Raw genomic sequence first — 247,156 nt, 5'->3', positions numbered from 1 at the left:
TTTTCAAAATTGCCTAGAGAATCATTCTGTTGAGTTTTCATGTTTAAGAATGCGTATAATGTTCTTTATATAATATTTGTTTTTCTACTATTTTAATGGTTTTATTTTTAAAATATAGATTTTACATCCATTTTTTTTTTTTTTGTAGAGACAGAGTCTCACTTTATCGCCCTTGGTACATCCATTTTTAATACACTTGATATTTGGTATGAAAGAATTTCTTTTCCTAATGGTTAGCAGCAGTGTATATTGGAGAATCCATTCTTTCCCACATTGATTTGAAATTGCACACTAAATTATATGCTACATGATTATATTCCTTTTCAAATATAAATCCATGAAAGCAGGAACCCTGTTAGTCATATTTGCTGCTTCTTTCTTGTTCAGAACAGTTCCTAGCATATATCCTAGTGCATATGTGCTCAATATACATAAATGAATATGCATAAATGAATGAATGAATTAATAAGTATTTTACATTCTTACATATGGTACAGGCTGTACTTTATATTTTGTACCAGAAGTTATAGGTAGATATTTGTATAATCTTAGGTTAAAGAAAGACTTTCCAAATGAAACATAAAAATAGAAATCATATAGGAAAAGATGGAATGGATGATTAAAACAAAACAAACATAAGTAATAAGTGAAGCCAATAAACTGATGAAGTTATTTTTAATTAGTAGAAAGATTTAATCTTTATAATATTAAATTAAAGGGACTAAAGACATGAAAAAGCAATTCACAAAAGAAGAAATATAATAGGTAATAAATATTTTATTCAATTTACTAATAATCAAGGAATGTAAGTTAAAACAGAGAGATACTATTTTTATCTCCCTTATTAAAAAGAATTTTTAAAAGCAATAATGTCCCTGTAATGTTGAGAATATGGGAAAACACACAGACACACACACACACACACACTCACTCATATTCTTTGACCTAGTAATTTTATCCCTAAGAATTTGTCCTAAAGATATTATGAATAACAGAAAAATATATATACATGATGATGCTTATCACATTTCTGTTTATAACAGAGATTAAAAACAAGAAGTAGTCTAAAATGAAATATGGAATTGATGAAACAAACTGTCACCTCAGTCCTATGAAGTAATAGGCAGTCATTAAGAATATAATTAAATTTTTCATCTTTTTAATTGGAAATGATTCACAAAATATTTTGTGATATACACACATAGACTGTGATCCACTTTCTGAAAAAAATTATTTCATGTGAATATATTAAAAACAACCAAGGAAAATTAAAATGTTAAGCATGGTTATCTCTTGGGTGATGAGACAGTAATGGGTGAGATTTTTATTTTATTTTTGAAATAGATTAATAATTAAAGAGTAAGCTTTACTCTTGGTAAATACAGAATGGTATGTGATGATTATATCAATATTTGTTGCATATTTTATTTTGATTGTTGAAGGATTTTGAAGTAAATTTACTTAAATCCAAACCAATGAGTTTCACTGATAAAACTTTTAAGTCAAGATATATATATTTAAACTTAGTCCCATATGAATTACCTAAACTTTTTAATTAATTGAATTCAAATGCATGAGATACGCAGGTGTTTTTGTTTTTGTTTTGTTTTGTTTTAAAGTAGAGCATGTCTTCCAGTCCCATGGGAATATAGAAAGTGATAGGAAAAGTTTATTTGAGAAGAATATACCATGGCCACTAAGTAGAAAAGGAAGGATTTGCTTGTCCCTTGCTCTCCAAAGTAGTAAAATTGCCTTAGTTATTCTAAGAAAAGAGGAAAATGATGGCAACATGATTGGGTAGCCTCCTTGAACATGTCATTTGTGTGTGTGTGTGTGTGTAGAACAAAAGAAAGGAATCCAATAATAGCATGTGTCAGATACAGTGCTAGCCTCATAAAATGTGCTGTTCAAATGTTCACAGGAACCTAGGAAGCAAGTATGGTATTCTAGTCTCTGTATTATCAGAGAAAAATTGAGGTGCTTCTCCCATAGAGCTAATGAAGTAGATATTGACTTGGACAGGAATCCGCATTCAAACAATGATTCCCAGATGATTGTTGTAGGTTTTTCTTGGATCACCTTGAGAAACACTATACTACACCAGGTTGAAAATATACTCACACATTATATCCACTTTCTCTGGCATCCTTATTTTCACATATAGAAAATCTATTATTATATTTGAGTAAATAATGCCATTTCTTTTGTTTAGTTTTTATATGGCTATACTTGCATTTATATGGTATCATAGAACTTACAGCCTTTCCCATGTTCGTGATCTGCATAAATTGCTATAAAAGTATAAATTTTCATTTATTCAATGTTTAAATGTAATAAGCAATGAAGAAAAAGCCTTAGTGTTTGAGTCACCTTACATATGCTAATATTTAATGTCTACGTCACAGCTATGATTATACCATTGAAGAAGCTAAGAGGGGTTAAATAATTAAAGTCCATTCAACTTATATGTGATGAAGGCAGCTGGAATAAATAAAACAGCTTTATGCCTCCAAAATGTATCTGCCTTCCTCTACAAGAGATTTTATTGTGCTAGATACTGTATAGAGACTAACTTTTGAGTTTTATGCCCCCTGCTGTTCATTGTCTATAGCGCATCTGTGGAAGAAAATCAAAATGTTTGCCCAAAATATTCGTTTCAAAAGAATAGAATATTCTAGTTAAAAAAATATTTTCATTATTTGATATTATACCCAGTCATGTTAATTTTAGAACATTTTAGTTTATATGACAAAGTATCACATATATTTATTTTTAATAATTAACACAAAATTATAGGATGGCTGAGTAGAAATATTTTCTATTACAAGGAAATTGACATGCAATTAAATTTAAATATTGTAACTTAGTTTTCTTTTTCTTGTACTGATTTTTCTTAAAATGATTGTTAAATAGCACAAAATGCTAATAACAAGATTTGCAAAGACTTAATTTTCATACTTATTTTACATGCTCAAGTACAAATTTAAATAAATATTATGCTTTGACATTTTGCTAAACTTGAATGTGTTTGACTTGAGTTGGAATACTACTTGAAAACCATAAAAGTAAAATTGCGTCACTACATTCATTTGGTGACTTCCACAGAGTAAGATATCAAGTAAAGCTAAAAACTTAAGAAGTGAGTATAGTTTGTAATTTAGCAGATGACAGTCTTTGATCTAACAGTTTTTTCAGTTATATAACTAAAAGCTACTTGAAGGAACTTACTAAGTAGGAAGTGATCACACACATTGCTCTAGTCATTTTTTTTTAACGTCCTAAGGGACCTATTCATATATACGGGTAGGAACTAATGGTAGGATTTAGCACTGCAGAAAAGTTCCCAGGATTTCCATACACTTTTGTGAAAACCCTTCCCATGGTGTCTGACATTTTCACATCAAATATACCTTTGGCTTAATATTTGGACATTTAAATAATCTTGGAGGAAATGCATTAAGTTTTTATTAGTTATTATGCCTTTAGCAAGAGTTTAGGAGATGTTTGGAAAATTTTTTAGGGTATATATAATGCCATGTGTTTTCCTGGTCTCTTCCCTAAATACCGGTCTTTTTCTTTCTTTCCCTTATAGCTTCGTCCTTACCTACCATCTGCTATCCATAGTTTTTTTTTTTTTTAACTCTCTCATAATCGATGTAGACTTCAGTACCTGGTTTTTATTCTTAACATACACCACTGATTTAGTTGTCAATGTGAATGGCCTCTTATGCTGTGGTCTGGACTCACAGTTCCTTGATTACATCAGATCTAATGACCTTTATCTTCATTTCACTTCTACTGTTCACCTTTGTAGCTGCAGTCTGAGTGGCTGTACATAGAACCATCTCAGGGCTTGTACCCCCGGTTATCCCACTCTCTGAATGCATACCTTTTCTTTCTTTCTTTCTTTTTTTTTTTTTTGCATTCTTATCTGAAATACCTTTTCTATCTTTATAAAATTCTCACTATCTCTGCAAATTTTCCACAAAAGCTATTTTAAAACTTGAAAGTCCTTTTGCTTTCTACCATAAACCCATCTCCTTATACTGGATGATCTATTTCAGTTATTTTTTGCTTTTGTCTCTCCCTTTCACCTACAATCTAGATGTCATTTCCTGTGCCTCCCTAGAGAAGTCACAGTATGTTTTTATTATTACCTGTATCTCTCTGCATGCCCAATTCAATAATTGCCGTCACTACTTTCACTTATTTTCACACATTTTACACTTTATCATTTCTCCCTTATTTTCTCAGCTATTGCACTTTTCATTTTTCATGGTTACTAACTATCTATCTTATGAATCTCATAATCATTCCCTGGATTATTGTCAAAACCTCTGAACTGATTCCCCTGCCTTTCTTCTTGCTTTTTTCTGCTGCCTACTCCTCTCCCCAACCTTTTGTCCACATTGTCATTTAAGTAATTCTTTTCTAAATGGTCATGTAATAGTATCACATTCAATTTAAAATCTTTCAATGTCTTTATGTCTCCTTATAAAGGAGATAAAAGACCCTTTATTTTTCTCTGGCCTGATGTTGAGCCACTACCAAGCAATCTCTTGTATTTTGCATTTCTGTGCTACCAAATTACTAGTATTTTATTGTGCTGGCTGGTGTTTCATTCCGATATTATATTTGGATTTACCCTTCCACCTGCAAGGGATACCCTTTTCTAAGGGGTAAACCTTTTATCCTTGAAAATCTTGATCAGGCATTACCTCCCGTATGAACCCTTCCATGATCTCTCTTCTCCCTCCCACCCTTCAACAGAATGAAATCTTTTTTGTAGTAGTACTTCTATTCCATGTAAACATTTATGCTACATATACTATCTTCTGTTTAACTAATTATTAGAATATCATCCCCTTTTCTTGCTAATTGTGCATTGACCATACTGATCTTATCATGTCTTTGTATCCTCAGTTCCTAGCACATAACCAGTATTTGTATGTGTGCATGTGTTCAATTGTGTATTAATAGAACCAGGTACTATGAAAGTAAGGTTAAATGAGATATGAAAATATAGTTGTATACAAAGCTTCTACTAATGTGTCTTAGTAAGACACATTGTGAATTATTATCTTTCTGACTAGGATTTCTACTTCCACTCTTGCTTTTTCTTCAATAATCCATTCTACAATCCTTTTTTAGAGGGGGGCAAGGGTAGAATCAAAGTAAATATTTACTTAGAATCAGAAAACTGTTCAAATGGAACTTTACCCTAGAAGTGAGAACAATGTAACCTAAAAATTTGTACCCTCACATAAATTTGAAATAAAAAGTAATTTAAAAAAAAGATTTAGAAAACCAATGACAGTGAATTACAGATTTTAAAAAGATGACAAATAATCAAAAACATATGACAATCCAAAAAATATTTTTAATTGACCAAACCACCACTATGTTTTTCCTATACTTCTAGTTTTGATTGCCTTGTCATTTGACAGCAATTTTATAATGTATTTTATATGGTAAGAATCAGTAATTTAATATTCCTTTACATCATAGGTAACTAACATTTATTTTTTATTATTGAAAATTTAGAAAAGTTAATTTCAGTTTCACAACATGTTATTGGCAATAACATGTCAGTTTTTAAGATTGGTACATTTGGGGAAAACCGTCATGAATATTTTATGTGAGCTCTGTGATTTCAGGGCACTTTAAATTTTCTTAGGCCAGTGACTAACCTTAACTACTCCTTGAATTGCTAAAAGTCATTAACCTGTCTGTTGGCAATTTCTTGTTATAAAGGTGTTTTATGAGTTCTAGATTATCCTTGCAGATACCAACATTTCATGCCTAATGAACTAGAAATTTTTAAGAGTCCATGTTTATGTGGTTCATTAGTTTCATCAGTTATCAAAAAATCTGTGAGTGTATTTATTATACTTTTATTTTAAATTTCTTTTTCCCTTAATTACTGAATTTGGTTTGATTGAAAAAAATTTCTTCCAATTCACATTTTTTCACAATTTCTACCTATTTTATACAGTATTATGTACAAAATTTTACTATAAGATATATATAAAGTTACATTGTTAAGTTTGTGAAGAAGAACACTTCTATTTTGACTAGATTGATGAAAAGTAAATCCTGCACTTAAAGTTTTTGCACCTGGGGGTTGGAAGGATCTACTGACACCAGTGTCCACAGATTTCTGCTGCCTTATCCCACAGGACATGTTTTTATCATGACATATCAACTGCCTCCAGACTTTAGTCTCTGATGCCAGCCAAGTTGTTAGGTCTGTCTCTATGTTTCCTGGTCCTTGGGTCCCAACGTCAGGCATGACTACTGGTATTGGATCAAACCAATGACAGAGTGACCACAAAGTAATCTCACACAATTTATTACAGAAAAGAGAGAAACTACACAAAGTGAAGCTATGTTCCAGAGAGAGGAACAGATCAGTTTCCAGGACTGGAGAAAGGCATTAATGATGCCCATGTGGTTTCCTTTTATTAACCTGGTCCAAGAAAAAATGATTGACACATGTTTTTATCTGCTTAAGCTCTGTAGATATGTAAACCTCAAAATCTCAGATTTGGTTCGGCGCCTGTAGCTCAGTGGTTAGGGCACCAGCCACATACACAGGGGCTGGCGGGTTCAAACCTGGCCTGCGCCTGCTGAAAAAAACAACAAGGACAACAACAACAACAACAAAAAAAATAACTGGGCATTGTGGTGGGTGCCTGTAGTCCCAGCTACTTGGAAGGGTGAGGCAAGAGAATCACTTAAGCCCAATAGTTTGAGGTTGCTGTGAGCTAAAATTCCATGGCACTCTACCGAGGGTGACAAAGTGAGACTCTGTCTCAAAAAACAAAACAAAACAAAAAACCACCTCATATTCCTAGTTTCTCTTAACTACATTTTCCTGTAGTTCCTTCTCCTGATTAGTGCTCAGCTTCTCTACCCCTAGGAATTGCCCTCCTGGCCTACACTTAGCACCTGCAGATTTAATCCCATCCTTAGTGGATGATGGAAGTGTTCTCACAAGCCATTCCTACACGGAGATAACTAGCAATAACTTGACTGTACATGGAAGTGTTTGTGAAACTAGGCACCTTTTAAAATGATAAATCCCATCATATTACTCTTGTAATTAATGCTCAATGCTCCCAATGCTCTTGTAATTAAATTCAATTTCCTTTACCAAGACACTATGATTTTGTCTTTTCCTATTTCTCTAAACTCATCCTTAACATCCTATTTCTGCTTTCTAAAGCTGAGCCATACTGGCCTTATATCAATTTCTAGAATATGCCAAATTTCATTTGTTCCCACCCCAGGCCATCAATATCTACTATTTCCTTTACCTAAACACTTATCTCATATCAACCTTCAAGCCTAGATTAGATCATCCCTTTTTAGAGGACTTCCTTTTTCATCTACTCAATTCTAGTCGTTTGCCTTTTCATACTTTCCTGGTTTCCAGCCTCCTTTGGATGTTACTTGCCTTTCGAGTTGTCTAAATGCTTTGTGGAACCTGTTTTCTTAAATTAGCGTCCCTAACTTAATGTTACAATTTATGCTTATGACATATACATGTTCAACATGTATGCTATATTTGCAAATACATATGCTATACTCATTATGTATGGGTATATATTGTGCGTTATATAGATTGATATCTCAAATATTCCATTATAATTTCATATACACAACTCCCATCATTTTCCTCCCCAAACCTGTTCTGACTCTTGCATGCCTTATTTTGTGTCACCGCCACCGACTCATTGCTTTGCCCCAGTGAAGAGTTCAAGCGCCACCCCGTGTTTTCTCTTCTCATTGCCTCGCCCATTCAATCGTCGCTACACTATTGATGTAACCTCTTCAACGTCTCCCGGATTTCTCTGTCCTCTTCACTACTTAGCTGAGGCATTTTATTTCTTCATGGGGTTATTGTAAATGCCTCCGAGGAAGCCTTTCCGTGGCATTTCATTTTTTTTCTTTTATCTTCTACTCCCACAAACATGTACCTTCCATACTACTGTCAGAATGACCTTTCAAATATCATTTGTGATCAAACTTTGGCTCTGCTCACCCCTCCTGATTCATTTCCCCCACCCTGGTTATTCCGGGGCTTTTCTTTCTCCTCCTTTCCTGACACTTTCCCCAGCCAAGAGGCATCAGCTGTTCTGAAAACCCTGACTTCTAGCTCTAAGGCTCTTGTACTGCGCACCTAAACCCAGATCTCCTTCCTCCGTCCCAGTCTGTCCTTCATAACTCTGTACCCGCTGGACTGAGAGCCCGCCACAGCAGGAACTGACCCCTGGCCGCCCCAGGACCCCTCCGCACGGGCAGACGGGGTCTCCACGCGGGACACTCAAAGACAGCAATAAAAAATGGGCACACGAATTGACGGTGAAGGTTGAGGTTGAGAGGGACTTAATTCAAACACATTTGCGGACTGTGTCTTCCTGCCTGAAGTCAACCCTTTCCCAAACTCCCTTCTCCCCGCCGACCCGAATCCTGGCCCCCGCTAGGTTCTCGGGGGAAAGCGGCCGCCGGCCGCTCTGACGGGGCCTGGCTCGGCGTCAGCGCGCCGGCGGCCTCGCTCACAGAGGCGGCCTCCCTCACAGACGCTGCCTGGCGCCCGCCGCCCTGCCCGGCTCAGCAGGCCCGCCTAGCGCCTCGCACTCCTCGGGCTCGCAGGGCCGCGGACTGGGGTCTCGAAGGCTGTTCATGCGGGCGCGCCCCGTCCACAGCCAGCCTGTCAGCACCTCCGAGAGGCCACTCGCGGCCCCCTGCGCTCGACGCGCGGCTCCCGGCAGCACAGCTCCCACCCCGCCCCCCGGGGAAGCGCGCGCCGACCGTTAAACGGTTCTGGCCCCGCGCGGGGTGCGACCGCCCTAGGGGCCCGGAGCCCGAGGCCCCGCCCCGCTCCCGTCCCGGGCCCGCCTCGCGCCCCTCGGAACCGCCCCCGGCCCCGCCCCCCGCCGCCGCGACTCGGGACCGCGAGCGGACGCGCGGCCGGAGCCGTTCCCCGACGGGCAGCGGGGCGCTCGGCCGCCGCGTCTAGGCTGAGCGCGGCGACGCTGCTGCCCTGAAATCCTCCTGGATCTTGAGGCGGTAGGTGACCCGGGAGGATGAGCGACTCAGCGGACAGAAGTCGGGCCCCGCGATGCGAGAAGGCGGCTGGGCGCCGACTCGCAGGCGAGGGAGAGGCGCTCTGGGGAGGGTCGGGAACGGTCACTGCGGGCCCCCGCGGGGTCGGGCGGCAGCGGGCACGTCGGACAGGGGGAACCGCCGGGGGCCCAGCGGCCGTGGGAGTAGTTGGGCCCCTGAGGGAAGGGCGACCCCAACCGACCACCTAGAAGGTAAATCAACACGCGGAGCTTCTATCTCTGTCCCGGGACCTGGTGCTGGGTGGCGGGGTGGTTTGAGACTTTTTGTCCCCATCCCAGTGGCAAAAGGCTTTCACTGCGGGTACTGTAGCCAGCGCTGCGGAAAAGGGCACTCAGATTAGTCAGGTAGCCACCAACACCTGGGCGGTTTTATCCCGTCTAAACGTTACATTCTGTTTGTATTGAAAAATACCTCCAATGGGAGGGGAAAAGCCTCTTCTTTCTTTTTTTTTCTGTTTTTATTTTTTTTTGATTAGTTATAAAGAGAAAGCTTGTACCGAAACTAACTCTTGGCTAATAGTTTTTTGATATTTCAGTTTTAATTGAATAAAGCAACCAGATTGATGGAATGTAAAATGTCTTTCAGCACCTGAGTCATAGTTGCTTTTTTCCTTGCTCTCCGATATTCCCTTTGTGTTGCTTTACGCAGTACTTAGCAGCACATTCGGGTTCAAGAAATCCTAACTTTCTAAAAGTAATGTTTTGAATTTGGAAACTGAGATTCAATCCTATCCGGTTGTCACATGGGAAATAAAAGGTGAATGAGAATGTGATTTTTTTCATTTTTATCAATTATTTGGCAGCAGAACCAGCAGCGCTTCACAAAAAAGTCTTGAATTTAAATTGGAGATTTTCAGCACAATACCCAGCTTCTATAAACAATACATAGGGTATTATGTTGTGACCTGTGACTAGTATATCAGTACACTGTGTCTATAGCATGAGAAGAGCATAGTAATCCCTAATTTATTTGGCATCCTAAGAAAATTGTAAATTGAGGAAATGGAAATTACTAGAACGTGAAAGCTTATTCAGCATGACTTTATAAAATTTTAACTTCTAATAGTTAATTTTTTTTTTTTTTTAGAAATACATGCAGTGTCCAGAAACATCTGTGGACAGTCAGTTGTCTTTCTTTTTCTTACCAAGCAGGCAATTTTAGAGACAAGAGCATGAACTTTGTAGTCAGATCCTCACTTTTTAGCACTTTTAAGTTGTGTGAACTGGGTATATCTCTTATTTTTGGGAGCCTCAGGTTTCTCATTTATAAAGTGAGGCTGATAATAATTTCCTCCACAGTTCATGTATGGCTCAAAATTAGATGAGAATATATGTAAGGCATTTAGCCTGTAGTAGGATCTAAAAAGAGTGTTCTAGTATAAAAAGGATGTTGTATGCTGGGCAATAAGATTGTGTTCAAATTGGTAAGTATATGTGCTTATTATCCCATTGTACTTAGAATTTAGAAAATTCTACATTAATTTGTGATTCAGAATTAGTCATGCCTGAGGATTCATATTCAATTTTTTAAAACAAAAAAGGAACCTGAGATACAGTTAATATTGCCAGATGTAGAATACAATTGCAATTTAGGTTTCCTGATTTGTAGATTAATATTTTATTCATAAAACTTAGTCTTTTAAGATGATTTGTTAAATGTGTGAACTTGAGAAATACTACTTTGTTCAGCAACTGTTTCTCAACATGCGTTAACAGAAACAATGTTTTTAAGACATTAGGTCAAAAGGCGTATACATTTTAAATTGCACATAAACTTTATGATGCTCTGTATTTACTTTTAGAAAAACAACCTTATGATAGGCCTGCTACTTGCTCAGTGTTGTAGGTAGGATTCTGTTTCTTTTGCAACTGTTGTCCTTTATAATAGTTGATATCGTAAGTGCCTACTCTAGGTAGTACCAGTAGCTTCAAGGGAAACCTTTCGAGCTGTACATTCCATGGGTGAAGCAGGCATTAGAGTTTAAGATGGAAGTTTTTTTATGTACCTAATTTGTAGTTCAGGCAAGTAGTTATTATTTTCAACTAAACTGAGAAATAGGTTTTAATTTGTGAAATGCTGTCTTGATCTTGATTTTAATCCCATGAATTAGCTTTACAATAATAATTACTACTTGTAAATACTTAACGTTTTTCATTAATGACATGGTGGTGGTATGTAGGGGGCATTGTAATCCCAAACTCATGCCCAATAATGTCCGTGTTTCTGTGCAGACATAGTTTACTTTTATTTTTTAAACACATTAAACAGCATACTACATGGCACTATTTTTTTCTAATTTCCTTAACTGACCTGGATTTCTATATATGGGACCCCTCACTGTAACTTTCCTAGTATAAATCGAAGGGTAAGTGGTATTAAAGGAGCTTGCATTTTTTATTTATTTATTTGTATTGCAAAGTCATATAATAGAGTTCTGAAACTCCCCAACTCTTGAAAATCCCTCGTTTGAATACTGTGGATTTGCCTTGCTCAGCAACTGGAAAAGACTTTACAACCTACAACTCAATTTCAGCTGAGCAATGAAAAACAAGGAAGTGTGTGCCAAAGTACTCTATTCTATTGTATTCCGATTCACTAGTTTATTTGGGAAACAGGATGGAAAGTTACTACCTACTGGTATTTAATTAGGGTCCTATTAAATTGATTAGGATAAACATTGAATAAAGCATTGTATATTAGATTGTTTTTGGCCCTATTTTAAATATATTCTTACACGTAAAAATCAATAAATATGTGTTTGAAGTCTGTTTTTTCCTACTTGTGCTTATAGCTTTTTTGTCTCCTGTAATATCAAAGTTATATTGTCAAGAAGTACAGATAGCATTAGTTTTGTTTAGAATATTGTTAATAGCCATGTTGAAATACTAGTTAATAGATACATTACAAAACTGGTAGGTATTAAGTTGGGGTACTGACTGACTTATCACCTAATTTCAGAAAAAAACTTTTTTGAGCTTAGTTATCATTGATGAGAGATTTTCAGTTTATGATTTTATCGTTTGAATTATATATGTTCAAAGACATTTTTACATAGGATAAAGCATTTCTTGGAACTAAAACAGTTATTAACCTTATTTTATACTTGGAGAAAGTCATTTAGACTTATGATTTCCATAGGATCATATGACTATAATTATTTCTGTCTTTTTTTTTTTTTTTTTTGTGGTTTTTGGCCGGGGCTGGGTTTGAACCCGCCACCTCCAGCATATGGGACTGGCGCCCTACTCCTTGAGCCACAGGCACCGCCCTATAATTATTTCTGGATGACCTGGTGCAACGTCAAGTAGGGTTTTACTTTGGCTATGTTTTGATGGGCATAAAAATCTAGAAAGCTTATGTCCCATACAAGTGTTAGAAAACAGGACGTAATAAAAATAAAGTTTCATTTAGTAAAGATACAAAGATACATAAAATATAATTTTTGTGATATTTGCTATGATTTATTTTAGTAAAACTTACAGCCAAAATACAGGAGGGACTAATGGTGGAGGAAGGTTATTAGGAACTAAAGAATTTCATGTAAACGATTTTATTTAACACTGTGAGACATGAGGATGCTTTCCAAGTAGAAAGGGCTTGACACTTGGTCTTGACAAAGTTATAGCTGTTTGGGAGAATGTTTATATGTGGTGAAAGAAAATAGCATTAATTCAAAAATTTATTGAACGTCTGTGGGCTAGTCACTGTGATAGACACTAGAGATATACCTGAATTACAGAACTGTAATTTAATAGTCACACAATAGGTAATTTCAGCTAGTGCAGTAAGGACCACGTTGAAAAAGGAGATGAATGCTTTATAAACATATAAAAAAGGTTTCTTAACCAGAAGTTGGGCAATTCTGCCTGGGGATGTGATGGTAAGAGAGATTGAGGCTAGCTAGGTTGTAGAGTGTTGACCAGAAGTGTGGGTATGGGCACACTTATGGCCTTGGACACATGACCTTATTTCTCTAAGCCTTATCTATAAAATGAGGATGATAATAAGATTTGCTAAAATTTTCTGAACTTTTACTGTGTCCTAGGTACTGTGCTAAGTGCTTTATATAAATTATTTTGTCTTTATATCATGGCTAGGAATACAGTTATATAACTAGATGGTGGTGTCATGAGATGAACCCAAATAGGCTGAGCTCTAGTAGTAGTGCCTACATTTTTCTAGAGTTTGTTTTGAATAACATGGTGTAGGCAAGTGGTTTACTGTGTACAACATGAACATTGGTACCTACTTCTGTTATTAATACTCCAAGAGATGATGGGTAACTGAGGTTTTGAAGTCAAGACTGTGTAACGGGGTCATATTTTGGAGAGAAAAGAGACTATATTCATCCATTTGTTCAAGGAATTCTTGGTTTGTACCTACTTTGGATTAAGTCCAGGTGCAGTGTTTAGTTACAGGGCATACAGGTAAACAGACATTGTCTTCATTGTTTATGAAGAATCTGTTCTTCATTTTTGTCTAGCATGGAAGAGAAATGTACAATTATAGTACAGGGTAAACTATAGTGTATAACATTTAGTATAGTCTACATGTTATAATTGTGGATAAATTCTTGGTGTCCCAAGAACAGAAAGGGGGAACATTTGAATCCATTTAAAAGGTGATCAAAGAGATGAATTAAGAGCTACTGTGGAACTAGAGAGAGTGGAGGTGTGAATGAAGAAAATTGACTTGAGATATATTTTGGAAGTAGTATGAACAGGAATTAGAGACTAATTAAGGGGTGAGAGGCCCTAATTTAGACAATGGAATTAAAGGTATCTTTTACCAAGTGTGGTCCAAAGGAATTGGTGATAACTTTAAGGAATACAGGAGGAGGGACATCTTTGGGGTCAAAGTCATTAATTTGATTTTGGATATGTGGAATTTGAGGTACCTATGATAATGTATAAATTGATAATATCATTAAGCAGTTAGAAAAACAAGTGAAATTTAAAAGAGAGGTGGATGCTGGAAGTATAAATTATTGCATATTTATCACATAGGTAGTTGCAACCATGAGAATAGATGAGGCTAGCTACCAAAGCCAATTTTGGAAGAATCCCTACATTAATTAGAGAATAGAAAATGAATCATCTAGGGAAGTTAGAAGAGGTAATCAAAGAAATAAGAAACAAACCAAAAGAAAATAATTGAGTCAGGGAAGTTGAGTGAGGAAAATGTTCTAAAGAGGGAATATTCAATTGTGATGAATATTTTATAAAGGTATAAGGCTATTGCATATTATTTTAAGTGCTTTTGTGTGTTCGAGTTTTATACCTTAACTTATCTTCAAATGAGTGTTGTAGTTAGTCGTATATATGTAAAGCACCTTGATTGTCTTGTCCAAAAGATAAAAATATATTTTTCCTTCTTAAAGTATGGAACCTCAAGGTCTTTGTGACAATGGAAACCAAAAAATTGATTGGTAAACCGCTTCAACCAGCAAGACCTGTTCGTCATCTGACTTCTCCACCAGGTAAGTAATATAATGTACGGTTCTTTAAATATTAATTTATTAATAGCTAATTAGTATTTGAAAGCTAACCCATACATAAATTGTTTCAAGTGGATATTTAGAGTTTACAAGTATTACCAAAAGGAAAAGATTCTTAATAATCTACTGGCCCATAGTTGACAAGACCTACAAAAGTAGGTAGAATAGTCCTTGACTAAAAGTAACTTCGTGTTAATTTTTTTCATGTTTCATTTCTCCAGTAAACTGGAGTCTGATCAGAATGATACTCACAACATAAATTGTGTTCTGTGATTATGATCACTGTAAGACAATCTACTGGACAGAGAATTAACCTTTTAAAACAGTATAAGGATGCACCTAAATAAAAACAAACACACAAAAAAGATTAGCGCAAAATAGTGCTTTTAGAGTCTATAGTGGCATACTGGTACTCTGATAGATGTAGGGCTTTGTTAGTCTGGAACATATCTAATTTCACAAAGTCTAAACAAACATTATAAAATTATTTTCCTTTTGCCCGTAAAACTATTCTTTTGGACACATTCTTGAAATACTTGATATTAAACATCTTAATTAGAATATTAACCTTTTTATTCTGTTCATTACTTATTGCCGGAATAGATTCTGTGGTCTTACTTAGGTGATATACATACAACCTAGTTAAATTTCTTTAGTCTATGTGTTCTGTGTTCAACTGAATTAATGTGCTACTTAGAAGAAGGAAAATTAAGACTTTTATTGGGTACAGAGATGAGACAGAAAAGGTAGATATGCAACAACTCCTGTCCCTTGTTTGTTTTTCATCCTTGGTTGGACAATCTACAAGGCAGATTGTTTCCCCTCTCACCATGTTTGCTCTCCAGATGGTGATGATTTAGGACAGACAGATGAAATTAATGGGTTATGTAGTTTAGCAGTGCAGATCCTGTATTCTTCTGCTGCAATGGCAGCAGGTGTGTAAGGTTAAGTCTCAGATTTTATCCTAGAAAGAAGAGTAAAAAACCATTGGCAGCATTTCCTTTCTGTGACCTGCCTTTTGTCAGCACCTCTCCCTTCACCTCTTCAGATCCAGTTTTTCTCTCTGATCCTTTCTCTCTCATGTGAGTGAATGAGAAGGGACACAGGTGGGAAGATTCCTTATTTCCTTATATCCTCTTGAGATCCAGACAGCATATTATTAGGTGGAAAAGTTTAGTGAACCAGAAATTAATTTTGGCCTTGAGCAACACACTTCCTCTTGTGAAACGTTCCTTATACCCCCAAACCTACTTTGCTCTCTAGTACCTTTGCTAAATTTCCAAAATTACCTACTGTAATTGTATTACATGTATAGTCATTATTTTTGAGCGTGTCTTTTAAGTAGACTATAAACTCCTTCATCTGTGAACTCGATTTCCATATTTGTATACTCCTACTCATTCCCTAACACAGTTGCTACATTTCATAGAATTGGATAAATGTTTGTTGATAAGTACATTATGAAAAAACATTTTAAAACAGTACCAATAATATCCTGGACATGTAAGCATTTTAGGTGATATTAAATTATTTATTAAAGTCATAGATATTTAAAATACATTTTTTTCTGTCCTAACAGGAGCAGTGTTCCCTTTCAACTTTCAAAATGAATATCCGTGCAACACGCAGTGCTTACAAAGTGGAGTTAGCAGAGTAAGTCTTAGAAATTATAAAATGAAGCATTATATTGGACAGTAACATTTGTTAGTTAGTTATTATGTGCCAGATACTATACTAAGTGCTTTATATATGTTCTAAAGAGTGAGGGGACCTGTGGGTGCTTAAGGGAAGAGTCATATCTTGATGTGCCTACATTGCTAGAAATAATTATTTCATGTGTTTAAAACCAATAAGTTAGGAAGTGAATTAAGAAAATGGTTGCAGATGATGGGCAAAAGGGAAGAGAGGAGAGAAGTGGACCAGAGGAAAGTATATATGCATTCAGACTGCAGAAGCAATCCTGGGAATCTCAAATCTGTTGCAAGGGTGACATCCTGAAGCCTGGTGTTTTCAAACAGAGAAACTGTCTTGCCAGAGCTTTACCCCTTCCCCAGCAGGACTTGATTTAGAGGTCACTGAGCCCTGAGAGACAAGGCTGGTGCAGGCAGCCTGCCCTCTCAGGGAGAGTGAGTGTATTTGGGGAGTTAGGAAAATAGGGAGTGAGTGCAGAATGTACTGGAAATAATGCAGGCACCTAAACCTCAGTAAGAGAGAACAGGTCTCTCAGGGAGATAAAGGAGAAAGGGCCTCCTTTTTCCGTTTTCTCAGTATTGGCAGCAGCGTCAACTCATCTGCCCACAAGTTTTCCCAGGGGCTTAATAGCTACTCTTGAGATGTTTGTGCATGGTTTCCATATCCTTTTCCTGGACTGTGTTCCCTGTCCCATGCTCTGTTTGTGTTAAGATCATAAATAACTTAGAGTAAAAAAAGAAAGCGGTAAATCAGTGTAACTAAGGTAGTTAGTTAAAGAAATAGTTTGGTTAGAAAATGCAAGCCCAGCAAGAACCATGATGTAAGGGTTTAGCCCCCTCCCCCATTAGATTGATGATTAAACAGTGATAGTGTAATAAACATGGAACTAGCCTGGAGTTAGGGGCCTTTCCTCTGATCCTCACATTTGGAGGTGGAAGGTACCACAGGCCTGCTTTTTAAACATTTCTTTTGTGTTTTTGACTTTTTATTTTTCTCTCATCCTTTCACCACTCCAAGTCACTGGGAAAGAACTCATGGTGTAGTTTGGGGCTGGTCCCCAACACCAAAAGTTTATGATATATTCCAAACATATATTAAAGAGAATGTAACATGCCTGCACAGTGTTGCCCAAAATTTTCAAATCTAAACATTTTGCTGTATTTAGTTTAAAAAATTTTAAAGAATAAACCTACCATCTCAAGAATGGAAGAAAAAGTACCCAATGTACACAGCCCTACTATGAAACTAATTTGGGACTCTCACATGAAAGCTATAACCCAGCTACAACTTAACAATAGGGGGAAGTGGGAAAGGGGGTAGGTGGGTAGAGGGAGGGGGATCAGTGGGATCACACCTGTGGTGCATCTTACAGGGGTATTTGCGAAACTTGGTAAATGTAGAATGTAGATGTTTTGGCACAGTAACTGAGATAACACCGGAAAGGCTATGTTAACCACTGTGATAAAAATGTGTCAAATGGTTTATGAAGCGAGTGTATGATGCCCCATGATCATATCAATGTATACAGTTATGATTTAATAAAAAAAAAGAAAAAAAAAAGAATAAACCTAACATATAGTTAAAAACCTTTTGTATATCCCTCCACCATCCCAACCTTCCCAGAGATAATTTTTCTCAATTTGTCATTTTTTCCATGAAAGTATTTGTAATTTTGCTGTAATAGAATTTTTAAATTGTTTTATTAATTTTGTACCCATATGTTTTTGCCATATTTTTCTTTAACATTAAGGATTATAATAAAATTTAATTTTTATCTTAAGTAAAATAGTCATAAAGTTCAAAGTTTAAAATTCAAAGTACATATGATATTTAGCAAGTAGTTTCCTTCCAGTCTTTATCCCCCAGTCAACTATTTCTTTTGACCAGAAGTAACTTTTATACCAATTTCTTATCCATATGTTTCCATAAATAGATTATTCATGCATAAGTGTATTTATAAATGGAATACTAGACAACTTTATAATGAATAAAGCAGTATGCACACATTTTTATTGCATTTTCTATTGATAGGTACTTGTTTCTATTTTATGATAATGCTACGACTGTCATCTGTAAGTTATGTATTGTACATGTTTGAAAGTTTCTCTGTGGTATAAAACTGGAGTGAAATTACTAAGTCATTTTCTTTTTTGTGTTGTTTTTTGTTCAAAAGTTTAAAATGTTAATGTAGTCATATTATCAATGTTTTATGACTTCACTTTTTATTTAACAAATCTTTAATCAAAAAATATTTTCCTGCATGGTTTTATAAAAGCTTTAAAGTTTGCTTTCATATTTAGTTGTGTAGTCTACCTGATATCAAGTTTTTGTATTGATAGAAAAAGATAGAAATTTAATTTTTTAAATACAGACAGCCAATTGTAAAGCATAATTTCTTGACTAATTCCTCCTTCCCACCCTGATTATAGAGTCATTATTATATATGTAAGTTTTGTACGTTTATGTACTCTATTTTGTTCCATTGGTCTGTTTGTATATCTCTAAATTGACACCATGTTATTTTGACTACTCCTGCTTTAATGGTGAGTTTTCTATAACTGAAATATTTCGTTCCACTAGCTAACACTTCCTTAATTATACAATAGTAATATTCGTAACTTTGGGGAAACTATTGACTTTGTTTTAGAAACTTTATATGTAAAATATATATGTTAATATTGCAACTTTATGGCAAAAAATCAACTAATGCAATTAAATTAGGTCTAAAATTACAATTTTGTTTGATGTTTCCGTTATAATGTCAAAGCTCCCAGAACCTATGTCAGAGATAGTTGATATATTTTTTAAACCACCTTCATTGAGGTATAATTTACTTTCAGTAAATTAACTTGTTTGTTCAATAACTTTCAACAAATATTTACCCCATCAATACACCCCTAAATGAAAATATAGGACAATTCCATCTTTCCCCAGTGTGACTTAGATCCCTTTGCAATCATTTACTACTCCCATTTCCAGTAACCACTAACTGTCTTTCTCTTTCCACATACCCACTGATCTGCTTCCTTTAACTATAGATTAGTTTTGACTGTTTTAGAATTCCATATAAATGAGATCATATATATTCTTTGGTGCTGGATATTTTTGCTCATAATTTTTTGAGTTTTTTTCATATTGTTGTTTGTATCAGTAGTTTCTTTCTGATGTGGGATTGTATCCTACTGTACATACAACAGTTTGTTAATTCAACAGTTGGTAATTGGATTGTATCTACTTTTGAAAGATACTAAGTAATGGACTATTATGTACAAATATTTGTGTGGATGTATACATGATACTCAGGGATGGAATTGATGGGTCATATAAGTTTGTTTAGCTTCATAAGGTACTATAAAAATGTTTTTCAAAGGAGTTGTAACATTTTATTCTCACTAGTAGTATGTGAGAGTTCTGTTTTGCTTCAAACCCTTACCAACATCAGTATGATCAACCTTATTTTTAGCCATTTTAGTGTGTGAAAAATTTATAAATTTTAAATTTTATTTGTTGGTTGCTAGGATTTAGAAAGACAATTGATTTTTGTATGTTGACCTCGTGAAACTCAATTATTAGATATAGTAGCTTTTTGGTAGAGTTTTCCCTCCCATTCTTGTGCTATTCTAGTAACAGTTTTCCTTTGCTTGGTCTATAAAAACACAGTACATTACCACTATTTTTGCTTTTGTTGTCTTTTAAATTAGTTTTTAAAACTGAATGAATTTTGTTTTGTCTTTATTTATTCCATTTCTAGCACTACTCATTTTTTGGTGTAAGTCCATGTTTCTGTCTGCTATCATCTTCCTTCTGCATTAACAACTTCCTGTAACCTTTTTATTCTTTATTATTTCCTCATAACAAAGTATTTTAAAACTTTGGCTTCAAACAAAAGCTTACTATCTTTCCTGGCTCTGTGGTACTACTGGTTCAGTCATGTGGTTACAGTTCAGCTAGCATCTATGACTGGGAGTCATTTGAAGACTTGGCTGAGCTGGATGACCAAAATGGCAAACTCACATGGCAGGCAGTTGATACTGGCCCTTGGCTTGGAGTTCAGCTGGTGCTGTGGACTGGCGCAAGCACCTATAAAAGACCTTTCCAAATGACTTGGGCTTCTTACATTATTACCTCTAGGTTCAATACTAATGTTCCAAGAGACAAGAGGTGGAAGCTTCCAGTCTCTTAAAGCCTGGGCCTTAAAACTAGCACAATATCATTTCTGCCATTTGAGATTTACGTCTTGATGGGAAGAGTATCGAGAATTCATGCCATCAATGGCATCAAGATTTGCCTTCTTTAATCTGTTTTAGAGTCATATGGATTTCCTTTCATTTGTACAACCCATTCTTATCGTTTCCCATTCTTTTTTTTTTTTTTTTAGAGACAGAGTCTCACTTTGTCACCCTTGGTGGAGTGCTGTGGCATCACAGCTCACAGCAACCTGCAGCTCTTGAGCTTAGGCGATTCTCTTGCCTCAGTCTCCCTAATAGCTGGGATTACAGGTGCCCACTACAACACCTGGCTATTTTTTTGTTGCAGTTTGGCCAGGGCCGGGTTCAAACCCGTCACTCTCAGTATATGGGGCCAGCATCCTACTCACTGAGCCACTGGTACCGCCCAGTTTTTCCCATTCTTTTATATAAGATTTTTGCTTGCTTCCTAGAAGCTCTTTTATATGAAACAAACTCTTTAAAGATTTGAGTTACAGTTTTTTTTCTATATACATTTTATCTTTTGATTTATTTTTTTTTTAAGAGACAGAGTCTTGTTCTATTGTGTCGGCTGGAGTGCAGTGGCATGACAATAGCTCACTGCAACCTTGAACTCCTGGGCAAAAGCAATCCTTCTACCTCAGTCTCCCAAGTAGCTAGGACTATAAGCACATATCACTGTACCCAACCTAATTTTCTGATGTTCAAATTTTCTTTGCCCAGGCTGGTCTGGAATATTTGCCTCCAGTTATCATGTCACCTAAGCTTCCCAAAGTACTAGGATTACAGGCTGATATTATTTATAAATCTTACATTTTAAATTTTCATTCTAGGAATGGAGATTGATATACATTTGTTCCTTCCTATTTTTTTTCCTAATCTCAGTGGTATGTATATATACGTACATTTTGTTTCACACAACAGACTGAGAACATTTTTGCTATAGAATATAAAAAGGTTAAATAGAATATCTGAGAACATATACTGGGGATTGTACCATATATTGTGAATAGCACTGAGTTGAAATTAAAAAAAAAAAAAAACTTGATGCTTATTTTGCTTTACTCAAGCCTATTTAACTTTTTCCATTTCCTGAACTACCCGTATGATCCCATGCTCCCCAATACAAGGCTATTTTATTTGGTTGCAGTTTGGCAGGGGCTGGGTTTGAACCCGCCACCTTCAGTATATGGGACCAGCACCCTGCTCACTGAGCCACAGGCGCTGCCCAAGGCTATTCTTTTAGTCCATAAACATCCATTTTTCTCCAGGTAGCCAGGATAACTCCTACTAACTCTTCAAGTGTAGTGTCAGTCTAAGCATCATCTCCTATCTAAAGCTTTTCTTGACATTTCTAAGCCAGTTTGGTACGGTTACTTCATCCTTCTATTGCACTTCTGCATATCTTTTGTTATAGAACTTCTCAAATTTAATTATGATTTGATATTTTTCTGCTTCCTTTTAGTTTGTGAGTCTCTGAGAACAGATACTAGAATGTCATGTTTATCTTTGTATTTCTGATACAAAGCACAGTGCTTGTCATGCCATAGGCCTTCTGTGTTTGTTAAATGAGTTCAACAGGCCACCGCTACTCATTTGGTATATTTGCAAGAATTAGAAGAGGAATAAAAATTATAGAACATGTGTTTTGCTAGAATAAGGTAATCCTTTGCTTCCATCTGCTAGAAAATATACATCTATGTTGCAAATGGCTCCTTTAGATGCACAACCTCCATAACTATACAAAGTAGCCCTGAGTTTCAAAAACTAGCTCAATTATTTCTTATCTATATACTTTTGAGTTGGTCACCAAACCCTCTGTACCTGACTTTCCTTGCCTATAACACAGTGATGCTAACACTTGCCTTATTTTCCTATATGATTATGATATTTAAATGAGATAACATAATAACTTTATAATTTTTTTTTTTTTTTGCAGTTTTTGGCTGGGCCTGGGTTTGAACCCACCACCTCCGGCATATGGGGCTGGCGCCCTACTCCTTTGAGCCACAGGCACCGCCCACTGACTTTATAAAATTTTTACAGATGTTCTTTTTTACATGATATGAAAGATTTAAAATAATCAGAATTTTTAGGTATTAATATGTGCAGACATGATAAAAAGGACATGTTTGAATTTAGGTCTCACATTTAAGTGTTACAAAGTTTGTGAAGTGCATATCTGCTAAAATTTTTCATAGAAAATTTTTTACTCTTAGAATACCGCATTACAGGTATTAAATTTAAAAGTCAGGAAGAAGTTTTAGAAAACCAAAATTTTTGACATTTTCAATTTTTTTATTCCTATTTAAAAACTACTAAAACTTGATTTTTTTTCTGATGAAACATAAGGTCTGTATTGAATCATAAGGGTCAAATAATTAGTCATTCTGCTTTTAGGCAGTGTTACCTTGGTAGAATTTGCAGAAATGTAAGGAACAACTTGCCAATATATGATTGATGAAGCAGAGGGATTCATTTCTCAGAATAGATGTCTCCAAAGAAACCTACCTTGGTCTGAAGATGTTTGCAAGGTAATTTTTGTCAAAACAAAGGGAGATCATTTCTTAGGGGTAGAGCATGTTTACCAAGTTTGTAAAACTGATTTATTGAATCAGAAAACCAATCATTTTATAAGGAAAAATATTGCTATGCTGTGTTCTAAGTTTTCTTATTGGTATAACTTGTATATTATGTGCTTCTAGGAAAATATATGGAAAGCTAAATTGTTATCAGAATACTTTTTACTGAGCATGGAATCAGAAAAGTAATTAATTTAAAAGTAGATTTTTAAAATGTCATTAGATCAGTTTAGCCAATCTCACAATAAAGATGGTCTCGCAAGTGGGGCAAGAAAATTATGGGCCAAGGCCTTTCTCTCTTTAGGACATTGATTTCTGCCAGTATTTCTGATTTTATTTAGTTTTATGTTCCCTTTCAGAAATAATTATAATCATGGCAAAAAATACTTATAGATATCAAGCAGTTGTCCCCTCTGCATAGGCACCGGTAAACACACATATATATTATGTATAATTATTAATTCAGGGTAATTGGGATATCTGTAACCTTAAACATTAATCTTTTCTTTGTGTTTAGAACAATATGTGATCTTTTTGTATCTGGCTTCTTTCACTTAAAGTTTTCAAGGTTCACAATATTACTGCACTATCAATACTTCATTTCTATGACTAAATAATATTCCATTGTATGGAATATATTTTGAAAAATGTTTTTGTTTCTCATTTTTAATAAGCAGGCTTATCATGAGTATTTACCATTTAGCCCCAAATATGTCTTGACTAATATTTTGATTATTAGGAAAATGGTTGTGGAAAAAAGTTATTTAACATTTTTAAACCTGAGTTTAAAAGTGTATTTTCTTGTTCAACAGTGTAAGACGAATGGAATGCAAACCTTTTCTCAAGGTCTTAATGAACAACAGCAACATCAGTCTCCAGTTAAAAAAGGTAAAGTTTTACCATAGTGCCCAGTTTCACCACAGAATGTCTCAGCATTCATTTGAGGTCATATTACTTTGTTGCTGAGCTGCAAACGTATGTGTAATATATAAAAAAATTTTATGTTGTTTTTGGGTCGATTTTTATGTATTTTGGGGGTTAATATAGTCAGGCTATTGGTTTAACTGCTCTAGAAGAGAGACTGAAATAAGTAACAAGGTCTTAAACAAGATAGAAGTTTATTTCTAGATTTTCTATATTATGTAAAATCTGAGGGGCTATCCTGCTTTTGCTCTATGAAGTTGCTGTTGCCCCAGTGTTCTCTATCTTATTGCTACATCATCCTCAACACATTGCTTCCATCTCATGGTGCAAGATAATTGCCTTTTGCTCCTGCCATCATGTCCCCTATCTCACCATTAGGAAGGAGGACTTAAGAGTATGACTCAGAGGTTGCATATATTATTTCCATTTACATCTCATTGCCATAATTTATCTGTTCATAGTGACAGAGCAGACTGAGAAATAGAGTGTTTAGCTGTATAGCCAGCTAATTCTATCACTGAAGCAGAAGAAAAGAATTGCTCTTGGGGGAGAATAATAGCCTCTCTTACACTAGCTACTTTTGAAATAAAATAAAAATTATTTAGTTTTCAAATTTTTGTCATTCAATCCATGTATATAGTTTAAAAGTGAAAAAGTTTGGAAAGACTTTATTAGCTTTTTCTTTTTTTTTTTTTTTTTTTTTGTGGTTTTTTGGCCGGGGCTGGGTTTGAACCTGCCACCTCTGGCATATGGGACCAGTGCCGCCCTATTAGCTTTTTCTTTTAGTGTTAACTCCCATATTTCTAAACAAAGTATCTAAATTGTTATTTACAAATTTCTCAATTTTTGATATTACATATTGAAGTTCTCTCTTGGTAAATGAAAACTTTACTCTGCCACATCAGTCCCACCACTTCTACATCCTTTCATCTTCCCTTCCACACCACATAGTTATTTCATAAGTTTCAGTTAAAGTTTTAATCATTCTTTATATTTTATGACTGTGTAAATACAGCTGTTTGGCCAGCAAGTGCATTATCTCCTTTTGTGTGCAATCCATTATTTTTCTGAAGCTAATTTTTGCCTTGTTTTTCTATGTTAACTCTTACCTCAAATGCTCCAACAGCTCCCATCATACTTACCTGTAATAATTTATGCTCAAGTATATGGGTTCTTTTTTCCCTAGAGGGGATTTTCCTTTCATCTTCTATTATCCTGTTCCCGTATGGACTAGTTATTCTTTAGTACTGTGGTGTAGCTGTTATCCTGGAATGGATCTGTGCTATTGTATTGGAATATCACCTTACAATCCTTTGGTTTCTTTTTTTTTTATTATTAAGTGAAATTCACTATTCACCCAATGTGATTAGTATCCATATTTTTTTAACCATTCTAACATGTACAGTTCAGTGGCTTTTCGTACATTTACAGTGTTGTGCAAGCACCACTATTATCTAATTCCAGAACATTTTTATCACTCTGAAAAGAAACCTCATACCCATCAAGCATTGTCCCCTCTGCTTAGGCACTGTAAACACTAATCTTTTACTGTTTCTATGTATTTACTCATTGTGGACATGTCATATAAACAGTTTTACAGTATGTGACCTTTTTAAATTATTTTAAATTGATAATAGTTGCATGTTTGGGGGATCCATGTGATATTTTGATATCTATATACAATGTCTAATGATTAATTCAGAGTAATTGGGATATCTGTAACCTCAAATATTTATCTTTTCTTTGTGTTTGGAACAATATGTGATCTTTTGTGTCTGGCTTCTTTCACTTACCGTAAAAGTTTCAAGGTTCACAATATTGTTGCACTATCAATACTTCATTTCCATGACTAAATAATACTCCCTTGTATGGATTATGCCACATTTTGTTTATCCGTTTCTCAGTTAATGCATTTTGGAGTTTTCACTTTTTGGCTATGATGAATAATGTTGCCATGGACATTTATGTACAAGTTTTTGTTTGAACACCTGTTTTCATTTCTCTCAGATATATACCTAGGAGTAGACTTGCTGTATCATATAATTCTGTTTAACATTTTTAGGAACTATTTTTAACAGTAGTTATATCATTTTACATTCACAGTAGCATTTTATATCCCCCCAGTATATTCCTAAGTTCATTGTCTTTACTTCCTCAAGGAAAGTTTCTGTTAACTTCTTCTTTTTCTATAGATGTCTTCATGCTTTCTTCATACTTTACATACCTGGTAATTTTGGTTATTGTTGAAAACTGAACTATTTCGAATGTTATAATGTGCTCTGGAAATCAGATATTCTTTCTTCACCCGGGTTATTGATCTTTGTCATTTGTTGTTAGTTAATGACTTCCCTGAACCAATATTGTGAAGTCTATATTCTTTGTCATGCATGACCATGAAAGTCTCTGTTCTGTTCTGTTAGTGGTCAGCTAGTGATTTGGTAGAGATTTCCTTCAATACCTACAATTAAAATAAAACAGAAAACAAACTCCTCTTTTAGTCTTTGCATATGCTCTGTGTGTACATACATATAGAAATGTACATACACTTTCTATACACAGCCAGGCAGTTTAAAATTCTACCTTTGCTTTTACTTCCTGTGTATCAGGAATCTGAAGATCAGTAAGAGGTGGATGTTCAGGACCTTATCAAGCCTTTCTGTGAGCACGAGCCTACCTTTGGCATGCATGTTCCTTTCTAGATTTTTAGGAACAGCTGGAATTTTCATAGTGCCCTTCTTCCTCAAAGCATTGTGTTTTCTAGCTTTTCCTCCCAAGCTTTTCAATATGCCTAATATTTGCTCCAACTGCCCCTTTCCCCAGGTGGAATCTGCTAATATATTTACCACTAAATGTTTGACAAATGGATTGCCAGTAGCAGCCTCAGTGCTGGGAAAGTTCTTTCTTAGGCAAATAACTGGCAAACTCCCCAAAATGGTTCTTCAAGGAGCCACCAAAAAGGTCAAAACAAATAACCATAATTGTTTGATAATAGTCTGTACTGCTGTATCCAGTTCTGGGAACCTGACCAAGTAATGGAGGCCATTGTATCCAAGACCATGGCTGAGCCTGGATAGTGGGGAATTGTCCCAAGTCATTTACAATGCCATAAAACTTTTTGAAAATTTAGCTATATTTTTCTTTACTGAGCATCCTGTTTTTTGGGTTTTTTTCCATAAGCTTTCAGAGTTCTGAGAAAGTTGATGATTCTGATGATTTTTTAACAGGCTTATTTATTGCTTTTGTAGAGGGACAGATTTTAGAGTTCCCTACTTGACCAATTTCGCTGACATCACTCATCTATTTTTTTGATTTCTTTGTTTTCTTCTTTATTTATTTACCTCCTCCTTTTGCTCAATTGCATTATCCAGAAGCTTCGTTTAAAAGGGTATTGGATCAGTGAAGTTTTCGAGTTTGTATATTTGAAAATATTTTGATTCTGCTCTCATACTTGGTTGATGGTTTGGCTGGGTATAAAATTTCAGGTTAAGGATGAACTTTAAAATTGTTACATCAAGTGAAAGAAGCAGATTCAAAAATTCACATATTGTTAAGTTTCCTTTTGTATGAAATGTCTAGAAAAGGCAAATCTGTAGAAACATAAAATAGATTAATGACAGACTTCTTCAATCTCAAGGTTTAGGACCGTCCAATGTGGATTATCTTTTGTATATTTCTTTGATAATTTTATTTTTCTTCATTTTCTCTGTGTTATCCTTCTAAAACTCCAATTATTATCAGATATTAGTCATAGTAGCCTACTAGAATTGACTCTCTAATTTTCTCATATTGACTATTTTATTTTCCATCTTTTCATCTTTTTGTTTTACTTCTCGGAGCTTTCCTCAGTTTCTTCCTCTGACTGATAAGTTCAGAGAACAGTTTGAAATTGAGTATTAAATATTAGTTATTTTTAAGCCACTAGTTGTTCCCATTACTGGGAAATTCTCATTGAGTGTTTCCATATAGCATTATAGCAACAATAGATACCCATTCTGTCCCTCCCTATCTTCCCCATTGTCCAAATTTAGAATCCACTGGCCTCCAATTCCTATTCCTTTTTAAAAAGTTTTATTGAGGTATAATTTATATACCATAAAAATTATCATTCTAAATGTACACTTCATTGTCTTTTTAGTAAATTGACATAGTTGTGCCACCATCACCACAATTTACTTTTATATTTCCATCACCACAAAAAGAACCCTGCACATAATTCCCACACAACTAATACTAATATGATTATATCTGTCTATTGATTTACCATTTCTGCACATTTTATATAAATGCAGTAATCATACAATCTATAACTTTATTTTTTTACTTAAAACTCTTCCATATTGTAACATGTATTCTTTTAATTGGTGGTTATGTTTTCCATTGTATGGCTACATACAGTTTGTTTATCTAGGCACCAATTGATAAATATTTATGTTGTTTCCAGTTTTTTACTATTGTGACTAATGCTTCTACCAACCTTCTTACAAAAGTTTTTGTGTCGTCATATTTAAGTGTGTCTCTTATGCTCAGCATATAGTAAGGTCTTCCCTTTTTGTCCATTCGGTCAACTCATAGCTTTTAATATAGTGTTTCAGATAGGGCATCAAAAAACTATGGCCCGCAGGCTAATGCAACACCCTTCATTTGCCTGCTTTTGTGTTGCAAGACTGAATTGAATAGCAGTGATAGAGATCATATGGTCCCCAAATTCTCAAATATTTATGGCCCCTTAGAGAAAAAGTTCACTGACTGTTGGTCACAAATTACACAAATTAACATTTAATGTAGTTGTTGATAAGGTTGGATTTAGGTCTATTACTTTATTATCTCTTTTCAGTTTGTCTTCTTTGTTTTTTGTTTGGTTCTTTTTCCTTTTCTGCCTTCTTTTGCATTTGTTGGATTTTGTTAGTGTTCCATTTTAATTTATCCATTGGACTTTTGGGTATATTTCTTTGCAGTTTTTGAATTGTCACTATAGGAATTATAGTACAATATCTAACCTTACTCAGTTATGATCTAGACCAGTGATTTTCAACCAGTGTGCTGTGGCACGTTGGTAAGTTGTGAGAGGACCTTAGGTGTGATGTGAAAATTTTTAAAGATCATTAATTATTTTCAAAAGAAGTTCAAATCATAGTTAGTTATACTTTTTTACTCATTTTTTTTCATGATCAACATAGTTTAAGTGTGCTGCGGAAGTTTAACTGTAGGTTCAAGTGTGCTGTGAGATAAAAAACACTGATCTGTAGTCGAACAGTTTGATGAGAATATTTCAGATCGTATATGAAACCAGCACATTGTACCCCTTGATTGCACTAATGTACACAGCTATGATTTAACAATAAAAAAAAAACAAACAAACACTGATCTGGACATTTATAATATACAACTTTTCTACTTGTTGATATTGTACTACTTCGCACATAATGGTGATGGTAAAGCCTTCCAGCCATATGCAAGTCCCCTTTCTTTCACCTCACTGCAATGATGTTTTTGCTATAGTTGTTATGTGTATTATATCTCCATATCTTGAAAACTGCACCAGTGTTAGAATTTTTGTTTTCAACAGTAATACACAGTTTTTATAAAACTTAGCGGGAGAAAAAAAAAAACTTAGCGGGAGAAAAAGCTGTTATTCTAATCCAACTATTTAGCCATCTATTTTGCTCTTTCTTTATTTCTGAAGAGTAAAGTTTCCATCTGGTATCATTTCTCTTCTGCCTAAAGAATTTCCTTTAGCATTTCTTGTAGATTAGTCTCCTGCTGATGAATTCTTTAATATTTCCTTCATTTAAAAATGTCTTTACTTCACATGTATTCCTGAGGGATTTTTTTTTCATTGAATATGGAATTCTGGGTTACTGTTCTTTTCTTTTTGTACTTTAAAAATATTATTCCGTTGTCTCTGGCCCAGCATATGGTCTATCTTGGTGATAGTTTCTGGTAATCATTTCTGATGAGAAATGTGCAGATACTTGAATGATTATCTCTATCGAGTCTTGTCCATGGTGACCTAGTAGTTCCTGTTTCAGAGCCAGGTGTACAGTGTTTCTTCAATTCAATTTATTTTTATTATATTTAGTTTTTAGTATTGATTGAGGATAGGCTCATTAAGTTTCCACATTAGCAGGATCTGAATTGCCCAATAGGTATTACTACTGTTATATTTTATAATACCAGATCATTTTATTAGACTTGAATAACCAGATGGAAAAAAGCTATGCATTATCTAGCCATTTTCTGAAACAGTTCTCTTCTATTTTTCCTTGGTTACTTGGCTTTCTTGCCATGTTAAAGGAAAACTAGAGGGAGTAGATGTTTTTTCAAAGCTTTTGTTCCCCTCTTTTTTGCACAGACACTACTGATCACTATATAAAATAATGAATAGTTAAGAGTCATCCAGAAAGAAAAGAGTCAAAAGTTACCTAGACAGTTCTGTGTCTTGTAATATTATGTTTGATATTTTATATCTACAGAGAGAATTAAATACAGCAGAGATTTCCTGTTGAAGCTTTCAAGTGTTTCCATCTGCAGAAAAAAACCAGACTTTCTGCCTGATCATCCCATTGTACTTCAAAAACCAGTACGTAGCTTTTAAATTTAATATTGTAATATTATATGCCAAAATATTTGTCTTTAGCATTTTCATTTGACTCTACTTCTAGATTTATAACCTTTATTACAAAATAAAAGTCATTCAGAAAATTACAAAATCTAAAGGTGTATACCAATTATTATCAATTACCAGTCTACTCAAGAAATAGAATGGAATAGTTGTATTTTTTTAAGAAATATTTTTCTGTTGAAAGGTCATGAAAGTATCATACCATATTCTTAGTGTATTTGGTTTTCAGTTAAGTTCTGTAATCCACCTGGAATTAATTTTATTATATAAGGTGAGATAGGAGTCAAGTTTTACTTTTTCTACATAGATATCTAGTATTTATAGCAGGGGTCCTCAAACTGCGGCCTGCGGGCCACATGAGGTGGTGTGATTGTATTTGTTCCCGTTTTGTTTTTTTACTTCAAAATAAGATATGTGCAGTGTGCACAGGAATTTGTTCATAGTTTTTTTTAAACTATAGTCCAGCCCTCCAATGGTCTGAGGGACAGTGAACTGGCCCCCTGTTTAAAAAGTTTGAGGACGCCTGATTTATAGCAATGTTTATTGAAAGGATAGCCCTCTGGTACCTTTGTGGCAATATAGGCCTGGTATGTTTGTGGGCCCTCTATTCTATTCTATTAGTCTTTTATACACTAAAACAAGTTCTGTTACCTTTTCTTCATCATTACTTTGCTATTAGTAGCCTTTTATATTTCTGTGTTATCCTATTAAATTCCATCCACCTGAATACACACAATACATACATAGATACATATGTCTTTTAGCATATTTGTTGGAAAGGGCATGGGTTTTGGCGTTAGACTTGGGTTCAAATTGTAGTACATTCTGTGTACTGGTAATTCAGATTTGGACAAATGAGTTAACCTCATTGAAGCAGTTTTGCTTTCAATTACAGATAGAGATGATAATCTCCTGTTGTTAGGATTAAATAAAATAATGTGTGAGAGTGCTTTAATATGGTACCTATTTCTTCTCCTTATTCACTTAGTAAATGATTTCTGTCCTTAATGGTCTCTATTTAAATTTGTCTGAAATTTGAGTTTCAATCTATTAGGTAAAGGCAACTAGGATTTCGGTGAGATAAGACTCAGAATTTAGGTATACTGAGAACAGCTTATATGTGAGATGACTACTACCTCTCTCTTGTCTCCCTTTCTGGGATTTTAACCCTTGGGAATCCATAGCATTTTTTCTCAGTTACAATTAAATTTTTTATGTTATTCATAGCTTATGTCAACATTTCTTAATTTAAACTCCTTAACTTATAGACTACAGCCAATTTTCTTTTCTTTTTTTTTTTTTGCAGTTTTTTGGCAAGGGCTGGGTTTGAACCCACCACCTCTGGCATATGGGGCCGGCGCCCTACTCCTTTGAGCCACAGGCGCCGCCCCCAATTTTCTTTTAAAAATGAATTAAAGCACATATTAAAACTTTTTTTTGACTAGCATTAAAAAACCCAACTTGTCAAATAAGCATATTTAATGAGGAAAAATGTACTTGATGATGTCTGAATTTTCACACCTGTTAAAGATCTTTGAAATGTGTAATCCTTGGTCTGTAAAAATAAATATAAACTTCAGTGTTACATAAAATACAGTCACTTTTTCATTGTAGTTTTCCATCTTTAATAACACTTTATTTTGTAAATAAAAGTTTGACAGATACTTTATTTTGAACAAACTTACACATTAGAATTAAGTTTACTTTTGATTGATGCATTAGTACATTTTTTAAAGCTAGCTTCCACAGAAATAGAACAACAGTTTGGAATACAATTTAATATATTTAAAAATGAATTACATATATTTTTAAACAGAAGAATTGTTTTGTTATTTCACAATTCTAGTTACTTTAATAGATTCCATAGTAACATGCATTTAGATCTGTAAACACTTAGTAGGTTCACAGTATTTGGGTTGATAAGCTAATTAGAAAAACTGTATTCAATTGATAAATTAACTTTTTCTTTTATATTACAGGAAAACAACCAAAGTTTTAAGTAGCATTTTAAGAACAGATGAATTTGAAGATAAAGAATTATTCCTTTTATATTTTGGACACCTGCAAATGAAGTGGATCTATAACAATAACTGTAAAAGACTGTGACAATTCAATTTATTTTTAATTTTGATGGTTGGCTATTTGGTTTCTCTTAAAATGAGAAAGAGATATTTTAAACTATAAAGAATTTTCTAATCAGTTTCAGCTTTGCAGGCAGTTTCCTGCATAAATTGGGAAATAACACTGGAAAGTAGGAATTCGAAGTGGGAAGACTGTGTATTTATAATTTGCATGCTACTTGCAATTTTTGCTTTTCATCACTTGTAATAATGGAATGGAAATGTAAGCTGTAAAGATTCTCAAATATAAAGTCTTTGCTACAATGTATATATGGTATACAATTTCTTAAAGTTACTCTCCCCCCCAATCTCATACTAATGCATGAATGGATCATTATAGTCTCTTCAAGAGTGATTCTGGATCTTCAATGTATAGGTCTCAGCAATAGGAAGGAGAATTTGTTAATAGGCATTTCTTTTCAACTGTATGACTGGTCTCTGGGTTTTTGATCATAACATTGTCAAGACTCATAATTAATAGCAGAGATTGACAATTTGGAAACAATGTAGTAATGGAACTGAAGTTGAAAAATAACTGCTACTTATGTCATTAATCAGACCATACAAACAGAAGTTGAGTAGTGGCAAAATAAAAGTGGTATTTTTATTTCCCAAAAAGGAAAAAATTAGGCATTTTGAAATAATTGCATTAAGTTTCAGTTCTATAATTTTTATAACCAGAACATATATGGATCAAGAATTTGGGGGTTTAAACTTTTTAATTCCAAGAAATTTTATATAGTAAATCTCTTGTAATTTTTTCACTCTGGTTACTCTTATAAGAAGGAAAAAAAAGGTTTCTTCCAGCATAGCATGAAAAAAAAATTGCTGATATAAAGGTAAGTGTAAACTCTCTCTTTTAATTTCTCAGATTTCTGGGTCTACTGGCAGACATTCAAGGCCATCATTTGTCAGAAAGTTTGTTTCACTGAATTGTGAATTCCTAAAATTAATACCTTTTTCTTCATTGGTTTTTTGGCTTATTAACTCAGGTTCATGCTTTTAGGTCATGGTACATTTATTTCCTATCTTGGCCTTTGAAGTATCCTCTTTTTCATTACTTTGTTCCCCAGGAAAATGGATTGTTTTTTAAATAGGAAAAAATCTACATTAACCATAAATATATTGCTTACTTAAATATATATAGGGACCAGTATATATATTTTCGTTTGTTTTGTGCCCTACTATTTTCCTTTCATACCCTAGGTTCTAGTAATATATGTAGTATATGTATGTGAATACACACACATTCATACACGCAACTCTCGACAAACATACACAAAAATGGATAATTTATATAAGAGCTGGGGTCAGAATTGCCATATAATTAAATTGGTTTGCTTTATTATTTGCCTATGCTCAAGTCTTTTTAATTCTAATTTGAGAAATATGATAGAACTTATACCAGTTTAGAATCTAAGGAGCCCTTCCACTTAGCACTAGTACTGAGGGCGGAACTTCTTTAACATCACAAGTACCGTACTATTTTGGAAACTACCTATTGCCAAAAGATTTTTTGAATTGGACACTGAAGTAGACCAACCAAAGCAATGTTTTGATTGGCTATAATTTGTATTTATGAAACTATTTACAACCAACGTTTGGATGTCAAAAGACCCTCAGGTTTCAAAGACTTTTGATCCTTTCTTAATGTATACAATCAGAGAGAGACAACAAAGATAGTTTTCTATTGTCTTTTTACATATCTATAGCTTGTTTAAATAATCATTGTACATCTCCATTAATGTGCTTCTTTGCTTTGTATATAAATTAAGAGAGTTGAGCCAGGTGTTGTTTCATAGTGCTTGTGCTCAGGGTTGACCAGAGACATACACATGCACACATGTATGTCAAAATTCACTACTTATTTCTAATAGAAATTATGAAAAAATTATTCAGCCTGAATGAGGACTGAATAAACAAATGTATGATTCAGATTTGATGTTTCATAAATTTGAGAAAATATTTTAGGTCTAATTTTGTATTTAAGAAATAAAATTTTAGTTCAACCTTCCCCTTTTCCTGAGTTTTCTAGCAATGAAAAAACAGGAAAATTTTACCTTACAGTTTTTCCCCTAAAGACTTGTGGTTTCAAAGAAATTTGGTCTGGAGAATACATAGTTAATAATACAAATATTTTTACATGTATTGTATTCTTATTCATTTTAATTAGCAGGGTTTATAATCAGAAGAGATTTTTATTTTTAAGAATATTTAATTTCTGAGCTTGTAGAACAGACTTTATAAGGTACACCTGGTATTTAAACTGGAAAACAGTTGTCTTCTGTCCAGTATTTTCCCTACTATTTTATGACTTCCCTAAAGTTATTCTTGTTTTATATCTCCCTCTATTATTTTTTCATTTGGGTTCAAATTTCCTTTTTAAAGTATTTCATTTGTGTTAAAATTTCCTTTTTAAAGTATTTTGAAATCCTTATTTAAATGCAAATATCTGTTTTTTATAAGAAAAGTTGGCTCTTTGGGTTACACACCAATCATAGGTCATCAAATTTGAATTAGATTTCCCCAAAGTAAATCTGTCTCTTTTTTTTTCTCTTGATATGTTTAACTTATATACAGGAAATTAAGATGCTAAAAATGATATAGTGTTGATATATCACCATTATACAGTAAATGATATATTATTAAGTGGTACTGTAACTTATCACAGAATTGTTCACTTCTGAAAAAAACAGCTTAGGATAGAGATTCTTTAGGTTACAAACAAGTTTGTCCTATGTTTGTGTACTACTTTTTATGTAATGTAAAGAGAATAATCATAGGACCATGAATTGGGGATGAAGTGTAGACATCATGAAGAATAAGCTTCACTCACAGAAAATCTGATACTTAAAAAATCACAAAATGCTGATTTAACCCTTTTTATAGTATAAGCCAGCCTATAAAGTCTGTCCTATAAAGTAATGCTCAAAAAGTTCCCAAAGACTCGATTTGCTTTTTCACAATATCATTCCTTTATGCAAACACTTTTTCTCACGCATCAGGCTTTTATCACTACACGTTTTTAAGTTGGTTAAAATGAAGCAAAGTAATTGCATCAAATATTGTGAATAACACTGAACTTTGAAAATTTAGCTAAAATTCACATGAATCATAAAGAATACATTTTAAAAGAGTGCACTTAAAGTGAATATTAATATATTAAATAAAAGCATACAGTAGATTAACAACTACAGATTTTTTCTGATTGACATTTTAGATAGGAACACTTATTTTGCACTTGTAACCATAAAGAAAAGGTCTAGTAACATCTAGTTGTTGTTTAGGATCCACCATGAAGCTGAAAAGAGAAAAACGTTTTTTGAAATAACAACTTCTGGGGCAAAAACATTTCCAGGTACAAATCATTCTGAAAGAGATCATTCCCCTCACCTTTAGTCTGCATAATTCCTTATCTTTCTATTTGAGCCAAGATTGAATAGGAGAACTGTGCAGTTGTTGTACCACATGTTTTGACACTTTTGTTATTTATGAATAGAGCTTTTTTGTTGGCAACAAGATTATAAATACCCTGAAGATAAAATTTTGTTGAGTTGTTTTAATCTCTCCAATACTGGTAGTAGTTAGGAAGTATAGAAGATAATTCTACACATAGATTCCAGAAAGAATGGTTGTTGAGTGTTTGTGTTATGAACAATCTTTTTAGTATATCTATATTGTAAAATTGGGAGTGTTTACCCTAGAATATAAATGTCCCAGAGACAAACCTATGACAAGTATGACTGGTGGAATGCTGTGAGAAACAGAAATGGGGAAAGGATTAAAATGTGCTTTCAAAGGTCTTTAGGTAATTTTCTGAAATAGGATCTTACTTTTCTGTGTATATCCTTTTCTTATAACCACTGGCCTATTCCAAGGAACATTTTTCTGCACAGACCAAATACTTATACTCTTTTTGTCTGGGGATTATGATGGCTAATGGACCTAGGCTTCCATATTCCAGTTTACTTCATTTGAATGTTTGAATGTTTGTATTTGGGAGTACTTTTCAGTGCTGCCCTATTTTGCATTAATTTTCATATCACATTTAATCTTAACAATGATCACTGAAATCTGATAGAATAAAAAGGCTTGACTTTCTAACATAATTTTTAAACTTACTTCACACAAAATTGTAACATTTATTTGTGTATCCCATTCTATTTTTAAGTCAAAGTTTATAGTTGCAACAACAGGCACATTACTAGCAATATAGTTTATATTTTCTTATCTGGATACAGTCCACATTAGTTGCCTTATTTTTTAAGATGTATCTTAGATAAAGTACATAGTGATCTTAACAAAAATAATTTAAAATAATATTTGAGTGACAGAAACAAGCCTACTCAGCCTGTGTTTCTATAAACGTAATAGCTGTTCTTTCTTTCAGACTTTAATTTTAGGTCTAAATATGTGCAGCTCCAACAAAATGTAATTGTTTTTATTTTTAAACTTCATAATCATTACCATACACAACATGCACAAAAGTGATTATTAAAAATAGTATTAGAAGTATGACCATTAAAACCCATAAGTAATATGTATATACTAATTTCAGTTTGCTAGTAATGTGCCTGTTGTTGCAACTAGGATACACAAATAAATGTTACAATTTTGTGTGAAGTAAGTTTAAAAATTATGTTAGAAAGTCAAGCCTTTTTATTCTATCACAGTGATCACTGTTAAGATTAAATGTGATATGAAAATTAATGCAAAATAGGGCAGCACCGAAAAGGCATTAATTATATTAAATCTGGGCTAAGAAAACAAGAATTGCTCCAGTTTTATTTGTGCTCAGTTTTTCTCTCTAAATTGGGAAATGAGTAATGAAATGGATATACCAAAGACATTGATAGTGGATAGAAAGTTAGTCCACGGTAATGATGAAGTAGTTGGGCAAGAAAATTGTATTGGGTTTCTTTACATTTTCAATTCTTGCCATAGCATTTTTTCCCTACTGATAACTCATTAGCTTCCCTTTCTATCATCTTTTTCTACTCTATTTTTATTCAGGAGTTTTCTCTCATGAAAGACTCAAAACACCAATAAAAACAAGTTTTGTTCCTTTCTTTCTACATTTTTTAACCACTGATTTCAGGATTGGGAGAGTTGAAAATGGGTATGATGGCAAACACAAAAAATACTTCAAATCGTATATGAAACTAGCACATGGTACCGCACGATTGCATTAATGTACACAACTATGATTTAATAAAAAAATTACAAGTGTGAGGAATTGGAAATGTTCATGACTGCAGACCAATGTCTTATGATGAAGTCAAAATTCTTATGCCTTCATTTAATAAATGTTTGCCGCTGTGTGCCAGACCCTGTACCTGTACTGCAATAGGGTAGGGAATGTTAAGGTAAATAAGATGTGGATCGTACTGTCTCTCATTCTGTGTACATAGGCTACAGCAGTCATTTATAGAAGTTGGGTTCTAGGACTCTTCTCCCCATTTGCATTGTCCAAGCCTGGTAAAACTTTCTTGGATAATTTGAAGCAGTCACTGCTGTCCGTGTTTATACTGACCTGTGCTACCATTCTCTCTGCACCTGTGCTGCACCTTTCCTCAAGCTGTGGTACATTCTAGATTAAAATGCATGAATCAAATTGTGAATCATGATAAATGTCACAATATTGACGGCTTTTCTATTTGAGGATTAAATTTGGGCTGTACAGAAAGAGAAATTCTGTAAGTCTACCATTTGTTAAGCCAGACAAAATTTTCCTTACTAAATACATAACTAGAATTCAGGCAGAAACTAAGCCAGCCAACTTGCAAGTATTCAGACCTGATTTTTCTCATGTCTTTGCCTACCTTTAATTTCAGAATTTGCTTTTCACCTTCCATTTTTTCTCTACTTCATCAATATCTTCCCAACTTAAAATTCCTATCACTCTATTAAAACTGTTCTCTTGAACAGTAACCTCATCAAATCCAAATTTCCAGTCCCACTCTCTTCAGTGGCTCTCTACTATACCTCCTTGCTCCCAATCTCTGGTGCACTGTATCACTGAATTTTACTCCTCTGGTTTCCTTGATACTCCAATACTCTGATTCTCCTGCCTCTGATTGATTCCCCTCAGTCTCCTTTTTCTCCCTTTACCAACGTTTTGAATGGCATCTCCCCAGACTTCTAGTATTTATTTTTTTCCTAGTATTTATTTTGTTCTTATCTACACACTTTCTCACCAGTCCCAGGCTTCAGCCATCATCTTGCAATTAACTCCTGAAAATTGTATATGCAAGTGGAGTACCAAACTCTGGCTAGCTCCTGGTTCAGGTGTTTTTCTTCCTTGGCCTAGAAAGATTATTGCCCTGCCTGGTTAATCTCTTTTCTCCATGACGTCCATATCTCTTCCTTCTGTCAGTTATTACTGACTAGAGTATGTCATGATTCCTCTCAAAAACCTTGAAGGCCTCCAGATTACTTTTCGGACTTCTCATTATGCTATTTTTAACCTCCTTTCCCTCTTTTTCCTCTCTGTCCACGTACAAGCCAAAGGCCCCAATAAGTTAAGCACATTTACACTTCTTGGCATTTCTTCATATCTAGAATTTACCAAAGTATCACTTTTACTTGTACAAATCTTATCTTTTAAGATTATCTCGAGTCATTTTCTAAAAACTAAATAAGTAATCACTTCTTCAAGTCCACGAAGCACATATTACCTCTAATAGTAACTACTATTTTGTGCCTTGAGCTGGGTTTTATTTTTGCAAACATTCGTCTTTGCATATTATTTCTGTCAAACTGGACAGAATGCACTTATTGAGTAGGAATTGCGTTTTTACTTTGTACTCTCTTAGCTCCCAACACAATGCTTGTTCATAACTGAAGCTTAACCAGTGCCAGTAATAGGCTAAACACAGTAATCCCAGTGTCTAGCACATATCAATACCCAGTAAATATATCTTTAATCGACAATTAAAAGGATGGGTAGATAAACAAATGGATTTTGGTTCTCAGTTATCTTAAATAACCTCTAACTAGGCCAGGAACCTGTAGCCATCAGCCACATGTGACCTCTGGACCTTGAGGACAACCTTTTGACTGAATCTAAATTTTATAATAGAGAAAATTCTTTTAATAAAGAGGTGCCACAGTTGAGGATCTGGAGGACCACATGTGGCCTTAAGGCTACAGTTTACCCACCTTTACAACATTGTAATAGCTGTTACAATAAAAATCATTCTAACAGAATTTCAATCTCTAGTCTATAGATCACTTATTTCAAACTGTACTCAATATACTAAATTATAATATGGTAAAGCATTTTAATATTTTGAAGTAATCATGATTTGACTTGTACCTCAAATGTGTTAAAATGATGATCAGCAAATGATTAATAGGTTCATTACAGCCAGGAATACAAACAGGGTCAACTAAGGGTTAAAGACAATGGAACAAATATATGGATCTCTTTGTTCTTGCCCTCCCCCAAATTGTAAGATATATAAAGAAATAATAAACACCACTGATAAAATAGAGGGTGAACATACTGTCTTTTAAGAAGGAAAAGACAATACAAAAGCACATAGAAGCATTGTGAACCCAGAGTATTTACCAGGAACTAGCATGGTAGATGTCAGTTCAGGAGTTTCCAAGAAATCCACGTTACTTCTTTGGAATGTCTTGCTATAATTTGTCTGAAGGTGGCTGTATAAATAATTATAGGTTATGACTGTGCATTATTATTTACAATCAGAATTTCTAAGTAGAGTGCTGCAGAGTTCAATCAAGATGGAAAGGATTTAGATAATTTGGATTAAGTAAATGTCTGGATGTAGACTTCTTTTTTTTTTTTTTTTTAAATATTTTTTATTTGATCAAAGTCCCAACCATTTCAGACATAGAAATTGTTAACAGTATTTTCCGAGGCTGCTAAGAAATTAACTCTTAGAAATGTGACTGAAAGGTCAGGCCACTTTAGTAGTTAAAGGGTACAGTAAAAAGTCAGTTTTACAAAGAAAAAGCCATTCAGTGTAAATAACAACAACAAATAAAATGCAGCATCAGCATGGTGGATGTAGACTTCTGTTAGTGGTTTTTTAGCCTTAAAGATTCCAGGGTAATTTAATAATTGTAAGCAGAAACTGTCATCAGAAATTAAAAGTTTTTAAAACAGGATAACATTAATAATCTTTATAAGAAAAAATAATAGGAGGTAGACTTTAATCACAGCACGGAGTTTAAACTGAAGAGAATATTTTGGTGGTCAGGATGTTTAAGAAACAGGATAGCTAAGAAGAGGGACTGTACATTTTTTTTTACTCCTAGAGAATAAAAAGAAATAAAAAAATCATCTCAAATTATAGGCCTCAAAGCATGGAGTTGAACAAGTTGTTTCTAAGGCTCTCTTTATCCCTGAAATACTATTGGTGTCATTTTGCTTTTATTATAGCACAAAGTGCCTTCAAAATAATGACAAAAGTAAAACTTTCAGGTGATATATGTATCAGCTGAATTTGTAGGTACTCCATTTCCATTATGTTTAACACCTTACACATGGACTTTTTAGAGAGCTAGTAGTCTGTATCTTTTAAAATCACCTGGAACCTTAATATAATCTCAAGACAGCAAAATTTCTTTCATCCCATTTAAAAAGTATATACAGTATGTGTATACTGTCAGTGATCATTTTAATTTCAAATAAATTTAAATGTTTTTAATCTTTGCCAAATAATAACTTGAATTTCCTCCTTATTTGCAGTTTTTAAAGACATTTAGAAAGTGTTAGGCTATGATGATCTTAACAATTAAAAGTCATTTTATTATAAAATAACCAGAGAGCTTATCTTATGAAAAGGAGGTAAAGCTTTTTATTCTTTCTTTAACTCCACCCCCCACTACTGCTTTCACCTGCCTTAGACACTCATTACCCCTATTTAAATCTTACTGACAGAATCAGTAAAGCAGTAAGACTCAAATTGGGACCATTACCTAAAGTATTTGTACTTCAAGAGGGAAGTGGTTTCTAATCCATAAAGTAAGATTTTAGTCTAGATTCAGAGTAATGGGAAAATGGGACAGGTCTTAAGTTGAGGTAAATGGATGGGAGTTTTCCTACAGATCCTAAAATTATATCAGGTATATTGCTACCTCCCTGGATTTGCAGAAAATCAGCCTTGCCCACAGCTTACCTATTCCACACACTACTATTCTCCCAGAACTCATAAATCATGTAGCGAGATTCATTTGAAAGCTTCTGTATAGAAATACTGAAATAGAAAAGAAAAGGTAAATTTAGCCTTTGGAAATTAAAGAAGCAAACATTGTCTTTAAAATTTCAGATTGATATGAGGGTATAAATGTTTAGGTTACATTGTTTTTATTTCTAAGGTAAAGTTCAAGTTGTGGTTGAGTCATTTACCCCAGGGGCTGTGCTGAGCACCCTCACATTGTGCACATTAGGTGAGAACCTGCCAGTCACCCTCCCTCCTCCTTCTTGCTAGACTATCCATCTGTTTTCCTTTTGTGTGGCTATGTAGTTGTTTACATATTGGCTTCATATTACTTATTGAGTACACTGGATACTTGTTTTCCCATTCTTGTGATACTTTACTAAGAAGATTGCATTTCTCCCATTCCAAAGGCTATCTATTTGCTTTAGCTGTGGTACGTTTAGCTGTGCAGAAGCTTTTTAACTTGATCATGTCCCATTTATTTATTTTTAGTGTTGCTGCAATTGCCAAGGGGGTTGTCTTCATAAAATCTTTTCCCAGGCCAGTTTTGCCAAGAATTTTCCCCATACTTTCTTCGAGAATTTATATTATTTTGTGTCTTCAATTTAAATCTTTTATCCAGTGAGTGTCAACCTTTGTCACTGGTGAGAGGTGTAGGTCCCGTTTCAGTCTTCTACATATAACTAACCAGTTCTCCCAGAACTATTTATTAAATAGGGGTTCTTTTCCCAAGTGCATGCTTTTGTTTGGTTTATCAAAGATAAGATGGTGATATCTGGTTGGGTTCGTCTCTAGGTTCTGCATTCTATTCCATACATCTATATCTCTATTTTTGTGCCAGTACCATGCTGTTTTGATCACTACAGACTTGTAGTATAATCTAAAGTTTGGGAACATGATGCCTCCAGATTTTTTTTTTTTATTTCTTAAAATTGAATTGGCTATTCTAGACTTTTTCTAGTTCCATATGAAATGAAATACTGTTTTTTCAAGTTCTTAAAAGTATGATGGTGGTATTTTGATGGAGACTGCATTAAATCTGTAGACTGCTTTGGGTAGCATGGACATTTTAACAATGTTGATTCTTCCCAGCCATGAGTATGGTATGTTTTTCCATTTGTTAATGTCTTCTGCTATTTATTTTTTCAGGGTTTCATAGTTCTCTCTGTGGAAATCCTTCACATCTTTTGTTAGGTATAGGTATTTCATTTACAGTATTTCATTTTCTTTGAAGCTACCATGAAGGGTATTGTGTCTTTGATTTGATTCTTAGTTTGACTATTATTGGAATATATGAAGGCTACTGATTTGTGAAGCAAACGGATTTTTATAATCATCTCTGTGTGGTATGAAGCATTCTTATCCATTCATATAGGAAACAATCTAAGGTGCCTACGTGAAAATCAAGCAGGTTTGTCAAGAATTGATTTATTCAATGTGTCTGGCATAGTTTTCTGGTTTGGCATCATGAAAACAGAAACAATGTGTTATAGCCATTCAGATATAACTTTTGTAAACTTTCATTTATTCAAAAGGATTTATTGAGCATCTGTTGTGCCAGAGTTCAGAAAAATACAAGTGCATGCTACCTGGCTTTGTCCTCAGATATAGCTCTTTGGATTGGCCTTGTCAACTACCATAGCTCTGCCAATTCTTAGCCTTACCCAATCCCTATGTTGACAGCTTTTGTTGGGGTCCATTTGAGTCACTTGGGCCATACTGCTGCTATACAACAAACTTGTAGTTTGCCAGTGCCTAATGGTTCTTTGTCTTTTTTTCCACACACACACACAGGCATGCCCCCTAACTTTGTCTGTAGATCAAAGTTTGAAAATTCACATTCTGGCCATAATTATTTACTTTTAAAAATTTGCTTTTCCAGTTTGGGGAAGAAAAATCTGTTCCTTTCAGCCCTTTGACTAGCTTGAGAGTGGCTACAAGCCTATCAATATGTTCTAAAGGAATGAAGAAAAGAGGCTAGCTGAAAAGATATACTGAAGTGAAGACTGTGCATATAATCCTGTAGCAACAAAGAACTGCTGAAGGATTTGAAGCAGGGAGAGTGACATGCTAGAACTGTATTTTAAGAGATTCAAGGTATGATATGAAGGGAAGTCATACAAAGCAGAAAGAAAATCTAGAAAAGTAGTGAAATAGCTTAAGGGAGAAATGAATATCCAGCTTAATGTTGAAACAAAGGAATAAAGAAGTGGGACAGATCCATAAATTAGAGCAGTGGTTCTCAACCTTTAATACAGTTCCTGTGGGTCATGACCCACAGTTGAGAACTGCTGAATTAGAGAATGAGAGACAAAGATGCCTTTAAAAATAACTATAAAACTGTAGTTTGTTCAGCCTAATGTTTCACAATATACTTCACTTAGAAAGCAAAATGAGGGATTAGAAATCAAGGTTTTTGAGTTAATAGAAAAGAAAGACTTTACCAGTGAAATAGATGATTAATGTAGATTTAGGATTTACTTAAGTGTGGACAGCAGATGGCAGTAACTACACACAGAAATTTGTGTTCTTTTCTCTACCTCTGTTAGTTGTGTTTTCCAGAGTTGTTTATATCTAGTTTGCTTCATTAAAGAATGAACAAAAATGTTATGAAGTTATCAGCTCAACTTCAGATTCTCTGGGGAAAGGTTTAATATAGTACTGAATTGAATTGAAAGTGGTATTTGTGATTTTCTAATCCCAGGAGTTCATGAGTGGGCTTGGTGGGGGGGCCAGTTTCTGTGAAATCCCAGAAATAACCTGCAAACTAATGTGCATATATACACTTTCCCAGGTAGAGACTCCATACCTTCTGTCATAGTCCCAAAGGATGCTGAAGTTCCCAAACATAACCTAGCTCTGTAATAAATAAATTACAATCCATGTCTGTTTTCTTTAAGATAAAGTTTAAAACACTTAGCCTAGTGTTCCAGGCTCTTCATCAACTGCTTATTTGCAAACTAATTCATTTGAATTACTTATTACACAAAAAATCCACTTACCCTGCTATCTGAACCTTTAATTTTTCAGACTATAAAACCATAAAAATTCCACAAAATTTTAGCACAACATTCAAGTTTTTGAAGGATTAATGAGGATATCACAGGGTGATATAGCAGTAGTTTAAAGTATGGTCCAACAGACATACCACCATCCATCATTATTTGTTGTGTTACTTTGGACCCATTATTCAACATGAGTTTCCCTTCTATGAAATGGTGATGAGTTTTAAATAATGTATTGCATATAGAATACTTAACCAAATACTAGACACATTGTGTATGTATATATGTGTGTGTTTTATTAGCTATTAGCCCAACAACTAAAAAGGTCTCACTTTCATTGGGTTGTTAGCTATGAAAGGTAAGCTTTAATGGTATGAAAGCTAAGAAGCGTAACAGAAGTAAAAGGAACTGGGGGAATGGAGAAGGAGGAAGACCAGAAAAGAAAAAAATGGAAAATTAGACGTAACTGTGAAAACACTGAGAAGCAAGAATCTAATAATACTATAAGTACTAATAATAGTGGCAGTGGTGATGATGATTTCTTTTTTCTTTCTTTTTTTTTTTTTTCTTTGAGATAGTCTTACTTTGTTGCCCTTGGTAGAGTACTATGGTGTCATAGCTCACAGCAACCTCAAACTCTTGGGCTCAAATGATCCTCTTGCCTCAGCCTCCCAAGTAGCTGGGACTACAGGTGCCCGTCACAACCCCTGGCTATTTGTAGAGACAGGGTCTCTCTCTTGCTCAGGCTGGTCTTGAACCTGTGAGCTTAGGCAATCCATCTGCCTCGGCCTCCCAGAGTGCTAGGATTACAGGTGTAAGCCACTGCACCCAACCAGTGATTTCTAACATATATGTTGCTCTGTTCCAGGCCCTGGCTAAAGCATTTTCCTAATACATGGATTAAGTCCTTTTACATTCATAGTGTGGCTGACGCTGTCCTTTGCCTCTCCAACTATCATTCCTCTTGTTTACAGGACTCTACTGTTGTTCAATTTGCAATGTATCCTATGTACCGATCACTACTGGCCTGAGATGGTCAAGACAATCTTCTCCTGTCTCCTAGACATTGTTTCCTAGTCTCCACTGTGGCCAAAACTGGCCTTGTGACTTGAGTTCTGGCCGATGAGATGCAAAGACAAGAATGCTAGGAAGCAGGGACCTTGGGAAAACATTTGCATCCTTAGGATCAGGCATGAGAGGAGAGCTTGTTGGAATTGCTCCCTTCTCTTTCTTCCTGACTACAGGCCATCTGGTGAAGAGCCAGATGACAGAGCTGAAAAACAAACATGGGATCTGCAATGACATTAAGCTGTAGAAGGAACCTTAAGATTGCTACCTCCAGACTCCTTGATGAAAACAACAATAAATGTACTTATAGTATAGGCACCTACTACTGTGCTTTCTCTAATTGTAGTTGAAAGCATTCCTATGTGATACAGGTACGTGCTGTTTTCTCTAACTTTTTCTCCATTGTGTATGCATAAGGAAACTGAGGAATGAAGGGACTAACTTGTCCGAAATCATGCAGCAGGTACTGAGTAAATCAGACTTTGAACATAGGCATTTTGGTTCCAAAAGCTACACTCTGACAAAGAGTAGAAAACCTAAAAAGGATAAGAAGCAGATGCAGTGATAACTGAGTATAGATTTTGTGGGCATAATTAACCATAATTGCTTTAAGGACTAGGTACTTTCAGTTAAGGACCAAGCTTTAATGGTGTGAAAGCCAACATGGGTCAGTGACATTTAAGGATACAATACAGTTAATGTTACACAATGATGTATCATACAGTGATGACACTGAGACAGCAAGAAAAGGTCAGTTATGAAATAATTTTTAGAAAGATTTATGTCAGCAACTATTAAAGGGCTTCGGGTTTGAATGATTAGCTTTCAATTAATTATAAACTTGATTGTAAACTGACACGCCTATGATCTATTGCGTCTGTGACTCTGCTAACCCAAAACACCTGTTTTTCTCCTTCATACTTCCTATGACATTTAACACTCTGGCTGTACAAGATTTCTTTGGCTAAGAAGTCTCTGGGTGCAGTCCTGAAGCCCTGAGCTTTAGGACACCTTGATTATTCCTACTAGTTGAAAAACGTGTCAGTGAAATGGCTTCTAGGGGAAAGGAATGTGGCTCAGGAATAGTTGGGGTTAAAGGTTTTACCTGAAGCAATTGCTCATAATGGACAGAACTGTTCCTCTGGGCTTCCTCCTCCCCCTAGGTAGGTGCCCTACCTTGTAATGTACAAGGCCTGACCGATGAAGAGAAGACACAACAAGGAGGACATTATCTCACACTGCTCTATACCAAGCTCTGCCACCAATTTATTTCATCTAAGTACTGATAAATGATTAATGGCTCATTGTGCCACCATGAGTTCCTAAGGATATGTCAGGGTCAATTTGTACAATATAATCCCATGTTCATGTTTCCTAGGCCCTTGCCATGGAGTTTTGAACACATTCAAGTTCTAGAACTTTATGGCTATGACTTCAGAAATTATTTTATTTAACAACTTTGAATTTTTAGGCCAAGAACATGACTTCAATTGTTCTCTCCCTTCATGAATGAATATTCTGCTTTCCCAACTAGATTCTAAAATCTTTTGAGAGCAGAAACTATTCTCTGGTGTCAGGCATGATTCTGTAAACACACAGAGTACACCACATACATTCAGTTGGTACCTCCTCGTGCCAAATATAGGGATTAATGAGCCTTTATGATGAAAACATAAGTGAATAATGATATCAGCTGGGCACGGTGGCAAAGGCCTGTAATCCCAGCCTTGGGGAGGATCACCTGAGCCCAGGAATTTGCGGCTGTAGTAAACTAAGATCTTGCCACCACACTCTAGTTTGGGTGACAGATCTTGTTTCTTTAAAAAATAAGAAACACAAGAATAGTATCAATGTGTGTGTTTAATATATATGGATCCATGTAATTTGTCTGGTTGAGTTTTTCACTAACTGTGCAAAAACTCATTGACAGACTAAGACAAACCCTCTCTCAGTCCCCAAACTTCCAAAACTCCTAGTCAAATATTTAGCAAACCCTTCTCAAATTCAGTGTCCTGAATAAACATAGGTTTTGGAGTCAAACGAGCTTGAGCAAGTCTTTAACCCATCCAAGCCTGTTTACACCTACGCTGGATGTAATATGCACTCTGATGTTATTGTTGAGATTAAAAAGAAAATGGGTGCAAAATGGCTAGTCTTATTAAGAATCAATAACACCGGTTTTATTTTTATGGCAGCCTGTTATCTCTAACCATGAAAAGAGGCTAAGCTAAACATTATGGGTGAGGAAGAAACTGTGTAAAGCTCTGGTATTTTCTCAGCCGAGCACTAGGCCACCATGCTGCAAGCATTAGAGCATGACTGATGGCCTCAGTGGCATTGGATTTTTATCAATTGATACAGGTAGAAAATTGAATTTGATTCACTGGTACAACTGAAACAATTGAATTCAAACAGGCACACTGGCACAAGGGCTGTTCCACATGTATTCCATCTGTGTGTGGTGATTCTCTGATGCTCCTTCTGTCTGATGTAGTCTAAGTTTTGATAATTCCAGTAAGAGAAAGAAATTAGCTGTACAATTAGTAATGAGAAGCCAAAGAAGACCGCTTACAAAACAAACCAATCTTGCCAAGGGGAAGGAGATGCTGAGACCCTCTGTTTACCTTTCAGAAGAAGGATACTTTCCCTCTACTTCACCACAGGAGCTGATGGAGCAATTTATTCTGGTTACAAAGGGAACAGAGTTTGCAGGAGGCTCTCTCTCCCGCAGCCTGTTTCCCTGCTCCCTGGGGCTGTTCTGGTAGCTTCCGGTCATTTCCCCAACATACATTAAAGCAATGTTTCTGAACCATAAAAAATAAACTTTTGTGTCCCTCTTGTAAATGTAAAACATCCAATCAATCCCTGGAGATTGTGATACACAGAAATAGACTTTATATTTTTTCTATCCTCACTACCTAAAAAAGAGTTTACTGAGCTCTACTTTTCTGCAGTTTACACTGTGGAAGGTATATATAGGTTCTTTTTACATTTTCTAAATATTCAATTTTATTTTTAAATGAGTGGGCTTTTTAAAACTACATATATTCCCACCTTTGCAAATCTCTCTTGAGTCACTGAACTGAAAGGACTAAAATGGAGTTTTGATTTGTGCCCTTCTGGGTCTGGTGGGAAGTAGAGTAACAAAAATAATCATGGAAGCACAGCATTTCCCATGTCCCTCTTACACAGGCACTGCTGAGATGGAGCGCTGTTAATAGCACTGAGAACTGTCCTCACACTCTAGAGAGAAAGCCAGCCGGCCCAGCGATGGAGAAGCAACAGTAAACACAGTGGTGACCCAGCTCATGTGTCATGATCTTCCCTGGACAGGAAACCCTGTGCTGAGCACTTCAAACGGTCTATCTTAGTTAAGCCTCACAACCACGTTCTGAGATTCTTGATGTGGAAGCTGAGGCTTAGAGCTAGTAAAAGTTTTTCCCCGCAGAAATTTACCAGATTTGTGGTAGGGTTAGATTTGGTTGTAGAAGTTTTCTAAAAGCCAGTGAGACTGGGCCTGAGCTCTGGACTTGAGGCAGAGACCTGCAGTGGGTGCACAGGTCTGGGAGGGAAAATAGCTGGCCGTGTCTAAGGTACAGATGTAGGAATGAACAAACCCTGCTGGATAGTTTAGCTGGGCATAGCTGAGGCAGAGTGCACAGGTGTGGGAGAACATGACAGCAGCAATATGTATTCCTGGGTCTGTCTGTAGGGCAGACAAGAGTCAGGACAAATAGCATTGGATAAGATACTCACTGGAGAGTTACTGCAGGTTTCTGATTAAGGGAATTCTATGATAATTGTTTCTGGAAAAATTCTTTTTTTTATTTTTTATTTATTTATTGTACTGGTTGGAATGGAAACTGAAAATGAGGGATAATTAGTATATTTTAGTAGACTGAGATAAGAGCTGCTGGTTTGTCCTTTTCTTTTTGAATGACTAAGGCCTGAAATCATGACTTCAGATGTCCCTGCAATTTCATAATGGCTGAAATGATCATTAAGACATCAGGCATGCTGCCAAGGGAGCAATCAAAGCTGCAGGCCTTAGAGTTGGGGCCTCATCTACCAGAGATAGTTTTAAATCAGAGTTTAGGCTGCCTGAATGCAGAAGGGGAAGTTTCAATCTATTTGGAAATCAACCTCCTCTTCCGTTGTCGCCCCCCTCCCCCATTTTATTTTGCTTGTGTTTCTAACCATTAAATAGAAACAGGGCTCAAGGATCAAAGAGAAAAAAATCTAGTTAAAGGCTGCCCAAACACCACTGCCCCAAGCACAGCACAGCCTCACACAAGGTCTCCTGGGTGTCAGTCTTCTAGACCCAGCCTCATCTACAGTGCGAAAGGCCTTCTCCCCACCTCCCAGCTGGCTAAGGCCTAAGGTGGTGGGTAGGAGCACTTACCGCAAGCATCCGCTTTGGGAGGAAGCGCTTTCCACGTAGTGCTTCAGAGCAAGTTGGAATTCTTCCAAATCCTCTTCTATCACAGACATCTGGCGCTGCACGAGCATGATGTGCTGCAGAGGAAGGGGCAGGGGTTACTGTGCTGCCTGTCACAGAGCCTCGTTTAAGCCGACCCCTACTGCCAGTCCCATCTCTCCTCATAAAGCAAATGACTGGCATCTGAAAATGTGACTGAGAAAGGCCGTGACTATTCCACGTATTAAATTATATTGATACAAACACTGTAATATAGGCAGGGTATTTTTTTTATTTCACTTTTAGTGACAGGAGCTACACAAAGTGTCTCTTACAATGGTATGTTTCCCTTTTTTAAAAAAAGCACTGATTCACAATTAGAATCACTGGAGAAGTTTTAAATTTACATCAGGCTTCCCGGGAGGGTAGGCACTGGTATTTTTTAAAACCTCCCTAAGTGTCCCTAATGTGTGCCAAGTCTCTGATCACTTCCCAAATTTTAAAGAGAAGTCCTTCTGTACACTGCACAGCTCCAGCTTCTCCTGGAGTATTTTGTGGTATTAGACATATGTGACAATCATTACCAACAATTAAATTTCAAAAACTATGTGTTCACTAATAAATTTCCAAAGTAACATCAACTAGTACAGTGTTCCCAAACATAGTACCCAATTATAGCAGGCCTTATTCAGAATGTCATGGCATTCGCTGAAGCTGTGGTTTAATGGATCATGCTGGGTTGGACTCCAGCTGGCTCTTGTAACAAATCCTATTAGCATTTATAGCAATTGTAGTTTGAAAATTTTTTTTTTTTTTTTTTTTTTTGTAGAGACAGAGTCTCACTGTACCGCCCTCGGGTAGAGTGCCGTGGCGTCACACGGCTCACAGCAACCTCTAACTCTTGGGCTTACGCAATTCTCTTGCCTCAGCCTCCCGAGCAGCTGGGACTACAGGCGCCCGCCACAACGCCCGGCTATTTTTTTTTTTTTTTGGTTGCAGTTTGGCTGGAGCTGGGTTTGAACCCGCCACCCTCGGCATATGGGGCCGGCGCCCTACTCACTGAGCCACAGGCGCCGCCCTGAAAATTTCCCTAAAGACCTGACTCTGGGGTTCTCATGGAATGTTAGGTTATATCATTAGCTCTTTCCTCTTTTTCAAGGACTGGGAGTAAAACTGTCAAAATGCAAGTGAAAGTAAATATTGGTGTGAAACATAAAAGGCAAAAACCACAAAACCAAAAACAAAACACAGCAATGTGAGGATGATCAAAATATGAGAAAAATATAATAACCTTCACAATATTACCAGCTACAAAGCATAAGAGCTGGAATTAAACCCCTTTGTCTCCCATCCCAATGAGTTTCCCACTGCATGTTAATAGCTACTAGTTGTTGAACACCATTACATTGTAGGGACTATGTCAGGCATTTAACATAGTCAACAAATGTTCTGATTTTGTGCCAGGTAAATACTAAGTTATGGATTCTGTATATAAGCGATGGATAAAGATAGAATTCTCACCTTTACACGGCTCAGTAAGGAAATCCATAAGGTTTAGAAACAATCCTGGGTAATGATATTAAGTATGGTAACTGGCACATGAAATGGACTATGTGTAAATTGATCAAAAGTCTACTAAATTTCTTTTTCTTTTTTTTATTAAATCATAGCTGTGTACCTTAATGCGATCAGACACTGGTTTTATAGACTGTTTGACACATTTTCATCACATGGATTAACAGCCTTCCTGGCATTTTCTTAGTTATTGTGTTAAGACATTTATATTCTACATTTACTAAGTTTCACATATACCCTTGTAAAATGCACCACAGGTGTAATCCCACCAATCACCCTCCCTACTAAATTTCTAAGGCAAAGAAAGATTGACCTCAATCTTTAAATCTTTTGACAGTTTAACCCTTGAAATAATACTTGGGCCCACCAACTCATATGAGCAAGAAACAGGCTATGAATACTGCACAGTCCCTAAGGAGACTGGTTGTTCCAGATGTAGTTGTGGAGAATAATGAACAAGAAGGATCTTTCAAAAGAACAATGGACAGCAGGGTTTCTCCCCAAACAGAGATCCAGGGTCTAATCTCACAACTTCTTTCACTGAAAAATACCTTCCCAGCATGAATTCATCACTGCAATCAACCAGTAGATACTCTGTGTTTCCCATTCATTCCTTTTCTGAATGGCAGTTTTGTGGCATTTTTCCACATCCAGTCTCATCACTGTATATTTTATCTGTGTCTTGGTGTGCACGTGTGCATGCATGGATGGGGGGTAGGAAGAGAGATACCTTGATCTTCATAAATTTGTCAGACCTCAAGGGACTACATGCTGAGCTTACAGAGAAGACTGAGCATCCCACAGAGACTCTAGCTTTTGAGTTAAGTGGAGAAAACTTTTGAGTGGTCTTCCTCAGGTTGTGTGGTTCTCTATGTGGAATGAAGAATGCAAATGAATATTTGGTGGCCAGAGTGTACACTGTGCCAGAAACTCCAAGTTGTTTATTCTTTTCTTTTTAGGTACACAGCTAGACTCCATGCCCAGTCCTCCCTTTCAGTCAGGTGTGACCCCCCCATGAACTCTCACCAATAGCATAGGAGCAGAAGCACCATGTGCCACTTTTGAGTCAAGACTGTTAAGGAAGATGTGAGCTTCCACATTCTTTTGCCTTTTCTGTTGGTAGGATGAAGAGCTCCCTTAAGGGATGGCAGAACCACAGGTGAGAGGACCTTGAGACCCTGAATCATTGCATGGATTGTTTACTGGGAAAGACACAAACCTTTATTGTATCAAAACCATGGTATGCTTTTGATCTATTTGTTCCCACCATAGTCTAGCCACCATCAAGAGTTCAACAATTTTAAGTGGGCTTTGTTTTGTTTCCTCTTAGGGTAAGGTATAAAATCAGTAGATAGAAGCCTATTACTATAACTGCTCCCTAAGGAACAGTCATTCCCCATGTGATTCTCCCTGGCACATAGATTTAATATTATTAACTAAGAAGAGTTAATGTTTCCAAAATAATGCTAGACATATTTTGCTACCCAAACAAGATATATTACTCCCCTCCTTTCCCAACACATTTACACAATGAAATCCATTTGTCAGGCCCAGATAATCTGCCTAAATTTGATGACCATTCTGACAAGTGGAGCTTTTTGACATATGAGCAATTTAGAGTAAACTTTCTGAAATAAAAAAAAAATAAAAAATAATTAAAATTTTCTATGCTGGCCAGGTCAAGGCAAGTTATGGGGTATGGGGTATGGGGAAGGCGAGAAAGGAATCCTACTATATTGTTGATATTTCTAAATGTCTCCGGGTCAAATACACAGGCTGAAAGCTTACTGAAATCTGGGACGCCAAATTGTGAATAGTTAGCCCACAACATTCTTTCATGGCACTACATTTCTGTTTCTCTACTGACAAGACAGATGTAATGTAGCCTTTATCATATGCATTATGGGAATTTTGTTACAAGGAACTACAGTGGAATATCTGAAATTTCTTGGACTGAAAAGTGCTGTATATGAAGAGTCAATCTGAGTTTACAGAATAGTATTTGCCAGTGACATAAGGTTATTATTGCATCTGTCTTTGATTTCTTGGAACATCTCAATAAATGTCAGCTTTTTTAATCTTAGGAAACAAAGATATGTTTTAAATGCAACTTATTATTATTATTTGTGAAATCTGGTTCTATTTGCTACACTTACAGTTGTGTTCCAAGTTTGTCTTCAGGGATATCATAGCTTTCTGGGATGCTCTTATTGACTCTCTTTAGCAGCTTTTAGAAAGCAAGGCTCTATATTTTGATAGTCCTTGACATATTAATTGTCAGTAGCCCCACAAGTCCTTCAGAATGTATGGCAGAACTGATTTACTTCACTAACATTATTCATAGATTTGATATGAGGATAGAGAGACAGAAAGATATTAGATTGGTGGACTCCTCTTGTATGATAAGCTACTTAGTGTATACAATAATGTGCTGAAGAAAAGTTGAGAGTTTTTGAAAAGCACAAGAACATGTTCAGACCTTATTTAAAATTATCATGACTTTTACAAAACTCCTTCTGAATGGAGAAAATATCTAGAAAGTGTCATCCTATTCCAGTAGTCTTTTGGTAAGAAAAGCCATACAATACACATAGTGACACCAGCAAAAAGGATTCAGGTGGATCGATACACTTGGCTACACTCAGGGTGTGTGGTTTGGTTGGAGCAATTCCTTTCAAAAATTACATTGACCTTTCTATGATTCATACCCACTGCTTAGTACTTGACAGCTAGATGACAGTAAATTATCCCCAAATTTCCAAGAGTCTCAAAGGCATGGTCTCAGACTTTAGATCAGGATTTGTCCCTGGGTCTTTATTATGTATCTTTATTTCCTATTTTATTGCAGCAAGAATAAAGTTGTAAATTCCTAAAGTTGCTTTATAATGTGCTTGTCATAAATCATGTGAAACATTTTAATATTTCCAGGTAGCATCTTTGTGTTCTTTTAATGTAATATCAGAACAATTCAATATAGTAAGAGATATATGCATATAAACGTTTTTTTAAAACTCATACTTGTTCTTTCTGGTTTTATCTTAAATATTACAGTATGTCATTCTGGAAGAATGCCTTGGCCCCCTACATTAGATTGTGTCCTCTTGTTGTGTAAATCTATACTTTCCTGTATTAAACCTCACCACATTCCCTGTTTAATTTCCTTCTAGTCTGCTTTCTAGCCTATAATAGTCGCTGCTTCATTTCCAGACCTTCTCTCCAAGCCTGGTACACAGCTGGTGATTAAGTTATTTGTAGAACAGAACATTAAAGATGCTCTTGATTTTAGCCATTGACTGTTCTTAGAATTCTTTTAATACATTTTATTTATTTATTCATTTATAAAGAGGACTTGAGGTGGCCCTGAAAATGTTAGAACACTGCACACTCGTTAGGTAGAGTCTCCTATAACTATCTCCATCATCCTACCCTCTATTTCTTTTCTTCTTTCTCCTTCAAGAGCAATGGGTATAAAGTAAAAAGAATTAGCTTCATGTTTACTAGCTATGTGGACTTTAACAAGTTATTTAATCTTTTTCATCTAACTCTTCTGATATATAAAATTAGAATAGTGGTACTTATATCACGGAGTTTTGGGGTGATTAAATAAAATATGTAAAGTGTGTATGAAGTCCATTATAGGTACTAAATAAATGTTACTTCTCACACTCTGGAGATGAGAAAAAAAATATGAACTTAGAAAAAGTAATCACATCCTAGTCCCATCATTATGGGACATAGCTCATTGCCCAAATGAGGTATGGCAGCTAGTAGAGGTCAGGACTTTTGCTGTTGGCTTAAACAAGCCTACCAGATAGTCTTCTCTACTCTGACAGTAGAAAATCTCAAGAAACAGTTGTCCATTGATCCACAACCTCTCTTACAAAGAGTAACTATACTTTAGTGGCCAGAAATCTACCAAACACTAGAGCTGGAAATGTTAGTGTGGGAGAATGAGCACAGGTTTGAGGTTCAGGGCTTCCAGGTAGAGTATTTAAATCTTTCTACACCACAATTTCTTCATCTGTAGAATAAGAATAGCACCAACTCATTCAGCTATTGTGAGGATTTAGTGTATGTGTATGTGTGTACACTTGGCATATAGCAAAGCTCAGTAAAGGTTAGTATTTTATAAACCAAGTACAATAGGAATTTATTCTTCACTTTCTGATGTAGAATTTCTTTTTCAAAGTTCTCATGCATTCAATTATGAAAAAGGAAAAATACCTCCCTAGGCAATAAATTCTAAAACTAATCACTGAGCCTATAGTAGGGTAATATTATAAGCACTAGCCATGAAATAACAGGAGAAAAGCAGTTTGGGCCATTCTGGATAGGAGGTTTCATAGGAATTGATAGTGACAAGTGTACTACCATTATACAATGTTTATTTATTTATTTTGAAAATACAAAATTTTCAATGACAAATATATTACTGGAATTTTTGAGAAAACAAACCAGTTCAAATCATTACTATATGTCTACTCCCAAACAGCATAATTACTTTAATTACTTTACCTCTACATATGGTTGAAAATAGTTAAGGAATATCCTTTCTTGCTTTTTTTTTTTTTTTTTTTTTTGCAGTTTTTGGCTGGCGCTGGGTTTGAACCCACCACCTCCGGCATATGGGGCTGGCACCTTACTCCTTTGAGCAATAGGTGCTGCCCCCTAATCTTATTTTTTTAAGTACTTCTATGCACTATTAAATTCATAATGTTGTGTGTATGGATCTTTTAAAATTTGGATTGGCATTGGTTGGTTGGGGACTAGAAAATGATATAGAATCCTTAGACAATTTTCCTTCCTCATAACTAGAGAGAGAAAATAGTCTCACATTAGAAAATCATGTAGGACTAAATAATCATCTCTCACAACATTAGAAAAGTTACATTATTTGTTTGTTTCTTTCTCTTTTTTTTCTTTTCCTGTAGTATAGTGTTTCCTACATGCAAACCTATCAACTACAGCAGGTATGCGATCATGAGGTTAGCCATCCCTGAGCCTATGGGACTGAGCGGATCTACTGTTCCAAGTATGTGTGCTCAACACCCTCTCTTATCGCACTTCCCGCCAACATCTACCTACCACTTGAAATTCTGGATTCCTGATGAATTAACACAGACTATAATCTTGTCTTTGGAGGAATAAAAGCATTAAACACATAGTGAAAAACATAGCTTATAGCAGTGTGAAATGTGCATAACGACAGTCTTCTGATGGTCATAGCCACTACTAAACTTTTCTGAGAATCCCCCAAGGCTTTCTCTGAAGATTCACTTTGTGTTATGAATTTGGACAGATGGGCAAGAGCCTGGCACATGGGTGGGTCTCACCTTCTTTTATCGTGTAGTCAGTGCCTGGGGATAAAGTCCATGATTCAGAGATGAAAGTTATTTCCTGTCTTTGTTTCATGTAAATGTGACTCATCCTTCAACATCTATGAAGTACATAGTACATTTTTAAGATAATAAGAAAAAAAAATGATTTCTGTAGGACACAAGATTTTAAAAGCCAAATTTCCACAAAATGCAAATGTATTCACCCAATTTCCTAAAATAGAATGTGTCATAAATATTTACGCCAAAACAAAGGAAAATAACAAAGCATGGTATGTATTGATTTTCAATTAATTTCTACACTAATTTCTTTTTGTTGTATCTTCACATGAGATCACTTTGTCCATTTTCTTCCAGTTTCTATTAATTGCTATCATTCTGGTTGGATATTTTTCCCCTAGGGATATAAATGTTCCCTTTTCTTTAAACATCAATTTATTCTTTGAAAAATTATTTCTGAGCATTTACAGTGTTCCTGGCCCTAGGCTAAATGCTGAAAATACAAAATGAATAGAGCCAGGTTTCAGCTCAAGTATATACAGAACTCCACATAGCAGGTATTACAAAATGTGTTTATGACATAGTCTGAATAATGCCCTTGTCTGCTGGTAGTATTCATTCAATTAGTTAATGATGTACTGATTTATACATGCATAAAATCAATCTTCATTTTGCACCTATTACATGCCAGGTGTTTTCACAAAAATCCTGTGAAGTAGATATCAGGTTTATACATCACAATTTAGCAAACACTACTTAGCTATGCAGAATGAAATTTGTCTACTTATGTTTTCAATTTTCATGGATATAGTAACTAATTTTTGGAAAGATTAAATCATGTTTTCATCAAACAGATTTCTAAAATTTTGGCCTGGAAAAAGTACTTACAGATTTAGTATTCTCTTCAATAACTTCTTCTTCCAATGGTTCAAGTTTGAGGTCCTTCAATTAGAAGTGGCAGAAAAAATCAGAAATTAGATAACTTTTTAAATTTTAAAAATACCATACATTCTTTCATGTCATATATATATATATATGTACATATACATATTTCCTCAGTCTCCTAAGGTGTATGAGCTGCAATACCCAGCCTTTCATGGCTAATATTAAATCAACCTCATTATCTGAAAGGAGATAAATAACTCTGATTTTAAAAAAATTGAGCTATTCAAGGCCGGGTGTGGTGGCTCATGCCTGTACTCCAAGCACTTGGGAGGCCGAGGTGGGTGGATTGCCTGAGCTCCCAGGTTTGAGACCAGCCTAAGCCAGACTCAGTCTCTAAAAAGTAGCTGGGTGTTGTGGCGGGTGCCTGTAGTCCCAGCTACTCAGGAGAAGGCAAGAGAATCACTTAAGCCCAAGAATTTAAGGTTGCTGTGAGCTGTGATGCCATGGCACTCTACCGAGGGTGACAAAGTGAGACTCTGTCTCAAAAAAAAAGAGCTATTCTAATAAAGACTCTTTGTAACCACTTTTGATATGTTCAGTTTGTTACTGCTTTAGAGTTTCCTTCACTGGTACCATTATAGAGCAAACTGGAGGACAAATACATTAAAACAGAAAAGGGAAGGATAGGAAGGTTTAAAACAAAAAGGAAAGTTAGAATGGCTAGGCCTAACAGTCTGATTTATTTTACTGTGATTATTGCCACGTTTCTACATTTTGGGAGAGATCGTTATAAACCCTAGTTTATTGTTATATTACATTTTCATTCTGGCAACTTATTTTGCATTATTAAATAGCAAATTAAAAAATAAATGAAAATATGATCAATATCACTAAAAATGAACACCTTAGCATCTTCTGTGATGTCCAATGGATAACACCAATGTCCCCAGTGAAACCAAGTTTGTAATCTCTGAGAATTTTATTTGGTGAATATATATCCTACTATTTCTTCCAAGTGAAGATTATGCATAATAATTCCTTAAATACATAAAAAATAAATTGAAAGCTGTAGAAATCCAGACTGTCTGAAGTCACATGAGCCTGTTAATAATAGAGCTGTGTTGCTTCAGCTGTGCTGTTACCTTGTGATGGAACTTTCAGCAAGTTATTTAACTTCTGTGGATTCACTTTTCCTGTTTGTTCTGCCTTAAATTCCATATCCCTAGGTCTTCATCTAGTTGTCTTATTCTCATCTTTAAAATCTCAATTCAGATACCTCCTGTTTAGGGAGACTTTCCCAGACTATTCTAAGTATTCAACCCCTCACCCCCCAATCTCCATCATATTGCCCCACTTGTTTATAGCACTTTCCATGATCTGAAATGATCTTGTTTCATGGATTTGTTTATTTGGTTTTTGTCTGTCTGTTCAGATACCAAAGATGTTACCTGTTTTGGCCATTGCTGTATCCCCACTGTCAGAAGAGTACCTGACACATATTTATTCAACAATGGTGACTAAATGAATGGCTGAATCAATGACCTTCTAAATCAACAGCTTTCCCATGAACGCAAAATTATATAAAATGCAGATAGAGGGCAGCGGCTGTAGTTCAAAGGAGTAGGGCGCTGGCCCCATATACTGGAGGTGGCAGGTTCAAACCTGACCCTGGCCAAAAAGTGCAAAAAAAAAAAGAATGCAGATAGATGTGAACTGGAAATTAAAAAGTGCTCCACATAAAGGAACTGTAACATAGTAAGCTTCTTGACCACTGTTTTTCTGACACTAACTCAGGTGTACTTTTCAGTTTTCCCTTTCCCAATCTAAGGTAAGAAAAATGCAAAACAAATGTAAAAAAAGTTGTATGAGTGTGACATCCTTAATTATATCCCTTCCAATGAGAACGTCCTGTGATCTGATAATGAATTGAGGACTTCGTGAAGAACGAAGATTTTTTTTTCTGTTAGTGTTCATTTGAACATTAAAGGTGTTTCCTGCAGGATCAAGCAAAGCATCAGATAAAACCTCAGTAGATCTCCATAAGTATTCAAGGGGGCTGGGATTAATAGACGGAATAGCTGAAGAAACTTGTAGAAATTTCAAGTGTCATTTTCCCCCAATGAATAGAATCAGGTTCAGTTTACAGTGCAAGGATTTATCATAAATACTTAATGGAGATAAAAGATAACATATGTTCCCTGCAGGCAAACCTCCTTTTAATGGGGAGATCAAACCTCATGCTCACAACTACAGTAGACAAGGTAGTCAGTAGTGAAATGACATCCACTGAATCAGTTTGGCAATTGGTTACTTTTTTTCTCTATAAATCTAATTCAGCGCAATACAGAATAAATTGTAGAAGAAAACTCCTCTCACACTGCTTTTCCATTCATTAAGACAGCTCCTGCTGAGCTCTACATAGCTAAAGCCTAGCCACTGAAAACCATCACATTGTACTTTCAGCAAATCTCTTAGACACTGTCCTAAAATGAAACCCTTTTATAAGAGGGAGGAAGAAAAATGACTAGGAAAGAAAGGACTAGGAACTTAGGCCATGCCTAAGTTTGAGCCATTCCTTTAAAAATAACTATGTAGATTTTAGATACCAAAGAAGGTTTTGTCCAGAATTTCAAAACCACTTTAAAAAGAGATATTTGTGTTCTTTAAGTGAATTTAAACTTATTTAATGCCTGAATCCGTATGTCTTAGCAGCTTTAGTTTTCAAAGAAGAGTCCTGCATTTCCCCAGCTTCCAACATTAGAAAACTAATATTCATAGTCACTATTTTCCTGAGAATCTTTTTGTCTGAGCTCACATATCAATTAACAAAATAAGAAAGGAAGAAAATTGATTTGCAGCAAGCTTATAATTTTGGTATTTGTTCTACTATCAAGTAGACACTATAAATTTAAATTTAACAAATAAAGACTGGAAATTCCTAGTTTCTCCTTCACTTGGCTTTTCTTTACAACAATCTCCTTTTCAGAGACCTAACCTATCCTGAGGACTTGAAGTTCATAGTTCATCTTTGTGGAGATGGTTCTTAAGGCCTTAACCTGTTGGCCAGACTTCTTCCTACTAACATCTGACTGGGGATTTCTGCTAAAGTGTCCTTTTGTAGCCTGTTCACCTTCTCACCTCACCTCACTAATTCTCTCTCACTTATGTTGCTCCTTTTTCTGTTAAGGGTATAACCATCTCGGACACAGAGGCTCAAATCTTCAGGCGGTCACTGCAGTTCTCCCTGTCCTTGGTCCACCATACCCATTCAATGATGCTGTTAAAAGTCTCTTGACTTTTCCTAAATTTGTGTCTCTAGACTATGTGTTGATTCTGTGAGCCCTTTTCCAATCCTCTGTTTTCTTCTTACTCGCTACCTTGGCACAGCCTGTCTCTTCTATACCTGATCTCTGTGGATTCAGGGGCACAAACCTGATCTGTAATATTTGAGCTTGTGCTAATGGTTCTGAGCCTAGTTTTTCCTTGTGTTAATGCATTTTGCATTTGTTTTAATTCGCTTTGTATCTTGCTGCTCAATTTTCTATTATATCTGCAGGATCTTTTGGTTTGTCACTTACCTGTTGAAAAATAAATGCCTCTTGTTGCCAAGACCAAGTCTGAATGCCTCAGCCTACTATTTAAAGCCATCCACAACCTGGCCCCATCTGTCCATTCAACCTGTTGTCACCACTTCCCTAAATGCAAGACTCTTACACAAGCTGATCTACTTAACTTTTGTTCATGCCATCACCTTAATGATGCCCTTTCCAGTTGTTTTCTATTTACTAAAACTTTACTTCTTTATTGCAAATATTGATTTTGGGTTTAGTTTGTTAGTTAATCAGCATTTATGCCCACTGTAATGATAATATATTTTCATTTCATGAATTATCTCTTCTTTCAATACTTTTCTCTGGGATGGTTAATCAATGTATTCTCCCCTCTTCTATCCAAGAGGCCAGCATATGACGCTAACAAGACCAACCAGACTCTCCCTCCTGGAATCTTGAGAAGCCAACAGACTGTAAATAGCTGGCACTCATTTATTCCAGTGGAGGTAAACCAAGAGATGGGTGAGTATTTCTTACTGTCTAGATCTCCAGAGTTATTTCCTGACTTCTTCAATTCAGGTCTCTAGAATATGTGGGAGCTTCCAGAAAATTCTCTTTTTTATTAAATTAGATAAGTGATTTGTTGCTTTCAATCAAATTTTTAATTGAGTTACTATTTGTAAGGCCTTGCTTAAAACCTTCCTGCCATATGAAGTCCTTCCTGAGAGCCTCAGCTCACAGTGATCATACTCCCAGGTGAGCAGGTGAGCATCTATGGATTTTAGCACCTTCTCTGTTTCTTTAGCACATCTCAGTCAGCTAGTATTTACTGAGAAAATTTGGATCTTGGAAAATTTTTTAGATCTTAAAAAAAAAAAAAAAATATATATATATATATATGCTCTTTTTCTCTCAAAAAGAACATAGTTTATTTTTATAAGTAGACTATGGATTCTTCAAAATCAGTGACCCTGTCTCAAACATAAACGTTCTTTCCTTGATGCTTCATGTGGATAGAAAGCACATTTCTTGTTGATTGATGAAGCTTGCCTCTACCATCAAAGTTGTGTATGGGAAATATCACTAAATATCAGGACTACTTGGAACTACTGAATTAGACAATAAAAATACAATAATTAGGAACATAAAATATAATTTTAAAGAACTCACATCCTAACTTGCTTGTTCACTAGGTAGTTTTAATGGCAAAATCATCAGTTATTATACTAATTTCTAAGAGTTGAGTGTGGAATCTCATCTTTTAGATAGCACTGCCATTTCCCTGAATTTATTTGAAAGATTCCCAAGACGTCAACCAATGAAGAGCTGCCAATCAGTATCATTCAAGTTCACTGCCACTTGGGTTGCTTGATAACCAAAGAACCAGGCAGTGCAGTAGATTTATTTAACTCTTAACTCTACATCCTATTTTAAATATAATTGGGGGTAGGAGGATGGGGTGAGGGGAGAATTAGCTATATTTGCTTTTGCAATAACAAGAAAATCCCAAATAACTACCAGGCAACCATGTACAGGATTAATGAGATCCTGGCTATTATTCTCTATCTGTGGGACTGTCGTGGATAGTGAGGAAATGAGCAATATCGAGTCAGAATATCTTGAAAAATAGAAGAGAGAATAAAGGAGAAGAAGTACCCACCTTCTTTTCCAGTCTATCAATTAATTTCTGGAGTCTATTTATCTGAGTTGTCCACTGGTTGTCTTCTTCTAATAAGCCTGGAGGGGGTGCAGAAGTAGAAATCACAAGGGTACATATTAAACTTAGAATAGTAGAAATGCTTGGATATCTCAGAACTTTCTTTTACTCTGAAGGAAGTATGTATTGTCATTGACTAGTCAACAGATTTTTTAAATGTATGTACATGAGCGCTTTCTAAGTTATTGATTTCTGTAGGTCGATGCATTCCAGTGAGATCATTTCCATAGTCTGTTTTTCATGTTGTTGAATGTCTGCCCTTTGATATTCAAAAGAAAAGATCCTGCTGAGCCATTTATAAATTCCATAAGATAGTTGGTTTTCTTTTGAAAAAGGAATGCATCAATCAATAATTCTAAACTTACCTGTAGGGCAGTGGCAGGAGCCAGTGAAACAATACCCCTGACCACAGTAAGGTAGACGTGGTTACAAGGCAAAGGGGAGGTTTCTCTTTCCCCAGGAACTTGAGTACACCTGGATTCTGTAGGCATGGAGCAGAGGTTAAGAGTGCAGACTACGGCCTGTTGATCTGTATTAATATATGTGACATATACACACACATATATACATGTCTGTAGGATAGCTGTATGTGTGTGTATGTATGTGTGTGTATCTAGCACCAAGACAAACATTATATTCGTTCTGCTGCTATTATTACTGTCGTTACTAATATTCTACAAAGGTAGTCTCAGCCCCTGCCCACACATCCTGGCATCTTTGTGTATCCTTTACTGAAGCTTATTTAAAATGTTTGACAGCTATTTGCTGAAGTAATATTATATAACATTTCTTAAAATGCAGATGGAATTGAATTCAAGACTTAATAAAGCCAAGCTTTAGTTTTGAATGCAATAAAGGTAAAATCTAAATTACCAAGGGGTAGTGTTGTGCATCACAATTCATTCTCCACCTGTCTTTTTCGGGGAAGAACCTCTTAAAGCCCACAAAATAAATTATAATGTAAAAAATAAGCAAAAGCTCTACCACAAAGAAGTGGCTATGATAAAAACAAGAGAATGAAAGAAAAGAAAGAGGCTGAATAAAATGTTATAAATGTATAAATAAGTTTATTTATATTTACTTTTTAATTCACAAATTAGTTAACATATTTCCAATCTGGGCAGATTCAATGTAAGATGTAAGGTGGCTATCAGATCAAAGTTCTTAGGAAGGATATCCTGGAGTAAGAATCTTTTCTAAATGGTTAAAAGGGAAAGAACAGGCTATATTTTGCCGTGCGAGCCTACTATTGTCATTTTCCAGTCATGTGGGAGATTATATTTTGTGTTCAAGTCTTCCCTTTCCTCCAGTCTATAGAAGTATACGTATATACCTTTTGCCCACTTGACAGTACCGCCTACTACAGTAACAGGTGAAGTGCTATTTCCTTTCCCATTGTCACTATGCTTGGCATGTGACTTGTTTGGCCAATGGAAAGTTAGTAGGCAGGAGGCATGCAGTGCCTAAAACAATGGCTTTTAATGTCGTTGTGTAATTTTGGTCTGGCTTCTTGGAATTCTGACACCCACCAGGAGAAGAAGATGCTCAGTGTCCACTTATCTCAGAAGAAGGCTATTTGAGGAGAGCTGAACTCTACATGCAGCCTGTAGCCTTGTCCAGCTGAAATTGCCCAAATCACAATAGCCAGGGACTCATAAGAGAAAAACAAATATCTTCAGTTGTAACCACTAAGATTTTAAGGTTGCTTCACAATGAAAATGGAAAATGGACTAATATTCCATATGACTATGGAAAAACCACTTTGATTTTCAGGCTTTGAATTCCTTACTAGTGAAATGGGGAAGTAGGGAAGCTAAACATTTATCTTATAAGGTATTAGGATAAAATAAGGCTATATTTAAGAAAGAATTCTGAAGTATGGCTGGTGTAAATATACGATATAGTTAGTATTTTCATTTTATGACTATTAGATTTATAAAGATTTATTTGTGTAGAATATGTTCAAGTAATATACATGCATATGTGTATGTATGCTTTATAAAAATTTTCTAATCCTTAGCAATATGAGTTTGCATATTGAAAATTGATTTTAAAAGAGCTATAAAGACTCAGTTAAAATTTAATAACCTAACAATTATTGGTAAGGTTCAGTCCAGTAAATCATACATTATATTACACACCTCAAAAACACCAGCCTTGCTACTCCTATCATGAAAACAGGATCCTTTTTCTAAATGACTTTAGGGTATGCTTAGGGAGGCATGGAAATCTAGAGCATATTAGAGCATAGTCTAAAAGAAACCCCTTTGCTTCAAGATGATGAAGAGGTCTACAGAGCTCAAGTCTTTGGGTATTAGCTAATGGAGCTGCTTTCTCCCCTGTTCACCATCTTTCTGTGGGCCGTCCCAGGCACAACTGCAAGGATTCTGATGGTGCTGAGGGCTAGGACCACTGCCTGAACACTCTTCATCACTTCAATTTCAAACTTATTTGACATAAGGAAAGTGTTCCATTAGTATTGTTATCTTAGCTGCTGTTTGTTAAAATAATCAATTAGAAAATGCAAAGATGAATTGACTTTGATGAAGAAAAGCAACCAAGGCTGTGTTACCTGGACCGCTGACATTGAACTGTGGGCTGTTAGGGGAAAAGCTGTTATGTCTCTGGACTCTGCGGCTTGATCGTTTTCCAGGCCACTGAATCGATAGGACTTCTGGCTTGACTGGCCCTTGCCTTGAACAACAGAGATAACACTTAACCTCAATGTCAGCACTTCAGTCTTAGCCCCCAGGAGCAAATCTTCAAGCATCAGTCCCAAAGGTTTTCTAGTGTAGCAAAATGAAAACTTCCAAGAATGACTCAGCTTGCAAACGTGCTCTAGAAACGCGAGTAATTTGGCACCTTATTATGTGAACCTGAGGAAGAGAATTCTGGACTTTTTTATTCTTAAAATTAAAGGTCTGAGTAAAAATCATAATGTAAGAAAGACTTCTTTCCTTTATTGATCAACCATCAGTAGTAAAAACATTTATGTGTATACTGCTGTAGTCTTTTGTTTGAAAACACCTATAGATTTTCTTCCTGTAATTCAGCTTTCTAGTTTACTTTTTTGATCAGAGCTCATATATATATATTTTTTTGTGGGGGCGCGGACAGAGCCTCAAGCTGTCACCTTGGATAGAGAGCTCTGGCATCACAGCTCACAGCAACCTCAAACTCCTGGGCTCAAGCAACTCTCCTGTCTCTGCCTCCCAAATAGCTGTGACTACAGGCACCTGCCACAACACCCGGCTATTTTTTGGTTACAGCCGTCATTGTTGTTTGGGGGGGCCCAGGCTAGATTCGAACCTGCCAGCTCAGGTGTATGTGACTGGGGCCTTAGCCGCCTGAGCCACAGGCCTCAAGCCACATCCTTATATTTTTAAAAGTCAAATAATTCCATAAATCTTATTTTAACAGCTCACTCCTCTAACCCTCATATTATACCCTTTTTCCCCTTTTACAAAGATAACACTTTTAGCAGGTAGTTACATTATATAGCATGTTTACATGGCTTGTCTCTTTTAGTTTTAGGCTTTACCTATTAACTTGCCAATATGAAAAGCTCAGGACAATGATATACACATGGCAATGTTATAAGGAACTTCCAGGAGGACAGATTCAAGTAGAAGGGCACCCTTTTGTCTTTTTTTTCTTCTTTCCTGGTTGGAATGTGGACATGACAGCTGGAACTCCAACAACTACCTTGGGCCTGAGGTGAACTTGGGAATGGAAGAGATGAACTTAAGAAGTGAAAAATATAGAAAATCAACGATAAATCTGTGAAGGTGCCATCCTTGAATTAAGCTGCTCCCCACCAGATTTCTTTAGAGGAGGTAATAAACCCTTATGGGTTTAAGCCACTGTATTTTTTTTTTTTTGAATGATAGGCAGTCAAATCTAGTACTAATTTACTCATCCCCAAATTTTTCTTTATTATCTATCATCTAGGAAAGCTTTCTTTAGCCTTTCTCCTATGTTAGTTTACTTTCCTTCTCCCTTTTATTATGTTTTTTCCTTAGTTGACTTCTTTGTTTTGGTGGAAAATATTTCCTATTGATTAATAAGAAATAGAGTATAATGAGAGGTAAAATTCGTGTGACATCACATGTATAAATACCTACTTTATTGATGGTTCATGGCATAAAGATTCTAAGTTTCAAATCATTTTGAAAAAGTTGTTCCATTTTGTTCCAGCTTCCACAAACACTACTAAAAAATCTAGGGTTTTCTTAATTCTTTTCATATGACCTAGTTTTTCTCTCTGGGACTTGCCTTTGTCACCAGTATTGTGAAATTTCACAATGGCAAGCCTTAGAGTTGGATTTTGACTAGTCCTTACCATGGGCTCTTACTCTGTTTTATCAAACTGGAAACTCATGCTTTTCTTCTGAGAATTTCTCTTAAATTATTCATTTGATAACTTTCTTCTCTTGTTCTCTTTCTGGAATTGCTTTTTACAACTATTAGACCTCTTGAACTGACCCTTTAGTTTTCTTTTTATTCTAAATATTTGACACTTTAGTTTTCTTATTATTTGTTTCCTGTTGTTTTTAATCTCTTTATAGAGATCTCATAACACTTTTATATCTAAACTTGGCTCAGAGAATTTCATTTTTTGCAATCATACTTACAATTTACAAGACCTCTTGCGTGTGTTTCAATACCCTTTTTATGAAAGTAGCATTCTGTCCTAAATTCATAAGTGCAATTCTTTCTCTTAGATTTTTGAAGTTATTGATCATTTTCTTTTTAAAGATTATTTTTCTGCTTTGTGTTATTTCTGTTTCTTTTTTATTTCTTTTCTTGTGTTTGATTTGTTTGAACTCCACACATTTTAGAGAAGGAACTACAAGGCTGATTGGAACCTCCCTGGGTGTGGTGGGGATTACTAATTTGCAGCTTCTATGGTTGAGTGGCCTGGTTGGGCCTATTTATTGGGACACTCTGACCACTGCCACTGTTAAGTCTTTTCTCTTGGACTGATCACATCCCTCAGAGAAGCATGTCCCAACTGAAGGGTGTGTGCTCAGTTGTCAATACTCCAGGGGTAGAGTGTTTTCAGAGGATTTCATACTCACGTTTCAATATGGAGACTTTACTTAATGTTTTGCTTTTTAGCATTGTGCCCTGACCAGTAGTTGTGCCTGGTGTATACCTGCTCACCTCCGAAAAGCACACCTCTAGTTCTTCCAGAATTAGGTGGAGCTTTCAACACTATGTCAGCTCTACCTTCACACTCACTCACAGTTACATGTAGTGCAGCTAATTCTTGAGGTTTTCTGAGGTTCTGTGATACCATTTGCACTGCACCTTGGCTTCTTGCCCTGCCTGCTTAAGTTGCTAAAGTTTCATCTTTCTCTGAGCTTCTAAATTAGTTTCCACTAGATCCCCCCTCCTTTTTTGTTTAGATTCCAAGTTTTTGTCCCTTTGGCTCTTTTTTTATCCTTATAATTTTGGGCAGGGCTTGATGTGTTCTTTTAGCCAGGCACTTTTAATGTCATTTCTTTTAAGGGTTTTGGGAGAGAGAAAAAGAAATTATACATGTTTAATCTCCAGTTGTTAACTAAACTTCCCTATGGATTTTCCTATGCCATTAAAAAAATCCCAACTATCTAGAAACTTTGGTGGTCACAGGAGTAGGTAGTTAGAGTAGTCCTTATCTATGTTCAAGCTAAGGAATCATAAACTGTCTTTTATAATCATCTGTAGGTGAAATTAAAATCTTTCCTTCTATAATGGATCACTTCAAGTCCAGAAGGAATTACTTATATCCCTGGCTATAGAAGAACTTCGAATAATAGAGCAAACTTGCAGATTCCATTATAAAGAGGAAATCTGCACATAATTAAAACTATGTTCCTAGAAATCTAGTTTTTGAAGAAGCGGTTTATGCAAGAGGACAGCGGTCCTCTAGAGGGAAACTTCAGGATAACATAATGATTATTCTTGTCATTGGCTATTAGGTGCTTTCAAAAGACATGGGATTAGAGTGACACACCCATTTAGTCGGTTTGCCAGGACAGATACAAAGAGCATTGTAGAATGCCATCTGAAAAATCTCACCTCTGTGGCATGCCAGCTGTACACATCCGTTCTCTCTGAAGTAATTACTTTCACATGAATGGACACAGACATTTTGCCCGACATGGCATATCTAACTCATTACTGCAGGATGAGTGATACTATGTGGTTCTGCCCTAGGGCTGATAGATGGAACAGATGACTTCTCTAAATTTTCTATATCCCAAGGAGTTTTTGTATCCCTAGGATTTATAAAATTTAAATCCCAAAGTAATTTTAATGCTGAAGGGAGTGCAAATTATAATGACCCAGGGAATTTTAATGGTATCTACAGGTTACAAGTCTTCCCTATGCAGGGCATCATGGGATCTTCCTCTAGAATATAAAAATACCGATAGATTTTTGGAGATACCAATTTGACCTCTCCTCTATGAGCCTGTCCTCATCTTCCTCAAATATATACTACATACCTCCATAGTAATTTTCCTAAACCTTGTTTTCATTTTATTGTTCTTTTGTTTACAACCACCAATGACAATCTCTGATGGAATTAAGTCTTAACACATCTGTCTAGCTTTTAATATCTTTCTGAACCTCAGATGCTAGAAAGATTGGTCTCCTCATTATTCCATGTCCTCACCTACTGTTCCTCTACAGGATTCTCTTTACCTGGAATTCTTTCAATCATCCAGTTTCATGCATTTAACAAGTTGCTGCACCAAACAGAGGGGAACAACATAAAATCCCTCTCATCTACTCAGTATCTGACGGGAGGAGATAACAAGGAAGGGGCTGAGATAAGTGAATATAAGTGGAGGGACCTCAGGGAGCACATGGCAGTGAAGTGGAAAGTATGAAGCCCTTGGTTTGAGTACAGTAAAATCTTCCCAGATAATGTACTGTCCCATCAGTATCCAAACTAAAAGTTAGCCAGATTCGAGATGAGTGAAATTGGGTGAGTGAGAAGACCGAATCCTTCAGAGAAAACATTATCCTACCATTCAAATCCATCCTGATGGTCCAGTTCAAATGTTACCTCCTCGTAGGTTTTTTCTCTAGGGTCTTGATTGTTATCATGGGAAAGGGACAACCTGCCTCTATCTTTTCTTCATTGGTGAGGGTCCTGAGGGTCCCCTCACTTGGTTTTTGGTAGCCAGGTGATAGCAAGATGTAGCTTTGGGAGAGGAAACACAGCCCATTTCCATGTGGGCCTAAGTCATGTGATTCAGTCCAGTTTGTCAGAGACTTCGCGCTGGATATTGAAGGCATAAACCTATACTGGTATCTTATTTTCTGTTTGCTTATTTATATTCCCCCTCCCCACAAACCTCCCAGAAAGGAGTATTACAGATTTGAGATGAGGTGTGGGCGTCCCTGGGTGCCTTGGTCAGTGCCATGCAATAGCACATGTAAACTGACATCAGACCCATTATACTTCTCTTGATTTCAAGTTATTTTTTAGCTTGAAATCCAGAAGTAAAAAGTTCATTAACCTTCTAGCATCTTCTGCTTTTCTTAAACTCTGTATTATCATGCTCCTTCTCATAAAACACAGCTGCTAGGCAGCTGTCGGCAGCACTCGCAGATTTCAAGGGTAGCCTGTGGCCTAACACAAAGAACAGTCGTCAATTAAACTTTCTCTAGATGGTGGTTAAGTGCAGAACCAAAGTTTGTAGGAGATGGCTATAGAAAAACCAAAAGTGCAGGACCAAGGGAAGTAGAGAGCTTGTCCAAGCCTCTTCTCAGGTGGAAAGTGATTGATTCAAAAAGGGGAGAACCCATTTTATTACCACATCTTCTAAACAAAAGAAACAAGAAAACAGGCCTCATTTTCTCATTAGGAACATGGCATCAATTGCATTGTGCTTGAAGACATTCAGTTTATCCTCTGTTCAAACTGAGGGGCTTTGTGACATGTAGCTTTTCTAAAGCCAGTTGTTACACTTTGCCATTTGAAATGGCATCACCGAATGCAGCGAAAATAGAAAGTATACAATGTGAAAAATGCCTCCCAGATCCATTGAAGAGTCAGTCCATCCCTGAGTTCCTCAGCTGCACAGTCTCATTAGGTTCTGGAATTATAGGCTTTTTTGTTAGAATTGGTGGTGCTCATTCATTTTGACATTGTAAACACATGGTGGAAAATTCCACTGTTTTTTGGAGATGTCCTAATAATTATGCATCCCTTAATTTGTTTAGAAAAATTGTTCCTAAAATGTAGTCTATTATCAGCTTGTTCCAAAAATTTACTGTGTGGTTCTCTCTAATTTAAAATGCAGAAGTTAGATAAAGCACATGCATAAGTTTAAAGTAACACATCAGCCAAAACATGTCATAAGAACAAGAGTTTTGCCAAGCCCTTTTCTAACTCCCGAGGTGTAAACCATGATAACTCAAGAACATACCAACTGCTGGCTAGGATTACTTTGATGTCTGCTTTACACATTCCCAAGGTAGATTTTCTCTTTAGCATTACTGTCTTTATTTTTGCATCTATTATAATATCACCAGGTATCTTCTCAGTGATAACTATTGGTGGCATTAAAATGTTGAAATCTTTCTCATCATTCACTTTCTCCACTTCCTGGAATAATTAGGCTTACTAAATTCTCAGGTCTACTCATTTTATCCAAGGTAACATAGTTCATAATCTTTCCTATCAACTTCATATTTTCAAATTATACCCATTTCCTCAAACATCCCAGAGGCACTCCATGAAATTAACTATCACCCCTCTAACCATGTTTTATTATTACTCTTTTGAAATCCACTGGCAACTTATTTCCCCTTCTCTATGGCATGTACCACTTGTACCTTGCAGTATAGTTTGTGTTCCTATCTTATGTTATGGAATGGATTAGTTCTCCTCAAGGATTGCCATCATGTTCAATGTATTCTTACGTTATCCAGTGTGTGCTTTGTCCCTCTACTAAACCCTCACTTAAAATGTGTTGAATAAATGATGTGCAGTAAGAGAAAAAGTGGAGTGGTCATTTTAGAGGCAAATACTAAGACAAGCTCCCAGTGGAGGTCCTCATCTTTCCTTTTAAACCTATCAATTTCCATTTTTAGTTTTCACTAGTACATAGTATAATTACAATGACTCTCAACTGGTTTTTCATGATATAGGCACTGATATGAAAAGTTTCAAGTTGCCTTTCTTGACGGGTTTGCTCCTCAGTAGTTTCCATGGCACATTCCAGGGAATTCTGGAGAGACTGCAGCTGATTCAAGGTCTCCTTCAATAAAAATCGGGTTACAAATTGTTCCAAATTGGAGGCTTCTTGGTACTCCTATGGGTGACAAAACAAATGCAATTAGAAGGATAATAGAAGAAAATACTCAGAAATGATTTATCCTCCACGTATCCACAGGCTCAGATTGATCCTGGAGAGAAAAAGTTGACAGAGGAGCAAAGAGGTGTTGGGCCCTAGTGGCTGTGGAGGAGCTCCATCCACCCACTAGAACTTGAACAAAGAAGCTGCAGGAATGATTGGAATAGTTTAGCTCCCATTGCACCTGCCTCCAAATTAGGGAAAAGGGCAAACCATAGCAGAATTATGGAATAGACCTACGTAGAAAGGAAAATCAAATATCTGGGTTGGGGGTGAGGGGGTCAGGCTGAAATGTGTCTAACTTCGGTTTGATCTCTGTCTCATTTAAATGATAACCAAGCCATCATTTAGTTTCTCTATTCCTAACAAAATGCGGTCATGTTTCAACAATTGGCTTAATTCTCTCTTGATGTATTTATATGTCTGATCTATATTAGGCTGAAGCCAAAGATAATTATGTGTAGTTATTTCAAAAGTAAGACAATATTAGGCCTGAAATATTTAAACAGTTACTAAACCTGCCTGCTTTTCGCTCTCAGTAATTTTACCTGAAGCTCATTTGAAACTAATTTGTAGGGTGGCACCTGTGGCTCAGCAGGTAGGGCGCCGGTCCCATATACCCAGCCCCGGCCAAACCGTAACAAAAAATAGCTAGGCCTTGGTGGGTACCCGTAGTCCCAACTACTCAGGAGGCTGAGGCAAGAGAATTGCCTAAGCCCAGGAGTTGGAGGTTGTTGTGAGCTGTGATGCCACAGCACTCTACCAAGGGCAATAAAGTGAGGTCGCTAAAAAACAAAACAAAACAAAACAAAAAAGAAACTAACTTGTAGCACAACACCCCAGCCACAAAACACCATTCATTCAAGCAGCGCCAGGTCTACACAGAGATCACAGCAGATTTAATAACTGTACTTAACAATGTGTTGATTGTGAAGGTACAAAAAGAGATCTTTGCTTAGTTAAGGTAGATGGGTAACCTGTGGATAGTGTCACCTGCTGCTGTTGTTTCTAAAGTCTCAGAGAGAATCAAGAAAGGAAATCAGGTTGGTATGTAATAAAGCAGCATCAGCTCATGGGACCTGACTGCAAAATCCGATTTTCTCTAGGGTCATAAGTGGCACCGCACATTCAAGTTCAGCCAAGGAAAGGATTTGTTTGGCTCTGTCCCTAAACAAAATGATTTTTTTGCATGGTTGAAAACAGAAAATTAAAAAGGAATTATGTGACCAGATAATACCATGAATCAAGGTGTGCTGGGGAATCCTAGGGCATGGTCATAAATCCAAACACACACGATTTAATCCAAACACACACAATTTAGTTAGTTAAACTGTCTGATTTTTAGCTTTCTCACATGTAACTCAAACTAAGTACTGCTGGCATCCACTCTAACTCAAGAATATACTGTGCCTCTATCAACTCTGAACTAGGAAATATAGGACTTTGGTTTCTGGATATAAATTACTTTGAAAGGTTTTCTATCAGAAGATCAATGTACTGTTATGGAAGACTTTGTTTCTTTCCTAATGTGAAATAGTAAAAGGTTTTAATCATCAGTCTCTTTTTAAGCACATTCTGAAAATAAGAAATTGTCTTATTTATCATATCTTATAGTCATATTTAAAAATTAATAATTGCAGCATATTTAAAATCCATTTAAGAAACTAAAACAAAACATCACATGCTTATAATCACCATTAGGATTTTAAGTGAGTAACATCAAGCTAAAAGATGTATAAAAGACCTAATTGGAACTCATCATAGCTTGCTACTTGTTGGCAATAAAAAGTTCATTTTTTTAAATCTCTCATTGTGTCTTTAAATATTGAGGAAAAGTTTTTTTTTGAGATGGAAAGAAAATATGATCTGAAAAAAAGTGTGTTTGATTCTTTCTCGATAGTTATCTCCATTTCGCCAAAACATTTTTAAAATAAAATTTATTACAATGAAGACAAAATATAATTGCCTAGTCATAAATTATGCCACCTATATTTGCATCTCTGTACACACTACGACTAATGTAAAACAAAGGACAAAAAGTTTTATACCTATTTGTAACCAGCATTGAAAAGTGAAGGAAGCACACATTTACCAAGCAATGAAGCATAGCACAGGCCTTATTCCTTTCTCATTTAAATGTTAAATATTTGCCATGTCAGAACTATAGAAAGGGATTGGCTTTTGCTCCCCCCCCTCTTTTTTTCATTTAGCAAATTTAAACGCTCTGGTTATTGCAATTAGATTTTAGCTTCTTAGACACAAAGGTCATGTTTTATACTTCTGTATTCCCCATAGTACCCAAAATAGATATTCATTCAATACCCAGCTGTTTGCAGATAAACGCCAAACCCTAAGAATTTATTGTGTTTGCTCCTGTGGTTTTACATATAAAGATTTTAGTGGTATTTAAGTCAGGTAATTAAGAAAAGTTAAAATCAGACAACAGGCTATTCCGTCACTGCTCCATCATACCAAATCGGGAAATTATTATTTTGCTGACACTTTTATCTCACTCTGATGAGAGTTTTCCATCCTCACAAGTGACTCTCAGGTAATATTAAGAAGTGTCACAACCCAGCTGGTTGATATATTTGATATAAATATTGATGCCTTGGCATTGAGAGAGGTGTGTGGGTACGTTTAAGGCTTTGGGTGATTATGTTTTTTGAGTTAATTATTAAGGCTAGCTGTTAGAAGCTGCCCTTTGGTGATAAAGAGAGAAAATAAGTTGTTTTCTAATATTTCTACTCATCCTTCCAGACTCAGCTCATGACACTCTCTCATATACCCCTTCCATCCTTTGAACCACACAATCTCTCTTCAAAGAATTAGACAGACTTCCTTCCTCTTTGGTGTATCCCTGTACTGTCTTTTCTCTACCTAGAACACAGAATTTGTCACTTTATATTGTAATTTGTTGTTTACTTGTCTGTATCTCCCGTAGGCTGGCTAATTTAAGCATAAGGATTACGTTTTACTCATCTGTGCCTCTGGAATGCCCAGAACAAAGCCTGACTCATAGCAGCTTAAAGAGTGCAATGAGGAATAGGGTACCATATGGAGAGGAAGACACCAGGGGGCGTGTCTAAACTCTGGGAACTGCTCTTGCCGCTGGCCAGTCACCAGCTGCCTCCCCTCCTGCAGCCCTTGCTGGTTGTAGTCCTTGCTGCCCAGCTTGCCGATCATGTGGTCTCTGCAATAAAGGGAAACACGGCTTTGTTCCTAACAGACTGTTTGTCCTCATTTTATTTTCTAGACCATTTGTTAGTCTGCTTCCCTTCTCTCATTCTGGATCCCAAGGTTTGGGACTGCAGACCCAGGTGGCACAGATCCAATCTTCCTTCCCTTTTCTCAGATATGCAGCAGATGTTCCTTTGGAAGGCAGTGGCAAAAGAAGCAGATGGAAAATTAAATAGATAACAAGCTGGAAAATGTCAAAGCCTAGCCCTTTTTATTCTCAACAAATGTGTTGGTCGTGAAGGTACAAAAAGAGATCTTTGCATTCCTAACTTCCCAGAAGATTGATGTGCTGGCAGAGGCACGTGTTCCTTTGAGCAAAACCTGGATTTGAGAGACTGGCAGAAAGAACTGGTACTGATCTCATAAAGCAGTTAAAAAAAAAATACAGATAATACTCAACATCCAAATTCTTCCTCTTTTTTCAAACACAGACATTAGTCCCTCATGTCTGTTAGAAAGGATACAGGCCAATGAAAGCTGACAGTGTATTTCTCAGGTCCCACTAACATTCTTCCGTGTCATTGACAATTGTCAGTTACGTGAATCATTAACTGAAGTTGTTAACAAAGAAACATCGATACTTCTATTTTTGCCTTTGATAAGCCAAAATGTAAACATTTTAATCCCACAGTACTTTTGTGGTCTCGGCATGGGGCTGGCATAAAAAAAAAAAAAAAATATATATATATATATATACATATATATATATCAGCATTAGAAGCATAGTGCATTGAAAATCAGGTTTCTTATTTTCAAGAAAGAAAAAAGCAACTGTGCATATCTTAACTGTCAGATCATTTCTCAGGAAGCAAGCTCTGCCCAGCTGGTTGATGGAAGAGTAGAGGTCTTAGCTAGTTCCTCACTGTGAATTACCTGAGTTAATTAGGAAATCAGAGCATCAGACTCGCTGTTCCTATTATCCCTATTTGAGAGTTAGTCAAGGCAGTGACGTCTAGTCTCAGTGTATTCTTTTTTTATGATGTCAGAAACAATTGCAGTTAGTGCAGGGAGAGCTTCTGACTGTGTCATTTAAGTCCTTGCAGGTCCACTAGTCTTGTTTGGGACATCTGTGCCAGCTTCTATAACAGGGGGAAAAATCACTTTACAAAGATAGGTTTATCTTTTTCTCTTTTTCTGCTCTTCCCCAAACTATTACCTTTAAACATACTAATTGGATTACACACATTATCTATAACCTACTTCTGTTAAATATTCTTAGGCTTTTATTTATTTATTTATTTATTTTTTAGGCTTTTATTTTGAATGTTGCTCTTGTTTTTTTTTTTTTTGTTGTTGTTTGTTTGTTTTGTTAAGAGAACATTATATCAAGTTTAACCCTGGAAAAACAAATACTAAATAACTGGTCCTTATTATCTTAAAAATGGACTTTGGTTAATCTTAGATTCATCTTTGGAAATCTTAGATGGCAAAACAAGAGCTCAAAATGATTTCAGACTATAGTGACACATGGATTAAAGGAATGATAGATTCTCAGGTTAGAGAGGAGACAAGAGATTATAATTTTGGAATAAAATATTATTAAACAACAAATAAATTGAAATAATTTCAAAGCCCTATGTTACCCAGATACTCTGTAGTTTGAAATCAGAAAATACTTAGGTAAGTTATTTTTAGACCTTTACATTGACAAATGCCACTGTACAGGGCTCATTCTCGAGTTGTCAAGAAATTATTTTGTGTAATTTCTTTCCTCTGGCTCCTTCGATCACTCTGTCTTACTTCAGGAGATGCTAACAAGAATATACAACCCCTTGCATGTCCCATTCTGATAAGGAATAATCCTCTTCAAATGAGTGGATTTTAGTGAAATGCTTATCAGTATGAGGATGGGGGGTGCACAGAGTCAGCCCAAATCCGGAGATATTGACAGATGGGGACTCAGATCACATTCCAAAGCATCTAGTAACCTAGTATGGTGATTGAGAATCTGAGTCTGAAAATGGTTACACTTAAGTTCTGATACAGCCCAGATGTGGTGGCTCATGCCTGTAACTCTAGCGCTTTGGGAGGCTGCTGAGGCAGAAGGATCCCTTGATGCCAAGAGTTCAAGACCAGCCTGAGCAACATAGTGAGATCCTGTCTCTATACTAAATAGAAAAATGAGCTAGGTGTGGTAGTGCACACCTGTAGCCCCAACTATTTGGGAGGCTGAGGCAGGAAGATAGCCTGAGCCCAGGAGTTTGAGGCTGCAATGTGCTATGATGATACCATTACACTCTAGCTAGGGCAACAGAACAAGACTCTGTCTCAAAAAAGCAAAAGAAGTTCTAATCCGTATTTGTGCCACTTGAAAGCTGTGTAAACTTTGGAAAGTATTCTACCTTTCTACGTCCCTATTTCCTTAATTGTGGATAAGAATAGTTACGAGCTTATTGTGAGGATTAAAGTGAAAGATAATATGTAAAGCACATAGTAGGGTGTGTAACTCATAGCTTTTGATGAGTTTTCATTACTGCTATTAACCTACTGGAGAAAGGATATTACAATGTGTAATAGACAGATCATTGGCTCAAAATTCACAAGACCTCCGTTTGTTTACTGTCATAATACTTCACCTCAGAATTACTGCTAGGATAAAGGTATGGTTGGTGGTTGGCATGCAGTAGGGTCTCCACAAACACCGATTTTACTGAGATTTTTTCACATATATTTTCTACTGCACATCTTCTACTTTGCTTATTAAAACTGTATACCTTTTACATATGTATTTGTTACCATATTAAAGCTTTGACTGATGGAATTCTTGAGAAATGTCAAGTTCAGTATGTGGAGTTTAACTGCAAATTTAATCAGAAAGCTTTGCCATTCTTGTTTCTCATCAAGGTTGGTACATGGGATACACTGTATAATTCTGAACAATATTATCTTGCATTTCCCTTTATCTCCTCTTGAATTCCATCAGCCATCTCCTCTTACAACACCTCATTTTCTAGAATCTTCCCAATTCTTTCTCAGTCTCTGATTTTATTCCTCCTCCTTCTTTTTTCTCCCATATCTTTATATGTATATTGACTACGATTTCTTCCCTTCTCCTCAAGACTATATAATTCTGCTTCCATTCTTCTAGACCAATTTCTTATTCTGTAACACAGAAGTATGGAAACCAGAAGAATAATAACAAGAGGATTTGGGGAAGATAACATATTGGTGGCATAGTTTATAAGCTCCCTGGAATCTTCACGTGAAAACAGACAGAATAACTAGATAAAAGCAATAATAAAAAGTACCAATAGATGACAAATACAACAAAATTAGATGACAAGGTATTATCATCAATTTCAAACTGCAAGGGGGTAAGGACAAAACCACAGCCACAAGACCTGCCCCGCACGGTGCCACTGGAAGTGTCGCAGAAATAAAAGCAGCAAAGAATTATGAGGGAAACTGAGAACAAGAGAACACCAAAGGATCCAGCAAACGTTCACTAGAATAACAATGGCTAACTTGAGACCAGCAGCTGTGAGACATTTTGTCCAAAAGTGGGTGAGTATAAAAACAAGAGAGCACAGAAATCCTAGTATGGCCTAAAGGAGCGGGAACCATAACTCCTGAAATTACTCATGCCAAATGCTGTGTCAGGAGGGACCTGTGTGGAGGAGAATTTGCTGGCAGTAAAATCAAAATTGAGCAGAACAGTGTCACACAGACAAAGAAAAGAAGATTCAGATAAAAAGTGGGGGAGAAAAACAGAGCCAGAAACTTTCAGAATGAAAGTCATCCTATTTTTCCATACCTAAGGGAAAGCTCTGTGACGTTAGAGAGAAAAATAAAAAAAAAAAAATACTCTGAACACAGTCTCTTATGAAAACTCAGGAAAAAAAAAAAAATTGTTTCTGAGACAGAGTCTCACTCTGTTGCCCAGGCTAGTGTGCCATGGCCTCAGCCTAGCTCATGGCAACCTCAGACTCCTGGGTTCAACCAATCCTCCTGCCTCAGCCTCTAGAGAGATAGCTGGTACTACAGGCATCTGCCACAACACCCAGCTCATTTTTCTATTTTTAGCAGAGACAAGGTCTTGCTCTTGCTCAGGCTGGTCTTGAACGTCTAAGCTCAAGGGATCCTCTAGCACTGGCCTCCCACAGGATTATAGGCATGAGCCACTGGCCCTAGACAGGAAATTTTCTTTTAAAAAGCAACAAAAATTATTAAGGTTAAATACTATACAATATTATAACAAGAAAGAGGACGACAAAGAGTGGAATATCATCCCTGCAGACGATGAAAGCATACCAGAAAGACAAGCCTACAAAACAGATCAAAATATAACCAAGTACATAAAAATTAGCTAGAAGATATTAAGAAAAAAAATTGAGATGCAAAAAAAAAACCCATAAATGAGTTAGATTAACTCAGAAATGAGGTAACAAAATTCGGAAAAGAATTAGAAATAGAAGAAAAAATATTTAAAAAATTAAGTCTCAATTAGAAGGAACATAAGAACAAATAAATATTACACATAAAACCTTAATAAGACAGGACAAAAATAAAAAAAAACTCTAAAAATCAAAATTAATACAGAATGAAATAAAAGCAATGTGAGAGGAAGTGACAAATATTGATGATGGATAAAGAATGCACGCCATACTGATAACAGAATTTCTTTTTTTTTTTTTTTTTTGTAGAGACAAAGTCTCACTGTACCGCCCTCGGTAGAGTGCCGTGGCATCACATGGTTCACAGCAACCTCCAGCTCTTGGGCTTACGTGATTCTCTTGCCTCAGCCTCCCGAGCAGCTGGGACTACAGGCACCCGCCACAACGCCCGGCTATTTTTTTGTAGTTGTTGTTGTTGTTGCAGTTTGGCCGGGGCTGGGTTTGAACCCGCCACCCTCGCCATATGGGGCCTGGCCCTACTCACTGAGCCACAGGCGCCGCCCTGATAACAGAATTTCTAAGGAAGAGTTAAAACAAAGGAACAGAACACTAGAATCTACTATTAAAGAATGTTTTTATAATATAAAAAAGTTTGATGTAAATTTAAAAGCATACAACATATATGAGGAAGTCAACTCAGAACAAACCCCATTAAGACATATTTTAGTAAAGTTACTGGATTTTAAAAGACAAAGTAATTCTTTGTACACTTAGACATATAAAGAAAATGACTTATGGGGTATAAAATAAAACAAAACAAAAACTAGATTATCACAAGACTTTGTGAAAGCAACACTTTCATGCCAGAAGAAAGTATAGTAACATATATAGGACATTTAAAATAGAAAAATGGAACTAAGGATTTTATATAAGGAAAAATAAACTGTTAGGTATAAAGGGGCCCCCAAATTTGTCAATATGCAATCACTCAGATATTTTTGATGTCCTGAGCCCTTATTCAAGAATCTATTAGAAAATGAGCTGCAGGCAGCCAAAATGACCAGAGATTTCAACATAAAGACTGATGATTTAGGCCAGGTTCTGGTGAACATTTTCTCTAGGGGCCTATATAGTAAATATTTTAGGCTTTGTGAACAAGGGGCAGTGGGGGAGTCACATGAAAGCAGCCATAGATAGTTTCTAAATGCATAAGTCAGGCTGTGTTTACAGACCATATAAAATAGAAGGCTGGCAGAATTTGGCCAATGGAGTCGTTGTCTCCTTATCTAGGCATTAAGCATCAAAGGCAGCCAACACCAAAAAAGAAAAAAAAGAGAGACAACCAGATAGTATGTGATCCCTGAAGAGAGAATGCATTATTAGGTATAGTCTTGTAAAATAAGTTTCTGGGTTTAGCTGATAATTTGTAGCAAAACCTGAGTTCAGAAGAACATGCTTATGATGCATTGTGATGCATTATATGCAATGTATGATGAGTAGGCGATAAGCTAAGTCTAAACCATAAGCGCCTCTCTGGGTTCTACAACAAACAAATAAATAGAAATAAATAAAAATATTATTAAATAACCTATAAATCAAAAGATATATAACAGACATAAAATAGGCACAACTAAAGTATAGTTTCTAGGAATGGACATCTACGTAATAAAACCATGATAAAATGCAAGGAAGTGATTACTCAAGGAATCAGTTGGCAGTTATCTTCAAGAGAAGGAGGGATAATTAGAAGAGGGCTCAGTACATGAAAAGGGTTCTGGGGTGATAGTCTAAAATATGTCTTAGTTTGGGTTTCTTTTAATCTGGATGGTGGTTTAACAGTGTTTGCCTTATAATCAAATTCTATGTTTGATATGTGTGGCTTTCCTCTTTTTGTTTTATATTACAATGAAAGGTTAAGATATGTGTAGGAACCAGTCTAGTAGAAATACACAATCCTCATATGTTTGAGAGACTGTGAAATAGACAGATTATGGGATGTAAAATACAGCACTCTTTGGCAGGCAATAAGACAAGAAAATGTGTAAACACTTCCAAATTAGTAATTTTTATCACTTCTTATATGCCATCTTCTCAACTGCTAGCCTGCATTTTTCTGGAGTGTAACATAAAACCAAATGTTACATTTTTCAGTATGAAGAGCACAGAACTACATTCATACATCAATTGGACTCAATTTATGTTTATTGATGTGGATAAAAAAAATCAAAATTTCTCCCCCATAAATACTGCTTTGCACCTTACTGCTCACACACTTTTCTTTGAATATCATTTTTAAATTCATGAATAAAACAGAGTTGAAATAAATCTCACTTCCAGAATAACAGCTACTAGTGATGGGACCCTCCTCAGTAGTGTGTGTGACAGGTAGACAGCTCTGTCTTAACCACAGTCCTACTGTAACACGTAGAGTTAATAAGCCTAAGTCACTGAATTTATCAGAGACAAATACATTTTTCAAAACATCATATACAATCTCTGTTTGCAAAGACAAATTATCCTTTTCTTTTATTTAAACAGAATTTTATCTAAAATTATGTCACAGAAGGAGTAATTGGATATTAAAATATTATGAGCATTTCCAACCCACAGAGTGCATAGGAAACAGTAGATAATAAATATGTGAACACTGACACATTTCTGGCTTTAATTTGCCCTCATAGCCCACTTATGAATACCAAAATATTCCAGTAATTTTTTAGTCAGGAAAGAAAAAAAAAAAACTTCTGGGAATAGATAACTTACTCAGAATAACAAATTGCTAAAAAAAATTTTTCCAGTGGGACTTCATAAAAATAAAATACTGTATTCTATCAAGTATAAAATGGCATTAATTATAATATGCACCATTATTTTGGTATTTTATATGCCACTGGGAAATAAAACTATTGCCAATTAAATGTTCCATCAATTGAAAGATCTATCCCAGTTTCATTAAAAAGAGAAAAATTATGTATCTTTGAAATGATGAAATGTGATGTGTTATTTATTACATTTCATCACAGCCCACTTACAGCAAAGGGTATAAGTGATCTCTCTGTGCTCGTAACATCATTGTATTCTGTGTGCCACATTTGAAGGTCCATATTAAAAGACAGCACTCACTATTTCTCACACATGTTCAAGAAAATCACCAAACAACATAAGAAGAGAGAGGCCGTAGCCTAAATCCAGCCTAGGCTTGCCTTTCTTGTATCAAGGTCGCCTGGCTTATTTCAGGGGTTTCTAGATAGGATAATATGATAGTGGAAATCTTAATGTGCATCCTGAAGAACAAGTCAAGAGTTCATGGTGGAAGGGCGTCTGTGGTGTTAGCCAGTGAAAACAGTGCAAGCTGCTAACTCACAGACACGCATCTCACTGAGCGGATTACAATGAAAAGACTCCCAAAACTTTTTTGATTAAAAATATATGTGGAACATATGTGAGGAAAGGGGGATTATAAAAATCTATCTGTATCCTCCTTTCTAAAAACGTATTTTAAATGACTTTAAAGGCTACTGAAAATTGGTCATGAGCCTGGGTGTGGTGGCTCCTGCCTGTAATCCCAACACTTTGGGAGGGCAAGGCAGGAGAATTGCTTGAAGTCAGAAGTTTAAGACCAGCCTGGGCAAAATAGCAAGATCCCATCTCTATAAAATACATAAGAAAAATTAACCAGGCTTGGTTTTGTGCACCTGTAGTCCAAGCTACTCTCGAGGCTGAGGCAGAAGCTCAAGCCTGCAGTGAGCTGTGGGTGTACCACTGTACTTCAATCTAGGTGACAGTGTATCTCTAAAATAAAAATAGATAATTAAAATTTAAAAGTAAAATTGGTTCTGAATATCTAATTTGTGAGCTCATAAATTTCTGGAAGTTCCACTTTTTGTAATAGGATTAGTTAAATATCCTAAAGTATTCTAACACTCTGGGAGGCCGAGGCAGGAGGTTCCCTTGACTGCAGGAGTTCAAGACCAGCCTGACTAGGGGCAAGAACTCATCTCTACTAAAAATTGAAAAATGAGGTGGGCACTGTGGCAGGTGCCTGTAGTCCCAGCCTTGGGAGGCTGAGGTGAGAGAATTGGTTGAACTCAAGAGTTTGAGGTTGCCATGAGCTATACTGATGCCATGGCACTCTAGTCTGGGGCAACAGAGTGAGACAAGAGATACTTTGGACCCCTGCCTTTCTAATGTGAAGGTTAACCCAGACAGAGATACACAGGTTGAGACCTAAATGAGGAGGGGTCTCGAGAGAACCTTGCTAACCACAGTTACCAAGAAGGAAGGAAGCCTTGATTAGGCCCCACAATTCCTAGGCTTGAGCTGTGACGTGAAACCTAACTCTCAGTACTGGCCGAAGAAGACAATGCTCCCTTGTTCCTTGTATCAGTGATAGGTGGGCGACACCCACAGCCAGAAGAACCTGGGATAAAGGGGATAACGTACTTTGATTTACGTATGTACATAAACAGTTTTCAGGAACCCAAGCACAGCAATCAACGGCAGAGTACTCAAGACTAAAGAGAGACAAAGAGCAAGTAAGAAGGATGGGAATAGAGTGCAAAAGTTCTTGACCTTTTAGCGGGGGACTAGGGTGGGAAAGAATGAAGGGGACAACCCCATTCTGCAATAAAACATACCCAGTCACATTAAAAAAAAAAAAAGAAAAGAAAAAAGAAACAAAGTCACCTATTTGCTGCCTGAGATCATAGAGATAATAGGTAGGTTTTGACATTTTTTGCTCATGAGTAGATAATAAAGAACCCATAGAAAAAAATTAACATGTAACTCTTACTTTTTTAGTAACTTTGAAAATTTGCTGACTTTTATTATATAAAGTAGCTGAAAAGATGACATATTTTTCTATAAATAAAGCTATATTAACACTTATAATTAAAAATATAAATAACTTTCATTTTTAAAGTAATAATGTGCTCACTATAAATTAGAAAATATAGATGGAAACATAAAATATTAAAAATAACATAATTGTTATACAACTAGATTGTGCAGTTGTACAAATCTATAAATTTACTACGAATTATCCATTTTAATAATATATTTAAATTGGTGAATTTTATACTAGGTAAATTATAACTCAATAAAGCTATTAAAATACTCATATTGTTTATTTTCAAAAAACAACTACACATATCTTTTTTTTTTTTGTAGAGACAGAGTCTCACTGTACCGCCCTGGGGTATAGTGCCGTGGCGTCACACGGCTCACAGCAACCTCTAACTCTTGGGCTTACGCGATTCTCTTGCCTCAGCCTCCCGAGCAGCTGGGACTACAGGCGCCCGCCACAACGCCCGGCTATTTTTTTGTTGCAGTTTGGCCCAGGCTGGGTTTGAACCCGCCACCCTCGGCATATGGGGCCGGCGCCCTACTCACATGAGCCACAGGCGCCGCCTACACATCTCTTTTTAATCAGCTATTTGCACTTAAAAATACATGAATCTTTCCATATCCATTGTATTAAAATACAGTATTATTTTTAATTGCAAAACAGTGTGCTTTATTGTATTCATAATTTATTCATCAAGTCCCATATTGTGGGATATTTAGATAGTTTCCAATTTTTTTCTATTATAAACAATTATATGATCAACAATCCTTGTATACACACTAAATTATTTCCATAGGTAAAGTTCTAGAAATGGAATTACTGGGTGGAAAGGGACATGCAATTGAAAATGTCAGATGCATGTGACTAAATTAGTGGGAAAACAGGTAGTAGTAATTAAAGTTTCATTATCATGTTTGAGTTTTTATTTTCCTGTGTTTGTGAACCATGGGCATTATTATTGTAAATACTTATACTGATAAAATTATATTTTACTATTAATTTAATTTATATTTATTTGACTATTGATAAGCTTGAACATTTATAGACTATAAACTATATCATGTGTATATATGTACATTATATACAGTATGTGATTTGTGTGTGTTTCATACACACAAAGAGCCCCTTTGCTTTCCTAAACACAGCATAATCCAATTGACTCCTTTTCAACATAATATGTAACTCAATAGTGATAGTTTTTATAGAAGAACGATAGTTTCAAAAAATAGACTTTGTTTGCTGGAAAGAGGATGGGCTTTGAAATCCTTTGGAGCCACCAGTATCTAATTCTCAAGAGAAAGAATAATGTAGGTTAGTAAACACATTATTTATTGAATATTCCTTTGTAAATTTAACTGTGCAACATATATTAAAGAAAGAAATAAAATATCCTTTTGCAATCTATGGGTTAAAATGCATTCATTCAACACTTATGTTAACACACAAAAAATATAAAGAGTACAAAGGAGGCTTTAACCGAATACTAAATATAGATAGGATTCACTAATTAGACAACATTTTCATTCTTCCATTAGATGTATAAATATATGTAACTGCAAATCTCAAGTTAGTGTGGGAGAGAGAGATTATTTAATTAATGGCTAGAACATGGTTTATACAATCTGTCGAACTGGAAAACAAAATTCAGTCTCAGAAAGTCACGGTATCTGAATTTCATGGACAATCAGCAAATCAACCAAATACAGTGCATTATAGAATTAGAAGGAATCACTGAATCAAAATTCCTCATTTCCAAAATGAGGTCCAGATAAATTAAGGAGACTTGCTCAAGATCACACAGTGTCTTGGGCTAGACTGAAACAAAGGCGTCCTTTTCCTACAGACGCCTATCCAAAGATATTCAAAACGTGAAACACAAACTTCTTGATTGTTCCCAGGTCAGTGTTAAAACATATCTGGGGAGAAACAGAAGGTTCCAGTCGCAGGAGGCTACAAGGGGTAAAGGCTCTTTATTCTAAAACTGTGTCCTTCCCTAACTTAAGCATTATAAAAGCTATCCATGCAACAAAAATATTTGTACCCCTTAACATTTTGAAATAAAAAGAAAAAAATTGTCCCATTAAGGGTACCACTAGAAGAAAAGCTTTTCAGGGCTGAAAACTAGCAATTAAAAAAAGGAAACAAAACATCAACTAAATTGCAGCTGAATTTCTATTTAAGCTGAGAGTAGCAAAAAGCAGTATAATTTCTAAACACCAATTTTTCTTGAGCAGGGAGACTTAAATCTTACCAGCCTCAGAGGTATTTCTTAGAAATGTTTAAGGCCTTAAGGTAAAGATTTATCAAAGTCTCTGCTGAAATGAGTATCTCCAGACTGCCAGTTATTTCATCAATAATTTTACATTCCACTGTCATATTCGAGATCGATTTTTTGTTTTTTATTGAATTAAGCACTCAAAAATATTAATGTTAAAAGATAAACTCTTGATTGTAGAAGAAACAAATATAACCTGGCTATCCATCAAGCTATTTTTATTACTAAAAACAAAACATTCAAATATTAAAACTGATTAAAGTACATTTATGTTACTGAAAAAACTCAAGAAACTGATGGAGCAAAATTCATTCATTTATCATGTAAACAACAAAAAGCAATTTTCAAGTAGCCACTTGGAGCTCCAGCCACTTGGGTACTATGGAAAGTGAAAAAGACCATAGGACAGTGATGAAATCCTGATAGGGATCTTGATTACTTCTTACAAAAGTATTCATTTTAATCAGAGGCTTAGATTTTGCTCCTTTGCCATGGCAACAGATAGAGAATCCTGGAGGTTTACGGTGATAATCTTCATTATGCTCACAAGAGGCCCTGTGTTTAACAGTTTAGTGATTGGACTGGAAGGAACTGATTTGAGTATTTCTACCCAACTCTGAATAATATTTTTCTTATCCACATGCAGAATAAGATTCTATGTTGGGTGATAAACCCGGCTGTTAACTCATAGTGTGATTTTAGGCAAGTCCATCAAGCCCTCTGTTTATTTTTCAAATCCATGAACCGGGAACATTGGGCTCAGTTTCCCTTCCAGAATAGGCTGTTTGTGTTCACTGGTTCATCTAGACCTCAGCGGGAAGAAAAGACTAATTTTTTTCACTTGTTCTATAGGTGAAACAATTCTCTCATATCCACTCTACCCTTCTCTCCTGCTATCTAGTATCAAAAAAGATCAGTGCGGGAAGATGCGACATGCAGAGGTATTCTCTTGTGTGTACTGACATTTCACGTGATCCTTGAATCTTTTCCATTTCAGTATGTATGAGGCCAGCTTCTTCACTTCTGAGCAACTACTAATTGTCTTAATGAAATAATTCTAATGATGAAAATACAAAAACACCAAGTAAATGCCCAGAGAAAGGCAGGGGAAAGGTTTTATTCCTTCTGATCAGAGATGGTGCCTTTATATTATTGTGTTAAACACCAGGTGCTCCTCAAGGCTCCCCAGGAAGTACTCACTGTTAACAATGCCTATTGTCCTCACTAGCATACCTGACTCTAGAGAGGAAAGAATGCTGGGTTTCCTTTCTACACACTGACCATGTAGGGTCCTAGACTATTTTCAGAACATTCTAAAAAACTACAGTGTTTAACTTCATTATAAAGCTGGTATCAGAAATAAGAACCTACCCACTCTATAATGAAGAAGGAAGCCCTGTTAACCTTTCTGGATCAAAGCAGGGAATTATATGCAAAAAATCAAATGCACCATGTAATTTTACGTACATCAGGACAGGATTTGAGCATCAGCTTATCACAAATGAAAGTCGGGCTACATCTAGCAGATTTGTTTCTGGTGTGTCACTCTCCCTTTCTGTGTATCTCTCTGTCCTACAGTTTCTCACTTGACTCCAGCTCAGATAAACTGAGGTCTCATTCCTTTACTGTTACTGAGCTTTCAATTACCCTATGTTAAGTAATTCAATAACAAGAACATTAGATCTTTCCCTTCTCAAGAATATTTGCTTTTAAAAACTTTTAAAGACTGAAAACCATTACCAGTAAGAGAAATAGATCTTTAAAGGTAACCTGTCAAGGATTCTTGAACCTGGGTCCACATTCCTCAAATCACATTCTAGTTTATAGTGGGTACTGTGGTAGCTGGGCAAGAGCCGCACTTGAGAAGCTGCCATAGTATCTGACGGTCTCCAGCTGCACCACATTCTCTCCAGCAAGGACTCCCTAGCAAGGAATAAGCATGGTGAATGTGCTAGGGAGGGACTACTTCTGCCTGATATGGACTCCTCTGATGGGCAATCTTTCCACTGGGGTGGCCCATGGGCCCAGCCAATACTTTCTCAGAGGCTCTTCTCACCCAACCTCCATCCCTTCCTCAGTTCACAGGTGTCAGGCATTCATTGCAGTCTGAAGGCTCTTCCCACTGCCCCTCATCCCTCTCCCTTTTACCCTTCATAGGCATTTCTGTCAATAAATCTCTTACATTTGGCTTCTGTTTTCCACAGGCTTTGAACAAACACAGTAGTCCATAAATAGCTGTTGGGTCAGATGAAATAATCTCAGTTGGATGAGACAGATGAACTGTTAAAGAAGGTGAAAAGAAAGACGAGTATCTACCACGTGCCAGGTGCTTGACTGTGAAAGCCACTGGGTGCAGCTGGGCTAAAGCACTAATTGAGATAGTGTGTGCTCCATGACTGACATGTATTAAACGCTCAATAAATAGTACTATCTCTATTCATAATAATTACACTGGATTATGTGTGCAAAGGACAGATGAGTATGAGCTTTCAAGAGTCATGGAAGCTGGAAAGAACCAGACGAGAAGGAGGAGGGAGTCTCACTAGGGAGCATGGTCCAAGGAGCAAACTGGGCTTAGTTACCTCAGCTCAGCAGAGAACCCCTTGGGGGCTTCTATAGAAGGTTTAGGTCTTCTGGAGACTTTCTGTTCTAGATTTGCCCAAATATCAAATTTGCTTATATTTTTGGTGCTGTGGTTTTACAGGTCTCTAAATGCTTACTATGATGTCTGATCTCAGTGCAATGGGGGAATATTGATATCAATCCATATGTTGTGCAACTCCAAGTCTAAAGAAAAGACTATACAGTAAATATCCATAGTTGGCCACCTCCCAACATCAACCACCTCCTTGAGTTGACCTAATTTTCATAGACTGGACATACACCACATGTACATACCAGTACAAGAGCCTTCATTCCTCATGCTGACCACCTCTGTAAATTGACCAGTTTGTTATAGCATCTTGGGAGGTCAACTTACAGAGGTTCCACTGTATTTTTAATTTTGACTTATAGCCCTCAGCAGTGGTGGTAGAAGAGGGAAAGGAAAAGCCAATAGGGACTTGTAGTGAGGCCTTGACTTCCTTTCTGAACTTACGCTACTTGCAGGCAGCCAGGATTGTCAGTTAGCTCTGTCATCTGCTCAAAACTGCAGCCAATAGCGAGGTGTATAATTAATGATTTTTCTTTTTTTTTTTTTTTTGAGACAGTCTTACCTTGTCACTCCCTATAGAGTGCTGTACCATCATGGCTCATAGCAAGCTCAAACTCCCAGGCTCAAGAAATCCTCTTGCCTCAGCCTCCCCAGTAGCTGGGACTGTAGGTACCCACCACAATGCCCAGCTATATTTTTTTTTTTTAGAGATGGGGTCTCACTCTGGCTCAGGCTGGTCTCAAACTTATGAGCTTAAGCAATCCACCTGCGTCAGCCTTCCAGAGTGCTAGGATTACAGGCATGAGCCACCATGCCTGGCTAGGGATTTTTATTAACTGTAATTTGTCTAAGGACATTTTCTAATCTAAGATACAATTTTGAGGTTATGCTCTTTACCTCCAAAGAAAGTATAGCCTATAACTAGGAAAATTGCAACAGAAAATGACAGAGGATAAAAAGCTTAGAAGCAGATAATAAATAATCTCCTTCTGCAGCAATAGTAAAGTACAAGAAGGAATTATTTTTTAAACCAATTGATTATTCTCAAAGCCATTTAAACCATCTGTCAACAGTAACTTACAGGAGGCAACTCCTGATTTCTCTTAGTAAATTAAGCATACAAATGAAAGCATTCTTAATTCATTACATGCCAGTACACTTGCCAAAAACATAATTAGTGAAGTCTCATAAGAGTATCATTTTTGAAAGGTTAATAAATCTATCCATTTTCCCCAGAGCACTATGGGTGAACTTCACTTGTCTGTGCATGATGTAACTTGACCACTCTTTGAAATGCAAGATATTTCTCAAAGAATTGGTAGATCTTTTTTTGTTTTGCTTTAAAAAGAAAAAAATCTCAGCTAGTACTGTATTTCAGCATTCTGAGACATACAATCTCATAGTATGAGAAAAAATTAGAAGATCTATTACCATACCGCAAGTAATGATATAGCCATCTTTTTTTTTTTTTTTGTAGAGACAGAGTCTCACTTTATGGCCCTGGGTAGAGTGCCATGGCATCACACAGCTCACAGCAACCTCCAACTCCTGGGCTTAAGTGATTCTCTTGCCTCAATCTCCCAAGTAGCTGGGACTACAGGCGCCTGCCACAACGCCTGGCTATTTTTTTGGTTGCAATTCAGCCGGGGCCGGGTTTGAACCCGCCACCCTCGGTTTATGGGGCCGGTGCCTTACCGACTGAGCCACAGGCGCCGCCCGATATAGCCATCTTAATTCAATCTTTTATTGGAACCATTGGGGCCAGATGTGTTTCAAAGTGTACAGTTTTTTCAGATTTTAGTGAGCTAATACTCAGAATATACATATATCATACCCACAGCAGGGTCTATAGTAGTATCCTATAATGACCATATTGATATTTTTGCAACAAAATCCTTAATATTAAAATAGGTTTTGCTACCAAATGGATTCTAATGCTAAGTTTACAAAACAGCAACAAAACCAAAATATTCAATTTTCAGAACATTTGGCTTTTGGAATTGCAGATAAAAAGTGGTGGCCCTATAGTAAATGTACATCCTAACTATCCCTGGAAGGGCCCTTAAAGGATGATGGGAACAGAAGAGAAAGAGGTGCCAAAAATTTAGTTTGAGATTGAAGTAGGAGAATTTTACTGCTGCTTTCCACCTGCTTATTCTTTAAGACGTCCACTAAGTATCACGTAGGTTGCATACAATACAGACTCTAGTAACACTTTTCTATCAGCTGAAAAATCTTGCAGCAAAATGATCAAGACAACAGAGTAGCCATTAACAAAAATGTTTTCATTATCATATCATTTGATTGTTGAGTAAAGGTTAATCTTTGTTTCCTATTATATTCCCCTTGGTGCCTAGCACGTGGCAATGCCCTGCACATAGTAGGTGCCTTTTGTGAGTCTATTAAATTGGACTGAGGAGCTCTCACCATCTACCCTACATATCTTTTACTTATTTATAGTTTGTCAAATGGATATCTGTGCTTCCTCAGTGTTGAGACCATTTTTTGTGTTTTCGCTCTGGGATTCAGAGGCACTGGATTCTGCTCCAGGAGCTATTTATAACCCTGGGTAGGTAGGTCCCACACATCTCCTGTGTGCTTCCCAGGGGGCTGTAGGAGTCATGTTCTGTCACTGCAGATGATCTGTTTTGATCATATTAATAAGGAGATGGCTGACTAGGAGCTGTGCTTCCTTTTCAGTTGTTCCCCTATATTTTTATGAATTAATTTCTGTTGAGTTTTGATAATTCGGTTATTGACAGACATCTGTGCCTCCACACAATCATCTGTGTCTCTGCCCATAAATAGCAGCTAGTCAATCACTCAGGAAAATGTATGCACCTCTATGCATTTGCCAGGCTGAAGTTCTCCCAGGAACTAGCCCATGTGCTTCAACTATCAATTTGGTTTTCATAGGTCAGCTGAAATGTGATGTGATAAATGTGATACTGCCATATAATGAAGGAATGTTTCATGGAGAGCTTACAGTTATTATCTGTTTTTAAAAAATCAGGATGGTAAACTTCTGACTTGAAATTTTTCTCTGAAGGATCAACATTCCAAATTTTTACTTAGATTATTAGTTGTTCTGTTGAATTCTCTCCTCTACCTTGCAGCAATAAAACACTTCGGGTTTTTTTCTAAGAAATAATCTATCATATCTATATAAAGCACCAAGCTACATGTTTAGCAATTGTTTCCAATAATAAAGTCTGAAACTGGGGAATGACTGTGGAAGCAAAAAGATAAGCTAGTCTCTCTTATGACTATTATGCCTATCATGCCTTTATTGTACCTATTATGGGCCACACGAAGTGCTAGTCCTCCTACATACACTATCTTATTTTATCCTTCCAACACCCCTGGGAAGGAAGTATAGTTATTCACATCTGAAAAAGGAAGGAATGGAAGCAAAGAGGTTAACTCGGGCATATGCTACCAAGTAGCTGAGCTAGGTTTCAAGTCAAGTTTTATCTGAGTATGAAATTGTTCTTTCCAGAGACATCTCTGCATATATCCCACATATTTTGATTTGCATATTTTGGGGGAAGGTAGTTGTTCACATGTTTTAATATAGGAATGACAAATACAGACCTCAAAGGCAGAATGGACAAGGAAAAAAAGTAGTTTCACTCTTCTGATATTAAGTATTTCCTTCTAAAGTAAGGGAGAATTGGACTCTGTTTAGCATCATTATAATTAAAATATTTATGTGAGGAAAAAAGTATTTGGAATTGTTATGGCTATATAACTAAATATGTTATCAATACACCTTATGTGATATTTATGCTGTATGTGTGTCCCTCTTTCTCTTCTTTTCTTTTTAGATTATCACCATGAAAATGATGCTTCTGTTTCTAAGAAATTCTAAATATATTACTCACCTCTACCCACCATGTTCTGCCTCATTATGATCTTGGTTACAGCTCTCGAAATGTCAGAACAAAAGATCATGAACTAGAGACATGTCATAGACAAAATCATTTAAAAGGCAAGTTCAACATAATGGACTAAGGGAAAAAATCCAACTATGCAAAAATTTGATGGTGATCTACAATTTTGTTCTCAATAGCATCTTCTGCAAAATACAAAATTGTGAGCACTGTGATTAAAACTACTAATCTATTTTCTCCCCCAGAACATTTTCCCTCTTCCCAGCAGACCACAAAATGCATCTGGCCCATGGCAGGAGCCCTGACAGCTTCCAGCATCAGTGGAGTAAGTCCATGAATTCATAAAGAGTATTTTGTTGCACTGGACAAGCAATCATCCCAAAATTTAGAAGCAGCCTGGGGTGTAAGTCCTGTGAATCTGCTGCCTGCCTGCCTTCTCTCTAGTTCCTGGGAATGGACCCCTGTCTTAGCTCCCCAACTTGTGCCAAATTGGATGATGGTCACTGAGCCCCTCTCCCCTTCCAGCGGACTTATGATTGGCAGTGATAGGCAGTGTTCTGCAGCACAATCTCAGTTCTCCAGGAAGCCAACACATATTTGAAAAAAATTTTTCTGAGTATCTTAACTAGACCCAAAAGTTGTTGGTGATACAATGAGACATAAAAATTTAAGGCAGTTAGGATGACAAACAAGTAAAAAGTGAAAGGAGCACTCATGGGGATATGCGTCAGGTCGTTTGAGAGCACTTAGCCAGCTCCTGGAAGATCAAGAAAGAACTCCTAGGAAATCAGTGTTGAAAAGATAACTGCACTGCCATGTTTACTGCTGCACTATTCACAATAGCCGAGATTTAGAATCAACCCAAGTGTCCATCACCTGGTGAATGCATACAGAAACTGTGGCACATATATACCATGGAATATTATATAACACACCCCCCCCCCCAAAAAAAGAAATCCTGTCATTTGCAACAACATAGATAAAACTGGAGTACATTATGTTACATGAAATAAAACAAGCACAGAAAGACAGATTTCACATGTTCTTACTCATATGTGGGGAGCTAAATATTAAAAGAATTGATCCCATGGAGACAGAGACTAGAAGAATAGTTACCAGAGGCTGAGAGAGGTAGTGGGGGAGGGGGAGATAAGGTGGGGATGGTTAATGAGTACACAAACACAGTCATATGGATAGAATGAACAAGTGACTATAGTCAACAATAGTTAGGGTCTACTTTAAAATGACTAAAAGAGTAGAATTGGAATGTTCCTAACACAAAGAAATAATCAATGGTTAAGGGGATAGAAACCCCAGTTACCCTGATCTGATTAACATTCATTATTCGCCTCTATCAAAACATCACATGTACCCTATGAAGATAAACAGCTATGACGTACTCATAATAATTTAAAAAATTAAAGAAAAAAGAAAAGCCTCCTGCGGCAAGTGACATTTAAGCTAAGTCCTATAGAATAATGAAGAATATCATAGGACCAGCAAGATGAAGAGCAAGTAGACAGCTGAAGGAGCCTGTGGATGGCCCTCAGGGAACAGACGAACGTCATCCACCAAGAAGGACCACACTGCGGTGAGGTGCACTCCCACTGAGAGAGAAAAACTATGGGGAGCTTGGCAAACTGGAGACATCTCAGTGGCTGGGGCTGAGTCACATGGTAGGACTGGCCAGAGGTGGAACTAGAGAGATGGGCAGAGAAGGCTCAGATACGGGTGGGCTTCATGTTCTCTGGGCAGAGTCTGGACGTTTTCCTGAGAGCAATGAGGGATCACTGTAAGGCCTGTAGGAAGATGAGGGAAAGTCTTATTTTCCTCAGAAGATCCATAAAATGAGCGAAAGATTTCATCCCGTAGGGTGAAATGTGGTCTGCAGACAACAGTGGATGCAAAAATTGAATTAGACCTCTAGACAAGGAATCCCAGAGAGAGTCACAGTGGATAATCCACCTGCTGTGGCCCAGACAGAGGGGAGAGAGAGAGGGTAACAATAGTAAAGTGAGTAAAGAAATAAAGTCATTAGGACTAGGTGATTGCTTCGAACACAGGGAATAGAGAGCAGACAGTGAAAAAGATCTGAATGGGACCCCCTCTGAATGGCTAATTGATGCAGGTGATAATCATAGGGGGCATTTCTTTTAGATTAAGAATCTTTCTTTTTTTTTATTTAATCATAGCTGTGTACATTGATATAATCATGGGGCATCATTCATTAGCTTCACAGACTGTTTACCAAGTTTCACATATACCCTTGTAAGATGCACCGCTGGTGTAATCCCACTAATCCCCTTCCCTCTACCCACCTTCCCCCTCCCTCACCTCCCTTTCCCCCTTCCCCCTATTCTTAGGTTGTAACTGGGTTATAGCTTTCATGTGAAAACCCTAAATTAGTTTCATAGTAGGGCTGACTACATTGGGTACTTTTTCTTCCATTCTTGAGATACTTTACTAAGAAGAATATGTTCCAGCTCCATCCATGTAAACATGAAAGAGGTAAAGTCTCCATCTTTCTTTAAGGCTGCATAATATTCCATGGTGTACATATACCACAATTTATTAATCCATTCCTGGATCGATGGGCACTTGAGCGTCTTCCATGACTTAGCAATTATGAATTGAGCTGCAATAAACATTCTGGTACAAATATCTTTGTTATGATGTGCTTTTTGGTCTTCTGGGTATATGCCCAGTAGAGGGATTACAGGATTGAATGGCAGATCTATTTTTAGATCTCTAAGTGCTCTCCATATTTCTTTCCAAAAGGAATGTATTAATTTGCATTCCCACCAGCAGTGCAAAAGTGTTCCCTTTTCTCCACATCCGCGCCGACATCTCTGATCTTGGGATTTTGTGATATAGGCTAGTCTCACTGGAGTTAGATGGTATCTCAAAGTAGTTTTGATTTTCATTTCTCTGATGATTAAAGATGATGAGCATTTTTTCATATGTCTGAAGGCCGTGCGCCTGTCTTCTTCAGAGAAGTTTCTCTTCAAATCCCTTACCCAGCCTGCGATGGGATCCCTTGTTTTATTCTTGCTAATGCGTTTGAGTTCTCTGTGGATTCTGGTTATTATACGTTTGTCAGAGACATAACCTGCAAATATCTTCTCCCATTCTGAGGGCTGTTTTCTTGCTTTACTTACTGTGTTCTTGGCTGTACAGAAGCTTTTTAGTTTGATCAAGTCCCAGTAGTATATTTTTGAAGCTGCTTCAAAATACTCGCCCAGACAAATATCTTCAAAGGTTTTCCCTACACTCTCCTCTAGTATTTTTATAGTTTCATGTCTTAAGTTTAAATCTTTGATCCAGTGAGTCTATCTTAGTTAATGGTGAAAGGTGTGGGTCCACTTTCAGTCTTCTACAGGTTGCCAGCCAGTTCACCCAGCACCATTTGTTCAATAGGGAATCTTTTCCCCACTGATTGTTTTTAATTGGCTTGTCAAAGATTAAATAATGGTAAGTAGCTGGATTCATCTCTTGGTTCTCTATTCTGTTCCAGACATCTACTTCTCTGTTTATGTGCCAATACCATACCATTTTGATCACTATCGATTTGTAGTATACTCTGAGGTCTGGTAGCGTAATTCCTCCTGCTTTGTTTTTATTTCTGAGTAATGTCTTGGCTATTCGAGGTTTTTTCTATTTCCATATAAAATGAAGTATTGTTTTTTCAAGATCTTTAAAGTATGACAGTGGAGCTTTAATAGGGATTGCATTGAAATTATATATTGCTTTTGGTAGTATGGACATTTTAACAATGTTGATTCTTCCCAGCCATGAGCATGGTATGTTTTTCCATTTGTTAATATTTTCAGCTATTTCTTTTCTTAGAGTTTCATAGTTCTCTTTGTAGAGATCTTTCACATCCTTTGTTAGATAAATTCCCAAATATTTCATCTTCTTTGGTACTACTGTGAATGGGATAGAGTCCTTCACTGTTTTTTCAACTTGACTGTTGTTGGCATATATAAAGGCTACCAATTTATGAATGTTGATTTTGTAACCTGAGACGCTGCTGTATTCCTTGATCACTTCTAAGAGTTTTGTAGTAGAGTCCCTAGTGATTTCCAGATATACTATCATATCATCCAAGAAGAGCGAAAGTTTGATCTTTTCTGACCCTATATGGATATGCTTGATCACCTTTTCTTCCTTAATTGCAGTGGCTAAAACTTCCATTACAATGTTAAAAAGCAATGGAGACAATGGGCCGCCTTGTCTGGTTCCTGATCTGAGTGGAAATGATTCCAATTTAACTCCATTCAATATGATATTGGCTGTGGGGTTGCTGTAGATGGTCTCTATCAGTTTAAGAAATGTCCCTTCTATACTGATTGTAAGTGTTCTGATCATGAAGGATGCTGGATATTGTCAAAAGCGTTTTCTGCATTGATTGAGAGAATCATACGGTCTTTGTTTTTTAATTTGTTTAAGTGCTGAATTACATTTACAGATTTACGTATATTGAACCAGCCTTGAGACCTTGGGATAAAACCGACTTGGTCATGATGTATAATTTGTTTGATGTGTTGCTGGATTCTGTTTGTTAGGATCTTGTTGAATATTTTGCATCTATATTCATTAGTGATATTGGTCTATAATTTTCTTTTCTTGTTGGGACTTTTCCTGGTTTGGGGATCAGGGTGATGTTTGCTTCATAGAATGTGTTGGGTAGTCTTCCTTCTTTTTCTACATTTTGGAACAGGTTGAGTAATATAGGTACTAATTCCTCTTTAAAGGTTTGGTAGAATTCTGACGTGAAACCATCTGGTCCCGGGCTTTTCTTTTTAGGGAGGTTTTGTATGGTTGATGCTATTTCCGAACTTATATGGGCCTGTTCAACATTTCCACTTGATTCTGGCTAAGTCTTGGAAGTGATGTGCTTCCAAGTATCGGTCAATTTCCTTCACATTTTCATATTTCTGAGAATAAAGTTTCTTGTAATATTCATTAAGGATTTTTTGGATTTCTGAGGAGTCTGTTGTTATTTCGTCTTTGTTGTTTCTGATTGATGAGATTAGAGATTTTACTCTTTTTTTCCTGATTAGGTTGGCCAAAGGTTTATCTATTTTGTTGACCTTTTCAAAAAACCAGCTTTTTGATTTATTGATCTGTTGTATTATTCTTTTGTTTTCAGTTTCATTTAATTCTGCTCTAATTTTGGTTATTTCTTTTCTTCTACTGGGTTTGGGGTTGGAACATTCTTCCTTTTCCAGTTGCTTGAGATGTCCCATTAAGTTGTAACTTCCTCTCTTTCCGTTCTCTTGAGGAAGGCTTGCAGTGCTATAAATTTCCCTCTTAGAACTGCCTTTGCAGTGTCCCAGAGGTTCTGATAGTTTGTGTCTTCATTGTCGTTTTATTCCAAAAAATTGGCAATTTCTTTCTTAATCTCATCTCTGACCCAGCTATCGTTCAGCATAAGGTTATTTAACTTCTATGTTTTTGTATGAGTATGCAGATTCCTGTTGTTACTCAGCTCAAGTTTTATTCCATGGTGGTCTGAGAAGATGCATGGAATAATTTCTAGTGCTTTAAACACTGAGGTTAGACTTGTGACCTAAGATGTGATCGATTCTGGAGTAAGTTCCATGGGCTGATGAGTAGTATGTGTATTCAGTTTTGTTGGGATCAAATGTTTTGTAGATGTCGCTAAATCCAAATGTTGGATGGTTAGGTTTAAATCTAAGATTTCTTTGCTCAGCTTCTTGTTGGAGGATCGATCCAACACTGCCAAAGGAGTGTTGAAATCTCTGACTATTATGGAGCTGGAGGAAATCAAGTTGCTCATGTCTGTTAGAGTTTCTCTTATAAATTGAGGTGCATTCTGGTTGGATGCATAGATATTAATAATTGAGATCTCATCATATTGAGTACTACTCTTAACAAATATGAAGTGACCATTCTTGTCCTTCCTTACTTTTGTTGGTTTAAAGCCTATTGTATCTGCAAATAAAATTGCAACACCTGCTTTTTTCTGATTACCATTTGCCTGAAATATGGACGACCATCCTTTCACCCTGAGTCTGTATTTGTCTTTTAAGTTAAGATGTGACTCTTGTATGCAACAAATATCTGGCCTGAGTTTTTGTATTTAGTCAGCTAACCTATGCCTCTTTAGAGGACAGTTTAAGCCGTTCACATTAATGGAGAATATTGATAAGTCTGGTGAAGTTTTGGGTATCGAGTTTTTCAAAAGTCCAGTGGGCATTTTTAATCCTTTTGCCAGTGTGGAAATTGGAGTTTGATCCGAGGTTTCTGAGTGAGTTTACTTTTGTGGTATAGGATTGGGTTGGTCATTATGGAGGATAGGTCTGAGAATATCCTGAAGAGCCAGTTTGGTTATGGCAAATTTCTTCAACATATGAATGTCATTAAGGTATTTAATTTCTCCATCATAAACGAAACTCAGTTTAGCTGGATACAAGATCCAGGGTTGAAAGTTATTTTGCTTTAGGATATTAAAAGTTGGTGACCACCCTCTTCTGGCTTGAAAAGTTTCAGCACAGAGATCTGCAGTCATTCTAATATTCTTCCCTTTGAAGGTAATGGTTTTCTTTCTCCTGGCAGCTTTGAGGATTTTCTCCTTCATATTAACTTTAGTGAAGTTAACTATGATATGCCTGGGGGATGTCTTATTGGGGTTGAGTCGTGCTGGGGTTCTGAAGCTGTCCACTATCTGAATTTCAGAATCTCTCGGCATGTCTGGAAAATTCTCTTTCATAATTTCATGCAGAAGGGCCTCTGTGCCCAGCGAGGCCACTTCATCTGTTTCTGGAACTCCAATGATTCGGATATTTGCCTTCTTCAAATTATCCCAGAGCTCTCTGAGAGAATGATCTGTTTTTTCTCTCCATTTCTCTTCCTCTTTGAGAGTTTGGGAGCGTTCAAAGGCTTTATCTTCGATGTCAGAAATCCTTTCTTCTGCTTGCTCCATTCTGTTGCTGAGGGACTCTACTGTATTTTTCATATCTTTGAGGGCTGCAAATTCTTGCTTCAATGTGTCTAAGTCTTTGGTGGTTTTGTCTTTAAATTCGTTAAATTCTTGAGACAACTTTTGAATTTCTCCTCGAATTCCTAACTCCACTTTGTTAATCGAGTCTGAAATCCAAATTCTGAATTCGATTTCTGACATCTCAGCCAGTTGTTTATGAATGAGATCTTCAATTGCATCTGCCATATCTTTCCTTGGGGGGGTTGATCTATTCTGGTTATTCATGTTACCAGAGTTTTTCCGCTGATTCCGCCCCCTGGTTGTTTTACTGCCTTTGATTTTTTTCCCCTGGGGCTTTGTCGAGGGCCTGTACAGTGTTGTGGCCTGAGAAACTGGGGCCCTGTCTGGGTAGTGGTGGGGCTAAGTGTTTCTGTCTTGTTTTCAGCTGGTTTCTGTTCCACCCTAGTGAAACAGATACTCTGGATTGAAGTCTCAGCTGTGGAGAAATATCAGCAATTAAGTCACCCCGCCCCCCACCGGCAAACAATTGGAAAAGAAAAATCAAACCTTCCTACCACCTGATTTATCCTCAGGTGATTGGTTCAGTTCAAAAAGTCCAAATCAATTATCTCAATCTGCACCTGTCTCGGGTGAGAGAGTTTAAGAGGTCTCTGGGAACTGGATCACAGGGGTCTGGTGACTACTCTGGTGTGGCTTGCTCCAGTGCTGCGTGGAGTCAGGAGGAGCCACCCAGCCAATAGATCAGTCTGGGAAGGTTGCTGCCTCCTTCCCCACCTTGCACCACTGTCACACCCAGTCACTGATAGCCCTGCAGTTGGCTGACCCAGTTGCCTGTAGTGAATCGGTACTCCAGGAGTTTGCACCTGCCTGAATCACAAGGAAGTCTGCCAGGCCACTGTGCTCTGCCTCTCTCCAGCAGGAGGAGGTGAGGCCTGACAACCTCGGGCACTTGATGAAGGTTGAGGGGTTTTCACTCAGGTCCAGTCTTGCCCCTGATTAATGTTACTGACAGAACAGAACAGAACAAGTCTACGGTTCCCCTGCAGAAGAGAAGCTGAATTGAGTTCCAAATCAGCCTGTCTTTGCTCTTGTATTGTCTATAGGCTGAGAATCCCCTAGGGCCAGGTGCGTCTTAGGTTTAGTAAAGCAGACCTCTGTCAGCCCCGCCCTGGGAGTTTCCCTGGTTTACAAATTGGAGTTGCCTCAGGCAAACTCAGAGTCTCTGGTTTCCCAGGGAGACAGGGGGTGTGGCTTCAGAATATTCAGTAGTGAGCCCTATTGCTAGCAAAAGAGGGCTGCTGTTTTATGGCTCAGGCAACCGCTGTTCCGGTGTAGCTCCCTTCCGGCCAATCGTCCTCTCTCCGCTCCTGTACCCCAGAGTCTGCATCGACTGGCTGCAGCCCAGCACTGTCTACACCCCTCGAGCAATTGCCCAAGATTCTCATGACAGAAGGAATCACACGCTGCCCTGTGTGCATTCCCATGAACATTTCCATTAACTTCTCTCTCTCTTACCTAGCTTTTAGCATTTCAAAGATAAGTTCTTCAGTAATAGGGCTGTAGATTCGCTCAGGCAACTGTACTTCAGCACTACAGGCAAAACAAACTAGTTTTCTGTTTAAGTAAAATAGTGTACTTTGTACATTTCACTTCAGGCAGAAAATTAAATCCTAGTTTCCAATAGAAATATAAGAACATAGAAACATAAACCCAGCTAACAATTTAAGAAACATAATTTTTTAAAATCCCCACCAAAGAAATAAATAGCTATTCAAAATTATAGGTACATTATACAAAACAAAAATAATTTCTTATTATTTCTGATTGGGATGGGAAGATTGGTAGAACTGTCTAAAAATACAAACGATCACAATACAAGGTGATTATGAATTAATCAGGGACTCCTGTGGTTTGGAGACCCACCAGAGCTTCACCTATGGCTTCTGTCACAGCTTTAACAATTTGTTGATTTTTAAAAATTCTCTTGACTCAAGATTATTTTCAAGATCACTGTTTGATAGTTACACACTCATTCAAGCAACAGTAAACAAGGTGAAATGTTGCAAACTGCAGTCAGCATTCCCCGACCCCTTCTACCCATAACCCATATCCTCTTCTGGACAGGAAAGAGGAGGGCAAAACCGTTTCCTTAAAGGTTGAAAGAAGGGTTCTTATCTGTTGGCTTTTCCAATCCTGTTCTTTCTTTCTTAAAAGTTTGCCCATTCTTTGAGGGTTGCTAAAGTCTCGCCTCCTCCCTGAAGTCTTTTCTAACTACTCAATGAGCACTGGCCTCTCTCTTTTCTGCAGATTATTTCTAGTCTCTATCAAGTGTATTGGCAATTAGTTAAATACCTTATTTGTTCAGTGTCTTTTATTTTTTCTGTGTCTTTTTTCTTCTGATAAAAATATATTAAAAATATGCTAATTTTCTACATGTTTTTATTTGCAGAATTTTGTGACAACCTTTTTAAACCTATATTTAGTATCATGAAAATGATCATGCTCCTTCTAAGATATAAGATTCTAAAAGGTAGAGTCAAAATAGACTCTAGAGAAGGCTTGCCTGAGGCTTAAGTGTAAGCCCAGGAGTTTGAGGTTGCTGTGAGCTGTGACCCCACGGCACTCTACCAAGTGTGACAGAGTGAGATTCTGTCTCAAAAAAAAAAAAAATTGTATATCACTATTTAGTATTAATTTATTTTTGCCTTGTGACACTTAAGTAGAAGGGGAACAACAAAGTATAACTTCCAAGTTCAAACCAGAAAAATGGGAGGGGATGAGCCAGTAAGTTAAAGATTATGCACAGGTTGGGCAATTTCTCTGGAAGACAGATAGGTGGGTTGGATCTCACAGTGGCAGTGGGTCCCAGTTGTAATATCAGCAAAGGAAGATAAATGGCTCATCACAGAGCAGCTACTCAAGATGGAAGCTAATCCAGTTACCAAATGTGTGCACACAAATCAATCATTTCCCCATATACCACCAATATAAAAGCTAGGGATATGGAGCAGGAGGACATTTATAAAAGCAACAAAAATATAAATTATGTATGAATTGACTTAACATGCATCCATGTAACATATTATAAGAAAAATTTTATGAGACATAAAAAGCAGCTTAAATAAATGGAGAAATGTATATGCATCTGCAAGGAAAGTGTTAAGATTACCAAGATGACAATTCTCTCAAAATTATTTTATACATTTAATGAAAATCCAGTAAAAATTCCAAAAAAATTTTTCCTTAAGTTTAAAAACCAAAGCAATTGTAACATGTGAACTTGGCAAACGGAGAAAAATCTTTAGTACAGAATACTTACACTTTTACATTTTCAAATATACCTATGCCCTCAAGAATTAAGATTATTAATGATATTGGAAAGGATTTAACATGGGAAAAAGACTGAGAGCGCTGACACAAACATAAGGATGTCATAAGTATTTAGCAAATACCCAACATGGCATTTTAAGTGAGTGAATAAAGAATGGATTGTTCAAGAAATAGTAGTGGAATAATTAGTTAGCTATTTGGAAAAGAAAAAGTCAGCTCCTCTTGGGATGCTTTGGGTCTTTATACACTCAGAGCTCAGAAGGCCAATATTTTTATTTACTGCTCTTGAGTACAGTAGCTTCCCTTTTGGATATATTTCACTCTTTGACTAGGTAAAAAGCTAATATGCCTTGTTTGACATGGCATTTAACTTCCCTTGTTTTCTAATTAAAGTTTTATCTATTTCTCTGATGAGAATTAACTGTATTAAAAAATGTATGAATTTCCTTTCCTAGAACTTTGCTTATTAACCTCCTTCTTTTGATTTCAGCATTTAATTATTATTTTAGCATTTAATTACCATTCTTCTGTCTATAATGTCTTTCATATGTTCTTCACATATTGCACTGAGCTCCAGACACCTGCTTGTTCATTTGTTTAAAGCAAAACTGAAAATAATTCTAAAGAAGAAACTGAAAATCCCTGTGCCTTTACTGATCCACAGCCAAAATATGAAGGTTTCAATTATTTCAAAGACTACTTAACACAAGAAATTTTTTATGTCATGATGCAAGTTAGAATTTCATATTAATCACATGTTCAATATGAAACCACACAAACCTCAAATAAAAAATACGGGAATGAGACTCATTTGGTTTAAATCTCATTATCTTTATGATATCTATAAATCAACTAAACACTTTGTGACTCAGCTTCCTCATTTTTGAAATGGGTGTATTACCATTTGCTAACATTCCTCCTTAGGATGGTAAGAAGAGGAAATGGAATAATGTATATTAAAGCACACTGGAAACTGCAAGACACTATATAAATGCTAGTTGGCATTTACTATTATTCCACATCTTCTTTTTGGATGTAGCCACTCTGAAGCCTGGCAGAAGACTCATTAGGCTTTGTCTGGCAGCTCAGTTTAGGGAGTTCAGGTCAGCCCCTGGGAGTCTGGCAGAGCTGTAGCAATGGCAAAAAGAATCAGTGGCATGGTTGCCAGGTAGGTGCCAACCCAAGTGCTGAGCCCGTTGTAATTCACTATGAGTTCTGTCTTCTATCCTCCAGGGATAACCATCTTGGCCACCACCTTGATTATCTTTGCCTCAACTGATTACCCATACCCTCTGTGGGATCCTCTTAGTAACCTCAAAGTGGCCTCTTCTCACCTTTAAATTATCCCCAAAGTCACATGCATGTGAATTAGAAGAGGTAGCTATCTCAGCTAGGGTCTGCTCCTACCTTCCCCAGTCAGAGGTGATGGGTTCTCTGTCCAGGATTCCTTCCTCTCAGAGTCAGCAGGTACCACAGAGTCCTTCAGCAGAATTTGGATCTTTTATGAGAGGACCCTGATGACTTCATCAAGCAACCTTTCTAGGGGTCTGGCAGTTCCCTTTTGCCAGGCCGTGGGCCGAAGTCTGACCAAGATTGCAAGGAGTCGTCTAAGGCTTCGACTTCACTTAGGGCTTCTCTTCCATCACACCCAGCTTGTACCCTCAAGCTACTTGGTCTCATTTTCCAAGCTCCCAGTGTCTACCTCCCCTTCCCCATGTGCATTCATATAGACAAATCATTTCAAGAAAAAAAAAAAATGAGATGTCAAATGAGCTGTTGGTGAATGTTTTCTATGGTTACTCTGAAGTCCAAGAATAATTTTGTCATTTTATTTTTAATCAATATTTAAAGAATTATAGTGAAACTACAGTGAAGGATGAAAATGTTCACCTGTTACAAGGCTAAGAGCTTTTGCAGAGGATCATTGCAGCTCTGATATTTTGCCTGAAATAGGGGAAGATTTTAATAATAAATTCTACATAAAATATATAGTAATTAATTCTATTTTCCCCAAATAGAAATTCTATGAGCTATTGTTTTTCATTTTCTTTTTTTATAGTAAGACTTATAAATGAGAAAATTGTGATCGTTAACTAGTGAAAGGAAAACAGAGCTCTGGGAGGCCTAGAAGCCAAATATTAGGAACTAGAGATCAAGGAAAGATGAAATGTTGAGGAGAAGGAATTGAGAGATGATAAAGAAACAACACAGACCCCAAATACAGATGGAACAGGTAAGGGAGAGATGGAGGCCCAGCAGTGCTAGGAACCATGTCTATTTTTTTCTTAAAGTTCTTGAAAATATACTATAGGATGTCTTCATTAGACAAATAACTTTTAGAAGAAAAAGACATACATAACACATATGTTCATTTTGAATTTGAAAATTTTAGCAGTGTACTCAGTAAGGTAGTTATCAAACCCTAAATGTTTTAAGAACATCATTCTTCACTTTAGCTATGATAATCTATCTCCTTTTAAGATTTACCAGTAAAAAAAAGACTCCCATTCATAGTACATGACAAATTTTAGCTGCAACATCAGAATTCTACACTTGGTTTGATATTATAAGCACTTCACATACTGATGATGGAGTTAGCTTATACCTGTAGAAAGAAGAAAAACAAACTGACAAGCCTAATTTTTGTGTATGTGTAAAATTCAAAGTCAGACTAAGGGTTCTGGGCAGAGCTACTTTTGAGACTTTCAAATGGCCATTTGGAATTCTACCTGTGATGTCTTGCTCCAGAAAAAACAAGCAAAGTAATCCATATGACTCTTAAAGATCTGTCAAAAAGCTGGGGGAAAGGGAGAAAGAGGAGGAAAGGAAAATAATGACAGACTGTATCTGTCCCTAGTCACCTCCTAGAGTTTAAGGGAAGAAGCTAAAGCCCATTTGATCCATTCTCTGACACAGCAAACAGAGGGCGCTGCCAGGAAAGACATATCACGAATGGCTTGGGTTTCATTTTTCATAAAAGCCTGGAACAATCAGCTCTCCCTACTGAGACAGGACTTTTCATCTGGGTAAAAATATAGAGAGATTCACACACACATGAAAAAATACTGGATTTCTTATTCAGAAGTGTTCCTTGTGTTAGTAGGGAGAAGATGTCAGTTCAGTGGTGGTTTGAGAAATGTCAGAACACCCGCATTTCACTCATCTTTGAGCTGTCATACAAAGGGACCTTTTCTAATTTTAGTTTTGACCATTTTTTTCTTCTCTTCTTGCCCCTTTTTTATTTTAAATCTGAGATTTTTTAAATTAAGTAGTATAATATAAATCAAATGCATTTTGAAGGGTCAGTGCCAAGAAAAAGATTTTGTAATTTAAGAAACCAAAATAAGAGGTTGACCTCAATTTCAATCCTACAAAGCCTCATTATATTAATATAGGGGAAAGGACATGATTTTAGTGCATAGTTGTTTGAAAATAAAGAAACTGTATGTTTTCTTTTTCTTCCTATCCGAGGAAAACTGAAACCTTCTTAAATGAACTTTGGAGCATTTCTTTTTTCTTTTAGGAGCAAAAGTATTTAGATTTTGGATCTGTATAAATGCTCATTTAATCAATTAAATTATTTCTCCATCAATAATTTTTTTAGCACCTTTTTTTTTTAAGACAGAGTCTCACTCTGTTACCCTGGGTAGAGTGCTGTCTCATCATAGCTCACAGCAACCTCAAACTCCTAGATTTGAATAATCCTCTTCCCTCAGCATCCTGAGTAGCTAGAACTATAGGCGCCCACCACAATGCCCAGCTACTTTTTCTATTTTTAGTAAAGACGAGGTCTCGCTTTAGTACATTTTAACTTTTAGGTCCTGTGCTAGGTTCGTGTATATATGGTGAGAAAAGAGATTTATATAGTTACTCATTCTGATAATTGCCCGCAAGGAACAAACAAGATGCTTTAACAGAGAAGAACTATCTTTAGACTTCTTTTTTTTTGAGACAGATTCTCACTCTGTTGCCCTCAGTAGAGTGCTGTAGTGTCACAGCTCACAGCAACCTCAAACTCTTGAGCGTAAGTGGTTGCCTCAGCCTCCCTGGGACTGACCATAGATGCCTGCCACAACACCTGGTAATTTTTTTAGAGATGAGGTCTCACTCTGGCTCAGGCTGGTCTTGAACTGCTGAGCTCAGGCAATCCACCCACCTCAGCCTCTCAGAGTGCTCGGATTATAGGCATGAGCCACCGGGCTGGGGAGATGTTTTTTTTAATAGGTGGTCAGAGAAGACCTTTCTGAGGCCAAAGTGTTTAAGATGAGACTTACAGAACAAGGAGAAGAATCCAGCCACAATAAGCAGAGATTTTAAAAAATGAACATTTCTAGAGAAAAGTTACTAAGAAGTGAAGATTTTATGCAGTTTCCAAATATTCTTGAAGAGGTCAAGAGAAAATGTAATTGGATCCCTCTTTCTTCTGTTATCTCTTTCTGGAATTCATCATTTGGATATAGGACATCCTAGGCAATGCTCCAATTTTCTTTTATTTTCTGTGTTGCTTTACTTTTTGGGAGACTTTCTAAACTTTATTTTTAAAAATTCTGTTGCGTTTTTATTTCTGTTCTCTTGTTTTGGTTTCCAAGAGCTCTTTCTTGTTCTCTGGTTGTCCACTGTTTGTCATCCTATTCTGGCTTCATGATGCAATATCTTCTCTTATCTCTCCAAGGAAGTTAAGAATATTTTTGAAGTTTTCATCTTCCTGCATAAATCCCTTTTGTTAACTCTTTCCTTCACCTGCTCCCTTTAAGTTTTCTTTCCTTCCTCCTTGTTTTTGTCTCTGCTTTTCCGTAAGAAGTTTGCTGATGCTTAGTAGCTGACAGTGCATACTTACCGGTGGCTGGGCTAGGAACAAGCTGATTAGTAGTCTCAGAGAGGGGAGAAGTCTGGTTGGGCTCTAACATCAGAGAATATTTTTGTCTTTTTCTTTCTGGTATTGTTTAAATTTCTCACATACCCCTCTGTCTGTGTGCCTGGAGGACATAAGCCTCCTTGCCAAAGCTCTGTGAGTTAAATAAAGGAAGAAAGATGCAGGTCTTTTCATTTACTATGTGAACTTTTATTTAATCCCTTAACAGTGGCTGAAATATTTCCAGGGTGCAGAACTTCTCTTTTACCCTTTTAGAAACAAATCTATGTTTTTTACTTGGGTTGTCAAAGAGGTAGTTGTTCACCTGGGCAGAGCAGAACGGGGAATCTGGGAATCTAACTGCTTCAGACATGGATTTCCAATAGGACATCAGGCATTCCCCTCCTCTTCCCAGGGCAACTGGTGCCACTTTTCTTGAGCCTTTGCTTCTATGTAGCTTTCTGCTTTTCACACTGTATGTCAAATAGCTAAATGTCTTAAGTTTTCTGTCATCTGCCACTTGGCCATCTGCTATTCAGTTTACCCATTTTATTGCTATAACCTTCCCCATTTAAAAAATCTCATTTCAGCTCTTTTCTGAGGCTTTGGGAGTAAGCAGAATTCAATGGATATAGAAAATCTGTTGTCTTTATCCAGAAATTCCATACAGGCTTTAAAATTTATTTCTTGTCATATATCTTATACACTGAAATGACTGTTTTGATTCATTGACAATGGAAATTTTTTCTTTTCTTTTTTTTTTTTTGGCCGGGGCTGGGTTTGAACCCACCACCTCTGGCATATGGGACCGGCGCCCTACTCCTTGAACCACAGGCACCGCCCAGGAAATTTTTTCTTTTCTTTCTTTCACTGTTTTTTTTTTTTTTTTTTTTTTGTTACAGAGTCCCACTTTCTTGGCCCTGGTGGAGTGCCATGGCTTCATAGCTCATAGCAACCTCAAACTCTTGGGCTCGAGCAATCCTCTTGCCTGAAAATGGAAAATTTAACATTCATCTCTCTTGTTCTCTACATAGCAACCAACACTATTGACCTCACCCCATCTCTCTTCAACTTAGACACCACACTCCCTCAGCATCCCTCCTATCTTCCTGCCCACTACTTTTCAGACTCACTGGCTGGCTCTTTCTCCTCTACCCACCATCAACAGTAGAAGCTTATTATGGCACAGTGTAAAGTCCTTTCCTCTTTTTACTTTTTTATTCTCTCTCTAGATGATGCCAGTCAAGCTCTTTGCTTAAGTGTTGTAATTGATAAATTCATATTCCAGTCTAGACCTCATCTCTAAGATCTAGATTGCTGGATCTGATGGTTTACTTGACGTTCCTTTGACATTGCAAAGGCAGATAAGATTCAATACGCCTAAAATGAGAACTTAGGATCTTACCTCCTCAAACCCTGTCCTTCTTTAGCATCTGCTGTCTAGGAAGTGAGTGTCACTACCCACGTACATAAGCTAAAACCCAATTCATCCTGGATACTTTCTTCTCTCATCTTCTATAGTCAATCCTTCTTCAAGTTCCATTCACATAATTTTGAATGTATATACCGTTCATTTGCTTTTCTCCGTATCTTCTGCCAAAATCTCCACTACCAACATCGCTTACCTAGGCAAGTGAACTTATCTCCTCACTCATCCCCCTGTATTCTTCACCCCAGTCCCTAGCTAATTCTTAAATGGTTCCTCTGAAAGACTACATGAGTTTTCATATCTCTGCCTAAAATATTTGCTGATTTATTTGCATTTAAGATACAGGTCCAAACCCTTAGCTTTGCTGACAGTGTAGTGAAAGGTGTAGCTTCTCTCTACCACTCCTGTTTCATCTTACATCATGCCCCTCGTTGGTTTCTGTGCCTTATTATTTTCCACCTTCATTTCCAGAGTGTCCCTGGCCTCCTGGCACAGAGATGTTGCAAATGCTGTTCCCTGCATTTTGTTCTCCTTTGTCTAGCTATTCAGACTTGTTTATGTCTAAGTGCTCAAGTGTCACCTTCTCCAGCATGAACAAGGTGTCTCATTTTGTGCTTCTCTCTATTATGCTGTGGTTACGCACTTGTATCCCCACCAGATGAAGAGCTATTTGAGTAGCCCTTTGTATCTTTGTGTCCTCAGCACAAGCACACTCTGGCACATAGTATTTGTAATTATATTCTAAATGAACAAAATGGCTCACTTAATATAAATAAAAGTATCTTAGGCTTAAATCTTTTCTCCATTATGAGTTAATTTTCATAAGTGGCAAGAGGTGCAGGTCCACAAAACTATAAAACATCTGGAAGAAAGTGAGGGAAGGACTTTTAGAGACATCACTCTTAGGTAAGAGTGTATGAAGAAGACCCCAAAAGGCAATTACAACAACAAAAATAAATATTTAGAACCCAATCAATTTAAAAAGTGTCTGCTCAGCAAAGGACTCAATCAACAAAGCAAATAGACAACCTTCAGAATGGGAGATAACATGTGCATGCTATGAATTTAACTAAGAGCTAATAATTGGAATCTACAAAGGGTTCAGTAAAATCAACAAGAAAAGAGCAAACAACCCTATTAAAATGTAGGCAAGAGACCTTAATAGAATCTTTTCTCATAAGGACAACTAACCAATAGACTTATAAAAATAAATGCCCATTGTCTCTAATTATTAGAGAAATGCAAATCAAAACCATTTTGAGATATCACCTAACCCCAGTGAGAATGGCCCACAGCATGAGGTCCCAAAATAACAGATGCTGGTGTGGGTTCAGAGAGAAGAGAATACCCCATCACTGTTGGTGAGACTGCAAACTAGTACAGATTTTATGGAAAGAAGTATAGAGCGTCTTCAAAGACCTAAAAGTGAACTTTCTGTTTGATCTTGCAATCTCATTACCAGGTACCTACCCAAAAGAAAAAAAATCATTTTATCATAGGATATACACACTTGAATGTTCACAGCAGCCCCATTTACAATTGCAAAGATATGGAAACAACCCAAATGCCTTTTGTCACGTGAATGGGTGAATATGTGTTAATACCATTCAGCCATAAAAAATGGAAACTTTGTATTCTTTGTTACAACTTGGATGGATTTGGAGAACACCCTCCTGAGTAAAGTATCACAAGAATGGAAGGACAGGCATCACATGTACTCAATACTAATCTGAAACTTGTAGATTAACAACAATGTGCTCACAGGAGAGAAAAACTCAACAGAATCCTAGGAGCAGGGTCGGTGGGTTCCTTCTCAGTGGGAACGATGTGTGGGTATATGGCACATTTTCTGTCTGAGGGGCATAAGCTGCAGCTTAGACTTTGCCTTCCAAATGCAAGAATATAGCCTAGTTATATGTATCCTCATATTAATTGGAAATAAAAATAATTGAAGACAAGTAAATTACCAACGATAAAAAAGGAATCTATATTTTTATAATACATGAGGAAGTAACTATAAGTCTCAAGAAAAATATTTTTCAAGGAAGAGATTCTTATAGAAAATAAACATTGACATTTTCTTACTTTCTTTGTTTTGCTCATTGCCTTCAGGATGGAAAGATTTAGGTCTTCAAGTGCGGCTAGGACATTCTCATACTCGCCCAAATGCTGAGAAAAATATTCTGAAAAATAAAAATAATAAAATAAACTCATGTTTAAGTTTAGGCAATCATAAAACAAACAAAAAAAATCAACTGATGATTTATTCCATAAGTAGTTAAAACAAATAAAATGCCATCTATAAATGAAAACTAGAAAGTTTTCGAATGAGACTAAAGTGTCAATCTGCTCATTTTATTTACAAAAGGAAAAAGAAACAGCAACCTGGAAAGTTACCATTACCTTCAATGAAATGTGCTTTCTTACAAAAATAAGATAAAATGAAACTGGATCTACCAACAAGGCTCTCTTGACAACATATTATTATAGATCTCACTAGCATATTAATTTTAGGAAAAAATGAAGTTACATTTTATTGTTTCTTCCAGGAAACATTTAAGGGAGGTAAGCGCTCATCATGGTAAGAGTCGGTGATGCTGCAGCACAAGGGCGGTCTCCTGAGGCAGAGGAGGAGATGAACTTCTGTGTCACTGCTCCTGTCATGGTCTCTTACTGTTTCAATAATGTCGGCAGAGTAAGTGTCATATCTATCACTTTTTTTAGTTGCTAGGAATAAGTAATACAAGGATGTTATAATTAAAAGGAAAAGTATGGAATATGGACTGATCCTAAACTAGTAAGTTGAAATATAATACACATAAATGCAAAATCTCATATTTACTTATTGAAAGCTGTATGTTTCTATAATGAGAGCCATCTAGCCTGATAGAAATTAATACATTGAGAGGATCTAGAACCTTCAGGTACTAAAACATCAACAGTCAGCATCACCATTCCTGGGAACTCATCTTTGGATGAACTGTAGTTTATTACTGTCTTTCGTTAATGTACCATACATACTTGCAGAATTAAATGGAATGATAAATATAATCACATGTAAGCCACTTGAGATAACTATGAAACACTTTAATGTGTTTGATGGAAACTGCCTTGATTATTTATTTAATACTTCAGATGGAATTATTTGTTGACATTGAAATTGATAACAGATGGAAAGCACCACTGACTGATTTATTAGTCAATGTGCAGAATTCTTGTGGAAGGAAGAAAACACTGGTGAGCAATAAATCAATTCCGAATCATGGTTGTCAAAATATAGTCTGTGTGCACACTTATTAAAAACAAATGACATATTTTTAATAAAGCAAAATGCATCCCTTAGCAACAGCATGGTGCAAATCACCTCTTATAAAGATTCCTCAGGAAGAATTATTTGGAAAATAAGAAGAAAGTAGATACTCCTTAAATATCCACTTCAAATAACATTGTAATTCTTGGTTATGATGTTGACTTTCTGATAGGTTGACAAAGATTTCTAACCTTGTCTGTACAACTTTTTGTAATAAATAAAAGTCCCTGTGAAAACAGCCAGCAAGCAAAGTGGCTGTGGAATATTCATAAATTGTAAAACACAATCAATATCATAATCCAGTTCATACTAAGACAAGCAAAAACTGTACTGAAAAAATATAAAAAAGTAAAGTTCATTTATTTCATTTTAAAACCTATATGTGGTATATACAAAGCCTCAAGAATGATTGTAACAGGGTTTAAAATGCAAATAGACAGAAACATATGAAGTGAAAAATTAAGAAATTTGGTGCTAAAAAAATCAAACAAACAAACAAAACCAAGAGGTAAAGCCACCTCTTAAAATAAATACTTCATTCATAAACAAGACATTGGCTTCATTAGCGAAGGTTCCTACACAAACTTTAAGTTGCCTTTTTCTCCTCTCAGTGGGACCTACACCTGCACTTCTTCTTCTTAAAGAAGAAAACAATCACTAGATAGCAAAGAAGATAAGTGAGAAAGGAGAGAATTACAACCTGGAGAGGAACATAGTTAGAGATCTAAGTGTAAGGGTTATTTGAAGTAGTGCAGCTCAGTGTCACTGTAGCTTTTATAATCTACTCATTGAGACCCGCGTTTCAGGTAGTCGAGGCAAGTGCACTCAAACACACTTAAAGGGGGAAGTTGAGTGAGAGAGCCAGAGACAGCTAACATCAGTAAAAGGAGGTAATTTCCCCCTACATGGTGCTGTGTATTCATTTAAATTTTACTGACTCCATGATCTGTCATACATTTATTTAGTGCCTTTTATGTACCAGCTGCGATAGTCAGAGCTTGGAATATAAACACAAAGCCTCTATCGTAAAGGAGCCTGTACGCAGGTGGGGAAGATAAACATTCCAACCAACAACTGTAGTACACGTGATCATTGTTTAAGACAACAGTTCAAAAGCCCAAGTACACGGTGCTATACAAATATGGGTCAAAGAACACCCAAGTCTGCTGGGTGAGTCAGAGAGAATTTCATGAAGGAGACCCACAAGTTGTTCAGTTAACAGATAATTAGTTAACCTACTGGACAATCAGAGGGAAGGCATGGAAATGGGTGGTAACTTACCATGTTTGTAGGAATTTGTGTAGTTTAGCATTGCTAGGACATAAAGGACAGGACAGAAAAATAATTGAGGATGGGAGGCAGCAAGGAAGTAAAATGCTAAAAATCAGTGGTGAGAGAGGACGCTGTATGTGTTAGAAACACTTCTTGAAAGGTGCACTTTTATTCTCAAGTCTAGGTCAGTGTTTCCAACCATCTGCATCAGAATCCTCTAGGGCAGGCGTCCTCAAACTTTTTAAACAGCGGGCCAATTCACTGTCCCTCAGACCGCCGTTGGAGGGCCAGACTATAGTTTAAAAAAAAAAAAAAACTATGAACAAATCCTATGCACCCTGCACATATCTTATTTTGAAATAAAAAAAACAAAATGGGAACAAATACAGTCACACGGCTTCAAGTGGCCCGCGGGCTGCAGTTTGAGGACGCCTGCCTAGTGCCTCACTATTCAAAGTGTGGTTTGTGGAACAGCAGCATCAGTTTCACGTGGGAAGTGGTTAGAACATAGCATGTCAGGCCCAACTCAGGTCTGCTGAATCATAACCTGCATTTTAATAAGATCCTCAGGTGATTGTAGACACATTTAAACTTGAGAAGCACTGCATAGCATACTTGCTAGAAATAAAGATTATTGAGGTCTCATCTACTAAATCAGAATCTTTGAGACTCCTCAGAGAATATGATGCATATTAAATTTGAGACCACTTTTGCCAATGGGAAGCCATCAAACAGTGACATCCTAAAATTTTCCTATAGAAAGTTTACTCTGGATGTACTGTGGCTGATATGGGGAATGTTGGTGAGACCGTCAGCAGAGGCAAGGGAAGGATCAATTTCCTGGAGTGATTTCATCACAGAATAAGGACCAGGGGCCATGGCATAATGATAAAGTGAAAAGAGGATGGAAGTCTAGAATTTCAGTAGTATATCTACATGCCCCAACATGTGACCAGGTCAGGGATGTGACATGGCTGAGCTTGGACTCATATCTTATTCCTGTTGTTGTGAGTCACATGTCTCATTTGAATCACAATGCCAGTGTGAGTTGGAAAAATGTATTTTATCCTTAAATCATGACATTAGATAGAAAGAACAATTCAGAACAAATATTGGTTCCTTGCAATGTTTGTCCTTTGGTAACTAAAGTAATTTCCTAGAAAAGAGATCTACTTTTATTGAAACCCACATGTGGGTTCCATGGACTTGAGCAAAACAGAGATGTATTATACTTATGGAAATATGTGAGAACTAATGTTCATCAGTTTAAGTGAAGAATCTTTGAAAAGTAAAGAGTCTAGACATTGGCTATAATGAAAGTACTATGTATTAAAGTTTCTGTCAAAAAGCAAATTATTTTCTCATGGACATGCAAGGTAACATCTTATTTAATAAAATGCTAATGATATGTTAGTTTCTTTCTTCCCTATTGTACTTAATCAGTTGTGTTCTATCACCAAAAGTACAGCTTTTTGTTTTGTTTTATTTTTCTTATTCTTCACTTTAATCCTCCAAGTTGTTATATTTTCAGGTCTGGCTAAGAATTCTAAATCAGAAGCAAAGGACTCAGAAGTGCCACAAAAGTCTCCTTGGGAACTGGTCTCACAAAAAATGCTAATGAGCTTACATGAGTCTCACAGAATGAACTTTATTCAAAGGTCTCAAGCAATAGACCAGATAGGAAAGAAAATAACTGAGATGAGAAAGAAGGTTAAAACATCCATCTTATGAATGGACTTTAACTGCTTTATAAAATGCCTGACATCCTCTTCTTCTGAGGTCTCTGCAATTTCTGTGTCATCCTCACTCACTTCTTTCACTTCAAAAGCTGCTTCATACATTTTTACACTCATCTGTACTTCAGGAAATATTGCTTGAAAAATTCCTCTTGGGTCAGGTTCATTACAGGTTGCCACCTCATCATCCAGGGCAATTTACTCCTTTGAATTCTGCCATGGAGATGGACTGTCTGATGAGGCAAATCATCATGCTCTTGGGTTGTGACAAATCAAACTTTCTTGAAATATTTCTCTATCATTTCTGGCTGAACTTTATTCCAAGCAGAATGATGTAGAGGACAGCATCCAGAGCAACTGATTCAACGGATGAAATTGCTTCCATAGACCACAGATTTGTGTTTTAGTAGTGACCCACTGCAGACACTGAGGTTGGTAGTACACTTAATATATTTGGATGATGCATTGATAAAAAGGTTAGATTTTTGAGGTCATATTTGGAGGTGGAAATTTCAGTGTCACATTTGTGAGATAATTCACTTGCAGGTGGCCAGGACAGCTGTCTACTGCCAGTAGAATAGACCATTTCTTTTTCTCTGTCAGTACCCCTTCCCTACTCCTCAAGTGGGGCACCAGTCATCCATGCACATTTGTTTAATCTCCAAATTATGGGGAGGTCTTCAGGCTTCAGGTTCTTGAATGTGTATGTCTTTGCTGATTTACCTATCACCGAGAACTTTGGTTTCTCTCTGGTGGAACAAGTGTAAAGCAGAACTGTAAAACATTCTTTGGAAAGTTTTCTCCTCTTACATTTGTTACCCTTCATGATAAGGTGCCTGTCAAGTAAAGAGTTTTTCAACTCTTTCTTGAAATAGAGTCTGCATTCATCAGTATTAATAATGCCACCACCTTTGAAGCCTTTGCCAAAGTTTGGGAACTTGTTGATGAGCTCTTCCACAACTTCTACTGGAAATTCATTGGATTCACCACACAAGACTTTCGGGAAGATCTTATGTCACTGTTTAATTTCTCTAACCAACCACTTGATGCTTGAAAATCTTCCACTCTGAATTCCTGTGCGAATTTTTCTGCAACTTCTTGAATCTTCAGCTCAGAGAATCAGGCATTAACTGTCCTCATTTATTTGAGCCAGCTTAACAAGGCTTCATTGCCTTCACTGGGGAAAGTTTTCCTCCTTTTCTGCTGTAGGTTTCTACTTTCCTTACCATGTCTCCCCAAGAACTCATGTTTATGATTTTGGATGTTGCTAAGTACAGTCATGCTAACACCAAAATTTTCTGTCATCTTTCTTTGGCTGCTGCTTTCCAGAATATGTAAAAGATCAACCTTTTCCTTCAATGTCAGCTTTTCGAATTCTTTCCTTTGGGTCATACAGTTCTCAATTAACTGTAAAATTTGTAGGTAATTGTAGGATGTACCTACAATTCAGACCAGTCCTCCATGTTGAAAAGATCTTCCATGACATGTGATTAAACAATAGGACATGCCTAATCCAACACATGGTAATAATAAAACATTAAAAGAACTTGACACTGAATAAAAAAGAATACAACTAAGGGGCAAAGCCCACATAGTGTGGACTAAACTGCTCAAGTTACAGAGGGAAAGTTAATAATGTTATTAATATTAATAACAATTAATAATGTTATTAATAATGTGTGTTCAAGTGGTCAAGATACAACTTAAGAGGTGGCCATTATATACAAATCAGTCTTCCACTGATACATGCAGTGCACAAAAATTAGGTGAACTCATGTAGGTGGTCATTGTAGAGAGGTGGTCAACTGCAGAGGTTCTACTGTAGTTTAATATTTGGTAACCCAACTAGATGAGAAACTACATTATTAAATATATTCAACTTTGCTCACAAAGCTTTCTTACAAATATACTTTCAGATCAAGTACCCTAGCTACATGAACTTTCATTAGAATTATGCTCCAACCATCTATAAATATCTCAAAATTCTTACCTACCAAGTTCAAGATTTGCAAAACAGTTCAGTAAAAATGAGTAAGGTTATGAAAACAGTCATAAACTAGGTAAGGTTAGGAAAGTAATAATTATGCTCCTGATCACTTTGGAGTTAAATATGGCAGAATTACAAAACCTAAGCCTTAGTGCTAGCATTCAAACGTAATTACCTAATTAAGATGGAGTCACATATTGACTGAGAGTGATAAGATATGGTCAAAAGTTTCATTTAGGAAAGCCTTCACTGGCACTCTTATGCACTGCTGGCCAAAAAAACCTTGACCAAAGAATTGCACTTTTAGGAATGTACCATATAGGACTATTTGAATAAGAGTGTGAAGAATATATATATTTACTTTGATGCTGTTTATCCCAGGGGAAAGTTGGAAACACCTAAAAACACATTAAAGAGACTTGGTTAAAAACATTATGGTAAATGGGACACTATTATACATGCAGCCTTCTTAATAAACTGAGGTAGAACAATATGCAGTTGGGAAAACCCCACAGATCTCTCTCTTTATATATACATATATATGTGTGTGTGTATATATATATCAATGTCAATATATGCATTAAAATGTCTGGAAGGAGATGTTCCAAGCAGTTAACAGTGGAGCTCAGTATCAGGGGAAGAGAAGGAGTGAGAGAGACTTGACATTTCAGCTGATACTCCTATGTAATTCTGTATTGTTAAATTTTTAAAAATACTATTTATGTATCAATTTTATAAAAATTTTAAATAGATATTTTAATCGATTTTTAATTCTAGGCCCATATGTAGTAAACTGATGCATTAAGTAAGAGTAACAGAATCAACATTTAGATATCTACGACTTCTAATTAGCTTTTAGGAAAGAGCACATGAAATCTACTTTTCATGCCAATCAAGATCTGGGCCCCTCCCACACACACCAGGGAATATGTGGGGGTGTGAATCAACACATTTCACTTGCTAGCACTGAAGCTTTTGGCTTTGATTAGAACCCAACTTAAATATTTACTTCATATTCACAAAATAATGAGAAATGAAACTGCACTCTTGAGATTAAAATGCATATTCTTGAACAGAAAGGAGGAGGATTATAACACATGATTGGAGATATAATTGCTGAATTTAAAAAATACAGAACAATTATGTTGAAGTAAAGCCCCATATGCTAGTTCCCTAACTAAAACTGTTGGGTGGGGGGAGTCATAGTCAAAGCTTTTTCATGAAATACAAGATAGGTACCTCATCTAGTTCCCTTATCATAAAAGAGAGACAAATTCAAAATCTAATTATGTTTTTGTAGAGAAGTGGGAGAACAGATAATATCATATTTTAAAATGTTAAGTATTTTTAAGGGAATATAGAGGATAATACACCATTTCTTAATGACAACAGATAGTGACTCTTTATTTGCTGTATTGCCTAAGTGTTTTTACCTTAAACCCCCCATCAACTGTGCCTACCTGGGGAAAGTTAAGTGAAAAACAAAACAAAAAAATTATCTGAATGATTTGCAGAATGATTACTCTGGCCTGATATATGAGTAGATGCTATGGAGATAATCTCCTCAATTCTCTACTTCATCTCTCTGTGTCACCAGCAGGGGTTGTGTACATGGCTTGACCTTTATGTTGGAGGTTGCTATTTATCTTAAAGCCTTGTGGCAATGCTCCATACGGGCCCTTCGGACACTTAGCATAATAATAGTTGTGTAGAAGGTGCCACCACTGGAGTATGTCCAAAAGCACAGAAGGATTTTTCCCTATTTTCCTCTGCTGGTGTTTCATAACTAAAAAAAAGCATGACTGACTTTGATACCTAAAGTATCTGGCTTCTGCATAAACACATCCAGCTTTTCAGTTGGGTTTTTCTCCCTGAACCTGGAATGGCCACTACACGGGGACAGGAAGCCCGGAGTTTTGCGCCCCCATTGGAAAAGCTGAAAGCTCATGGCTGGTGATCATACTTGTTTGGAGGTACTGCTTTGAAACCCTGTGTTCCCATATTTTGTCTAGCATGACATCCCTTGGTGTTGTTCTACCACTTTGCTGAGATGGAAGTTGAACCACTTTTGAATGCCATCAAAGGGCTTTTTTGATGGTTTTAGTCAACTCTTAAAACTGTAAGAATTAGAAGATGTTCAGGAAGTGTTTGTTCTTTCACTTAGGAGTTCTAGAGAAACTCACCTCCAGCTGTGAAAAATGTTTGGGGCAGCCTAGACAATAAGGTCAAACTTGGACAAAGGTATTACCTTATACATTTGTCTTAAAACATAAAACTTAAAACCTTCTAGTATTGAGAGAAATATAGCTGTTTCAAATTGCATAATTTTATAATGTTCTATAATTTTTTCATAAAAATAATAAATTTCATGAATTTTATCTTTCCATATTCCCAATCTTTGATTTTTGCCAAAGATTTGACTTAACAAAGATGAAGAAAACAAATGAAGAGGCAATTAAACCAGCCATTTGTACATATTTATCTCTCTCCATTGAATCACTTGTTTTGCAAGTGACATTTAAATCTCCAGAATGCTTCAGGCAGGTATAAGACAAAGTTATTTTTACATTTCGAGGAGACAGCTTTGCAAAACAGTAACAAAAGGCTCTGCACAATATATTGTGAAGAGAATAAGGAAGTTGTATGAAACACCAATGTAAACATATATTCAAACCAGTGCAGAAATTGCTCATGTGAAACTAATGTACAGGTTGTGAAAACAATTCTCCTTCCATGAAGAAATTAACAAGGCCTAACTCCTTCTGGAGTGAAACACATGCTCGTGCAAAATTCATGGTTAAAGATAAATCTTCTGATAAATCTTTTGAGATTTATCTTTTACTTTATTCCAGAACTCCTAATCTATACAATTCATTCTAAGATACACAGAAATATATCAGATAATATTCTTTTTCCTTCTAAAATAAGAAATGAGTTTGACTGGTGTTAAAGAAACTTACCACATAGTTCTTCTGTGTCAAGGTTGCTGAAAAGATGAAAGAAAGAAAGTATTATTACCTTGGTGATAGTTTTCATTTAAGCTTTTTAATAGTTAAATACAGTTAATTGCCAGTATATATTTATTATATTAATAGATGGCATATATTAATAGTTAGGATACTTCTCTTACAAATCTAGTGTTTAAATATTCATAGTCATTAACAATGATTATGTCAGATTCTGTTTTTGAACAAATAGCTCTGGAACAGGCTGTGGGAATAATAATGCATATTGATAAAGAATATAGACTCTGGAGGCAAGAATGACTGCGTTCATATCCTAACTCTACCATGTACCTTCTATGTGACCCTGGGTACTTTGGATCTCTGGGGCCTAGTTCCTTTGTCCCAGGATGGGGGATAATAATAAAAATAATTTCTGCTTCCTAGGAATGTGGCATGATTAAAATGAGTTGATACTTGCAGGCACTTAAAAGAGTAACTGACATAAAGTTAGCACTTAATAAATGTTAGCTATCATGACTTCTGAATTCTAGGGCTGCTAGTATTTTCATACCTAAATTCAATATTATGGATAAGGTCGACTCATCCTTATTTTAAATGATTTCTAAAACAAAATAATGAGTTACATTAGTTGTAAACAATAGAAAGCCATCTGTCAGTTTGGACCTGGCCTTAGATTTTGCAACAAGCTTCATTTTGACATTTCTAGAGTAACATTGACACAACATGCACAATTCAACACCATTCATTTCAGTCCCTTAGGGGCAGATGAAGTTGTTTTGACTTTATTCTTCTGTATCAGGCACTCTGAAGTTCTAATGAATTAAATTCCCTCTAAGAAATATGTTTACTGCTCAGGAAAAGAGAGATATTTGGGATATGCAGTCTGATTTCTGTTGGGAATTCAGACTCTTTCTACTAACCCCCTTTATACGCCAGCTCTCAATGCTAGGATACCACATCAAAACAATCTTATGTTCAGGTTAACATCCTTGTTATTTCTGGGAAATGTTTCTCTGCAGATTTAGCTATCTTTACCATCTCAGCCCATTATAAATAAGAACAATGGATGTAGCTTTCTTACTAAAAACAAATGACAATTTTAAACTCGTTTTTTGTTTCTCCTGATTATATTCAGGTTTATTTTTAGCTACCTTTTCTTCAAAACTAAAATTTCCATACTGTGGCTCTTATCAGGAATCCATAAAGCTCAACTTCTAGCTTATATTTTACTGAGATTCCTGTCTGAATATTACTGGTGTAAAAAAAAACTTTTTTTTTTTTTGGCAGATTTTGGCCGGGGCTGGGTTTGAACTGGCCACCTCTGGCACATGGGGCCGCGCCTTACTCCTTTGAGCTACAGGCACTGCTCCCCAAACAACTTTTTTTTAGTTGGTGAAACAGTTTGCTAAGTACTGCCAAACTCCTTAATTGCCTGAAAGAGTTAATTTTTGGCATACAAAGATATTTACAATAGTATTTAAGGCAAGGAGAATTTGATTCAAAAAGCAACATCCTCAGTTATGCTGATGGGAGTGTGCTAGTACTAGCACACCAAAAAATAGCATTAATGAAAATCAACAGAAGCAATATTGGGAAATTAGAAGAATGATAAAGTACCTGATCTTGCAAATACTTCTGAACTGTATATAATTCCATTGACTATATTTGCTATTGGCCATGCAAGAGCCAGGTTAACAGAGGTACAAGGTAGATTGTGGGAAAGACTATGACCTAGAATTAGATGTGTCCCCTGCAATAGATCAGAAGCTGTAGACACCAACTAAGCTGAGTTGAGCTCTATGAGCTTGACTAATCTAATCTAGAGGAAGGCGGTGACCTAACAGATGTGGCCAAAGGAATATCAGGAACGGATGCTATTCAGATATCCCATCAAGTAAGGGCCAATTGTTGTTGTCACTTGAGTCCTGAGCCTATAGTCAAACACTGGTGCCTGGCACAAACACAGGCCTTGTTTCTTAAGGACAGGGATACTAATGGGTTATTGTGTGAGGGGCTTGAACCATGAAATGAGCCCAGAAAACCAGAACCAGGGTAGAAGTGGAGATTGGTTCTTACTATCAAATAAGTACTCCATTGTCAGAATCAAGATCATATGCAACGCCAGGCTGTCAATGTGACATGATGCTGAGTCCTAGAATATAAGTGAACCCTGATAAAATCTCTGTAACTCTGCTGAAGACCATAATTATTCTTAGAAACTGGAGTGGTTCAGAGCCTACATGGCCCTAAGTAAATAGACATGAGCATATAGAGACTTACATCTGGCAGCGTTAGGGTTGAAGTGTGCGCTACAGATTATACAGTGATCATCACACACTCCTCTGTGAGGAAAGGGTCTACAGAAGGAATTCACTATACAGGAGGTCCTGTAAGTAAGAGTCTGAGTCTCTCTACTATGGAGGCAAATTAGAGTCAGACTATTTTCACACATAAACACAATGTCTCACATGTTAGAGACAAAACAGAATTGGAGAAACACATCATCTTATTTTTCTCAAGCTGCTGGGGGGCATTTCTTTCCTTTCCTTTTATTCTGGTTGTCTTCCTTCTTATGTCTTCTGCCTCCTCTTGGGTCTCCTATTGGATTCACTCATTCTGCTTATTTTTTCTTCCATTCTTCTGTAACATCAACCCCCATTATTGGGGATCTTGTCATTAACTATATGTTTCTCATGGGGTGTTAATCAGAGAACCCCATTTCCAGCCTATGCAACCTTACCTACCTTGGCCATGGCATGTGCCTTAAAGTGTTTTCTTCTCTCTTTGGCCAAAAGTTGAGCACATGGGATAAGCAGGGCCATGAGAGTACTCCTTTGAAATTTTATGTGTGCTAAGAGAAAGGCCTGCTCTTCCCTTCGAAGCAGTTAAGGTAAGATGATAGAAGCCTTACTGTACATAAATCCATTTCTCCTGCTTCACCAAGTGGTAGAATCCCACATACCATTTTATGTAGATGGAAATAAGCCCACAAAATTGAGTTTTAGAAATATTAGTAGAAAGAAAAGAATAGATAGAAAAGCAGGGACAATCCTTACAGAGAAATAATGGAAGAGAGGGGTGGGAGAAAGTGGGAGAGAATAAACGAATAAACAAGAATGATAATCCCAAATCCTTAGAACCCTAAGCTTTTACCAAGCATCTTCAGTTATCCAAGCCAATGGGTTCTCTTTCTGCTTAAACTATTTTGAGTTGGGTGCTTTCACACGTGGTTCAGAAGCAGGCTGACTTAAACAGAGAATTCATAGCCAATGATAGCACTGCCAAGGGACAAATTAATCTTCCCTCCACATGGGACTTAAATTTTAGGTCTTTTACTCTGTTCGGCTGTGTCTGTTGCTTAGCAAGTTTAACTCATTCCTTCCCTTTCTCCCTTCTGCCTTCTCTCTTCCTTTCCTTCCTTTCTTTCCTCCTTTTCTCTACCAAAGAGTAGTTCCTTACCTAGTGCCTTCTCCATCTGGGACTCTCCAGGAGCCTCACGAATGTCCTCCAGAGCAGGGCTTCACAGACTCTCTAAGATGACTGATGGGATTTTTAAATTTCTAATTCCTGCCAGACTGATATTTTTGTAGAAAACTATGGAAATGAATTACTAAATCATGCGCTTGATTGTCAACTTACTATAAAATTTCTAAATGACTTGGGTTTTCTTCTTACTTCAAGAAGAACAGTTACCAATTTGAGGACTGGCCTCGGTCTGTGACCCATCCTTTGAGTCCCAGCAATATAAGTAGCTGCTAAGTTCAACCGAGTTTCAAAGCTTCTGTTTTAATTTTCAGAGATTATTTCTAAGAAATGTGGCTTGTATCAGAAATATTAGCACTGTATAGAATAAAAATTGAGCTCTACTTCTGGTTCTGCCGTGAATAAATTGCCTCCATTGTCTAATCTCTTAAAATAATTGAATTTTAGAAAAGCTCAAATTTAACTGTAAAAAAGGGCTTTATGATTCTAGATCTTAATGACTTAGCAAATAATGTCAAGAAAGTATTAAATGTATTAATACTTTCTCACCTTGTTATCTACTACTTAATGAAATTTCTATATAAAGTGGTCTGTCTTAGCATCATCCAAAATGGTTTTCCTAACAAAAGGATTCCACAAAATGGGTGGGTCTAAGAAGTAAGCTCAAAAAACTCACATACAGGGCAACAGGGCAGCGCCTATGGCTCAAAGGAGTAGGGTGCCGGCCCCATATGCCGGAGGTGTCAGGTTCAAACTGCAAAAAAAAACCACCACAAAACAAAACAAAACAAAAACACATATTTTTATAAATATACAAAAATATCAGAAAATGGTCCTAATTTAAGTTTGATTTGACTAGCAATGTCAAATCCTTTCAAAAATTGAAAAGAATTTATGGAAATAAAAAGGTTACTTTAGAGAGTGGGAAAAATGATGGATTTGGGGGTATGTTTATACTTTTCTTTTTATACAATGAAAAATTGTTATGCATAATTCTAAATTTGGTATGCCTTATAAAATACCCGATCTTCCTTTCTGCTAATATTTCTAAAACTCAATTTTGTGGGCTTATTTCAAACATCAGATTGCCTTTTAGAATTTAATCCTTGTCATCAAACAGACAATGTTAAGAAATGCAAGAAAAAAATGTTCCAGAAAATTGTTCAATATAATGGAGAAAGATAATGTTGGAATTGAGAATTGAATTCTTCTTTCCTCCCTCCTTAAAACCAGTATTGTATTTTTACCTAAAGTCATTCAATTGTTTGAGACAGACTTATAGGGAAAATAAATTTTTTCTAAAGTTTACATATACTGATGCTATTGTAAAGGGAAAAGGTTGCAAAAATTAAGCACTATATTAAACATTTTATATATAATAAAAGTTAAGCATTATTGTAAGTTAAAAAATACAAAATCTTAATTATAAGTGAAAGAGGAGGAGGGTTATTCTTGGGAGCCAAACTCAGGTATATTCGAAGGAATTTATTCTGAATAACACAAGATGTTCCTCTCTCCCCTAGCACTTAAGAAATTCCCAGGGCTTTAGAAGTTCTTTGCCAGGAGCCAGGAACAAAGACCAAATATGTATTTCTATTATATTACAACACATATCACAGGAAATTTAAAGATTCCAATGGAAACAAAGAGACTTGAGCCCCACTAAGAATATACAGACCAAGTACCAAAAACCTCGCTTTCCTCTTTCCTAATCTAGTACTTTTTTCTCCCAGCTGTCCAATAAAGCATGCTTCCTGATTGATGTGGTGTCCCTGTCTCACCGGTTATATAAGTTCTTTAACTTATAGAAGTTATTTATATAATCATTGGTCACTGTATTTATGACAAATGGTGCTTTATGTGATCCATCTTCCTCTTCTCTCCGAGGTTTGCTGTTTGCTTCAGACCACTGCTTTCCTGCCCCTCTCTGACATCATACCAGATGTCTTCAAGCCCAAATCTTCTTTCCATTCTTCATTAATTTTACTGATTCTTTACACAATATGCTAATGGAAAATGTGCTGCTTTACACACTAAGCCATCTTTAAATTATTGAAGTCAATATCAAGGGATATTGCTATCAAGAGATATAACTTTTTTCTCTTTCAGAGCAACTTCATTAATCATATTGAAACATTTCTGCACTCAAGAAAATAGGCCTTAAAATCAGCCAAGCAATTATCTTTTCCTATCCCACTTTATTTACTTTCCTTATGTAGCTCCAATTTCTCTTTTCCACATCTCCATTTTCATCGTCTTTTGTTTGTTCCTTGCTGGCAGCTAGAAGAAGTAATTTAAATGATTTGAAGTTCCCTTGCTGACATCAAGAAGTTAAATGATTTGAAATTAATTGGCAGCTACTGTGTTTGACAGGTTATACTGAATTATTCTTTCCCCTAACCATCTTTGGCATATTAAATTAATGCTAGACCATAGTCCCTTCTCTTTTTGCTTTAGAGAGTTCAAGTACAAAAGTAGATAATTGTATTACAAAAGTGGAAATTATAAATAAATGTAATGATCAACTATGGCTATTATGTGAATAGTTATATTAGAAATAAATAACATTAGACATTTTAAAAATAAAAATTAGGGTTTCTTCAACTTTCTGCCATGACAATACCAAATCTGAAAAATAACAATTTAAATTATTCTCTTATTTTAAGCTATAGACAGTGGGGCATATAGAAAGTACTCAATCATAATGGTTGAATAAATGAGTAGAATATAGCAAGAACTAAAAAAACTTGATGTTTTTGATTGATGCTATCTCATTACTGAAACTTAAAACTAAATTTCCTGTCTTAAATCTTCTGCTACCAAAGACTGAAGACCAGTCATAGCTAGAGTTTTATAATAAGAAAACTTTACAATCCTTACTAGGGTAGTTTTGTTAGGATTATAGAACTATTGTAGTTTCACCTAACTAGAGATCAAGCAAAGTTCATAGATTGTCTGTTATGACATAATTTCTGCAGTTTCCATTTTGATGACAATAAATGTCTATTATTTTTTATTTCTTGAAATATCAAAAGCAAGTTTAAGCACACTCATAGTGAAATAATTGCTCCTGCAATTTCCATTTTTAAATCAAAAGCTATTTTTTTATAGTAAGAAGCCTAGAAAAGCATCAGATCTATCAGTGGCCCAACTGATAACACATATACCCAAAGGAGACCTATAAAATGAAAGTTGAAAAAATTGGTGAAAAGTTGTTCCACTTCTGAAAGGTTAGCTTATGTAACTCACTTTAAAATCAAACAGCATCCTAGCTATGTTCAGTGTTACATTAAAGATGGCATGAAGGTAATTAGGTATCATTTTGTGTTAATTAAAGATATGGCACTTTTTGTTCACTTAGCCCAGCTTGCTTTCTTCTTCACAGATTTTAGGATGTACCAGGTGGCACTTCACACTAGAAAACCCCATGGTCTCCCAGCAACTCAAAAGAAAATGTAAGTATTACTTTGCCTGCTTTCAAGACTCACTCAGAGAAAATCTACTTTGGAAATGAAGAGCAAAGATGACACTTAAGGAAGAAAAATCATCCCACCATTTGGAACAAAAACCATTGCTCACTTTGGAAAATTTTTTCTAGAATTTTTATCAAACTAGGGATCTTTGATTTTATGTAAAGATAAATGCAAGCCTCAAGGAAAGAATTTTAAAAATCAAGTTTAATAAAAGCAGTTATATTTCACATGTTTTCCTAGTGACAAATATTACTTGAAAGTTGTACAGCTTTCACTTAAATATATAGTGCTGTACCTTGTAGTTCTAGAAATCTTTTCAATTAATGGAACACATTTTCTTTTGTATAAAACACAGCAATCAATGAAACAATGAAAGCTGAATCGATGCTTCCTTTCAAGAGGCCTTTGTTTTTAGAAGCCCAACGATAAACATCTTCAAAAATAAAGATGTACATATGAAATAGCATATTGAAAAGTTCTAATTAATTAAAGTCAAAATAAATATATACATTATATAATACATGGTAGGTATTTAAAAAATATGAACCAACATCTCTCCATTTCCCCCCACTGCATCTGCCAGCATCTTCTGTTACTGATGAGTCTCCTACTCTCTTGAGATCAAAGCAATAAGAAGGCAGACCACAGACAAGAAGGGTGTTAGAGTTAATTGGATGGGTCAACTGGTGTGGCCATGGTGCCCAAACATGTGATAAAACATTATTCTGGTTGTTTCCATGAGAGTATTCTGGATGAGATTAACTTATAAATCAGTGGACTACAGAGAAAGCAGATTGCCTTTTGTTCCACCTAGAACAAAAGACTGCCCTCTCTCAAGCAGGGGTAATTTTCCTGCAGGTGGCCTTTGAACTGAAACATTGACTCTTCCTGGTTCTCCAACCTGATGGCCTACCTTGCAAATTTTAAACTTGACAGCTTCTAGAATTGTGTTAGCTGATCTCTTAAAACAAATCTCTTTACATACAGGTACACATCCTATTTGTTCTCTTTCTCTAGAAATTCTATTACAAGGGGTCAAACAACCAATTCTTCCTATTCCCCTATTTAGATAAAAATTGCCTAGAGCAGAAGGGGAAAAGAGAGAAAGGGAAATGAAGGGCTTAGATTCAGGCACATCCTTGAGAAGATGCTACTTGTCCTGTCCTCCCCTGCAGGCTGAGTCTATAAGGTAGAAATGGTGGTGAAGGTGGGGTTGTCGGTGGGAGAGGCCTACGGAAGTTTAGACAGTGAGAGAGAAAGTCTGTGCATGCCTCCATTGGCATAACGAGGAGCAGGAGACACATCCGCGTGGATTGTCTGGCTGGAAGAACCAGAATTACCTGTAGTGGACACTGGTTTGGGAACACTATAGGAGTCCTTAGGATGTGAGAGCAGCAGACACATCACAGAGAGTTGGCAGACTTGAAAAGGGCTGAAGGTTAAAAATAAATGAGAGTGCACCAGGGACCCACCTCAACTATTGGCCCAAAGGTCAGGTGGGGATGGAGACACTACTCAGATGAACCAGGGAGACCTGAGCATGGCATGGGAGGGATGTGGCTCCTCTCTCACGACTGTGTGCTAGGTGACACCCAGACTCTACTCAGTCCCCAGGTATGGTGGAATGTGACACTGAGTTGACTGAGATTAAATTTTTACCACTCAGAAGAATAAAAGCTCAAAATGGAAATTAGGTTAAGCTGTATGGTAAAAGTTACATTGCCTTTTCTATACACTGAATTTCATGGTCTGTTACACTTGTAAGTAAGCAGGCAGTGTGTGATAGAGGGAAGAAGGGTGAGTTTAAGAGACATAAGATCCAGGGTCAATCATAATTTGGAGAAATCCTTTAGATTCTTTGAATTCAGTTTCCTCAAATACAAAATGAAGACGTTAGACTAGAAGTTCAAGGCCAGAGGCAAGGATATTTCTTTTTCTTGATATGTACTGCCCATGATGTAAATATATAAAAGCAAGCATTCAGCTGAGAAGGAAATACTGCTGTCCAAATGATGCTAGATTTTGCATTTGCAAGGTTTCTATCTCACAGCCCATGCACAATGGATATATATTTAAGTGAAATGAAGCAAATCCCAGGGTTCATGTTGAAATGGTCCTTGAGGTCTTGTCACCTAAGTATGTCTCCCCGTTCGGGTTGGTGAGCAGGTCATAATCAGTTCTCTGTAATAATAGATAATGGGGCCAATGAAGAGTCATCAAATTCAAATTTCTGCTACATGCTAAGCATTATTAAAGATCTTCTATTTGTGACTCTGCATACCATAGGTGCTTCGGAACCTTAAAAAAAAAAAACAAGCTAAAAAAATTCCTCTCTCTGTTAGGGCAGGTAGCTATCTATAACCCTCTCAGCTAGGGACCAATAATTGTACATCTATTCCACTAACGGAATGGTGACAGAAAGAGGACAGAATAGTGGGATAAACCTACGTGTTTCGGTTTCTATCCCTATGTGCCATATTCTAAGACAACTTTTCTAGAACTTATTCTCATATAGCATTGTACTGTCTACAAAGGCCTTAGGAACTTGATGTTCTCAGGTCCATCAAGAAAGACAACAAAGGGAAAGTCCTCTGGCCGTTGAGAGGGCAGCATTGCCTTGGCAAGCTGTAGTATTACAGAAAATGTCCTACACTGGAAAATTCTCTCAGTGGGGTCAAAAAGTTCTAATAGCACACAGTGCAGGACTAGACAGCCAAGATTTCATCTGAAGAGCACAGAGCTCTCGCAGACACGCTGTTCCAGCAGACAACCCACACAAAGCAAACAGCTAACAGCAACCAATAAGCTCACCCACACAACCAGGCCCGCGAGAACTGCCCACGATGTTCCTCTGCAGGCAACTCAGGCCTCCCTCCTACCTAGCACTTGTCTTTAAGGAATGAGAAACAATGGAAAAATTCAAAAAAGAGCTCTCTGTTAGGTATACAGGTATGTACTGGATATAACTTCAAGCCCAAGGACAAAAGTTGGCCTGTGAGTTTGGAGGTGGACGAATGTTTTGGAGGCTCCCTGCGGCTCCATAGGCACTGCATGTGCCCCGGATTATTAAGGCATCCAAGTAATTTATGAGGCCTGAGCTGCCTCCCTATACCATTTCTTTGAGAGTCCCTGCCAAAATTCAGATCTATTTCCCTTAATTCTCAGAGCTGCCACCTGCCATTATCTATCAAAACTGAAACCTGGTATGTTTAGGAACCCCTTTCCTTGCTGTCCTTGAAAATAAGTCTGTAGGCCATTGGAAGGCAGAGTCTCAAATACCTATGGCAGTTCTTAACTCCATTTCTTACGTGACATCTAGGAGCTTAGGTGGTCTCCAGTATTCTATTTTTAATGCGTCTCTGTACTACACTAATCTCTGTGTTCAAAAAAACCCCATTTTACTAGATACATTTACTATTATACCCTGAACAGGTAATGAAAAAAAAAAAAAAGAATTCCCATCAACTGGAGCACAAATTTCTAAGGCTCCTCAGAAAGGGAGATGTTAATCTTGATGCAAGATGGGTCATTTCCATGCACTATTTTCCAATTAGCTACTTCAATGACTTGGTCATTTTTTTATAGTCTGATCACTAACATTTGGTTCTTCTTTGGCAGCACTTCTTGAAATATTAGATTTCTATTGATTGGTAATTCCTGTGCCCCCACCACAAATACCATTAACACTCCCCAAGGAAGAGACAGGATAGTGAGCAGAGAACTAACTGAACAGTCTGACTTCAGAGCCACTACCACAATTTTCCCCATTCTGAACCCAGTAGGCAGCAGTGAGTGACGGATTTGTGTCCCACGTGGTTTTATACTCATAAGTACTACTCCTAATCCAAGTCAAACAAACCTCACATATTTATGTAGCACTTGCCTTGGCTGGCAGACCAAATTGCTTCTTAAAATTTGCTCATAGGCTTTCATGATTTTCCTGCCAGAAAATATTATTAGTTCCACTTAATATTCAGAGATAGTAAAGCATTGAAAAATCTGTCTGGCCAGGGCCTTGAGAAAAAGAATGAAGATTACTATTCTGCCAGACTCCAAGGCAGAGTACAAAGGTGGATTTAATGGGACTATAAAGTCACTAGTCTATATAGAGTAGTGGTTAAGAGCGGCCTGTCAAACTTTACCCCTTCCTCTCTGTGTGACTTTGGGAAAATGACTCAATCTTACTGTGGTTCAGTTCCCTCATGTGCAATGGGCGTCAAGCATAGGTTTATTGTAAAGATCAAATAAATTAATGAATGGAAAGTGCTGAGATCTGGTACATGGTAAATGACCCATAAATGTTAACTATTACTACTGCTCTGCAGCTTTGGAGTAATTACTATTCAAAAGCTTTCCAGATCACAAAGATTTAAGCCAACTCAGAAAGATTAAAATACAGAGCCCTCAAAATGATGGGCCAGTTAACATCTTTTTCAATCACAGCTGTAGCAGCGTCTTAAATGGGCTTCCTGTCTCCAGACTTGTCACCTCCCACCAACTGTTCACTTTGGGGAGATTCGTCTTTCTAAAACACGGACCTAATCTCTTCCTCAAGGGCTCTGCACTCACCTAAGGGTAGATATCCGAATGCCACACCGGTGTCCAAAGTCCTCCACAGTCACAGCCCCTGCCAACCCTCCTAGTCTCTCTTGCCATCCATCCCCCCCTTGAATTCCTTGCTCCTGGCAAGCTCTGTGTCTTCCAGCTCCTCCAACCTGCCACTCTCTCACCTATAGGTTTCCACACAAGCTTTGCCTTTGGCAAAAACTTCTCTTATCTCTCTCCCCACCACTCCTCAGTAATCCTCATGACATAGCTTTAAAGTCACTTCTTCCAAGAAGCCTTGGCTAACTCTTTAGATGAGGTTAGCACACCCATCCCAAAAGCACTGTATTTGTCTGTCATAATTAATCAAGGATTGCTTCTTTACTTTCTCTGCTAGCCTATAAATCCCTTCTTTACCACTGTATTAAAAAACATTCAGTAACTGTTGAAAGAACAGCAAACTCAGTTTGCATGGGCAAAACAGAATTGACCTCCCGGGATGAGTTAGACACAGGTTAACTTCAGAGTTAAAATTTCATAGCTTCCTCTCTCCCTAATCTCCTGGATCCTCTCCCTAGAGTTCTCAAGAAACTTCACTGACCTTTTGTAGTAGCCTCTTACAATATTTAAACTGTTTTTGCAATAGGAGGGTTAATATAAAATGATTTGTGAAAGGCTGATTGACTGACTTGATTGAGAAGAGCAAAGAATGAGGACTGGTTCTTTGCTGGTTTTGGGGCATAACGTATCAATCACCCCCTCCCCCCATTTCCTTCAAAACAAAAATACACAATATCTATAACATTTTATGTTTAATTTTAAATTAAATTTCCAGGGAATGATTTTACTCAGGTTAAGGAATCTGGTGCCAAAGACTTTATGTAACACATCAAGGACAGGCATTTTCAGCATTGTCTGTAAAGTGAAAGGGAGATTTCTGTTATGGGTTTTGAAATCTACATTCATGGAGGTCCTTGAATATCATCGTATTGTTTAACATTGTTTTGTTATAACACTGCTGAGAAAAAAAAAATCGATTCCTGGCCTGTGGCCCCTGACTGCATGGAATGTGCACATCCTCCTGTGTCTGTGTGGGTTTTCTCTGGGCGCTTGGTTTCCTCCCACACCCCAGAGCTTTGTACCTTAGGAGAGTTGGCATGTCTACGCTGTCACAGTTGAAAAGAGTGTGGGTGTGTACGAGTGGTTCCCGTGATGTTACAGCGTCCTGTCCAGGGCTGATTCCTGTCTTGCACCCTTGCTCTTTGTAACCCTGAACAGGATTAACTGGATAAATACATATCTTACTTGTTTTCAATAATCTTTCTTAAATGAATGTCTTTTGCTGTTTAATATTAGAAGTGTTTTGGGTCTTTCTTTAAAACATTGGTAATGTTTTGACAAGAAATTAGCCTGTGATAAAACTGGTGTCCTTATAAGACATTTCATTTAAAGTCTCGGTTTGCGTCAACCTATTGATGACGTTAAGCGAAGACTTACTATACTTTCTTCCCCCTTAGAGAATAGTTTCAATTGAATACAATGAGGACAATAATTTTTCATACATTTAACAAAAATAAATTTTTAAGAAGACCCTGATTTTTTTCATTGGAATATATCTCTCCAAATATACACTATTTTAAAGACATGATTTCAATGATTTTTAATGAACTAGCCAGGACATAGACACCGGTAAGTCAGAGATAATTCAAAGTTTTAAATTTACACAGTTCTAAGTATGATGAAATCTCTTATAGCCCCACTTGGTCCCACCCAGGACTCAAATCATCTCTTGTCTAATTTATAGATGATGTATATACTACCCTGTTTCCCCGAAAATAAGACAGCCTCTGAAAATAAGACTACTTACAGGAAAGATAAGACATCCCCTGAAAATAAGACCTAGCGCATCTTTGGGAGCAAACCTTAATATAAGACACTGTCTTATTTTCGGGGAAACAGGGTACCTACCACTGGTCACTTAGTAGCCAATTCTGATTTATTAAATTGAAAAGAAAAAACATAGTCTATATAGGGTTCAGTAGTATCTGGAATTTGAGGCATCCACTGGCAGTCCTGGACCATAGCCTTCCTGAGTAAGGGAGCAAATGTAATGGATTTTATTTCCCCTGTGTATATGATTTAAATGGTTGACCTTTAGCCAAAAGTGAGGCAGGTGACCTCCCCAAGATTAGCAGCACATTATCCAGTAATCTCTGGCATGTTAGAACTATTTTTTAAAGTTACTGTCTCATTAATAACTTTTTTTTTTTTTTAATTGTTGGGGATTCATTGAGGGTACAATAAGCCAGTTACACTGATTGCAATTGTTAGGTAAAGTCCCTCTTGCAATCATGTCTTGCCCCCATAAAGTGTGACACACATTAAGGCCCCACCCCCCTCCCTCCATCCCTCTGCTTCCCCCCCCCATAACCTTGTCATTAATTGTCCTCATATCAAGATTGAGTACATAGGATTCATGCTTCTCCATTTTTGTGATGCTTTACTAAGAATAATGTCTTCCACGTCCATCCAGGTTAATACGAAAGATGTAAAGTCTCCATTTTTTTTAATGGCTGAATAGTATTCCATGGTATACATATACCACAGCTTGTTAATCCATTCCTGGGTTGGTGGGCATTTAGGCTGTTTCCACATTTTGGCAACGGTAAATTGAGCTGCAATAAACAGTCTAGTACAAGTGTCCTTATGATAAAAGGATTTTTTTCCTTCTGGGTAGATGCCCAGTAATGGGATTGCATTAATAACTTTCAAACAATCTAATTTTCATTAAAAGAGAGGTTTTTCAAATTTAATACTTTTGTATGAAAGTAGTAATATAAATGTATTAAAGCACATTTTATCAATAAGAATTAACTATTGTAAAGATCCTGGGATAAAGAGAGGTATGGAGATGTAAATATAATGGGCAAGAGTGCTTTTCATGCTCCTCATTAATCATAAGTATGAGAAGCCTCTCCTTTAGCAAAAAATCAGCACTCCATGAGATATTTAAAAAACAATTTACTATCCATCAATATGTCAGCTTCCCATAGATATACAGGATTATAATATTTATTCATTTATGCAGAATACATGGCACATGGTATCCACTGTAGATGATTAATAAATACTTATTGAATAAAAAAATGAGTAATCGGAGAATAAATGACTAATTTTTGGAAGCTGCAAACTCAAGTGGAATAATGGTTGTCAAGTATGAACATCTGAATTTTCACTTAGAAACTATTCACAATTTAAATAAAATAAAGACAGAAAGAAAAGAAAGAAACTCTTTGTGCCAGTCTCAAGTCAGAATTTATTAATTTCAACCTCATTGATAGCAGTGAGGATAGTGGACAAGGGAGGAAGAATTAGTTATGCTAATGATCAAAAAACGTATGGTCCACTATAGGTAGATTTCCAATTATTCTGAATCATTGTTTTTAATCTAGAGTTGATTAAAAAAAGATTTCCAGAAACACTTAAAAATAAAATTAAACTATTAAACTCATTAGTGAATGAGACAAGAATAATCTTGGTCAGCTGATACTCACACCTTGCTTTGTCTTCTTATATTTTTAACTACTAAAAGCTTTTGCTATTTAGTCTATTTATTCTAAGAAACCTTTTAAGATCAGAGTAGAGAATATACTATTCTATGTAGCAAGAGTATCTTTTGAAACAATGAAAATGTTTTTTACACAGGAATGAAGATTTGTTAATTGGGAAAAAAAGAAATACTTTACTTGAATATATTCTGTATCTGTTGGGTATAAAAATAATTCATATTTATATCTAAAATTATATTTCATGGCCTTTAATTACAGGCATGGAGTACTGTTTTAAAATAGAAATAACCTTTGAAACTACTTTAGTTTAACTGAGAGACTAAAGCCAAATTTATAATTTACTTTTCTCCTGAACAAAGAGAGTCAGCTTTTCTTCTGTATTTGCTAAGATCTGCAGCACCCTTTCTATAGTCAATCGGCCAGGGTCTAGAAGATCCCAGCATTGTGCATGTGCATGCTTTTCATAGTCTAATCAATATATCCTGTTTCTATATTAATCAATCAAATAGCCAAGTACTTATTGAATGTATTTCAGGAATTGCTGATAGCAGTGGAAAACAATAGTCCTTGCTTTAAAGGAGTTTATAATTAGATTTGGAAACAAGATTAATATGCTAATGAAACAATTAGCAAAAATAACAGAAGACACATAATTAGATGGTACCTCTTGAAGGCACAAACTATAATTACAGAAATGTGGAGAAAGATGACAATCCAGGACAGAAGGAAAGGTTAGTGAATACATATTAATCATCACCATTATTACTCTGTGGCAGGTGCTTATATACAAATGGTCCCCAAAGTCACCAAACATAGGAAAAATGGGAAATTGTAGCTAAATGTACCTTTATTTACAAAATATTTATTATAAAATTTTACAAAGAGGTAGCCAACACATAGAGAATGTTTTAGAGACATACATATTGCAAGCTCAGTGGAAGGCAAATAGTAAGTATATTATCTTGTTTGTGGGTGCCTTGGTCCTTTTAGGCTGCTCTAACAAAATACTTTAGACTGGGTAATTTATAAACAATAGAAGTTTACTGCTCTTAGTACTGGAAGCTAGGAAGTCTAGCTGGTGTGTGATGAAGGCCCGTTCCTTACACTATGCAGATGGCACCTTCCATGTGTCCTCATATGGTAGAAGGGTGAACAAACTCCCTTGGATCTTTTGTAGATGGGCACTCATACCTTCATGAGGATACCTAAACACTTCCCAAAGACCCACCCCTTAAAACCATCACGTTGGACGTTATGTTTCAACATATGAATTTTGCAGAGACACATACATTCAGATCACAGCAATAAGGGAAAATAATGTCCTAAGAAAACCGCTCTTAAAAAATCTCCATTTCAAAAGTAAGCAATGGCTTTCAGACTAATTTTATTCTACACTTATTTCAAGAATTCTGAAATATTAAGGAGTCATAGAGAAGAACAATTGTTAGGTAGTGTTGGTAAAACTTTAAAAAAATAAATAAAAAGACAGAATTGGCCTGTGCAGTGGCTATGGAAGAAAACATAGTACATGAAGTGAGCATCATTCTTTTTTTAATTTTTTTTTATTAAAGCATAACTGTGGGCATTTATGGAGTACAATATGATGATTTGATATACAATGTGGAAGAGCATTATAAATTTTAAAGAGATTGGGGGTCACAATTTTACTGAATTGATTTCATCTATTTGGCCGGTATTGGTGAAGTCTGAGAAAATGCCGCATTTATGCAAATAAATAATTCACCTGGAATTTCTCAGCAGACAATTTCTATTTTGAGCAGTAATTGATTTCAGTCCACCACTGGCAACTGTACTGTGGCTGTATCAATTAAGATTTTAAAAGAATTCAAGCTCTTTATTGGGAAATGGATGACAACCAGGAAATATTTCTCTAGATAAGACAAAATATAAACAGATCTGAAAAAGTTTGAAAGCAAAGGCCTCAATATAAGTGATTAAAGGAAACAGTAAGACTGAGTACTCTGAAGAATAGTGGAGAAAATAAGGCAAATGCAAATGGTAAGGGACTGAGTCTAAAAGTAGAAGATGAATTCCAGGTATAAAGGGAGGCAGGAAAACGTGCAAAGAATGAACACAATGTCCACAGAAAAAAAGAACAACATTTCCACATTGTAGAAACTCCTACACTGTAAGAATCCTACATAACAGATATAAAAAGAAAAGAGATAAAGGCGGCAATTAAAGCAATTACCTCGGAGGATGATGGGAAGATGACGGACTGAAGCCAGCTTTCCACAGAGGCTCCCATCCTGAAGGAGAGTTAGGGGATGAAAATTTAGCAAGTAACCTGATGGATTCGAGCAACACCAAGCGAGAAAGTTGAAGAACGCACATCAACCCCGCTGAGGAGAGCTGCCACCACAAGGAAGCAAACAAAAGGTACAAAACCCATCACCAAGCGGACAGGAGTCACCCATCCCCCACCTGATTGGCTTAAGGGCCCCACAAACAAAAGGGCAGAAATCAAAGGCCATCCCACTATACTTCACGGGAGAGACCTACTACAAACTGGACCTACCTCCCTTACTAGGATGCCTAGGCATTCTCCTGCCAGGCATAAAACTGTATAAATCTGTAAATATCCTTTGCTGGAAACTCTGAGCACCCAGCACTTCCCTCCACTCTCTCTGAGGTCTGAAAGCCTGTCCCCCAGGAGTTTGGATTCTTGGGTGACTCCTAAAGGGGAGAGGACAGTCCCCGAGCTGTGGCTGGTCAGCGCTGATTCTGGGGCACGGGAGAGAGGTGAGGACAGTCAGTGGAGGGAGACCCTCACCAGGGCGGCACTTCCCCGAGGTGAGGTGCAGCAGCCCTCCTTGGGCAACAATACAACCAGGCATATAACTGAGTCGAACTCGCTACCAGCTGCTCTGAGCTCCCTGCTGCTCTGAGCTCCTGGAGCTCCCCCCGCCCTCGCTCTGTGGTCCGGAGACCTGAGCGCCTGCTGTGTGACCGGGCAGGGAGCAGGGTGGAGCTGAGTCTGTTTTTCGCTGCCCGGCGGTTCTGGGCTCCAGCCGCTCCCTCCACCCCACCCCCACTCTGAATCCTGAAGGTTTGTGCTGAGACGGTACAACCAGGCGAGAGACTGGGAGGAACTGAATTTGCTCGCTGTTGACCAGACTTCCTATGGCTCAGAGCCCCTGCTGGCTCTGGGCTCCAGGCGCTCCCCAACCCTTACTCTGTGGTCTGGAGACCTGAGTGCCTGCCATGTAGCCGGGCAGGGAAACGGGGGGAGCCGAGTCTGTTTGCTGCCCAGTGGTTCTGGGCTTCAGCCGCTCCCCCCCAACCCGCCCCCACTCTGAAACCTGAAGGCTTGAGCTGCGGCGGAACAACTGGGTAAGAGACTGGGAGAAACTGAATTTGCTCACTGCCGACTGGGCTCCCTGCAGCTCTGATCCCTTGCTGGCTCTGGGCTCCTGGCGCATGTGGCCGGGCAGGGAACTGGGTGGAGTCGAGTCTGTTTGCTGCCCAGCGGTTCTGGGCTCCAGCAGCTCCTCCCACCCCGCCCACACTCTGAAGCCTGAAGGCTTGAGCTGCAGCAGTACAACCGGGCGAGAGACTGGGAGGAACTGAATTTGCTCTCTGCCGACTGGGCTTCCTGCAGCTCAGAGGCCCTGCTGGCTCTGGGCTCCTGGCGCTCCCCCCGCACTCGCTCTGTGCTCTGGAGACCTGAGCGCCTGCCATGTGGCCAGGCAGGGAACCGGGTGGAGCTGAGTCTGTTTGCTGCCCGGCAGTTCTGGGCTCCAGCTGCTCCCCCCACCCCACCCCCACTCTGAAGCCTGAAGGCTTGAGCTGCGGCGGTACAACCGGGCGAGAGACTGGGAGGAACTGAATTTGCTCGCTGTCGACCAGGCTCCCTGCAGCTCAGAGCCCCTGCTGGCTCTGAGCTCCGGGCGCTCCCCCCCCGCCCTCGCTCTGTGGTCTGGAGACCTGAGCGCATGCCGTGTGGCTGGGCAAGGAACTGAGTGGAGCTGAGTCTGTTCACTGCCTGGTGGTTCTGGCTCCCCCCACCCCGCCCTCACTCTGAAGCCTGGAGGCTTGGGCTGCGGTGGTGCGGTGGAGCCAAAGATTGGGAGGAATTGAGTGAGCTTGCTGCCAGCGGCTCTGAGCTCCCAGCACCCCACCTCACCCTCACTCTGGGATCTGGAGGCCTGTCCCCCAGGAGTCCAGATTCTTGAGGGATTTGTTGGGGCGTGGACAGTGCCCGAACTGCGGCTGGTCGGTCCTGACACTGGGACACAGGAGTGAGGCTGGGGAGACCCATATCAGAGCGGCAGTTCCCTGAGGCGGCTGAAGCCATACCCCCTGCCTCCCTGGGCAACCAGAGGAGGCCACCCCTGAGTATAGGATTTGCCTGAGGTGACTCACAGACCCTGGAAACATTCAGGGTAGGGCCGACTCAGAGAACTGAGACTTCAACCCAGAGTAAGTGCTTCACTGAGGTCAAACAGAAGCCAGCTTACAATAAGTCAGAACCACTCAGCCCCACCACACCAGACAGGGTCCCAGTCTCTCAGGCTACAACACTGAATGGGCCCTCAACAAAACCCTAGGGGAAAAATCAAAGGGAGTAAAACAACCATGGGGTGGAATCAGTGGAAAATCTCCGGTAACATGAATAACCAGAATAGATCAACCCCCCAAGGAAAGAAATGGTGGATGTAATTGAAGATCCCATTCATAAACAACTGGCAGACATGTCAGAAATCAAATTCAGAATTTGGATTGCATACAAGATTGATAAAATTGAATTAGGAAACCGAGGAGAAATTCAAAAGTTTTCTCAAGAATTTAACGAATTTAAAGACAAAACCACCAAAGACTTAGACACACTGAAACAAGAATTTGCAGCCCTTAAAGATATGAAAAATACAGTAGAATTCCTCAGCAACAGAATGGACCAAGCAGAAGAAAGGATTTCTGACATCGAAGATAAAGCCTTCCAAAGCTCCCAAACTCTCAAAGAGGAAGAGAAATGGAGAGCAAAAATGGATCTTTCTCTTAAGAGAGCTTTGGGATAATTCGAAGAAGGCAAATATACGAATAATAGGAGTTCCAGAAAACAATGAAGTGGCATCGATGGGCACAGAGGCCCTTCTGCATGAAATTATGAAAGAGAATTTTCCAGACATGCCTAGAGGTTCTGAAATTCAGATAGCAGACAGTTTCAGAACTCCAGCACGATTCAACCCCAATAAGTCATCCCCCAGACATATCATAATTAGCTTCACTAAAGTCAACATTAAGGAGAAAATTCTCAAGGTTATCAGGCGAAAGAAAGCCATTACCTACAAAGGTAAGAACATTAGAATGACAGCAGATCTCTCTGCTGAAACTTTTCAAGCCAGAAGAGGGTGGTCATCGACTTTTAATCTCCTAAAGCAAAATAACTTTCAACCCCGGATCTTGTATCCAGCTAAACTGAGTTTCATCTACGATGGAGAAATTAAATACTTTAATGACATTCATATGTTGAAGAAATTTGCCACAACCAAACCAGCTCTTCAGGATATTCTCAGACCTATCCTCCATAATGACCAACCCAATCCTCTACTACAAACGTAAACTCACTCAGAAACTCCTGATCAAACTCCAACTTCTACAATGGCAAAAGGATTAAAATTGTCCACTGGACTTTTGAAAAACTCGATACCCAAAATTTCACCAAACTTATCAATAATCTCCATTAATGTGAATGGCTTAAACTGTTCTCTAAAGAGACATAGGTTAGCTGACTGGATACAAAAACTCAGACCAGATATCTGTTGCTTACAAGAGTCACATCTTAACTTAAAAGACAAATACAGATTCAGGGTGAAAGGATGGTCGTCCATATTTCAGGCAAATGGTAACCAGAAAAAAGCAGGTGTTGCAATTTTATTTGCAGACACAATAGGCTTTAAACCAACAAAAGTAAGGAAGGACAAGAATGGTCACTTCATATTTGTTAAGGGTAATACTCAATATGATGAGATTTCAATTATTAATATCTATGCACCCAATCAGAATGCACCTCAATTCATAAGAGAAACTCTAACAGACATGAGCAACTTGATTTCCTCCAGCTCCATAATAGTCGGAGATTTTAACACTCCTTTGGCAGTGAGGGATGGATCCTCCAACAAAAAGCTGAGTAAAGAAATTTTAGATTTAAATCTAACCATCCAGCATTTAGATCTAGCAGACATCTACAGAACATTTCATCCTAACAAAACTGAATACACATACTTCTCATCAGCCCACAGAACTTACTCCAAAATCGATCACATCTTAGGTCACAAATCTAACCTCAGTAAATTTAAAGGAATAGAAGTTATTCCATGCATCTTCTTGGACCATCATGGAATAAAACTTGAGCTGAGTCACAACAGGAATCTACATACTCATACAAAAACATGGAAGTTAAATAACCTTATGCTGAACGATAGCTGGGTCAGAGATGAGAGCAAGAAGGAAATTGCCAAATTTTTGGAACAAAACGACAAAGAAGACATGAACTATCAGAACCTCTGGGACACTGCAAAGGCAGTTCTAAGAGGGAAATTTATAGCGCTGCAAGCCTTCCTCAGGAGAACGGAAAGAGAGGAAGTTAGCAACTTAATGGGACATCTCAAGCAACTGGAAAAGGAAGAACACTCCAACCCCAAACCCAGTAGAAGAAAAGAAATAACCAAAAGCAGAGCAGAACTAAATGAAATTGAAAACAAAAGAACAATACAACAGATCAATAAATCAAAAAGCTGTTTTTTTGAAAAGGTCAACAAAATAGATAAACCATTGGCCAACCTAATTAGGAAAAAAAGAGTAAAATCTCTAATATCATCAATCAGAAATGACAAAGACGAAATAACAACAGACTCCTCAGAAATCCAAAAAATCCTTAATGAATATTACAAGAAACTTTACTCTCAGAAATATAACTATACTCTCAGAAAATCTGAAGGAAACAGACCGATACTTGGAAGCTTGTCACCTTCCAAGACTTAACCAGAATCAAGTGGAAATGTTGAACAGGCCCATTTCAACTTTGGAAATAACATCAACCATACAAAACCTCCCCAAAAAGAAAAGTCCAGGACCAGATGGTTTCACATCAGAATTCTACCAAACCTTTAAAGAGGAATTAGTACCTACATTATTCAAACTGTTCCAAAATGTACAAAAAGAAGGAAGACTCCCCAACACGTTCTATGAAGCAAACATCATCCTGATCCCCAAACCAGAAAAAGACCCAGCAAAAAAAGAAAATTATAGACCAATATCACTAATGAATATAGACACAAAAATATTCAACAAGATTCTAACAAACAGAATCCATCAACGTATCAAAGAAATCATACATCATGATCAAGTTGGCTTTATCCCAGGGTCTCAAGGCTGGTTCAATATACATAAATCTATAAATGTAATTCAGCACATAAACAAAGTAAAAAACAAAGATCATATGATCCTCTCAATCGATGCAGAAAAAGCTTTTGATAACATCCAACATCCCTTCATGATCAGAACACTTAAAATTGGTATAGAAGGGACATTTCTTAAACTGATAGAGGCCATCTACAGCAAACCCACAGCCAATATCATATTGAATGGAGTTAAATTGGAATCATTTCCACTTAGATCAGGAACCAGACAAGGCTGCCCATTGTCTCCATTGCTTTTTAACATTGTAATGGAAGTTTTAGCCACCGCAATTAGGGAAGAAAAGGCTATCAAGGGCATCCACATAGTGTCAGAAGAGATCAAACTTTCGCTCTTCGCAGATGATATGATTGTATATCTGGAAAACACTAGGGACTCTACTACAAAACTCTTAGAAGTGATCAAGGAATACAGCAGCGTCTCAGGTTACAAAATCAACATTCATAAATCAGTAGCCTTTATATATACCAACAATAGTCAAGTTGAAAAAACAATTAAGGAGTCTATCCCATTCACAGTAATGCCAAAGAAGATGAAATATTTGGGAGTTTATCTAACAAAGGATGTGAAAGATCTATATGAAGAGAACTATGAGACTCTAAGAAAAGAGATAGCCGAGAATGTTAATAAATGGAAAAACATACCATGCTCATGGCTAGAAAGAATCAACATTGTTAAAATGTCCATACTACCCAAAGCAATATATACCTTCAATGCAATCCCTATTAAAGTTCCACTGTCATACTTTAAAGATCTTGAAAAAACAATACTTCATTTTATATGGAATCAGAAAAAACCTCGAATAGACAAGATATTACTCAAAAATAAAAACAAAGCAGGAGGAATTAAGCTATCAGACCTCAGACTATACTGCAAATCGATAGTGATCAAAACAGCATGGTATTGGCACAAAAACAGAGAAGTGGACGTCTGGAACAGAATAGAGAACCAAGAGTTGAACCCAGCTACTTACCGTTATTTAATCTTTGACAAGCCAATTAAAAACATCCAGTGGGGAAAAGATTCCCTATTTAACAAATGGTGCTGGGTGAACTGGCTGGCAACCTGTAAAAGACTGAAATTGGATCCACCTTTCACCACTAACCAAGATAGACTCTTACTGGATTAAAGACCTAAACTTAAGACATGAAACTATAAAAATACTAGAAGAGAGCGCAGGGAAAACCCTTGAAGAAATTGGGTTGGGTGACTTTTTTTATGAGAAGGACCCCCTGGGCGATTGAAGCAGCTTCAAAAATACACTTTTGGGACTTGATCAAACTAAAAAGCTTCTGTACAGCCAAGAACACAGTAAATAAAGCAAGCAAACAGCCCAAAGAATGGGAGAAGATATTTGCTGGTTATGTCTCTGACAAAGGTTTAATAACCAGAATCCACAGAACAAGGGATACCATCACAGGCTGGGCAAGAGAATTGAAAAGAAACTTCTCCGAAGAAGATAGGCGAGTGTCCTTCAGACATATGAAAAAATGCTCATCATCTTTAATCATCAGAGAAATGCAAATCAGAACTACTTTGAAATATCATCTAACTCCAGTGAGACTAGCATATATCACAAAATCTCAAGACCAGAGATGTTGGCGTGGATGTGGAGAAAAGGGAACACTTTTGCACTGCTTGTGGGAATGCAAACTAATACATTCCTTTTGGAAAGATATATGGAGAACACTTAGAGATCTAAAAATAGATCTGCCATTCAATCCTGTAATCCCTCTGCTGGGCATATACCCAGAAGACCAAAAACCACATCATAACAAAGATATTTGTGCCAGAATGTTTATTGCAGTCCTATTCATAATTGCTAAGTCACGGAAAAAACCCAAGTGCCCATCGATCCACGAATGGATTAACAAATTGTGGTATATGTACACCATGGAATACTATGCAGCCTTGAAGAAAGATGGAGACTTTACCTCTTTCATGTTTACATGGATGGAGCTGGAACATATTCTTCTCAGTAAAGTGTCTCAAGAATGGAAGAAAAAATATCCAATGTATTCACCCCTACTATGAAACTAACTTAGGACCTTCACATGAAAACTATAACCAAGTTACAACCTAAGAACAGGGGAAGGGGGAAAGCATGGGGAGGGAGGGGGGAGGTGAGTAGGGGAGGGGGATTGAAAGGATCATACCTGTGGTGCATCTTACAAGGGTACATGTGAGCCTTGGCAAATGTGGAATGTAAATGTCTTGGGAAAGTAACTAAGAAAATGCCAGGAGGGCTATGTCAACTAATGAGATGAAAATGTGTCAAATATTCTATGAAACAAGTGTATGGTGCCCCATGATCATATTGATGTACACAGCTATGATTTAATCAAAAAATATAAATAAAGCAATTACCTCTATACTGTACATCCGAATATATTCTGCTACCAGAGAGAAGGAACTATCTTTTCATCAAGGATAAAATACTTGAAAGTGATTGTTAAAGGTGGCGTTAGAATATTTTGATTTCTGATATACAAACAGACAGCTAAAAGTGTGGAATTTTATTGGGGTGGCATGACCATGAAAATAATTTGAGTTTTATTTTCAGACAAACTTGGGAAAATTCCAGGTCCTTATACATACTATCTGTGTTATTTGGAGCAATTTATTTAACTTCTTGTATCAGATTGCTTCAGTTAGGCTGTGAATAATAGGACCATCAAATAAGATGACGCAAGTTTAGTAAATGGTACATAGTCATTTAATAAATGTATTTCTTATTTAGTTAGAAACTAAACATTTTCTCTAGGACTTAAATATTTGTAGAAGTTATATATAAACTGCCTTGACACAAAATATGATTTCACTATCATCTTCATTACAGAATATTAGAACAAATTATTTTCTGCAGAAATTTTAACTAAGTATAAGCCATTACCATGTCATTTGGTAAATATCCCTTTAAAATTCTCTTTTTTTTATAAGTCCTCTAAACTATGCTAATATTCTTAATTATAAAGTAGAATTTTATTTTTTAAATTTGTACTTTCCCTCCAGGGATGAATTCTATGCCCCAATCCACACTGCAGATTGTGGAGTGGCCTGATTTAGGAGGAGAAGGTGTTGATACCAATAAAATGCCTTTGCTGAAGAGTTTTAAAAGTAATTCTCAGGGAATAGGTTTGTTGTTGGTTTTGTTTTGTCTTTTTCCTTTCCAGACACATCTTTGTGAACTAGAGAAAAAGATTCTCAAGGCAAGTAAATGTTTCAGTAATGATTGAAGTGAAAAGGTAATTCTAAAAAAATGGGTGAATAGTGAGGAAATCTTACGGCCACAGGTTAGTTCAAATGTCCAAATGGAATCAATAAAACAGACTTGGTCATGGGTGACAGTGAGTCTGGGTAAGGCTGCCAGAGTACAATTTTCAGTTTCTAAACACCTCTGAGGCGAGTGAAGATGAAGGGAGTAAAGAGCAGGTGTTTCTAAGTCTGAGGTTTGCAGTGCCTGAAGATGCAGAGTTGGCAGGATGGCAAAGGACAAAAAAGGACTTCCCATGCACAGTTCCAGTAGAGTACGGGAAGGCAGGAGCACTGGGAATAGACAAAGCCAGAGGTCAGAAAAGGTGAGGGTGGAAGGGGCTCAGACCCTGAACAGCACACTGGAGCCAGGATGCCTGCACAATGAAGATTTGTCCTTGACTTCAGTCTTTTCCATTATAGGTAGCTTCCAGTTTTCTGGTTGACCCCACAACTAGTAAGAACTCTCTGGAGTTCGAACTCCACCAGACCCCTTGTCCTACTGGGGAAGGGGATTATCTACCTGGAAAATATGAGATGGTAAACAGAAGTATTTGAGGCTGAATAAGCAGTTATTTGATCTGTAGGAGATTCAAGTTCTGCCTGCCCAGCATCTAGTCCCCCTTGTTCTGAAATAGCATCCTGGTTCCACATCACACAATGTTTTCCTGAGAACAGTGACTTGTTCAGGGATTTAGATAGATCCATGCCAGGCTAACACGATTAAAGACCAGAATTTTGCTGGGAATTTGGGGAAAGCAAAGTGGTTTCTCTGAGAGTTTGCCAAGGTGGTGGCAATATGAACGCTAAGCTCATCTAGTAATCGTCTTAACCTCTCAGCAAGAGAGTCCTCCTGAGAGAACAGCTGACACTGAGGAAAAAAACAATAGGTAACAAAGACAGACGTCTAGCAGCACATTCTGAATACCTAGCTCTAGCACACATGAAACCTCTCTCTCGACATATGAGCCAGACAATCATCTCCTTAAGTCAGCTTAACTTATGTTTCAGTCACTTACAACCAGTAAGGTCTGCCTACTACAGTATCATTTACCCTGCTGGGATTTTTGCCAAGTAGGGCCTAGGAGAAGTTGAGGAAAATCTGTCAAAAAATGTTATTTTTGTTTCTGCGCAGTTGTCTGTGCCCTCTCTGGCATACAAAGCATCCTAAAAATCATGCTTCCCTCTTGAAAACAGCATCCATCTGCTGGCCTTTATCTGTTAATGCCAAAAAGGCTACTTAGACCTAGATATAGTCTCTACAGCGAAGCCTTGGTCATCATGGACATTAAAAAAATGTTCTATCAGGACTGTGTATTATTTGCTAGTTTCCTCATGACCAGCTTGGGCCTTGTCAGAATATTTGGAGCTCCCTTCTGTCGGGGCTCCTTAGCCAAATTTGTATTGCTGAAACTCAATCCTGGCACGCCCAGTCTGGCCACTCCATGTTAGCCGAATACACTCTGGGCTTTGATTTTCACTTTGCTCTCTTGACATATAGCTACACCTCCCCTCTTTCTCTCTCTTCTGATTTCTTGCCTGTGCACCTCTTCATCACGCCACACATGGTTTAACTGAGCACCTGGGACTGAGGCCAACTCTATTCTTCAGGAAGTGAAGTCTTGTCTTGGTGTTGCTTCCTAAGTCTTCAGATCTAGTCAGATGGCATAGGCCATGTTAACAGGAAGATCACTCTTGTCCACTTTTGAAATTGCAATAAACTTACTAGTTGCAATGCCATGCAAACTGCACGCTGTGCACAATAACCTATTGCTTATTCCATGGGCAGTGATCCTGCCTTATCCTACTCCCTGCAAAATATGTCCACTTAAGCAGTGTGATGAATAACTTAAGGGAGAAAGTGTCTTCATCAAACAACTCTTCAAGATTTGGAATTTATCTGTCATGCCCAAATATAGAGCATCTTTTTTTGTTTTTGTTTCTGAAGGAGCAAAATCCTGCCATCTGAAACAAATCCTTCAACATCACTTCTCTCCAGTTATTATGGGACTTTATCTCAGTATTGGTGCATGAAAAACATCTTCAAATATTAGAAAGACTTGTCATAAAATAATCATATTCCAAATGGTGCTAAGGAGCAGAACCAAGTGGAAATTTAAAGAGACAAATTTCAGTTTAGTATGAGAAAGCATTTTTTAAAATTTTCAGCACTCGCTCAAGATGGACTTCTTTTAGTAGGTACTGATACTTTTGTTGTTTTAGTGTGCTGGGTTGAAGTCCTATTGCTTAGTACTCCCCAAATTAGTTTAGATTAGAAGAAAGAACATTTGATCAGAAGATGTCAGTGTCTATTTCTAGTCACAGATCCCCCTGGGATGCTTTTCTATATGTTCACTTTCTGACCCAGAAGTAAAACTTCCATCTGGTCTACCATTTAGTCTACCCTAACAATCTGTAACTGAGAAAATTGCTTTGGGTCTCCAGGGGATCTTTTCCTTCCCTCTGCCATGATTAACATCACAAGAATTTATGCTAAATTCTCCATGTTTTCCCACAATTAACCATAAAATGTAGACAAGCTAATTTTCTGATGAATGAGAACACTTTTGGTGAATCATGAACGTTTCCTGTTGACCTAAACATCTTCGCTCTATTTATTCTTGCTCCCTAACTGATATGGTACTCTCACTTTCTAAGCAACCAACTTGTAGACTTCGTTTTTGCTAATACTTCTTCTTTTTTTTTTTAACTTAAATTTTAAGGACTCTAAGTAATAGTAACTTTTACAAAAATTGAGAAAACATGTTAAAAAATCTTTAATGGAACTGGAAGAGATGCAATAGGGCTAATTAAAATAACTCAGAAATTTAACAATATGTTTAAAGAGAAAGAAAGATTAGGCATATTGGACCCAGAGAAAAGATAGGTAAAAGGATGCTTGCAAACATCTGTGAAATCATGAAGTTTTAGTAAGATGGACATGATGCTTTTCAAAATATCTCAGAATACTAAATTGTATGCATTTCCTTAAAGCTTGAGAAATTTAAGGTTTTTGACAATACATTTCCTTGTTAATAAAAACATATTTTGATCTTCTTCTCCTTTGCCATGCCACATATCCCAAGTACCATTCACAGAAACAAGTTGATCTTTCACTCCACACTCAATTACTCTATGTGAGCTAAAACTTGAGAAAACTACATACCATGCTCATGGCTGGGAAGAATCAACATTGTTAAAATGTCCATACTTCCCAAAGCAATATACAATTTTAATGCAATCCCTATTAAAGCTCCACTGTCATGCTTTAAAGATCTTGAAAAAATAATACTTCACTTTATATGGAATCAGAAAAAACCTCGAATAGCCAAGACATTACTCAGAAATAAAAACAAAGCAGGAGGAATCATGCTACCAGACCTCAGACTATACTATAAATTGATAGTGATCAAAACAGCATGGTACTGGCACAAAATCAGAGAGGTAGATGTATGGAACAGAATAGAGAACCAAGAGATGAACCCAGCTACTTACTGTTATTTGATCTTTGACAAGCCAATTAAAAACATTCAGTGGAGAAAAGATTCCCTATTTAACAAATGGTGCTGGGTGAACTGGCTGGCTACCTGTGGAAGATTGAAAATGGACCCACACCTCTCACCATTAACTAAGATAGACTCTCACTGGATTAAAAATTTAAACGTAAGACATGAAATTATAAAAATACTAGAAGAAAGTGCAGGGAAAACTCTTGAAGAAATCAGCCTGGGCAAATATTTTATGAGGAGGATCCCTCTCCCCACCCCTGGGCAATTGAAGCAACATCAAAAATATACTACTGGGACCTGATCAAACTAAAAATCTTCTGCACAGCCAAGAACACAGTAAGTAAAACAAGCAGAAAGCCCTCAAAATGGGAGAAGATATTTGCAGGTTATGCCTTTGACAAAGGTTTAATAACCAGGATCCACAGAGAACTCAAATGTATTAGCAAGAAAAGAACAAGTGATCCCATCTCAGGCTGGGCAAGGGACTTGAAGAGAAACTTCTCTGAAGAAGACAGGCGCATGGCCTACAGACATATGAAAAAATGCTCATCATCCTTAATCATCAGAGAAATGCGAATCAAAACTACTTTGAGATATCATCTAACTCCAGTAAGATTAGCCCACAAAACTAGAGATGCTGGCATGGATGTGGAGAAAAGGGAACACTTCTACACTGCTGGTGGGAATGCAAACTAATGCATTCCTTTTGGAAAGATGTTTGGAGAACACTTAGAGATCTAAAAGTAGACCTGCCATTCGATCCCACAATTCCTCGACTATGTATATATCCAGAAGACCATTAAAAAAATCACTTTATAACAAAGATATATGTACTAGAATGTTTATTGCAGCCCGATTCATAATTGCTAAGTCATGGAAGAAGCCCAAGTGCCCATCGACCCATGAATGGATCAATAAATTGTGGTATATGTACACCATGGAGTATTTTGCAGCCTTAAAGAAAGATGGAGACTTTACCTCTTACATGTTTACATGGATGGAGCTGGAACATATTCTTCTTAGCAATGTATCTCAAGAATGGAAAAGTATACAATATACTCAGTCTTACTATGAAAACAATTCATAGTATGAAAGCTATAACCCAATTATAGCCCAAGTAGAAGGGGAAAGTGGAAAGGGAGCAGAAAGGAGGGGAGAAGATGGGTAGAGGGAGGGTAATTGGTGGGACCACACCTACAGTGCATCTTACAAGGGTACATGTGAAATTTACTAGATGTAGAATATAAATGTCTTAACACAAAAACTAAGAAAATGCCATGAAGGCTATGTTAACCAGCTTGATGAAAACATTTCAAATTGTATATAAAACCAGCACATTGTACCCCATGATTGCATTAATGTACACAGCTATGATTTAATGGAAAAAAAAAAAAACTCAAGACAACTTTCCAAAAGTTCAAACATAATAGAAAAGTCCTACAAATTTAAAATAATAATTTAAAAAGTAATGGAAAGCTAGGCTTCTAGTGCCTTCAGATTTCTCCTACTTTTATTCAGGGTTCTTGTCACTTCTGAAGTTTCTGCTCTGAATGAAATCTTCAGGCTGTATAGATGAGGAATGTGGTTTCTGTCAGAACATTAACTATACTGTGATTCTAATGCAGCAACAAATAAGGAGGATGACTTGCGGAATCCTCAGTAGAATAAGATTATACTGGGCATTGAGATTAAGCTCATTCCTTGGGAAGGCTAGAAGGCTAACTACAGCTCAGTAGACACTTTCCTTAACATGGGGGAACATATGGTTGATACAGGTAGTACAGTTTTGAAATATACTAAAAACATTTTCCATGATTCAGACCTGAAATACTTCTAACCTTCGTATACAGAAATCTTTGCACAGTTAACAAAAGTATAAGTTCTTATGAGGTTAAATGTGTTTGGGGTTTGTTTTTATGTTTGTTTATCTCAGTTTACTTGCATCCATGAAAGGAAATTTGACTGCAAAGATCCAGGTAATTCCACAGCATGGGAAAAAACCTGTAATGAGGACCTTTTAAGATAAATTCTATTCTTTGTAAAATATCCCAAGAATGGATAGGCAAGTTATCAATGTACTCAATACTAATATGAAGCCAACAGATGATCTAATGCATACCCACATCAGAGAAAAACTCAATTCAATATAAGCTAAGGAGACAGGGATCAAAGAAAGGGGGAAGAGGAGGGGGAGGGCTCGGTGCACTCCCACTTACTTAATGGGCAGTGTGTAAGGGTATATGGCACACCTCTGAGGTGTGGTGCACAGCCACAAGAGGGACTCAACCTAACAATTGCAAAAGTTGTACCCTAGTTGTTTGTACCCTCATGTTAATCTGAAATTTCTAAAAGGATAATTTCTTAAGTGAATATACTGAATTTTTTAAATTAAAGTTCACAAAAATAAGTGAATAAAATGAAATAGAAAACCAATACAGTTATATTTGTAAGTTATGACTGCTAGCTAAATGTGTGTGGTGAGGATAGCATATACTTTTTTTATCTGTCAAAACATTTTTTTAGTTGCTGTACCACTCTCTAGTTCTTGCTTGTTCATTTTAAAGCTACCTATAAAACATGACCTCTGAAATCCTGTAGGTTTACTTCCTGAATTTTTATGTCATTTTACAAGAAAAATTTACTTAATTTTGATATTTAAAATACTAAATTATATTGTACTATAGATATAAGCTCTAATTACATCCCCGAATATTATTTGCTTTTTTTTTTTTTTTTTTTTGAGACAGAGTCTCACTCTGTTGCCCTAGACAGAGTGCTGTGGCATCACGGCTCACAGCAACCTCAAACTCTTGGGCTCAAGTGATCCTCTTGCTTCAGCCTCCCAAGTTGCTGAGACTACAGGCACTTGCCACAACACCTAGCAAGTTTTTCTATTTTTAGTAGAGATGGGGTCTTGCTCTTGCTCAGGCTGGTCTTGAAGTCCCAAGCTCAAGCAGTCCACCTGCCTCAGCCTCTCACAGTGCTAGGATTACAAGTATGAGCCACTGCTCCCGCCAATATTTGCTTCCTGTAATCAAGCATACTATTTTAAGAATATTCTTCATGAGACAAAAGAGAAAGTTTTAACTAGCAGGACACATTCTCAGTATTTTCCTTCTTTCTTTCCAAGTATTTTCAGAGTGAATATGTCACTTTTCAAACATGGCAAATTTAACGTTTGTAGCAGAGACTTGGGTTTCCATAGATGGCAAGACAGAGCTGAGGTAATACTGTCTTAGAACATACTCTTGCAAGGGACAGAGTCCTACTCAAATAAGAGAAAGAAAATGCAGTGTATTAAACAGACACTGATTTAATGGACTCCAAGGCAAAGTTAAATTTCTAGATATCTGGGCAGGAGCCAGGCAGCTGCAAGGGACTCAGCAGCAGACAGCTCTGGACTCTGTCTCCTACAGCCGCCTATACAAACAGTGCAAGACAGTGAGTCTGGTTGGTTGGGTCCAGCCTATATGTGATTGGCTCCTTCAGGCCAGGCTGTACTTTTGATAAAATTAAAATAGGGATATTGAATAATGGCAGGATTTGGGAGAAGAGCATATTTCCTTAGAAGGTGTATAGAAGGGAAAAAATAATTGGCATATATAGTGCAATCACTAAAATAATTAAAACTTGGATCATGCAAAGATAAAAGTTATCTCTTGCTTCAAATAGCACTCTGAAATTTCCGTGCTAATGTTTGATTTAATCTCTATAGAAGATCAAAGCCTGACACTGACATACTTTTTTTTCAAAAAGGAACTTCATGAATATAATTCAGAAGTCTCTACATGATATAATTTAGCTCCAAATTAAGTTGAACATCATTATGATCAAAAATGACTTATTATTATAACTAACGCATGTCAGAATAAATGGTAGTAATAATTATTCCTTTAGGCTCACTGTACAAATCCTTACATATACTTCCTTAGCACTTAGTAATCTTAAAGCTATGCCAAGTATTCCAAACTGTTAACATACAAACAAAATAGCAAGTCCATGCCAGCAAGAACCATTGGAAACTATTTCATTGACATTATTAAATGTTATTGAAAAATCTCTCTGACACCAATTCTGGAACTATGAGATTTAATACATGTTCCAATCTAGACATTATTAAAACTGTAATAATAAATGTAATGAGGAAGAACTAATCAGCAGACATGATTAAGTATTAGCATCACACCTTCCAATATACTGGCCACAAAGGGAGCCTCTATTTTTTTTTTCCCTTTCAAGCATCATTATATGGTACGATGTGGGTTCCTTTCTTTCATGAATAAACCTTTCCTAATAGTAATTTAAGGATTCAATTAAAATCATCTGTATGTTTCCTCTCTCTTTACCACTTTATGTCTGTCTTTCCACAAAGCTGTAATTATTTGTAAAAATGTTGCTTCCTGGCTCAAGTTATTTAATAGCTTTCCCTGACCCACAGAATAAAGCTGAAACAGAAGCAAATTCCTTCTAGTCTTGTCCAGTCTTTCCTTTCTAGATTCATCTCCTCCCACTCTTCCCCTTACAGTTGACACTTTAGTAATAAGAAAAAACTTGCCTTGCCTATTCACTTTCTGCTTCCCGGCCTTTTTTTTTTTTTTTTATTAAATCATAGCTGTGTACATTAGTATGATCATGGGGCACCATACACAAGGTTCATAGACCGTTTGACACATTTTCATCACACTAGTTAACATAGCTTTCATGGCATTTTCTTAGTTATTTTGCTAAGACCTTTACATTCCACATTTACTAGGATTCACATATACCCTTGTAAGACGCACCGCAGGTGAAATCCCATTAATCCCCCTCCCTCCACCGACCTCCCCCCTCCCTCCCCTCCCTTTCCCCCTTCTCCCTATTCTTAGGTTGTAACTGGGATATAGCTTTCATGTGAAAACCCTAAATTAGTTTCATAATAAGGGTGAGTACATTGGGTACTTTTTCTTCCATTCTTGAGACACTTTACTAAGAAGAATATGTAAACATGAAAGAGGTAAAGTCTCCATCTTTTTTTAAGGCTGCATAATATTCCATGGTGTACATATACCACAATTTATTAATCCATTCATGGATCGATGGGCACGTGGGCTTTTTCCATGACTTAGCAATTATGAATAGGGCTGCAATAAATATTCTGATACAAGTATCTTTGTTATGATGTGATTTTTGGTCTTCTGGGTATATGCCCAGTAGAGGGATTACAGGATTGAATGGCAGATCTATTTTTAGATCTCTAAGTGTTCTCCATAGCTCTTTCCAAAAGGAATGTATTAATTTGCATTCGCACCAGCAGTGCAAAAGTGTTCCCTTTTCTCCACATCCACAGAACATTTCATCCCAACAAAGCTGAATACACATACTTCTCATCAGCCCACGGAACTTACTCCAAAATAGATCACATCTTAGGTCACAAGTCTAACCTCAGTAAATTTAAAGGAATAGAAATTATTCCATGCATCTTTTCGGACCATCATGGAATAAAACTTGAGATGAGTAACAACAGGAATCTGCATACTCATACAAAAACATAGAAGTTAAATAACCTTATGCTGAACGATAGCTGGGTCAGAGATGAGATCAAGAAGGAAATTGCCAAATTTTTGGAACAAAATGACAATGAAGACACAAACTACCAGAACCTCAGGGACACCACAAAGGCAGTTCTAAGAGGGAAATTTATAGCGCTGCAAGCCTTCCTCAGGAGAACGGAAAGACAGGAAATTAACAACTTAATGGGACATCTCAAGAGACTGGAAATGGAAGAACACTCCAACCCCAAATCCAGTAGAAGAAAAGAAATAACCAAACTTAGAGCAGAACTAAATGAAATTGAAAACAAAAGAATAATACAACAGATCAATAAATCAAAAAGCTGGGTTTTTTGAAAAGGTCAACAAAATAGATAAACCTTTGGCCAACCTAATCAGGAAAGAAAGAGTAAAATCTCTAATCTCATCAATCAGAAATAACAAAGACAAAATAACAACAGACTCCTCATAAATCCAAAAAATCCTTAATGAATATTACAAGAAACTTTACTCTCAGAAATACGAAAATCTGAAGGAAATTGACTGTTACTTGGAAGCACGTCACCTTCCAAGACTTAACCAGAATCAAGTGGAAATGTTGAACAGGCCCATATCAAGTTCGGAAATAGCATCAACCATACAAAATCTCCCCAAAAAGAAAAGCCCGGGACCAGATGGTTTTACGTCAGAATTCTACCAAACCTTTAAAGAGGAATTAGAACCTATATTACTCAACCTGTTCCAAAAGGTAGAAAAAGAAGGAAGACTACCCAACACGTTCTATGAAGCAAACATCACCCTGATCCCCAAACCAGGAAAAGACCCAACAAGAAAAGAAAATTATAGACCAATATCACTAATGAATATAGATGCAAAAATATTCAACAAGATTCTAACAAACAGAATCCAGCAACATATCAAACAAATCATACATCATGCTTCCCGGCCTTTTCTCACCTTCCTCCCTCTGATGGGAATATTCTTCTGCTCGCCCCTTTCTTTACCTAAGGACATTACTCTCCCACACAACTCAGCTCATATGAACATTCCCTTAGCCTACCCAGTGATTCCAAAGTATCCTGTGCATACCTCAATCATAGCGTTTACAACGTTAACATTGAACTTACCACTTAGTGGCTATATTTCTCCACGTAACTATCAGTGGCTCTATTTCACCAGGAAACTATAAGCTGGTTCCAAGTTGTACCACCAACACATGTTGAAGAGAATTGAACTTCAGATACAGTTACCCATTTATACTGTTTCTGACAAGAAAATCTTAAGCCATTTATTTCATGAAGAATTTGAAACCTCACTAAAGTCAAGAAACTTACAAATTAGTTGTTGTAAAAATGTTCAGTGCATTAGCAGAGTGAATTTAATATTTTAATTTATATTAATAGTTAGCCTTTAGAGAATGTCTGTTTATAGATGTAGCCCAAGAGCGTTTTCTTGGCATGCTGGCTCACTGCCTGGAAGCATCTCCCCACTTTGCCTAAAGCAAGATAGTGATTGTTTAAGCAGTAATCACACTGCTGGGTCTCAAAGCATATCTGAAATGGTGGTTTTTCACATTGGAGTTTTATAATTGTGACTGTCACAAATAATATGATTTGGTTCAATTACTCAAAATAAGCAGCTCACTTCTGTTCTCTATTCTAAAATCCTCATTATCTTATATATTTTTAAGCATTGTTAAGAAATACAAATAGAAACTTCATAAATGTTATACTGACTGCAAAAGAGATATCTGTACAGGTAAAATAAATAAAATGGATAGATCATTGTATACACTGATTATCCATTCAGAAATAATTCTGTGTCCCACATTCCCTGCGTCTCTCAGATAGCAATGATTTGAATTCAGCACAACTGAATTGTCCAGATAACTACTACAATGCTTCCTTCCATCTCACTGTGTCAATCTAAGAAAGGCCCAAGAACAATTTTTAAACACACCAAATTAAGAGATGAAGCTTTAGTAACAGGCAAAATTCTACTTTTTTACTAATGACAGAATTATTTCTATAATTTTGTTTTACATTCTGCAAAAAGAACACAATTTAAAACCACTTTACAGGAGCTACCCCACAGAAGATGATTCTTTTTCAGATTCAAATTCAATCTTTCAAACCATTTAAATTATTAAAGAGGGGTATCTCATAATTGAAGACAGGCAAACATTACAAAATGAACCATCTACATCTTTCCTCCCTCTCTCCTTCACACTCACTCAAACTCTTCTCTTGCTCATTTACAGAATCCAGTGATAAAAAATTCCTTACTTAGTATTATGTGTATCAATGGTGTGGAAGAGTTCATGTAATTCTTCTCCACTGAGAACACCATCTGCAAAGTATGCTTTGAATTCTTCAAAGGATAATTTTCCATCATCTGAAATGGGATAAACAAACAGAAGAGAAGCAAATTATTTCAACTTTGACTATTAAAACTTTGCCCTAATGCTTGTGCATGCATATTTGTGCATGTAAACACGTATTCAAAAAGAAAGACTAGCTGAAGGTACTTAAACGAAAAATAATTTCATATATCTTTGTAGTACACAAAATGCAGATGTATACACTCTGATGCAATATAAGTCTACACACTTTTGGATATTTTGCTGTTCATTTCTTCACATGCGATCAACATTTAACATTTACTGAGACATATAACTAGGTATACAAAAAAGATCCACACAACCACATAAAGAGCTCAAAGCAAGCTCCATTATTTTAGATGCTTTGCTTCCCTGGTACCAAAAACATACAGGACCTAGCAGATTGCAGAATAAATTCTATATTTTTTGTAAGAGTATATTGATTAAATAGATACTTGCATGAGGATATCAGAGTTGCTGTTATAGCCCAACAAACTGTGTTCATTCCTATACCCTTTAACCAATGAGAGTATTTTTAAAGCCCAAAACAGTTTACCTACAGTGGGACACAAAAGTGATTCCTGATCAGGGAGTCTAATAAAAGTGATTGGATGTACAGACCTAAGTATCTTTCACAGTAGAACATACTAAATACAATGAGATACACATTTTAAATGTATGGGAATTTGGTTAATAAAAGGTACTTTTCATTTGGGGGGCTGAGAGATTTTTTTTAGTAGCATTTGTACCTGACTTTGAACACCAAGTAAAATCTGGATAAAAATAGATGGAAGAAAAATATGAATTATAGTCAAAAGACTTGTAGGAAATGCAGGAGCCACCAATGGATGCAAAGGGAGAAGGAAGCTTCCTTCAAACTGTGCAAGAAGCTCGTTTGTCAATTATCTCAGACGTGCCGCCAGATGAGGTACCAGTGATGGAATGACCCTTCCACTTACGGTGAGGGCACTAGGATCTATGGAGGGTGGAATCCCCCAGGGCCACAAGACTCCTATACTGCAGTCATACCAACAACACTCTACTGAACAAAGCAGAATTTGTCTTTGAGTAAAAAAAGGTATTATTTATTAAGATTGGGTCTTCCAGATTCACCTAGGCATTTCTTTCTTGAAATCTGTTGAAGTGCAGATTACTGGGCTCTACCATCTCATGGAGGGCCAGGGAGATGGGCAGACAAGAATTTTGAATTTTTAACAACCTGTGTGATTTTTTCTTATACTCGTGCCTCAGAGATATTACTATAATAAGCATAGTAGCCTTATTCACTGAATTACTTGTGTTTGTTAAGATAAGAACTTAAAAGCTGTAACATTTTCAAAAATCTTTATTTGTAAAATATAAATATAAAAAGACTCCCAAGAGGTTTTTAATTGTATTTAATTTTGCTTTTTAATTTAATAGGCAAAATAAGCTAATCTTTCAGTTAATTCTTGCCAACAGTTAACTGGGCAGCCATAGCCTTAGAGGTGGAATAACTCCAGGTCTGGATCAACCATGGACTAAGTTCCTGACCCTCGGGGACTGGGACCAGCCTAGCTCAGCCACTCAGACACCACATCAATCCATTACAAAATGAATTCTAACCCACCAGGCTCATCGACTGTCTAATTTCGTGTTTCTGATTTTGAATGAGTTATTCTAGTTTTATACCTTGCATGACTATTTTAAACTAGAGCCCCAGCAGAGATGGGGAAACTGCAGCCTTCTGATTTCAAGATTATCCTTCTTTTTTAAGCACCAAAGGAGAGAAAAAAAAGCTTTCTCAGCTGCACCCCTTTTAATGAAAGGATTTGTTATATAAAATTTGGATTCAGTCAAAAGGCCACACTTAAGGGTCAGGAAGGCCATGATTTTCCTTAAGGCTGCAGGTTCTTGACTCTTGTAAGAAAAACAGAAATCAACCCACTTTCCATCTGCACCACTATGATGTGTAAAGCATGCAAAACATAACATGTTGATAATGAAATATGCTTTCCTTGGTGAATATGTAATAGTTCTCAGGTGACCTGAACCAGGCTATTACAGAACTCCAGCTGCCTGTGCACCCTGCAGAGAGGGGGCCCTCCATGATAGAGCTTTATAATTAAGATAAGATTTCAAATAATAATGTGCACACTATGAAAGCAGAGAGAGGGAAGGAGGGAGAGGGGTGGGGCCTTGGTGTGTGCCACACCTTCTGGGGGCAAGACATGATTGCAAGAGGGACTTTACTTAACAAATGCAATCAGTGTAACCTGGCTTAATGTACCCTCAATGAATCCCCAACAATAAAAAAAGAAAAGCATTGACAAACAAGTGCTCTGATGATTCTCTGGGGCTAAAAGACTTTTTTATTAACTCTGAGAGAAAAAATATGAAAAGAAAAAGGAAGCATTGAATTGCAGTCCTGGTTTAAAGGGTGGAAAGTATGTTTTGAAAGCCTTTCACCACATGAAGGATTCTGAAATTCTTCACTTCAGGTCACTGCACTGTTAAACAACCAATTGCAAAAACTATGTTGGAATACTTCTAGACTAGTACTTAGTGATAAACAGAAGTATGTTAATTTTTTAAGGAAAGGAAAAGAAAAATATGCCCTTACCGGGTTCATTCTGTATTAATAAAGCAACTTTTGTTAAAAATATTTTATTTCACCTTCAATTTTCCTGCTGATATTTTCTTTGAAAAACAACACAGTTAAGTTTTAATTTATATTGGCTTGGCTTGGTGGCTCACAGAATGCCAAATTTTGTAAGGTCTGATTTCCCACAGTAATAAATCTTAATTTTTACCACCAAAGGGCACAGTGTCCGGCCTCCCTTCTCATGGTCAGCAACTCAGTGTTAGGGTATTTCTGGGGTCCCGTTGGCCCAGAGGGGCTCCATGCAGTCAGCTAAGGGGGCTTAAGGTTTTACTTTAGTTAACAAGGTAAATAAGCCTTTATGGATCTTAGAATTATGAAAGAGGATATAGCAAGTGGACAGCCAAGTACCGTCTGATAAGAACAATTCTAGAATACACAGGGTGATATAGGAGCATTAAAAAAAAGAAAACTACTGTAGATGTAAAAAGATAGAAAAGGTTTTCCAGTGACATGTGTGATGAGATACAGGTGAAAAATGAGGGTTAGTGAAAAAGGCTTTTAAAGAGAAAGATTATTCCAGGCAGAGGAAATACAAATGACAAAGCTAGAAGACAAAAGAATAAGGGTTGGAAATTAAAAAGGAAAACCAGTATATTTGGAGGGAAAGAGGCGAAGTCAGAGAGTTGGATACAGAGAGGAAACATCAGGAGAAACCATAAAACTTGTGGTAAAGAGTTTTTAATTTACCCCAACAGTGCTCAGGAGCCACAGTCCTATTTTAGAAAGCTGACTGTGTTTGCAGTAAGTAAAATGCAGTGGAAAGGCACATTCTGAGAAGAGATCTCTTCAGAAGACATTGCAGAATTCCAGGCCCCTCCCACCCCCCAAATAATTAAAGGTGGCAGAAACTTTTGTGGCAACAATGAAAAGTGGACACATTTTTAATCTGCTTAGGAAACAGGATCAACACAGACTGTTGTTCAGTTAGAGGTGATGGGTGAGAAGAAGCAAATTAGTCAAGGATGAGACTCACTTTCCAGGGCTAAGCAACAGACAGAAGCAAAAGCAAACAGTGGGCAAAAGCGTAGGGTGAACCCTCAAGAGAGTGTTCTTTGTGAGTCTGTTGAAATCAGAGGTGCCTCTGGAATAAGGAGAGGTATTTAGTGCACAGTGGGATTATATGGATCTAGAGAAGTTAAAGAGAGCTAAAGGGGGCTTGAGATGTATGCTTGGGAGTTACCAACATATAATAATTAAGGACTTATTTTTTTTCTTTTCTTTATTTTATTGTTAAATCATAGCTGTGTACATTAGTGCAATCGCCTGTACCCATTCTAAGATGCACCATAGATGTAGCCCCACCCATTACCCTCCCTCCACCAAAACCTCCCCCCTCCCTTCCCCTTCCTTGGCCCTTTCCCCATAGTCTTGTGCTATAGTTGGGTTATAGTCTTCATGTGAAAGCTATAATTTAGCTTCTTGGACTTAGAAGTGAAGGAGTTCTTCCAGGGAGAAGGCCTATAGTGAAAAAGAAAAGGACCCAGAATGGACTTTGAAAATGCCAACTAACTTCTTTTAAGTCTCAGATTTCATAAATGGTTGATTCTTATAAGAATTAAGTGAGAGACTATATCGAAAACCACTCACACAGTACCTAGCACATAGTAAGAGTTCAGTAATGGTCGATATGGATTTACTAATTCAGTCTTGCTAAGTGAAGATCATTTATGTGTTTTTCATTCCCATTTTCTACCCTTCCATGAATAATACTTATTTAATACATATAGAAAATAAGTATTTAATATGGTATTTAATGATAGAAATTTTATTCATTTATCTTTTTAGGTAATCAGGTTTTGTACATCTCCAAACTGGAGCATCTTAAAAAACAAAACAAAACCCCGTTCTTAAATACTCATTTAATATCTCAATCCAGTTGCATCCACAAATACACCAACTGATCTCTGTATTGAGCCTCTCCCACATAAATTTTAATCTAGTTTTTGTGAGCTTTTAAAATGAACATGCTTTCAAAACACTAGTTTCCTTTTATGTATTACTTTAACATTTTCAACACTTTGAATATTGCAGTTTATCAAGATCAAAATACTAAAACATGATGATCTTCAATGGTGAGAACAGAATCCCTGGAACAAAAGGAACACCTGCAAAGCATTACAGAATTTAATACACAAAGGGCAGCATATACTTTTCATGAACATGCAAATTTTAGAAGCAGGAATAAAAAATAGCAATCTTATTTCTAAAATGAAGTTATTAAGTCATAAATTCAAAAATATAATCAAGATATCCACCTTTTGTTAAACTTAATAGATAAAACACCCTGTCAAATGTACATATCACCTTGCATTAAATGACATTTAATGTCATTGTACATTAATTTCTTTCTCTCTTAAATAAAGACCCCCCGTTCTGACCCTCTAATGTTATATATTTGTTTTAAAACAAATAAATGAAAATAGAAGCTCTTCTGACTTCAACTCTAACGTGTAAAAATGTCGTCTTTCCTCTCCTTAAAACAATAAAAAGGTGAACAAACTAAAATATTATGCCTTTTCTCGAAGTCAACTTAAAAAGGAAGTCACAAGGCAAACTGCTACCTCAAATCTAGAAAGACAGGCAAAACTAGAGAATCATAGCCAAGATCTTTTACCTAGAGCAGAAGCCACTAGAGCTATAAACTGATAGTAACACCTAAATAATAATTCTGAAGACTGAGAGTGGGCTAACAGGAGAGGGAGAACCTCTATACTTAAGCTTTACCTCCAGGAACCCCACCAGGTTCTCACAATGAGGAGGAGAGAAATAATCCTTTATGACTCTGGCAGAAGAAAGGGAAGAGTAATCATGAAATATAGCCAGAGTGTTCTCCTTAACAAAGGTCTACTCTCCTGGGGCAAAGACTTTACCAGAGCCCTATCCCACCTGGGGAGAAAGGCATTTCTTCATTATAATATCCACTACCTTCCCTGTCTCAACAAAGCATGGGTGGGAGGAGCTAAGGAACATTTGCAAAGGTGATAGCTCAGAGACACACACCTACTAAAAAAAGGCTTAGAATTAATAAGATTATAGAACATATCTGCCTCCCTAATCCTTACCACCCTACCAATAGGGCTCCTGTATAATAATGGTGAATTACAGCTGAAAGAGCTGCCAGAGTTCAGACTCCGAGGAGGAATACTGAGGGAAGCTCAAAGTCAACAGAGGAGACGGGGAAGGGAAGGGAAGGAAGGGAAGGGAGGGGAAGGGAGGGGAGGGGAGGGGAGGGAAGCGGAGGGGAGGGGAAGACACAAAAGTAATTTGAAACCGCTGGCATGTATCACTAGCATAGATATTAAACACAGCCCAATTCTCAGCACTATTAACATAAATTCTTATGCTAGAGATCTAGTTGTCTCAGTATCTGTTACCTGATAAATCATGTCTGGTTATCACAAAAAAAAAAAAAAAATCACAAATTATGCTAAAATGAAAGGGAAAGCGTACAGTCTAAAAGAGATAAAACAAACCTCAGAACCAGACTCAGATATGACACAAATACTGAAATAATCAAACAAAAAATTTTAAATAACTATTATTAACATTTTATAGGCTCCAATGGGAAAAATAGACAATATGCAAGAAGAAATGGTAATGTATGCAGATAATTTGCATACATTAAAGTTCATTATTTGTGCTGTAGGGTTCTATGTTTTTTGACAAACGCATAATGACTTATGTCCATCATACCATGTTTCCCACACTAAAGTTTCCCTGCGTTAGTCCTATTCAACACTCCCTCCAACTTGCCCAAACTCTTGACTACCACTGATCTTTTTTGCTATAAATTTGCCTTTTCTAGAAGGTCATAATTTTGGAATTATATAACTTTTGTAGACCAGCTTCTTTCAGTTAGTAATATGGATTTAAGATTCATCCATGTCTTTCCATGGTTTCATAGCTCATTTCTTTTTATCATTGAATAATATTTCATTGCATAGATATAACATATTATTTTATCCATGCATCTACTAAAGTAATCTTTATTGTTTCCAATTGTTTCCAACTTGATTATAAATAAAGTTGCTATATATGTTCACATACAGGTTTTTGTGTGCATGTAAATTTTCAAATCAGTTGAGTAAATTCCTAGGAATGTAATTGCTAGACTAGAAAGAGCCAAAATATTTTCAAAGGCTGAATAATAATTTTACTTCCCCACTAGCAATGAATGAGTGTTTCCATGGCTCCCTATTCTAGGTAGTAATTGGTATTGTCAGTTTTTTCAGGTTTAAGCCATTCTAGTAAGTGTGAAGTGATTTCTTGTTACTGCTTAAATTTTCAATTCCCTAATGACAAATAATATTGAACATCTTTTCAAATGCTTATTTGGTATATGTATATCTTTTTGGTGTAGTGTCTGTTTAAATTTTTTGCCCATTTTTTAATTGGCTTTTTGTTTTCTTACTGTTGAGTTTTAAGAGGTTTTTTTTTTTTTTGTATCTTATGGATATAAGTCCTTATTCAGATATGTGTTTTGTAAACACTTTCTCCTACTCTGAGGATACTCTTTCATTTCACCCCCTCCCCACAGCACACACACAGCCAGAGTAAAATTTTTAATTTCAAGAAACTTCAATTTACCAATATTTCTTTCATGAATTGCTTTGTTGTTGTTATATCTAAACACTCATCATTCAACCCAAGGTCACTTAGATTTCCTCCTAATTTTCATTTTACATTTAGGTCTATTATTTGTTTTAAGCTAATTTTTGTTATCTCAAATGTCTAAGGCCTGTATCTAGGCTTGTTTTTCACACATGAACATCCAATTGTTCATGCCCCATTTGTTGAAAATACTATTTTTCTATTGAACTTCCTTGTCTCTTTTGTTAAAGATCAGTTAGTTACATTTGTGGGTGTATTTCTGGGCTCTATATTCTGTTCCATTGATTTATGTATCTTTTCTTTTGCCAATACAATACTGATTAGATACTTATAGCTTTATAGTAAGTCTTGAACTTGTATGTGTCAATCCTCAAACTCCTTTCTCCTCATAGATATTTTGTTTGCCATTCTAGGTCTTTTGCTTTGCCATATAAACTTCATATTCAGTTTTCAATACTACAAAGTAGTTCCTTGTGATTTTGATTGAGATTAACTTGAATCAATAGATCAAGTTAGGAAGAAATGACATACTAACAATATTAAAAATTCTAATTCACGAACATAGAATATCTCTTTATTTAGACACTATTTAATGTCTCTCATCAGAGTTTTTTAGTTCTCTGCAATTAGATCTTTTATAATTTTTTTGATTTGCACCTATTTCATTTTCTTTTTCTGCCGCTACATAAGAAGAATTTTTGTGAATTTCTAATTCCAATTGCTTATTGTTGATATATAACGTAATTGACTTTTGTTTATTGCTTATTGTCAATTGCTTGTTGTTGTTATACAAGGCAATTGGCTTTTGTTTATTAACCTGGTACCCTGTGACTTTGCTAAGTTTGCTGTTTAATTCCAGGGTCAATTTTTTGTTGATATTTCATTTTGGTTTCGTTTTTGCTAACTCTTTGGGATTTTCTACGTAGATAATAGTACTATTGGTAAAGAAATAGTTTTGTTTTTACTTTCCCAATCCATACAATATATAATCTTTTATCTCTTATAGGATTTCCAGTATTCAGGTAGTAGTACCCAGATTATGAATGAGATAGGTTCTGTAGATTTTTTTCTTAAGTTGAATTTGTAAGTTGAAACAGGTACATTTACTTATTACCGGGAGTTGCTTCCATTCATAAGCGCCAGTTGTACATAAATCGGATGTTTATAACTCAGGGACTGCCTAAGAGGACACTTACTACAATCTGTTCCAAATCTTAAGAGAAAAACATCTACTTTCCCACCGTGATGATGTTAGCTGAAGACTTTTTCTAGATGTTCTTTATCAAGTTGAGGAAGTTCCCCTGTTTTCTGAATTTGCTGAGAGTTTTTATTATTAATGAGTGTTTGATATTCTCTTCATCCATTGATACATAGATCATATTATTTTTTCTCCTTTCTTTTGTTGATTTTGTGGACTACACTGATTGATTTTTCAAATACCTACCTGGATTAAATCCCACTTGGTCTTTTAAACACTATTAGATTTGATTTGCTCATTGTTGAGGATTTTTGCATTTCTGTTCATGAGCTATATTGGGCTACTGTTTTTCTTTCTTGTAATGTCTTTTTCTGGTTTTGGTATTAGGATAATGTTGGCTTCATAGAATGGGTTAGCAAGTATTATTTATCTATTAACTGATTAGATTAAAAAGCTTCTGCACAGCCAAGGAAACAATCAATACAGTGAATAGATAACCTACAGAATAGGAGACAATATTTGCATCCTATAAAAGGCTACTTATAAGAATCAACTAGGAGCTCATGCAAATAAGTAAGAAGACATCAAACTACCCCTTCAAAGTAGGCAAAAGTAGACAAAAGACATGAACAGAAGCTTTTCAAAAGAAGGCAGAATAACGGCCAATAAATACATGAAAAATGCTCAGCATCTCTAATCATCAAGGAAATGCAAATTAAAACCACAGTGAGCCATCACCCAACTCCAGTGAAAGTTGCTTTTATCTAAAAGTTCCCAAACCACAGATGCTAGTGTGGATATGAAAAGAAAGGAACACTTTCTCATATGCTGTTGGTGGGTCTGCAAACTATTACAGCATCTCTGGAAAGTGGTATGGATCAAAATAATTTTAATCAAAAAATTAAAAGAATATCTACTATTTGATCCAGCAGTCCCACTGGATTTGGTTATTTCCCCAAAGGAAAAGAAATCATTCTATAAAAAAGACACTTGCAATTGAATGTTTATAGCAGCACAGTTCACAATCACACAGATGTGAAAACAGCCCAAGCACCCATCAATACGTGAGTGGATTAATTAAAATGTGGTATATGGATACCATGGAGTATTAGTCGGTGAGTAAAAAAAGGTGAACCTTTTCTAACAACCTGGATGGAACTACAGACCATTCTTTTAAGTGAGATATCATAAGAAAGAAAAAAAACACATATGCTCACTTTTAAATTGGAACTAAATGATCAACATGTATGTGTACATATGGCAGTAAAATTAAATAGAAATCAAGCAGGTGGAAGGGGGGATGTGTAAATTCACACCTAACAGATACAATGAATACTGTCTGGGGGAAGGACCCAATTATAATCCTGACTCAGACTGTACAGAAGTAATGAGTGCAACCCAAACATTTGTATCCCTATAACATTCTGAATTTTTTTTTTACAAAAGGTTTATGAATTATAACAAATGTATCATATTAATGTAATAGGTTAAAATAAAGGAAACCAAGGGCCAAGTATATGAGAACTCTCTGTACTTGCTTCAGGATTTTTTCTGTAAATCTAAAACTGCTCTAAAAATAAAAATTCATATAATAGAATATGAACATTATATAGTATTAAAATATTTAATGTATTAAAAACTGACTCACCATGCTATGACCATGGTGAAATTTTATGTTTATTCATATTAGATCTTGACATGTTTAACATAATAATAAACTCAACAGATTCACTTTCCTGACACCAGACATTCTCCCCTGGTTCCCATGTATTTTATAGATTATTTGAAGAAATAAAATGCGTTTCATGTATCAGTCTCATACGTTGACCTGTCTTTTTGTTTGTTTGTTTTCTGATACAGAGTCTCACTCTGTTGCCCTGGGTGCAGTGCTGTGGCATTATCATAGCTCACAGCAACCTTAGTCTCTTGGACTCAGGCAATCCTCAGGCACCTGCCACTATGCCCAGCTAGGTTTTCTTTTTTCTTCCTTTCTTTTTTTTTTTTTTTTTTTTCCAGTAGAGAGAGGGTCTTGTTCTTCCTAAGGCTGGTCTCAAACTTCTAAGCTCAAAACCTACTTGCCTCAGCCTCCCAGAGTGCTGGAATTACAGACATGAGGTGCCACGCCTGGCCATGACCCCCTTTCTTGTATTTTTACTGTAAATTTTATTGATTACAGTCATCACAATAATTTCATGAAGTAGTTATATATTCATACTTTTCTTTTTAGGAGAGGAAGAAAATTGAAATACAATGAGGTTAAAATCAAATGAGGTCCCTGAAAGCACATTTCCCAGGACACATTCCTGGAAGCTGTTCGTTAAAGGTGCCTTTGGTTTAACAGTTACAAAGCGCCCAGATATTAGGTAGAAAACTGAATAATTCAAATACTTGGTTTTAGATACTTTATGGGGAAAGCTTATTTGTTACATCAAAATATTTTTGTTGCTTGGAATTGTGCTGGAAATATAGGAGGAAAACGTCTTCATCTCTAGGGAATGAATTCTTTCAAAGCTAAAAATGATGTATTTCTAATTTAGTGGAAAAAATTTGTTTAATTTCACTTCCATGGGGAATTAACAATAACATGTTATGTGGGACTAGGAGAAAACAACAAAAACATGCTCCCATTTACTAAGGCTTTCATAGAATGACAAATGAGACATTTGTTGAGGAACGTTTACTTATTTGTAGAGGATGTAGATTCAAAATTAGCAACATAAAGAATACTCCACTTGTAGGCAAATTTCACTGGTAAATTAAAATTAAATATTTTAACACAGGTATTAGATATATAAAGGAAAGTGCAATGCATAATTGAATTGATTTTCTCTCCCTTCCTCTGTCCATTCATTCCCATTGAAAGTTTACTTTCAAGAATATCTGTTATTTTCTGGTTAACATCTATTCTCTCTTTTGATAAAAAACACTTTGAGTTTCACTTGAGAGATCCCCTTCTCTCTCTCTCTCTTTCTCTTTTAGGTATAGCTTTATGCACCCTGCCCCACTCTGGGGGTTTGAATGTAATCCAAGTTCAATTTCCAGTGAACTGGAAAATCAGTTCATTCATCTCTCAGTATTGCTTCAAAGATGAGCATATGACTAGGTGATCAAAGAAACTCCTGAAATTTTTTGGCAAAATTATGGTAAAAGAGAAGTTAGCTCTTTATTGACCCGTTGAACTGGCAGATGCTTTCTACCCCCAATAAGAAAGCCTACCTGAATGGAAAAGCAACCAGAGGAAAACCAAAATTGAGATGTAGAGAAAATGAAGGAAATAGGGAAAGAGAGAGTCATTTCTGAATACCTAGAGATAGCTGTACCTGATCCTTTGAATGTGCCTGAATATCATTTTGTGTGTGTGGAGGGGGGGAGGGGGGGAATGTGCCTGAATATCATTTTGTGTGTGTGCTTTAATTACAAGGGCAAGCAATTTCCTAATTTTTCTTAAACTAGTCTAACTAGGATTTTTATCCCTTAAGCTGAATTGGTCCTGATTGATAATCATCTTTCTTTTTTACTAGATGTCAAAATGTTTACTCATTTTCGTGAAATATTTGGGAGTTTATCTAACAAAGGACGTGAAAGATATCTATAAAGACAACTATGAAACTCTAAGAAAAGAAATAGCTGAAAATGTTAACAAATGGAAAAACATACCATGCTCATGGCTGGGAAGACTCAACATTGTTAAAATGTCCATACTACCCAAAGCAATATACAATTTTAATGCAATCCCTATTAAAGCTCCACTGTCATACTTTAAATATCTTGAAAAAATAATACTTCATTTTATATGGAATCAGAAAAAACCTCGAATAGCCAAGACATTACTCAGAAATAAAAACAAAATAGGAGGAATCATACTACCAGACCTCAGACTATACTACAAATCGATAGTGATCAAAACAGCATGGTACTGGCACAAAAACAGAGAAGTATATGTCTGGAACAGAGAATCAAGAGATGAATCCAGCTACTTATCGTTATTTGATCTTTGACAAGCCAATTGAAAACATTCAGGGGGAAAAGATTCCCTATTTAACAAATGGTGCTGGGTGAACTGGCTGGCAACCTGCAGAAGACAGAAACTGGACCCACACCTTTCACCATTAACTAAGATAGACTCTCACTGGATTAAAGATTTAAACTTAAGACATGAAACTATAAAAATACTAGAAGATAGTGCAGGGAAAATCTTGAAGAAATCAGTCTGGGTGAGTATTTTATGAGGAGGAACTCCTGGGCAATTGAAGCAGCTTCAAAAATATACTACTGGGACCTGATCAAACTAAAAAGCTTCTGCACAGCTAAGAACACAGTAAGTAAAGCAAGCAAACAGCCCTCAGAATGGGAGAAGATATTTGCAGGTTATTTCTCTGACAAAGGTTTAATAACCAGAATCCACAGAGAACTCAAACATATAAGCAAGAAAAGAACAAGCGATCCCATCACAGGCTGGGCAAGGAACTTGAAGAGAAACTTCTCTGAAGAAGACAGGCATGTGGCCTACAGACATATGAAAAAATGCTCATCATCTTTAATCATCAGAGAAATGCAAATCAAAACTACTTTGAGATATCATCTAACTCCAGTAAGATTAGCCCATATCACAAAATCCTAAGACCAGAGATGTTGGCGTGGATGTGGAGAAAAGGGAACACTTCTACACTGCTGGTGGGAATACAAATTAATACATTCCTTTTGGAAAGATGTTTGGAGAACACTTAGAGATCTAAAAATAGATCTGCCATTCAATCCTACAATTCCTCTACTAGGCATATACCCAGAAGCCCAAAAATCACATCATAACAAAGATATTTGTACCAGAATGTTTATTGCAGTCCTATTCATAATTGCTAAGTCATGGAAAAAGCCCAAGTGCCCATCAATCCAGGAATGGATTAATAAATTGTGGTATATGTACACCATGGAATATTATTCAGCCTTAAAGAAAGATGGAGACCTTACCTCTTTCATGTTTACATGGATGGAGCTGGAATATATTCTTCTTAGTAAAGTGTCTCAAGAATGGAAGAAAAAGTATCCAATGTACTCAGCCCTACTATGAAACTAATTTATGGCTTTCACATGAAAGCTATAACCCAGTTATAACCTAAGAATAGGGGAAAGGGGGAAAGGGAGAGAAGGGAGGGGGGAGGTAGGCAGAGGGAGGGTGATTGGTGGGATTACACCTGCGGTACATCTTACAAGGGTATATGTGAAATTTAGTAAATGTAGAATGTAAATGTCTTAATGCAATAACTAAGAAAGTGCCAGGAAGGCTATGTTAACCAGTGCGATGAAAATCTGTCAAACCGTCTTTAAAACCAGTGTATGGTGCCCCCCGGTTGCATTAATGTACACAGCTATGATTTAATTAAAAAAAGTAAAAAATAAATATAAATAAATAAATAAATATCCCTAAACACTGTTAAAAAATAAAATAAAATAAAAATAAAAAATTGTTTACTCATCTTTGGAGATTTATTTGAGGACAATTATTCCATTAAGATTTCCTAGACTATCCTAAACCCAGAACTCTTCCTCCTCTTACTTCTAATACAGTCCTTCCTCCCACCCTTTTAACACACTGGTGTATTTACCACTCGTTTGGCTTATTGATACCCTTTGCATTGTTGAGGACATTATTAATCAACTTTCTCTATGTTTATGTTCATTTATCAATAAAATGCTAAGTTCCCAGAGGACATTGTCCAACACTGTTTCCCCACCAATGGTCCCTAATAGCCTGGAATTTATTAACTAAGTGTTCTCAAACCTATGTGTGAAGATCAAAGGAGAGTTCCCTTTATTATACTAAACAAATTTTAATTGTGTTAGTAACATGAAGACTTGCAAAGGCTCACAATTTTTATTACTCTGCCTCCCTTAATTCACAAGTAAAGAAATCATATCTTTAGGACCTACAGGAAATTAGTGAAGGCAAAAGGGAACTAACATGTTTTGATTATTCATAATATGCTAAACACTATCTTTGGGCCTTACATATATTTGCCTTTCTTATTCCTCATAATAACCCATCAAAGTAAGTCTTACTATTCCTTCCTAAGGCAAGAGAATTGCTTAAGCCCAAGAGTTTGAGGTTGCTGTGGGCTGTGACACTGTGGCACTCTAACCGAGGGCAACATAGTGAGACTCTGTCTCAAAAAATAGAAATAAAAAATAAGGAAACAAGCTCAGAAAAGTTAATAAATTTGTACACGATCACACCCTATAAATGTATACTAAAGTTTATGCATGCTTTTGTCTTTATATTCCCACAATCCAGCACAGTGTCTATAACATAAAGGGCAATCAAAAATACTAGACAAATGAATGAATGAATGATGAATAAATGAATCAACAAATGAATGAACAAACAGCAGCACCAAGATTAAGCTTTGTTTTTTTATTTTGGTTCCAAATATCCATAGTACCGTGCCATCTTCAAACAGGATCATAGCCAAAACAATGCTATATATTTTTGCCTTCTGTTTTTAAATTATGTTAACTCACTTAGTATCATTCAGATGAAAAGATTGATATTTCTAGATTTCAACAGTATAACTTTGCAACTGAGATGAACCATGGCAAATGAAGCACCCTGGTTAGATGTTAAGGCTGTTGGGTTAGACGAGAATCTACATACAAATTCTGTTTACTCCTATTATGCTCTTGGACAAATTACCTATGTGCATATTACTCATATAATGATAGTATCTTCCTGGTAAGATGGTTATGCAAATTAAATAAAATGCCTAGCATAGCATTTGGCTTATAGTAATCTTTCACTAAGGTTATTTACTGTTATTACTGTAATATTTCCTTTTGAAGTCTGAACCAATATTTTTATAGCCATGTAAGACTTGGTAATATATAAGCAGTTAACATTTTCAGATATTTTTAACAATTTAGATGTGATTTAGAATTTTATCTTATTTTATTTTATTTATTTATTTTTTGAGACAGAGTTTCACTATGTTGCCCTCGGTAGAGTGCTGTAGCGTCACAGCTCACAGCAACCTCAAACTCTTGGGCTTAAGTGATTATCTTGCCTCAGCCTCCCAAGTAGCTGAGACCAAAGGTGCCCACCATAACCCTAGGCCATTTTTTTTTTTTGGTTGCAGTTGTCATTGTTGTTTAGCAGGCCCAGGCTGGGCTTGAACCCGCCACCTTTAGTGTATGTGGCTGGCACCCTACTCACTGAGCTATGGGCACGGAGCCATGATTTAGAATCTTAAAGAAAACACAGAAATATCACTTACTAATAGATCAATAGATATTCCTAGGAAAATTCTCATAACTAAAATTACCCCAATATTACAATGAAATTAAGCTTTTAATATGGAAGACACTCTCATAAACATAGAAAAGTTAACCAGTTACTCAAGGCAAAATCTAGAAATCCGACTCTCATCCCTCTCCATTTGGGTCATTAAATACCTTCGCCTTATTCCAGTTAATTACCAAGGCTTACAGATTTATTTTACAGATGGGCAAGTTGAGTAAATTGCCCATGTCCCACAGCTAGCAAACAGGGATTTAAACCCAGGTGATCTGACTGCAAAGTCACATATAACTTTAACCGTAGTGCTACATACCTCTGGGATCTAGATGAAGAAAGAGAAATTACTTAATCTTAGGAACAGAAAGGGCAAGGAAGGCTGGAAAGGTAGAAGCTGTGTGTTAGGGTAAGCACCATGCTCTGTATGCTCTAGGACCTGGTATCGGAGCAGGGCCTGACTTCCAAGCCTTTGGCAGCTCATAGCAGCCATTTTGTGGGCTCGGGAATTTGAATCTAAATGTCCTGTTTGTTTTTATGACAGCTGATAAGCCCAGCTATGTAAAGATAAGAATTTCCAGTTTTCTAATTTTGGCAGAAAAGTAACACATTTATGAGTGTGAAACTGCTTTACATTTTAGAAAAAGAATTGTACTGTGGAAATGAAAAATTTGCCCCTATTTTGTTAAAAAAAAAAAATTTGCAGTCAGAACTTGCACCTGTGGGTCTCTCCCACGTACTGTGGTGTTGAATGAGCTTCTTCTTCTAATATAGTTGCTATTAGGGCGTAGATTCTTTCTTTTTAAAAGAATTTGCCCTGACTTTCAAGCTGGTAGGTATGTAGTTGAAGATTTGTAAGTGGGTATATTCCTAAGCGTAAACATGAGTATAAAGCTATTTGAGAATCCTACTAATCTGTCATAAACTATCTAATACTCAATTTCACTGATAATCCACAAACTATTTGAGAAAAAAGTGAGGAATTACAAAATTAAAATCAACCTTATGCCAATGATTCTAACTTCCAGGGCCCAATCCAGAATCTTCCCATTTGGACAGACTCACTCCCCAGGTACCGCCGACACAGGATCACAGGCCTCTGTGAACTCTTGCTTGCTAGTTGATGACCCAGTCTTCGGAGAAAATACATGTACTATATCTTTGTTTCAGCCTCTTTCTAAGGTCATATTTTTACATGTTAATAGAATAAATCCAACTTTGGGCAAGCAAATGGAAAAGCTCTTAGCAATTTTTACATAATCAATTCAAAATTAATTGATTATAATCCAATTAAGTCTTCAAAATATCTCCAAATACACAAATACATCAACTATTCTTAGGCTAGGACTTTTTCATTGCCAACATTATTTCCTGGAGGTGTATTAGTCATTTAATCATAATGCTTTGTGATCACCAAGGAAGTGTTTAACATATAAAATCAATGAAACTATAATATATTAGGGAAACAGAACATCATATTCAAGATCTATGCAAATTCAGGTTATAATTCTTATATCAATATTATTACCTTTGTGTATTTGTGGGCTGACATCTCATACTCACATATCTGCATATGCAACACAGTGAAAAGATCACCAGTATATGTGAAACTTGGTAAACGGTCTGTGAAGCTAGTGAATGATGCCCCATGATCATATCAATGTACACAGCTATGATTTAATTTAAAAAAAAATAAAATAATAAATCAGAAAAAAAAAAAGAAAAGATCACCAAATCTTGAGTCAAATAAACCTGGGTTTAAGCATTCTGTTTCTGCTGTTAACATAATATTGTAACCCGGAGAAGTTTATTTAACCCCTTTGACCTTACTTGCTTCATTTAAAAAATAGAAACAATAATAAAAACAGCTAAATATATTGAGCAATTATTACTATGTGTGAGATCAGGGTACATGTTTTCAAAGCCTAATTTCCTTTAATTCTCAACACAGTTTTAGGGGAGAAGTGACTTTATTACCCCCCTTTCTCAGATGATGAAACTGAGGCTCAGGGAAGTTGACTAATTTGCTCAAGGTCATAAAGCTAGAAAGAGGCAGAGCTAGGAGAGGGGCTTGTTTAACCTCAAAGCCTATGTTCTTACCACTGCTCTAAACTGATTATTCTGCAGACTTTTTATAATGATTGAAGACAATATATATACATCATCAAGGATAGGATCTAGCCCATAATATATCCTCCACAAATTTTAGTCAATATTATTAATAAACAACAGATAAATAACAGTGCTTGGTTAAATGATGTATTAACCACATGATTATGACTGTGTTTCTTCTTCAGCTTTTAAAGTCAGTATTTGGTGATGAACTTCCTACCAAGAGATTTGCAAATGTTTATTAAGCTGTGCTGTGGCAGGCACTTTGCTCACCACTTTGGATCTGGTAGTGGGTGAAATGGGCACAATCTCTGCTCTCACAAATTCACAATGCACAGGCTGCTGGACTGGATTAAAGCTGAGGAGAACGATCTCTTACAGGGGTCAAAAAGTACCATCCATAAAGCCCACCTATATGCTACTAAGAAAGACAGCAGAGCTGAGCAAGGGCAAGTCAACAAGAGGAATCTCGTGATGCTATTCACTTTCCAATTTAAAAATATTTTTGCCCCGATACAGAAAGACAAATACTATATCATCTCACTTATATGTGGAATCTGAAAAAAAAATGAACTTGTAGAAACAGAGTACCACGGAATAGTGGTGGCTAAGGGCACGGAGGAAATGGAGAGATTTTTGTCAACAAGCACAAAGTTTAAATCATAAGATGAACAAGTTCTCTCGGGATCTAATGTACAGCATGGGTGGTGATGAATATTGTAATTAATTAGATTGTAGACATTGTACAATGTCTATTATATCTTATTATCACACTGCATGTTTTGAATATATTCAATCTTTATTTGTTAAGGACATATTTTAAAGTAAAAAATATTTTAATTAAAGAAAACTTTTCCAAATTTTATAGACATCCTTGCATCACTTCCATTTTCATTCAAGCTGTGTGTAAGTCAGCTTTCCCAGAAGTTTTGCACTTCTAAGTTTAATTCTGGGCTCTCTGGATCAAAGCACTAATGTCTCTCTCAAGTGATCCTATTTTGAGGTCTATCTTTATGTCTAGGATTCTAGTCTATGATTTAAAAATAGCAACCAACTAAAAACGTCTTTTCAAGACACCATTATTATAACTAATCACTAATTATGTATTTTTTTTCCAGTTATCCAGCAGCTTCTTTTTTATGTCAGATGGATTCCAAGAGCTAAATCTGTCCTCTGGCAGGAGAATTATTATACTGCTTATTGCCTCGTATTCCTTGTGTTATTCTGTCCCTAATTATGCTGTCCACGAGGGATTCTATCACATGAGGGTCTGTTACCAAGAGTTCAAATACATGTAGCAGCTGTTTATTTGCAAATACAGAATGTGACAAACACATGGTACAGAGAGATAGTTACTTTTTTATGTTAGTACCTTCTCATTTACATGGGATTGTACGCTACCCTTTTCCCTTTTCAATTTTGCATGTAAAATAAATAACCTTGTTTTCCTTTTCAAACAAACTCCACTGCAATAGAAATAACTGAAATATCACCAAGAGTCTCAGTTAGTCAAAGCATCACAGCACATACAGCTCAAGCCTTCCGTAGCAGAAGTGGCATTAATCATAATAAGAACAGCAAAATGAGTAAGCATTAAGTTCTTCCTACATGCCAGGCACTGCCCTGGAGACTTAACAAATAGCATCTCATTTCTTGTTCATCATAACCCCATGACACATATCCCCGTTGTTATCTATGTTCATTATAAGGTTACTCATGGTATACACGTGACTTAAACCCAAACCTGCCTCATTCTGTTCCCCCCAAATTATACTGAGCATAAGGAAGAAGAGGAAGGTGACATGACAGAAGGGAGTAGTGCGGACAGGGAGGAGGGAGGTGAAGGATGGAGTGGAACATCCTCAATTTTTAAAAATTTTTTATTATATGTTGACAAATTATAGTGGTATAAATTTATGGGGTCCAACGTGTCTTTTCAATACAATGTGGAAAGATGAAATGAAGCTAATCAACATATCCATCACCTAAAATATTTAAGATTTCTTCATGATAAACACATTAGACATTGACTCTCTTGGTGATACTGAAATGAATAGAACTCAATTATTAACTGTAGTCACCATGCTGTGTAATCAATCTAAAAAAAATCAAACCTTCCTCCTATCTCTCTGAGGCTTTGTATCTTATTTTTTTTATTGTTAAATCATAGCTGTGCACATTAGTGCCATCAAGGGGTACAATGTGCTGGTTTCATATTCAATCTGAAATATTATCATCAAACTGTTCAATGTAGCCTTCATGGCATTTTCTTAGTTATTATATGTAGACATTTGTATTCTGCATTTAGTAAGTTTTGCCTGTACCCATTCTAAGATGCACCGTAGTTGTGACCCCACCCATTACCCTACCTCCACCCAAACCTCCCCCCTCCCTTCCCCTTCCTTGGCCCTTTCCCCATAGTCTTGTGCTATAGTTGGGTTATAGCCTTCATGTGAAAGCTATAAATTAGCTTCATAGTGGGGCTGAGTACATTGGATACCTTTTTATCCATTCCTGAGATACTTTGCTAAGAAGAATATGTTTCAGCTCCATCCATGTAAGCACGAAAGAGGTAAAGTCTCCATCTTTCTTTAAGGCTGCATAATATTCCATGGTATAAATGCACCACAATTTGCTAGTCCATTCGTGAGTTGATGGGCACTTGGGCTTCTTCCATGACTTAGCAATTATGAATTGGGCTGCAATAAACATTCTGGTACAGATGTCTTTGTTATATTGTGACTTTTGGTCTTCCGGGTATAAACCTAGTAAAGGAATTATAGGATTGAATGGCAGGTCTATTTTTAGGTCTCTAAGTATTCTCCAAACATCCTTCCAGAAGGAACGTATTAGTGGGCATTCCCACCAGCAGTGTACAAGTGTGCCCTTTCCTCCACATCCACGCCAACATCTCTGGTTTTGGGATTTTGTTATGTGGGCTACTCTTACTGGGGTTAGGTAATATCTCAAAGTAGTTTTGATTTGCATTTCTCTGATGATTAAGGATGATGAGCTTTTTTTCATGTGTTTGTAGATCGTGCATCTGTCTTCTTTAGAGAAGTTTCTCTTCAAGTTCCTTGCCCACCCTGAGATGGGATCACTTGTTCTTTTCTTGCTAATACAGTTGCGTTCTCTGTGGATTCTGATTATTAAACCTTTATTGGAGGTATAACCTGCAAATATTTTCTCCCATTCTGAGGGTTGTCTGCTTGCTTTACTTACTATGTTCTTGGCTGTGTAGAAGCTTTTTAGTTTGATCAGGTCCCAGTTCCCAATAGTGTATTTTTGAAGCTGCTTCAATTGCCTGGGGAGTCCTCCTCATAAAATATTCACCCAGGCCGATTTTCCCTGCACTTTCTTCAAGTATTTTTATAGTTTCATATCTTAAGTTTAAATCCTTAATCCAGTGAGAGTCTATCTTAGTTAATGGTGAAAGGTGTGGATCCAGTTTCAGTCTTTTACAGATCGCCAGCCAGTTCACCCAGCACCATTTGTTAAATAGTGAATCTTTTCCCCACTGAATGTTTTTAATTGGCTTGTCAAAGATCAAATAACGGTAAGTAGCTGGATTCATCTCTTGGTTCTCTATTCTGTTCCAGACATCTACTTCTCTGTTTTTGTGCCAGTACCATGCTGTTTTGATCACTATCGATTTATAGTACAGTCTCAGGTCTGGTAGCGTGATTCCTCTGCTTTGTTTTAATTGCTGAGTAATGCTTTGGCTATTCAAGTTTTTTTCTGATTCCATATAAAACTAAGTATTATTTTTTTAAGATCTTTAAAATATGACAATGGAGCTTTAATAGGAATTGCATTAAAATTATATATTGCTTTGGGTAGTATAGACATTTTAACAATGTTGATTCTTCCCAGCCATGAGCATGGTATGTTTTTCCATTTGTTAACATCTTCAGCTATTTCTTCTCTTAAAGTTTCATAGTTCTCTTTGTAGAGACCTTTCACGTCCTTTGTTAGGTATACTCCCAAATATTTCATCTTCTTTGGCACTACTGTAAAAGGAATAGAGTCCTTGACTGTTTTTTCGGCTTGGTTATTGTTGGTATATATAAAGGCTACAGATCTATGTATCTTTTAACTATCATGTCCCTATTTCCCTCACCCCACTCCTTCTGTAAACACTATTCTACTTTCCGCATCTTGAGTTCCACTGTTTTCTCTTCCACGTGTATATATAAGTGAGGACATGAGTTGTTCGTCTTTCTTTGTCTGGCTTATTTTCTGTTATCAAAATATTATCCAGTTCCCATGTTGTCACAGTGGCAGAATTTCTTCCATTTTTAAGGCAGAATAGCATTCCACAGTGTCTATATTACACATTTTATTCATAATTTATTCCACAAATGTCTACTGAGGAAGGCCTCCCAGATAAGGTGCCTTCCAAGTGGGAATGTAAGCAAAGTGTGGGTATTCTCAAGCAAAGCAGGAAAGTTATAGCTTGTGAAAGTCAAAGCAGGGCAACATGGCAGAGATGTGGCAGATGGAAAGATGTTCAGGGAATTGAGTACTTCAGCAGCTACAGAAGAGGATGCATGGGGAAAACTGGGAAAGATATGAGCAGGAGAGCAGGAACTTTATCAGCTACTTTGACAGCATGTTAGGATCGGGTATTAGGAAAAGGAGCAATGAGGGAAACGGTATTGCATTGAGGAGGGGGCGGGGGGAGATACGAAAGGCGGGGTAGCCAGCATAAGTGACCACTCTGTATAGTATGACATACGAGGTTATCATAAACCATCAGTCATGTGAATTGCTTCATCTGGTGCTTTTTATTATGACTTGTGGATTGTGATAATATTTTTCCTTTTTTTTGAGACAGAATCTCACTATGTCACCCTTGGTAGAGTACCTTGACGTCACAGCTCACAGCAACCTCAAACTCTTAGGCTTAAGCAATTCTCTTGCCTCAGCTTCCCCAAGCAGCTGGGACTACATGGTGCCCACCACAATGTCCGGCTTTTTTATTTTTTTATTACAGTTGTCATTGTTGTTTAGCAGGCCCAGGCTAGGTTCAAACCCACCAGCCTTGATATATGTGGCTGGTGCCATAACCACTGTGCTACGAGCGTCGAGCCATGATTGTGATAATCTTGATGAAAAGAAGAGTGACAGATACAAAAGTAAGGCTGTCCCTTCATTAGAGCTTTAGGGTCTAGGAAATGAAAGGATAGCCTCAGAGAATCAGAAACATGGGTGGAGAGGGAGGGAAGGCTTTCCTGAGCTGGAGACAGCTGCTGAAATAGGAGGCAGGTGGCACAGAGACAGCTGGGCTAGTTAATGTACTGAAGGCATCACTGGGGCAGGATACCTGGCACAAGGTGAAAGGACAGCATGAGAAGACAAGATGATGGCATTATTGTTCTGCCTCAAAGAGTAATCAAGCGCTTCAGGTGGAAAGAAAGCATTTTTGAATAATAGATCAATAACCAAGCTATAACTTGAGAAAATATTTTTATGGTGAGACACAATCAAATATTATGGGGACTTGGGACACATTTCATTGCTCCAGGGATTAATATACTTTCTGTTGTATGGAAAGGTGTTCAGTGCCAGTCAAGCTTTTCTTAATCTGGCTACTAAAGGCAAACCAGACTACAACACAGGTCTTTAAACTGTCTGATCTGGATTCTGATTGTAACTTTTCCCCATAGACAAGAAATTGGGTTTCAAGAAAGGGAAAGGATTCTTTGTACCCTAAATTTCTCAAGAAATTCTTGTCAAGAATATATCTCTACTCTAGTACCTATCCTGTAGCTGCAGAATAAATGTAATAAGCTCTGGTTGGTATTCTATGGGACAAAGTTTCTAGTGCAATGAATAAAGGAGTCAAAAGATCCTGCTTATGACATCTTATAAATGGACTTTGCACAGGTATCATTAAATTGACAGTAATTTTTTGCTTGTGAAATGCCACCTCCTGCTTCTCTACCTCTATTTTTTATTGTTAGAGATTAATTGAGGGTACAAAGAACCAGGTTACATTGATTGCTTTTGTTAGATAAGGACCCTCCAAATGGCAGAGTAATGGCCAGGAAGGAGAGAAGGCAGACAGGTAGCCTTCCTAGAGTGCAGTAGCATCTCCAAGGCCATGGTAAAGTTCAGTGTGAATCAAGCTCCAACTTTGCAGTTTTATCATCCTAAGACATGTTACACACAAAGCACATGGCTCAATGAATAGAAGTTGTTCTTGCTGTAAAAAATTTTTTTTAAACATAAAAGGGAAAATCTGGAGCCAAAGTACAACAGGGCTTCTGTCTTTAAGGGCATAAATTCCAGTCAAATGTAAATTCCTCTGCCAACTTCTTTTTTTTTTTTTTCTTTTCCTCTGCCAACTTCTCATGAGCATCTGGAGCCTAAAGCTTGCCTCAAACTACCCTGTTTCCCCGAAAATAAGTCTTATTTTAAGGTGTGCTCCCAAAGATGCTCTAGGTCTTATTTTCAGGGGATGTCTTATCTTTCCTATAAGTAGGTCTTATTTTCAGGGAAACAGGGTATTACTAGTAAAAGAAGCTGGTATTGTATATGTTGATCTCTAGTTCTCCCTTCCTTCCTTATTGTTTATAAGGTGATCTAAAATATAAAAGATTAATAAATAGAAATTGTAGATATTCGGTCTTACCATTTTTGTCTGCTCTCCTTAGTATCTGGAAAGAAAAACAGAAAAATTTTATCACTATTTTTAATAAGTATTATAGTGAACATTTTGAACTTACACATAATTTATCTATTATTAAATTTTTGGGGGAGGGAAGTGGTATCTTTTTCAGTTTTTGGCCAGGGCTGGGTTTGAACCCTGGCACCTCCAGTATATGGGGCTGGCGCCCCACTCCTTTGAGCCACAGGCACCGCCCTATTATTAAATTTTAAAAGTTCCAATTTTATTTAAAGGTTTCCCAATTGAGATCTTTCTTTACAATAGCTCAAATCTGAAAACAACCCAAATGCCCATCAACAGGTGAATAAACCATGAACAGGATAAACAAATCATGATATATATGTGTAATAGAATACTATTGATAAAAAATAAGCTATTGACACACACTACATCTTGGATAGATCTCAAAATAAGAAGGCTAAGTAGAAAATCTAGATACAAAATAATATCTACTATGTGGTTCCATTTACACAAAATTCTAAAAACTGCTAACTATCTGTAGTGATAGAAAGTAGATTAAGGGTTGCCTAAGAATGGGCAGGGCAAGAAAAGGTGGATTACAACAGGGAGTGAGAAAAGTTTTGCAGGTGATAGAGATCTTGATAGTGGTAATAGTTTCACGTATGTCAAAGCTCATCATGTTTTCACTTTAAATATGTACACTTTAATGTAAATTAATATCTCACTAAAGCTGATAATAAGCAAAAAAGATAAAAAGAATAAATCGTCAGTCAATAGGAGCCTACATGTCTCTACTATACCTTACTTTATTGGTATGCATTAATTATATTATCTTAGATCTATTTAAAATTGTCTTTGGTGTATAGAAACTATATGGTCAGCTGGTATCTGTTATTCTTTGCAGATAATGATATATATAATGATTTCCAATATATTTTCTAGAAAACTGATCTTTCTTCATCTCTTGGCCCCTGTGCTTGGGCACAGCACTCAGGTCCAGCAAAGAGTGTGTCACCTCCCTTTGGCCATGGTGACTGATCAGGCCTGAGCCTGTTAGCGGCAATGAATAATAGGCCATGGTTTTGTGGTTAAGAAGGAGACACTTTCCTTTCTGTTGGCTCTGAAATTGGGAAGATATAGGCAGGGAACTGTTGTTATCCAATTTGTTATCATGTTATGGGTTGGATTGTGTCCTCCAAAAACAAATGTTGAATTCCTACCCTCAGTACCTGTACATGGGACCTTATTTGGAAATAGGGTCTTTGCTGATATAATCAAATTAAGATGAAGGATTACTGGATTGGGGTGTTGCCTAAATACAATGACTGGTGACATTATAAGGAGAGAGAAATTCAGAGATGCTGACATAGAGGGTTGAGGCTGTATGATGACTGAGGCAGGTATTGGGGTGGTGCAGTTGAAAGCCAAGGAACACCAAGGACTGACAGACTGACAGCTGCCATCAGAAGCAAGGAAAGAGGCATGGCACAGCTTCCCCTGGCGGGGGGAGTCCTTCAGTGGGGAATCTTCCTGCCAACACCTTGATCTCACCCTTCAAACCTGCAAAATTGTGAGAGAGTAAATTCCATTGTTCAAACCACCTTGTTTGTGGTGGTTTGCTATGGCAGACCTAGGAAATTAATATAATATATTACCTGGGAAGAACCAACCCCCAGGACAGTAGTGTTCAGGGACCTAAAGAAACTGGATCCTGGTGACACTTTGAGCCCCTTTGAGTCAAACCATACTGATGAAATGATCTCTGCTTTTCATTACAGAGACCAGCAAATTGTTATTTATTTATTTTTATTTTTTTTTAGACAGAGTCTCACTCTGTCGCCCTCAGTAGAGTACTGTGGCATCACAGCTCACAGCAACCTCCAACTCTTGGGCTTAAGTGATTCTCTTGCCTCAGCCTCCTGAACAGCTGGGACTAGAGGCACCCACCACAACACCTGGCCATTTTTTGTTGTAGTTACCACTGCTGTTTTAGCTGGCCGGGGCTGGGTTTGAACACGCTACCCTCAGTATATGGGGGCTGCACCCTACCCACTGAGCCACAGGCGCCACCCCAACAAATTGTTATTTTTTAAAATATCTTAACACAGTTAAGGGTTTTTGTTGTTGTTGTTAGCCACAAAACATGTTAATCCTAACTGATTATGTATATTGATAGACAAAAATCTGCATAATATATACAGAGCTATGTTAAATATTGAAAAAAAAAAAGTACTTCTCCATAACGCAAAGACAAACTTTAATTACTTGGAAGGGGCCATTGAGGAACTTGTAGATTTTTCTGAGTAACTTGTAGTTGTAATCGGGTAACCAGAGCTATTCTTATATTTAGATCGTCACTTCTTGCTGGCCAGGCTGAAACATGAGCAATCGCTGTATTCCCAAGTTGGCTGTTTTACTGCTTTCTACTATAGAAACGATCCTCATTTCATTCTGCAGATTTCACAGAAACGAGGTATAGATAAATCTAATCATTGCTACGTTGTGTTTTATAAGATACTCATGTTACTAAAACTCTCATCTGTGAAACTTTTTCAGCAACAGACAGGTACCACACTGGCCTGTGTGCATAATTGAGTCTTCCTTTTTACTAAATCGATTTAATTATTACAGGAGGACTGCTTTCGACAGTTAAAGGTTATGCTTAGAGCATAATGAAACCCAAATTCTTTTCACTCTATAGAGGTATTTGCTAGTGAGTATTTGGGGATCCTTCTCTCTGACACAACCAGCTTCTTCTCCTCTGAAACCATGAAGCCCCAGCTAAGAGTCAGGGAGACATAAAACATCCTATTTCCTACCTTTGCTACACTCTTAAGATTCTATTTCAAGCTCTATTTTGTCCTCAGGAGTTGGAAGTGACAAGAATAGGAATAACTACACACCAGAGAGTTAGACCCAGGACTTCCGTCATTTTATTCATATAGAACCATCTTAAATAGCATTCGACCTCTTAGAGATAAAATTAAGACAGTAGATTTTGTTATTAAGACACTTTTTTTTGTAATTAAATATGAACAGAACCGTCTCTGCTGCAAATTTTTCCCAGAGCCTCTAGACTAATAAAAATGCATTGTGGATGAGAATCAAGTACATTAGGTTATGTTACCACAGCAATCTGGGTCAACTAATCTTATGGTTGCTATCACTAGGTGGATAGTAAATACATTCAAGTTTAAATATAGGTAGTATAATTTAAGGATTATCAAATGGTCCTCTACCTCTATAAGATATTCTTTGATGGCCTTAAACTGAAATTCTTCATTCCTCACTTTAAGTTATGAAAGGTATGGGTTAAAATATAACTGTCATCTGGAAGCATAACTTAGTAATGTAATCACCAATTATTGAACTAATATTTCTAAGTGCCTCCTCTCATGGAGCATGTTAAAGTTTTATAATAAGATTGGTTAGTCTTTCATTTTGTGGACTCCTGAGAAACTGGGATATAGGGCATGGAGTCAGGCCTCCTCAAAAAGGTGGTGAGCCATCAGAAGGAAAGATTCAGCAGGGGAGTCACGGCGTGAGGGCCTGGACCCCCAGCAGGTAGTTTTACTTGCCCTATGCTAGGAACCATGGAAGCAGTTTATTAGCACACAGCCCTCTGTGAGGAAACAATTTCTAAGGCAGGATAACAGTGCAATGAAGTTTTTCTTATTTCTGCTGGTTCTTGTAATGAGTAGACAACGACGGGGTTAACTGCCATCCTTCCAGCTGGACAATCTTATTCAAATAAGCAACCACATACATGTGCAGGCGTGATGAGGCGTGATAGGAGGGTGTGCCTCTAACAGAGTTCTGTCATACACATATAACCATCATTTCCAGGCAACTCTTTCTGCTTTGGGAGACCTCTGACATCTCACCTCTTGTATAAACGTGTCCTCAAATAAGCACAAACAGGTCTTTGGAATGAAGAATCCTTGAGAAGAGAAAGATTCCTTGTTTTCACCAAGACCCTGGCCATGTAGGCACACTGCCTTGCATTCAGGGCACACATGAGTGTGCGTGCTTAGACAGCCGGGAGGAAGGGGAAACAAAGTAGAATCATTTCTCTCCTTTGCAGCCTTCTAGCCTCATTCCCACTTCAGCAGTGACACGGGGAAAGGTCATTTCCCTTCCAGTTAAAAATCAAAGGCAAACTGTGAGAGAGAAAGGTGGCATTGGTGTGCAGAGTTGCAACTAATTTCATTTGGGATCTCTCTTGCTTTTGAGGAGCAGTTGAAGATTTCTCTTTGTACAGTAAGTGAGTTGATTAAATGTAATGACTAAAAGAATGTACACGTGCTGCCTGGACCAGTATTCTAAATTAGAGTTCATTCTCTATTATCTGGAATGCAGCAACCTGGGAAACAATAGTACACTGGTGTCAAAGGAAAAGTGACCAGTTCAGCCCCTCTTTCATGGCTGATGGGTGTGGCCTGTGCACATTCAGTTCTCGAGCTATGATCTCTTACTTCATACACAGAACAACCTTGGGAAGCATCATACCCATGATTATTGTTGATTTAGAGAGGAGGAGGATGAAATAAAAGCCGAATCTTTCTCTGATTTTCTTGTTAAATATTTATCTTCTGTTTCTAACTAGTTGGGCATGTCTATCACATCATAAACAGAATTCTCAAAATTGTTTAAATAATTTTTTAAAGGATTGATGATTCCCAGTGACATTAGAACAGAAAACACTTGAAATCAAAGTTTTCCTCAAATTTGGAAAATAGTCGGCGTAATGCAGAAGCCTCCAGTTGGTTTCATTTCTGTTCCAGTTTGGAATAGGTAATATCGATCACCTATTTATCATAATATAAAGAGAATTTAAATAGTGATCCTTTTTTATTAGGGTACAAGAATATATTCTATTCAGTTCATTATAACAGAAATGAAACCAATTGGAGGTTACAAATAAAATAATGCATTTGTATTCCAGTTTATTTTGCTAAAAGCATTATGATCAAGAAATGAATAATTCAAAAATCCATAAGTAACAAATCCTTTTTCATGTCACATATTTCACCAGAGTGTTAGATTTTGCACAAAATAACTCAGAGAAAAGTATAAACAAAATCTTTTCTATTTGAAACAAAATCCAATGGCATTTTTTTTTGTAGACTCCAGCATTTTACTGACAAACAAGCATGTCAACACCTCTCGTGTGGAATCAGTTTTATATATTTATTTCTGAATTATAGATACAGATACAAAAGAACAAGAGTGCCCTATTCATAGACCAAGTTTCTTCAGAACAGGAACCTGATACTGTTTATTTACAGACTTGGGAACAATCTTGCATATAGAATAATAAGAAATTTTAATTTCATGGATTGTTTTTTTTTTTTAGAAAAAATTGCAGTTGAAGACTTGAGCCAAGGTTAGTTGTGTGTTGGAGAGGATGACTTCCCATCATACAGTGATTTCTTAACTGCTTAGAAACATGCATAGAGAAATACTTGCTGTGGTGGGGGACAGAATGAATGGTCTCACTTGCCTTCTTTGCCATCAATTTCATGGCAGCTTAGTCCTTGGCCTGGTAACTGACATGGCTTGCAGGGGCCCTATCACCTGCTCCTGAGAATTTCCTTCTCAGGTGTAAGTGGTGCTTCTCTTTTTCTCCCAGCTTAGTTCCTTGACATTTTTACAGCCTTGAACAGCAGGATTTAAACAGTATTAGCCAGTTAGACCATTAACACCAACAACATCATCTGATTAACTCAGGCCCAGCAGAGATAAATGCTCAGGAAGTAAGAGGACTGAGCAGCTTAATGGAAATTGGACATTTGGGTTTTGATGGGAAGAAGACGGTGGGCCTGGATCTCCAATTGTAGGTGGTGATGAGGAGAGAATGTGCCATGACACACAGCTGAACCGTATCTCCATCACTCACCTTAGACCAGTTGTAATTATTGGTAAGAGTTTCTCTCCCAATTACAAAAAGTCCAGCTAATCCATTAAAAATAAACTCAGAAGGGGTCCTTGCCCTCCCCTATTATCTTTATCTCCACCTCACCATTATGATACTAATCATTTGACTTTCTCATATTTTCATTTATTCACAAACAAATGTATCTGGCCTCTGGCCCACCTCCCACTCACTTTGGTTTTAAAAAGAAATTATAAATCAGAGTGGGGGAGAGGGGCCAGCACACAGAACTCTTCAACGCCCGTTGCCATTTTATAAAATGCCTAAATAAGAAGCAGCCAGAATTGTCCCCACTGAGCCAGACACAACCTCAGGGGACAGCATGAATGTGACAACGGCAGGCAACTGAGAGAGAGGAAAAAATACGAAGGCCAAAGGCAGAGAAAAGAGCTGGGCAACAGGCTGCAAAATACAGAGAGCAGAAACAGCAGGAAGAGGAAGGAAAGCAAAATTGAGAAATAAATAAGAAATTAAAAAAGAAAAAAACTACTTTAAAGATAGAAACCATAGCATGAGGGCAGAAAAATAGCACGGAAGGAAAAGAAAGAATGCTCTTCAGATGAAAGAAATGGAGAAAGGAATCAATACCAAAACGAGGGATAGAATCAAAGGAAACAGTCAAAAGCTACAATCGGTGAAGATGATGATAATAGTAATTACAACTTGGAGAGGGGCGAGGAGGGAGAGTACCAGGGCAGGAAAAAATAGGAGGTGGCCGTGAAAAAAGAATTGTCCTGAAAGAGATCTTGGCTACATCTCTAAAAAGAAAAATAAATATGTTCGGCGTAACTGTTTTTCCAGGAGGCTGGGGGGGAGGAGAGAGAACCGTGGCAATCTGGTTGCTTCCCTTGGTCAGAGCGTGGTCGCTGAGGCTGTGGGCAGCAACTAGGGCACCCTGGAGATGAGTCGGACAATCCACCTCAACCCACCACACCTCATACCTCTTTCAAAGGCCCGAGTCACCCAAATTGAGACTGTTGTATTAGCAATCCTGCCCTTTCCAAAGCCAGATTATTGGGAAATTTAACTTTTGCGGTTTTATTAAGCTTGTTAAGCCCCCAGCTTCAGGTCTGGGACGGCCCTTTTTACAAGTGAAGTGGCCCTCGTTCTTCTTGCGTTTGCCTCAGTGGTGCCCAGTGTTTTTCTGGAGGGGAAGGAGGTTGTTCTTACCCGTGCACTGGGAGCCAAACGCTGGCTGGTCAGCACCTGGGCCGCCCTCCCTTGGGAAGAGAAAAGATGCTCGGAAGCACAGGCTAGCTCCGCCATCCGTACTTACGTCGAGGAAGATCGACATGCCCTTGGACAGCTGCAGGGCAGAGCTGAGCTCTTCCGAGGAGTTGTTGGAGGACGGCGACGTCTCCCGGGAATCCTCCATCCTCAGGAGCCCTGACGACTGCCGGCCAGCGGAGCTGGGCGCTTGCACCGGCTGGGGCAAGGGCGCGGCCGCAGCTGCTGCCTCTCGGCGCCGCAGCCGCCCGGCTCCGGATCCGAGCGTGTCTGCTCCCTCGCGCGCCTCCCTCGGCTCTCTCTGCGCTCCTCTCCCCGCCCTCCCTCCGGCCTCCGCGCTCCCACACGCGCCAGCTCTCGCCTCCCCCTTCCCCCGGCTGACGGCGCCTGGCTGAGGCGCATCCCTGCACTTAGCAACGCGTGGCGCCCCTCGCGGGGGAGCGGGATCTGCCCCCGGACGAGACCATTGGCCACCGCCCCAGACAATCTGGGGCCGCTGCCCAGCCCACGACTGCCCCACGAGCAGGGAGCGAGGGGGGCGTCCGAACAGAGAGCGGGACAGAGCGCTTCTGCACTGAGCAGCCAAAGCGCGAGGGACACGCTCCAGGCTCACCTCGCTGGGGAAACCGTGAGTGGAGAGGGATTCCAGGAGGTTGTGCCTACTTTCCTTTGGGCCCAAGCGGGACGGTCTGCTTCACCAAAGCTGGGTGGTTCGTGGGATACCATCAAGGAAGGAGTGGCCGGTTTCAGGGAGAGATTAAGCCATTCCGATTTGGGTTCTGCCGGACCTGAGTTCCAAACCTACCTTCCTTAATTATATGCACTTGTTATCCTGTGATCCAGGAAGTTCAGAAATCTTTATGCCTCTTTTTCTTCCTCAGTACAGTGGTCACAGTAATGATACTTCTCAGGCTTACATGTTTTATTGACAAAGGGAGTGATACGAACTCTGCACAGTGTATCTGTCAAGAAAAAACATCACTACTGGGTGAAAACTGTAGCTAATGTTCAAGCAAGAAATTTTCCAAAGTCAAAGTCATAATAAAAATACAATCACCCTCTAGGTTTAAACATTTAAATTAGGGTAATGATTCAATATTTGAGAGCTTCTGTGAGGGCTTCAAAAATTCTGAGTGTTCTACACCCCAGTCAGACAAAATGCTATAGACACGTGCCAGTTGCTATGCAGGTTACAAAGTTGAGCTATCTGGGAGCAAAATGAGAGGAAGGGAAGAACACCGTAGAGTGGAGAGGTGACAGAGGGGATCCAGACCTCCACTGTCTGGCTTCCCAAGAAGGTAGATTCCTTCTAGAAGACGGGTCCACAAACAACCGTAATGTGAGCTGACATGTGAGAGCAGTAAGGCATGCAAAAGGTGCTACTGGTTTTTAAGAGGGATAGTTTCTAATCCGGCCAAGAAAACCAAGGAAGGGTTGATTAAAAACGTGATATTTAAAATAGATCTTAAAAACCAGTAGACAGTCCATTTAGTTGACAGAATTAGAAGAGAAGACATTCCTGGCAGACGGAACAAATAGGAGCACGGCACCAGGAAAGCACATGCAAGCTGGCAGGAGTCCTGGGGATTCCTGGAAACATACAGAATCCCAGACCCTCCCCAGTCTTACTGAATCCCAATATCAAAGTGCTAGCTAGGCCGAGAATCTTACCCAGCCCCCCGCACTGATTCATGCACAGCTGCTCAGCAGCAGGGTCAGGACTATGGTGAGAATACTGGGCACAAATGCTGCCCTGGACTTGCTTGATCCCGACAGTATCTTCTTAAGTTTTGCACCATATGTCTCCTTTACTTCACCCAAGTCCCAACCCTGCTCTATAGAGCCGTACTTTGCAAAAAAAAAAAAAAGACAAGAAAAAAGAAAAGAATCCAGTTGCCCAGTGTGTCCAATTCTGTCTGTACACTGGAATCACCTGGGTTGTGTGGCAACTTTTAAATGTGGCCACAAAGTCATGGACACTCTTCCTATAGAAGCTTGGTCCCCTCCCCTTGAATCTGAAACACTGAGACTGCTTCAATGAATACAATGACACAGAAGTGACAGTATGTGCTGTCGGTGGCTAAGTGCATAAAAGGACTTGCAATTCCACCCTTCCTGGTGGAATATATGCTCCTGGAGTCTGAAGTTGGCTATCTGGAGCCACTGTGATTTAAGAAAGCCCAAACTGTCCAGAGAGGCAGATACCCAGCTGGTTGCTCTAGCTGAGTAGCCTCTCTGCCCTACCCCAGCCTAACCTGCAGAGATGTCATTAAAGAGAAGTCAGCTTCTAGATGACTCCAGTCCCTAGTTCTTTGTGACATCTCTAACCATTTTAGCTGACCCAGCCAAGACAACAGATATCATAGAGCAGAGACACACCATTACTGCTGTCCTCTGTCAGAAATTTTATCTCACAGAATTTGGGTGTAGAATAAAATGTCTGCTGTTTTACACAAATAAGTCTTGGGGTGATGACATTTGTAATAATAGATAACAAAAAAAGTAGTTACACCCTCCCTCTTTAAAATCCCAATTTGATGCCTGTGCTTCATCCTCACATTCATATTCAACTACCATGTGGTGGTCCCAAGGCATAAATTATTTTTAAAAAGTTTTCAAGGTGATTCTGATGTGTACCCAGGATTAAGGACCTCTGAACTTGACCATACTGTACATACAGTATAGAAAGAAAGGAGAATAAAATATCAGAAATCACAGGGAAGCTATGGGATGAAGATCCTTGAATTTTAGAACTCTGAACTTAATTAGGGAGAGCTCTGCTTTAGAAATATTCATCTGGCATCCTTGTGTGCTTTCACCTATTAATTGCAAATTTCCTTATATGAACTGCTAGAAAAGACCCTTCCCTTTAACAACCATTCATCAAAGAAATACACAAAATCATTAACAAAACAGGCTGGCCAACCCGTCAAATGGATAATGGTCAAACAAATCACTGAGGAAGAAAAACCAGAAGGAGAAGGAGGGGTACTGGTCATGAACATCAAGTTATGACACTTAGCAAAATAACACATTATTTGTTCCTGCAAATTGGATGGTGGCATGAATGGATTTTTCTGCAACAAATACAGTTTAAGTCTAGTACTTCAGCCCTCAAATTCAGCCCTGCAAATGGTAATATTTTTATACCAGTCCCATGGCAACAAGAACAGGTGATAAAGAAGACTTTCTCTGATTATAAATGAACAGGAGAATAATCAGTAGTCAGCATTCAAAACCAGGGAATTGTTGGTAACACTTCAGTAAATACATTTCTATTCCCTTTGCCAACAAGGAATGACGCTTTCTATACCTGTGGCTTTGCTTATTTCATCTAATGGTCTATCAAAAAGAAATATAAATTTTTAAACAACTAACTTGTCATTATTTATTTTTTATGATTCCTGCATAAACACCATGATGCTATAGCTGACTTCTCTTTTTAATGGAAATGTAATGTTCATGGAAGGCACCAGCAGAAATGGATAGCAATTAGATTCCCTTTCACAGCCAAATTCAATAGGCTCTACAAAGTGGTAACCAAACATATTTTTAGTTTTCTTTTTATCTAGACAGCATGCATTTTTGAAAACTGTTTTCACACATCATTTCCCTGAAACACAGATGCTGCACTGCTGTGCATAGCATCAGTCGTAAACAGGAGACAGCAGGCTTCAGGGAGGAAAGGCATCTTTTTACCAACTTTGTCCTAAAAAAAAAAAGAAAAAAAAAAAGGATGTAATTCTAGATTCCAGCTCTCAGGCTTCCTATGATAAGACTTTGACAGGAAGGTATTTCTAGCTGTTTCAGAAGATGATAGCTGTGTGGGAATGTATTGTATTTCAATCTATGCCTCATGGAGGAACTATTATCTAAACCATTTCAGACAGCCAGGAATCTATCTTATTTATATTCTAAATTCTAGGGAAGGTTATCCTTTTGGCCAATAACTCAGAATCCTCTCTGTCAGAAAATGGACATTTCTGTTGCTTTAGCAGCCTAGAATCAAAACCCTCTTCCTCTCTCAGTGTCTGTCCCCATGGTGTGGGTCCTGATTGGAGGCCATAGCTATGTCTTCTGCAGAGAAGGAAGATGGTCCCTTTCCCTCTTTCATAGAGGACAGAGCATTGGTGGAGATGTAGGCTCAGCCAACAGGACACTTCCCTTGGGCTTTACAGTACATCAATGGACATGAAGGAAAATTTATTAATGGCAGTGAACAAAATGTCAGTGGAGCCCCGAAAATGACTTAGCCAATTTGGTAAAGGCGCTGTATTATTTCAGCAGCCCTGTCCTCCAAGCTTGATCTCCAGCCTTCACATTGACTTCCCAAGATGCCCGATATCCTTTCTTTTCTGTTGTACCTTACAGTTAGTTTTTGATGCGTAATCTCTGACTAATGTCTCTTGTTAAAAATGGGCTATTTGTAAAGTGATGGAAAGAATTATTTAAAAATTTATTTCTCTTCAGATATTAGTTGAGTGCCTGCTTCATTCCAGGCAACTGACAGACAAAGAAAGGGAAATGATGAAAAAGATTGGTCCTTGCTTTTGCAGAACACACACTACTTAAGTAGGCTTTATTTTAATAGATAATTTTAATGCAGTGAGACAAGAGTAACCCCAGTGGTTTTCAGTGAGGGCTGGGCGGGGGACATGGACAGAGGAACAGACTTCATTTCTCCATTAGTGCCTGTTCTATATGACCATTTATGTAACTGTAGATGACAAAATTGGGACTTGGAAGTAAGTAGTAAGTGCCATGGGCCAGGATTATTAGCAAATAATGGCTATTTTTCTATGAGGTTTTATCCTGAGAATAAAATTTTTATGCTATGCCAGTATGTGAATAAAATAAAATTCCCATCTATTGGCTTACTCAACTTAGAGGTCTTCCATCTAAAAGAAAGAAAGAAAAATACAAACACCCAATATCTTCCTTTAACCCTCTGTGTTGTTATAGTTAGTGGTCTCTTAATCTTAGTCTTTCTCATGGGCAAACTTCCTCATCTGATAAAAGAAGGTTGAGGAAAAAAAGCTGAGGGAAGACAGCATATTAGAAGCAGCCCACATGTGCTTTTTTTTTAAGGAGAAAATCATAAATTGTAAGTGGATGCCTACCTAGGATGGGCTTTCTTGAAAAGAGAATTGAGGAAATTAAGGGAGATATTCAGAGTGGAGCAGAAGGTGATGACGCAATCCATTCAGCAAGATCAGAAGATACCTGGGGAAGGCATCCACATCCACAGGTGGAGACAGATGGGAGAAGAGAGGTTTGGGGTACCACTCTCTCCCAGGGAGCACTCTGATTAGAGCTTTTAGGGAATCCAGTACCACCACCACAGACCTCTGGACTGATCAGAGAGCTGCTTGGAGTTCATCCAGTGACATTGCACCAGAGAGTAGGTACAGCAGGAAGCTGGTTAATCCCATTCCTGGGTTTCTGAAATGGACTCCATTCTGAGCTCTCAAATACAGAATGCCAGGTCTACAAGGCTCTGGTTTGTTGAAGCTGCCTCTGCACCATCCCATCTAGCCCAGGAGGGGACAAGGGGAAGAGATATTCTCATATGCCCTGTGATGGGGGAGCTGAGCACCCACTCCTCCCTCCAAATGAAATCTGAATATATCAGGAACCAGACACTACCTGATAAGTCCTGAGGTGGCTGCCTCTGCAGTATCTTGACAGGGGGAGCACCCCTGCATCTCAGAGGCTTGGCCCCACAACCTTGTCCTGCCATTCCAAAGCTGCCATACAGCCCTGTAGTTTTTGTACTTCTGGTTCCTATCCTGTTGCTCAGCTCTGCCTCTGAGGCACCAGAACCATCACTGATCCTGCGGCTCTGCCCCTGAGGTTCCAGTGCTGCCACTAGATGCACAGCTCCAGCTCCCAGGCTCCCTTCCGACTTCATGCCCCAGCTCCACCCATGAGGGTCCAGCATCCACAATGGACCCTGTAGCCCCAGTTCTGAGGCTCATCGACTGCCACAGGGCTCTGTGGCCCGAACCCTGAGGCTCCAGTGCCACTGCTGGGACCCGCGTCCTCACCCTTGCAGCTCCCACTGGCTGCCTATCAGGAAGTGCCCCAAAAGTCAAATGTTCTCTCAGGGACCCATTAACCTTGAGCAAGCATTGCACCTGGACATTACAACTGATACCACAGAAATATAAAATATCATTCATGCCTACTATGAAAACCTCTAGCACACAGACTAGAAAACAGAGATGAAATGGATCAATTCCTGGAAACACACAATCTTACAACCCTAAATCAAGATGAAATCAAAATCCCAAATAGACCAATAATAAGCAGCAATATTAAAGTAGTAATAAAAGTTCCCTCTCTCCCCAAATAGACCAGACCAGCATGGTACTGGTATGAAAGTAAAGACATAGACCATGGGACATAATAAAGAATGAAGAAATAAAACCATCTACCTTCAAGCAACTGATCTTAGATACAGCAAACAAAAAAAATGCATTGGGGAAAGGAATCCCTGTTCAATAAATGGTCTTGGGAAAACTGGATAGCCACATCTAGAAGAATAAAGCAGTATCCTTGTCTCTTGCCATATTTAAAAATTAATTCAAGATGGGCGGCACCTGTGGCTCAGTGAGTAGGGCGCCAGCCCCATATACTGAGGGTAGTGGGTTCAAACCCAGCCCCGGCCGAACTGCAACAAAAAAATAGCTGGGCGTTGTGGTGGGTGCCTGTAATCCCAGCTGCTCAGGAGGCTGAGGCAAGAGAATCACATAAGTGCAAGAGCTGGAGGTTGCTGTGAGCCGTGTGACGCCACGGCACTCTACCGAGGGCAGTAAAGTAAGACTCTGTCTCTACAAAAAAAAAAAAAAAAAATTTAATTCAAGATGGATAAAAGACTTAAATGTAAGGCATTAAATTATAAAAATTCTAGAAGAAAATATAGGAAGAGCTTACCTAGACAACACCCTAGGCAAAGAATTTATGACTAAGACCCAATAGGCAAATATAGCAATAGCAAAAATTAATAAATAGAACTCAAATTTAAAGCTTCTGCACAGTAAAGGAAATAATCAACTGAGTAAATAGACAACCTACAGAATGGGAGAAAATATTCACAAACTATATACTTGAAAAAGGGCAGATTTCCAGAATCTACAAAGAACTCAAACAAATCAAGAACAAATGAACAACCCCATTAAAAAGTGTGCAAAAGACATGAGCCAAAGTTTTTCAAAAGAAGATATAAAAACCATTAATTATCAGAAAAATGCCAATTAAACCAAATAAGATACCACCTTACCCCTGTCAGAATGGTCATAATTAAAAATTCAAAAAATAATAGATACTGGCATGGATGTAGAGAGGAAGACTTATGTACCATTGGTAGGATTGAAAATTAATACAACCTCCATGGAAAACAGCATGGAAATTCCTCAAAGAAATAAATGTAGTCCTACCATTCAATCCAGCTATACCACTACTGGATATTGACCCAAAGAGAAAGAAGTCATTTCATCAAAAAGACACCTAAATTCAAATGCTTATTGTAAACATGTGAAATCAATGTAGGTGCGCATCAATCTGTGAGTGTCTTGAAAAATTGTGGTATATATACATATACACACGTGCACACACATAATGAAGTACAACTCAGTCATAAAAGGAATTAAATCATATTATTTACAGCAACTCAGATGGAACTGGAAAACATTATCCTAAATTAAGTATCTTAGGAATGGGAAAACAAGCACCACATGTACTCTCTAATAATTGGGAGCTAAACAATGGGCACGCAGGGGTAAATTGCATGCAAAGATGTAAAAGCTATTGGAATCCAAAAAAGAGGGAGGATAGGAAGGGATAAAGGGAAAAAGAACCTCAATATTGGGTAAAATTCACACCATTCTGGAGATGGGGACACTAAAAGCACCAACTTAAGCATTGTGCACAAACATGTGCACCTCCCTGATATTTTGGAATTTAAGAAACAAAAAGCAAAAACGAAGATGGAGTATTACATACCAATAGCTTAGCAAACACTAGACACAGAGACGGTGCTTGCAGAGTTAATCATTGTTATCTCCACGAGCACCATTGCTTTGCAGCCATATTGTTGACACCAGAGAGACTTCCCAAAAAGTGCTTGGTATGGTTTCTAGCACTTAGGGCTTAGGGTACTAGTCAGCAGTGGTGGTCACTACCACTAAGACATTGCTGTCTCTAGCACTAGACATTGTTGTTTGTTCCCTTGGTCTTGAATCTCTTATTTTTGCTTTCTCATAATGTCTTCCTCCTCTCCTTAGTCTTCATCATGGGGGTCTTCAAAATCTTCTAAATTTCTAAATGTTACGTTTTCTATACTGGATTCCTAGTTCACCTTTTCCCCCTTTCACTTTTATTCTTGCTCTCTTTTCCTCTCCACCACACACTGATATTATCCACTCCCATGGTTTCTGCTGTCTGTGGTTAATTACTACCTAGATTTATATTTCAGCCTGACTGGTGCACATCTTCTTATGGATATTTTTTAGGCATTTTGAACTGAGCATGACTAAAAATAAATCTATCATCTTTTCTTAATTATCATATGCTCCCTATCATGTTGGATAATGTCACCCTTGACCAATTCATCTAGAAGAGAAATCCAGGCATCATCTTAGACTCCTTTCCTTAGAGTTCCTTATGCTACTTCTATCCAATCCTTACCTCTATCAAATAAATCAGTTCTAAGCCTTATCTTTGGAATGAACCGTCTCCTCTCCATCCACAGCACCGTTATCTGGGATCAAGGTGACTGTCACCTCTCACCAGGAGCAGCACCCCAGCCATTTGCCTGGTTTCCCTCTTTCATATTTGGCTTTCTTCTAACCCATGCTTCACACTTTCCAGATTGAAAATGCACATCTAGGCATAGCATGCACCTGCTTAAAGTTCTACAGAAGCTCACTGCTGCCTCCAAGATAAAATCACCTTTACTCCCTCATCTTTTATCATTATCTTCCTGCCTCCTCCCCAGCCTCAACATTCCTGCCACACAGAATACCAGAGTGGTATTGAGTGGTTAAGCAGACAAATTATGATATCCAAAAGATTTGGACTCACGTCCCAGCCTAACTTCTCATTATCTTTAGATAATACTAAGGGATGCTACTCAGCCTCTATTTTTCTCAATTCTCAGAAATAAAAAATAAAAATGAAAAATTGTACCTAAAGCACAGGGTTTAGATGAGGATTCAGTTAAATAATGCATGTAAGACATTTAGCATGGTGCCTTGCACAAAAATAATAGCACCAATACGTACCTATTTATCATTACCTGCAGATCCTTGGATACGCACGGCTCTCCCATGCTCCTGGGCTGTTGCCCTTGGCATTATCTGCCTAGAGTATGTGTCTTCCTTAATCATCCTGCCCATCACTTAGTTAGGTTTTAAAAATCAGCTCAGGCACTTTTTCCTCTGTGAACTGACTCCACCCCCAACCAGTCCCCGGGTCTGGATTGGTTTCCCCTCCTCCTTCTTTCCATAGCACTCTCTGCACACCTCTTTTATGTCCCTTACCACATTAAAAAATAGCTTTTTAGTATCTTCTCTGCCTGCCTGGCTGAACTCTGAGATGCTACAGAATAGAACTGTATTTTTCATCTATATTTTGCACCTGCTAAATTGGTAGACACATGGTAAACGCTTAATAAATGTGGAGTAAATGAACAAAAAAAGGAAAGGTTAAATAAGTCTTATGCCTTAGGTAGACTTCAGAGTAAGAACATGAATGACGTTAGCTGCTTCCTTGTCATAATGTCCAATTACGTGAATTGATGATAAAAGGTACAGAGATGAAGCAGAGGAGCCTCAATGTCTAGTGGAAGGTTTATAAGCATCAGCTTCTAGAGTTGGGCAGAGCTGGAGGCTGGGTCACAAGTGGCAGGCTAAGGGGTGTGCTTAGGGAAACAGGCGGGGAAGCCCCACCTCCCCAAAAGAGAAAGGTTAAACTTTGATGAATTTAGCTACCATTTCACAATCATAAAATACAGTAAATAAATATTACAATTTTAATATACACCTACATTTAAAAAAAATAAAGATTATAGGGAGACGGAAGAGGGGATCTGGAATCTTCATACAGAAGTTCCAAGGGTCTTACCCAGGTCTTAGGCACAGGCCTCATTTCTTTCTGACTTGGCCTTTTCACACTTATACAGACATTTAGGAATCTCACAGTAAGTTTCTGAGAATGTGCCACTGGACCCTGAGCACCACCATTAGGAAGGACAGGGAGGCCAAATCCAGCTTTGCCATTTGCTACCTGTAAAGTCGTGAGCACACTTAACCTGTCTGACCCCTAAATGTCTCATTCCTAAAGATCAAGTGGTAATAGTCACTGCATAAGATTTTTGCGGGATTAATGAGAATGGGTGTAGAATCTGATGTGAACACTTCATGAACAGATCTGTCTGTGTTGTTTAATTATTATGACCTCAGTTCTCCATGAATACTGGTTGAATAACTCAGCAACCAGCATTCAGTAGGGTCATCAATATGTGTGTAACACTGTAAACTTACCAACATGAAAGGAATGTAAAGAAAAGAGACACAGACCCAGGAGACCCTGAGTACTGTGAATGTGCCCACTCTTCACCTGAGCAAGCACTGTCATAATAATGACTTTGGTCATTGGCCTGCAATTATGAAGAGGGTGAAAGTGCCTAGTTTCACTCTGTTTAGCGTTTTCCCCTTTTAGTTGCTCCTTTATATATAAAAAGAGGTTTTATAATGCATTTGACATTTTCCTCTTTAAAAGTGTAAATTAGCCTCTAATTAGGGAACTAAATGAGAACTGACTGACCCATAACAATTTCTATAAAACAGAAACCCCAAAAGCTGCAATATGCTGCTTTTTTTGTGGATAAGCTAGGGTTATTTGAAACAATTTTTTAAAGTGATTTGTTCACTAGATTTATTAAGCTGCTTTTCACTACATAGGAATTAGAAACTATATTCTAATCATACAAGTCTTCTTCTAGTAGACATTTTAGAATCCACAATATACTCTTACAATATTCTTGATGAAGAAGTAGTCTCTCTGGATCATAGTACACCATTGAGGTAAGTAGAGTCAATCCCATGTAAGTACCATATAAAATACAGTATTTTATTTACATCTTAGGGAAAATTTTCCAAAGAATCTAACTTACCAAAGCGATTTACAGACTGACTGAATTACACTTGGAAAAATTCTCAGAGCTTATCAGGAGCAGTGACTTACTCCTTCCAATTTCCTTTCTCGCTTCAAATTTGTCTCTTAGAGAAAAATGGAAGGAGTAGGTTTTGGTTTAAAGCCATAGGATAACACTTTAAAATTGGCAATATAAATCATTTCGAAAAGAAAAAAAACTGCTGAGTAGTTGTAAAGTTTTGCCCTACTAACCTTAGTTGGTAACTAATTTCTAAGAAATTAGACTTTTAAAGTGAACTGGCCATGTTCCAATTGGCAAAATTGCTTTAGGTTTAAAAAAAAATGTCCTAAGGGCTGGGCAAGGTCACTCAAACCTGTAATCCTAGCATTCTAGGAGGCCAAGGTGGGTGGATTGCCTGGGCTCAGGAGTTTGAGACCAGCCTGAGCAAGAGCAAGATCCCATCCTAAAAATAGCTGGGCCTTGTGGCGGGCGCCCATAGTCTCAGCTACTCAGGAGGCAGAAGCAAGAGGATTGCTTGAGCCCCAGAGCTTGAGGTTGTTGTGAGCTATGACACTATGGCACTCTCCCAAGGGCAAAAAAGAAAGACTGTTTCCAAAAAATAAAATAAAATGAAACAAAATAAAATAAAATAAAATAGGCTCAGTGACTGTAGCACAGTGGTTACGACGCCAGCCACATGCACCGAGGCTAGCGTGTTTGAACCCAGTTTGGGCCAACTGGACAACAATCAGGACTGCAACAGAAAAATAACCTGGTGTTGTGGCGGGTGCCTGTAGTCCCAGCTACTTGGGAGGCTGAGGCAAGAGAGTCACTTGAGCCTAAGAGTTTGAGGTTGCTGTGAGCTATGATGTGACAGCACTCTACCAAGGGCAAAAACAACTGTTTCCAAAAAATAAAATAAAATAAAACAAAATAGGGTGGCACCTGTGGGTCAAAGAAGTAGGGCGTAGGCCCCGTATACCCGAGGTGGTAGGTTCAAACCTGGCCCTGGCCAAAAACTGCAAAAAATAAATAAATAAAATAAAATAAAATAAATTTCCTAACTTCACTGAGGTTTTTTTCTTTTTTTCATTTTTGCTAATAGACATCATTGTGTTAGTCAGCTCTGGCTGCTGTAACAAGATATCCCAGGTTATATGGCTTAAACCAGGCGTCCTCAAACTGCGGCCCGCGGGCCACATAAGGCAGTGTGATTGTATTTGTTCCCGTTTTGTTTTTTCACTTCAAAATAAGATATGTGCAGCATGCATAGGAATTTGTTCATAGGCTTTTTTTTTTTTTAAACTGTAGTCCGGCCCTCCAATGGTCTGAGGGACAGTGAACTGGCCCGCTGTTTAAAAAGTTTGAGGATGCCTGGCTTAAAAAATAGAAATTACTTTTCTCACAGTTCTGGAGGCTGGGAAGTCCAAGATCAAGGTGACAGCTGATTTGGTTTCTGGCAAGGACCATCTTCTGACTTGAGGTTAGTCACCTTCTTGCTGTGGTCTTCTTTTGTGTATGTCTTATCCTCTTCATATTAGGACACCACCCCTATCAGATAAAGTCTCCACTCTTATGATTTCAATGCAACATATGAATTTTAGGGGGATGCAATTCAGTCCACAAGAATCATTATAATAATGTGAGATAATGAGAAGAGAAAAAAAAAACATGAGAGAGAGAGAGAGAGAAAGAACTTGGTCTTGCACAGGTTCTTCCCTTCTGAACTATGTGACCTCAGGTCAACCACTTGACCTATCTGTGCCTTAGTATCTTCATCTGAGAAAGGGACAGATGATAGCACTTATGGAGAGCTGTGAGGACTGAATGGAATATCTCATGTCTGGCTCAAAATGATTGCCCAATAAAGTTAGTTATCATTAATATATGTAATAAGCAATTTAATAAATCTCTTTGTAGTGCCCTGTGCATACAAGCAATAGAATAGGATATGCTTTGATGGAAATTTTTTTTTTTTAGAGACAGAGACTCACTACGTCATCCTCAGTAGAGTGCTGTGGCATCACAGCTCACAGCAACCTCCAGCTCCTGGGCTTAGGTGATTCTCTTGCCTCAGCCTCCCAAGTAACTGGAACTACAAGCACCCGCCAGAACACCTGGCTATTTTTTTGTTGCAGTTTGGCCAGGGCCGGGTTTGAACCCACCACCCTCGGTATACAGGGCCAGTGCCCTACCCACTGAGCCCCAGGCACCGCCCACTGATGGACCATTTTCAACCTTTTTTTTTTTTTTTAAGAGTGAGAATCATCTCACTCTTCCCCTAACAAATCCAGTCATCCACCAGGTTTTGTGGATTCTGACACATAAGTAGTTCTGAAATCCATATTCCTCCATTTGTCTGCATTTCTGACCCAACTCACCTCTGAGTACCTCATTTCTGGAGCCATTGTCTCCACCTGGGATACCGTATTTCTTTTCCCTAATTAATGCCACAGTTGGAGCAACCATCTTGAATGTAAATCTCATTGATTTCCCTTCCCACAAATGTTCAGTGGCCATGATTGATCTTGGGATTGAATCTGAATGGCCTTTATGTTTCTCTCAAGATTGAAAAATCCAGTATTGTCTCTCCCCATGAACCCTCATTCCAGACACGCACCAGTACATGCATATGCAGATGTGTGCAGATACTCACATGCATTCCCCTTCACCTGCCCACATTTGTGTCTGCACACACAAATACGCATGCACATGTGCGCTTCCTACAGCCCTCTCCTCTGTGATTTGCTTCCCAAGCGCTTATTCATTCTTTGGTTTCAGTCACAGCTCACTGCTAGTAGAAAGCCTTTGGCGCCCTTTCTTGACTCCTGACTCCATATTTTTCATATCAAAACACTTGAACTTTTGCCAACTATCATGTCTGGACTGAAAACTCAAAAAGGCAGAAGCTAGTTTCCTGTGCTTTCTTTCCCCTGCGTGTTAAGCCCCTAACACATTGTAGCAGCTTATTGTGGAATAAAAATCTGTTAAATGACAAATTGCCAACTTCATTCTGTTCCCTTAAAATTTAGAATTCAATATATCAATATCTTATACAAAAAGGAATATTTAAATTAGATGAGCTACATATTAGTTTTTTTCATGGGAGCAAAGCATGAGGAAAATCTTGTAAACAAAATGTTAACAATGTACCAATACCCCTTTTTTCTAGACTGAACTACAGTGAGCTTTTGGACTCTGTGTTCAGAAACAGTATGAATTTAATGTTAATTTTAGCAATAGATAAAAAATAGTAAAGGTGAGCAAGAAGAATTCACTTCATAACCCTTCAGTTTCTGCTTCAAAAGGATACAAGCATTCAGTTGATCAGAGCTTAGTAAACAAACTCATCCTCTGTACAAGATTGTGTGGCAGCTTGTATTAAAGTGAAAATGTTCATGGCTTTTGACTCAGTAGTTTACTTCTAGGCACTTCTTTCTGAGGGGATAAGCAGACAACTTCACTGATGATTTTTTATCCCCGACTGCCTAGAAAATAGATGCGGAGGCAAAGTTTGCGTGGTCAAGCCTTATTGAGAGATACAGTTCCAGAGCAGAAAAAGGATGAAAATGGGAAACCAGACAGAAAAAAAATAGAACTATGGCCATGTTGATATAAAATAACACAGCTGGTCACTGAGTCATGCCAGATTTCTCTGGTCAGGCTATGTGGATCCGCTGCACCTGGGAACTTAAGTGGGATAGGGAAAGAGGGGAGAAAATCTACCATCTCCTTTCCACCCAGTCTTCCTCTCTCCCAAGCATACTAAGTACCCCTATACTTGCAGGTGTTGATACTTAGTTCATCCAAGCAGCACGGGGAAACAAGATCCAACTTTCTCTCCTCGCAGCCCTCAGCTCTCAGCTCCATCTGAGCTGGGAAGTGGTGGGAGAAGGCAGGACCTCGTAGGCTCCCTTGAATCTGGCTTGGGCTGCATCTTCCCTGTTAAGCTCTCCCCAGATGACTCTCACCATTGGGGTGAGAAGATAGGTGAGTGCAAAGGCAGCCTCTGTGCTCCATTGAACGAACAACTGAGGGTCTGATGGGCAGGTAGAACCGGGAAAATGTGTGGAAGAATATAAATTAGTTTCAATATAAATGTTACATTTGTGGTAACGTGGTTTACGGACCCCACATTTTCATACAGCACCAATTTTTTATAAAGAGGTGATTGATTCAAAAAATTTTGATATGTTCAGAATTGCATCAAAATTAGTTTAAAATCAATATTTAAAGCATGACTTTTGTATGCAGTCATGTAAAGAGAATGTGACTCTGTGTGTGCATGTATGTGAGTAAGCCTACAGAGATATCAGGAAGAAAGATCACTGAAATACAAAATATTGGTGGCCATCTTATCTGGATGGTAATAGTACCTTGAGCGACTTTTTAGTTTTTTGTAAATATGTAAAAATTTACAATGAATAATTATAAACTGTTTTATAACATGAATTATTGCAAAGTTAGTCATGTTTTTTAAAGCAATTTATATTAAGAGAGATGTTTATGTAATGATACCATGGCTCTTGTTATAAATAATAAGAAGAGAAAAACTTCCATTCTGGGTCTGCCATGTTCTGGTAGGACCACTGTGACTCTAACCTCAAAAATTTGATATATATATCAATACTCCAAAATATCCCCTATAGCAGTATTTTTCAACATTTTTTTATCTCGTGGCATACCTGAACCTACAGCTAAACTTCTGTGGCACACTTAAATTATCACAAAAAAAAAGGTAAAATAAAAAAAAGAATATACTTATTGATCTTTGAACTTCTTTCAAAAATAATTTAATTAATGATCTTTAAAAATTTTCATAGCATACCTAAGATCCTCTCACGGCACACCAGTGTGCCATAGCACATTGGTTGAAAATCAATGACCTACAGTATTATAATCACGTGTGAAGTGATTTAATTAAGAGTTTATGCTGAAGCAACGAGGCTGAGGCACGGATACCTGAAAGGCCCACTATTCGAGGACCTGTATTCATAGACATTTTATTTATTTTGCTATCCAAACTGAATAGCAGTGTCTTCCACTCTCTGCTCTACTCCCACCCCATACCCTAACCTGGGGGACTTGAAGTCTTTCAAGTCCCAGCTCACATGTAATCTCTTCTGTAAAATCTCTCAAGATTAATAACCCCCTTTTGAAATTCACTGTGATTCATAAAATTCAGGTCCCTCTTCAACATCTCAATAGAAATTATAATATTAAATATTATCAATAAGCCCAAAGAAAAAATTTAATTTGATTACATAAGGCATGAATAACTAAATTTGCAGTTATCATTTCATGTGACAGGAAACAAATCATGCTTTAAAATGATACTCAGTTGCAAAATGAAACAGTAATGCAATAAAAATATATTCTAAAGCACTAAAGTTGAATAAATAAAATGACATGATGGTTTTAAAGACTCTTACACTCTGAAGAGGCTCTGACTTCCTAATGCTATTAGTTCCAAAACATGGAGACCATCGTACACTCCAGGGTACCCTTCCCAGGGGCAGGGCCACTTCCCCTCCAATGCAAATAGAGTGGAAGGAAGAGGCAGATGGGAGGGGTGGAGTTCAGAACAAGACTGTCCACTGGGAGTGGAGGCCAATGTGAGGCAGAGTTTGGGTGGGAGAACATTAGTTTCCACCATGCAGGTTGAATTAAGCAATGGGGTGTCTAGGAAGAGGCAATATTCACAGCCCTAAGCAGCTAGCATATGTCAAATAACTCAGTAGGGATAAAACCAATAATAACTTATATTTCTAGAAAGGTCATTGTGTCAGGGTCTATTCAAAGCAAATATACATCTCAGAACTCATTTAACATTCGCCCACTAAGAAGAAGGTTTTATTATTCCCATTTTATACACAAAGACATTAAGCTTCAGAAATTTAAATGATCCCAATGTACTGAGCTTGTAAGAGGCTTGGTCTCAGGGAGATGACTCTGCACCCACAGTGGTTCTGCCATCACTGCTGGATTGAATACATGCCACTCCCTCTCCCAAGTCTTTAATACCATCCCAGACGTATATTGGAACTGGCTTTAGGGACCCTTGCATAATGTCCAGGCTATTGGGAAAGCTATTCATACTGATGAAACCCTGATCCAGCTTTCCATTCCCACCTCCCATATCAGTCGGCTTTTTCAGAATTACTCTCAGGCACACTCACAGTCTTCAAGACAATACCACTGTGGTCTCTCTAGTCAGCTCAACTGAAATTTGACCACTATGCTGCCTCAGCAGTGTGTCAGTCATTGGTTGTGGGACCCAGGGTTGGGGAGAGGTAGCAAGGTAGTTCTCATTAGCCAGAGATCATCCTCTAGGGCAGCAGTTCTCGACATGTGGGTCACGACCCCTTTGTAACAATGAAAATACATCTCAGCATTAGGAAGGTTGAGAAACACTGCTCTAGGGATTTGAGCTGACAGAGGCCAATACCCAAAGCAGCTGTGCAACTGGTGCACAGCTTGGTAAAAGGACTTGGGCAGAGCATAAAGGGCGTGTGCCAGAGGCCTTTCCTGAGTTTGGTACAATGCATGGGTCTTCATGCTGAGTCCAACATTCAATAACCTGCCTGGAGAAACTAGGACACTGCTCCTCCCTTTCTGTATGCCAGAGCCCTGCCATACTGGGACCCAATATATATGTAGCCTGAAGTCTTGCTCTTTGTGGAGATGCAATATTGTAGTAGTTAAGAATACTATGAGGCAGCAGAGAGATTAAAGATGGCGGCCGATTAACAGCTTCCCTGCAACTGGGAACAGTGAGTCTGGGGAGACAAGACTCCAGGCATCTCTGGCCAATGGGATCTGCTTATAAACATCCCTTTGAGGATACAGGGAGCCATCAAGGGACTTCTGGACCCCAAGAGGAGGACAAAAACAGTGGAAAACTGGCAAGTGGTTGCGTGTGTTTGATCGACCTAATCACACCGGCAACCGTTAAGTACAAGCAACAGTGAGACTGCAAACTGGAAAGGCCTTACCTGTGAACTGTTTCGGTGTTCTTGGACTTGGCACTCAGTTGAACTGCCTTGGGGAGAGCTTGAGCAGGAGTGTGGAGAACTTTGGGCATTGTCTGGGGCCCCAGACTGAGCCACTGAGCTGGGCGCAGGAAGCCATTGTGAAAGAACTGCCCCAGCAAGCTCCAATCTCAGGGTCTCAGAGCAAGGATTGGGCAGGTCAAAGTAACCTACTGACTGAGCAGCCTAAAGGTGGGGACTGAGCTGCCTTACAGCCTTAATCCTTAGGGGCAGAGTGAGGCGGTTTTGGCGCACTGGAGTCTTAGGCTGTTGCCCTGGGTAGAGTGCTGTGACGTCACAGCTCATAGCAACCTCAAACTCCTGGGCGAGGTGCCGCTCAGACCTCCATAAGAGCTGTGCAGCGACCCTGACCGGTGACCCGCATCCACCGGGCCTCCACATTCCCTGACCAGGAACTGCGGTAGCCACGCAACCCTGTGTCCTCCCTCCTGTGTCCTCCCAGCTTCCACACTACCCTGTTCATCTGGACAGGGACTCTGGTAGCTGTGTGCCCTTTGGAGCCCTCCCTACCTCTGTGCAGAGCTCTTCTCCTGGCCAGAGACTGCTGGAGCCTTGGGCTCTCTGTGCCAAAGTCACTGGGTGCCTGGCACTCCCAGAACCGTGCGCACCACCCCCAGCCCTGTTGCTGGATCCTGGTGTGTCACAAACCGGAGCTGCTTCCACAACCAGAACTCCCTAGCTAGAGCAGCCCCAGAGGAACTACACAGGGTCACTCCGTACAAAGATCCAGCAACAATAGAGTGATCCTGCTGGGGTCTAATCTTGGAGAGACACCTCCCCAACTCTGAGGACAGCCAGAGGCAACAGTGAAAAACCATCATGAGGTGAAATCAACAGGAAATCTCTGGCAATATGAATAATCAGAGTAGATCAACTCCCCCATGGATCAATGGGGCAGAAACAGCACAAGACCCCATGCCCAAACAAATAGCTAAGACGTCAGAAATTGAATTCAGGATCTGGATAGCAAATAAGATCGAATTAGAATTCCAAAAGTTATCTCAAGAATTCAACAGATTCAAAGACCAAATGACCAAAGATTTCGACATATTGAGACAAGAAGTTGCATCCCTCAAAGATCTGAGAAACATAGTAGAATCCCTCAGTAACAGAATGGAGCAAGCAGAAGAAAGGATTTCTGACATTGAAGACAAAGCTTTCGAATGCTCCCAAACCCTCAAAGAAGAGAAATGGAGAGCAAAAACAGACCACTCTCTCAGAGAGCTCTCGGATAATTTGAAGAAAACCAATATTCGTCTAAGGGATCCCCGAAAGTGACAAAGTGGCCTCACAAGGCACAGAGTCTCTTCTCCAGGAGATTATGAAGGAGAACTTTCCAGATATGCCAAGAGATTCCGAAATTCAGATAGCAGACAGTTCCAGAACTCCAGCATGACTCAACCCAAATAAGACATCCCCCGACACATCATAATCAATTTCACTAAAGTTAATATGAAGGAGAAAATTCTGAAAGCTGCCAGATGAAAGAAAACCATTACCTACAAGGGGAAGAATATCAGAATAACTGCAGATCTCTCTGCTGAAACCTTTCAAACTAGAAGAGGATGGTCATCGACTTTTAATCTCCTAAAACGAAATAACTTTCAACACAGGATCCTGTACCCAGCTAAACTGAGCTTCATTTATGATGGAGAAATTAAATACTTCAACGACATTCACAAGTGGAAGAAATTTGCCACAACTAAACCAGCTCTCCAGGACATTCTTAGACCTATCCTCCATAAAGACCAGCGTAATTCTCCACCACAAAAGTAAACCCACACAAAAAATTTTTGATCAAATTCCAACTTCCACAGTCGCAAAAGGATTAAAAATATCCACTGGTCTCTCGAAAGGCTTATCAATACTCTCAATTAATGTGAATGGTTTAAATTGTCCTCTAAAGAGGCATAGGTTGGTGGACTGGATACAAAAACTCAAGCCAGATATCTGCTGCATGCAAGAATCGCATCTTACATTAAAAGACAGATATAGACTCAAGGTGAAGGGATGGTCATCTATATTCCAGGCAAATGGAAAGCAGCAGGCATTGCAATCCAGTTCGCAGACACAATAGGCTTTAAATCAACCAAAATAATTAAGGATAAGGATGGACACTTCATATTTGTTAAAGGTAATACTCAATATGATGAGATCTCAATTTTAATATTTATGCACCCAACCACAACGCACCTCAATTTATAAGAGAAACTCTAACAGACATGAGCAACTCAATTTCCTCCACTTCCATAGTAGTTGGAGATTTTAACACCCCTTTAGCAGTCCTGGATAGATCCTCCAAAAGGAAGCTAAGCAAAGAAATTTTAGATTTAAACTCAACCATTCAACATCTGGACTTAACAGACATCTACAGAACATTTCATCCCAAAAAAACTGAATACACATTCTTCTTATCAGCCCACGGAACATACTCCAAAATTGACCACATCCTAGGCCACAAATCTAACCTCAGCAAATTTAAAAAAATAGAAATTATTCCTTGCATCTTCTCAGACCATCATGGAATAAAAGTTGAACTCAATAACAACAGGAACCTGCATACCCATAGAAAAACATGGAAGCTAAACAACCTTATGCTGAAGGATACATGGGTTATAGACGAGATTAAGAAGGAAATCACCATATTTTTGGAACAAAACAACAATCAAGACACGAATTACCAAAACCTCTGGGGTACTGCAAAGGCAGTCCTAAGAGGGAAATTTATAGCACTGCAAGCCTTCCTCAAGAAAATGGAAAGAGAGGAAGTCAATAACTTAATGGAACATCTCAAGCAACTGGAGAAAGAGGAACACTTCAACCCCAAACGCAGCAGAAGAAAAGAAATAACCCAAATCAGAGCAGAATGAAATGAAATTGAAAACAAAAGAATTATACAACAGATCAATAAATCCAAAAGCTGGTTTTTTGAAAAGATCAATAAAATAGATAAACCTTTTGCCAACCTAACCAGGAATAAAAGAGTAAAATCTCTAATTTCATCAATCAGAAATGGTAACGATGAAATAACAACAGACCCCTCAGAAATTCAAAAAATCCTTAACAAATACTACAAGAAACTCTACTCTCACAAATATGAAAATCTGAAAGAAATCGACCAATACCTGGAAGCATGCCACCTACCAAAACTTAGCCAGAACGAAGTGGAAATGTTGAACAGGCCTATATCAACTTCTGAAATAGCATCAACTATACAAAATCTCCCTAAAAAGAAAAGCCCAGGACCAGATGGCTTCACCTCAGAATTCTACCAAAAATTTAAAGAAGAACTAGTACCTATACTACTAAACCTCTTCCAAAATATAGAAAAAGAAAGAATATTACCCAGCACATTCTACGAAGCAAACATCACCTTGATCCCCAAACCAGGGAAAGACCCAACAAGAAAAGAAAATTATAGACCAATATCACTAATGAATATAGATGCTAAAATACTCAATAAGATCCTAACAAACAGAATCCAACAACACATCAAAAAAATTATTCACCATGACCAAGTCGGATTTATCCCAGGGTCTCAAGGCTGGTTCAATATGCATAAATCTATAAAAGTAATTCAATGCATAAATAAACTTAAAAATAAAGACCATATGATTCTTTCAATTGATGCAGAAAAAGCTTTTGATAATATCCAGCATTCCTTCATGATCAGAGCACTTAAGAAAATTGGTATAGAAGGGACATTTCTTAAACTAATAGAGGCTATCTACAGCAAACCCACAGCCAATATTGTATTGAATGGAGTTAAATTGAAATCATTTCCACTTAGATCAGGAACCAGGGAAGGTTGCCCATTGTCTCCATTGCTCTTTAACATCGTAATGGAAGTTTTAGCCATTGCAATTAGGGAAGAAAAGGCGATCAAGGGTATCCACATAGGGTCAGAAGAGATCAAACTTTCACTCTTCGCAGATGATATGATCGTATATCTGGAAAACACTAGGGATTCTACTACAAAACTTTTAGAAGTGATCAAGGAATATAGCAATGTCTCAGGCTACAAAATCAACACCCATAAATCTGTAGCCTTTATATATACCAACAATAACCAAGCTGAACAAACAGTCAAGGACTCTATTCCTTTCACAGTAGTGCCAAAGAAGATGAAATATTTGGGAGTATACCTTATAAAGGACGTGAAAGATCTCTACAAAGAGAACTATGAAACTCTAAGAAAAGAAATAGCTGAAGATGTTAACAGATGTAAAAACATACCATGCTCATGGCTGGGAAGAATCAACATTGTTAAAATGTCCATACTGCCCAAAGCAATATATAATTTTAATGCAATTCCTATTAAAGCTCCATTGTCATACTTTAAAGATCTTGAAAAAATAATACTTCATTTTATATGGCATCAGAAAAAACCTTGAATAGCCAAAACATTACTGAGCAGTAAAAACAAAGCAGGAGGAATCACGCTACCAGACCTGAGACTGTACTATAAATCCATAGAGATCAAAACAGCATGGTACTGGCACAAAAGCAGAGAAGTAGATGTCTGGAACAGAATAGAGAACCAAGAGATGGATCCAGCTACTTACCATTATTTGATCTTTGACAAGCCAATTAAAGACATTCAGTGGGGAAAAGATTCCCTATTTAACAAATAGTGCTGGGTGAACTGGCTGGCAACCTGCAGAAGATTGAAACTGGACCCACACCTTTCACCATTAACTGAGATAGACTCTCACTGGATAAAAGATTTAAACTTAAGACATGAAACTATAAAAATACTTGAAGAAAGTGCAGGGGAAACTCTTGAAGGAATCATCCTGGGTGAATATTTTATGAGGAGGACTCCCCAGCAATTGAAGCAGTATCAAAAATACACTACTGGGACGTGATCAAACTAAAAAGCTTCTGCACAGCCAAGAACATAGTAAGTAAAGCAAGCAGACAGCCCTCAGAATGGGAGAAAATATTTGCAGGTTATACCTCCGATAAAGGTCTAATGACCAGAATCCACAGAGAACTCAAACATATTAACAAGAAAAGAACAAGTGATCCCATCTCAGGGTGGGCAAGAGACATGAAGAGACACTTCTCTAAAGAAGACCGACGCAAAATCTACAAACACATGAAAAAAAGCTCATCATCCTTAATCATCAGAGAAATGCAAATCAAAACTACTCTGAGATATCACCTAACCCCAGTAAGAGTAGCCCACATAACAAAATCCCAAAACCAGAAGTGTTGGCATGGATGTGGAGGAAAGGGCACACTTCTGTACTGCTGGTGGGAATGCCCACTAATACATTCCTTCTGGAAGGATGTTTGGAGAATACTTAGAGACCTAAAAATAGACCTGCCATTCGATCCTATAATTCCTTTACTAGGTTTACCCAGAAGACCAAAAGTCACAATATAACAAAGACATCTGTACCAGAATGTTTATTGTAGCCCAATTCATAATTGCTAAGTCATGGAAGAAGCCCAAGTGCCCATTGACCCACGAATGGACTAGCATATTGTGGTACATGTATACCATGGAATACTATTCAGCCTTAAAGAAAGATGGAGACTTTACCTCTTTCATGTTTACATGGATGGAGCTGGAACATATTCTTCTTAGCAAAGTATCTCAAGAATGGAAGAAAAAGTATCCAATGTACCCAGCCCTACTATGAAGCTAAATTATAGCTTTCACATGAAGACTATAACCCAACTATAGCACAAGACTATGGGGAAAGGGCCAAGGAAGGGGAAGGGAGGGGGGAGGTTTTAGTGGAGGGAGGGTAATGAGTGGGGCCACATGTATGGTGCATCTTAGAATGGGTACAGGCGATTGCACTAATGTACACAGCTATGATTTAACAATAAAAAAAAGAAAAAGGAAAGAAAAAGAATACTATGAGGCAATTTAGGCAGGGATCAAAAAATTTAGAGAAGTGAATATGCTAGAGTGGATTTATTATGTTAGATTGAAATATTTACTAGCTGACTCTCTTGGGAAGGCCCAAAGAACATCCATTTATTAAGGCAAGGAGTGCTCTGGAAAGGGATATACTATCATCATTGACAAGCTCAGTGGTGGCCATCCTCTGTAACAGTAGGAAACATTGTTACAGAACCATTCACCTTAGTAACAGTGGGAATAATGGATCTCAGAATAGTACAAGTCAGGCAATAACAGTAACTATTGGAGACAAGATGAATATAATTATTGTCACAGGAAATAAGGTCAGAATGGTGGCCAAGGGTACCTGACCTTCAAGAGTCTATGGACATGGCTTATAAACATGGTGTTCTCACAGGCAAGACATATGGATAGCCTACAGGATACACACCCATGCACATGCAAGCTCCCCAAAGGGAAGGCATCATTCCTTACCAGGTTTTAGACTAAAGACAGTTCTCAGAAATCATCAATTAAAAAATGGGTCTAGGTTGCTGTGTATAAAGAACACTGCAATAGTATAGCAGGTGCTAATTCCGAATCATTCCTCCAAAGGGGCCTACCAATATTTACCGTATAATTGTTCACTGAAAGTGTTAATATTTTCTTTTTTATTTTATTTAATTAATTTTTTTTGAGACAGAGTCCCACCCTATGCCTCTGAACAGTGCAGAGGCATCGTAACTCACTGCAAACCTCAGACTCGGTCTGTGGGCATCCTGTTGCCTCAGACTCTGGAAGTCACTTACAGATTACAGGCACTCACTGCAGTGCCTGGCTGGGCTTTTCCATTTTTTCCATGAGTTGGGGTTTCCCTCTCGCTCAGGTGAGTCTCAAACTTCTGAGATCAAGCAATTCTCCCTCCTCAGCCTCCCACAGTGCTGGGATTACAAGCATAAGCCACCGCACCCAGCGAAGTATTTATATTCCGAAGGTTATTGTATATGGAGTCTGAGGTGACACTCACACCTGGAGACTCTAACTGCCATAACAAGCATCTCCCTCTACATTACTAAGGCAATAAATGGAGATTAGATAGTAAGTAGAGTATATTACTCAGTGGTGCCCTTGGTCCACAGAGTCACCCAGTGATCGTTTTCCCAACTCATAAGTGGGACACATTTAGCAGTCAGCAGAATTGTCCCATTTGTTCCCTGCCCTATGGAAGAAGAGCTATGAGAGTAGGAAGGGCCAAGTAGAATCCCCTGAAACTTTTCAAGCCAAAATAATAAATCAAAAATAGTGTCACATGATAGTGGCATGGCAGGTATTAGTGACATTCTCAAAGACTTAAAAAAAAATGTAAGTATGGTGAAGTCCATCACATCCTTATTTAACTCATCAAGCTGGCCTCTTAAAGAACTGAATAGATCATGGTAGATAAAAGTAGACACAGTAAATATAGCCAAATAGCCATCTGTGCCAAACATACTGTCACTACTAAAAGAGATCAATATAGCCTCTAGTATATGATATATGGCTATTGATCTGGCAAATGCATCCTGCTCCAGTGATCAAGAAGGAAGAGCAGAAACTGTTCACAATCCCATGTGGTGTGAGTGGATGTACAGGAGCATATATTCATGGTTTTGTTCCAGTGCTAGTTAACTCTTCTGATGTCCATTACAACTTTAAAATCTTCCAGATCCTCTGAATATTCCATGGATTGTAACTCAGGTCCATTATATCACTGTCATCATTTTATTTGGAACTAATGAGAAGGAATTGGCAAGTACTCTTCCTTATAAGACACATGCTCCAGAGGATGAGAGCTAAATCTTAAAATATTTCAGAATCATGTCACATTAGAAAAACTTCTAGTGGTGGTGAGTATGCCAATCATTGCCTTCATGGTAAAAGAACAGTTATTATTATTCCTTGTCCCTATGACCACTAAGAATGAACAACACCAAAAACACCTCTTTGGGTTTGGGAAGCAGAGTACATTTCTCATATAATGGTTGTACCTCTTTATAGGATACATGTGATGTTTTGATACATGCATAAAATAGGAATTAATAAATCAGGGTAATTGGGGTATTCATAACTTCAGATAGCTAAAATTTTTTGTGTTAGTAATATTTCAATTTCACTCTCTGAGTTATATTAAAGTATACTCTAACTTATGGTTAATTATCATCACTTTATTGTTCTATCAAATATTTTTATTCTATATGACTATATTTTTGAACCCATTAACCATTTCCACTTTATCCCCTTTCCTCACTACTTTTCTCAGCCTCTGGTAACCATTATTCTACTCTCTGTCTCCATGAGATCAATTGTTTTCAATATTTAGTTCCCACATATGAATGAGAACATATGAGATTTGTCTTTCTGTGTTTGCCTTATTTCACTTAGCATAATGTTCTCCAGTCCCATCCATGTTGCTACAAATGGCAGGATTTCATTCTTTTTGTGGCTGTATAATATTCCATTGCCAATATGAATCAAAAATTTTTATCTATTTATCCATCGATGAACACTTAGGTTGATTCCAAAATTTGGCTATTATGAATAGTGCTGCAATAAACATGGGAGTGAAGATATCTTTTCAATATGCTGAATTCCCCTCCTTTGGATATATATATACCCAACAGGGGGATTGCTGGATCATAAGGTAAGTAAATATTTCTTGCGGAAAAACTGGTTCAAACCATCCATCAGATTAAATGGAAGCCTATTGTTTTGAGTGAAATTCATAATATATATGTTATTCAGAATATATATAAGTACTCTGTAGCACATCTAGACTATAGTACAGGCAGCCCTGACAAGTGGGCCATGTGACACAGCAGATGCCACAGCAAGGGAGCTGTCTGTGTGGGATTTCTAGCAAGGCCTAACAGGAGGATCAGATTACTAGGCACCCAGAGTTCTGAGAGAAGGCCACGTTGTATCTTTGGCCAGCTTATGAGCCCTCATAGATACTGAGCTTCTGATTATGGGATACGACTCATTGTGTCATATTATCAACATAAATCCATCATAAAGAGGAATAGGGATATCTGGGACTGAACTTAAGCATGTCCAGAAGGCGAAACTAATCTACAAGAACAGGTGAGCCATATCCCATACATCCAGCACTGTTGAACCAACACCCCTCCCTCAGCTGACACTATGGTCCACATGAGGCTCCCTAAACTCGGATGACAGAAGTCGTCCAGGCTTAGGGCTCGGCGCCTGTAGCACAGTGGTTACGGCACCAGCCATATACACCGAGGATGGCAGGTTTAAACCCGGCCTGTGCTAACAAAATAATAGATTGATGATAAGATAAAACTTAAGAGTGACCCCAAAAAGGGTTGGGTAGATGAGCTCCTGCTAAGGAACAGAGCTTTGGGGGCAGAGAACCTCATTATCTATTTATGTGGAAAGAAAAATGTCCCAAGTTGAGGATGTACAGAATTATGGGCAGTGGCAAATGGTTTCACTGGCTGGTTGGGGGCTTGGAAGAAACAAGGTGAGAAGACTGGGGACAAGCAGATCTAGGGAAGACCCACCTGGGTGTATCTAGGAAGTGAGTGCACAGTGTGAATATCTTTGTATTTCACACCGATGCCCACCAGAAAGCGTGCAGGGCAGATGAGGCACAGAATTGCTGGCCTGCTGGCTCTGTCCTTGCCCATCCTGTGCTTGTACAATGTGCTTATCAATGGGGTAATCATGGTAGTAAAAACAGAGGCTGTGCATGGGCCAAAAAGTATAGGTGCCTTCTCACCAGTGCCAATCAAGCCAATACCGGTGTTAATATCTGACCGATAAGAAAGGGCAAGCCCTTGATACGGGATCATCCTTCAAGGAGATGAATCTGACAATTGGTAGCATGGTGACTATATGGAACCCATCTATGCTACAAAGGGCAGCACTTCTTCCTGAGGCAATAGTGGCGGGGGGGGATGTCTTTTCTTTCAACAGTGTTTCAACCAGTACTGTCACCAGAATACAGCAAAAGAGGTGCAGCAGAGGACACACAACAACAGAATCCACACCTTCTGCAGCACACCAGCTTACAGACGCAGCACTCTCCCCTTCAGGATGCTGTCTATGCTTGAATTCATCATCCATTACATGATATTAGGGGGAAAAAAGGTCTGTGCATATTTATTATATCGGACACTACAAATAAACAATAAAGTCCTCACGCAATCAACATGTGACCCACAGACCACAGGTTGGACACCCCTGCATTAGAAAGAACACATGAATCTATAAAATAAGATGCAGAAACAGCCCCTGTTACCATTGTTCCTCAGGGACCTGCTTGGAAATTTTGTATTTCTTATCATTATAGGTTGAGGCTCCTTAGGAAAAAAGATCCTAGACCCTTTCTGGGAAAACTTTCACCAAAGGACTTAGCAAAAGTCTCCCTTAACCCAAAGCTGTGGCTGCTACCTGTTTACTTTGGGATCTTTGTTCCACAAGACCAGGAGACAAAGAAATGAGATACTGTACAGATCACTGTGAGGAGCCTGGACTAGAATTTTATAAGATAGGCAAGGAGAAACACACTTGGTGAGCATGCTACCCACTGGGCATCCCTCAGGATACTTCCGAGCCCAATTTAATTTTAATTAAAATTGGCAAATACAACCCTGTCACAATAAGGGCTCAGAACCCTCCGGAATGTGCCATCCAGAAGGCAAGTCACCTAGACCATCAGAAGGAGGAGCCAGGGGAAAAAGAAATGCAGAATTGTGGTAAAGAAGTGTGATTGTGAGCTTCAGTTGCATCTTCCAGACCAATTGTAATAGCAGGGCTGTAGCTTTTCTCACTAATCCTCCTCTTGTAAGTTTACCCAGAAATTATGACTAAACAGAATCCAGAAGAAGCTTTGAGTATACGTCCATTGAGAAAACACAAGAAACAAGTGGATCTGAGTTGTGTAAGATGGACTGAAGCAAATGGTGGCAGTGCCCTGCCCAGGTCCCTTTACCAGACCAGTGCATTGTCCCCGGGGACTGCAGGTGTTGACTGCTGAACAAACAAATCCTTTTGTTGATGAAAGCCACCTCACCAAGAGGCATCCCAGTTGTGGACTTGGTCCCTTGTTGAGTGTGGCTCATAGCCAATGACTGACTTATGTGGACATAATTAGCCTATCTTTAGCTCTGGGATGAGAATTGTGCCCCTGTGGTCAGGAAATCAAACTGAAACTTGACTTCTCCCCCACTCATAGCTCCAATTCCTGTGCTATTCTCATTTTCGCACTCCCTGCCTGGTTTTTCCTGAGAGCAATTCAACTATAAATTACACAAATGTCTTTTTTACAGACTGTACTCTAGGGAACCTTACCTAAGACAAGCCATGAGCTGAGTTTTAAAAAAAGTATTAGCTCTTTGGTGCTAGGCTAGTATGACAGATGATCGAATACTAATCTTCAGATCTCTGGGCTTGGGGTGGTTGATTTTTTTCAAACTGTAGTTGAGGGTGAAATAGAGGACCGAAAATGAATGGGGAGATGTGGCAGTGGGAAGCATCATGTGGCAGTGGGAAGCATCATGGAATGCAAACCCTGGGGGCCTGCACTACAAATTCAAGGCAATCAGTGTTATTGAGCCAAGTCAGAAATAAACTCTGCAGGTTAGAAAATGTGAGGAAAGAAGAACCCTCTGCACTTGGGTGAGCTGCCCTCATGAGAGTAATTCTATATTTAGGTCAAAGAGGTTGGGGGGATTGGTTGTCCCTTCTAAAGACAGCACCCCAGTCATGGTCTCTACTATATTCAGCCAAGTAGACAACATCTCACCTCCCAGGGACTTCACCCCCACAGTCATAGATTTCTAGTAATGACACTGAATAAACATTTGCTTAGGGAATGAATGAATCCTCCCATTCTCAGTGTCAGTGTGTGTGTTGTCTGCAGTGCCTGGAGCCTACTTATCACTATGTAGAATATTCATAAAAGATTTTGAGTTCCATGACAGAGGCTTTTTGCTGACAGCATGTTATATCTCTCTAAAGGATATGGTAAAGATTAATTAGTTAATTTTATAAAATAATTCAGGGATGAAAATTGCTTATAAGAACTAATTATGAATACTACACTGTGTGCATTCCATAAATTTGTACCTCTGAAGCAGAATGAAACTTGTGTGTTTAATTGCCACAAGGAATACTTATTGGAGTTGGTATACCATTTCGTTCTTATACCATTTAAGATTATTTTGCAGTTCATAATGTAGGCTGTGAGCCTCTTACCACAGAGGAAGTGAGGCTGGCTGTGCAGACAGAGAATTAGTACTAACTCCTCATTTGGGGGCTCATTCAATGCTGCAGACTTAGCATATTATCATTTAAGGTACATTAAGTGTAGCAGAGTTCATTTCCTTGCTCTATTGTTACATCAGCTAGGAGATTTTGGGAAAATCAGTAAAACTCTTGGTGTCTCAGTCTTCACACCTGCCAAATAATAGGATATATCCCATGGAACTAAATGGTAAAACAGACTTAACCAAGTACCTGACTCATGATTCACATTCAGTAATCATCAGACTACTAAATGAGACCCTCACAATTGGAAGTATTCAACCAAAATACATTTGTCTTCCCTTTTCGCCTTGAAATTTTTTCACTGGGGGCATTTTTTACTGTGCCATTGCATAAAAACTCCTGGCAGGCCTTATAATTTTTCTGCTCATTCTTAGGTCACTTATGTCACAATGCAGTCTCAATTTGGCAATTACAATAGCCATTTCTGTAGTAATAAATTTGGAGGTAAATGTTCTTGTTCAGCTAGAGCATAGCTGTGGGTGGACTGCTTGTGTTTAGAGCATGAATTCTAGCCTTCTGGCCATGAAACCAGGCAATCCAATTTCAGACTTGGTCCTTCAGGCCTGGGAATGGCTTTCCATTCATAAGAACCTGATTCTTGAATCAGAGAATCTGGCTTGCAGGTATGGAATGACTCCCTTCAAGTTCTCACCCGGGCACGAAACCTGGACCCAAGCATTTTTACCCTCCTATGTAGAAAGAGACGCTCTGGATATGGAAACTTGTATGCATTCATAGAATATGCCATAGATATGTGGACTTGGCCCCCCAGGCATGAATTCTGTCCTTCCAAGTATGAAATCTGGCCTTCCAGACATGGAAAGAGGCTCTGCAGTCACTGCCTTCATACTATGGAACTATGGTACATGCATAGCATACATGGAACTTGCACACCAGGAACAACAAGCGAGGAGGTTGGGCTTTCGGGTGCTTAACGCAGCCTCCCCAGCATGAAGCGTGACATCCAGTTGGGAAAAGTGGACACCAAATCTTATACTCAAAGCATGAGACATGGCTCTAAACATAGCATTTGACTTTACAAATAAGTAACGTCAAACTCCAGGTGTGGAATGTGAGCCTAAATTGAATCTGATCAATTATAGAACCTGTTCTTTTAGACATCAGTTCACGGTTTTTACTTGTGAATTTAGCCTATAAAATCTGGTTTTCCACATAAGACTCAGCCCTGCAGGCATGGGTTTAGTTTCCAGGAGTGGAAACTGGTGCTCTAAGCATGAAATATGGCCCTCTCAGTATAGAATGTGGCCCTGCAATCATGGATCCCAGACCTCTGAGTATGGAATCTGAATTTCCAGTCATAGAATGTAGCTCGATATGTGAATTTTGGTCCTTCAAGTGTAAAATTTGGCTCTATAAGTGTGGAACCTGGACTCTTACACATCTGGATATGGAATAGATATTGACTATACAACATAAGGAGTCTTAGCCACTTTGCACTACACATATGTACTCTCAATCTCCAAACATCAAATTTGGTGCTACAAGCATGAAAAATAACACTCCATTTGTGGAATCTCAATCTCAGAGTAAGATCCTGACTCTACAGTGTGGACCTGTCACAATATACATGGAAATACAATTGCCAGTCATGGAATCTGACCCTACAAATGTGCAACTTGGCATTCCATGCATAGAGTCAGAATAATCTCCATGTATGGAATATGGACTTACGTGTAGTAAATGTGCTTCCTCAAACTTGGAACATGATATTTGACTTACAGCTATTGTCTCTAAAATATGATCTCATGTTTCCCAGGCAGGTAACTTTGCACTACACACATTCACGCTTAATATCTAAACATTAAAACTGGCCCAACAAGCATAGAATCTAGGGTGCAGTTTGTAGACTCTCAAATCCCATGCATAAAACTTAGCTTTGCAAGTCCAGAAGGTGGCACCTAACATATGGATTGTCAATCTCAAAGCATGGAAGTTGACTCCACAAGCATCAAACATGACACTCCAGATGTATAATCTTCTATTTCAGTCATACAAATGTACTTTCCAAACTTGAAAACTAGTTTCCAAGTCATGGGTGCTGGATTCGCAGTATTTAATCTCAGTGTGCAAGTAGGAATCCTGCCTTACAAGCATAAAGAATTGTACCACGTGTGTGGATTCTCAATCTCCAAACATGAACCATGATCTCATAAGGTGGACCTTGGCACCCAAGACATGGAAACATGTATTTGTCTCATAGATTTTGGCTCTCCACATATGGTTTGTGGTCTCCCTGACTAGGAATTTGGAATTCCTTATATGGAATCTCAATTTCTAAGCGTGAAAACTGGCCATACAAACATGAACCTGGCATTTTATACATGAAAACTCAGCATCCAAGGGTGAAATATGGCCTTATGAGTACATAAGCTGGCATTCTATATGTGGAACAACAATGTCTAAGCATGGAGCCTGGACCTACAAACACAGAAGTGGATGCTTCAAGTGTGATTTAAAAGGATGAAACCTGGTTGGCCATATTTTCAAAACCTGGCATTCCAGACATGAAAACTGGCATTTCAGTCATATACATTGTCTCTTCAAAACATGGCAACTCCTCTCCAAGGAATCATATCTGACCTACCATGTGTTTATAGACTAAATGTTGTCATTTCCAAATTCATATGTTGAGGCCCTAACCCCCAATGTGACCGTATTTGGAGATTAGGGCCTTTAATGAAGTAATTAATGTTAATAAGTCTATAAGGATGGGGCCCTAATCTGATAAGACACAGAGGAAAGATCATCTAAGAACAGAGCAAGACGGTGGCTTTCTGAAAGCCAGGAACAAAACCCTCACTAGAGGCTGAATTTGTGGGCCCTTCTAGATGCTCACAGAAATAAACTTTAAGAAATAAATTTTTGTTATTTAAATCACCCAGTCTGTGGTATTTTGTTATGGCATCCCAAGCACACTAACATATTATGTAAGGAATATAAATCTCTATGCACTATAAGCATGAAACTTGGTAGTCTACTTGGGTAATTTTAATCTCTGGGCACTTACACTGGCATGAAAAACAAGGAACCTGGCATGCCATTTGAGGACTCTCAACCTCTGAGCATGGAACCTGAACTTATAACCATGAAACTTGGCACTCTGATGTGAAATCACAGATCCAAGGTAGAAAATGGGCCCATGAGCATGGAATCTAGTGTTCCAAGTGTGGAATCTCAATCTCCATGCATGCGACAGACACAGCCTTATGTGTACTGAACCAGACACTCAGGATGTGGAATTCAGTATTTGAATCATGCAAATTGGCTCTACAATAAGTGAGGCTATGCATAGTACTATTTGCCACATGGATAATATCTCAGTATCCAAGAATTTAAATTGGCTCTACAAGCTTGACACTTTTCACTCTATGTGGAATCTCAATCTCTATATGTGAAATCTGGCCCAACAAGAATTTAACCTGGCATTCTGTGTGTGAAATATCAATCTCCAAGCACATAACCTAGCCATAAAATCATGTAACATGACACTCTATGTCTAAAATCTCAGTCCTTAAAAATGGCATCAGACCCTAAAAGTATGGTACTGATGCTCTACCTGTGTAGTTCCAATCTCCAACCAAAAACTAGGATCCAAAGGCATGGCACCTGGAATTTCATGTCTGAAATCTCAAAGTCCATGAAGGGAACATTGTCCAATTAAAATGAGAACTAACATTTCATATGTGGAATCTATACAGCCAGTTTACCTGCTCCAATAAGCATAAAACCAGGCCGTCCATATTTACAATCTCAAACTGCAAGCATGGAGCATAGTTTTATTTGGGTTTAACTTGGCACTCCAGACATTGAACATGAATATGAGATATAGCTGTTGGCTTTCCAAGGCAGAGAAATTTTACTTCAGGCATGAAATTTTAAATACACATATTTATTCTCAACCTGGGAGTATGGACTTCTTCCTAAAAGCTTGGAGAGAATAGCATTTAGTGTATAGAGTTTTAACCTCCAAACAAGGAACCTTAGAATCATGGAAATTGGCATGTCATGTGTGAATTGTCAATCTCTAGACATGAAATACGACCTCAAGAGAATGGAACCTGGCATTCTATATGTGGAATTTTAATCTTCAATTTGGACCTTGTCCCCAATAATATGCAACACGGTACATGTTTGGAATCTTAATCTTCAAATGTGTAACTTGGCTTTGTGTTTTAAACTTACCACTCCAGAAAAAGAAAGTGAAGTTTAACTCTCAGAATTTGGCTCCCTGAAACATGCAAACTTGTTTCCTATCATGGAATTTATTACTACCAAATGGATTCTAAATTTGTAAGCACAGAACTTTTCTTAGCATGTATGAAATATAAAATTGCATTTAGACAACATGGACCAACAATGTTGGAATCTGGCACTCTGTGTATAGATTTTCAGTATCCAAATACAATACTTGACCACAGACGTGTGGATTATGGCATTTAGGCATCTATAAAGTTCGTTGTCACTCACAGGCATACACCATCTAAGTCACAGAGCCTAGTCTCCAAGACATGGAATTTGAAAAATGTATAAAATGTCAATCTCCAATTATAGAACCTAGTATTCCAAGTGTGGACTCTCTAGGCTCCCTGTATTGAACATAACTCTTCAAACAGGGATTCTGGATCTCGATGTGTAGAATCTCAGACTATGAATATGGAATAGAGCCTGCAGTTTGTAGGACCTGGCAGTCCAGTAGGGAAACTAGTGTTTCAATCACAGTCTTTAGCTGTCCAAGTCGTGGAACCTTATTTCCTAGGCATGCTACCTATCCCACCATATGTGGAACCTGACACTACTGCATGAAACCTAACTTCCGTACATGCAATTTCAATCTCCAAGCATAGAAATCAGCCCTACAAATAAGTAACTTAGTATCCTATGGGAGAAAACTCTTATGTCCAATCATGGACTTTATCCTGTAAGTGTGGAACATGGTACACTATACATGGAATCTCAATCTCTAAAATGGAACCTGGCCTTACAAGCATCAATCCTGACATACTATGCATGAAATTCTAATCCTTAAAAGTGACCATTGCCTTCCTGTGAAAAATTTGGCATTAAAGACACAGAATCTGACACTTTAGTCAGAAATCCTGGCTCTCCAGAGTATAGAAACTTATTTTAAAGGCAGTGAACCTGGCATTCCATCTATAAACTCTCAATCTCCAAGCACACAGCCTGCCCTCACATGAATGGAAACCTGGCACTGCATGTGTGGAATTTTATTCTCCAAGCATTAAAGTTGGTCTTATAAACATGGAATATGGCAATCTAAACTTTGTGCTTGGCATTTGACACATAGAAATTGGCTATCCAAAATAAGGACCTAGATCACTCAGGCTTGGAACCTGGCACTTCTTGTATGAAGTCTGGAGTATCAGTCATTGATTTAGTACCAGGTATGAATTCTGCCTTTCAAGGAATAAAAAGCTGGTTCTCCATATGAGAATTAGCTCTACCATCTTGAAATCTATATTTCCTAGGGTGGAACCTAACACTCTAAGGATGAACATTGGTGCTGTAAGTGTTGAATATCATTATTTAAATAAGGATGCTGATTCTTCAAGTATGGAAACTTATTTTACAGTCATGGAAAGTGCATTGAAACGTAAATCCTGCCTTTCCACATATAAAATTATTCTCCTAGAATCATGCATTCTAGAATTCCACATGGAATCTCAATCAGAGCTTCTAGCCATGGAATTAGGCCTTCTAGGTGAACCATGACTTCCTACTTGTTTGACATTCTTTTCTTCAGGCTTGGGAAATAGCCTTCTAGTAGTGTATTCTGAACTTAAGGGATGTCTACCAACATAGTCTACCATAGTCTACCATAGTCTACCAACTATGAAACATGATCATCTAGCCATGAAATACCCAATCTATGACTTCTCAAAAGAAACAAGGTCTTTCAGTCTTGACACTTGACCGTAGACATGGAATCTGATTTTCCACATTTGGAACTAGCTATCTAGGTTAAAACCTAGATTTTTATGTGTGGAAATACAATTCTCCACGCACAGGATTTAGGCTTCCATTTATAAAACTGTGCTTCAAGGTATAGAACATGCCGCTCCCAGTGTGGGATTTCAGTCTCCAAGTATGGAATCTTTAAGTGCTAAACTTGGCACTCGCCATATGAAGTCTCAAATTCTGTGCATAGAACATGAATCCACACATATAGCACATGCTACTCTACATGTGGAAGTTCAATCTCTAAGCCTGTAATGTGGCTTTATAAGTGTGGAGCCTGTGACTCCTCACAAAATGTCAAACATTTTAATCATAGTTTCCAAGATATGGATTCTGCTCTTAGAAACAAGGAACCTTCACCTTTATGTATATAATCTCATCTTTAAACATGGAACATAATATATTATAAGTATGCAAAGTGGAAATCCAAGCATAGTATCTGAAGTTCAGTTATAGATGTTGTGCTATGTAAATTAAAGATGATCTTTGTGTATTGACCCCTTTATTTATTTACTACAGCCTGAGAACCATTAGCTCAAAAGCTCACCAGTGTTACACTTAAATTTTTACACATTTAATTACAATAGAACCTACAAAGTTGACCATCTTCCTACCTTGACTACCTCCTTAAGTTGACCTAATTTTCATAGACTGGACATGCACCATATGTATGTATGAGTAGGGTAGGCCTAGGTCCTTATGCTGACCATCTTCATATGTTGACCATATTCATATGTTGACTAGTTTGTTATAGTCCCCTGGGAGATCAACTTATAGAGGTTCTGCTGTATTTAAAAACTACCCCCAAGCAGGCAAATTTTTGGTGATTTAGAACCTACCTGCTTTTCATACCTCATGAAACTACACCATGTCTGCTAGCCATTGATAAGCTAGAACCTTATGGTTATAAGGTCCTACAAGGGGAGACTTCCCTTTTGGGCCTTCTGACCCAGAAAATTCCATGCTGCTGAATGAACATTAGCTAGGGCTCCATAATCTCCCTCTTCAATCCCCCAAGCCCAGGTTACTGTGCTTTCCTCCTTTTCTGGATGATGGCACACTCACCATGGCCTCTGGTTGAACTCATGCAGTAGGAACTTCCCCTCTATGCAACCTTGTCCAAGCATCACACCATAAAGCTCATGTGTTACTGCCTCTTGTGCTCATATCTCTTTCCTTGACTAGCCTGAAATCCCTAAACTGAAGGCCTATATCCTACTGCTCTAAGTTTTGGTTTAAACTATTTCTTTTTTTTTTGTTGTTGTTGTTGTTGCAGTTTGGCCAGGGCCAGGTTCGAACCGGCCACCCTGGGTATATGGGGCTGGCACCCTACTCCTTGAGCCACAGGTGCCACCCTGCTCTAAGTTTTGGAAACTGACCTCCCAGACATGAAACCTGATATCCCATATATGAAACCTCAATCTCCAAGCATGAAACACAGCCTTACACTATGGAATCTGCCATCCCATATATGAAATATTACTCACCAAGAATGAAATAAGGTCTCCTTAACCTGGAAATGGGAATTCCATGTACGGAATGTCGATTTCCAAGCATGAAAGCTAGCTATATATAAGCAGCCAACCCTCATTTATGAAATCTGTATTTTAAGACATTGATTTAAGATTTCTCATTGTGACTTCTTTCCTTTCCAGGCATAAAATCTGGTTCTTCACATGAAACCTAGACCTTAAGGCATAAACTTTGATCCACCTGTCACCTAGCCCTCTGAGCATGTACATTAGCCTATCAAGTGTTTAATGTGGCCCTTCAAACATGGACCCTGACCAGACAAGTGTAAACTCTGATTTTTCAGGCAGGAAGGTTCCTACAGAACTATATTTTGCCTCTCCAGACAGACCCACTTAACCTAGATACAGAACCTGGGCTTCTGTCTATGGATCCTGGCCTTCTAGAAATGGAATAGTGCTTTCAGATATGTCATGAGTTACTAACCATGTGAAATTTCTCTTTCCAAGTTTGGAGCCTTGCTTTGTAGGGTAGAACCTGAATCTCTAGACATGTCATCTGGACCACCACATATAGATTATAACCCTCTAGGTCTGAACTCTGGCCTTCAAGGATTGAAATAGTCTTAATGCTTGATCTCTAGATAGGGACTCTGACTCTCAATGTCTGGTACATCAGTGGATAAACCTGGCTTTTTGAATATGACAAAATCATTCTCCAGGCATTGGGTTTGGCTCTTCATTTATAGAATTTTACTTCCAGGCATGGAACATGGCAGTTCGTATGTGAAATTTCAATGTCCAAACATGGAATGCTACTTTTGGACTCTGCCATTTAATGTATGGAATTTCAAGCTCCAAGCATGAAACCTGACCCTAAAAGCACTGGCATTTGTATTCAATACTAAATTCCAAGCATGGAACATAGCCTTACAAATGTAGAATCTGACACTCCAGACACCCAACTTTACATTTCAGTCATAGAAGTTGTCTTCCCCACACAAGGAACCTGATCTTGCCCACTTGGAAAGTGAGATTCCATGCATGGACTATAACCTTTCAATCATTAAATTTTCCACCCCAACATTAGATACTGCCCATTTAGGCATGAAATATGATCCTACAAGTTTGGATTCTGGTCTTGATGGCATAGAAACAAGCTCCGAGTATGTAAAAAAATTCCTGTCTAGAAAGATAAATACATATGTACATAGATAAGTGGATAAATACAAATAGGCATAGTTTTGTAGGTTTCTTTGAAAAATCTCTATAAGTGTCTTATTATGAGAATTAAAGAAGCTAACTTTTGTAATGCTTTTAGAACAATGCCTGATTCATAGAAACACTGTGAAAAATACCAGGTGGCAGTGTTATCATTGCTACTACTGCTATTTCTTTTATTCATTTATTTTTATTCAGAAAATGTTTAACTTCACATACATAGGGTTGCAGCATACATTTGTTCTTTTTATTAAACAACAGAAATCCACATTCAATGTGTGAATGCAGTTTCTTTCTTTTTTAACAAATGGGGTCTTATTCTGTTGTCTATGTTAAAGTGCAATGGCACAATCATGACTTACTGCAGCCTTGAACTCCTAGGCTCAAGTGATCCTCCTGCTTCAGCTCCCTGAGTACCTGAATTACAAGTGCACACCACCATACCAGATGATTTATTTACTTTTTTTGCAAAGGCCTGGTCTTGTTATGTTACCTAGGCTGGTCTCAAACTTTATCCAGGCTTATCTCTAACTTCTGACCTCAAACGATCCTTCTGCCCTTGGCCTCCCAAAGTGCTAGGGTTACAGGCATGAACCACCACTCCTGGTTGTGAATGTTTTTAATGAACTTTAGAAAGAATATTTTTCCATTTTTATGTATAACTATGTAGGACATGTGGGACTCATGTAGGACATGTGATGGTAAAGTCTTTTTTTTATTATTATTAAATCATAGGGCAATGTAGGTGTGGGGAAAATCAAGCTTTCATATGTGGTATACCTCTAAGGAAGGAAATTAAATATCAAGGGATATTTACTGATGAATATAAAAGGCTTTGGAATTTCAATCTTCGGACCAATAATCCTGCTTCTAAGATAAATTCCAGAAATATTTTTTAAGGAAATAGTCAGATATGTGAGCCAAGATGCATGTAAAAGTATCCTCATTACAGAACTGTATGTCATACTAAAACACTGCGAACAATTTATTTATCTAACAGTATGGTAGTGATGAAATAAATTATAGTACCTCCTACACTGGAATTGGCACTATACTACCATTAAATAATTATGCAGAACAATTTTACTCCCTAAATTACCATTATATGTTTCTAAATGAAAAGTGGTGAAGGAGGGAGACAAGATGGCGGACTGAAGCCAGCTTTCAACAGAGGCTCCCGTCCAGAAGGAGAGTTAAGGGACAGGAATTTAGTAAGTATCCTGGTGGACTTGAGCCTCACCAAGAGAGAAGGTTGAAGAACGCACATCAACACCGCTGAGGCAAGTTGTGATCACAAGGATGCAAACAAAAGGTACAAAATCCACCACCAAGTGGACGGGAGTCCCCCTCCCCCATGAGACCGGCTCAAGAGCCCCACAATTAAACAAGCGGGCAGAAATTAAAGGCCCTCCCACTACACTCCACGGTAGAGACCTTCTAAAAACTGGACCTACCTCCCCTACTGGGGTGTCGTGGCGTTCTCCTACCAGGCATAAAACTGAATAAAACTTTGGGAATCCTTCGCCGGCAACCCTCCCGGCGCTCCCCTCAAGCCCACTGAGGTCTGGAGGCCTGTCCCCCAGGAGTTCGGATCCTTGGGTGATTTCTCAAGGGGAGTGGACAGTCCCCGAGTTGCGACTGGTCAGCATTGACTCTGAGGCGCGCGAGTGAGGAGAGGGCACCAGGCTGAGGGGGAGTCATGCCTTGTGGCACTTCCCTGCGGTGCAGTGCAGCAACCCTCCCCGGACAACATTACGGGGCACAAGACTGAATAAGACTCTAGCTTCCCCGCTGAGAGCTGAGAGCCCCTACTCTCACTCGGGGTCTGAGGGCCTATCCCCCAGGAGTTCGGATCCTTGGGTGATTTCTCGAGGGGAGTGCACAGTGCCTGAGCTGTGTCAGGTCAGCGCTGACTCTGGGACACGTGAGTGAGGAGAGGGCACTCTGCTGAGGGGATATCAAGCCTCGGCGGCACTTCCCTGCGGTGCAGTGCAGGAGCCCTCCCCGGGCCATAGTGTTGTGTAAAACTGAATGAAACTCTAGCTCCCCCCCCCCCCAACTCCCAATCGGGGTCTGGGGGCCTATCCCCCAAGAGTTCTGATTCTTGGGGTATCTCTTGAGGGGTGTGGACCCAGCAAAAACTGCGGCCGCTCAGTGCTGACTCTGGGGCGCGGGACAGAGGAGAAAAGGGTCGCCTGAGTGCCCACACCAGAGCAGCAGTTCCCTGGAGGTAGATCAACAGCCGTTTTTTCTTTAACGGCAGAACGCTCACTTCTGGATATTCTGAGGCCACACCCCCTGTCTCCCTGGGCAACAGAGGAGGCCACGGGTGAGCGGGGGATTTCTTGACACGGCTCACAAACACGGGAAGCTTCCAGGGCGGGGCCGACCCAGAGAGGTGTTCGGACGCAAATCTCCAGCAGCAAAGACGTTTGAACTCAAAACAGCCCGTCTTCTGTAGGCGATTTCAGCAGGAACAGAGACAGAACCCCGCAAAGTTGTCTGTTCTGTTCTGTTCTGTTCTGTTAGCAGCATCCATCAGGGACGGGGCTAAGCCTGAGTGAACACCTCCTTCCCATCACCTGCATCAAACACTCAAAGATGTCAGGCCCCATCTCCTCCTGCTAGATAGCAGCAGTCTGCGGGGGCCTGGCAGACTTCCTTGAGATTCAGGCAGGTGCAAACCCCTGGAGTGTCTGTTCACTGCAGGCAACTGGGTTAGCCATCTGCAGAGATACCAGTGACTGGGTCCAACAGAGGGACAAAGTGGGGCAGGAGACGTCAACCTTCCTAGACTGCTCTGTTTGCTGGGTGGCTCCTCCTGACTCCATGCTGCACTGGGGTGAGCTGTGTCAGAGGAGTCGCCAGGCCCCTGTGATCCAGTTCCCAGAGACCTCTTGAACTCTCCCACCCAAGACAAGTGCCGATTGAGACAGTTGATTTGGACCTTTTGAACTGGGCTAATAGACTGAGGACTTTTCAGGTGGTGCCCTGGGTGTGCGATTGTAGGAAGGTTTGATTCTCCTTTTCCAACTGGGGCCAGAGGTGGGCAGGCAGGGTGACTTAATTGCTGATTTTTCCACACAGCTGAGACTTCAAGCCAGAGTAGAAGTTGCAATAGGATCGAACAGAAACCAGCTGAAAGTAAGACAGAACCACTTTGCTCCACCACACCAGACAGGGCCCCAGTTTCTCAGGCCACAACACTGTGCAGGCCCTCGATAAAACCCCAGGGGAAAAACCAAAGGGAGTAAAATAACCATGGGGCGGAATCAGCGGAAAAACTCTGGTAACATGAATAACCAGAATAGATCAACCCCCCCAAGAAAAGATACGGCAGATGTGATTGAAGATCCCATTCATAAACAACTGGCTGAGATGTCAGAAATCGAATTCAGAATTTGGATTGCAGACAAGATTAATAAAATGGAATTAGGAATTCGAGGAGAAATTCAAAAATTGTCTCAAGCATTTAACGAATTTAAAGACAAAACCACCAAAGACTTAGACACACTGAAGCAAGAACTTACAGCCCTCAAAGATATGAAAAATACAGTAGAATCCCTCAGTAACAGAATGGAGCAAGCAGAAGAAAGGATTTCTGACATTGAAGATAAAGTCTTCGAACGCTCCCAATCTCTCAAAGAGGAAGAGAAATGGAGAGCAAAAACGGATCACTCACTCAGAAAACTCTCAGATAATTCGAAAAAAAGCAACATAAGAATTATAGGAATTTCTGAGAACGATGAAGTGGCCTCCGAGGGCACAGAGGCCCTTCTGCATGAAATTATGAAAGAAAATTTTCCAGACATGCCTAGAGAATCTGAAATTCAGATAGCAGACAGCTTCAGAACCCCAGCACGATTCAACCCCAATAAGTCATCCCCCAGACATATCATAATTAGCTTCACTAAAGTTAACATGAAAGAGAAGATTCTCAAAGCAGCCCGGCGAAAGAAAACTATAACGTACAAAGGTAAGAATATTAGAATAACTGCAGATATCTCTGCTGAAACTTTTCAAGCCAGAAGAGGCTGGTCATCAACTTTTAAGCTCCTAAAGCAAAAAAACTTTCAACCCAGGATCTTGTATCCAGCTAAACTGAGTTTCATCTATGATGGAGAAATTAAATACTTCAATGACATTCATATGTTGAAAAAATTTGCCATAAATAAACCAGCTCTTCAGGATGTTCTCAGACCTATACTCCACAATGACCAATCCAATCCTATACCACAAAAGTAAACTCACTCAGAAACTTCAGATCAAACTCCAACTTCCACACTGGTGAAAGCATTAAAAATGTCCACTGGACCTTTGAAAAACTTGATACCCAAAATTCCACCAGACTTATCAATACTCTCCATCAATGTGAATGGCTTAAAATGTCCTCTAAAGAGGTATAGGTTAGCTGACTGGATACAAAAACTCAAGCCAGATATTTGTTGCATACAAGAGTCACATCTTAACTTAAAAGACAAATACAGACTCAGGGTGAAAGGATGGTCATCCATATTTCAGGCAAATGGTAATCAGAAAAAAGCAGGTGTTGCAGTTTTATTTGCAGATACAGTAGGCTTTAAACCATCAAAAGTAAGGAAGGACAAGAATGGTCACTTCATATTTGTTAAGGGTAATACTCAATATGATGAGATCTCAATTATTAATATCTATGCACCCAACCAGAATGCACCTCAATTTATAAGAGAAACTCTAACAGACATGAGTAACTTGATTTCCTCCAGCTCCATAATCGTCGGAGATTTCAACACTCCCTTGGCAGTGTTGGATCGATCCTCCAGAAAGAAGCTGAGCACAGAAATCTTAGATTTAAACCTAAACATCCAATATTTAGATTTAGCAGACATCTACAGAACATTTCATCCCAACAAAACTGAATACACATACTTCTCATCAGCCCACGGAACTTACTCCAAAATTGACCGAATTTTAGGTCACAAGTCTAACCTCAGTAAATTTAAAGGAATAGAAATTACTCCATGCATCTTCTCGGACCATCATGGAATAAAACTTGAATTGAGTAACAACAGGAATCTGCATACCCATACAAAAACATGGAAGTTAAATAACCTTATGCTGAAGGATAGCTGGGTCAGAGATGAGATTAAGAAGGAAATCGCCAATTTTTTGGAACAAAACGACAATGAAGACACAAACTATCAGAACCTCTGGGACACTGCAAAGGCAGTTCTAAGAGGGAAATTTATAGCACTGCAAGCCTTCCTCAAGAGAACAGAAAGAGAGGAAGTTAACAACTTAATGGGACATCACACGCAACTGGAAAAGGAAGAACATTCCAACCCCAAACCCAGTAGAAGGAAAGAAATAACCAAAATTAGAGCAGAATTAAATGAAATTGAAAACAAAAGAATAATACAACAGATCAATAAATCAAAAAGCTGGTTTTTTTAAAAGGTCAATAAAATAGATAAACCTCTGGCCAACCTAATCAGCAAAAAAAGAGTAAAATCTCTAATATCATTAATCAGAAACAACAAAGACGAAATAACCACAGACTCATCAGAAATCCAAAAAATCCTTAATGAATATTACAAGAAACTTTATTCTCAGAAATATGAAAATCTGAAGGAAATAGACCGATACTTGGAAGCACGCCACCTTCCAAGACTTAACCAGAATCAAGTGGAAATGTTGAACAGACCCATATCAAGTTGAGAAATAGCATCAACTATACAAAACCTCCCTAAAAAGAAAAGCCCGGGACCAGATGGTTTCACGTCAGAATTCTACCAAACCTTTAAAGAGGAATTAGTACCTATATTACTCAACCTGTTCCAAAATGTAGAAAAAGAAGGAAGACTACCCAACACGTTCTATGAAGCAAACATCACCCTGATCCCCAAACCAGGAAAAGACCCAAGAAGAAAAGAAAATTATAGACCAATATCACTAATGAATATAGATGCAAAAATATTCAACAAGATCCTAACAAACAGAATCCAGCATCAAACAAATTATACATCAAACAAATTATACATCATGAGCAAGTTGGTTTTATCCCAGGGTGTCAAGGCTGGTTCAATATACGTAAATCTATAAATGTAATTCAGCACATAAACAAATTAAAAAACAAAGACCATATGATTCTCTCAATTGATGCAGAAAAAGCTTTTGATAATATCCAGCATCCCTTCACGATCAGAACACTCAAGAAAATTGGTCTAGAATGGACTTTTCTTAAACTGATAGAAGCCATCTACAGCAAACCCACAGCCAATATCATATTGAATGGAGTTAAATTGGAATCATTTCCACTCAGATCAGGAACCAGACAAGGCTGCCCATTGTCTCCATTGCTTTTCAACATTGTAATGGAAGTTTTAGCCACCGCAATTAGGGAAGAAAAGGCGATCAAGGGTATCCATATAGGGTCAGAAGAGATCAAACTCTCGCTCTTCGCAGATGATATGATTGTGTATCTGGAAAACACTAGGGACTCTACTACAAAACTCCTAGAAGTGATCAAGGAATACAGCAGCGTCTCAGGTTACAAAATCAACATTCATAAATCGGTAGCCTTTATATACACCAACAACAGTCAAATTGAAAAAGCAGTTAAGGACTCTATCCCATTCACAGTAGTGCCAAAGAAGATGAAATATTTGGGAATTTACCTAACAAAAGATGTGAAAGATCTCTATAAAGAGAACTATGAAACTCGAAGAAAAGAAATAGCTGAAAATGTTAACAAATGGAAAAACATACCATGCTCATGGCTGGGAAGAATCAACATTATCAAAATGTCCATACTACCCAAAGCAATATATAATTTCAACGCACTCCCTATTAAAGCTCCACTGTCATATTTTAAAGATCTTGAAAAAACATTACTTCATTTTATATGGAATCAGAAAAAACCTTGAATAGCCAAGACATTACTCAGAAATAAAAACAAAACAGGAGGAATCACACTACCAGACCTCAGACTTTACTACAAACCGATAGTGATCAAAACAGCATGGTATTGGCAGAAAAACAGAGAAGTAGATGTCTGGAACAGAATAGAGAACCAAGAGATGAATCCAGCTACTTACCGCTATTTGATTCTTGACAAGCCAATTAAAAACATTCAGTGGGAGGGATGCAAGGCTGGTTTAACATACACAAGTCTATAATCGTAATCCACCATATTAACAGTGGCAAAAATAAAGATCACATGATCCTCTCAATAGATGCAGAAAAAGCATTTGATAAAATCCAGCATCCTGTTCTAATTAGAACACTGAAGAGTATAGGCATAGGTGGCACATTTCTAAAACTGATTGAAGCTATCTATGACAAACCCACAGCCAATATTTTACTGAATGGAGTAAAACTGAAAGCTTTTCCTCTTAGAACTGGAACCAGACAAGGTTGTCCTCTGTCACCTTTACTATTCAACATAGTGCTGGAAGTTCTAGCCAATACAATTAGGCAAGACAAGGAAATAAAGGGAATCCAAATGGGAGCAGAGGAGGTCAAACTCTCCCTCTTTGCTGACGACATGATCTTACACTTAGAGAACCCCAAAGACTCAACCACAAGACTCCTAGAAGTCATCAAAAAATACAATAATGTTTCAGGATATAAAATCAATGTCCACAAGTCAGTAGCCTTTGTGTACACCAATAACAGTCAAGATGAGAAGCTAATTAAGGACACAACTCCCTTCACCACAGTTTCAAAGAAAATGAAATACCTAGGAATATACCTAACGAAGGAGGTGAAGGACCTCTATAAAGAAAACTATGAAATCCTCAGAAAGGAAATAGCAGAGGATATTAACAAATGGAAGAACATACCATGCTCATGGATGGGAAGAATCAACATTGTTAAAATGTCTATACTTCCCAAAGCAATCTACCTATTCAATGCCATTCCTATCAAAATACCAACATCGTACTTTCAAGATTTGGAAAAAATGATTCTGCGTTTTGTATGGAACCGGAAAAAATCCCGTATAGCTAAGGCAGTTCTCTGTAACAAAAATAAAGGTGGGGGCATCAGCATACCAAATTTTAGTCTGTACTACAAAGCCATAGTGCTCAAGACAGCATGGTACTGGCACAAAAACAGAGACATAGACACTTGGAATCGAATTGAAAACCAAGAAATGAAACTAACATTTTACAACCACCTAATCTTTGATAAACCAAACAAGAACATACCTTGGGGGAAAGACTCCCTATTCAATAAATGGTGTTGGGAGAACTGGATGTCTACATGTAAAAGACTGAAACTGGACCCACACCTTTCCCCACTCACAAAAATTGATTCAAGATGGATAAAGGACTTAAACGTAAGGCATGAAACAATAAAAATCCTCCAAGAAAGCATAGGAAAAACCCTGGAAGATATTGGCCTGGGGAAAGACTTCATGAAGAAGACTGCCATGGCAATTGCAACAACAACAAAAATAAACAAATGGGACTTCATTAAACTGAAAAGCTTCTGTACAGCTAAGGAGACAATAACCAAAGCAAAGAGACAACCTACACAATGGGAAAGGATATTTGCATATTTTCAATCAGACAAAAGCTTGATAACTAGGATCTATAGAGAACTCAAATTAATCCACGTGAAAAAAGCCAACAATCCCTTATATCAATGGGCAAGAGACATGAATAGAACTTTCTCTAAAGATCACAGACGAATGGCTAACAAACACATGAAAAAATGTTCATCATCTCTATATATTAGAGAAATGCAAATCAAAACAACCCTGAGATAACCCCAGTGAGAATGGCCCACATCACAAAATCTCAAAACTGCAGATGCTGGCGTGGATGTGGAGAGAAGGGAACACTTTTACACTTCTGGTGGGACTGCAATCTAGTACAACCTTTCTGTAAGGAAGTATGGAGAAACCTCAAAGCCCTCAAGCTAGACCTCCCATTTGATCCTGCAATCCCATTACTAGGCATCTACCCAGAAGGAAAAAAATCCTTTTATCATAAGGACACTTGTACTAGACTGTTTATTGCAGCTCAATTTACAATCGCCAAAATGTGGAAACAGCCTAAATGCCCACCAACCCAGGAATGGATTAACAAGCTGTGGTATATGTATACCATGGAATACTATTCAGCCATAAAAAAAAATGGAGACTTTACATCCTTCGTATTAACCTGGATGGACATGGAAGACATCATTCTTAGTAAAGCATCACGAGAATGGAGAAGCATGAATCCTATGTACTCAATTCTGATATGAGGACAATTAATGACAATTATGGTGATGGGGGGAAACAGAAAGAGGGAAGGAGGGAGGTGGGTGGGGCCTTGGTGTGTTTCACACTTTATGGGGGCAAGACATGATTGCAAGAGGGACTTTGCCTAACAATTGCAATCAGTGTAACGTGGTTTATTGTACCCTGAATGAATCCCCAACAATAAAAAAAAAAAAAATAAGAATGGTAAGATTCTGTGGCATTCCCTGCTGCTACGTGCTCAGGAAGATAGAAACTCTTTCCCAGGCAGGTAAAGCCAAGCGCACAGGCTCTTAAAAAAAAAAAAAAAAAAAAAAACATTCAGTGGGGAAAAGATTCCCTATTTAACAAATGGTGCTGGGTGAACTGGCTGGCAACCTGCAGAAGACTGAAATTGGACCCACACCTTTCACCATTAACTAAGATAGACTCTCATTGGATTAAAGATTTAAACTTAAAACATGAAACTATAAAAATACTAGAGGAGAATGCAGGGAAAACCCTTGAAGAAATTGGTCTGTGTGAGTATTTCATGAGGAGAACCCCCCGGGCAATTGAAGCAGCTTCAAAAATACACTACTGGGACTTGATCAAACTAAAAAGCTTCTGCACAGCTAAGAACACAGTAAGCAGAGAAAGCAGACAGCCCTCAGAATGGGAGAAGATATTTGCAGGGTATATCTCTGACAAAGGTTTAATAACCAGAATCCACAGAGAACTCAAACGCATCAGCAAGAAAAAAACAAGGGATCCCATCGCAGGCTGGGCAAGGGATTTGAAGAGAAACTTCTCTGAAGAAGACAGGCGCACGGCCTTCAGACATATGAAAAAATGCTCATCATCTTTAATCATCAGAGAAATGCAAATCAAAACTACTTTGAGATATCATCTAACTCCAATGAGACTAGCCTATATCACAAAATCTCAAGACCAGAGATGTTGGCGTGGATGCGGAGAAAAGGGAACACTTCTGCACTGCTGGTGGGAATGCAAATTAATACATTCCTTTTGGAAAGATATATGGAGAACACTCAGAGATCTAAAAATAGATCTGCCATTCAATCCTGTAATTCCTCTGCTGGGCATATACCCAGAAGACCAAAAATCACAACATAACAAAAATATTTGTACCAGAATGTTTATTGCAGCCCAATTCATAATAGCTAAGTCATGGAAAAAGCCCAAGTGCCCATCGATCCATGAATGGATTAATAAATTGTGGTATATGTATACCATGGAATACTATGCAACCTTAAAGAAAGATGGAGACTTTACCTCTTTCATGTTTACATGGATGGAGCTGGAACATATTCTTCTTAGTAAAGTATCCCAAGAATGGAAGAAAAAGTACCCAATGTACACAGCCCTACTATGAAACTAATTTGGGACTCTCACATGAAAGCTATAACCCAGCTACAACTTAACAATAGGGGGAAATGGGAAAGGGGGGGTGGGTAGAGGGAGGGGGATCGGTGGGATCACACCTGTGGTGCATCTTACAGGGGTATTTGTGAAACTTGGTAAATGTAGAATGTAAATGTTTTGGCACAGTAACTGAGATAACGCCGGAAAGGCTATGTTAACCACTGTGATAAAAATGTGTCAAATGGTTTATGAAGCGAGTGTATGATGCCCCATGATCATATCAATGTATACAGTTATGATTTAATAAAAAAATAAAAAATAAAAAAATAAATAAATATAAAACACTTAAAAAGAAAAGAAAAGTGGCAATTTGTATAGCTGTTTATATTATTGATCCCATTGTACTGATACACAGGCAGCAAGATGTTGGTGATAGTTGTCTCTGGAAAATGAGATTTGGACAGTTATAATTTTGTATGTATGGGTGCTGTATTTTTCTGCAGTCATTATGTAAGTTAAAAGGAAGGAGAAATTTGCACAGAGAAAAACATGCTTCTTTTTATCAGAAAAACAGAGAATTATATAATGTAGATCCTAGTTTATAAGGTAATTCTTTTAAGAAGTCCATGGCCTAGTGTGTATAATTTTCCATTGCTATAACTCTTATGCCATCTTCTGGTCTAAATATAATTCAGCTACTTAAGAATGTCTGGTCTCAGTGTTTAACACTGTAATACTATTTCAGAAACTTTATTCATCCTGTTTATGATTCAAATATCTATTTGCATATCAAATATAAAAATTAAAGTTGGCAACTTAAAAAATTTTGGTCAGATAAAATAAGTTTTAGGGTAGCAGCAAGAGAACACTGGAAAATTTTGTCAGAATGTAACTTCAGAAATAGATTAAAATAAATATATTCTTGAATAAATCTACATAAACCTAAAATACAGCATTAATGCAGTTCTAAATATCAATTTAGATACATTATAGAAAAAGCATAGGCCTTGGAGTTTAAAAGTGTGGGTTTAAATATCATCTCTGCCACTAATATTTTATTTATTCTTCATAAACTCACTCATCTTTCTATTTATATTCATTCATATTAAATGAAGATAACATCTGCCTTTCTCAACTACCTCTAATTGTTTTCCTTCCTTATTTCTGAACATGAATTCCTATAAATGAAGCCTCTATTTTCTTCTCAGCAAAGACTTTTAAACTAATGATTGAATGAATATAAAGAGCAAAGGAACAAGAGGTATAAAGTAATGACAGAGAAAAGAAAACAGTTTCTGCATATGGTTCATACAACATCTTTCTGGGGGCAACCATACTGCAAATGTCCTGTTTTAACTCTTTTTAATGGCTGAAATAAGTTGATTTTTCTGTGGAGGAAAAAAAAAAAAAAAAAAGCAACTTTTTTCCCCTGGAGGAAATTTAAAAGTATAAAAAGAATAAAAAACAAAACAAAACAAACAACTCCACCACTACCAACAACAACAACAAAAACAACGGGGGATGGAGCAAGATGGCAGACTAGAGATATCTCCTTACCAGTCACTTGCAGAGAGATGGGAGAGAGAGGACTCCAGCCACCTCTGGCTGGAGGACCTACACAGAAGCATCAGTCCAGGGTCATAGTGAAGCAGCGGGAGACTCCAGGAGCCAACAAGGAGGTCTGGAGCTGAGGAAAACCAGCACAGAGGCCAGCTAGCTGGTACCTCCCTCAAAGGACTAGGAGCAGGAAAGGGTTATACTACAGTTTTTTGATTTTGGACTGAGCTGCTCACTGGAACTGCCTTGCAAGGGATTAAATGAGCAACTAAACTCAAACAGCATCTGCCGGCTGAGATTGTATACTGGATGGGGTTGAACTCCCAACACCTTGGCTACTAGCAAGGCACTGCCATTGTGGGAAGGTCGCATGGGAGGAATAGTCTGCAGGGTCCTAGTGCACAGCTGGCTCTAGCATGCCTGCTGAGCTTGGGCAACCATCTTTGGGATGAGCTGAACAGCCCTGGCACCACCACCCCCAGGAAGCCCACTCCATTGTCAGAGGGCACACTGTTTGATGTACATTCTACAGAACTGGTGAAAGCTTCAGGACCCCAGTCCCCTGGGAAATGAATGCTGACGAAGCCACCAGACCCTGATTGTGAGCAAATAAGTCAGGAAGACAGAACCAAGTCTCCTCTGCAACTAGAGAGTGGCTTCTGGCCCCCATCTTGTATAGCAAAAGCAGCATCTTTGTTCTCTGTCTCCTAACACCACAGCACCACCCAGTGATCAAAAATACACACACACACACACACACATATATTGTGGGTTTTTTTTTTTTTTTTGCTCTTTTTCTCAATTCTTTTACTGGTGTTTTTTTTTTCTTTGTTGTCGTTGTGTTTATTTTGTTCAGTTTGGTTTGTGTGTATTTTTATTTTTTTATTTTTATTTTCTTCAATAACAAGTGCTCCTCCATTTTTTGTTATATTTTTTCAGCCCTTTTTATTCTTTCTTTCTTTTTATTTCTCTCTTTTGGTAGAGTTTTTTTACTTTTCTCATATTACCCATACAACAACTAACGTATATTTTTTTCCTTCATCTTAAATAATTGTATATTTATTTTCTTTATTTTTATTTTATTTTTCTTTTCTCTGAAGGTTTGGGGGGTCACAGCATTGGTCTGGTTTAAGGAAGCCATGAGCTTAGAGTCTAGGGTGTCCTGCTGGCTTTGGCCTTTGGAAAGATAGTATTGTTAGGTCCCCAGTGAAACGGACTGCTGATATTTTTCTATATTTGGAAGAGGTGGGGTCTTGCTTTCACCCTGGTTAGTAAGGAGCTCCTAACCTAAGGACCCACCAGCCCAGCCCCCAAAAGTCCTAGAGTTGTTTTGGGTGAGAGTCAAAGCAACCTACTGAATACCACCATTTCTCCTGTCAATCCCTTTCTCATTTTTTGTCCTTTTTCTCCATTTTTCTTCATTTCTTTTCTTTCACCTCCTTCCTTTTTTTACTTTATCTTTTTCTTTCCTTTCTCCCTTCTTGCTCTTTATCCTGTGTGGCAGCCCCTAAGACCCCTATGGCTCTGGTCTTGATTGCTGCAGGAAGGAACCAGGCATGATGTGGACTAGAAGTACAAGCTTGCAGGAGGCGGGCTAACCTTGCTTGCAGGATAGCCCCAAGCAACCTCCGCAGTAGCCTTTTATTGACAGGTGAGGGGAGTGTTAGACAATGAATGCGTGCCTAAGGATCACCATGGGCTCGGCTCTTTCTCTGCAAGGAGCATCTATGGACGAATCACCCGAGGGTCTGTCACCCAGCTGCAAATCATCTTGCTCAGAGGTCATCTGGCTCTTGGCGTCTTCTCTAGTGTATTAAAGACATTTCTGGATAGGCAAGGGAGAAAATCTGTTGTTGGTTATTTCAGCTGTTCTCCTCACTGAGGAGCTTTCCTTCCTGCTAAGTAAAAAACAAAAGGACATATAAGCATAACACAGAATTACACCAATGGAACTAATCTCAGCAGAAGGGAAACTATTTTAGCCAAACTAAGCATAGGGAAAAACATGTCCCCTTTGCGCTAATCACCACTCAACTACATGCTACGGGCTGACCTGTAGGGCCTATGATGCTTCCATGGGAAGTATTAACCACAACCCGAAGTTAACATTAGGTGGGGAAAGGGCTGTTCTGAAATCAGACCCTTTCCAAAGAGCATATAACTTGTAAAGATCAGGTGCCCAACTGAAAACAAATGTAAATCCAACAAGTGAGATTCCCTTACCTTAGCTGATAGCAGTATGACCATTACCTTAAAGCCTGCTGTTCGAGGTCTTTGTTGTCATACTCTTCAAAGGTTTAGAAGATGCATACTAAGCTTACCTAGGGCTTGTTATTTAGCCCAAAATAATGAAATTCTGTATCAATCTCTCCACTCTGCATGGAAGCTCTGACTGCCTCTTAGGGAAATAGGACGCTGACCGCTCTTAACTGCTTCCTGCTGAAGATGGATGGTGATATGGGAAAGGCAGCTAGAGTTCCCACAGAGGAGATTGATCCAGGATTTCTCTATTATGAAATTACCTACGCTCCAAAAATCCTGTGAATAAAAGAAAAGCTAGTGAAAACAAATTTGTTAAGGTGCTGGCAAGGTGTTCTGCTCTTGTTGAGGCTTAATCCAGCAGGCTGGTAACCACTGCTTCTCTTGATGTTCTGTAATAATATGGGCAAAACCTCAACCCCAATGTAGTACATGACCAGGCTTCCACTCTGATATGTCAGGTTTTCTATAAAAAATAGGATGTTGTATTGGAGAGGATGGTGGATGAATGAGAGATGTCCAATGGCGTTCTGAGCTGTCTTTCCATCGTTGCTGAGATTCAGAAAATTGAGAGTGAAAAGAGCTCTAGAGAGCATATACTTAGGACTATTATTCAAGGGGAGGATATCCTCTGCCCCTCTCTGTTTATCTAACATATCTTTCAATGTTTTTTGATGTGGCTTAATAATGGCTTGTCCTTGAGAATTGTAAGGAATGCCATGAGATAAGTGAATATTCCAAAAAGATCGGAAGGTATTTAATTTGTGAGTAGAATAAGAAGGTGCATTATTAGTTTTAATAGATTTAGGGAGACCCACAATCATTGTTTTTGCTATAGATCTTCCCTTTCCAACACTCTTTTCTCCTGTCCCAATTTTCCTCAGTTATGACATTTAGGATGGTATGGACTGACCCCTTCTTTTAAAGTGGCAGCAGGCAAATTAGCCTTGTGGAATTCCATTCCTATATCAGCACATGCCCGTATATATTCCTCTAAAGGAGCATTCTGTGGTCTCAAAGGTTGCAAGGTCTTTTGACAGTCAGTGTTAGCATTCTCAAATGCTAAAGTTTAGAACAGCATGTCTCTGAGCTCCGGCTGGGCAATGGCCTTATCAACTGCAGTTTTTAGTTGGGCTAAAAAGTCAGTATAGGGTTCATTCCCCGACTGGGAATTATCTTAATAAAAGATTTAGAGATATCTTCAGGAGCCTGAATCTTTTCCCAGGCCCTAAGACAAGACAGCCTTGTCTGGACTATGGCTATGTCATCGTACTGAAGTTGATTGGAAATCCCCAGCCACTGGCCAGAATCAGTGAGCTATTCTGATGTTATAGGGACTCCTCTCTGCTGGTTTTGGTGACTCATCATGTCAGCCTCCTCCTTCCACCAGGTTTTGAACTGTAAATACTGTCCAGACTCAAGAACAGTTCTGGCTATCATGTCCCCGTTATAATGAGCCACTGCTCTTGTGCAACCCCCTGTAACAGACCTCTAGAAAATGGGGATTGCATACCATACTGTGCTATGGCCTGTTTCAAATCTTTCATAACCGCAAAGGTGATTGTATGGTGATCAAAACGTTGGCCCCTTTGAGGGTGTTGCGGATCCGGAGGAATATCAGTGACTGTAACTGGAAAAAGCCCCAAAGTGTCTTCCCACTTAAAGTCACCGGTTTTATGTCCTTCTAACACAGACTTCATAACAGAAGTTATAGATGGATCATCTACATAGGGAGGCACTGAGGGGAATGTTGAGTGATTTATGTTAACATTTTTAAATATTTTAATTTAATTTTATTTATTTATTTTTTTTCTTGAGAGCAGGGTGCGTGCCCACCCCTCTGAGGTTGACACTCCTGTACTGGCCTGGATGGCCCCCGCCATGTCCATGACTGCACCATCCCTGGGACTAGGAGTGGCTGCAGACCCAGCGACTCAGTCAACTCTGCCACTCGCCGCAGGCCCTGGTCCTGGCTGGGGCATGAGGAGGAGGCAGGTCCCCCCACTCAGGGAACGCAGGCAGGGAGGTCACCTACCCGGTCCCTGTTTGTGCTCTGCCGCTGCTGCCGCTGCTGCTCCCCATCCATGCTTCCCACTGCCTGCGGGTGGGAGAGGGAAGGATGGCCTACTGTGGGTCCAACAGATGGACCTGAGCCAAGGTGCTCTCGGTGCCAGGTGTGTGCCTACTTACATGCTGGGACAAACCCTCATGTCAAGGGCTATGTTAGCATTTTTAACTGTGAGACTATTCAACTCATCTTCCCACTGTTTATTCTGAGCAGCCATAATGGCCATAGAGGTAATTCCTTGCTTATTTGTGTCTGTATCATATGCTCTTGATTCCCAGTTCTCCTTAGGTCCAGCTTCCCTCTAAACCTCACTATTCTTCTCACTTTCAAATTCTGTTTGAACATTGCTTTCTTCCTCAGTTTCTAATTCTTGCGACTCCCCAAACAGGAAGTTACCCATTGTTTTCTCTAAATATCTTTACTTATTTATGAAAGACCTCACTTATTCCAAGTGAGGTTCCCTAGATTCTAGATTGGCCAAAGGTCCCACTTGCCCTGAGCAGAGTTTCCCTTTGGACTTCCTCCCGCTGTCTACCAAAGGCCTCACTTACTTTCGAGTGTCACTTTCCACTTTGGTCTACATCCCTAGTGTCCTGTTGTGTCCTGCTGGATCCTGCCTTCTATGTCAGATGTCGCAGCCCCTAAGACCCCTATGGCCCTGGTCTCGATTGCTGCAGGAAGGAACCAGGCATTATGCAGACTAGAAGTACAAGCTTGCAGGAGGTGGGCTAACCTTGCTTGCAGGATAGCCCCAAGCAACCTCCGCAGTAGCCTTTTATTGAGACAGCACAAGAC

General features: G+C 37.8%; 2 protein-coding genes across 3 annotated transcripts; one reads left to right on the top strand and one right to left on the bottom strand.

Annotated features, from left to right (window-relative positions):
- The first annotated feature begins 8,933 nt into the window (after window positions 1–8,933).
- C13H8orf88 (chromosome 13 C8orf88 homolog) lies at window positions 8,934–33,045 on the top strand. 2 transcript variants are annotated; one of them, XM_053558882.1, is made up of 6 exons: window positions 8,934–9,075; window positions 14,513–14,611; window positions 16,209–16,282; window positions 23,924–23,999; window positions 30,509–30,615; window positions 32,637–33,045. In XM_053558882.1, exons 2-6 carry the CDS (start codon window positions 14,539–14,541, stop codon window positions 32,658–32,660), a joined length of 354 nt encoding a protein of 117 aa, XP_053414857.1. In that variant the 5' UTR covers window positions 8,934–9,075; window positions 14,513–14,538; the 3' UTR covers window positions 32,661–33,045. The 2 variants fall into 2 exon arrangements, with proteins under 2 accessions (XP_053414857.1, XP_053414858.1); XM_053558883.1 differs by lacking the exon at window positions 8,934–9,075 and adding an exon at window positions 10,399–10,555.
- A 149-nt stretch (window positions 33,046–33,194) lies between these two features.
- NECAB1 (N-terminal EF-hand calcium binding protein 1) lies at window positions 33,195–191,390 on the bottom strand. The gene is made up of 13 exons (XM_053558881.1): window positions 190,843–191,390; window positions 183,635–183,659; window positions 159,056–159,164; window positions 121,966–121,991; window positions 112,786–112,883; window positions 72,703–72,839; window positions 66,095–66,216; window positions 63,466–63,542; window positions 58,258–58,311; window positions 50,444–50,556; window positions 41,927–42,004; window positions 40,351–40,442; window positions 33,195–36,078 (listed from the first exon to the last, which is right to left on the bottom strand). Exons 1-13 carry the CDS (start codon window positions 190,939–190,941, stop codon window positions 36,050–36,052), a joined length of 1,059 nt encoding a protein of 352 aa, XP_053414856.1. The 5' UTR covers window positions 190,942–191,390; the 3' UTR covers window positions 33,195–36,049.
- Between the last annotated feature and the right edge of the window lie 55,766 nt (window positions 191,391–247,156).

This window comes from Nycticebus coucang, chromosome 13, assembly GCF_027406575.1.
Source record: "Nycticebus coucang isolate mNycCou1 chromosome 13, mNycCou1.pri, whole genome shotgun sequence".
Lineage (NCBI taxonomy): Eukaryota > Metazoa > Chordata > Mammalia > Primates > Lorisidae > Nycticebus > Nycticebus coucang.
The sequence above is the reverse complement of the archived record's forward strand: the minus strand, read 5'-3'. Positions and strand labels throughout refer to the sequence as shown.

Excerpts from the sequence above, each read along its gene's own strand:
- C13H8orf88 (XM_053558882.1), top strand. The coding sequence starts at position 14,539 with ATGGAAACCAAAAAATTGATTGGTAAACCGCTTCAACCAGCAAGACCT. Across the intron at positions 14,612-16,208 it reads TCATCTGACTTCTCCACCAG|GAGCAGTGTTCCCTTTCAAC; the intron begins GTAAGTAATATA and ends CTGTCCTAACAG. Across the intron at positions 24,000-30,508 it reads TCAGTCTCCAGTTAAAAAAG|AGAGAATTAAATACAGCAGA; the intron begins GTAAAGTTTTAC and ends TTATATCTACAG.
- NECAB1 (XM_053558881.1), bottom strand. The coding sequence starts at position 190,941 with ATGGAGGATTCCCGGGAGACGTCGCCGTCCTCCAACAACTCCTCGGAA. Across the intron at positions 183,660-190,842 it reads GCATGTCGATCTTCCTCGAC|ATACTAAGGAGAGCAGACAA; the intron begins GTAAGTACGGAT and ends TTTTCTTTCCAG. Across the intron at positions 40,443-41,926 it reads AATAGTAGTGTGTGGAATAG|CCACCTTCAGACAAATTATA; the intron begins GTAAGCTGTGGG and ends TTATTTATACAG.